A 288,358-nucleotide genomic window follows, 5' to 3' on the forward strand; every position below is an offset into this window, starting at 1 on the left:
AAAATTGAAATTAATTTTTTTAAGTTCTTCACAATTGAACTGCTTTCAATTTGTATAAATGAACTGACTTCATTTATACAAATTGAAAGCATGAGCTGCGATTTCATATCTGTAATGAAAAATAAGATTTAAATTTAACAATATCACAAATTAGGGTATTATATTTATTGATATGATATTCAATAAAGTTCCTAGAAACAATTATTATTAAGTAACTATAACATTAATTGTATTTATTAGTATCATTATTAAATATTAACAACTAAAAATATTTCTATCTATTAAGAAAATCTTTTACAAAAAGCTTTTACAAATTATGAGAAAACTTTATCTTTAAAAATCGAAAACTGATTTATTTAAACTGAATCAAATATAACTGGGAAAAAAAAAAAAAAATGAATTAAGATACCAAAATGATTTTTTCTCTTGCAAGAAATCTTTTTTTTCTTATTGGCTTTTTAAAAACCTATATGAAAACATACATTGACAATTAGGTTTAGGGTCATACACATTTGATCAAATACAAATAAGTTAATTCTAGATTTCCAAATACAAATTTAAACACATATATATGCAATGGGGTTTTTCTAAATACAATACTATTACTTTAAATAAATACAATTGTACTTTAAGTTGAGCAAAAGTATAAAGGTTTTTTCAGGACAGGACTTATAGAATGGTATACTAAAGAGAGGAATAAAATGTTTTAACAAATATCTCTTAACAATAAACTTTTTATTAATTTTAGTGTTAAAATTGAAAAAAAACAATGTACCTTATAATTTTTCCTTAAAAAAAAAACACCAGTTAATTTAGCTTATGAAATTATAAATACATTTCAATCAAATACAAATATTTAAGAAATTTTTTAATCAAATACAATACAAATTCAAATACGCCAAATCAGCCTATTTTCACCAAATACAAATACATATTTGTCACCAACCCTGCTTAAAATATTTACTTACAAGAGTTTTTAAATTTTTTTGTAAACACTTTTTATTATATTAATGACTTTAATAACATAAAAACATTTTTTTTAATCAGTAAAAAGTTTTACTATCAAGTGTTTAAACTGATTTGTATTAAACTTATAATCAAATATAAATTGTAATTAATTATAATTAATTATAAATTGAAATATTTACTTCATATATTTTAAAGAAATATGCCATATAAGTACGTGATATCAACTCTCAAACTTGATATCATAGATCATGTGACACTTAAATAACTAAATAAAAAAACTTAAGATGTAGTATTTTTATTGAACTTTTTAAAATCTATTAATGAAACAATAAAAAAGCAATTTAAGATCCATGGTTTCCACTTGTGTGGTTTAGAAAACTTTCTATAATGCTACCTTCTATTTTAAATATGACATGAAAGAGTTAAAGCAACTTTTTATAAGTAGATGCGCTCTTGACATTAACAGGTTTTGCAAATGAGGACAGGAAGTTTTGATACTTCAACCAGGAAAACTATCATACATAGTTTACAAGGTTCTACTAGCATATATAGTTTACAAAGTTTTCTTAAGATTACGCATTCTGGTAATAAATTAAAACAGCCTAATAGTTACCTAAAAACCTAAGTATTACCACTGAAAATTAAAAAATTAATGGATTTAAAGAAGTTAATGAAGAGCTATTTATAAATGCTTTGTACTTAAAGGTTTTTTAAATCACCTTGAATAAGCAAACCTTGAAGATTTTTTTTTAAATTCGAATAATTAAATTTTATTTCATTCATATATATAACAAACTTAACTTTGACGCAACTTATTTGTTAAGTTTTTAAAAAAATTCAATTGTTGATTTATAATTAATATTGAATTATCTTCATTGTATAACTACATATAATTATCATCACTTTTATCATTATTGTTACCATGATATTAATAATAAATAATAAATATTAATAATATATAATGATAATAATAATAATAGATATTGATAATAAATAAGAAATATAGTAATAACAGCTGGACTTTTTTTGTGGACCATAATGTAACTAACGCTATTTAACCTTAACCTGAACCCTGAGGTATGTACATTTCTTGCATAAGCAGCCCTTGGAATTCAGGTCTGCATTCACCAATGCCAACTTAACTGCTAACCTAAAAACGTCTGGGGTAAGCAAACCTGCCTGAAAATTATTTGTCAAAACCTATTGATTGAATGATAGATTTGGTTTCATATAAAATTCAGTAAAACCCTTAACTTACATATATAAATATAAATGCTGTTTTTTTTAAATAATTTTTTATATTTACAAGAGATATAATTTGCAAACAAGAGTTTATTTTTATTATCGAGATTTTAATGTTTTAATTAAAAAATTTTTTTTTACTTTTTAAAAAATTTATAAAAAAGTTATATATGTTTTAACTAATTATGTAATTTATTTTTATTCCAAGCTGAGACCTTGAGTCCTAGGGAATATTAACACTTTTCAAAAATCCTTATCAAATTTTTTACAAAAAAAATCTCGATAATAAAAACAAACTCTTGTTTGCAAATTTTATCTCTTGTAAATATAAAAAATGATTTAAAAAAAACAGCATAAATATTTATATATGTAAGTTAAGGGTTTTACTGAATACTATATGAAACCAAATCTATCATTCAATCAAAACGTTTTGACAAATATATCACTAGCCATAATAGCATGCTAAAAATGGAAATATTTGGGCAAAAAGTAATTTTATCAACTAGTAGAGTAAATTACTGCTGCAGATTTAGTAATGTATCCAGATCTGCAAAATTTTGTTTTTGACTAGTTAAAGTCAGCACAAACCAATATCAAGGGAGAAAAAGAGAGAATTGTAATTTGTAAAAGATGTAATAAAATAAATGCTACTAACTAAAAATTTACAGTCTTACCATTTATTATGAATCCCGTTCTTAAACCAATTATCTCAACTGAGTTATCCCGCAGGGTCTTTAAAAAAGCAGATATATGTTTAGGAGACAGATAAAATGTTTTGAATTGTTAAGCATGTTAACTCTTGCTTTGGAATCTGCGAATTATATTGAAAGGAAGAGAAACTTGGAGAGTCATCAGTAGTGTGAATAGATAATGATGACTTCATGGCTAAAATGCAATTTAAAATGTTTGTATCTGGACTAATACTAATAAAAGAGGAGAGCTTACCAGTGCCAGATATTTCACATTTTCCTTTTTTTGCAATTCTAACTGTTGAAAAATAACAGTTTGACTAAAAAACCGGCTTTAATCTTTCAATTTCTATTTTGTCCCATATCTTTTTTAAAATTTGTTCCAAGTCTGTTACATTAAAAAAATGAGATGTTGCATGAAAAAAAGCTGATCCAAATTTGTTTTTTTTTTAATTTTTGTTTTGTATTTTGATTTTCTGTTATACCAACCACTAGCATAAGTTCACCATCTAAATTTACTTGAAACAAAGATACAAAATCAAACAGTATTTCTGTTAATTGTGAAGTAATCTCCCACTTACTACCTTGTAACAAAAACAAAGTGACCAATCCAATATAAATATCACTTGCTAATGAATTAATAACAGGGGAATTTAAATCAGGGCAATTCATTTTTATGACACCAGGTGAATCTAAGCTAATTTTCAAAGTTAAAATCTGTTTATTTGTATTTGGAATAAATGGATAACCTTCTTGATGTGACACATTCTGAGAAACAAAAAATATACTTCTCAAGAAATATAAAAATTATTATGTAGAAACTACGGACAAAAACTATAAATAAAAAAGACTCTCTAAAATTAATTTTTAAATTAAAACAATCTCAAGGTTTCTCTTTAAAATAAAAACTAATATTCATCTATTTAAATTAAATCACTACATCCTTCGAAACTCTCTCTCTCTCTCTCTCTCTCTCTCTCTCTCTCTCTCTCTCTCTCTCTCTCTCTCTCTCTCTCTCTCTCTCTCTCTCTCTATGTATATACAGTACTGTGAATAAGTTTTAGACCACTTGTATAATTAGACGATTTTACAATTTTTTTTATATGTAAAATTTTTAAAGCGTACTTAAGTTTAATAATATGTAAGAAAAGTTGAAAGAATATATTATTTTGAATAAATGAACAAAATTGAGGAGGAAACATGAGGGATTTGTTTGTTTATTTATTAAAATGATGTGTCATAACAACTACATCCAAAGCAGGATATTTGAAGAATGCTGTTACAGAAATCAGAGAAACTGTCTTCCTTGAAGATAGAAAGAAAAGTGGTAGACCTCCTAAGCTAACAAAAGATGACAGAAAATATTTAAAAACCCTATCTTTAAGAAATATAAAAAAAGCATTAACCGAGCTGGCAAAAGACATTAACACAGCAACTGGGAAAAATGTCAGCTCTTCTTTTATTTGACAGCACCTACTTAAATTGGGATCAAAAACCAATATTACAGTGTGGCATAAAGAAAAACGACTTAAATATAAATGCAAAACAACACAAAGATTAGGCCCAGGAAATGAACCGATGTCATATTGGCAAACATATTGGCATCCATTCGTTCCAAAATTTAAATTTTGGAACGAATAGACGCCTATATGTTTGAAGAAGAATTGAAGAAGCCTATCAGGCCGAGTGTTTAAACCATACTGTTAAACACAGAGGAGGCTCTTTACAAGTTTGGGGCTGTTTATCTTCATCTGGAGTAGGTGATTTGAGCAAAATAGGGGAGCGACTCGCTGGGGAACATTATGTAGATATCCTAAGGGAACATGCTGTATCATCCGGAATGAGACTAATAGGTCATAATTTTATTCTGCAGCAGGACAATGACCCAAAACATTGTTGCCGAGTGACAAAAAATTATTTAATTGAAATTGCAGAGAAAGGAGTACTGGAATTAATGTCCTGGCCTCCCCAGAGTCCAGTTTTGAATATAATTGAGCATATTTGGGATTACCTGGACAGAAAGAAAGTCGAACATGCTCTCTGAAATGCCGAAGAATATTTTGAAGTATTTCAAAGAGAATGGCACAACATACCCCAGGATTTTATAACTAACTTGTATGAATCTATTCCCCGGCGAATATTGGTTGGAATTGAGGCAAAAGGAGGACAGTAAATGATAGGAGTTTTTTATGAAGTTTGAAAATAAAAAGTTTGTAAATGTTCCATACTTTGTGTGAAATACATGTGTTTTAATAAGTTTATAATTTAGAACTACAAACTTAAATATTAGAGAAGAATTCTCCGCGATTTTTTGAAAAAATGTAAGTGGTCAAAAACTTATTTACAGTGCTGTGTGTATATATATATATATATATATATATATATATATATATATATATATATATATATATATATATATATATATATATATATATATATACACACTGATAACATAACAAACTGTTAGAGGTTGCTTCGAGGTCAGCAGCTAGGTCTACATTTCTGAATGCCAACCTTAATTCAGAGGGCTGTATATATATTCTGTTTACTTGCAGAGTAAATAAAGACTAAAAATCTGGTCTAAAAAATAAATAAAAAACAAAATAATATTATGAAAATCTATGGTTAAACCCTAAATTTGGTTAAACCCTGGATTTCTAAAAAACTCTTACAGAGCATGCAATTATTAACTTAGTTAATCAAATAACGAACAGATTAAAAGTAAGTCAGTTTATTTAAAAACCTGTCAAAAGTAATTGACACAATATATGATTCTATAATTTTAGAAAAAATATAGCCATACTGTAACAAACAAAATATTTAGTTGGATTAAAAGCTACTTTACGGACCAAAAAAAATATGTAATCAATTGCAGTATATTAAAGATTAACAATATGGCTTATACCAAGTGAACAATATTTTAATGCCACTGTTGCAGTTATATTACTTAGTACTAAATTTGTTCAATTATTTATTTTAAAAACAAAAATTAGAGGTAAATTATGCAGTTAACAAGCTTAACTGCACCAATACCAAGAAACAAGAGGTCAAAATCAAGACATCCAAATTACATTTTGAAGGCTAGGTAGTGTCAAAGTTCCTCCTTTCTAAGATCTTGATTATAAAGAACAAAAATTATGCAAATGAAAAATTTATATACTTTCATCAAATTGTCTTTATTATTAAACAAAAAATTTTAAACATAAAAATATTTGGGAGATTATGTCTAAGATAAAACATTTGACTGACAACAAATGCAGCATTAACTATTTATGGAATAAAGGAATTATTAATTCCTACCTATGTCAGTAATATAAATTTGAATTTGACCAAAACTCAAATAAATTATCATATAAGTTTTAAAAATCAAGCAAAAAAAAGTTTGGAGTAGAGTTTCCACAGATTCCATCCACAATAATGCCATAAAATGAAACAAATTCTAATTTGTAAAAAACAACATACATAATAATATATGCAAAGGGTATGAAAAATTATTTTATCAAAAATAATCATAAAAATATATAATAAATAAAAATAAATAAACATGAGACCTGATCATATAGAAGACTTTTGAGCTCTGAAACTTCTTTAAGAATGTGCTGACTTGTATGTAAACTATTTGCTGACAAAACACTTTTTTTCTTCTTTTTCTTCTTTTTTTTATTAGTCTCCATTGGTAAATGAAAACTATTGTTTTCAATTAGCAGATTAGAATTATCATTTTTGTTTAGCTGAACAGAGTTATTGGTCCCTATTGGTGGGCTTAAACTCTTGCTTGGATCAAAACATTTGCTTTCATCTATATTGTTGGAAATAGTGTTTGCAGTATAATGTTTTAGCTTTGAAATATTTGAATTGTTTGAAATCTCTAGATAGTTTGAATTCTCTTGATTCTTTAAAGTCTGCAGATGGTTTGAATTCTCTAGATGTATTAAAGTTGCTATATGGTTTGAATTATTAAGATTGTTAGAAATTTCAAGATAGCTTGAGGACTCTAGATAATTTGGTATCTCTAGATGGTTTGAAGTCTCCAGATGGTTTGAAACCTCAAGATGATTCAAAGTCTTAACTACCCTTGTTGCATTTATTTCAGTGTCCTAAAAAAAATACTAGCAAAATTAATATATAAACTATATGAACATACAAACAACTCATACACATCTATAAAAAAACACTGCAGGGACTTCATGCAAACAACTAAAAGTTTGGGTTTGGGCATCTACAATCTATGTATAAAGGACATGGATACAAGCTTGCAATGATAAGAACGAATTCTTCTATTTTAGCCATTATCTATTTAGTTAACAATTTTAATTATTGTGATTGTTAAAAATGTGGTAGTGGTATAGTGGTAGAGCACTCGCTTTATAAGCAGTTAGTAATAATAAGTGTATTACCACCACAACCCTGGTATTTTTTTTTGGTTCATCAAAGTCTTTGTTTCAGAGATAAAGAGTTTAGAGAGGGTTGTAACAACATTAAAGTAACCTACTCAACTGTAGCAGCACTCTGGGTATTAGGGAGGAGATTAAAATTGAAAATTTTTTTTTTTCAATTATCTCCTGCAATAACATCAAATTCTGAAATAAATAATGATATTAATAAATATCATTATGTATAGGGAGAACGAGGCTAGTTGGCAGCAGGGATAAATTGACAAACTGTGTTTATCCTTAGAGTCTTTCATTGGAAAGTGCCAAAAATAACATATTTTACATTTAATACATATACTTTCTCATTAACCATTTCATTGTAGTATTGCTAGGATTAACCCATGCGCATAGGATATATTGAGATTTACGTGTTTTATGCACAAAAACCTAAATTTTGTAACTTGCTTTTTACTTTAGAAAGAAAATAGTTTACTTATCTGTTAATAATAATTGCCCACTATCTGGTTATTTTTAATTGTGGAACAGAATCACACCTGTGAATGCCATATAGAATGCTTCATCAGTAGTATCAACCTTTTCAAGTATTGCAGTTACAGCACATTCTGCTGCCTTAACCATTATTTCAAATACACTACTAAGATGAGGACCTAATAGAGCCTTAATTACAATTATTTAACTACCAAAAAAAAAGAATAACAAGTTTTGAAAATGTAACTATAATTCTTAAAGAAAGTTTGCTTGTTTATTGCGATTTATAGTTTAGTTTTAAATTTTTAAAACTTGTTTATTTTTTACACTTGGTGGCTAGTCTCTTAAATAAAAAACGTTAAAAAGTAAATCAAAGTAAAAAATAGAAATGGTTTTTAAACGGTTTTTAAAACGCAATTTTAAAAGGTTTTTAAAACGCAATTTTAAACGGTTTTTAAATCGCAATTATTCATCTTCGTTTTTTGCCATAAAAGACAATTACTTGACAACTTTTTTTAATAAACCATGTTGTAGTCTAGTTTATAACAATAAAAAGCCTTTAATAGCTGTAGAGTTATTAATTTTATCAAAGCTGTTGAGTATTTAGTTGTTGACGGTTAACTAGACTTTTAGTTCATTAGATCTGCCAACAAAATTTGTTCCATTGTCCATCAAAACTTTAAATAGCAATCTTCTATTGTTCACCATTTAATAAAAGACATAAAAGAATGAGTTTGTATCAAAATTGTATGTTACTTCCAGGTTGTCCAGCTACTTCCAGGTGTACTGCTCATGATCACATGATCACAAACATAAGAAACTTCTTTGTCTCGTCTTTTCTCTATTTTACATTGTAAGAAATCTCCCAGCAAAATCAATACTAATTTTAGCAAACGCACATTGCTCCTTTAGAAAAATTGCTGGTAGAGGGGCCATCAGTCGTTGAGTAGGTAAACATTTTTTTTTAATTTGTTGCATTTTAGTACTGCATCACAGACTTTTTCTTATTATCATATAAGCCAAAATTATTCTGATAATTTTATTAGCAGTTGATTTGTTCGCATCACATGATTTCTATTGTCATAACAATTAGTTTTGTAACTATGAGACCTATTGGCTGTAATATTATTCTTTTCATGCAAATCATTTGCATATTGACAGTTACTTATAAATTGATGTATCCATCTTTTATCATAACAAGTTTCTTCCAAAGAAGTAAGCAACTGATTTACTTCAGTAAATAATGCACAATTCATTAATACAATATTCTACTTTATTTAGGAAACATAGCATATGCAACTGCATAGTTTGTTTGCTAACTTATTTGCTGATATTCTTCTTGTTAGTAGATTCTCTACATTAATACTAGTTTGTTGGTATGTACCTTTGATTGATCACACAGGTCACTTTTTTTATGTCATATAAACATTGTTAATAAACAATAGCACTATATGCTTTATGAGATAAATCAGTAAAACGTGTTTTGTTTGTTTTTTTATTTGAGAATGTTTATCATATGGGTATGTCAGGGTGATCTTTTAAATCTTGAAAATATTGATCGACTTTACTAACAACTTTATCTAGAATTTTATCGTCCCAATTAATTCAATCAATAAAACTTTTTGCTTTATTATTAAATCTTGCGGCCATTCTTTTAAGCAAAATCAATCACATTTTAAAAGTGAAAGCAATAAAATATTGCAGCCATTTTTTAAAACGAAAAAAGCTTTTTACATAAGGTATTTTTTTGTTGGCAACAGAATGAAAAGTAAATAAATTAGGTTTTGCTTTCCAGAAAACTCCAAGCGTTTTTAAAACAGGTAACTTTCTAGAAATCTAAATTTATATGTTTTGCACAATTATTTTCAGGTGTGCTTTAGGAACTTCGATGGATTTTAAAAGTCATTTTCAAGCAAACACTTCTACTAAATAGCATAGTAAACATAGTAACATGAGTTTTTAGAATAATTTTTCTTCTGTCTTTTCATCATCTACAGAAACTATTGGTTCAAGAGTAGCTTCAAGAACAGCCTAAGAAGCCAAAATAAATTTGTATGTGTATATTCTTGCATTTTCTGGTGTTACAAGATGTGCGATGAAAAAAGCTGAGCTGGTCTTTAATATTAAAAATACTTTACATAAAATTCGTTGATTAATCAGGCTCCGCTTTTAACGAGATGAAGAAAAAGTGAAAAGTGTGGTAATCATCAACAAGATTCATCTTATTATTTTTCTCCTAATATCCCTTTTCTTGATACTGCCTTATAAAATTTTTTACTCATTTCCAATCTTTTGTTTTTTGTCAAATAATTTTCTGTGTTTCTTGCATTTAATTTAATGGCATTGAATAATTATCATTCAACTGTCCATTTTCTAAGAAATGACTACTTTAAATCATACCTTTCGCTCTCTGAGTTAAAATTTTCAATACATATCCACCAAAGGTGCATGAGCCAAATAGCTGGCTGATTAGATCCTTTTTTAAGTTTCACAATTGCACAGTGTGATTCAGCATAATCAACATGAATTAGAACATATATTTTTGGTTTTAATTCAATGCTCCATAATTCTATGTTTCTAAGATGCTTCTGCATTTTTGAGATTTTTGCTTAATTAAATATTTTTAAGCTTCCACCATCACAGTTACACCATTCTTTACACAATACACCATTACAGTTACATTAAAATTTACACCATTCGTCCTAAAGCTTGTTTTTTTTTAGTTTTTTTATTTAATGACTTCAGCAGGAATTCAACTGGCATTACTTTAAAAGAACTTTTATGCTTAACATAATGACATTTATCTTTTTTGTTTTACCTTGCAGTGACTCAGAATTCATGTATGAGAGCTACATCAGAACTCAAGTGTGACTTGGTACATTCATCATTAAGCAATGCGATGAAAACACTTTTTTTATCATCATTTTTTCATTTCAATTTTTTAATATTTGACACATAAGAATTTTCAATTATCATATCTTTTTTCTTGGGTTCCCCCGCAAATCTTTTAGTTAAATTTTTTTTGTGGAGCAAACGATTGTGATTATATGCACAACCATTAATTCCAAAAATTTTTGAGTTTCTGTATTCTTTTGACGTGTGATTAAAATTCAGAGTTTGGGAAACCTGACTAACAGTCGGCCTAAGAACCATTAAACGAAGTTTTAGAGATGTACCCTCTTTAGAAGATAATAGAATGAGTTGCCTAGTCATGAAAACAGGGACACAAGCTACACCCATGCATTGAGTCAAGTAGATCCTGCATTCAACATCCAAAACCGGAAACAATGTATTTTAAATACATCTACACCAGCATAATAGATTAAGAAGGGATCAATAACTTTGTTTTGTGTCTTGGTAATTTAGTTACTCAATTCACATAACTTAATTTCATATGTTAGTTTGCCGTCTCTGAGAAGCTGAATAACTTGATGTTTAGTTCACATAAACATAGACTTTAAAATCATTTTCTTCCTGCTTAATGCCCACACTATAAGATCTTTTATTACAAGCTTGGCCAGCGCGGCGTACGACTCATGCCAAAATATGATAATGCAAATAGTACTTGATTTTAAGAACTTGATCATTTCTGTTAAATGTTTTGTATACATTTTCAAAATGCACTGAAAAAACTATTTTAACTGTAAAAAAACTTAAAAAAAAAACTTATCCTAAAGAAGCAAAGAAGCAAATTAATTTTCATAAAAAAAAACAAAAAAAAAAAAACCAAAATTAAGATAAAATAAACTTAACTAAAATTAAAATCAAAAAAGTAAAATTAAAACTTAACTAAAATAAATAATAAACTATAACGATAAGATTATTTAAATTAGGTTTGGAATAAATAACTTTGAATCATTTATCCCTACTAATATATTAATAATATAATATTATGTGAAACATAACAATTGTTTAGTAAATACGCACATTTAAAAGTTTAAAAAAAGATTCTTAACGATTCTTCGCAGTAATGTAAACAAAAGAAAAAATAATTAAATTTTTACTTTAAAAAATTGATATGATTTTTTTATTTAAAAACAAAATACATACTTAAATAAATATAAAAAATATATATGTGATATTTATTAATACTTTATATGAAAAATCATAAGTAGTGATTTGTTACTTTATATAAATTAGATTCATAAATATAAAAACGTAAGTAAAGATCAATTCAAATGACATTCAAAAACTTCTTTTTTTCTTCTCAACAAAATTTTTGTTTTCCAGTGTATTAAATTTAACAACTCTTATATAAAGTTTATTAAAGAGAAAATTGTAATTTAAAGTCATTGCTTATAAAATAAATTTTTATTAAAATTACATTATCGCAAAAACATTTAATATAATTGAATAAAATAAAATTTATACAACTTTCATTAATACTTTAATTAAAATCATTAGTTACTTTAAAAAAAATATATCATTAGTTACATAAAAAAGCATTTTGCTAATATAAATATGCTAGTAAAGATAAATGTGTCAAAGTTATCTATTCTTAATGTAATTAAAAACAATTTTTTTCAGTGCAATTTTAAAATGATAAAACCGTGGTAAAACTGTGGTTAAAACGTCAAAACAAAATATTATTTATGTGGCCATAAAAAAGCTTTTTTCTCGCCTTCCTGGCCAAGCCTGCTTTTAGCTGATTTGATTTTCAATTTCTTTTTTATACCATTCTTCTGAGACAAAGAAACTACCCTCCGCTACCAATTATATTTTGATGGTGATTGATTAAATTAGTAAACAACTGGGGTTTGGTATTTGACAGTTCTATGAACGGGTCTGCATAAATATTGGTGCATATTAACTTTTTTTATATATCATATCAATATGCACCAATATTTATACAGCCCCAGCTATAAACCTGACTTCTGCCCAGGTCATATAACAGCCCCGGTCGTTTACTAGATTAAATGAAAATAATTGAGTTATTTTGAACTCAACATATTACTTATAAAATATATAATTTATAATTTAAACTTCTAATACATAATTTAAGATATTTGATGGTTAAAATAAACCTTTTATTAATATTCGTCCACTATCTGGTTTTTTTTTAATCATAAAAAATGCATAAATTAACACTAGTAATTTGGGTATATCATAAAATAACGAAATAATAAGCTCTTCAGATCAACCCTATTATTTTTTTTAAATAAAATTAAATATGTTTTAAATTATAGTATTAATAAAAAATAGTATTAATAATAATATATATAATAGCAATAGTAAAATGTTCATTAAATAAATATATAGAAATTAAACAGATTATGTTTACCTGCTTTTTAAAGCTCTGTGCTAATGAGCCAAGGGAGACATTACTATCCGTATATAAACAAGATTTAACTTCTCCATCACAATTTGTATCACTTTTAAATAAACTTTCTTCATCTTTGGTTCCATGAGAATCTTTATTTTTTTTACTTAATATAGAAGTTTTTGGTTTAGTCATTATTTTATTTTCTTCATGTTTTAGATTTTTTAATGCTCCTTCAGCTGAAAAAAACGATTTTGTAAACAAGCTGTCAAACACTTCATTATGAACACTTTTTTATGCACTAGTAAAAATTTTTTCACTATAACTATCTTTATCTAAAATATTACACCAGTCAATAACTTCTGTCTTCATATCATAGTCTATGTAACTACATGAGTCAAACACAGGGTGCAAGTGCACAGATTGTGAAACTTCTAAATCATAAATGTAAATAAAATTGAATTTGAATATAAAAAACAAAAAAGACTATAAACATTCTAATCTAAAAAATACTAAAACGTTTTTGAGTGTCTAGAGCTTTTAGGAAAAAGATATTGATTAGATAACAGGATATTTTAGTATGTTTTAAAATTAAAATCGCTACATCAACTGAGGGTTTGGACTGGGGCAGCAACCCATTTTTTCATTACTCTTTATTTTTTATACAAAAACAGTATATTATAAAGATAAGCAAAATGAGTAAGCTATTGCTGTTATATATATATATATCTATATACCTATATATCTATATACCTATATATATATATATATATATATATATATATATATATATATATATATATATATATATATATATAAATATATATATATATATATATATATATATATATATATATATTAATAAATATACAAAAAAAACACACACACACACACACACACACACACACACACACACACACACACACACACATATACAAGCGCACACTATTTAATGTCTATGATTCCACACTAGTTTGACTTAAATGGTTTACATAGTGTCATTTAAAGATGAAATGAAAATGTTAAAACATTAACATGTACATATTACAACCATATGTCATTTCTGGTTTTAACTAGCTTTGCAGATCAGAACTAGGATTTCTTTTATTGCAATAACACCACATGAAGTTCTACAACCTATTGTTTACAAGCTCCTCCTTGCTCTCAATTAAATTAGGAGTTTTATATCGAAGTATCCTTCTCCTACGTTAGCTACACAACTGAGAAACTTCACTTGCCTTTGATATAAGATCAGTTTAACATCTATTGCAGGTTAAAGTTGGTATAAAACAAATATAGTCTTAAATAATATCTTTTGAGACTAATATCAAGAGAAAAAAAAGGATATTACAAAAACTAAATTTTTTTTTAATAGTTATAAATGTCTTTTATGCAGCTATATAAAAGATATACACATTTATATTACAGCAATTAATGATAGCTGTACAATTGTCATTTATGGCTCTAATAAATGCCTTAGATACTTGTTAAACCTAACTACCTGCTAAATCCTAAAATCTAAAAAGTTTGCTAAAGTCCAGCAGAGCAGTTATATTACATGCACAATTAAATATTCATTTATTTTTTTGATATATTAGAGACTAGAGGCAAAAGTAATTTTGTATTCCTAATACTTTTTTTTATATACAATGCTTATAAATAAGGTGCACACAATAAAAATTTAAGCAAACAAAGTCAACTAGGCCATGGCTGAAAGTCCAAATAGATCATATGTCTACAATAGGTCATGTGTACATATAATATACTGTATTGATAGCAGATATATCTTTTTCTAAAAACTAAGGACACTCAAAAACACTGCCACAATGCAAACAAAAATTAATATAAATTAAACTTTTTAACTGACTACATGCATTTTATGTTAAATTATGTTAATTAAACTAAGGTCCTTTTAGTAATAAAATAACATACTTTGTAAGTGTTATCTTGCAGTAAAGCATTTAAATTTATTATTTTTATAAGTTGCCTAATTTAATGCGAACCTGTACTTGTTCACAATAGGTCTTTAACCATAAACTAAGCACAATGCGTAACATGTGTATTTTCAAAACAAAAATAGAGAAAATAAATGAAAATAAAAACCTACTTTGATTTCCAGCTTCATCGTTATCTTTTATTTCTATAATAGGGCTACACATTTTCTGTTTCCTAAATTTATATTCATTATTTTTATTTTTAATAACATTGTTTATACTATTATCATTGACTTTATTAGAATCTATTGTTTTCTTAGAAACAATGTCATAAATCTCATTGGATATATCTTTAAAAGTTTTTATAAACTGACTGTTTTCATCATCACAATGGTTATTCAAGAAAACATGATCATCGAACCCACACATAATACGATTCACCTCATCCAGCATGCTATCAACAGTAATGTTCAATTTTGCATCTTCTTTTTTTTCGACTGTACTATCCACAATATCACCTACCAAAAATTCATGTACAGAAACTCTAATGCAATTCCTAAAATCAATTTCATTTTTACTTTCTATTTTTAAATGTTGAGATTCTTCGATGTAACGGCAAGGCATTAAAGATTCTTGTTTTTTTTCTAAATTAATGATGCTTTGACTTTTTTGTTTTAATTCTTGACGCATTTTTTCAATATCTTCTTCGTCCATATCAAAATCATCGGTATTTGTAGAACTGAAAAAAAAACATTAAACAAAAACATAAAAAATAAATAAATTAAAAATTATAGCTTCGGGGGAGGAAAGGGGAAGGGAAATAATATTAAATATCATAACAATTTAAGATATAAAACATTTAATAAAAAAATTAGTAATTAATTACCAGTGTAACTAACATTAATGAAATGACAATGGAGTAAAAAGATACCATCATAAAGTCACAAAAACATTTTTAAATATACTTATGAAAAAAAAATAATTAAGGAGATTCATTTGGTCTTACACACAAGCAAGTTTGGTTTTTAACTCAAACATCTAATTCAAATTTAAAGAGATCAGAAAAACATTTGTGTGTGTGTGTGTGTGTGTGTGTGTGTGTGTGTGTGTGTGTGTGTGTGTGTGTGTGTATGTGTGTTATTTTAATAATTTTTAAACTATTTAGCTTTTTCAATACTTTTTTAATAACAACTTATTTATATGACTTGTTATTTAATTATTATTTAGCTCATTAAATCAACTATTTAAATTTTTTTCTGAATTTTATTTTTCTTGCTTAAATTGTTTTACATTTCAAATTGATAAGGTTGAATAGACATTTTATTAAAAATTTAACTAAGTTGTTATGCTAAATATCTAATTAGCAAAATCATTTTTTTCTTTGCAAACTAGAATTCTAGTAATTGTTTTATTTGCTAGTTTCATAAAAAATGCATTTACCTTAAAATTTAAAGCATTAACCAAAAATTATAGTAAACATGAAATATAAAAAAATATTACCACCCCAGTGGAAGTATGTTCAAATGTCCCAGGGTCATGTCATACTTTGGATTTGTACTGATATCTACACTTAGAACATAACACCAAGAAAAAAAAAAATTTTGGGGTCCAAGAAAAAAAAATACATTTCTGTAAACACACAGAAAGGCCAGTACTTTTCCTTACATGTAAAAAAACTATAAGATATTTTAAAAAAGATTTTAAAATATCTTATAGTTATGGAATTATTCCATAACTATAAGATATTTTAAAATCTTTAGAATTATCACAATAGACAGAGGTTTTATTTGATAGGTAATGTGTTCTCATAACAATTATGGTTACTAAGTTACTGAACAAACAATTTCAAATAACTTTATTCTTTAAGTTGAAAAAAAATTATACCAATGAAATGGTCAAGCTCAATATCTTTATAAGAAGGTTTAAAAATAAGGGAATACTTATATTTTAAATACTTGTTTAATTATTTCCAATGGCAAATGAAACCATATTCAGACTTGGTATTTGAATGTACTATCTTTACATATAAATAAATTACAAATAAAAGAATAAAAATGGTCGCTGCAAAGCAAAAATATCTTTAGTTCATTTTTGGCAAAATTGACTTTTTTGGTTTAAAATACTCCTTAGGTGCACAAAAGCTATCTTACAAAATATGGAACCAAAATTGATTCAACTTTTGCAACTATGAGTAAAATTCAAATATCTTATGTCCTAAAAAAAATAATTAAGAGACATTGTTGATGCAAAATAAATCTCAAGTCTATTTTTTGGCAAAAAAAAACGTTTTTAGTTTAAAATACTTTTCACATATAATAAATAACAAAAAACAAGTAGATTTAATCAAAAAAAAGCAGAATTAGTGATTAAATTTAAAACTTTAAATGTCTTATCCAATCTTAAGTCCATTTTGATTTTCTCAGAAAATCAAAACTGACTCAAGATTGTCTTATTTTGTAGCGGCAATTTAATTCCTAGAATTTTGTCATATTTTATATAGTTTTAAGATTTTCTTAAGTTCATTTGCATTGTTGCTTCTCATCAACTTAAATTTTTATTATTTATTTGTTCTATTATGAAAAATAAGTACTTTGAAAACAATTTGGTTTAATTAAGAAGATCAAACGCAATGACGAATTAAAAACATTAAATGGCTTTTTCTCAGAACAGCAAAATGGACTTAAAATGGACTTAAAATGGACTGTGCATTAAAATATGTATAAATCTTCTAAAAACAATTAATGTCTTCTATAAAATTAAATCTTGAAATGTGGATGTTTACTATTATAAACCGATTTTAGGAGTTTTGATTGATACCGTTTGTGACAACTTGCAACTTTTTTTCTTTGCTCATAAAACTGTTTGAAGTTGTAATGAACAGATTCAGAAGCCTGTTCTCACAAAAAACAAAGATTTGTTCCAGAGTATTTGTCTGCCATTGATTCCAAAAAAGCTGGTACATGGATGACTAGAGCATGTTATTTCAGTAATACTTTTTCATTCAATTCCATATATACTTCCTTGTTGGCATTTATGTGATTGTAAGATATGTCCAAACGTAGACCGAAGCAAGTTTTCTTGATATTATTAAGTGCTTTCATTGCACACGAGCTTTTTTAATTCATCAGGTACAATTTCAAACTTGGATATAAAAATATTGTCTAATGTTTGAATGTTATCCAATAGCTTTAAACACTGTCCTCTCTCGAACTGGCCGCTGTGCAATAAATCCAATTACCTTATTCCACATACCCATTGAAATAGATGTTTTTGTTTTTGACAGTATATTGTCACCTATGCTATACAAATCATTTGTATTTCTAGAAAATAAATAAAGCTATATTGAAGTAAGGATTTCTGCAACAAGTGTAAGATCTGGGTAGGTCTAGCAAAGGAGTTTTGATACGATTCTTGAATAGAGCAGCAGAGACTTTTTTTTCTGTGAGACACTAATCATACGAAGTGTTCTAAAAAAAAGTAGACTAAAACTCTTTATTAAAAAAATATCCAAAATGAGGTTTTATCTGTACAAAAAAATATTTTATAATACCAAACCAATTCTTAATTACCTCATGTGGCTACACATTGTGAAATGCTGCATGCCTTGCTTTGACAGTTCATACCAATTGCAGGGATGAGTAGAAGAAGCTGCCAAGATAAATGTTTGTAAGCTTTTAAGTCGAATGCTAAAAAATGCTTGAACTTATCCTGCTTCATTCCCTCTCTGTATAAGGACTTGGTTTTAAGTTCATTCACTTCACAACCAATAATACTTAAACAAACCATTAGAAATCCTTCTTCTCTATCCATTCCAATCTTCAAAATATAATCTAGGGATATTTTTTTTTCCCACTAAGCTCAGACACATTTGTACAGTAAACTAGACAATTTGTTTGCTTATTGATTTATATGATGTTATAGCAATATTATGATTGTTATAACAGTAACGTTACAAAATCGATTTGACTTGACAATAATTTCTAATACTGGTTTAGAATAATTAATGATTGCAACACAAGCAATTACCTTTTGAAAACTATAAGAAAAACTCTCTATATTGATTGTTAAACTATTCCCTTGGAGATTAGTTCCACACAAGGAATTCTTCCTTGAATAAAATAAAAGCCATAGTTCTATATGAATAGAGCTAATATATCAATAAAGTTGGAATAAAGATACAAGAATACAACACACAGTTTAACATAATATAATTAGTTGTAATAACTTAAATACATATGTATAAATAAGTGTCAAACGAAAACTAACACTAATTCTCTTTGCGATAAACAAGAATACAAAACATAACATATATATTCTTTGTAAATGTTGGCACAGAAAACCCATATAAAAATATTTATTTTTAAATTTCATTCAATAAATTAGTAATCATAATCGATATGAGAACATATTAATCATCAAATAAAAGCTATAAATATTAAAAAAAAGTCTTGGCATAATTCATGATCAAATAAAATATTTATTGTACATGTAAGGAAAAGTACTGGCCTTTTAGTGTTTACAAAAGCTTATTTCAATTTATCATTGGACCTTGAAATTTTTTTTCCGTGGTGTTATTTTCTAAAAGTAGAAGTCAGTATGGATCTAAAAAAGTATAAACATGATCCTGGAATATTTTTTTTGGTTTGAACCTACTTCCACTGGGATGTGATTTGTGTATGTGTTATTAATTACTAATAACCAAGCTTATTAGGTTACTTTTGCTAAAACTCTATTTTTTTGTTACTCAAAATAATTTATAATTTATTTCTACTGTTTATTATTTTAATTTGAAACTTTTGAAATTAGAAAAAATTTTAATAGGAGATCATATCAATTTATATTATTTTTAAGAAAAAAAGAATTTAAAGTAACTTTTTTTTAAAGTTTCTAAATAAATACTATTAAGCACCATGTAAAATACATTTTAAGAGAGTAACTTCTTAAGGTAAGATAACTGTAAAAGAGTATCTTCCAAATGTAGGATAACTGCACCAAAATAATTTATTTTAAGAAATCATTATCGTTTTAACTAATTACTGCAAGTGTAGAAGATTTACTTATTGAAACATTATATTAATACATAATTTTTAGAAGAAAAAAATCTAACCAATTGTTTCCGTAGCGAGCCATAACAGTCAGGTTAACTTTTTTTTCTTGCGTAATTGTCTATAAAACAATTGCAAATAAAAATATATTATAAAACCCCTATAACATTTTAAAGTTACATTATGTATTGTAACAAAAACAGGATTCATTAATTTACTGCAAAATGTCCGTTATTTTTATATAACCGAGACGCAACATTGTAATTAACATTGTAAACGTAACATTAAAATTAACATTGTAATTGTAACGTAACGCTATGTGAAACGTAACTTTGCGAATTGAAACTTATTTTTTTCCGCAACAAATAAGTAACAAAAAAAATTGAACTAATTAAGACGAATCTATTTTACAATTAAAATAAACAATAATAATTAGCAGTTTTAAAAAAAATACTTTTTAATTTCAAATGTCTCGACAAACGCATTGTTAAATATCGTAACTCATGATCATGAGTTACGGTATTTAAAAAAATTGTTTTATTTACAATATTGTTCAAGTATTTGTTAACAAGTATTTGTTAACTCAAGATCATGAGTTACGGTATTTAAAAAAATTGTTTTATTTACAATATTGTTCAAGTATTTGTTAACACTTTATAAAGTTAAAAAAAACAAAGATTTGAGAGGTAACATTGCGTATTGAAACTATTTTTTTTCATGACAAAGTAACCAATTGAGACGAAGATATTTTACAATAAAAATAAAATATAAGATTGTATTTAGCAATACGGCAACGGCAAACAAACATTTAATGCATTATCAAATTTATATACTTAATATTTAATTAAAAGTTAGAGAATGTAACCTTGTTACCAATTGTAACAAGTTAAGACTTAACGTAACTTTAAAATGTTATAGGGGAAACTATTAAAAGATATATTAAAACATTTACTAATTTATATTCAACAAAAGATATATTAATTTTAAATAAGTTAAATTCATAGCATTATTTTATTGGCAAAAACAAGAAACAGCCTGAGCAAATATATACAAAATATTCATAAGCAGGGGGCCACATAAAACTTTTATAAGAAAAAGAGTATATTTAAGTATTTAAAAGCAGATTTTGCATCTAATTTACAGAATTTTTTTACACAAAAGTACAAAATTTTGAACAAAAATAGAGAACTTTTTTTTATAAAAAATATGTTCAACATTCATGTTTCCATTCATGATTATGTTCAACATTCATGTTTCAAATTTTGTGAAAGGTCACTAAAAATATTTCTTTGATGCAAAAAAGTTGCCAGAAAGGGCAACTATTGATTTATATCCTCAGTTCTAGTTTTATTTTTCTAAAAATATATATATTATACTATAATATATATATTTTTAAAGGACCAAATGATTAAGTTCAAGATAACAAAAATTCAGGTTTACCAGAATTTTACATGACGGGAATTAACTGTAATATAAATATTCATGCAAATTTTAATAATTTTATAATATATAAACTTTTAAGTACAACAAAAATGCCTAGAATTCACAAGTAAAATTTAACAGTCAAATCTATGCTTCTTATGATGTTACGATGTTGCAAGAAGCTATCAAAAAAGTAAAAAGCAAATAACTATCACGCTTTAAGTATATAAAACATAACTTTTAACACTTTAAGTTTATACAAAATAAAAAGAGGAACACTTTAAACAATCTTATGCGAGTGTATATATCAGGATATATATCAGATAATATATGCTCGCTTTTTAATCTGTACATTCAATAGTTTTATGTTAGAGAAAACTTTTTTATTATGAAATATTTAAATTATCTTTTAATATCATTAATGTGACGTTTATTCAGAAAATGTTAGGTCGTAAAAAAAAGCATTTAACTGCAACTGTGAATTTTTTAAAGAAGTAAATTAATTTATAATTTTTTTTTTTATTAAAAGAATTTAAACATGATTTGAAAAAATTTAATTTACTTTTGAAGGAATGTAAAATAGTACAACGTTGAAATGTAAAATTTAGTTTAAAAGAATGTCAAATAGTTTTGCAATTTTTATTAAAGAAATTTTTTTCTTATTTTCTGCTAACAAATTCATTACATAAAACATAACTCTCTCCATCATAGATTATCATAAATTATAATATGCAAAAACATATTAAAATCTTTCTTTTTCTTATAAAAGTGTTCTTGTTTAAGAGAACTCTTTTCCAAAATATATTTAAAAATTTTCGTTTCTTATTAATTCAATACCGTGTAAAGTTCTTTTGAGTTAACACATTTACAAATATCTAATTGGTAACTGAAAAAATTATTTATAATCTTTATCAAAAATGCTACATTAAATACATAAAAATTAAAATAAATAAATTGTGAAAAACAAAAGATTATGTTTAATATAAGATAGTTTTAAGAAATAAATTATAAGGAAATATAATCTTTTTCAAATACAGAATTCAGATTCTATCAATAACTTATTATTCTTATATTAATTTAAAAGATTTATAACGCGGAATTAAATAAAATATTAAATTCAATGACAACACAGTACTTTCAAATACTTTCAAATGATCAATAGTTTTCAGGCTCCTGTAACAAATAAGATCTTAATAATTACAACGCATTAAAAGCAAAGGATTTTAAAGTATTTCTAAATTGTTTTTTTATATTTATCAATACACTGTTGTTGCAAAAAAAAGAGCCTGTTGTTTTTATAAAATAAGCGTTTAATTGAAGTGAAAAAACTAATGGCGTATATATCAGCATGTGCTTTATCTGAAAGTAAAAAAGTAAATGTTATCAATAGCTTACAATTTTCGTTTTATTTACGCAAATATTTCCAAGCCTACACTTAGCCCTTTAAGAAAAAATCACTAGAATATGCAAGAACTCTGCTGAATGCAAAAATTTTAATAAAAAAATTGACTCAAAATTAATAAACTGGTTACTTTCTGTAACCCTTCTGGTGAGCGACCAAAAGTCCGTGTGTTCAACCCTGACAAGGGTCAATTTTTTATCTTAAATGACATTGTTTGCTAAATTTTTTTACAACCCAATGCCCTTTTAGGCTTTAACCTGTTTTGAAGACCAGAATTGGGTATTTTGAGCATTTTACTTCCATCAAGAAAGTTCTTTAATTTTCAAAAACTTTTTTTTTTGATTTTAAAAAAGTCAAATGTCTTTATGCATGCAACGTATGGATTGGTAATGCATTTATAAATTTAATTAACAATAACTTTTATCAATATTTACTTTTTAAAATACATTTATAAATTTAAAATAACAATAATTTTAGAGTGCTAAAATATTAATGACCAAGATCAAATCAACTGTGACATCACAAATTTAACAAGCACCCCCTTTCATGTCGCAAAGTATCACAAAATCTATGGCCCCATCCCCCATAAAACATGACTATTTTCCAATAACCCGACTACTAAAATTCTAACTTACTTCTAAATGTTAACAAAAAAAGCTTCTGTTCAATAATCACAAACCAATTACTGTATTTACTCTGTTGTTGTTCTCATGCAATATAATCTGCTATATACATGCAATAAAATCTCAAAAACACTTTTATGAGTTTTAACCACAAAAAAAAACTTTTTTATCTCTACATTATTTACTCTGGAAAGCATAAAATTATTTTTTGTAAATGAAAAAATCTTACTGGTTGGAAGTCGGATTCCATCATAAAATAATTTTCTGCAGCGCCTAAAAATCCCAACTTGTTCTTGTTTTCTTTTTTTAACTGAACCATCGTCGATTCAAGTTTTTCGAGAAGAGATGAAGCGCTACTATTAGATTCATAAAGATTATCAGAATCATCAAATGAGCTTTCATTCTTTTTCAATAAATTCGGAAGTTGTTAAATTATTTTATCAAGCTCTGATTCTGTTGGAATGTCTAAATTTTTCAAACAGTCTTTAAACTTTAAATCACCATATATAGAAGAAACATCTCTGTATATAAAAGAATCAAAATTCTTTGAAGTTTGAGTGGAAAGAGCTAAAAAAGAAAGGGGAAAAAAAAGACTTTTTTATGTACTTGCTTTTAAAAAGACTCTCTTTCTTAAACAAGACAAATAAAAGATAGTCTTCCTTAAACAAAACCCTTAGTCAATGTAGACTAACCAAAAAGTCAAATGGATGGGCTAGCAACTAATAATTCGACTTAAAGTATCAGCTACTTTTAATTCCTTTTGATTGGCTACTTGAGTGGTATATTTATTTGTTATATAAATTGTGAAATGAAATTAAGATAAAACAAAAAATATGAAATCTTTACTTTTCTTTTTTTTAAAAGTAATTTAAAACATTAAATTTTAACTACCATTTTCTGCATCGAATTCATAACAATCATTGATCAATATTCCATTATCTTTATTTGAATAAAAGTTACTTTTATGATGTTCATTTTGTATCTTCCAGTCTAAATATATATTTATATGTTTTTTCATATTCCCAAAATGTGTTTATATATAACATATCTATATACAAAATAATAAATTTACACAGGAATTAATGAATTATCCATAAAAAATTTTTTCGGGGTTTTAGGTCTTCACTATCAGCCATTGTATGTAACCCCTTACACCATTTTAGGACATTCTTAAAAAGAACAATCTGATTAAATCAAATTTTCAAAACTTTAAACATTAAGCAAGCAATAATAATGCTAATTAAAATTAATGCAACTTTTTTTTTATTAAGGGGACATCCATATATTATGAAAGCACCCAGGGGAAGGGTGTGACCCAAGTTGAGATTTTGCATAAGCGTGCATATAGGGGAGGGTCCAACAAATGTATTAAATATATTTATGTAAAATAAATTAAATATATTCATAATAAATAAATTAAATATATTTATTTAATATATACAATATAAGTGCTATGTGCACATTAAAATTGTTGCATTGTGTTTGTATTAAAAGCATAAATTAAACACTATAAATATCTCACTTTTGATTACACTAAAATACTTTCGATACTGTTTTATCAAATACCAAAATTTTACTGAAGTAAAAGTTTTACTTTAAGCTGTTAAGATTTTTGATTTTTAAATAACTTTCAAAAAAAAAAATTATGTTTTGTGCAGGCCTTTTTTAACCCACATCGACTTACACAAGCGTTGAGCTGGGTTAGAGCTTGATAACAGTGATTTAGGATAAAACACCAAATTTAATTGTAGGTAGTCATAAAGAGGTAGAAAAACCTTGGATGGTCTAATTCTTTTTGGTCTAATTTTTTGAGAGTTTTCAAATCTTTTTTTATAAAATATACATAGTCAATCGAAGAAGCCCTGGTCTGTAAAACATTTTGTTAAATCTTATTATTCATTTTTTATATAGTTATTTGATCAAATCGAGATACAAACTTAGTTATTTCAATATTTTTTAAACATATTCACCAATAAGACTGGAAGTAATCACTATTAGAGTTGAAAATTACTTGAAGAGGAAAGATGAAGTTTAACAATAGAGAAAACGATCAAGAGAAAACTTAAAAGATCACAAACTGAATGAAACAGGAAAACAAGATAAAGGAAGCAAATTGCTAAAAGCTGATGTTTAAAATAAAAGATTAGACAAAAAAGAATTTTTGGGGCACTTAGGAACAATCATAGTAAAAGTATGAGACTTAACAGAGCAATGAGTAACATGAGAATGAAGTTTAGTAGATATCACAAAAGCAGTGCCCATTATAGCATTTATAGAAAAGAGAAAGAGAAGCAATATTACAATGATGTGACTAAGGTTGAAAGTTGGCTGCAAGACCAGGTCCAACTATGTTTACAATGCGTTTTTACACTTTATCTAAATGAGAAAGGGCATCATTCGAAGATCTGCTTTAGATATGACAAAAGTATTCCATACAAGTACGGAAGAAAGACTTATAAAGATAAAGAATATAATCCAGAGTAAGAAAGTAGCAAGCACAATAAAGAGATGCAACCTTAGAAAACGCTTATTCTGCAACGCATTTGATATATAGCTTCCTAATATGATCGCAAAAAGAGTTATTCCTAGAAAATGATGAGTAAATGAAGAGAAGATCTAGATTGTTGTGATGCAATTAGCCAAAAATATTGAGTTTTATCTGAGTTAAAGTTTACCAGCCACTGAGAGCCCCATGTTGTAGCAGAAGTGAGATCTTTTTCAAGGTCAAATGCCCTCTTCCAAGCAACCAGAGAGTGCTGACTACTTATGGAGACAAGAGTAAACAGTAGTATCATCAGCAAACAATGCCACTTGTGATATAAGAATTTCTGGGAGATTGTTAATGTAAATTTAAAAAAGTATAAGGCCAATGATAGAGCCATAAGAAACCCCTGAAGTTAAAGGGAATGAAGAAGAGTGCAGTCCATTGAGAACAACTTTTATACTGTGGTTGGTAAGAAAAAATTCAATAATCTTGAGATATTACCTAATACACCATAAAAAGAGAGCTCATGAAGAAGATCAGCATGCCAAACTTTAGCAAAAGCTTTATAAATGTTGGGAGTGATCTACATCTATTATGTTAATAGTTATTTTTCTATTGTTTGTAAAGATTCTAATAGTCACATGCTTGGCCTGATCATGATTGTTGTAAAAATTCACCCATTTGTCAGAAAACAAGGTTTCGTCCCCCAGGAAGATCCAGCATTCAACATCCGAAACTGGAAACAATGTATTATAATTATAAGAATTATGAAATAATTACTCTATTATAAAAAAGTTTTATTAAAATTAGTTCAATAGTTTAATCAAAATGCTATTTATTATTTTTTGAATATATATATATATAAATATATAAAGCATTTATATATATATATATATATATATATATATATATATATATATATATATATATATATATATATAAATATATATATATATATATATATATATATATATATATATATATATATATATATATATATATATATATATATATATATATATATATATATATATATATATATATATATAAGTTCATATATAATGCCAAAACTATATTCAGCTATTTTCCAGGTATAAAATCATGTTAAAGTTATTTTTTGTTTATCAAGTGAAATACAAACAAAAAATGTCAATATTGTTACAAACAATTAACTAAAAATATTGTTTTATCAATTTTGTAACTTTCTGTAGTAAATACCATAAGCAAATTATCACAGCAAAAATTTTGTCAACAAACACTAAACACCTTTTTTCAAATAAATAACCAACAGATCCTGTAAAAACAGCAACTACAGAAGAAAAAAAAGTTTAAAAATTAAAAAATATTAGTGATTCGAATCTTTACAATATTTTTTACTCATAAGACCTACAACTTTCTTTGTGAAGAAAAAAAAAAGGTTTGTTTCAAAAGTTACATTTTTGGCACAAAAAACGCAATACATATACATACATATATATATATTTATATATATGTATACCTACATATATGTATATATATATATATATATATATATATATATATATATATATATATATATATCCAAGCGTATCGCCTGCCTATAACACATCGAAAGACACAGTTTTCAAGTTTGTTTTTTACTAGATTAGATCAAGTGACTTTTAGATTAGATCAAATTAGATCAAGCACAATTCAAGATACAGTTCAAAATAATAGTTTAAACAACAGCATTTCCAGACCAAGATTATTTCAGTAGACTATGAAATATAAAAAGAAAATAAATACAAAACAAAAAAAATTATATATATATCATGGTGCCACACTCTCTTATACAAAATAAATTTTACATCAAATTTATTATAAAAACTATTAAAATTATTTTTACCTTGGTCTTCATTAAATTTATAACAACTATCGACAAGTATCCCACTATCCTTATTTGCATTAAAATTATATTCTTTAATTTCTTCTGGTGTTTTAATATTTAAATATATAATAATAAATAAAATATTAGTGTATATGTATATATATTATTATGTACATATATATATAATATATATATATATATATATATATATATATATATATATATATACAGTGGTGTGAAAAATATTAAGACCACCAAGAAAAAAAGCTTTTTTTTTAGTTTATACCACTTTTTAGATTCTAAAAAAGTTGCAGCACTACTTTATTTTATTATAAACGTGCTGTGGGTGTGGCTGAGTATTGAAATTATTAATTTTAATTTTAATTTATTAACTTTTATTGTAGAGTTATGTGTTTTAGTAAACATTTGGTATATTTTGCCTTGTGAAATGTAAGTTGCAGACAAGTGAATATGTATGGTTCAAACGAACTATAAGTGATTTTTGTTAGATTATTGCTGTTGTTAGTGATACAGTTTAATATTTTTCTGATTTTAAATATGTGATTTTGATTATTTAAGCTTTTTTTTTTGTCAGATTATATTATATTTTCAAAATATGGGTAAAGTTGCTGACCCTAGTCCCAGAAAGCGAGGCAAAGTTGAAGCATTATTAAAGTTGGAAACATTTTCACAACGGGAAATTGCCAAGAGATGTGGACTAAGTAAAACAGCAGTTTTTACCATCAAGAAACGATTGGACTTTGGTTTTACATCCTCTCCAAGACGTTCCACTTCAGGACGAAAACCAGTCATGACGCCACGTGCAAGAAGGGTTCTGCTTGCAAACGTTCGAAAAAACAGAAGAATGACCAGCAAGCAGCTCCAGGGTGTGCTGCAGGAGCACCAGATCAATGTCTCAACAAGTTGTGTTCGGAGATGGCTGATACAAGATGGATTTGTAGCACGTCGACCGCGCAAAAAACCGCTCTTGACCAATGCTCAACAAATGCGACGGCTGCAATGGGCCATGGATCACAAAGATTGGACCACAGAACAATGGAGAAAGGTATTTTACCCTTTACCATTTTTTATATAAGAGCTTACAATCATGTACTTTAGGTTGAAGCAAAATGTAACATATTTTTTCATATAATAATGATGTTTAATATCATTACCCACTAGTGCAATTGTTTTATGTATCGAACATTGTAGCAATGGCTATGTTTATTGCATGAATTCAAAATGAATTGAACATGTAACCAGTGATTACAGGATGTTAATCTAATGTAAGCTCAAGGCTTTTACAGTGTGTTTGTATTTTTAGGTTTGCTTTAGTGACGAGTCTATGTTCGAGATACTCGATGATAAATGTCAGTACGTGCGCCGTCGTTCTGGGGAAGAATTTCATCCGCAATGTCTGGTAAAGACCGTCAAGCATCCTACCTCAGTAATGATATGGTCAATGATAAGTTCCCATGGTGTAGGAGCCCTTAGAATTGTTGAAGGCAGAATGAATCAACATCAATACATCAACATATTAGAGAAAAGCCTTCTACCTCAACTTCCAATTCATTTTCCTGATGGTGATTTCATCTTCCAACAAGACGGTGCACCGTGTCATCGGGCACTCTCTGTTACAAACTTTTTGAATCGTAATAATGTTCCTATCCTACCATGGACTGGTAATTCACCTGATATGAACCCGATAGAAAACTTGTGGATGATAGTCAAAAAGAGAATTGCCGACAGAAAACCAACAACAAACGTCGCATTGATGCGACTTTTGTTGTTGGTTTTCTGTCGGCATTTCTGGCGTGGATGATGATGATGTGAAAAAGCAAAACTGTTATATTTAGGTATCTAGACCCACAAGATAAAGAGGAATTCTAAAGTTAAAAAATTATTCCAAAGACTATACATATTTGTAAAATATATATTACAACAACTTGGTAATACAAAATAATTTTTATATTCATAGTCATTTATAGTCAGGTAAATTATTAAAGAGTACTTTACTTAAACATAGTCCTTAGCATCTTAAGCATTAAGCTAAGTCTTATTACCTTAGACCACTTGCTCCTGTTTCTGGCAGGAGTATAATCTCCATCCAGTATAAACTGTATAATATGATATCATTAGCATAAAGCTTTAAAGTTGACTGGTTTAAACTGACTAAAAAAAATTAAAAAAATTTGAACTTACCCTTGTTTAAAACTGGATGAAACACTAACTCTTCATATATATCACCACATTCATTTTCACTTTATTAGAAAAATATAAATTATAAACAAATTTTAGAATAAAAACAAAATTTTATTTATATATAAAAATTTTTTTATCATTTTATGATGAGTTTCATTAGATAAAATTTTGTGCAAAATAAACACAGCAGACGCTAAAATAAAAAAACTTCTTGTTTCTTTGCTTCTTTTTGAACTACGCAAATCTAGGAAACATGTCGCTCACTAGTGTTACTGCTTTTATATATTTCATTTTGTTTTTTTTGTTTTTGATTATATCAATGTGACCTTGTCTTAACTTCAGATTTCATAAAACAATAAGTGCCAACTTAATAATTAAATTTTATTTATAGAAAATGAATACAGATATAAAAAAAAGTTTACTTAATTTAGCTGACCAGTTTTACAAAAGCCATGATCAGCAAAATCATAATCATTCAGTAAAACAAGTCATTACTAGTTCCCTTAAGATGGTAGAACACTATTAAAAATCGAAAAAATCATTTTTTTAATTTTAAAGTTTTTAAGTAATATAATTATCGTAGATTACAAATTTTGAGTTAGTTTTATATAAAAATATAGCTAACCCTATCAAAAACCAGTTTTAAATAATGCGGATTAGACTATTTTTAAATTTTTCCATAGCAAGGGATTGTTTTATTTCTATGTAGCTAAAAATGAAGTTATCTTAAAAAATACCATTAAAATTTAGAAAAAAACTACATGTGTGGTGACTGCTACTCTAAAACTACTTTTTGTTTCATAATAAATGCTTTTGGTGCAGTATGTTACATGGTTTTTAACAGATTTCTTCACTATATGTCTATTTACTAAACAACAAACACATCTATCTTTGGCTAATTTTCTGTGTTCTTACCTTAGTACATACCTTGGTTAAATTATTACTAAAATAATGGGAAACAAAGATAAAAGAAATAAGGTATAGCAAAAAACGTAGACTCTTCAAAGAAAACCAACATAAATCATCAAACATTGTAGCTGAAGAAAATCTAATTTACAAGAATTACAATTCAAATGAAGCTCAGCAAAAAAAAAATGAACATTTTGTCATCCAGTTTTAGTAGTAAATCTTCTGTAGATATTGTAAATAATGATTTTGTAAATAAAAATAATTTTTCAGCAACTGATGATCAGTCCAATAACTGCTATATTTTTATAAGCATTAACATTTTAGAAGAAATAATAACTGTCATTGGCTGCTGTCCGAAAAATTCTGCAAATGTGACTTTTAATCATGATGCTTAACTTAAAAAAGGTTTAATACACTATATATTTATTTCATGTGCATCTTGCCAACAGGAGCAAAGGTTTTATTCTAGTAAAACTATAAGCAAACCAGTTTTCAACGCAGACTTTCAAAGATGTGCAAATCTTGTGAGTATTGAATGCACACAAAGGTTCGTCAAAAGATATGATGTTTAAAGACAATCATGTCTGCTCAATTAATCACAAAGGATCAGTTGGGTATTGATGAATATTTTCAGTTCAACATTGAGGCAAGAACATTAAGATATGTTCGATACATTGGTGATGGTGATTCTTCCTCATATCCAGCCGTACTTGCAGCTATTCTCTCACCAGGACAGACAGTTAAAAAAGGTGAATGTGTAGGTCATGTCCAGAAACGTATGGGCACTAAACTACAAACCTCAAAAAATTGTACCAACAAAAATGATCTTGAAGATAAAAAGTCAAATGGTGGCATAGGTAGGCTGACTGAAAAGGAAATTAACAAAATTCAAAGTTACTATGGTATTGCTATTGGCCAAAACATTGATAATCTTTATCATATGCGTAAAAATATATTAGCAGTTTTACATCGCTCGTGTGTGGCAGATTATTATCTACTTTTTGAGTTATTTGTTTTGAATAAAAAAAAGTAGTCAACCCACTCAATAATCCATTGTTTATACTTACTCAAGATTGCTCTTAATAAATTGCATAGTAACATATGTTTATTTTTACAACAAATATTTTAAATGTTGATAAACAATTGGCATTATAAACTTAAATTCTCATACATCAATAATAGCTTCTGTTAAATAATTATTCATTATATCATAATTAAACACCACTGTGGAACCATATTAAAAATATAACACCAATTAAAACTGTATTTAAACTTTTTTAAATAGTAAATAAAACTTTGTAACCTTTTTTAACTGCTCGTTAATTAAATTGAAATCAAAACATAAAACAAAAATTCAATTAAGCTATGAATCAGAATTTAAAAAAGTTGGAATAATAACTGCAGAAACAGCAGCAGTTAATTGACTTGCCAAATTTTTGCCGCTCATACTTTTTGCCAGATTAAATTTATACCAAATATTTTTAACATTTTAACTACCCTAATAATAATTAAGTTCTTTTTTTAACAACGCTATACTCTAAATATTTATTTTTATACTAATATTAATAAAAAAATCAATTATCATTGTTATTACTGTTAATATTTATACAAATACTACTACTTACTACTAATACTATAAATATACTTACTAGTATTGTTACTAAATACTACTAATATTTAATAAATAGTTAATAAAAAAATTGTTAATAAAAAACTAATTGTTAATAAATACTACTAGTATTGTTATTTTACTATTCTTACAAGTATATTTTATTATTTTTATCATTGTTGTTGCTGCTGTTATTGTTATGATCATTGTTATCAATATTGTTATTGATGTTGTTATTATTATCATGTTAACAGTAATAATATGAATATTAAACATTTACCACTAACTAATTTATGAATTTAAAAACTAAAAGAATACCAAAACAATTTTAAACAAATTCATTGTTATAATTTTTATGATCATTAATAAATTTAGTAAACAATTTTTTTTTTAAACAGAGTCTGTTTTTAAATTAAGACTATTATAGATTTACATTGTAAGAATAGTATAACTAATAATATTAGTAATATTATTTAAACAATGAGTCTTTAACAGTCTCTATTTAAAAGTTATTTATTTTTAAAAATAGACTGATTATTTGTTTACAAGTAATTTACTATATACCTATGAATAATTAATAAAATAATTATTAAAAATTAGATTTAAAAAATTTTACACAAGTATTATGTGCTTAAAACTTATTTACCTTGATTATGCTGTTTAATTAGGTTACTAAACTAAAAACGTTTGTAAATTTCCGCAATATAAAAAATTTCATTCCAAGTTTAATTTTACTTATACAATAATATTTATCTCTTTCTTAGTTTTTTTTAATGTTTTTTATAAAAGTCAAACTACAAATTTTCAAAGATCTTTGAAAAATAACATAAAAAAGAAATGTAAAAAATAGTAACTAATATAATAATTATTTTTATATTAGTTACTATTTTTTTATATTAAATATTTTTTTCAAATATTGTTTTATAATTATAATAATAATAAAACAATATTTGAAAAAAATATATAAAGTTCGAGAGAGAAAAAAATGAGCTTTATAGTTCTCATTTTTAAAAACAGCTATACTAATGTATAATTTGTCGCAGTGATAAACGTCCTGGACTTAATATATATTGTTCGGTCAGCGCAAGAAAGTATCACTCAGAATACGATCAAAGTCCAATGACAAAAATACGTAATTATGCGTGTATTATTAAAATTAAGTTATGCAAATTTTATTTAAATTATTCCATCATTATAAAGCTTGTTGACAGCGTGCTCGTAAGCTAAAAAATAATAAAATTATAGTTTTAAAATTAAAAAAAGTTTTAAATGGATATAGAAATGACAAGGTATATGTTAATTCTAAAGTTTAATAAGCCGTTGTAAGGATTTTTCAGTTTGTATAAGTTTTTTATTCTTATTGTCAATAATCGTGACTTACACAAAAAATTGCACTTATTGTCAATATTATTGACATAAATGATTATTGACAATAATCAATCAATTGATTGATTATTGACAATAATCAATCAATTGATTGATTATTGACAATAATCAATCAATCATTTATTTTACTTTATAAAATAAAATTAATACAAAGCTAGGATCAGTCACAAACAGTTATGTAACTGACAAAAACGTGACGACCTACAAATATTATCCGTAAATTTGTAAAAGTATATAAACTTATTAGTAAATTAATAATAGTAATAAAATTAATAATGATAATACAGTAATAATAATTGTAATAATAATAGTAGTAATAACAATAATAATTTTAATAATAACATTAGTAATTTGCAACAGTAGCAGTAATAAAAATAATAATGTCAATTATAGAGATAATAATACTTTACAATAACAATATGTGGCATAGAAGTGGTCGTTTGAGGAAGTACTATAAATACTACCATATAAGCAATACCTACATTTATTTAAGACACACACATACATTATATTTATATATATATATATATATGTGTGTGTGTGTGTGTGTGTGTGTGTGTGTGTGTGTGTGTGTGTGTGTGTGTGTGTGTGTATATATGTATATGTATATATATGTGTATGTATATATGTGTATGTGTATATATATGTATGTGTGTATGTGTATATATATATATATGTATATGCATATATATATATATATATATATATATATATATATTGTATATATATGTGTGTATATATATATATATATATATATATATATATATATATATATATATATAAACACATATATACATATACCCACATTTATATATACAGATACATACATACATACATATACATACACACATATATATATACAAACATACACACAATACATACATATACATAATCACACATATGCATTAATGTAAATAAACACATATAAAAAAATAAGTAAACACATTATACATATACACATACATACACACAATGCACACTCAGGTTCATACAAATATATACATATATGGAACAGAAGGGTAAGGAGTGGTAGAAGAGATAACTGATAATAGGTTTAAAATAAGGGAAAACTAAAAGCTGTTATAATTTAGAAAAATAGACAGAATTAATTGAAGATATAAGATAGTGAAAATGCTGTGTTAGAATTTTATTGAGTATTTTTATGAAGGATAAATTTTTTGATATTGGCAATGAAAGCATTTCTAGTAATGTTTGGAAGATTTATTTTTATTGAAAGTGGCAGAGAGTTCCAAGAGTGAATTGATTGGTATTTAGTTGATTGAATACCATATTTGCTAGTTTTTTTGAAGGTAGCTAGTTTATAACAAGATATTGACCTAAGTTTGCAATTATGGATATCACTTGTGAATTTAAAATAGTTGTTGTAAGCAATAGGCATGGTATTATTAATGATATCCCACACAAAAACACAGTTTAATAAGAAGATGAGTTCATCTAACTTCAAGATATTTGATAAACTATACAATAAGTCTGGATTAAAATTACTTGGCTGGAAATGAACTATTCGTATAGATTTATTTTGAAGTTTTATAAGATTTTTAAGATGAGTAGATGAAATTTGGCAGCCATACCTTAGGTGGGAGTTAAATATAGCATGCCAAATATTTATCAATGTTTCGTAGTTGACAAAATGCCTTACTTTGGAAAGCATTCTATTAGCTCGACTTAGTTTGGAAGATATTGCTTTTACTTGTCGGTGAAACAATAGACTTTCATTTAATATAATGCCTATATTATTTGATCTTATTTATGGTATTAATTTTTTTACCGCTTATTCTGAAATTAAGTTTTTTTGTAATTTTGTTGCTTTGAGATTTAAAGATAACTATTTCAGACTTGGTATAATTTTGTTTGATCGTAGCCATTGTACCAAACATGCAAGGTCATGATTAAGATTTTTATTCAGTTTTTTAAGAGATTTACTAACAATAAGAAGATTGGTATCATCAGCAAAATGATATGTTTTGGAGAATTTTACACATGTGTGCAGATCGTTTATATAAACGAGGAAGAGTAGAGGACCTAAGATTGAACCTTGTGGAACACCAATACATGTAAACCTAGTATTGGAGGAAGTGTTTCCAATGCTTACAAACTGAGAGCGCATATACAGGTACGACTTGAACCATTTGAGAGCAACTCCTCTGACACCATAATGATTTAATTTAGTCAGCAAAATCTCATGATCAACAGTATCAAACGCCTTCTGCAAATCAACAAACACTCCAGCCGCAAACTATTTTTGATCCAGAGCTTCACGTATTGTCACAGTTATATCAATGAATGCTTGATTTGTACAGTGCTTTTTGCGGAAGCCAAATTGAAGGCTATAGAAACTATTAGATTGATTTAAAAAGTTTTCTAGTCTGTTAAACATGAATCTTTCAATTAGTTGGCCAATATTTGAAAGTAAAGATATAGGTTGATAGTTACAATGATCTAGTTTGGATCCACTTTTAAAAATAGGTACAACTTCAGCAACTTTAAACAAGTCAGGAAACACTCCAATTTCGAATGATTTATTCATCATAATGCTCAAAGGGTAGCTTAAATCTTTTGATGCTAAGATCAATATTTGAGTAGGAATGCTATTAGGATCAGTGCTTTTTCTAGGGTTCATACTGGATATATAATCATTTATTTCTTGTGGTGTTACAGGGGTTATTTTTAGGTGTATTAGGTGTAAGGAGTATTTTGCACTAGGTGTAAGGAGTATTTTTAAGGTAGTGGTTAAAGTTATGCCTAGGAGAGATGATTGTTTTAAAAAGATTTTCTGCAATTGTGGAAAAATAGTCATTAAATGAGTTAGTGATTAGGGCATTATCAGTTATAATTTGGTTATTTATAGTTAAACTTAAACAAACATTCTCACTTCCTCCTTCATGATCCTCCTCATGCAACAATATCTTTGTAGAACATACTAGGACAATAAAATTTGGCAGCGCATCAATTAAACATTAGTGCACCAATGCTTGGAACAATCTCCCTCATTCTTTGAAAAGAGAAAAACCGAAAACTCAATTTCTCGTTATAATTTTTTCAATAGATTAAAAAAACAATATTTGGATAGCTACTAGAATAATAACTCCAATAAAAGCAATATATCACTGTTAATAGTCTTATTAAAAAATACTCTCTTATGTATATATTTTTTATTTTATACCTTTTTTTTTTTAAGAATCTTTATTTTTTTGTACAGCTTTTTTGTCGTCCTTGTACAATAATTGAATGTGTATGTACGTATGCATGTGTGGGTATATGTATGGGTACATGTATAATGTGTGTGTATATGTGTATGTATGTGTGTTGTGTGTATATGTATGTATGTGCGTATGTATACGTTTATATGCGTATGTGTGTGTGTATAAATATATATATATATATATATATATATATATATATATATATATATATATATATATATATATATATATATATATATATATATATATGTTTGTATGTGTATAGATGTATGTGTGTTTATGTGTATATATATAAGCGTATGTGTGACATGTATGTATGTGTGCGTGTATAAGTATAGATATATTTAAATATACCATTGTTATTATTATCATTGTTATTATTGCTATTACCTTTATTTTTATTAATATCGTCATTTTTTATTAATATCATTTTTTTTATTAATATCATTTTTTTTATTAATACCATTATTTTTATTGTTATTAATACCATTTTTATTATGATAGTTATTATTAATGTTATTATTATTGTTAACGTTATGATTTTTATAGTTGTTATTATTTTACTCTTATGTTATTATTCATTATTATTAGGTGTTTACAAATCATTAGTAATTATACTATTTGTAAACATCCTTGAATTGTAAAATCATGTAATTCAGAATATATTGATTAATTGATTAATATAAATAAAATAAATAGTAGTAATTTATTATTTATTATTAGTAGTAGTTTAATCAATAATAACAATTATAATAATAATATTATAATAATCATATTATTTTAGTAGTATTATTATAATATTATAATAATAATATTAATTATTGATTACAATAATGTTGTTATCAATTTTTATCATTACGTTATTAGTTCAGATGTATCAGATTACGATGATTCAGACATATCAAATAATGAGGCAAAAGATGATTTAAGTCTTCAGGGTGATTTGTTTAACTTTTTTTTTTTTTTGAATATTTAATTTTTACTTATATCAAAAACATTCAAAGTAATTATGGTTTTGACTTATGCAAATTCAAATTTTAGATAAAAAAACGGTTTGTATTTACAATTCTGTCGAAGAAGCTGAACACTATCTTCTATCTGTTAATGAACCAACAAAAATTTCAAGTTTGCAAGATTTTTAGTTATTATTTGCTCTACAATATTTTCTTTGCATTTATTTTGAAATTAATAAGATCTTCACATTTCAGGTAAAAGTGATATCTACATATGTGATTCAGTTAAAGAAGCCAATCAGTGTCTTCATAACTATGAGATAGATAATACTGTTCGCTTTGCTGCTTTTTCAACTCCAAAGGATTTTGGTAGTACAGGTAAAAAGTTTTGGAACAATGTAAACTAAATGAAAGTTCAGAGTTACTTTATTTAAGTTGTGATATACACTTTGCAATAATCAGTTATTCAAATTTATGGAGTTTTTTGTCTCTACTGTGTTTACAGCTTATGATTATATCTATACAGTTTAAATAATAAACAGTTCATACAGCGTTGCCACCGAATCAGGGAGTTTAGGGAAAGTCAAGGGAATTTAGATATAATCAGGGAAAATATAGGGAAAAGCTTGATTTCGTTTAAAATCAGGGGAAAGTCAGGGAATTTTTTAATTTTGTAATAATATTCTTTTTTTAGGTTACTATTTTAAAAATCATATCGCTCAAAAGATTGTTCAAATATATTAATATTTAATCATTATGAAAAAAATTTAAGTTTTATTCTAAAAAAAACTTAGTTATTAGTTTTGGTCTTTAGCATCGTTTACACTTTTAACAGAAAATATCAGGAAATCTCTAAATGGTTCTAAATATTTGGTTTTGGAACAGCAATCTAAATCATGCTGAATACAAATACTTTGACTCAAATTTTGGGCCACCCAAAAAATTTACTTGAGTACAACCACATCTTTGGCAACAATCAATTGCATAAATCTGACAAAACTGTGTGTGGATGGCCCAAAAGTAAAATGGTGACCTCTTGATATTATTAAAAAGCAGTGTGAACAACAAGAATTTCCTAAACTTCCTAAAACTAAAAGTTGCAACCTCATGTAATCCAATATGCTTTTAAAACTGGTTTTCAATCAGGGAGGTCAATGAAAGCTTCGAATGACTTTTGAATGACAGACTAAACTGTGTATTGATGAGATAAAAGTAAACTGTTAACCTTTTCATCTTATTAAAAAGCAGTTGAGCAACTCTTAGACAGACACCCTATTGATTCCATTTCTCTTTAAATATTTGTTTTCAACTGCTTAAAGCTTAATGAGTTTAATATTATATAAATACATTTTTGAATAACTTTTGTTTCATTTTTTAGATATATTTTCACACAAGCACAAAGTGTTATGGGAAACATCCCCAGAATTTTTTAATACGCCTTACGTTGTTTTGTCATCAAAAAGGTTTGATTGTCATCATGGCGTTGATCGGAATTCTAATGCTAAGCAAAAGTATATCGATGCAAAAGAAAATCAAAAAGTAACAATTAAATAGTCTTATTTATTATTGTAACAAATGTTCTTTAATTTCACTTAAAATTCTTTAAATTAAATAGAACAAAAGTAGATGTTTATGTTTATTATACTACTACTACTAATAATAATAATAGTAATAATAATAATAATAATAACAATAATAATAATAATAATAATAATAATAATATGATATTATTATTGTTATTATTATTACAGAAGTTTGATCATTGGTACAGAGGTGAATATGTGATTATTCAAGACACTAAGAAGTTTGAATGTCCTGCAAAAGTTAACATGAAAGAGATTGTATATTTTACTAGTTTAAAGGTATTTTACAAAACCGTAATTATTTTTTTTAGTCACATTTTTAATGAATCTATCGTTATTAGAAAAATTATAACAATAAAAAGAATGATCAATTCTGTCATTTTATTTTCAGGTTGTCAACATGACAAATTATTACAAAAACCAAGTATCAAGAGATATTCGAAATTCTTTGATGAAGCATAATACTTTTGTATTTTGTAGAAAAATTAAAGTTGAAATAGACTGCCTATTATGTCACCGAAATCATCCACTTGGAAAAGTAATTGCTTTGCGCTTTGATACTATATTGCAAACTGTGTTAATCATTAATTCTTCTTTTTATTATTATTATTATTACTATATTTTTGAAACATATTTTTCATATTGTAATGCTAGTAGTAATGCTAAGCATGATTTTTATACATGTACAAAGTTGCAACTAATTTTATATTATTTGTGCGTAATAATATGTACCTTTCATATCTTGCTACTGTTTTATTAATTGATGTAGTAGTACGAATGCAGATAAGTAGTTACATTTTGTGTTACTCAATACTATTTTTAGAGTGAACTCCTGTCTCAGAAAATTGACCATCGATTGTCAACAAAGATTTCTGAATTTGTGAAACAAGGCGTTTCAAATGTATGTGAGATGAAGAGGCTTTTAAAAATTATGGTTAGTGATATGTTTGGAAAAAAAGATTTGCCTCCTTCTAACAACAGAAGGTTCTATCCAAGAAATAATATCATTCGTACACACATAGTCATTGAACGTCAAAAGCTTAGGTAATTTTTTTATTTAATTTTTAGTACTTTTAGATGTTTCATATTATCAAAAAGTTTTTAGATTTATTAATTTTTCAGATTCTCAAACATTGATCAAGATTGTTTAGAAAACAAAATAAATGAATGGAAGGTTTCTGACGCCACTGTCAAAATACATTACCATCCAAAAAGAAGTCATAGTAAGGATGAGCTGTTGTTTGTTTATCAAGCTGGTTGGCAAAAAAAACTTCTAAATAAATATGGTAATGAAATGGTGTTTTTAGATGCAACATATAAGACCACTAGATATTCATTACCATTGTTTTTCTTAGTTGTTAAAACTAATGTTGATTTTCAAATAGTTGCAACATTTGTATCTGAAAGTGAAACTTTTGATACAATAAAAAAAGCACTTAATGTCATCAAATCTTGGAATCTTGATTTTCAACCTTTATACTGCATGATTGACTATTGTAATGAGGAGATACGTGCTTTGGAATCTGTTTTTTTTGGTGTGTTTTTCCAATCTGTATTTATTTATTTAATTTTTAAGTTATTAACTTCTTTAAAGAAATCATTTTTTATATTTCATGCGATTTAAGTTCATAATCATTTTAAATAAAATTTTGTTCTCTTATTAGGGTGTGAAGTATTCATCTGCGATTTTCATAGAGAACAGGCATGGGATCATTGGATAAAAAAAACTTCCAATGGTTGTTTTAGTAAAAAAGAAGATATTTTAAAATTGTTAAGATGTATAGCTTGGTCAAGATCTTGTGAAGAAGAAGTAGATGCTATAAAAGCGTTAGAGCTTTCTGACTTTTGGTGTCAAGATGGTTTTTCTAAATTAAAACATTATGTTGAAATGTATTGGATGCCTATAAAAAAGGTATTTATTATTAAACATGAGTTTAAATAATTAAACCTTTATTTGAGAATACATTTTGTGGCAATCATTTGGTTTGGTTTGTATTATTTTAAGGTAAGGTATGTAAAAGTAGAATTTCTTTCTTATTGTTTAGAGATGGATCTGGTGGTATAGGCAAAATCGTCTTCTAATTAATTGCAACACAAACAATGGTGTTGAAAGACAAAATGAGTCATTTAAGTATTGCTATTTAAAGAAATATAACAACTCTTCTTTGACAGGCATGTTAACTTTATTAATTGAAGAATTCTTCACTGATAAGCTAGAAAGGTTAGTTTAAAAGAAAAGTTAAGTCATTGAACTAATGTTTGAAAGGGACTATTGTCAATTTAAAAGTTCACAGTAATGATTTTAATATAATCTTTTTATTTTTATAAAGTTTTATCTATTCAATTTAGCTACACTGATGCCAACTTCAAAATGGATGCAAGATACAGGAGATATGGCTGTTGGGTGCCAAAATATTTATATAATCGCCCTCGTAGTTTAGTTAAGCATTGCTTGTTGCGAAAATCTACTGCTGATTATATGGATTTGAACACAGTTGTAATGATGAAACATGGTATATTTACTGTATCTAGTACCATTGATTCTTCTACAAAATACTTTGTGCATTTTGGTGATGAAAATATTATGCCAAAATGTACTTGTTATGATTGGATATCAACAGGCTATCCCTGCAAACATTTTTTTGCTATATTCAAAAAGTATCCTGCTTGGTCATGGAATACATTATCAAAACTTTATGTAAATTCTCCATTCTTAAATTTAGATGAAGATAACTATGATATATTCCATGAAAAAAAACCTTTTAATTTTTCAAAGTTGCTTTCACCTTTAAAAGAGTCATCTTTGTCTTTAAAAAAAAATACAACTGTAGAAGATCAGAATGACATATGTAAAAAACATATTCCCATTTATTCTGGTGTCGATGTTAGGGAGATGCTTAATACTATTAAGAACTTATCATTTGAATTTGAGGCAAACTCTGATGAACTAGTGATGTTACATAAAACTCTTTCCACTCTAATAGACAAACTAAACAAAGGAAGAGTAAGAGAATCTGGGATTCCTGTCACTCAAACAAATAATAAATTAAGCAAAAAACATATTTCTATTCCTGTACGGAAACCAATAAAAGCTCAAACTAAGCGTGTTGGATCACAAAAAGAAAAAACATCAAATGCTTCTAAAGTGTTTATAGTAGCAGAGAGTTACTTAGTTGACTCGATTGAACATAAAATTGTTGATGAGCCTGTAAACAAAGAAAGGTTTGTTGTTGACCATGAGATAGTTATTTCACATAACAATGATGAACATTTAGTAGAAAAACTGGTTTTACTTCCTCAGACAAAACTCTCATCAGATGATATGAATGATATTACAACCCATCAGATGTTGTCAGACAATGTCATCCATTCGGTACAAAAAATGATAACTGGTGTTTCTGGTCTGCAGGATCCAGTTTTGGGGCAAAATTTGTCATTTTGTGTGGTAAAGGGCTCCTTTGTACAGGTATTACATGATAGTGATGTACACTGGCTGACAATAAGCACTTTTGGGTGCTCTGAAGGTGAGGTATTTCTGTTAGACAGCATGTTTAAGGGCAAAATAAAGAACTATGTTGTCAGACAAATTTGTGCAATAATGCAGTGCACCAAAGACAGTTTGAAAGTACGAGTCTTACCTGTGCAACAACAAACAAATGGTGTAGACTGTGGTTTGTTTGCATTGGCGTTTGCACAGCACATTGCTTGTACCGGCTCAAATCCACACTACATTTCATTTGAAAATGATGAAATGAGAAACCATTTATTTAAAAGTGTTATAGAAAACCACTTAAATGAGTTTCCAAAGACTGGAAAATTGACCAGATTTTGCAAAGAAAAAGAATTTAATTTTACTCTTTATTGCGTATGTCTGCAAATTTGGATGGCTTCTGATAAAGTTGTCAAAGATAAGTAAGTGAATTATTTAAGTTATGTTTTAGCTTTTCAATCTAACTAGTTACACACACACACACACACGCACGCACGCACTTATTACTTTTATTTTATTTACACACATTACTTTTATTCACATTTTTTTGACTGTTTTTTATGTGTTAATACATTTAGGCATATGGTGCAATGTGGAAAATGTGAATGTTGGTTTCATCGTGTTTGTGAACGCATACCTGATTTTATTTTAGAATGTGAGAGTGTTGAATGGTTTTGTTCGCAATGCACAATAACTTTACCATGTAGTACTTTAACTTAAAAGAGATTTTGACTTTAACATTTATAATCCTTTTTTATGTAGTTTTTTTTTTTTAGTACTACTTAGTTTTACTTTGGTATTTTTTCTTTTCTTTTTTTTTTTTGTTATGGTAGGCAAAAAGTGTATGATTGATAAAAAATCTTATTTAAATAGTTTTTCATTTTCTAATTTTCTAATATATAGTCTTAAAGGAATACATGATTTTTGAAGGATAGCAATGCCTAAAAAGTTGTGTTACCTAAATAAGGTTTATTTTAGTCAAGAGTCCCTTAATTAAGATGGTCTGGTTAAGTAAGTAAGATGATCTGGTTAAGTAAAGGCATGTTCAAGAACAAGATCAATTTTTTCAAACTAAATGGTTCTTTTTCAACTCTGAAAGTGGTGTTGTTGTATTTCAATTTATTTATTTTTACCGTAAACACTTTTAGTTTCAGTCTAAGTATAAATCTTAGTATTTGTAATAAGTATTTATTATTAATTACATTTCAATGAATATATATTTTTTTAATATATAATAATTTTTTTAAACATAACAATTTTCCTTTTTTTTTTAGTTGCGTTTGTCATTGCTTTATTAGTTTGCCTACTGTTGAAACATGGTTTTAATTTAGTAAATTTATATGATGTGAAATTTACTCTATTAATCATCAGATAACAGTTAGGGAGAAATTGGAATTCTACATAATTAAGGTAAAAATGATTATGTTTACTGGTATTACCATTAGTTGCCGATGGTAACATTACAAAACTAGTTTTTATGGTTGATTGTGTTTCAGCTCTTTAGTTTTATACTGTAACATTGATGACAAATATATAACAAAAACAACATGTTGTTTTTGTGATAGTCATTATCAATAAAAGCTTTTATTACGATTGTAAATCTTAATTATATGTTTTTTTAGCACTTATCATATTTCGTTATATCACAAATAATTATGACAACGTAAAAAATATTTAAGGATTTACTTTTAATTCATGATATAATTTTTCAAATTGCTTAACTCCAATTGTCTCTCTAGTTTAAATATTTTAATAAATGAAATCCCTTGAGTTCAAGTATTTTGTTGTAAAGTGTAATTATAGTTAATGATTGTTTTAAAGGTAACGATCGATTTGAGTTACTTGTAAATAATTGTATATGTATATAGACGTATTTGTATATAATGTAAAGACATAATTGTAAATATCAAGAGAATTAGTATATAAATTATGTTGAATTACGTTAAGAGAGAGGCGTTTTACGCTTGACTCATAAAGTTCTTTTTGATGTGAAACAAAAAGCTATTTCGGCTAAAATGTCGACTAAAGTTGATTTAAAGTTAATTCCGGAGTTAAGTGGAAACGATCAACAATCAGTCGCAGAATGGCTGGAAAAAGTTGAACTGGTATGTAAACTACAGACGTGCTGAGCCGAGGTTGTTTGAAGATCAAACGCAACCAAATTGTTACGAATGTTAACTCCCCATTCATTTTGCAAGAGATAGTCATCTGCGAAGAAATAGTAATCGAAACAAGTCGGGTCGAAGACGGGAGACAAGCAATGTTTTGTCTTACTCGTGTCAAGAGAAAGGACACATCAAGAATGTGTCCAAAAAACGTGCCGAGAGAGAAGATGTTTGCGCCAGTTCTCTCCCTAAACAATCAATAATGGCGTTACCTACTATACGGTTAAACATTAATGGCGTTTCTCGGAATGTGTTAATCGACTCAGAATGTACCTGCTGCATCATTTATAAATAATGTGCGCCAAAAATTACGAAGAAAATACTTAGCGTGGTAACTGTTAATTGACAACAACAACAGTACGAAGAACGTTAGCCGAACTAGAATTGTCACACCTAATGAAAATGAAGTTTTTGTGGAAGCACTTGTAGTTGACTTCAAACCACTTTGTTATTGTTTTTGATGGGTATGGAATAGTGGCTTTTGGTGGAGTATCAATATCCGCAACTCGTGATGTTTGTTTTATGGGAAGAAACAAATCATGTTTACTTGGACTAAAAGGTGATATTTCAAAAGATGTCAGTAATACGAATATAATATCTCGGGATTTTACAGCTTTGTTTAAGAAACAAAATCGAGAATGGATAATTGCGTGGAAATGGAACAATAATTCTCAACCTGAAACTCTAGTGAATAAGATTGCTGAATACACTATCCCTGTTGGCATAAAACACAATTACGAAAAAGAAATTGAAGGGTGGATAGAGAAAAAATGACTTCAAAAGTACGATTTAAAGAAACACGGTCCAATAAAGGGTTTGGTTCCTCTCATGGCAGTGGTGCAGCAAAACAAAGGAAAAGTGCGACCAGTATTAGACTTCAGGGAGCTGAACACGTTTATTGAAGCATTCACTGCGAACACAGATGCGTGTGCTGACAAACTTCAAGACTAGAGACGGTTTGGAAAAAATATTTCAATAATTGATTTATCTTCAACTTATATGCAACTAAAAATCGATGAGAAACTCTGGACTTACCAAAATGTTGTGTTCCGTGGACAAAGTTTTGTTTAACACGTTTGGGATTCGAACTAAACGTTGCGCCAGTCATAGCGAAAGCGGTATTAGACAAAGTGCTATCGCAAGGTGAAACAATCTGGAAAGGAACGTCATCATACATTAATGATATTTTTGTTGAAGACATAGTACCTGTTTGTCGCGTACTTGATCATTTGGAAATCTTTGGGCTTAATTGTAAGCCGGCGGTCCGCGTATCCGATGGAGCGAGAGTTCTTGGTTTACAAGTCAGAATGGAAAGCAAAAAGTTATGTTGGAGAAGAGATAACGATTTTTGTGAAATTCCGAATTCGTTAACAAGACGTAATATCTTTTTTTTGTGCGGAAGAATGACAGGAAATCTTCCAGTTTGTGGTTGGTTGCGTGTAGCGTTGTCGTATGTTAAAAGAACAGCAAACGCCCTGACAAAAACGTCAGGCAACAAATTGGGTAGATGCTAGTTCAATCGTACTAGACGTGGTTGTCGAGTTTAATGGCAATATAATCGAAGACGCAGGTCGGTTAAGAAAACATACACAGCGCATATAAACATGTCCAAACTTGATACAGTGATTAAAGGATTAAATATGGGCCTTAACTCGAAAATGGAAGTTTTGCATATCTGCACCGATTCGAAAGCGGTGTTCCATTTAGTTACCGACACACTCGCAGAAAAATCTGGATTGAGGACAAACGCATCAAACGAAATGGTGTTAAGGAGAATACTCAAGAATATTGCAAATATAATGGAAGAAAAAAATGTGTCTTGATGTTTGATATTTAAAAAAAAAAAAAAAATTTGTGCAGAGAAAATTAAGCGTGAATTTGTGTATTTTCAGATCTAATCGTGGTTCAATCCCCATAGCCCATTTAACGTAAGAGATCAACTTGAGGATCTCGAATCAGGGCCTATGGATAAATTTAATCAGATAACTCGTGACTGTTCTGAAAACATTGGTACATCAATACAGACATATGTGTACTGTTTATATTGTCATGCTTTTTTTTTTTTTGTGGTTTTTTGTGGTTGCTAATTATTTTTACTATTGTTGCATTTTGCATTTGTTGCTATTATTCAAGTGACTTCATTTTTTTTTGTCTTATCATAGTATTTATTTACATCCTTTTATTATATTTTATTTTCTATCACCTTTCTTAGAAGGAATAAATGAGATAACACAACGTTTAATGATCAGAATCTGATCATTAAATGTTGTGTTATTTTAATTATTATCTTTCATGTCAGCTCATTCACTTTTTCCTTTTTTGTTATTAGTCTAGTTTTTTTTAATATTTAATATTCTCCGTTTTAATAGGATTATTTTTTATCAAAAACAGTACATCAAAAACAGTACACCAACTCAAAGTAGATATTAGGCTTGTCGCTACGGAATTTAACCTGGCCGATGCCCTTACTAGAGTGTCTAATAGTTGGTTAAAATTGGTTGATAAACCATCTGAAATGGCAGCAAGTGGTATTATTAGTACTTCGCTATCCTCCAAAGAAATCGAGCACGTTCATAGATCTACAGGACATAATGGCGTGAAGAAAACATTGTACTTCGTTCGTAAAATCGACCCGTCAGTGGAAGAAGTATTACTGAAAAGAATACATACTGAAAATTATAAAATTTTTATACCTACTTTATTAATCCTTAAAAAAAAAGTTTTGGCACTCCTATTGCGTAAATGTATACCATATGCCCTGCCTTTTTGGCACCCTAAGTGGTAGAAACAACCTTTACAGCTTAACTTACTTGAAACTTACTACTGACCTCATTTCATTTTTTAATCTTTTATATTTGTCCCATTCAATAATTTTTTTGTCCATTTTAATGAGTAGTTCTAAATAAATGGGATAAATGACCAGGTCTACTAAATCGTTCTTTTTACCAAAAGTACATAATAGTGCAAGAGTTAATGGTCATCAAACTGTTTTCAATATATAAGTTAAGCAACTTTATGAAATTAAAAAGAGCATTTCACGAGAACTGCCCTATTCATTAAGGTACTCCTCTTAATGAATAGGACAATTTTAATTAACTCCCCCTTAGGTCACACAAAAGCTTCATTTATTCAGTTTAAAAAAAAGTGCAAACAACTTCGCCAGTTATAGGCCACATTTTTATAAGAAATACCCATTGCAGAAATTAATTGAAGTATATATCACATATATACTTTAGTTATTTTTAATATAAATTTTAGATCAATAAAAGCTCTTTCAATTTAAGCAAGGATTATTGTAACTATCGCAACATCAAATTACATATAATGCAGGTAATAAAGATTTCACCAAATACTGACTTGTATTTTATATCAAATACTAGCAAATGTCTTAACCATTTATTGGCCAATGATCCGTAAATGGGAAACACGTCGAACAGAATAATAGAGCATTGAAAATTTATTTATTTTAATGCAATTATTTAGATATAAAACAAAACTAAAAAATAAATCAATATAATTTATTCAGTTTAACTCATTGTATGCTAAGTGCAGGTAATGAACCCCGAAAAAAAGTTAAAAAAACTTATTGCTAAATACCATCATTTTCTTCAATATCTTGATAATTTTCAATATCTTCAATATTTTAATTCTTCAATAGAGGTTGATTTTTTCAAATTTGATATCTCAGCTAACTTCTTTTTATAGTTCACAGTTTTCCTTTATTTTTCTTTTAATACCTTTTGTTATTCAACTTTTCTCTTTTTACAAGCTACTTTTGCAGCTGTCTTCAAGCTTCGTGTTGTAAGACTGTAATGTGAAAAAAAAAACAACTGTAAAACAGAGTTTTTGAGTTAATCTTCTTTTGTTTAATTTGTAGTGAAGGATAAGTGAAAATATTGGAGTCTTTGTCTAATAGACTAGATGAACCATTAAATGGGAATGAAAACTTGAGTTCTATTGATGTGTTGTGAGAGGCTATTTTTTATTATTCAAAAGAATTCAAAAAAATACTTACAATTTAAAACCATGAAGCACCAATGAACTATTAAACGAACCTTTTTTAACTAATGTTGATTTATTAACCTTTACTTCTTCAAAACTTACATTTGTATTAATATCCACAGTATTGTCTCGAATAGAAAAATCAATTGAATCATCTTTTACTCCAGGTTGAGTTCTTGCATTGTTGTGATGTCATATTGATACGCTTTAGAAAATAAACCAAATAACTTAGAATGTGAAACTTTATCCCCTGTAGTTTTATTCATCATTGTTTGATAGACATCAGAATGCATATTTTTTAGTGGCTTTAAAACTGTGCTGACCAAAAGCTGCAACCAGTTGTGGATGTGAACTGGAAGTTTTACACCTCATGTCTTTCTAGAATTAAAATCAGTGGCCTTGCAGAACTAATATTTGAAAAAAAAAAATTTTTCAAACCGTAACTTAACAAAACCTTGTTTAGTCCAGCAAGAAACACTCAATGTTGCTCCTTCACTATTATGAGGTGGTATGACCAGCTGCATTTATACAAGCTATATTAGTAATGGTTTCTTTGTTGCCACTTGTTTGACTCTGAATATATTTTGATCCTTTTACTTACAACAACACATTTTGGTGTATGATCTAGTTGTGATCCTGTTTCATCCATATTCCAAATACATATTAGTTTATTAAATAAGTTCTCATTTTGTATCAGTCTCTCCAAAGATGTGAAGTATTTTAAAATTTTCCCCCTGTCTATACATAATTTTGGCAAAGAATATATTGGCTCTGGACAACGAAGACTTGCACAACCATGACTCTCTTTAAGTAGTTGCTACCAGTTTTTTTTTTTTTGCTAACTTAGCAGCATAATTAATAAATGTTATTTTCAAAAACTAATTCCTATTTGGGTACAATTGCCAGCATAATACTTTTTTCAAGATCACCTTTAATTGGCTTTTTCCCTGGTTATGCTCTTATTTTAGATTTTCAATAGATAGTGGCCTGCATAGTTAAACGTGGAACTTTTTTATATTCCTTTTTGCTGAGACATACCATTTATTACCAGTTTCATATTAGAATCTGAATTGTCTTCAGCATGCATTTTTTTAATTATACTTGAAGTTGGTTTAATGATAACATTTGACTTTGGATTTTTCAGTATGTTTTAACTTTTTTGTTTTTTCGTATTTAATACTATTTTCAACTAAAAAAAAATAGTAATTATAGAACCAAGTCTACAAACATATGTAAATAAAATAAATCAAAAAATATATATTGATTACTTTTTTTTTACCTTTAACGCGACATTCAAATTTTCATTCAGTATGTATAATATAATATAAATTCAGTATGTATGTATAGTTTCATTCAGTATGTATAATCAAGTTAATTTAAGTAAAATTTGGATGTTGCTTACCAGTTAACAACCTTAATTTAACTTTTTTCACACAAGTTATGTGTCAAATTTTATCACACTTAGTTATTTATTATATCACATAAATTTTAACTAAGTTGAGATAATCTTATTACGTTTACGACAAAAGAACTTTTGTAAACAGCTATTTTTAAAGCGTTTCGACATTCGCATAATTTAAAAATAAACCTTTCGCATGATTAGTATAAATTAAGTGCGGACTATGATCGTATTCTGAATGATACTTTCTTGCGCTGACCATATTGTTCTCGTAATATAACCATAAAAGCGTCGTCGTCGAGGAAGGCAATAGGAAATAGTTACCGCTGTACCATGTTGCCAGAGAGGCTGGCGCGAAGAGGGTATATAGGGATTGTGACAGCCACCTTCATTAGATGACCATTATATATACCATTAGTCAGCAAATAGGGTTTTATTGTACCTTCAGTCGTAAAAATAGAACCTTTTTATAGTCGGCAAAATGACGTTTGAACTATTTATCTCCATTCGGCATATAAGAGATTTTGAGAACTCTTTTTTTGAATTTAGGAGTCATCTATGTATTACGTCACGCTGTAAGGGGAGGTGGGGTTAATAGTTTTATGACGGCTCCTACGAGACTTGTTACTAAAGTGTTACGATGTTGTAATAAAGGAGGGGGAAGGGGGGCAAAACGGTCAAAAATTGGTTGGTTTGTCATACTAACGTCTGGCCTTGGTTGCAATCAAAGGCGCTAGAATGGCGTTGGTATAGCTTTTTATACATATTAATTTGCATTACTTGATTTCAACAATATTTTAAATAGTTCGAACCATTTCGACTGTATTCTTAGTAAACAAAGTTTAAAAAATATCAAGATAATCGCCAATTTTTGTTTTACTCAGAATTACTGACTGTTTAATGTAACCGGCTTAATTAAAAATCTAATGTCAATATCTTCCATGTCACGAAGAGTAGATAGACTTAAGTGTTGAAGTAAGTGTAGAGGTTTGGAAATAGGTAAAGCAGAAATACATTTTTTTAAGTACTAATTCTATTGTTTTACATTGGAACCAGGTATACGAATGTTATTAATTTTGGAGAAGTATCAAATAGACTATTAGAAATAGTTGAACCTGTAATGGGGAAGATTTTTCTTGGTGTTTAAACAAAAGAAAATGTTTTTCAAAAATTCGCAGAATTAAATTGAGATAAGTTTACTTAAAGCTTTATTTATTTATCTATTTTGATTTAGGTTTCCTAAAGAGAACTTAGGGCAATGTAACAGAGCACCGCGGAAGAGCGTTTATCTAGAAAGTTTACGCCTCCAACCTTAACGATGGCGCGAAATATGTTCAAAGCTTGCTTCAAACCCTGAATCTTTAGCTTCTAAAGCAAGCGTAACCACTGCGAAGCAGCCTAATGGCTATTTTAATGCTTAAAAGTTATAACCAAATAGATTTTAATTATTTCATTTTTAAGGTCTTGTCATTGAGAACGTTAAATAAAAATAAAATAATACAATATTGAAACAAAATATTATTAATTTATTTTATTTTATCTAAAATAATTATAATAACAAAATACTATTAAAAACAATTTTGCTTGAGTAAAACACGTTCGATTTGTATAAACACTAAAATATGATAATGAAATTTCCTTTATAAAAAGCTATAAAATTAAATATGGGTGTTTCTACAAAATGGTTCGAAAGAAATCTTCTTGCACTCAAAACCGTGCTAAAGCTGCTAAAGAAGCAGCAGAAGTAGCAAAACTTTAAGAAAAACAAACTTTATAGGATCTAGAATTTACAACTAAAACGTACACCAAAGTAAATGCCGCTTCTTCCACTATTGAATTTAACCCTCCAGAAAGTTAGCTTAAACTTAAAGCTGGCGAAGTTGATAAAGATGATAACTGACGTGTAGTTGGAGTAGGCGCTGCGACGGCTGTTGATGATAATAATGCAGTGACTGAGCAAGACGTTACTGGTACTGCAAAAAATTGTTTATCTAGAACAACTGCAAATATGCATAACTTCAAACCAAAGTTGAAAATTTTTTCTACTCACCCTGTTTTACGGTATAGATAGAATTATTCTATATATACAGGGGTTTTTTTGTGTCTTTTATCTATTATCACTTATATTATGTGACAATAAATAAATTCCCGTTACAATTTGCACTGATGAGTTTTAAATGATAACATCATTTATTAAAATGATAACTGTGATGGTGGTTTAACTAAACGATTATATTATAAGAAAAGATTTAACTAAAATCTTTTCTTATAACTTAATATTATATTAATGAACTTGATAACATATAACACAATAATATAATATTACTTGTATATTATATAATATTATATAAATGAAAAAAGCATTGATACATGTGAAATACTTTATTAGAAGAATATCTGAAAAGATATTGTTCTGCTAAAACATTTCACATATATCACAACAGCAATATACAGACTTTACTCGTATATGCCCGAATATTCCTGACAGAATATAGTTATAGAGTATAAGTTTTTATTAAAACAAGATAATAATTTTAGACAATTTTAAAAGTAACATAAATTTAATAAAGACTTCTCACTGAACTTCTTGATTAATTTAATTTGATCTAGCGATTCAAGTGTACCCATGCGCTTTGCACCCGAATTTTAATTTTTCTGTTTATTTAAAAAAAACCGGGCACAATTATACGTATTATTGAATTAAACGTATTATTTTATGTACATATTATATATACGTATTATTTATACGTATTAATTTAAAACTTAAAACTAAATGCGCATTATTCTGGTATCAACAGCGGAATATAATACGTGATAAATACTCTGGCTATTTACAATACAAGATGTGCCTGCTGGGTTAGAACTAATTTGTGAAATATAATAATTCGTTATATACAAATTTTTTATTAAAAGATCAAATTTTAACCTTTTATTGAAACAATATTACTTTTAAGACTTTAAACTAGATAATTAAAAAAAAAAATTACTTGGTAATTTGAGCATCCTCGTATTACACGAAAATGGTGTTTCTAAATGAAGTCAAAAAAATGGAACGGATTTATAGCTAATAAACTAATAGTACTATCTTTACGAAATACAATTAATCTGTATTTTAACATCAAAGTTTTGAACCACAGATTCTTTTATGTGTAATTATAACAATTTAAAATCACAAAAAATATAGTTGCGTTTTAAATAGATGAAGCCGATTTTAATTTTTGATGAAGCCGGTTTTAATTGAGCATCCGTGGCGAAGTGGTTAGAGTTCTCAGTACCCAGAGGTCCGAGGTTCGACAACAAGCGACATTGGTACGGAAGGAGGCGTGAATTTCTTGTTAAATGCTCTCCCGCCGTGCTCTTTGATAAGACCGTAAGGACTTCTGTGAGCACCTAAAATAACTACAAAAAAAAAAAAATTAAAGCCGTGAATTATTATGTGTATAAATTTATACTATTTATATTGCTTTCTTTTATCACCTCATAAATTCAGTTCAAAAAATACATTGCAACTTGAACTTCATTGCTCACAACTTAGAAATCTTTTGTTATGCTCATATTACCTCGATGCTCATATTACCCAAATCTACCCTATAGAAGATTTTTATCATATTCTTTTACATAAAGTCAACAACAAACTTTTAACCTTAATATATAGTAAATCATATACACGTGATTTAAAAAAAAGTGATTTACATAATTTTTAATTGAATTGACATATTTCGCATCATAAGTTTTTCACCTTTAATAGTGAATATGTTCATCATTGTTTTATAAAAAATCAAACATACTTTGTGTTTAAGACAAACAAAAACATCTAAAAAAACAAGGTTTTCCTTTCAGATAATAAATACTTCATTAAATTTCATTTTTTAAAATTCAAAACGTTTATTTCAAGTAAACTAATTTGTTAAAAAAGTGCGTGCATACAGCTATAATAATTTTTGTTATGCTTTTATAATATGTGAAGATTTTTTATAAGAAGTATCGTTTATTTTGTGTGAGTAAATATTATGTAACATTTACATTTTTTATTGTTGTTAGTTTTTTCAAACCATGTTTATAACATTCAATACAACTTTATTTCCTTTTTTAGCACAACTGCTTTTCAAAGCTAAATCAAATCAAGAAGATTGCCATAAATTTAGTTGTTTTACGGGTAATTTTTTATATAAACGCCCGTTATTTTTAACTCTATGTTTCAATGATGTTTTCATTAATAGTAGTAGTAGTTTAGTAGTAATTTAGTAGTAGTAGTAGTAGTAGTAGTAGTAGTAGTTGTTGTTGTTGTTGTTGTTGTTGTTGTTGTTGTTATTGTTGTTGTTGTTGTTGTAACCGATATCTTTAATACTCGTGAAAGCAATCGTTTTTAGTTTATACGTTTTTAGTTGAGCTGTATACTTTTATTTAGCTCAGCTGCTGTCCAAGATTATTAATGAAAAAATTATTAATGACTAATATGCACTTTAAGTGATTATAAAAGTGGCGACCGGTAGTAATAATAAAATATATACAAATGATTATCATAAAAACTGTGAATGTATGATTTCACATAATAAAAAATTATTATTAGTGTTTTTTAGGCATACGTTTACATCTCGACAAATTTTAGGTATAAAAAAAAAAGAAAAAATAGAAAGAAATGCAATGAAATGTTTTTGATTTCTTTTTTATAAATGTAATCAATTTTATTTTTTTTATTTTTTTTATTTTTTTTATTTTGCTGTTTATATAAAATTACGATTCCCTTTTACAAAAAATAAAACATAATTACTAATGCATAAATAATAAACAGACAGGAGCTCAAAGAAGATATGGATGGCAAGATACCAACTTAATCTTTTCATAGAGCCCCTACATATCATAACAATAATAGCAATATATGGTTAATAAATCAGTAGAAATTGATAAATCCACAATAACTCCTAAAAACTTTATAGTATCTTTAATTTGGTTATAACTTATATTTTTTTAATTTGTTTATAATTTATAATATGTATTGGCTGTTTTAAAGGAAAGTTTTCTTCTTGTGTTTTTTTATGAAAAAAGGTATATTGTGTTTTTTCAACATTAAGAGAAAGTTTATTTGACCTGAACCAATCATTTACTTTTTCTAATTCAATGTTCATGTCAGCATAAAGTTGATTAATGTTGCAGTTACATAAAAACAGATTTGTATCGTCTGCAAACATGATAGCATTTAGTTTTACTGATGCATGATTAAAATCATTAAAAATTAATACTTTTATATAAAACGCAAAAATATTCTATAAAGGTCAAAGCCTGATTTGGTTTAATGAAATGACCAGCAGAAGTATCTTTGTTATATTCGTGTAGATTAGACACGAATAAAATTTTACAGAACATGCAAAAAGTGAGCAATAATGTGTATGCAAAAGTTTATGTGTAAATATAAATCAAAGTAGCGGTATTTTGGAGTTGGTGATATCATTTTTAGTCAAATTTAGATTTAATAGACTCTAAAGGCGCGACTGTTTACCTCCTGTATTTTAGGTGTCAAATGTTTCTTACTTACAACATTCTATTGAACTCTAAGCATTATTAAAACTAAATGGGCTGTTTTCTAATGGCTTTTTAAAAAACGATATTTACCTCAAAGGTAGCCTGAAATATTTTTTTTTTATAAAATTGAAATAAAGACAGATTTTTTTGCAAACTTTTTAGGAGTGGTTCTTGACGAGAACAATACAGAATATTGACCATAGCTGCTCAAAAACATCTGAAAATAACAGAGTCTAATACACAAAATTGTAAAAGATATTTTATAACACAAAAATTTTTACATGAACTCATAACTAAAAGTTTCTATGCATTGTTTTTCAAACAAAAATGAAACATATTTTTCTTTATAAAAAAAAATTTCATAATAATAGCACTAAAATTTCGCGCCACAGATACATTCATGCGTGATGATATTATTTTAACAATGCAAAAAGTTTGAGAGCGCTTTAATTAGATGATAGCCGCTAATTACTGCATATAAATTTACGCTAATTGTATTGATTCCTGTTATGACCACATAAAGTCAATTCAAAAAATGAAAAGCAACTTTAACTTCATTGCTTACATCTAAGAAATCTTTAAGTACGCTTATTTTACCTAGGTGCTCATATTACCCTAATCTACCCTATTTATGAAATAAAAATACTTAATGATTTCAACTCAATGTTTATTACGATTTATGCTTTACAAACATTTGGAAAAACACTTTAATTTTACTCATCTTTAAAGAACTATTTTGTTAAACCCAATTAATTAAATATTTACTTAGAAATAACAATTTTGTATACAAACAAATTTGCAGAACAAAGTTTACTGAATTTTTCATTACGTATTGTGCACCATATCTCAAGATAAAAATTGTTTTAATTAATTTGATATATCTATTACTTTAAATATCTTTAAATATAGACTTAAAAATTTTATTCTTCCTTTTTTTTTTTTAATTTTCCACATGTCATTGATATACATCGATGATACGCATAATTATTATTATTATTATTATTCATCTAATAAAAATTATTTTGTGTGTTTATGGTGTTTGGGGTGCTTGGAATAATCGTATGATTGAGTATTTCTTACTAAGTTATAAGAATTTGATTCCAGTCAATAAATGTTCATGTCAATAGTTTTTAAGCAAGAGTCTTTTCTTCTTTCTTGTTTTTTATACTTTCAATTAATAAAGGTCAATTCGTCAGATTTTTCATATTTTTTGGATATAAATTTCATTATTTTTTATTGTAAATGAACTTCAATTTATAAGTTTTAATTTTTTTTTTTATATTAGGCATTTTGGTATTCAGTTGTTCTAAATTGTGATTAAACATTTTTGATATTATATTCTCGCGTGGATAAAATAGAGTCCTTAAATAGTGTTAATATAATTTTTGCCCCTTTAATTTTTTTTCTTACAGTTCTTTAAAAGTGACTGTCAGAACATTGTGTATCATAAAAGTTCTTTTCATCCACGTTTTTCGACTTTGTGAAATGTACAAACAAGTTGGTTATGAAGACAGCAAGACAGGTTAGTTAAAAGTTTACATACATACACAGGTATACATATCTACACATACATAAGTTCAAAGATACAAATTATTTTTAATTTATTTTTTTTATTTATTATATATATCTTTTAATTATTTTTATTATTTTATTATTATTTATTATTTTTTTCTTACTTATTTTTTGTTTTACATCTTTACTCTAAACTCTTAAAAATCGTATTATAAAAACATGAATTGTTTAGCACGATATACGTTTTAAAAATAAAGAAAATATAATGTGCAATCAAAAAATATAAAAAATATTAAAAGCAAATATCAAAGAAAAATATCAAGAAATAACAAAATGTCTAGAAAGAGCAAAATACCAGGAAAATATCAAGAACAAAATTTCGTAAGTATGTATAAATAAACTTGTTTATCTCAAAATACTTTCTAAAATACTATTTTTATAAAAACATAAGACTATTATATGTTGTATAATATATGTATTAAGAAATCATTTGACATAAAAGTGTTAAAAATATAAAAATGTGTCTTCGATAATAAAATGATTTCTTTTATTTATTTATTTTTTGAATAAAGGGTAACTCTATTCTTTTTTTAAACTTTTTTTAAAATTGTTAAAATATAAAAATGTATCTTACATAATAAAATGATTACTTTTATTTATTTTTTTTTTTTTTTGATTAAAGGGTAACTCTATTCGAAGAAAAAATCAAAGTTTTTCAAAACTATTCTGTTCCAAAGAAAAGCTCCTCGAAATCAAATACTTGTCTTTCTAAAATTAGTTTAAAAAAAAGTTGTTGAAATAAATTATCATTTCTTAAGCTGCATTTACTTTTATTTTTTAAGAGATATATGGAATATGAAAAAGAATAGGAGATACGTTAGTTTGTACAAAAGAAACAGGAGATGCGTTAACGTTTGTACATCTATCAAAGTATGTTAAAAATATTCAGCTGAAAAATATTAAGAATGCTTATTTCAAATAATAGAGGCTTGGCATAACCAAATCTATTTTTATAATTGGTTAGACGAGCAACCTGCTTCTGCTGACAATAAAGTGGTAATCATTTACATATATTAGTTTTACCCCAGGAAATGTTTGAATAATTTATATGGCAGTGGATAAAAGAGAAATATATTTGTGTTGCAGTGTGTTTATTTAAAGTACTTATTGCTTTATACATTATTCATATACTTTTAGCAACTTTGTTGCGCAAAAACTCTATGTGATATTTCCAGCTAAGGTTTATTTGCATTCTTTCTCTAAAAAGAACGGGCATTTCATTAGGCAGTATATATTTTTAATTAGTTGGATGCAAACGTGTTTATTTTATATCATAAATATTAAGCGACAATTTATTCATTTTAAACCAGTCACAAATTTTTGTTAACTCAATGTTCATATTTTGAAACATTGTTGTAATGCATTTATGAGATAGAAAATGATTAGTATTGTCAGCGAACAAGAGGGTCATTAAATTAGTGGCTTTAGGGAGATTTATAATGTAAATAAGAAAGAGAAGGGGTCCTAATGTAGAGCCCTGAAAGACTCCTCAAGTTAAATCTAATAAATTTGAAGAAACAGTTGAATTAATACCAAAGAACTGTTTCTAAATGCTTAAACAACTTTTAAGTTGCATTAAAACGTTTTCTTTGATTCTATAGTACTCTAATTTTTTAAATAGAATTTTGTGATCAATTGATTCAAAGACTGTGATAAGTCAATGAAAACTCCTAACAAAAATTGGGTTTTCTTAAATATTTTAGCAATACTGCGGGTGATTTAGTCAATACTGCGGGTAACTTTGTCAATGCTGAAGGTAATTTTGTCAATACTGCGGGTAATTTAGAGTATCGCTGCTTATACGTGAAAACGTTACCGATTACTGTGATATTCGGTCACTATTTTCAAAATAATGGTTACCTGAGTGTGCTACTATGTAATATCAATAGTTTTTGTTATAATTGCGTTATTGCTGCAACTAACATTTACATTTTATTAACTAAAATAGTAGTTTGCTAATTAAAGTGTCGTTTAACTTGGCTCATGCATTGCGTGAAAATATAAGCAATAAAGGCATAAAATACTGTCATAATGCATAAAAATGTTCAGAAATGTTGAAAGAAAGATACCTACATGAAAAAAAAAATTTAGGTAAGATAACAAAAAGAATTAAGATATAAAAAGGTTGAAAAAGAGAATAGTTGTTTGAAGAGCTGTAAAAATCTTTTGGAAGAATGTGTCATCAAATAAAATCTCATCGAAATTGTCAACAAGTATGACAAGTCAAATATTTTATTACCTATTATCTTTTAATGGAAAGAATTATGAAAGAAATATTTTTTCTTGTAATTTAAGTAATTATTTCCTTGATTTTAATTGTTTATAATTAATAACATTTGTAGATTTTTATCCCTTACAAATTCAAGTGAAGTTTGTAAATTTTGTAAATTTTGTAATTTGATTTAGTTCAGTTGGATTTAGTGAAATGCAACAAAGCCAAATGAAGCAAAGGTGGATGATAAAAATTGATAACTAATGTGCTTGCTTTGTCTGAAAAGTTGACAGACTACTATTTTCCAAGTAAATCAAATATGCCAATTGTACAAGATAAAGATCAATATTAGCGATTCTCTGGTACCACAAGGACTCTCCGAATCAGGTAAAACAATTTTTCGCAGGAAATAAGAGGAGAAAGATGTTATACTCTTATTTGTTTCATTTCAATTCAATGCAAGTAAGACCTGAAACAAAAGGCACGATGTGTTAATGCCTAATCGCAAAATAGGTCGTGCAAAGCTTCAAGAAAAAATGCTTACGAAGAACAACCACCATTGAAAAAGAACTAAATGCAAGTTGCAGCACAACCTTCTACCATTTAGGAAAAGGTTTGCCCCAGCAATTCTCTCAAATAAAGTTCGGGAAAAATCTTTTATTTTTAGCAGCTAAAGACGCCTGCGCAGCCAAAGAAATTACATCTCAAGATTTTTGTTTAATAAAGAAATATACCTTAAACGAACTATACAACTAAAGAATCAGCAGGGTCTCCAATTACAAATGCCCCTGGTAAGTAATTATACCTAAATAATATTTAATAATATATTCAATCAAAAATATTAAAAAAAAGAGAAAAGTTAGGTTCTGGAAATATATTTTTAACAAGTTTCGAATCACTTTGAATAACAAATAAAGTTTAATGCAAACCAGTGGCGGAACTTCAAAATTTGGGCCCCCCCCCCCCCCCCCCCCCCCCCCCGCAAAAGAAAGTTTTTTTTAAAAAAAATAAAGCTTCACATATTAAATAGATATTTATTTCATATATCATATTTAAAAACAAAAAATTAAATAAAGATAAAGATAACTTCAAAACGAAACTAAAACTTAACCGAACTTAAATAGTGAAAACTTTCCTCCTTGATTTCATATTGGCAAAATCGGTAATGATGTTTTTCATTTCCATTTTTCCAGCCGCTTTTGCCTCAATAGAAACTATTGCAAGGTCGCTTAAACGTTCTTTACCAATGGTATTTCGTAAATAATTTTTTATTATTTTAAGTTTCGAAAAAGAACGTTCAGCTGATGCAACAGTAACAGGTAATGTAAGAAACAATAACAATGCTGTTATCACTTGTGGAACCCTTGCAGCTATAGTTGACAATTTTACTATTAAAAGGTCAGCCAATTCACGTATAGATGATGATTTTGATATTTCATCGTGTAGCATTGACTTTACCATAACCATTTGCAGTGGAAATTCAATTGTTATATCTTCACTATTTTTTCTCTGAATGGCTTCTGCACAGCTTATGATCTCACGTTCTTTCATTACCATTAATTTATTTGGATGGATGCAGGAAAATAATTGTACTACTTCTTGCATTCCTTTAAATCTATTGTCGAGTTGGTTGATAACGACGTCCAAAATTTTTATAAAAATATTGATGCGAAAAATTTCCTCACTACTATCAAAACGGTGATCTGTAGATAATTCGTCGAAATGCCTTTTCACAATTTTTCTTCTTTTTTGAAAAAATATTGCAGGAATCTGCCACGTAGTCGCTATTTCTACCGCTTCAAGTTTTGCTGAATCAAACATCTTTCTATATTGTTTTAAATTTTTGCTAGCATTTTCTAGAGAACCTGAAGCTATCGTAAGATCTAAATTTTTAGTTTGCAGCAATTTTGATGGTATATGTACCTCATTAAGGATTTTAGACAAAAGCACGCATAAAAAAACAAATTCGAAACTGCTCATATTTTTTTGTATTCGTACTGCTTCTTCGCGTTCTTCACGTTTTGTACTTGTTATTGATATCTCGGAAAGAGCTTTCATTATATCAAGAAAGCGAATTTTAACGGCGAAAAGAGAAGTATATCGTCCTGCCCATCGCGTTGGATTTAACCTTTTTAATGTTATTTGTGATTCTCCTATATATTTGGATAGTAGATCCCACCTGTTTATGCTATTTCCGAAAAATGAATACACATCTTCTAGCATTACAAAAAATGAAGCAACGTCAACAAAACATTTAACCGCATCGTTAATAACAAGATTTAAAAAAAGGCCTTCTTAAAAAGGGCCTGAACCCCATTGTATATCCCACTCATGACGTTCGCACCATCATAACCTTGACCCCTGCAGTTACTTAATTTTATATGATGTTTTTCTAACAGATTTAAAATTTCTTCATGTAGTCCAGCAGCAGTGTGGTTATATATTTCCGTGAATCCCAAGAAAACTTCTTTAATTTTAATTGATGTGGCTTCATCTTTTTCATTTTTAATAATTTTTACGTATCTAAATACTTGACTGATTATAATTATATAAAAAGGTGAACTATTAATATCAGCAGTAAGAGTGGCTTTTAAATGTGTTGCAAGGCAATGTATGACTTCATTTTGAATTTGATGGCTTAAATATTTTATAGATCCATTTGGCATAATCAAAACTTGCTTCATAACATTATTATATTTAGCTAAAAGTTGAACTTGGGTTAAAACATTACCATTATATTCATTGTCAAATGATGCACGATTACCACGAAAAGCCAAAGAATTTTTACAAAGTGCTAATGTTATATTTACTATCCGCTCTAAGACTTGCATCCAAAAATTTGATTGGTATCGTATTTGTTCTTCTATATTTTTATCAATTGTTTCATTATGTCGCCATTTTTCATAAATGCAACAAGCAAATATATGTTGTTGACTATTTTCGTGAATTTTAATTTTTTTAGAAAGACCACGCCAATCTCTGACACCATGCTCACGCCAGTTATCCTTTGCTTTTCGTTCTTCTGAGAAAAGCCAACAAGGCTCGCAATAAACGGCATCAAGTTTTGGGGAATAGCAAAGCCACATTCTTTCTATAGATCCATATTTTGTAGTAGTTTTAAAATATTCCATGGAAAACCTACGGTTTTCTTGCAAGGGGTCGCGTATAAAAGGACCTTTTGGCCGACACGATTCCGATAATACAATTATTTTCTTAATATCTTTTGTTAGTATTTTACCATGAAAATTTGCAATGTCAGTAGAAAATAATTCACTTGATTTTTCTAAATTAATTTGTTCAATGGCGTCATTCGTATCAGAGTTTGAATCTTCCTGGTCTTCATTTCGGTGGTTTCTCGGAGACCTATTCACATCTTCTTCGTTCACATTTTTATTACCAGTAGCAATGTTTTCTTCGATATCATCATGTTCTACTGACTGATTTATACATACCACTTCTGTAGAGTTTTGACTTTCCACTTCCGTTTCCGCTCGCTTTTCGATTGGTTTCAAAAACGTTGTTAGCTTCGGCAATTTAGCTAAAGTAGCTTTTGTTTCTTTTAACTTTCTTCTTTTTGCTGCACCGCTTGTACTACTTAATTTCTTTTCCATTATTATGAGTCAAAATCTAAATTATTACAAATTTATAAATTCAGTACCTGTTGTAAAATTTTTAATTATTACAAATTTATTAATTACCTTTTATTAAATATATCAGTGAAGTAATAAACTCTCGTGCAACAATACTATATTATTCGTAACACGATTAAATAAATTGGAGACTAGTAATTCAGATAAAATAAGAAATGAAAAGTTAACTTAATACAACGGAAGATTTAATATAAAATTGAAAATGAGAATATACATTTAAAAGTTAATTTGTATATGCAATAAGGATTATAGAATCATTATCCTTGATATGCAACGACATAACAAATAATATTGTTTATATTTTAAAAATATTGAATATGCAGCTAAGAACTTATAAATTAAAGAACTTCTTACAGTTTAAAAAAAATTTATACGCAACAAATTATTACTTTTACCGAATTCAGTCTAATTGTCTGATTCATACACAAACACAACATAATGGTATAAAAATTAACTATACAGTAACATCTGGCAGTTCGCAGCTGATAATCGTACTTTATTTCTCAGTTGCGTATGCAATTTTAAAAAGGTTAAAACTTTTCGTTTAAATGTTAACTACGCACTCCAATACAAAAATAAATTTTTGAACAATATATTTTAATAGGATGGATGACATTTTTTTTATCCAAGTTTTATATTTTAGGGCCCACTATACCTGCGAAAAAGAGTTTTAAGTATAAATAGTATTGAGAGTATAATTTTTTTTATATGAGGGCCCCCTATGGCTGGTAGGCCCCCCGCAACGCAGGGTCCTGCGTCCAGTAGTTCCGCCACTGATGCAAACAGTCTGAACTAAGTTTAATATAAAGATAAAATTTGTATGTTTTGGTTTCAGGTCAAAGTAGAGCCAAGCCAATATCAAGTGCGCCAAAATTGACCTCTCTAGCTCTTGTAAGTGTACAATTAAATACGGGACTATCAAACAACTGATTAAAGAAACTGATTAGAACTGTAAATCAAACATCAAGCAGCAAAATGGTAGAGCCAAATTTTGTTAGAAACTCTCAGTTAATTGCGTGATTTTTTCTCCTGCAGTGATTTGAAAAATACCGACGGAAAAGAAGATTCTGGCACAGATCGGGTTGTTGCTCACTGCAATGAATTACCAAGTCTTGTGAATCAAGTTATTGAATCTTGCAAAATTTATGGTGGATATTTTGGTGAGCGCTGAACTATTCGTGGTAAAGATTTTCTCAAGTTTTGTAAAAACATTGTTAATAATGCGTTAAGGATTGATTCCAGCTTACCGCCTCAAAAACAACCTCTTACTTAAAAGACTGGCAAAGAGACCGGAGTTAAGAGACAAATTCTTGTTGCAGTATCAGAAGATTTGTCAGAAAATCACTCGAACATTGAAGAAATCTGGTCACTGATTAATGCAAAGGAAGTTAAACTAATTTTGGCTTCCGATATAAAAGTTGCAAATATAATTTGTGGTCTTGAAACCCAATAATGTATCCACCCATGTACATGATGTGACGTCAAATCCAAGTGTCTTGCCAAATTTAAAGCTTGCGAACACTGGACTTACTAAATCTAGCCTCAAGTCTTTCCAGCAATTTGGCAGGATTGTTGTTTGTGCCAAATAATTTTGAAAATAATCCGACCGATGGAATTGCATCTCCTTATAGGAGTTGTCAATCATCATTTCAACAAGCCATCTACCTTCCACATTTAACTGAACCCATATCTTTTTGGTCAGTTCAAGTGAAAATGAATGCAGAAAATTTTTTAAAAGTGTGGATGTGCTCCAGCAACTTGCTGATTCAAACTCAGTTCCCAAAATTGTTCACATAATTAAAGCATTCAAAAGTTTCAATTTATTTGTAAAAACCTGCTTGAGATTGATCTTTCAACCAGATTTTCTATAATAATTGAAAACTTTAAAATGTGTTCCTTAATGATAACTAATGCAAACGGAACATAAAAAATTCACATTGTCTTCTGTCATGTCAAAGATTTCATCAGTCACAAAGTATCTCCCCAAGGGTTCCTTTGGTGAAAAAAACTTTATTTTGAAATTTGTGATCGAATATCACAAAAATAGGTAACGTTTTGAGGTCTAACAAAATATAAACTCAAACTGCCATAAATTCTCAACCAGTAAACTAATCTAACTTAAATTTTATCCAGAGTTTGGTGTGACCATATGCTATTATCACCCCCATATAAGTGGCGTTTTTAGGTCTGCTTAAAGCTTTAGGTTGGCATTATCCGTACTAACCGTGTTTGATCACTCCAACTCAAATACTTTGTTTGAAACTATGAACTCTAAAACTTTCATCTCGAAATATTTTCTTGATATTAAATCACAAAAATGTTGTACTTAATCTTGGATTGTAGTAACTTCCATGGAGTAATACTGTATCAGTATTTAATACGGTATTTCATCTTCTGTAATATTAGCTGTAATATTGTATGGTAAATTCACCTAAAACAACATAAAAAAGAAAAAAATTTAAATATTGAACAGGGCCGACGACACGGGTTTCGAAGAGGGAGTAAAAAAAGTATTCTTTATCTAGATTTGTCTTCAAAAAAAACAAAAACGTAATAAGGTCTTTTAGAAAAAAAGTCGGGGCACTCATCCTCATTCCCCGGTGTCGTAGGCTGTGTTGAATACATGTAATTCAGATGTATTAAGTAATCTAATTTATTTGACGTAATTAATGTGATGTTTCCATATAGTAAGTTCATCCAGGAAAAACTCTTAAAAACGTTGTAAGTTACAAACTTGACACTTTTAATCACTATTTAAGTAAACTCTTTTAATATCAATTTGGTCAATAAATATTGGAGGGATATTTATGGGTAAATAATACTTTTTTTAAGTGGATAAAAAGTAGCATATTTTGTTTTATTAGTATTTATAGTTAACTTGTTACATTTGAACCAGGTAGAAATGTTTTTAAGCTCGTCAATCTTTGTAGGAAATAGTTTAAATATCTTAATTAGAAAGAAATAGGTTAGCGTTGTCCGCAAGCATAATACTAAGTAGATTTATGGCTTTATTCAAGTCATTAACGTAAATCAAGAAAATTTTTTTGCGGATTTGATCTACCGTTTGTAACTTTTCAAACTCAACCTTAACAAGGCCGTACACAACTTTTTTTGATGTTTGAGCTAAGCAACTTTGAAACATGAAGAAAACTTTATACTTAAGTATGTTTATATATATGAGAAAAGAGGATGCTATGCAAAAAAATGCAGTGATTGGAGACTGGGAGCAACAAAAACCCCAAAACGTTAGCCATCCCCCCAGCCCCAAAGAGGAGGGCAATGAGTCAATTTTGTTATTTTTTTTTTTCAATCTTAAACTCAATCTAAATTTATTGATGAATTTTAAATTTGATTCAATAACTTTTTGTTGATCGGCTTTTATGACCTTATATAGTTTACAGCCCCCCTAATTTGAGGGGGGCTGTAAACTTTATAAGGTCATACTTAAATATAGAGTTCTCTTCATGTTTTAAAGTTGCTTTGCTCAAACATTAAAAAATGTTGTCTACGGCCTTGCTAAGACAATGTAGTCTTTTATTTAAGATATTTTTTTTTTATCCATTTATTTCACCATAAAACACGAAAATTTACAAGAATGAATTATAAACTTGCATAATTATGATTGGTGTTAATTAAATAGTTACAATCTAGTCAATGCAGTGACACCTAAAAATAAAAATGTTTAAAAACCATATAGAGAATTAAAATAAAAATATTAAAAATTATAATAATAAAAAAGATAAACAAAAAAAGCTTAAACAAAAACATTGAAGAGCAAATTAAAATAAAATAAAGCACTAATAAATAATGATAGTATTAATAACTATATATTAATAAGTATGACAAAAAAAGTTAATATTAACATTAATAGTTATTATAACAATACACATAACAATTACAATAACAATTATAACAATAACTAAAAAAGCAATTACTAATCAACCTTAATATACTCAGATACTTCTAATGTAATGAAAATCGTTTCAAACTTTTTTTTTTTAAATATATATATTATAATTGTCTTTATTTTGCTTATTTAATCTTATCTTCTTTCAAATCCTTATATTTCATTTTTAACATACAATATTCGCATGTATAATTACATTTAATCGGTAGAAAATAGCTTATCAAAAATTATTCATTTAACTCTTTTTAACTGTTTTTTATCAATAGAGTCTCATCATATATGAATAATCAAATTGACAAAACTTCAATTTATACCAAAAATTAATTTTCTTTTTACTTCATTAGATAGTTAATTTATTAGATTAAAGTTGGTCAATAAACACTTTCTGCCCTCAAAAATGTTACATAAAATTTTTAATCGAAATACAATTAAAGTAAGCTACAGGTGCACAAAAAATATGGAAAGAACTAGAAGAGGTCATTAAAATGCTTTATCAAACAAATAAGAAACCCTGAATGAAAAAACGACAGAAAAATGTAATTGTAAACAAAATACTTTTTTTTTTTGAGTAAAATATGCTTATCAAAAAACGTGGTATATAAATGCGTTGTTCTTTCTAAGAATGTACCTCATAAACAATATATTGGCATAACCTGGGTGAAAAAAACATTTTGCCTATCATAAGCAGTCCTTTGAAAATTAAAAATATTTAAAAGACATTATGCTGTCAAAACACATATGGGAAATAAAAGAAAAAAATATTGAAATTTAATAGTAAATTGGTCCATTCTTAAAACATCACTTGCATATAACAATATTTCCAAAAAATGCATACTATGCCTTCAAAAAAAATTTAAAATTATTGCACATGCGAATCAAAAATGTTTATTAAATGAAAAAATTGAATTGATTTCTAAATGCAGGCACGAAAATAAGTTTCTACTAAAATACTATAAAAATTAGTGAGCTAAAATAATAATTACATTTCATCACTAAAAAATTCTAAAAAATAGCGAAAGCAATCAAGTCTAAAGAACTCTTTTTATAATAGTGTCAGCAAAGGTATGAAAAGTTACAGTAGTTAAGGCATTTACGACTTCCTGTAATTTAAGTTAAAAGACCCCTTTCTTGTAATTGCTATAAAAAGGTCTTTTTTTTAATTGAATTTTTTTGTCCTTGTTATAAAAAGTAAACTCTGAAATATATGTAAGTACACTTTAAGGTGTATGGCTTAATTTTATTTAAAAAGAGCCATGTAGTAAGCAGTTAAATCTTAATAACCTTTGCTAGTAGTAACTTGTTAGTAGTGAATACGTAGTTGATAATTTCAATTTTAATTTTTTATAAATCATTCACAGACAATGATTATAAGATCAAATAACCCTGTTTTTTGTTTTAATATTAATTAGGGAAAAAGTTAAAGCATATGTTATATGCTTTATTATGCTAAATAACTTTTACTTTAAAAAATATCATTATAATATTTTTGTAATCAAATCTATTTTTCTAGAAACATATTTTGATTTTTGATTTGAGATATGTTTAAAAAAAAAAGTATTAACTTCCCCATTGTAACTGCTACACAACTAATCTCTTTGAACAGTTATTAATTACATTTTGTAAAGTTCTATTTGCACAATTATTGACGGTTGCAAAATAATATATTCCTAGAAATTTAAGAATATAAATAAGTTTTTTCACGTTTTACTGTTATAAGCTAATTAAACTTATCATCTTCAAGTTGAAGCTGATTATTCTTTCAGCCACGGTCCTTAATTATACATGTTAATTTTCAATTTGCAGACTTTTTTTAATACATCTATAATGGCTAAAGAAGATATATCGAACTCTCTACAAATTAAACTAATAATAAAATGGCTGAAACAGCATAGAAATCAAACCAAAGATAGCGATAAAGAATCTTTTTTTATCACCTAAACCTAAGAATAAACCTAAAAAGAAATAGTCATTTGTGAAATATACTTCTGATTTTGGTAAGAGCATCATAAAAATAACTTAAGTCTAACTATCTAAAGTGTTCTATTATAACGTAACGTAAAAACATTTATAGCGTAACGTAAAAATATTTAGAGCTTTCGGCCAAGCCGAAGCAAATTCAATTGCATTATTGATACAAAATATATCAAATAAGTTTATCTTTACTTTTCAGATGATAGGACATTATTGAGCAGATGCAACGAAAATAGAGCTGGTCAAATTACATGAGTAAGGACCAAAACCAAACTTTTATTTGTAAAGCATACAAATGTAAACAATATTTCTTGATAAACTTTTAAAACACTAACATCAAAAAACAACCAAAATAACATATAGTTAAAGAAAAATATAAAGGTGAACACTGGGGAAAGTTCAAAAACGTGGGAGGTGAACATAGGAAACACGCCAGTTGCCGCCGTTTTTGACTTTCGGGCTCTTTTCAATTTTGAAGGAATTTATTCAAATGTGTTCACAAGGGAGCAATCATGCAATTGTCTCATCTGTCAAATTGGTCAGCTTAAGCTCAGTCAAAAGCATCCATTCGAATTCTGCTAAAAATTTGAAAGTGAAAAAAATCTCCACAGATGCTCTAAATGCATTTTAATTCTTGGCAAAGGTATTCCTAATTGTTGAAATAAGTAAAAATTCAAATAAAATATGAGAATAATTGTTGCAAACGTCAGTAAAGTTTCTGATTAAATAGCTGCCACAGTTATTTGCCGAAAAGTATCATCACCAAATGGGACTATTCGTGTTGGTCAGGCTAAAAGTTGTAGACCTTTACCATTAATACCAGGTAACTTTGATTCTCCTTCAAAATTTCACTTTCAAAAAACATGAGGCTTAGAATAATGAGGTTTTATTTATTTTAGTTTTTCTATATTTACGTCCATCAAGTGCTAGACTACTATTGAAGCTCCCATAAAAGCAACTGCATAAGATCTTGCTCCAATTCAAATCAATACAAGAATGCCCGCCAAGGTTGGATATTCCTGTATTGATTTGAATTGAGGAAAAATACTACCACTCTCAACCAATTTTTAAAGATCAAAGTCACTGAACTATACAATGATTCTATACAACTACACAAAATTTCTTTGAATTATGTTACTACCTTGCAAATTTTTTTTACTTTTTCAAAACTTGAAACAATAAAAGAGAAAGGATCAAAAATAGAAAAAGCAATCTTCCACTGTAAAGACTTTAATGTATTGCTTGACTATGTTCTTTTGGAAAGAAAGATATTTTCTGACCATAGCATCAAACATGGAACAAATAGTGGTGCAGAAGTTTTGAAATGTTTTGAAATAAAGTTATAAATTAAATGTGGAGAACTGCAGACATTTGGTTCTCTCAAAGCTTCGTTTTAAGCATTTGCTTTTTCTGGCAATGATGTAAAGAGTGCAACAAATTTTGTAAATGTCATTCGTGAACCCATTCTTGAAGCAGATGACTCTATCCGTGTTTTGGATTTAAAAAGAAAGCAGCATTTCACATTTTTTCCTTTATTGGTGCCTTACGAAAGTTCAATGCTGTTATAAAAACATGCCTAGGGAATGTTTTGGAACATAATCTTAATTTAAAAAAATTTCATTTCTAGCACTTTTCTTGGTACTTTCTACAGGAAGTATGACTGTAAAAGTTCATACTAAATATTTTTCATTTCAAGGATTTCATCATGAGAAAGAACACTTCATTTGAAATTAATAGTGAGCAAAAAACTAAAGCTTTACATTACTAGTTTCAAAATAATTAGCGACGGTATAAACGTCTCATTTCACATCCAGAATATGAAACTCAACTTTGAAAATGTGTTGTTGATTTTAACAGCAAATATTTGTAAAACTGCCTTAAGACTTTCAAATGAGTCCCTCTTGAATGAAAAATCATGTATATTTTGTTCTTGATAGTGAATTAAAGAATTACTTATTTATTTGTACCATGGAAATACAAAATTTTTTACTGCTGTTATTTTCTTAATAATAATGAACTAAATGTTGAATAGCTTTTTTGGATATAATGTTTTGATATCAATTTTTACATTTTTATGATCAAGATATCATAGACTTTCAAACCCCATATCTCATTCCAATCTCCTTTTGCCATTTTTCCAAGCTCAATGAGGTTATCTTGATTTTTTGACAAGACTGGAACGTTTGCCAAAACGTTGAAAACTGCATATATATTATGTTTGTTAATTAAAAAATTTATACAGCCTTTAGAATTCGTAACGCAAAAAAAAAAAAAATTAAAAAAAATAGTTTTATGAAATCCTAACATTTGCATTGCAGGTTGGTAGAACGCACGCTTTAAAAAATGTTCTTTTTTTTAATAGGCTTTTTCATGAATTTGAACTCAAAAACTCAGCTTAAAATTAAAATTGTTTTTTTACTTGTATTCTCTAGAGTAATATAATCATTTGATGTTTTTCAAGCTGTTAAGTTCACTAAGTATATTACGTTAAGTTTTGTTTACGAAACCTAATTAATCTATATGTAATTATTCTAGTATATAATAAAAATTTATTCAAAAATTTTTCAAAACTAGTATAATTTTATATATATAAAATCTTTTTAAAATTTTATAATAACGCGCTGCATTTAAAAAACAAAAGAATTTAGTAAGAAGTTGAAACTTTATACTTAATAAATGATATTAAGTTTTTTTTAGTTGAAATAATAACTTTTTATAATACATCTAACCGTACGTCTATCTTTAGGTATTCAATCTTTTTCAGAAAATTTATTTTCGCGCAAGAAACTACTTTGTGAAATTCAAGATTATTTTTTACAAGATGCAAACGAGTCAACTTTAGTATTATATGGAATGTCGGGTGTCGGAAAGACACATATTGCCAGAAAATATTGTGAAATATCATATAACTTCTATAAAAACGTTGTTTGGATTGACGCAGCATTTGCAATGTTACAAACTTCAATGAGGAACCATTGCCAAATATTAGGATTCGAGGTTCATGATTCAAAAGGAGATTATTTTGATATAAAAGTGATTGTTGGAAAAATTCACAACTATTATAAAAATGAAAAAACTTTGTATGTTTTTGACAATGTCGACGATGAAAGTGTTAAAAACTTATCAATGTACATTTCAAGAAAACTGAATTCATTCACCTTGATTACCTCCCAATGGAGAACGTGGTCAAATAATGTAAATAAAATGCTAGTTGATGTTTTTTCTTATGAAGAAGCATTCGCTTATGTAAAAACTAATACTAAAGAAAACAACGACGAAAACATAAGAAACCTAATTAAAGAACTTGGTTATCATCCGTTTGCAATTACTCAGGCAATAAAATATATAAATATACATAAAACGTCGATAGAAAAATATATAGATCGATATAGATCGAAACCAGCAGAAATATTAGACAATAATAACTTTCCAACCGAAGCAGAATCAAAGTCTTCAATAAAAGCACTTAACCTAGTTTTAATAAAATTAGAAAAAACTAAACCTTTTCTATTTAAAATATTAAACTGTTTATCTCATTGTGACGGTCAAAACATCAGCAAACAGTTTATAACACAAATCTCAAATCAAATGGAAACAAACGAAGAATCTTTAATCGATGAAGCAATTGGATTACTAATAAGTTATTCTTTACTAAACTGTTTTGATGATAAAAAATATACAATGCACGAACTGACACAGTTAACATGTAAATGTTTTCAAAAAAGAAACTCAAATACAAACACATATCTTGATTTAATCGAAATTTATTTTAAATTCGAATTGAATGAAGTAAAAGATCACATGGATTACGGAAATGATTTTGTTTTTCATTTTATCTATATGTTTCGTACTAACGGAAAAAGATTTTCGGAAACCTTCCATCATACGACGACTTCTCTTAAAAAATTATTAGTATGTAAAGGTTTATTTGAAGAAGCAATCGAAATATTAAAAATTGTTCAAAATTTTAATACAGAAACTTATGGTGAAAATAATACAACCACGCTTAATACAAAACATAATATCGCAAGCTGTTTTAACGACATGGGAAAATATAACGAAGCTTTAGAAATTTATTATTCTGTTGATAAAATACAAACTGAAATTTTAGGTATCAACCATTCGTCAACAATGACAACAAAACATAATATCGCACTCTGTTTGAACAATATGGGAAAATATAACGAAGCTTTAGAAATTTATTATTCTGTTGATAAAATAGAAACTGAAATTTTAGGTATCAACCATCCGGATACAATGGTAACAAAACATAATATCGCACTCTGTTTGAACAATATGGGAAAATATAACGAAGCTTTAGAAGTTTATTATTCTGTTGATAAAATAAAAACTGAAATTTTAGGTATCAACCATCCGGATACAATGGCAACCAAACATAATATCGCACTCTGTTTGAACAATATGGGAAAATATAACGAAGCTTTAGAAATTTATTATTCTGTTGATAAAATAAAAACTGAAATTTTAGGTATCAACCATCCGTCTACAATGAAAACAAAACATAATATCGCATTCTGTTTGAACAAAATGGGAAAATATAACGAAGCTTTAGAAATTTATTATTCTGTTGATAAAATACAAACTGAAATTTTAGGTATCAACCATCCGGATACAATGGCAACAAAACATAATATCGCACTCTGTTTGAACAATATGGGAAAATATAACGAAGCTTTAGAAATTTATTATTCTGTTGATAAAATAAAAACTGAAATTTTAGGTATCAACCATCCGTCTACAATGACAACAAAACATAATATCGCACAATGTTTGAACAATATGGGAAAATATAACGAAGCTTTAGAACTTTATTATTCTGTTGATAAAATAAAAACTGAAATTTTAGGTATCAACCATCCGTCTACAATGAAAACAAAACATAATATCGCACTCTGTTTGAACAATATGGGAAAATATAACGAAGCTTTAGAAATTTATTATTCTGTTGATAAAAAAGAAACTGAAATTTTAGGTATCAACCATCCGGATACAATGGCAACAAAACATAATATCGCACTCTGTTTGAACAATATGGGAAAATATAACGAAGCTTTAGAAATTTATTATTCTGTTGATAAAATAAAAACTGAAAGTTTAGGTATCAACCATCCGTCTTCAATGACAACAAAACGTAATATCGCAAGCTGTTTGAATAATGTAGAAAAAAATCAAACGAGTTGTTTAATTATTTGATTATTATATTATTTTTTAATATATATATAAAGTTTATCTGTTGATAAAATATAATTGACGAACGTTTCACTTTTAAAGTTAGAGAACTCTGTATTTAATTTTTATAAATAAAATTCTATTTTTTAATGTTTAAATTTTATAATAAGAAAAAAATCGCTTGTTTCAGTGTTTATAGCGTTTATTATATATTTTAATTTTAATTAAATTTTTTATATTTTAAAATTAAAAAGAGTTAAAAGAGGTAAAACTAATTTATGGTTTAAAATTAAGTTTTTTTTTATTAAAAGCAAAGGTTTTGTTATTGCGATAAATATATATATATATATATATATATATATATATATATATATATATATATATATATATATATATATATATATATATATATATATATATATATATATATATATATATATATTCTTATTTGTGTAAAGAGTATTTAAAGGATGAACCTATTAATACCATTCCCTCAGGAATTATGGTATGGAATATTGGAAAAACGTTATTTGATGTATTTTTAAACTGTCACGATAATCATTTACTATAAGTTAGTAATGACGACTTAATTGTTTTCTTCTTATTAAGTAAAAACTAACATTAATGTTCTTAATAATTTAATTTTAATTTTGATAATAATTTTAATTAGAAATAATAGTTATCAAATATATTATTCTAATTCAGTTAAAAATACTATTGAAAATAATAGTGTTGTAAATATTATATTGATTGGTTACGCAGATGAAAAAGTTGCGAAAAAGCGTAAATGGAATTCTTAGAACGTTTTTGTTTTAATAATAACAAAATTGTAATGCTATTTTTATTTTTTTTATTTTATTAATTCTAAATAGGTGTTTTAATAAAAAAAATTACGTATGAACGAGAATTTTGTTTTTAAAAACTTTTTAAAAAAACGCATAGATTTAAATAAGATCGCACACGATTTGCACGGATCCTGATAATGCCAACCTAACTGACCTTAGAACACCACTTATATGGGATGATTGCGTACACATCGAAGTACTCTATGTTGCAAATTTTGAAATCTTTTAAATTTTTTGTCCAAGTTAAGTGAAACTTTGACTTTATAGTGTGACGATAAAAACATCTATAGATTGAGAAACTGAGCAGCCGTGACATTGGTAGCGCCACTTGCTGAGCAGCCGTAGCTGCTTAGCAAGTGGCAGCCTTTGCTACTCAGCAAGTGCCAAACTGAGCATATGTAGCGCAGTGGTAACGCACAAACGAAGGATCCGTGGTTCAAACCAAACCTCTGGGCAATTTTTGTGACATTGGTTAGGAAGGAGGCGTGAACTTCTCATCCGTGGTGCTCTGTGATAAAGCCATGATTAATTTTTGGGGCACCTAAAAAAATAAAATAAGGAACCACTACATATAAATTTGATAAAAATTGGTGCAAATGTAGCATATGGCCGCACCAAATCCTATATAAAATTTTATTCGGAATTTTTTTCTAGTTCAGAAATTATGGCAGTTTGAGTTTATACTTTGTTTGATTATTGCTAGACCACAAAACTTTACTTCTTATTGTGATATTTGATCACAATTTTAAAAATAGAGGTTACATAAGTGTCTACTACGTAATATCAACAATGTTTGTTATAACTGTTTTATTGCCACATGTATTATTTAGATTCTATAGATAAAAAAAATTGTTTTGCTATTTTATGCGTAGTTTGATTTGGTTTATGCATAGCATATATATCTCAACATTTCCTAATTTATAAACTATTGGCGAAATGCAAAAAAAAAACAGTGCAAAAAAAAGTGCAAATTTCGGCAAAAGGACAACCAGTTGGTAAAAAAAAAATTCTGTTATCATTTATTGGCCCTTAAAACCTTTTTAAAAACGTTGACTTTCAAAACAAAGTAAAAAATAACTATATAAACATTATTTTTTACATTATATTACCATCAAATATCTGATTAAATTGTAATACATATTCTTTAACTTTCTCCAAAAGAAATTAATTTAAAATACCTTAATATAGTTTTTTAGTCAAATACTCTTCAATATTTTTACATGCAATATTAAAATTCATAATTACAACCAGCAGTTAAGGATTAAAATGATTAAAATGTTTGTCATAAACCGTAAACTATGACTTTCTGCTTCCTAATCTCATAAATCGAATTGTGGTAGCTTACTGTTCTTGCTTACTGTTCAGATCAGTTATGCAGCATAACAATTTTTTTTGTGCTCTGGTGGATGTTTATTGTTTTGTTTATACTTTGACCAATGTTTATAAAAGTCTTGATGAACAGTCTTTTCACTAAAGGGTCCGAAGGAAGATTCTTTGCGACTGATGAAATCTTTGATATGGTAGAAGACGGTTTGAATTTTGGGTGTCACGTTTGCACCAGGCATTTGAATATAAAAAATGTAAGATTGAAAAAGGCTTTTAAACGACTTCGCCAGACTTATTTGCAAAAGTAACAACCCCCGTCGGATTGCTAAAAAGATTCGAGACTATGTTTGATTTTCCCAGTTTTTGCAAGTTTCTAAATCAGATTTCAAGACCAGATTTCTTCAATGTTGGAGCGAGTATTTGGCAAAACTTCTAATGCAGCAACAGGAATTAGTCTTTTAATTCTAGTCTTTGATAACGGCTTTTTACTTTTGTTAATACTGCATCTAATATTGATCCTAGCAATGAGCTGGTATCAATCCTTAACGCAGTATTAATAAATCTTAGAAAAATTGAGAAAACCTCTACTACCATCAATCACCTAGCTTAACAAATATCGTCCAGAAATTTTGCGAGATTGAATAACATGATACATAACACTCATGATTCACAACAGTGACGGATCCACGAATTTTTAATGGGGAGAGAGAGAGGTTGAATTATTTTTGAACTTTGTATGTTGTATCTTTGTATGTTGTATGTTGAACATTTGCGTCTCCTAAAAAAAGAAAAAAGGTATTCAATATTTAGAATATTTAGGACTTTCAGATTCTTTTGTGGGAGACGCATACCCCATATCCCCATAGATCCGTCTCTGATTTACAAGACTTGATAAATCATTGTAGTAAGCAACAACCCAAACTGTACCGGAACCTCCTTTTCCGTCGGCAATAACAAGTTACTGCAGGTGAAAAAATCACTCAATTAATTACCTGCTCTTCAAAAATTCTTATAACATTCGGCTGTACCATATTGCTGTTGATATTTAGTTTACAGTTCTGACCAATTTCTTTGATTTGTTGATTGATAGTCACGTATTTATTTGTACATTTACAAAAGCTGGTGAGGTCAAATTTGATAGTGCTTCATAGTGGCTGGGCACTACTTTGTCCTGAAACCAAAACAAGCATATTTCTTATAATACAAAAATTTTTTGTTCAGGCATCATTTCTTGCTAAAGATTGAAGGTTATCTCTGAACTTTATATGAAAAACTGGTAAGGCCAACCCTTTTTTAAAAGGTAAAGGCATGTGCTGCAAAGTATTTCTGGTACTTTTTCAATGGTATTTGCTCTCCAAAAGGAGGTGCGGATCACGGGTGTCGCTACTGATGCGCGTGCATCAGTCTTTTTGCACCGCTAAATTTAAGTGTTTTTCTTTTCCATTTTTTTCCTGAATAAAAAGTTAAAGTAGAATCTAATATTCAACAAAAATGAAATATTTAAATATAAACTCGAAAAAAAATGTTTGATGTAATATTAATTTTATTTGATCTCTAGTTACTTATTCGTTATTTAAACAAAATTGCATGTGTATTGTAGCAGCTTACACAATTGTTGTTCACTGAATTCAAATGGTCAAAGAAAAAATATTTTACTCTTTAAACAATCTTATTTGTACATTTTCACAACTTTTTCCGATCACTTTGTAGCAAGTGATGTAAAATTTGTCTCAATTGTTCTTTTAATCATAAATGATTGGTTGAACCAATAACTTTTTATTAAAATTACAATAGCGACAGTTGTTACAAAACTTCCAAAATAAAATACTGAATGTTTCAAAAAAGATTTTTTTGTAAATTAATTTTTTTATAACGAATCAATTTTAGTTTTCAGTTTTTTATAACCAATCATTTTTCAAAAATTTTAGAACAATTACGTCAGTTGCTGAGGGGCGGGTTTTGTCATTCGCCTCTGAGCAACTGAAAAAAAAAAGGTCCGCATATTTTCATTTATAATCAACATTCCTTTTTAACTTTTTTGTACTTTAGTGTAATAGTCAAGTTTATATACGTATCATTACGTATAGTAGTCAATTTACTTCGTCAGTATAATAGTCCAATTCTGTATAATAATCAATTTACAAAAATAATAAAAGCTGAGCTTGTCTTATACTTTTTTATTTAAAGTCATCCAAAGATGGAAATTCCCGGTACAGTTCAGCTTCACAATTCGTCTCTGAAAACAGTTAATGTAACGAGGCTTCTAACTTCGATTAATTTGCTTGAAAAGGTCTTCTACTATGCAAGGTGTTCCCTTTTTATTAAACCGGTTAAAAACAATAATTTTTATAAACTTTCCAAGGTGCAAATAGACTGTGTTTTTCTTCAAATGTTTAAATCAATTTAAATTAATTAACAGTGAATCAATTTTATGAAATTATCATGATGGAAGCATTGATCAACTGACAAGCTAACAAGTATTTAAAATTATTCTTCGCTTTTTATCTGATTGCTTTGTCATCAGTTTTAAATATTCCTATTATGTCAATATATCGTTATTTTGGTTTTGAATAATTCAAAAAACTTTTTAATGAATATACTTTTTCATTTCGTTTTATTAAAAATCAAAATATTTTAAATATTTTACGGTGTAATACTGATGTCAGTAATGCAAAATAATATGTACCAATTGTTAAAAAGTCCGGAATAGTTTCACGTGATAATAAAAACATGGCCATAAAAAACGATGCTACTTTACACTTTATTAGTACTAAAACTGTAACAAATAAAGAACATATATCTAATGCCTATTTCACAGAATAAGTTAGTTCTGCAAAGCAATTCAAAATCCAATTGAAAGTTAATTTTTAAATAGACAATACTTGCACTGCACTACTTTTTGAACCTTCCACAATATATTTTAGGTTGTATGGCAGGCGAATATAAAGAAATTGCTTCTTGAATAAAAGCTCTTAATCATAAAGCTATTTTTGTTAATTGTACAAGCCATAGACAAGTTTAGTTATAGGGACTGCATGCCAAGTTCAAAAAGTTAAAAATCTTGATCAAGTAAAAGATATTCTTATTTTTTTAACTTATCTCTAAACGTCCAAATCAGAAAAAATTATTCTAATTGTCCAAATTAGGAATATTTGATAGATGCTTGTTGAACAAGATGGATTTAAATGCTTAGAGGTCTTGATATTTTTTTTTGATAATGTTATACATGATATTCATGCTATATGGGAAATGAGATTAAATGAATCAAAGGAATATAACAATAAAACTGCTTCCAAACTCTTTTTCTTTATTCAAACTATTGACAATTTATTTATTTTTTGTTGTAAGTTTAGTTTAGTTATAACAAAACAGTTTTCATAATGGATTTCATTATGCAATTACTGTAACTCTTTAAACTACATCTTTCGACATATCATAGCAGTGGTATAAATTAGTCCAGAAAATGGTATGTTTGTTTATTAAGGCCTAGCAGCATTTCCTTCAACTGTACTCTCCAAAATACATATATATACATATATGTATATATATATATACATATATGTATATATATGTATATATATATATATATATATATATATATATATATATATGAATATATATATATATATATATATATATATATATATATATATATATATATATATATATATATATATATATATATATATATATATATATATATATATATATATATATATATATATATATATATATACAGACTATTAGTCTATATTTATTCTATATTATTTTCAATAAAAAATGTAATAATGAATAAAAAATTATTTAAAAAAAACAGTTGAAAATTATTTTAAAAAATTCCAGTCAAGAAACGGAAAGAATCTAAAAATGGAGGGCTAACCTTAGGCAACATTATTAATACTTTACGTAAACTATTATCAAGAAAACAGAAGAATCTAAAAATTGAGGGCTAACCTTAAACAAAATGACAGTATAAAGATGAAGTGCAAAGTCCTATGGCTTACCTTCTCGTTGGTGTACACAAATTAGGCTTAAAATAACATTTCTTTTTTATGAACGAAATAGCCAAGACAACATTCGCAAAAATTTCTCTTTACAAATGTTGTCAGAAAAAAATAGATACTACAAAAGCAACACAAAACAAATTTAGTAATTATTTATTGACATAAACAGCGACCCCCCTCCTCAAAAAAATTGGCAAGGGCATGTCTGCCTTACAATTGCTATGCTTGTTTCTGTCACTCCACTTTTTAAATTGACCTTCCTTATATCCTAAAAAGGTTAATGGGGAAAGAGGTGGAGGAGTTGATGAAAATTTTTCATTAACTGTTCAAAATGCTAAATCCAACCCAGTTGCTGCTGCACTCAATCTGTGCAATTTAGAGGACTTTTAACTAAAGAAGAACTAAATGGATATAAAACTGAGTTATCAAAGCCGAAAAGAAGAATTTTTATCCAGCAGGATAGAATGTGATGCTCAATCAGACCTTGTAATGAATAATGCTTTTCTTCTTATTTTATTTCTTTATATACTTTTTATATATTTTATATTTAGGTCCTATTCCTGGCCAGTTGTTTCGAGATAAAAATAACATAATGCGATCATTTTAAAGGATCCCTTTCACATTATTTAAAGTTACGAGTTCATCGTTGTGATTTTTCGAAGAGAACATTTTCTTTAATTGTGTATTATTTATTTTTTCTCTTAAAGGATTTAAAATTGAGTTATCAGAATCTCCAAATGAAAAAACCTTTTTTCCTAACAGTAAAAATGTTTTTTTATATTTAGCTTGACAACCAACACTTTCTAATTTTCCTTTACTATCTCTCGGGCTCTAAAGAAGTATTCAAAAGTGGTAAATTGTTCTTTCTTTAATAACTCATAGATCGTTTAAAGTAGCAGCAATTCAGTCCAATTAAAATTCTAAATGGAGTGGAATGAGGCATTCATATATCTTACCAGGTCTACAGCATATCAATTCTGAGACAGCTAAATGGAGGGCAACTTTTTTAAAATTAAAATAAGTAAAAAGGCATTACATTTAAAAAATGTTTAAGAAAATTTTCTTCAAAATTCTTCATTGTCACATGTTGACATTTTAGTATGATCCGGTGCTTTTCGTCCCTCGGTTAGATTTAATTTTCGCGATATAGATATATCAATAGAGACGCCTCAAATTTTTTAAGCATATAGCTAAATGGTTGGTCGAGGGCCCCTAGTAAAATTAAAAAAAATATATTGGGCCAAACTAAAATGGCATTTATAGAGCTGCAACAAACATAAGAAATGGTTCACAGTGTATGTATAATAGCAGATTCTGACTGAAATAAAAATACTTTTTTATTTATTCTGCTACCAGCTCTTTCTACAATATCAAAGGATAAACTATGAAAGTTTCAAATAAAAAGAGTTAATAGTTTCTAAGATATTCGTGTTCTTGTTTTCAGAAATATTCAAGAAGTAGAAAACTGAGAAAAACAACTTTAAAATCAAAAAAGTTATATACTAAAAAAATTAATCATTAAAAAAACATCAAAACTGGCCAGCACAATACAATTGACCACCCTCAACCTCTTGCTCTTTGTCAAAATAACCTTTTTTGAGTGATCTTAATGTCTTTTTTCTTCTTTTAGCTATTTCATTTGACTTTAACTCAATATTTTTTAGACGTTTTTTGTCAAATCACTGTGCACTAAGATTGAAATAGTATCCTGGTGTAATGCCTAGCAATTTAAAAACTTCAGCAAGTCCAAATATTCCTTCATTGTGTGCAATAACAGCAGAGTTTACTGCAATTTCAACCATTTTTTTTTTACACAAAGATGTTTTTTGGGCAACGATTCTAAATTAATTGATTGAATGGCTTGTTACAATATTGAGTCAAGCCATGCAAACACTTTTTAAGATGCTCCACCTTGGACAACTGTTAAAAAATTGATTTTTAATTTGCTCATTATAACTTCTGGCAAAGTTACTTTACTTTTATTTGCATTATGTTTAATTACTTTATAAGACTGCCATTTGATGCAACTACTTTTGCCTTTAGTACAAATTAAGTGATTTGTTTCGCCTGAAGCAAAAGCAATGCAGTGATACAATGTTGCAAAGACATTGTATCACTGCATTGCTAGACTAGAGTTACGCATCTCTAGTAAATTTGATGTATTTTCCCTAATTGCCATGCCTACATAATTTTGAAGTGTATTAATGGCTTTATCTATTAATCTTCCATTTCCGCATATTTTTTTACCACCCGATAATATCTCGCTTTTCAATTCTTTTCTCAATTGCCGACATCTGTTACCTGTTCTTTTTTGATAATGACCTATGCATTCTAGTTTTTCTGGAATCAATAAATCTCCATATGGATTTGACTTAACTACTTTTGTAAAAGAATTAGTATCTCCATGACCTAGATACTTAGCATAGCGAAGCTTGTATTTTTGTACAGAAGAAGAAAATATTTAAATGGGTCGAGCTGCTTCAATTGAACCTGCTGATCTAGAATGGTTTATTTGACAAATATGTTTCAACTTCCACTATTCAAATTTTAAAGAACTCTTTTTTTTATTCCATATTTCACGACTTTTGCAAAACTAGGACACCACTTAAGTGTCAATAACTTTTTTATATTTGTGCGCTACCACAGCAACAGCACCATTAAGGAAAGAATATCCCCTTATCTGCCAAGTACCATCAACAGAAGCAGATCAATCAACAAGACTTTATAAATTATTATTTAGTTTTAAAAGTCTTTGTGTTACTTCCATAGCAGATTTTCTCATACTATAAATTGCAGCTTTCTGATATGCGATAAGTAACTCGTCATTACCTCTGTTAATATTTCAATAATTAAAAGAGGGTAGCATGTTCATAATATTTGCACAGCGTATCATTGATTCTCTGCAACATCCTATTTCACGAAATGCCATTAACTGCGAATATTGACTTCATGAGGTTTATTTCCACACTTTTTATTGTTTACTGCAGGAGATGTAAAAAAGTTATCAATATTATCACAATGAATTTAATAAACTTTTAGAGACAAAGAAAATCCTTTATGCAGCTGCATATTATGTGATATTTCCAGCTTGCTTGTACAAATTTGACAATAAGAGTACTTTTCAAAAGTTAATTTCAGCTGTTTAAAATGCATTCTAAAGTGAAAGTCATTTAATTCATAATATTTTTGTCTATTTTTGTTCATGACTTGAATTTTTTTTACACCACCGGTGTCACCATTTGAATAAAATTTGGTACAACTTTGTTAGTGTGAAAGTTCCTTCGAAATTTTCTCTTGCTTTTTATGTTGTTGCTTTTTTAATTGCCATTATCAATAGCAAACTATAAAAATAATTATCTTAACAATTATGAAGTTTATTAAAAAGAATAATTATTAACATGCTTGTTAAACAAACTGAAATCGTATATCGCATCAAATGTTGTTTAAGTTTATGACTTTTCACTTCGTAGAAACAAAGAGCAAAACAGAGTAAGTCAATTTTGAACTTATATTTATGGAACTAGACATTAAATTAGGGGTAAACTATAAACAGACACAGTTACTAAGGCCGTTGCTAAGGATTTGGAAAATGTTGCCTTTGAATACTAATTTAAAAACTTTATATTAATTTTTGAAGAAAAAAAAGTGATACTCATGATCTATGATGTTCAAACTGCTAATATTTGAATAAAATTTTTTTTTGTTAATTGATGTTTACAATAGGGTAGTACCACTTTAAAACCGATGAACATTTTAATGTAAAAGTTTGTTTATTTTTTATTTTTTTAAACAAGAAACTAAAAAGTAACTTAACAGTTAATTATTTTTAAGTGGGGTTAAAAAAAATAGTGACCAAGTATTACTTTTATGATGATGCAATAATTGATTTATGTTATTGAATACGTATGATGCAAATACATTATATTAATTTTGATAAATGAAATAACATATAATTTTATATTTAGAAAAAAATTTTCTAATTTTAATAAACCTTCATAGTTTTACTAAAGCTTGATTGTAATAAAACTTTACTCAAATGGTTGGCGAAAGAGTTTTTCAAAGCTTTCGGGAAAAAAGAAAAAAAAAATGCATGGATATAATTTTAAATGCTTTCATCATGAAAAAAAGTTGTTTTTTAAAAAAAGTTATAATTTTAAATGTTTTCATCATGAAAAAAATATGTTTTCATCATGAAAAAAAGTACCTTGCACAAAGGTATTGTTGTGACCCACATAAATTTCATAAAACTAAACATTTAGTAAGTAATTGTTAAAAATCTTACAAAAAAAATTACTTAGTTATTTTTTTGTCATTGCTTTATGTTAATGGCAAAAAAAAATTGTGATAGTCGCGTTTAACAAGTTTTTTTAATATAATAATATATACTCTTTTAAATACCCAATAATTACATATATTATAGGTAAAAAAAAAAAAGAAAAAAAGAAAATGCTATGTGTGTTCTTGTATTGTTCTTGGAATATTCTCTTCCGACAAAGTTTTAAATATAAGTCTTTGTTCCATTAAATTCCATAATTGGAAAGATTGTTTTAAAATTGCGGCAATATTGGCATCCAACACTTTCCTAAGGGCGTGCAGTTTATGTTTATACAAGGTTTTATATTTTTGGTAAAAATTGTAATGATTGTATAGATTTGTTGTTTTTTTTTCTTAGAATCTCTTCGGTCAATCAATGAAAAAACCGCTTTAAGAATGAAGTTTTGCCCAAGTCAAAAAATTGTGTAGAACTTGTTGTAAACCATACATCATATATTCCGACTCGTTCTAAAATTGAAAATAAAACATTCAGGATGCTGGTTTGTTAATAATTTGAAATTAATATTTCGCAAGAACTCGAGACCTCCTTTAACTTTTTTTGGAGTCCAAATATCAATGAAATACCGTATGAATATCCTTTAAGTTGGTAATAGTATATGTCTATGGAAGTCCATATTGAGATGTTGAATATTTGGTAGGTAATTGTGTATAATATACGTATATGAAAGGAGCACTTTTGGATAAAAACTTAAATGTCAAATAAGTCCATTGGATTTTAATGCATTTTAATGCACACAATTCGTATACACAATTGCCACCTAAAAGGATTTTCATAGGGTATTACATTGATATTAGGACCCCAAATCTACAAACCGTATCTCCGTTAAAATCAGTGTCTATTCGAGACAAACCCAGTTATGAAAAAAAATTAGTTAAAGGAGATCTCAAGTTCTTGCCAAATATTAATTTTAAATTATTTTGGAATTTTCAATATTAAAATTATTATTTATTTTGTTCAATAAACAAAGAATATTTGAAAAAATCGACTGACCAAGATTTATTTAGTGAAGCCATTAAACAAAAAATTACTAAATTAAACAGAAATTTAAAAATAAATCTAATAAAATTAACACTAAATAGTTGGGAAATACAATAAAGAGCAGAACACTTTTCTGTTCCAAAGCCAATGGTTAAAAAATCACATAAACTAAAGGGGTCTAATGGTATTTAAAGAGAGTGTAAAAAAAATTACTTGAAATAAGATATCACAAGTACTTAAAACAACAACCAAGTTTTTTTATGACGTGTGTGACGAATATTCTAGGATTTGTCCTGATAAGAAAGAATTTGTTTCAGTAATAATGATGGTCAAAAACAACATATTTAAAAGCGATTATTACAAAATGGTGCGTAACAGTAGATAGTGCATCTTGTGGGCATTCAGTTTGTGTCTGTCAAGTACATCAAAATTTAAAGTTGATTACTTATGCCGTGCCCGGTAACATTAAATATAAAGGACTTTTATTAAAAACAGCTCGTGACATTTAGAATCGCAGCTGTATGCTTCATATTTGTGATAATGTAGAAAACTTAAAATAGTATATAAGTGATATCTTTAACATGATTTTGAATTTGAGGATAAAGTTGTCACACTAATAACATTTTCCTTTTTTAACAGTGGTTAAAAAAGGAGAATGTTGTTAGTAGGAGAGTTATCGATTAATTTTGATTTGATTAATTAATCGATTATTCGAAGAAATAGAACGACTAATTGACGTTTTATATTAGGAATAGGTTTTATACAAAAATAAACACTTCAGAGTTTTTCCGTCTTTATACACCGGATCGTCGACACTGAATAAGCCATAATTTCCAAGAACATTTTGAATATTTACATTTATTACTTTAAAAAAAATTAAATCCTCGTGTTTTACTTCATAATGGTATGTTAATAATAATCTTTTTGGATGTATTTTCGTGGGAATGTATTTTCTGTTTTGAATTATAGTGTACCTGCAAAGATTTTTTATAAATTATATTATTAATTTAGGATTTATCACACAATTTATGCAACAGCAATGATATATGGGTGCAGCCAAAAAAAAGAAAATCTAAGGTTTGGGTTCGTTTATTAGAAAATATAAACGATTCACGAACTTTAAAATGCAAGCATTGTGATATTTAAATCGTATTTATCAACTACATTCTTAACGTACCACATGCAATACAAACACGACCTTTTATTAGAACTGCTTCAAGAAGCTCATTAGTTGCACAAAATAATTCTCAAAAGATAGTTTCATCCTATTTTCAAAACCAAAATTCTTGTTCTGGGTTAATTCTTGCAAAGTTAACAGCTTTGGTTAAAATAACGATATATTTTAAAAACTTTAGCAAATAGTGAAGAAATTATGAAAGGATGGAAAGCTTAAGGTTTAAAAATGCCATTAACAAAACAAGGAATTAAAAGTATTACACTTGAGTATGCTGACCAGATTAGAGAAAAATTAAAAAGTGATTTAAAAAAGAGAATAGAAGACGATGAGAGATTTTCATTATCATAAGACGAGTAAAGCTCCTAAAAAAAAGGAAGTTATATGTGTATGAATATCCATATGAAAAACGGAAATGTGAATTGGTATGATAAGAGTAAAAGACACAATACCAACTACCAAGCCAGTTGAGATTGTTATTAAGAAACTAGGCGAGTTCGGTTTGCAGCTCAAAAACCACATAATTGCTGTTATGACAGATGAATGTAATCGTATGTAATGAAAAAAATGAGATGATTGATGGGTATTTATAATCAAGTTTGTCATTGTCATGGCATACATTTAGCTGTGGTAGATGTTTTATATGCTAATTATACAAATTTAGTAGAACCTGATGGAAGTCATTTATTTGAACAAATGCACAATGCTTTGTTAACTATTCCACCGTCGTCGGTCAAAGCTGAAAGATGTTTTAGTGCGGCAGGGCTTTTTGTAACTAAGTTGAGAACATCCTTAAATGATGATTATACGATAACTATAAATTCGTTATGCTTTCTTCGCTCATATCTTTTACAGAAACAAAATGGACATAAACTAAACGTTATTTATTTACTTATATTAAAAATTTCTTATAAAACTTATATTTGGACTTCTGAAATGTTTTTCATTAATGTATTACGATGTAAATATTAGTTGTAAATATTATGTGTTACGAATTACTATATAAATTAAAATTCTTTGCCTTTTTTAACAATTAAAATATTATAACCATTCTTATTACAGTGGAATGTTTTATTACTTTGAAAAAAAATTAATTTATATTAAAAAAATTAATTTATATTAAAAAATAGTGTTATAGCACAAAACGCAGTCCAACGATTTCATTAGCAACCTATGTCATCAATTTCAAAACCATGAAGTACGTGCAGAGTGCCTTTTTTTTGCAATAAGTCGTGGTAAAATTCCATGTGATGGCATTGATGGGGCCGTAAAATGACTTTTAGCTTGCTTACTAGACAAGCCTGGAAAATAACAAAATATTATCTGTCACTAAAATGTTTAAATGACGTCCTGAAAGTATAACAGGTATTAGATTCATTATTTCTAAAAACTAATATAAAAGATTATATAGGAAATGCTAAGCTTAATGACCGCTACTCTTGTTCTAAAAGATTTCCAGTAATGCGTTCACATCACTGTTTTATACCATGCAATGATAGGAAGCTAGAAATGAAACGTTTATAATGTGATGCATGTTTAACAACAGTTAATGCAACTAATAATGAAGAAGCCCGGACTTCGGAACACATGGGTCATTTACATGCTGGAATACATCTTGCATGTGTTTATGATAATGAATTTTGCATTGAAATTGTACAAGAAATTTTAGATGACTCAGATATTTATATAAAATTTATGCAACAAAAGGGAGTAAGCTTTATATGGCCCATGCGAGAAGACAGTTGTTGGTTTCTGTTATAAACGTTTTAGCAGAAGTAAATACTTTGGTTGCACAATGTCAATCAGCAAGAACCTATCAAACTTCTGAGCAAGAATTTCAAGAAATATCATCAAATTTTAAATGTTTAATAAAACTATTAAGACTATTATTTAAAAGAAAAATTTATTATTTTATTTTTTACATTCTTTTATTGTAATTGAGATTTGTTTCTTGGCTTTTTTTTGAGTTTCAAATGTGTTTATATATTGGAATAATATAAGCCTTAATGTACTTTCTTTTAAATTTCTATTTTAAAATAAATAAATAAATAAATTTTTACATTAAAATGTTCATTGGTTTAAAAGATATTAACTATATAACAAATTCATCGGGACCGATTTTCAATTCCAGAATCTTATTATAATAGAAAGTTTAATTCAGATATCTCAACAGCTACTAGACATCCAAAAACTTTTTCTGTATTTTTTTTTTATATATTATAGATACATTCCTACAAGTTTCAAGTGTTAAATTTACTGGACACCCGAGAAATATTTAGTTTACTATTTTAGGGCTAGAGGTTTTTTTAGGGGGTCTAACTTCTATAACTTTGAATCCGATGTTACAAAACTCATCAGAAATGATGATTTTTTTTTTTAGGTTCTGGAAGATGTCCTTACGGTCATATCACAGAGCACCGCAGATGAGCATTTGATTGGAAGATCACGCCTCCTTTCTAACAGATGTCGCAAAACTTGTCCAGGGTTTGAATAACGAATCCTTTTTTTCAGAAGCAAGTGCGCCACCACTGCGCCACGGCTACTTATAACCTCCTATATTCTCACAAAATAACATAACTCTTACATTTCCTTGTGTATTTCGGTTTCATTTGTATTAATAATATCGAAATTGTTTCTTTAAAGTGTTTTTTTTTTTAATAACTTTGAAGTTCAAGATAGCCAAAAAAAATTATTTACAAAAAATAATCTTTTTTTTGAAAGTTGAGGTAGATTACTGTTTCAGATTGATTTCAAGGATTTTCAAGTTTTTTGTTTATGTGGATTTGAAACCGAGACTTTTTTGAGAAAGATAAAATAAATTGCTCGAACTAGACTTAAACATACTATTTCAAATTGCCATAATTTGAGAATGCTTCAAGATAATGAGTTGATATTTTAGGAAAATCTTTTTTTCCATAAAACCTATGAGGGGTGTAAACTTCCAGAAAATCTGAGAAGGTCACTCGAAAAATTTTCAAAAATTTGCTCATCTTATAAGGAATGACCAATTGCTGTTTTTAACTCAGTAGTGAAAAGGTTAACCCGCTATCAAGAGAAGGCTTTCAGAATGAATGCTTATTACCTCTCTTTTTATTTTAAAATCAGTTCTTTAAATAATGTGGTAGTGTCAAGTGTAGCAGTTGAAGAAATCCAGGATTCTATCTAGTTGATTGCCATAATCAAAGGTACCTCCAACTCATCTCACACTGAACAGATAACTTTTGTTATTCATTTTCATCTCTGTGTAAAAGAAATAAATTGCTGACAAACCAAAGAACAAAAAGTCTTATGAATTTGAAATTATTATATATTAATTTTCTTTACATGAATATAAATCACCAAAAAAATTGGAACTTTTTCTTTATTTTAACTTTAAATAACTTTCGAACACTAAATTATTGTTGTTTCAAATTTGAAATCGCTTGATAAAGATTTTAGTTTATAGTAGTAGTAGTACAAAACTCTGTAACTTATTGCTCACACATTTGCTGTTGTTGTTGTGGTTATAAAGTTGCTTCCTTGGATTTGTTTTTCATTTGGATTCATAACTCAATTCAATGTTAAAAAACTTGTTAAAAATATTTTTTTGTTTATTAACTGTTTATTATCTTTACAGTTATATATAGCTTTTAACCTTTGTAAAGAAAATGAATTTAATAATAAAATAATTAACTTGAAAAAAATAATAAAGCTAAAAAGATATTTGTTAAAGCAGAGACTGCCTTTGAACTTTGGAGGCCCTGGGCAAGATCAAAATGTGAAGCCCCCTGAAATGAAAAATTTTTTTTTAACAATTTTTATTAAATCATTTTTATAGTCATGACTTCATTGAAACTTGACTTTACACCTTTAATATTAGCAAATGTTTTAACTAATGCACTAATATCTATGTTCTTTAACTCGTCAATTTCAATTGATATCTCAGCTAAGCCTGTAAGTCTGCACTGTGACATATTTGACCTTAAGTAGGTTTTAATTAATTTAAGTTTTGAGAAACTTCTTTCTGCGGAAGCAACAGTGAGTGACAATGTCAATAAAATTCGCAATGCCATAACTAAATTTTGAAAAGGTTATTCGTAGTGATTTTCTAAAATAAACTTGATCAGTGCCTTAGGGAGCAGTTTTCCTGGAACTATACTGGATATTGCTTTGATTTCATCAAATAATTGATTTGAAATCACATCTGAATGTCCATCTTCAGATTTGGCAACCTCTAAATCCTTGCTATGTTTCTTAAGTGCATCAGTATTTTGGGTGACTTCTGGAATTTTATATAAGAATCCCAAAAACTCAGGAAGTTCTTTCAGTTGATTAAATCGACTTGTTAAAGATGATAGCACTTGATCTACCAGTATATTGTAAACTTCCACCACATACTGTGTTTCTGGATTTAAAATTGGTTCATTTGCAGATTGGAGCAAAGAGTTTTTTTCTTTTGGGGACGAACTGTGTTTTCAGCTTCAAACTGAGGGCTTACTTCTAATTCTTCTGCAATTTCCATAGCATAAAGTTTGGCATCCTTAATTCCATTATCACGAGTCATTTAAATACTCAAGTAGTTGGTCAATTTCGGTTTGTGCTGTTGATAGATCTGGAAACTGAATTTTTTTGCTGACCAAATTTACTTGGAATAATATGTCGTACCATACACTCAAGCTTATCATGAATGTAAATTTGAACATTTGCTTGGCAAGATTATTTTCCTGAAATTTGATAGATGTATCATACTCTAAACTGTTAGCAATTTCAACTAAAGTATCATAAACTTTGGAATATTTATATTTTAATGTCTTTAAGCTTTCCACTCGAGGCTCCCATCAAGTATCAGACAGTGGCTTCAAAGTCAAAGTTTGCACTGATTTCATTAAAATGGCCCATCTGATATTGGAACCTGAGAAAAAGTTATAAACTTCTTGTACCAAACCAAAAAATGACACTGCTTTTGAAGAAGATTTTGCACCCTCACATACTATCAAATTCAAGCTGTGGGCACTACATGGCATAAAAAGCGCTCTAGGGTTAATGTCTCTTATTCTTTTTTGCACTCCAGAATGAATCCCTTTCATGTTTGCTCCATTATCATATAATTTACCTTGACAATTTAATATATCTAGACCTGCTTCTGTCAAATGTTTCAGGAAAGTTTCTGTTAAAACTTCACCGGTTGTCCTATTTACATCAACAAATCCAATAAAATGCTCTTCAACTGCAAATAACTTGCCGTTGTAAAATCTATGAGCCACGGTTAATTATTCTTGGTGAGTTACGTCTGTAGTGCAATCCATAATTATTGAATAATATTTTGCATTCTGACAATTTGAAACTATAGATTTCTTTATCTCTGAACCCAAAAGTTGAATAATAAGGTTTTGAATGTTTTTGCCAAGATAGTGATCACTTACTTCGTGTGATTTAATTTTTCTTAGATGCTCTTGAAGTATTGGATCAAATTCTGAAATCATTTCAAACAAGCCCAAAAAATTTCAATTGCCTTTAGAAAATAATTTATCAGTGTGTCCTTGGAATGCTAAATTGTGAGAGGCAAGAAATTTTATAACTGAAATTATTCTCTTCAAAATGTTTCGCCAATACTCCACTTCTAATTTGATTTTTTTTAAGTTACATTCATTGACAGTCTCATTTTTCTTCATTCTTTCAGCCAAATTCATCCACTTTATAAAGCATTCCTTGTGGTTTACGGACTTCTCATGGACCTTGAGATCTGATGTTATATGTTTCCAATCAGAATATCCATTTTCAGTTAATTTTGTGCTCTTTTTTCCAACAGAAAATATTTTGCAAGGAAAACTAAATATGCTGTTTGAATGCTTGGAATAAACTAAACATTTTCTTTCATAGGTTTCCCCATTTGGAAAATGCCCTTTATAATACATCACAGAGAATTTTCGTCCATAGTCATCTTTTGGCAAATCTTTCTTCTCCAGTTTTATATGACCTTGTTGAACCAGAATTTCTCTTAATGAATTCATTAAGATTTTGGGCTAAAGAGCAGGATCCTTAATTCTGAAATGCAACAATTAAGGAAATTAGAATTGGATCTTTCATAAGAGAAGAAAGATTTATACAGTAAAGTCTCGATTATCCAACTAATACGGGACCAAGGGGTGTTGGATAAGAGAAAAAATTGTCGGATAACAAGGATATGGAGTTTATATTAGGATATGGAAATTTATATGCATTAGTAGGTTACAGTTCTTAATGTGATTGTGCGTATTTATATTATTTAAATAACGCAAAACTAGGCAAAAATATGCAAAATATCAATAAAAACTATGAAAAGGAAAGGTAAATTAACAAATTTAAAAAAAAAATGGGAAAAAAAAATTATTTTCGGAAAACCGAGTGACGGATAACAGGAACTGTACTGTTTTCATACAAAAATAATTTCCTACTTACTGTGATGTTGATGGAAACGTAATACTTTCTTCAACAAGATTATTTTTTGGAACATAGAGGGGCTGTTGATCATCTTTGGGTTGAGGGCCATAAATCCCATTATCATCTTCTTCAAGCTGTATTGGACCTGGATCGTCTTCTCCAAGATGATGAGGTAGTATATCTGGATCTTCTTCAACCTGTATTGGACCTGGATCATCTTCTCCACAATGATGAGGTAGGGTATCTGGATCATCTCCAAGCGCAGGAAGATTGTCAAGATCATCTTGAGGTTGTGGATCTTCAAAATGAGAGGTATCATCAGGATGAGGACGATGTGCAGCTTTAGAAGTAGCAATCTCTTGAGTATTTGCATCACTCAGTGGCTTAAGCTGACGCAAAATTGAATTCGTCTGAGTGGCGAGGTATTTTTCTTCCTCGATCTTTCTTTTTCTCTTATTATGACCAGATTCAAACTTTCTCCCAGTCATAATTACTATCCGATGAGTTTTGATGTAGCAAGCAATTTCTTTCTGCGCCAACAAGGATGGAGAAACAAAATAGAACTGACCGAATGAAAGTAAAAAAGCCAAAGTACTTTGGTAAAACGAGTATATCCATAGTTATAGTATATTTATTCCGGCTAATATGCTTTTCTCATTAAAATTGTTCAAATGTTCAAAGTTCGCAAATCCAAAGAAAATTGTTATTCAAAGTTTCAATATTTACAATTTTTTGTCATCGTCAGAATTTCTGAGAAAAATTAATGTTTGGAAAGTTATTTAAAATTTTTATTTAGAAACCCATTTATGCACAATGTTAAGTACAATAAACCTCATGCTATGTATAATATTTTTCTTTATGTACATCGGAACTCGTCCAACTCGTTTGTAAACATGTCTCTGGGGCAAAACTTTTTTAAAACTCGGAAGACTGAAAGTACTACGGAAACTACCATTATCCTGATAAAAAAATAATACGACTAGGAAGTTAAGTTTCCAAGACCCAAATAAGAGAAGGCGCACGTAGTAGACTTTACAATTGGCAATTGGAATAGTGATCAAAACATTATGTATATGTGTGTATATGCGAATTTGGCAATGACGGGATGGCAGTCGACCGATTGGAACACGAGCCTTGTCATATTGTTTCAAAAAACACACTTCATTAATTCCTAACATGGACGCTAACTATTCTAAGTGCTTTATTGTAGCAGTAAAAAACAAGCCGTCGATACGTTTAGCGTGCTGATCATTCTGTGCTCTAATAAATTTACTGGTACCGTTGATACATGACGCTGGCCTTCAAAAGCTGATCTGCGCGTTGGTAAGAGACGAAGGTAAAACCCACTTATACTGATTGTGAAGCCGTCCATTTTTAACTGTTCAGCTAGATGCATCGTTTTGATGCATCTATAATATAGAAGCATGAAAAAGTTAGAATCTGTATACATCTCGTCAAAAAAGTAAGAATCTGTCACAGATCGTCACAAAAGTCTTGTCTCCCTCCCTACCCTAGATACACGACGTCGTTTATGGACAGCCTGGTAGTTTTCAATCATTTAAAACTTTTCTGCGCATATCGGAGACATGAACATTGACTTACTCAACCATGCTTTAAATATTGTTGCAAAATCTTTTATTGATACTCTTCTCGAATATATTCTCATCCCATTTATAAACAAAGCAACAAGAGTAACTAAAATATCATCAGCATTACTAGATAACGAAATACCAAACAATTTTCGTAATAGTCGTTATAAAACGGGTATAATTAAGACTGACTAAACTGATCATTTTCCTATATTCCTTATTACTGGTAGCGTAACTCCTAATAATACTACCCTCAAATCAACAGTATTCATGAGACAAATAAATGAAAGTTCCAGAAGCCAACTCAAAAAATTATTAAATGAATCCGTCGATTGAAATCTAATTTTACAATCTCAGATGTAATTAATGCTTATGATTTATTTCTAAATTAATTTTGTAAAATGTATGATAAGGCATTTCCTTTAAAAGTAAAAGTAATAAACTCTTAAAGTTGTAAACGAGGAACATTGTGAGCATTTTCATCAAAATTTTATGAATATATATAATTATGAAAGTTACCGAGAAAAATATAACAGTATTATAATAGGTGATTACTGCTGGTCTCTAAAGCAGTTTTTGTCTTTGAAATAAAATAGTTTTAAAATATTTTGGTTGCTCTTTGGAACAGAGTTACCTTTCATTTAAAAAAACTTTAAGAAATAATTTTGTCTTGTTAAATAACGTTAAATAATTTCATGTATTATTTGATGTATTTATGCTGTCAAGTTTTTATTGAGATATACAGCTTCAATTGATTATGATTTATTGAGATTGGAAATTAAGAGCGGTTCTCAATGACAAGACCTGCTGTCTTCTGCAAGTCTCCACGTTCTTTTTTTAACATTAAATACCTGTATAGCCATATCATCTTTTACTAAGTTCTTATAGTATGATTTTATTATTTAAATGTTAACGATTTTATTGTACAACGATTTACTTAAATGTTTAAGAAAAGAAAAAAAAAAAAAAGTCTTATAAATGACTTATTCTGTCATGCTCTTTGTTTCCACGAAGTGATAAGTCATAAACTTAAACAACCTTTTATAAGTCATAAACTTAAACAACCTTTTAATGTGATTTACTATTTTAGTTAGATTTACAAGCATGTTAAAAACTGTTCTTGGTAATAAACTTCCAAGTTTTTCCTAACTGTTAAGATAATTATTTTTATAGTTTAATATTATTAATGACAAATTATAAAAAAAACAACAACAGAAAAAGAAAAAGAAAGTATCAAGGTAACTTTTACACTAAAAAGGTTGTATTGAAAATTTTTTTAACTGGTGACACGAGTGTTTTAAAGAAAATTCAAATCATGAATAAAAATAAACAAAAATATTATGATTTAAATAACTTTTACCTTATTACCTTATACCTTAGTGCATTTTAAACAGCTGAAAATAGTTTTTGAAAAAAATTGTTATTTAGCTGTTCAAAATTCTTTTGTCAAATTTGTACAAGTTGAAAATTTCACATAATATGTTGTTGGTAAAAGATTTTCATTGTCTTTAAAAGTTAAATGTACTCATTGTGATAACATTGATAGTTCTTATACATCTCCTGAAGTAAACAATAAAAAGTGTGGAAATAAACGTCATGAAGTCAACATTTGCAGTCAAATGGAATAGGATGTGGCTGAGAATCAATGATAGGCTTTGCAAATAATATGAACATGCCACGCCCTATGGCCTAAAATATTAACTGAGATAATGACGAGTTACATATCGCATATCAGAAAGCTGCAATTTGTACTTTGACAAATTCTGCTATGGAAGTAAGCCAAAGTCTTGTAAAACCATATGACGATACATCTACGATACATCAAATCTTGTTGATTGTTCTGTTTCGTTGATGGTACCTGGCAGAAAAGGGGATAATCTTCCCTTAATGGCGTTGTTGCTGTGGTAGCGCACAAAAACAAAAAAGTTATTAAAACTTATGTGATGTCCAAGTTTGGCAAAAGTTGTGTAATATGGAATAAAAGAAAGTATTTTATAAAATTTGATGAATGGAAATTTAAACGTATTTTCAAATAAACCATTTTGGATCAGCAGGGTCAATGGAAACAGCTGGAGCCATTGAGGTATTTTCTTCTTCTGAACAAAAATACAACCTTCACTTTGCTAAGTATAAAGCAAGATATTATCGATTAATAAAAAAATATGTCAAAAGACATGATTAACTGATAAAGCCATTAATACACTTCAAAATTATGTAGGCATGGCAATCAGGGAGAAAACATCAAATTGACTAGAGATGCGTATCTCTGTTATTGCAACATTGCATTATTGCACTGCTTTTGCTTCAGACAAAACACGTTACTTATTTTGTACTAAAAGCAAAAGCAGTTGCTGCAAGTGGCAGTCTGATAAAGTAACTAAACTTAAAAGCTACAGATTAAAGTAAGTTTACCAGAAGTTATAATGAGCAAATTAAAACCAATTTTTCAAGACTTGTCCAAAGTGGTGCATCTTGAAAAATGTTTGCATGGCTTGACTTAAAATTGTAACAAGTCATTAAATCAATATATAAAGTTTTTAAATTGCCACGATATTATTACAATCTTAGTGCACAAAACTTTGACTAAAATATTGAGTTAAAGTCAAGTAAAAGAACTAAAAAAAGAAGAAAGACGTTAAGATCACTAAAAAAAGGTTATTATGACAAAGAGCAGGAGATTGATGGTGGTCAATCGTATTGCGATAGTCAGTTTTGATGTTTTTAATGAATAATTTTTTTAGTTTACAACTTTTTTTATTTTAAAAATTGTTTTCCTCAGTTTTCTACTTTTTGAATGTTTCTAAATAGTAGAACACGAATATCTCAAAAACTATTAACTCTTGTTATTTGAAGTTTTCACAGTTTATTCATTGATATTGTATAAAAGGCTGGTAGTAGAATAAATAAAAAATATTTTTTATTTTAGTCAGAATCTGCTATTTTACAAACTCTGTGGATCATTTCTTATGTCTGTTGCAGCCCTATTTCTGCCATTTTAGTTTGGCCTAATATTTTTTTAAAACTTTACTAAGGGCCTAAATATGCTTAGAAAATTTGAAGCTTAAAGCTCAAATACTACTCAAGTTATTAATGTTTTTGTTACTGCTCGTTTTTTGCCTTTTTATGCTGGCTCAGCATCTTTTAACCAGTTTTTTTTTAAATTATGCTTTTTATATTCAGTTTGTTAACTACTATCAAAAAAAGTTTCCAATTTTTAGAAAAGTATCAAATTTAAAAAATTAAAAAGTGTAAGGTAGTACTTTCTTAAATCATATCATATTGGTTAGCATATACACAATTTTAAAAACTTAAAACACTATTTTCTTTAATAAATGTAATACAATATCTTCTTTAAAAATTTAAAGCACTATCTTCTTTAAAAAATTTAATACCCTAAAAAAAAATTGAAAAGTTCTTTCTTTTTTAAACGACGAATGAAGTTGTATCTCATTATATTATAAAATATATGTAAGTATGTATGTATATGTGTGTGTGCTTATGTGTATATGTTTATTTGAATACCTAGTTTTGTATGAGTTTACGTTGATAATATCGATAATTAGGCGGCCAGGAAAGCTCAAAAATTACATTTTTAAACCCCAATTTACCTTTCTCGAAGATTTTGGTGATCGGCTTTTTGCTTATTGGTTTTAAAACTAATATTTTAATTAGTATATGAGTTTTTATTAGTTTATACAGAGAATTGGTAGTACAAAAGAATAAAATGTGCTGTATCAGATATTGATAATTGATGCATTCGAAAAACCTAAAGTGTTTTAACCTTTTGGTTTGAAAAAATGGCGCCGTACTCTGTTTTTAAGGCGACTTCGGCGCTCTCAAAGACCCTGCTAGTTTGCACTTACTCCCAGTTTGCAATTATGTAAGTTTTTGCAACTGTATTTGCAATTATATAAGTTTTTGCAACTTATACCAGTTCACTCTTATGAAGTTCAAAAAACACTTATTTAGGCTCCAGGTTTAAAAATACCCGTTTTCAAAAACCTCTTTGTATATTGTTATTAAGAACATCATACGTAGTAATATTATTAATGAGAGTAGCTGTATTAATTGCTAATTTTGTCGGATGATTTATTAAAAGAACCGCTCCTAGTTCAAAGCTGGAGTCGTTTTTGTTTAGGCCTCTCTCAGCAGTTGTGTAGAGTCAAAGAAACCCGTGGTCAGGCAATGTAAACCTAGAATCCCATGACCTATTGCCAATGAGAACATGAGCCAAACTGTGCCGGCGTAACAGGTATTAAACTAATAGAAATAGATACTACTCAGATACTATATAATACTCAATTTATTAAATTGAAAAAACTTTTAGAATGAAAATTGAAAAACAAAGTAGAGTTTTTTTTTGCCTTTATTTTCACTGTCATTGAAAAAAGTTTCTAAAAAAAAGCTTAGTCTTTTTTCATTTGCGTCTTTTTTGAAGAAGTTTTTTGAAAAAATCTGCTCAAGCTCTCGTTCGCGCCTTTAGGTGGTCGTTCACGCCACAAGTTGGTCGATTGTAACAGCCTGATAGGATGTTTGTTAATTGATTATTAACAATTTCAAGGGTGAAAATTTAATTGCCATAGTCAGAAGCACTCAAATAATTTCTAATGTAATGCGTTATACTTCTCCTTACAGAGATAAAATTTTTATTCATCTCTAGATATTAGTTTACAACGAGGAAATTTTAGTTTTATTTCAAAGATCAAAAAGTTTTTAAAATTTACGGTCAAAGCTACTAATATTTATGTGAAGAAATTTAATTTAATGCTTATTTTTTAAATTATTCTTCAAAAGAAACTCTTTTAACTTGCTTGGATAAAAACTTCACTAATTTTGCTCAAATTTTTATTCATGTAAAGCTGAACAGTTACATAGCGTATTTGGAGTAAATTGCTTGGATCTACGTGAATAAAAATTTGAGCGAGTTTGCTTATTCACGCAAAGCTAAACAATTACTCTAAAAACGCTGGGTAAAAGTAACTCCTTTTTTTTATTTGGTCGGCCTAATGATTCATTATTACATTCATTAGGAAATCACACATTGTAATTAGTTTCTGGGTCAGAGTTTTAATTTGTTGACAAGCAATCTATTTCAGAAAAATTGATTGCTTTTCAAATTATTTTTGCTTTTTTTTCAAAAATACAAGTGTTGTCTACTTTATTATATGTGCTTTTGAAAGAATTTAAAATAAAGTATTACTTTTTCAGATTTTAACAATAAATTTTGTCAAGCTTCAAAATACAATACTTACCTTTTCTTCACAAATTTAATACTTCATTTGATGACTCTGCAAATTTAATACATTTCCATCGATTCTTTTGCAAAGTCTTCATTAATAAAAATACCCGCTTCTTGTAGATTTTGACAGTTGAAAAGGATTTTTTTTATCGTTATAAAATAATAATTTTATTTGTAATAATCCTCTTTTTTCGAGCCTCATCAAAGTGCACGTACAATAATTATTTTGATGTTAATTTTTAGTTTCCACCTTTGATTCTCAAATTAAAAACTGATTTTTGAGGTCAACCAACTACTCATTTATACTTTTGATGGTAGGTATCGGTGACAATTTCAAAGCGTTTCTGGTTATTGTGATTATATTTCATTTTCTGATCCTTTATTTATTTCTACCACATTTTTCTTCTTCATCTTTTCTTGAAGTTTTAAACTTTCATTTAAACTTATCTGTATTAAAAGCCTTCTTTATCTTTAAAAATATTGTATATTTTTTTCTATTGGTGGTTAAATCAAATTTCAGTTATAATTTTGGTATTTACGCTTGTAATTTTTGCAAATATTATTTCAAGCTCTTCTAGAAGTCTTTCTTTTAAGATAATGTGTTTCTATTGACATGTTTTAAAATATTTTATCGTTCTTTTCAATGTTTAAAGAGCTGTACGTTTACTTTAATCCCCCATCATTCATCATACGCCTAATTCCACAATAACGAGACTTGAGAAAAAGCGAGGGTCCCTCCTCAACTTTGTAATTTAAGTCCTCGAAACACACTTTATATATGGGGAAGGAGGACTGCATAGGCACTAGCAACGGCACTGTGTAAATATATAAATATATATATACATTTATATATATATATATATATATATATATATATATATATATATATATATATATATATATATATATATATTTATTTATTTATTTATTTATTTATTTATTTACACATTGACTAAATTAAATTACATTGCAAAGCAATGTAATCTAATTTAGTCATATATGCAACTCAGCATATATAACCAAATTATTCGGTAAAATGTGAATCATGAACGGAAAAAATTAAAGGCTTAAGGGATGGTGCAGTGAAAAGTAATTGAATTGATTAAGGGTTTAGTTGGAGTAGCCTATTTCATATGTATATTCTTAAAATAACCAATTAGCCTATTACATCATAATCAATAATAGAAATAAGGTTTGGTAAAAGATTCACATTTTATCAAATACTAAATTGATAAAATGTTTTAAAATAAACTTTTACATTTAGAAGCATACAGAAAAAAAAAAGAATGAATGAGAAGAGGAAAAGACAATGACTAAAGTTCGTAAAAAGTCTATTAGCGACCATAAAAAAATAAAAAACGATAGAAAAAAAGATTCAGGCGGAACTCTTTTTTGGGATATTCGACAGCAGGAAGAAAGAAAAATTATTATACAATGGTACATAAGAGAAAACTCAAGCTCTTAAGTAATCGCAGTTTTTATTATAAAGGAGTGCTACAGTGCTACACTTTCACTTTAGAAACACTAATTAGTTTCGCTAAAAATTAGTTAGTTGAATGCGTTAGAAAAAGCAAACTTAAGTTAAATTCTCCTCTAGTGGCTAGAGTTTACTTGGCATTGTTGTCAATATTTACTTCGTTCGATCGTTTACGAATTATTCGCGAATACCGTTCACCGCGTTTAATTCGTTTGTTTAACAAAATTCTCATTTTTTTTCTTCCAATGATTTTATCTCCTTACTTTTATCATGTAGGTGTTATGAATAAAAGCAAATGGGTGCATAAGTGTTTTCAGTATTATTTACCTTTTTTTTCTCTGCTTTACAAGGAGTAAACGATATATTAGATGATCCTTTTAATGGGTTAAGTGAGTTTGATATCAAACTATCTTCAGTAGATGAATGGTTGCTTCATTCATTTGAAGTAGTCAAACAAAGATTCTTTTCAATTGGACAAAACACTCCAAGAAGTTGAAAACATTTGAAGTCATATTTTTAAAACTTTTAACAGCTATAGGATTGTTATATTTAACCTTAAAATAAATATTTTAAAAAGGATACACCGGTAAATGTAGTAGTAGTAGTAGTAGTAGTAGTAGTAGTAGTAGTAGTAGTAGTAGTAGTAGTAGTAGTAGTAGTAGTAGTAGTAGTAGTAGTAGTAGTAGTAGTAGTAGTAGTAGTAGTAGTAGTAGTAGTAGTAGTAGTAGTAGTAGTAGTAGTAGTACTAATACTACTACTACTTCAGCATTGAGAAATAGCAACTTCATGGCTTATCTAACCAATTTAACATATGACTAACTGTATATGTTTCAAAGCAGAAAAATTCACACAACCCTTAATACAGGACATAATATTAACATATAACATATTTTTCTAAAATACATCAAGGTGTATGTAAACATTATCAATAGCTTAAAACCTCATTAAAATAAACTAGACTACCAGATCCAATCATTTCAATTTTTTGCAATACATCCTTATTTAACATAAAGATAAACATATAAAAAATTTGGACTATGCCCCATGTTTAGAAATTCGCTATCTCAAACACCACAATAGATGTATCCGCCCCTGTTTTGCTCACTGAGACTGGTTTTTTAACGCTTCTAAAGCTTTTTTAACGTTTTTCATCACTTCCAAATACACGTTAAAATATGTCTTTAAAGCAAAATCTGAAGAGCATCTAATATAGAAGCTCTAACGACCTAATGTTATACGTCTAAAAAACTATTCACAAACTATTCAAAATTTATACGGAAGTCTTTCTAAAATATTTATTGTAATAATAATTAAACATATAATTTAGAGATATGGTGTCGAGATTTTTAAAGTGTGGCAGTTCAAACAAAGCCTTTAATATTTTCTTAAATATATTTTCATGATATTTACGACAAAGCATGTTTATAAGAATTAACCAAAACTAAAATAAAAACATGACTCAATTCACATATGGATAAAAAACATATAAAATCTTCGAAAAATATACAAAATTTTAAAGGATTTTTAAAAAAACCAGACGTGCAGATTATGAAAAAAGATAAAAAAATAATAATTTTGCAAATTTCTTTTTAAGAAACCTAAAAAACGAACAAGTTTGACAGTGAAAAAATTGTGATCCCTTATTAAAGATATAATTAACGTTATGATTAAAGATATAACTAACGATACAATTAACGATATCATTAACGATATAATTAAAGATACAATTAACACAATGGCTAATGTCTACCTCGATGAATAAACATTAAAAATTTTGAAATTTATTTTCCCTTATAAATTTCCAAAGTGTTGAATGTTTTAAAAAAACTGGTCCAAATCTTGCTAAAAAAGATCATGACCACGTCAAGTTCATTTCAAATATATCTTAAGTTTTGAATCATGCTATACTGCACGATAGCAACATTACCCCTACACAGAATAAAGCAGTTATATTTATTGTTTTTTTTTTTTAAAAAAATCACAAAAAAAGATTTTTATCTTACAAAGACTGTTAAAGTAGGTCACATGAATGAATAAATAATAAATAAATATCAAATAATAATATTAAATTAAATAAATAATAATAAATGAATAAAACAGTCATCTAGTTTTGATAACGTTTCTTGTAATTTAGTTATTTTAAACAAAAATGACATTTGTAGATCTCTGTCTCATATTATAAAACTTTCAATAAATAAGGATACTATCTTTAAAGCACTAAACTTAAAGGAATTCCCAACTTTTGAATGAACGATCAATAAGATATTGTTAACTACAGTTCTTTATCAGTACTTTCTGTATTCTCGAAAAATCATGAACGCGTAATTTATAAAACCTAAATTATATTACCTATAACCAATTTACAATACAAAACTGTTTTTTACACAAAACAATTTAGTCCTTAAGAAAACAATTGAACCAAGCATGCAATAACTAAAATTGTTAACTTGATTAACTAATTGTTTTTATAATAATAACTTTACTCTTGATTTTTTTATTAATTTATCAAAACCCTGATCACCTCAATCTTTTAGAAAAAACAAAACGCTACTGAGTAATACTTGAAACTTACGTTTGGATAAAATGTTACCTCGCTGAAAAAAAACAATATGTTATTATTAACAATTTTGATGAACTATATATTATGTGAGAACTTCTGCAAAGGTCATTACTTGGTTCGAACGATTATTTAAAAAAAAAATTTCGTTAATGTTGAACTAACATAATACTAAATCTACAGGTAGATTTAGAAAATCTTTTTTTAAATCAAAATTTAATTTTTAAAAAGATTCCTCATTTCTTTTCAAGGTCCGATGGTGATCAGTCGCACTGAAACCATTTCATAAGCCTCAGTTTTAAATTTGGAGAAGCCAATACAGCTCAAATATTCAAATTCAATATAATTACAGTTATTATTAAGGCTACTGATAATAAGATTCTTACTCAGCTTTACCCGGTGGAAAATGAGTAAGCGACTAGCCAGCAAATAGCTGGCTATAGGTTGTCGCTACATTTGGATAAAAGACGCATTACGAAATACGTAGTAAAACGTTTTTCTTGAGTTTTAAATGTTTTCAAAATTGTCTTTATAATTTAGTTACCTTTTTCTAACCAGGTTTTTTGCCTCGTAATTAATGTTTTATTTTGAAGTCTATATTTTCACAGTTTTTTTTACGTATTTTGTTAATAATCTTTATGTTGGAAATTAATTGTGAATTAATTAATCAAATTACATAAATATAAGATAAAAAATCTTTCCTTTCCAAAAAGAAATGGCGGTCTGAATCTTTTCATAAACAATTTTTTCTTCAAAATCTAAACTTATTCATTATTAAACTTTGCATTAATGCTACAACCCATTCAACAATGTCATGTTTTACTTGACAAAAAATTGTTTGACAACTGTAAGCTCTGCAACCCTTTATGTATAAATAACGAAATTTATATCGTAATTTGTTTTAAATTTATTCTATATTTGTGCTATAAAGTTTTTCCTCGTATTTCTTCCAGTTTGTTTGTCAACCTATTTGTTGTGCATACCCGCTTGGTATCAGTTTACTTAATTTTATCCCAACCGTGACAGAAAATACTACGCTAGTAAATTGAACAATAACAAAACTCTAGTAAATTGAGCAACATGTTCGTTGGTCGTTTATACTAAAAATAGTTTAAGTAATAAACTCATACACTTTGTAGATAACAAGCTTTGTTATTATTGTAATATTATGTATAAGGAAGATAGAATTGCAAAAGTGTACCACTTTTTTTATTCGTGAAAATATGGTGTTTACTGACAAACAAGGAAATTAGGTACCATATGTTTTAAGTGTCGTTGTTTTTACCAACAACTTCGTGATATCATATAATTGATTTTTAAACAATAAATAATTTTAAACCACAATAAAAAAAACTTTTAACAAAACAGCTAAAAGCAAAACGTACAATTAAAAAATATTTATTATTTTATTGTACAGCCAGTTTAATAATAATCTTTTATTTCTTTAAACAAGTTTTCTTTTAAAAATTAACCTGTGTCAATTCTAATCCGCGTACACCCCTTATCTTTATCTTTTGTGGAGATCAGCCGGTGAAACATGTACGCTATAAGGCTTTTAAAGCTTATTTTTGTAAGTGCAAACCGTTGAACTCGGCATCGTCAAAGATTATGCGTTTATTTATTTTTATTTTTTTTCGTAGAACTAATTTTTTTAATTAATGTTCTATCGAATTCTTTTTATTATAATATTATTTAAATAAACAATAAAGTTCTTCATTATATTCTGTTTTTGTTTGTTTTTCTTAAAAAAGAACTAAAACTTCGTTCAATTCTTAAATTTGTAATTAAAACCTTATTATATATTTACCTATAAATTAAAATTAGAATAAAAAAAATATTTAAACTTAACCGACAAGATACTTCAGATAAATAAGCCTTTTTTTATATAAAGAAGACATATTTTGTTAATTTTTTAATAGCATCATTAATTTGTTGCTGATGAAGAAATATTTTGTATTAATTATTCTTTACATTTTTTCATTAACATATCTTGTTTATTGAAACTAATATATTTGCAAATAGGTTGTGTTTTGTTTAACTTTTTAACTTTACCTGTGTGTATGAATTTTGTGTTGTTATGATGTATGGTCTTATTATGAAGTTTTGCATCAATTTGTATCAGTGGTCTTGATGCTTTTTGTATTGGTATTAGTATTTGTTGTTACTGTTTGTATTTAAATTCTTGGAAACTTAAGATTCCTTTTTTTAATTCTTTTTTTCGCAATATAAAATGATTTTATTAAATATAAGTTTTTTTTACGTTTCCTTTAACCTTACGAAACTGGAAAACTGGTAGTTCTGTATGATAATAAAACCCTGTTTAACTTTTTGTTTGTTCGATTTTATTGTAAATTACAATTTTGATGTTTATATCTATCACTTATATATATATATATATATATATATATATATATATATATATATATATATATATATATATATATATATATATATATATATATATTATATATATATATATATATATTATAATATATATATAGTGGCTTTAGTGATCAACGATAAACTGCATGTATTAACATCCTTTAATACTAGTGGAGTTTAGGGTATCAGTATTGTTTTATTAAAAATGAAGAGTTATGAAAACACGTTGAAATTGATACTATAAAATTCTATGCGATTTATTCATATTTTAAAAGTTATATTCTGTTTTTATCAGCACCAGTGACTAAAAGTGGTCTTTTTCCACATTTCCATAGACTTACTTGACGTTCTATATTGAATTGGATTTTTCTTTAGGTGAAAGTTTGGATGCTATAAATATTGCTCAATTAAACATAGTTTTACTAAACATATTTATACTATTGGAATTTATTTCACTTAATTACTTTTTATATTTGGTATTATTTATTTTTAATTGATAATAATACTATTAAATAAATAAATGTTTAATAGCAAGCTATTGCATTTATGGAATAAAAAAAAACCTTCTTAAAATACTCGTAGGAAAATATTTTAAAAGACACAAGATTGTTCAAATATAAAATAGTACATCCACTTTATATCCTTCAACTGCTAAAACTCAGCTACGTTTTTTAACTGTTATTGGCTCTTTCAAAAAGGTTTTGAGGAAGTTACTAGTGATGAATCGATTATTAGGCATCGGTCTAATTGGTTGCTTTTTGCACAAATTGATTTGGCAATTTTTTTAAATTTTTTTATAGCTAGTTTTTTAACCAATTGTTTTTTTCCAGTATTTTATCCTGCTTAATTAAAAGAACTACAGGGTGTACAATTAATTTCTGACCTCTTTAGTGTCCATTTATAAATGACTGTAATTCAGTTGTTAGTTATTATTTTTTATTCATTTTTTTACAAAATCTTTAAAACCATGTTACTGATCAGTAGTGACTTATTCCACCATTTTTACCAGAACATTCCAGAACAGTTCCGGCGCGAAAGTTTTCAATAAGTGAATAGCTTTCTATCTGGGTGATAAAAGTCCATTTTTTTAAACCATATTATGAGTTGTTGGTGGTTTGGGGGTCTAAACTTTTTTTAAACGCTGTTTTTAAGCGTTGCCCATATATACTCAATGCAATAAAGGTCTCGCAAATTCTCTGGCCAATCAGTTCAGACATTTTTGAACTCCCTATTAATGACATTCTTTGTTGCTTTTATATATGGTATTAATTTTATTGCGGAAAAACTTAGTTTCAGGCTCTTAAAAGAACCTTCCTCATGATAATAACAGCAAACAATTAAAATGTTTGGAAATATTTTGAGCAGAGCAACTTAACAAGGAAATGAAAAACATGAGGGGGGAAGTTAATTGTACACTCTGTAAACGTTAAATAAACCAAACTCAATACAATACTGAGGATATTTTTTTGGGTAACAGCATTACAACTTTATATTTTTTTGCATTTCTATACACTTTGCATTTCTATACACTTTTGAATACTTTAATAATTGATTAAATTAATTGGCATTGGCATTAGTTTTTTTCTGTGGCATCGGTGTTTGCCCTAAATCTGAAATTCATAAAATTTAATGTTCCATGGGTGGGATAGCCTCAAGGACAAGCTTGTCATTTGAAAAATCGAGAATTGGCAAGTGAAAAACAATTTTGAAGTCCTTTGGTTTTCTCAAATCTCCTCCTGCTCTGATGAATCGGAGTGTTGTTTCTGACCTCAACAAAAGTTCTCAGGTGGCCACAGTTTTGGAGATTTGGTGATCAGGCATCACACCAACAACATGGATGCTTGCTGCTGTGAGACAGTATTCCACATAAAATATTTGCCATTTTTCTGACATTCTTCTTGAACTTGAATGAGATTCAAAATAGCCTTCACATTATGGTAACTCTCTGAAGAGTTTTGTACAAATGCTATCAGGATTTGTTGCTTTGCACTTGTTAATTTGAGTGAGGGTTGAGACATCAGTTTGATAGTTTTCTAACTGGGCTGTTTGGTGGCGTTTCATCCTCCTCCAAAACAATGTGAGTGAAGCTTACTTTCAGAAAGGAGCCTCCTCCATCAATTCCCAACTTCAAAATGGCAGATTCTGTTAATTTTTGAGCTAATTTAAAGGCTTCACTGAGACTGCTGAGACTTTGGCAATGAACCACCTGGCATGATTTCTTCTTTTCTGCCAGAGTTATGCTGCTGAAAATAAACTGATCATGAAGCTTTTGGCCAGCTTAAGCAAACTTTCGAGGGAAACTTCCCTCCACCAATCTCATAGGATTAATTTGATTCAGGGCTGAGCCAAGTTTTTGCATTACATAGTTGGACAGTCCAGTATTCTGCTGTATTTGAACCATGTTTTGCTTTTAAGAGGTTTTTTAAAGAGTTGCTGAGCTGATGATGGACCTAAAAAAATAAATAGAAAGTTTAAAAACAATTTAGTGATTAGGATCTAGATAAGGATTTGAGAATTTAATTTAGAACAAAATATAATAAGAATATTTTTTAGGTAAATTAAATTAGAATCAATCAAGAATCATTTTTAATTTACTTTAATTTACCTCTCCCTATTTAGCCCTTTTAAAATATTTGATTGACAAGTTCAATCTTTTTTTTAAAGTAAATTAACAATATCGAATCAGCACAGCATACCTCTTCTCATAGACAACATCTTTCCACTTGGTTGACTAAGCCTGATGGTTCCATTAGGAAAGGCACTTTTAGAAGCCAAAACTGCTCATACAACTTGCTCTGCTTCTACGAGGTCTGCAGCCGCAATTTTCCTCAGATTTTCATGGCGAGTTCCTAAAGTGCAGTTGTGAGGAAGCCCACGTCCAATAATTGACAAGCACTTTTTGCAATGTTTTTCAGCACTTTGAGAAGCCTGCTATGGGAGTTTGAGCTCTTAGTCTTGAAATTTGCTGAATGGATGCTTTTCTTTTCCCTTGAGCTTGGCAGTTTGGCAGAATAAACACTCACTAACATTAGAAAAACGATTTGCAATTTTGATTAAAATTGTCTCTAAGTTGGAAATCTTTGGCACAACGGTTGTTTTCCCATCACAAAGCTCATCATTGAAATCGAGATCTTTCTGGATTTGTTGAAGGGTTTTTGATTTGTAGTTTTTGGTCAGCTCTTTTTTTTATGCAAATGACACAAACAGATTTTCTGTATTTTTCATGGGCCTTGGCAAATGTTAACATCTTCAAACTTAACAAATATATTCACAAAAACCTTGTTTACAATTTTCTTTGTTTTTTACAACTGCCTCTTCCGGAAAAAACTCTGGATACGGACACAAGGTTCGAGCTTCAAAAAATGCTCTTGAATCAACGTAATAAATCAAATTTTGAAAAAAGTTATAAAAATAAGAAAATTTAAATATTTGATTGCGACATTTCTTATTTTATTAATTTTTTCCACCGAGCATGTTTACTGAATGAAATTAGAACTGACATATTCCAAATTTAGATCATATAGTTTATTATATATTTTCATTTGGATGTTAATGATGGATTTCAAAACACCTCAATATGGACTCCCATAGACATGTACTATTACCAACTAAAAGGATTTTTGTAGGGTATTTCATTGATATTAGGACCCCAAGTCCACAAACCGTGTAATGGGAATAAAATGTTGATCAATTACATTCTAAAATAAGACGTACCCATATTAATTGCAAATGATCGAAAAAGTCAATAAACGATCTTTTGTTTTGACTTTTATTCTAAAATCTGACCCATGGTGGTATAGTTGATTAAATAGTGAAAAAATCTCCGATAAAGATTCAATACAACCTTTCATATCTATGAATAATAAATGCGTAACTGAAATGTTTTTAATTTACAATTACATTTTGTTGTTGCAAAGTTGAAAACTGGATGCTGAAAGATTTATTTCAGCATCCAGTTTTCAACTTTGCAACGACAAAAGGAAAAACTGAAGAACAAAAACATATTATTTACTGCAAAATTATGGAGGATTCAAGTAACAAGGTACTAACAGAGATCAAAGCTAGAAGCAATTGCAAAACTTGAAACATTTTGAAAATGATGTTGGCTGTTATTAAGGTTAGTGACAAGGAGTTGCAAAACAAGTAGCGCTCAACAAAAAAAACTTAATATGCTAACAGGCTAAATAGCTCAAGACAGAGATGTTAAACGTCAACTCATTGATGCCATTGATTAAAAATCTACTTGAAATATACGAGAACGTCAAAGCGTTGAATATTATTCAAGTGGATGATGTGGAATTTTACGTTTCATTTGATCTTAAAATGGTTAGTATAACTTTTCGATTTCAATTCCATTCAAGCAAGCATTTTTGCTGCTGGTGCAATTTTAGTTTCAACATTCTATTAGAAGGTGTATCTTTAAGATCTTTGGCACATTGAAGGAAAGATAGGTCAAGTTTATTACTAATGGCTCAGTTTTAAACTTTGCAAAAAATTTGCAAATGTAATCAAAACACTGTTGATCAATATGGACAGTGCTCGTTTTAGATGTTATTTCCCCAATCGAAATCCATCTTCTTCTTGGAATTGTTGATCATCTTTTCAAAAGTTTTTTAGACTTGTGGCCTAGAGAGAGAATAACCAGCTGGATGTGCATTCACCTCCAGCCGTAGCATGGTGGACACTTCAGAGGCAATGATTGCTATAAATTTTTTTAAAAACGTTTTTTAACAAATGGTTGAAAATGCTTGCGCTTATAAAGTCTTTACCTTTACTGAAACTCTTATATATTTGTAAGAAGTTATTTATTCATGTTTTAAAACAAGGTTTTTTAGTGTTGTTTCAAAATATGAAGAAAAATTGATATTCCAAAATAGTTTTGAAATTTAGTTATAATGCAAATAATAAATTATTTAGCAGGTAAATCAAAGGGTCTGCTTTGAAGACAAATTGACTTGACAGGCGTCAAAATTAATTCACTTTAGTTGTAGATCAACATAACTTTTTTGCAGTTCTTGTGTTTACTAAAAAAGTTCTCTTCTTCGACTCTCTCTTCTTTTTTTTTTATTGGTCTTTACTTTTTCATCTACCGTTTCTTACCTATCGGTCACTTTTTCTTTGTTGCTATTTTCTTTTTCAATTTGCTTATTTTCTTTCGTTCGATATTTCCACAATTTTGTATCTGCAAAAACTAGATAGACCATTTTGTGTTCCACCTTCACTTTAGATTGACATTAAAAAAATCACTTATTTCTGATTATTTATAAAGCATATATCGGTTTGTTATTATTTGTCTCATTTTTCTTAAAAATTTATTTCCATTTTACCTTTTCTCTTTATTTCTTTTTTCAGCTGGATCTTTTGACAAAACTCTACAAAAATGATCCTTGTCATTGAAAACTATGATGCATTCCACAAAAACACATATAAATATTTTGGCTCTTAATAAGAAACATATTTATGTGTATTTATACTTTGGTTCTAATACAAAATATTTTAATTATTATTGATGTAATTTTTTTTTTCAATCACAATATGTGGTGTGTATAAGTGTGTGTGTGTTTGTGTGATTGAATGTGTGTTTGTGTGTTAAAAACGATATTATCTTTTATAAAAAGTACATTTTTCATATCAGACTGTTAATTGTTTAATTGTAAGCTTAAGTTTTAAAATTACCTAAATAAATCTCGAAAATATTTCTATATAAATTTCTATATGCATATGCAGAGCAAGGTTTTTAAGTTCAGCTTTTAAAGATATTATATTGTCTGAAACTGTAATTAAGGTGTATTTCGTAATTAATTTGTTACATAAATAAAATCGGCTTTTATTTAGAGTGCAAATTAATTTCAAACATAAAAGACAGATAATTAAATATTTCCGGGATACGATGAAGCTACTAGTTGCCTTGTGTTAAATTTATAGTATGAGAGAAGTTTTCCGTAAATCGTGTGAGAACTCATTTTTTATTTTAGCATGAATAGTATGTTTGCATTGATACTATTCATTAATACATCATAGTACATTTGGCACATTTCAATTGGTATAATTATAGTTTTGAGAACTTTTTTTTTTAAGAATGCAATCGGCACTTTTTACGGATTTTTTCCGTCCCCCTCATTTATTACTAAAATTATCTCCTGCTTAACCCTTTGCTTATTTGCAAAACTCTTTTAAGATATTTAGCCATTCTTAATAATAGCGTACTCATTAAACCTTGCTAAATCTTTTGACATATTCCATTAGCTTTTTTCTTGTTTCTAGTGTTTTGCTCGCGTAGTTTTTTTATACAACTTTGTTAAATTTACAGTTCGTTAAGTTACTATTCCATGACACGATAAATAATACAATATAAAAAACATATAACATATCATAGTATTGATAGTTTCTTATCATGAAAATTAAAAATCCCGCTTTCAAAACATAATTATGTTTCTTTAAATATAACTATAATATTGAAAAAAAAACACGTAGAAGACCAGGAAGACTTATCATAGGGTACCCACAATTGTATGCAAGTTATACTGAGCCCCACTAAGTGTCCTCTGGTCCCAGTATCAGTTCAGAAGTTTGTGGCAATTGTCCTGACAGGATACTCTGAAAAAAGTCCTTTTGAGATAACACAATGGAATACCTTAACAAGATACCCTGGTGTAGACCCAGAGTGGAACTTCTTTTGGGATACCGGTCTTGGGCGAAAGTTTTCTTCTTGTGCTCATACCGTACTAGAAAACGCGAATCCATACTGTACTCGAGACGTCTATGACACACTTATATTGATAATGTATGTTTACCACCCTAATAATACAGACCAAATGATAACTACTTATAAAACGAATAATTCTGCTCTATCACTGATACTGTCTACAAATCACACTGACGCTTGACACTAACGATAATTTACTAGAAAAACAATAAATGACTCTTACGTGACTTGACTATTGTTTATTGTTTTTTTTTTATTTTCACAACATTTTATTTATCAGTTTTTTAGTATTTTTCTACTTTGAGGCTCTTTTGTTTTCTACTGGACATCTGTCCTTTTGTACTTTTATCTCACTCTAAACTCTTTTTAACTTATTATTCATCTCTAAGGCGTTCACTGCTCGGTGCAGCTTTACAAAAATGCATTGCATTTACAACATACAATATACAATGTATATAAATTTTTTAGTTGCCTGTTTGTTGCCTTACGAAAATTTTAAATAACTAATTTTAAAATTATAAATAAATAATTTTAAAGCCAGATTCTATAAGTATTATATTTACCGGATATATAAAATAGGATAATAAATATTGACTAACAACTTTTTATAAGTAAAGCGAATTAACAGTTATTGTTAATTTATTTAAAAGTTATTGCAAAATAATATAATTATTATTTATATAATCATGTAATAAATAATCCTATATTCATATAATTTATTTTAGTTTGAAATTTTATTTTAAAAAATATGACCACGTAAAGCTTACTACCCTCTATTAAATGCATTCTTATTTCATCAAAATGTTGTTTGAAAGTGGAGTGGAGAAAAACCTTAAAAATGGTCTTAGATATGTATAAACTTGTTAGCTATTGTAAAATTAAACTTTTCGAAAATGTTATATTAATAGTACAAAACATGTTCAGAATAAAAAGTAGTATGTTGTTTTTAAAAATGTTGTATAATATATACTATAAAAATGTTGATATTAACAGTATCATTCTGTATGTTTATATATATATATATATATATATATATATATATATATATATATATATATATATATATATATATATATATATATATATATATATATATATATATATATATATATATATATATATATATTTATATATATATAAAAACATACACAATGATAATGTTAATATCAACAAAGTAAAAAAAAAAGTAATACACAAGTTAAAAAAAATGTTCACTGTTGAACCTAATGTTTCGACTCAAGAAAATTCAACGTTCAATACGGAATGTCAGCTGACACTTGCTAACTATTTTCTGGTTTTCGGATATATTGCCGTTATTATTATTGGAGTGATGGGAAATGTTTTAGTCGTTTTTTTTTTTCAAGTTGATTTAAAAAAAAGACCAACCATTGATTTACTCATTTTTTACTCGCTATTTTTGATGGATTAGTTTCATTTGTCGGCCCTTTTGTATTTTTATACTGGACTTTAACATGCCACAAACGATGGGATTTTGGATGGTTTGGGAGTAAAACACTTCCAACATTTAGTCGTGTTATGACTAACATATCAACTGGTGTTATACTTATTATGGCAGTTGATAGATGTCGCTCAATTATTTTTCCTTTTAAAAGACGTTTCCGAAAATTAATTATACACATGGCCATCTTTGTAACAGTACTAATATCAGTTGTTTGGGAATCATAAGTTCTCTACATAGTGACATGTATCAAACATGCAATATTGCTGCTGTCAATAATCATTTTTACGCTTATCCCCTAATTACTTTGGAAGCAGCCAGGTCTGTAATTTTTATCTCGGTATTTTCAATGACAACATTTGCTGTGTATATTAAGCTTCTTAATTGTGAAAGACTGGTATTTATAAAGAACAACTTGGTCAATGTCTGCAATAAAAACAATATAGTTATGAAAATATTGGTAATGATGGCATCAGTGTTTATTCTCTCTGTTGTACCACGAGATATCTACGTTTTGTACTTTACAATATCTTGGCTTCCTGGTGATGGAGGAGTATATGGAGAAAGGTAGTTTTTTTACACTACTTAAAAAAATTATTTGTTTTCATTTTATTTATTAACAATTTTATTATTACTTTGTAAATGTTTGTTTGAACATCTTAAAATTTAGATAAGAAATCTCTTAGGACTTATTTTCAAAATGATGTGTTCATAATTGAATTTTTTATTACACACACCCAGCATGTCAATCAATTTCGATTTTCAATAACATGCCCATCTTCCAAAATTATGACGTCTTTTCTGCTTAATTTCTTTCATTTGTTTAACAGCAGTCCGGTGTCAGTCAAATTATTTATTACCACCTCAAAGTAAGTATAAACACTGCGCTACTGCTGTTATTAGCACAAAATCATGAAAAAAGTTAATACAAAATTGATTACAAAAGTAAATGAAAATTATTAGTTTGAGGAATTTTAGAGCAAATACAAGATAAAAATCTACATAATAGCTATAAATAAACTTAATTTTTTGAGCAAATATTTCTAATAAAGCTAAAAAAAATGCAAATAAAAGCTTTCTGATAACTTGGTTTAAATAGAATTCAGCATAAAAAAACCTCTTTGTAGTAGGGTTGATGATTTAGTACTTATAGTGGCCATAACGCAGTAATTAAAGCACTTGTTTTAGATAAAATTAATAAAAAGGTAAAAAAAAACAAGGCTAAGACCACATGTTCTAATGCCAAGACAGCGACAATTTCTTGGCCAAACAATTAAATTTCGACATTATGTCAACGCCAACTATTATCAAAACTGCAGACAGCAAGTGCGGCAAAATTAAATAATGCAGCCCTAGTGCAGTGGCTAGAGCGCTTGCTTTAGAAGCAGGAGATTCAGGCTTGAAACGAACTTAGAACATATTTTTGCGTAACGGTAAGGAAGGAGACGTGAACTTCCTGATTAAATGCACTTCCGTGGTGCTCTGTGACAAGACCGTTAGGTCTTCTTGGGGCACCTAAATAACAAAAAAAAAAAAACGAAATATTTTAACTAGACTAATAATCTCTCAGCTACAAATTTTATAAGGTCATAACCTTTGAACGCTGAGAGATTATTAGTCTAGTTGAGAATAGTAAAAAAATATTTTATTAACTTATATCTCTCACTTTGGCGGTAGGAAGAGAAGGGCAAATATTCTGGGGCTTTTTTGTTCCCATGCTCCGATTATCGCAATGTTTTGCAAACCATTATAATATGATATAAATGTAAATATATAAATGCTTGTTCCATGTTAACATTGAAGTTAGCTTTCTTAAACACCAACAAATGCATGATATGCCCTGGTGCAACCTCATTTTAGTACACGTCAATGAGGTTTACAGTGTTGTGTTTTCTTCGTGTTGTTCTTAGCTCTATGTAAAGTGTAAAACCTGAAAACAAAATGTTTAAATATTGAAAGTTTTTTTATATCTTATTTTTTAACTTTTGTTATTAAAATAACATCTTATTGACTTTTTTGTGGTGGAAAACAAGTTTTACTGCATTATTTTTTCAAAACCATTATTCAAAATCAATCGTCCATTAAAATCTAAATAAAAAAAAAAAAACACAAAAAATTCCTCGCTGTTTTTGTTTCTAACTTCTTTCTTTTGGTCGTATGAGTATGATGATTCTTAAGTCGATGACCTTAGATAAAGTTTTAAAATTATTTTCTAAAACTTTGGAAGTGAATGAAGTAGAGATCGAACGAGCCCATCGCACAGGGTATAAAAAAGACGGAAAAACAAGAACTATAATTCTAAAATTACTAAGATTTAAAGACAAAACAAAAATCCTGAAAGAAGCCCACCGACTCAAAGGACTAAACATTTATATAAACGAAGATTACTCTCGAGAGACTTCAATTATATGAAAAAAGCTATTTTCAGAGGCGAAGCTAAGGAGAGAAAACGGAGAGAACGTCGCCGTAAGGTACGACAAAATTATTAAATTCAAAAGTGATTTTACCAAGAAAGATCTAAGTAAGTAAAAATATTAATTTTCGTTTTCAAAAGTATATTTTTATTTTTTATAATACAAATGGCTGACAAAACAAATAAAACAAAAACTTTTAAGTTTTTTGATAAAAATAGTTCACTGCTTTTGAATAAAAATAAAGATCCTGATATAAATCTTTTTAATGAAATTGAAATTGACTCTTGTTACTTTAATGTTGAGAAAGTATCTTGTTATTTTAACTCAACGCAACCATTATTTTCGACATTAACCCTTAACATTAGAAGTCTTAAAAAAAACTTTAAAAATCTTAAAGCTATGTTACGAAACATAAACCATGAATTCAAGGTAAAATGTCTTTTAGAAACTTGGTGTCAAATTAAAGATTCCGTTAACTCGAATCTTCAATTACCAGGATACAAATCAATTCATCAAACCCGAGTTGGTGGCAGAAAAGGCGGAATATGTTTTTTAATTCATAATTCAATTTATTTTCAAAAATCAGAAAATCTTAGTAATTGTAATGCGGAATGTGAGTCATTAACTATAGAACTACTGATCCATAACAAAAAAAGTGTTTATTTAACCGCAATGTATCGACCACCTAGCGGAAATATAACAATGTTTGAAAACTATTTAGAACAGTATTTAGTAAGCGTTAGTAATAAACAAATATACTTAATGGGGGATTTTAATATAAACCTTTTAAACCTAAAAAATGATATTAAAGTCGAACGCTTTCTAAATCTCCTCTATCAGCACAATATTTTACCATTAATTAATAAACCAACTCGCATAACTCGTCAAACTGAAACTCTCATAGACAATATTTTTACTAATAACTTCTCGAAATATCTCACTCAAAGCGGAATCATAAGAACTGATATAAGTGATCATTTCCCAATATTTTTCGCATCAAATTCAATATACAAAGAAAAATCAATCAAGGTATCAAACAAATTAATAAGCGTTACAAAAAGAAAGATAGATAAAAATACCATTGAAACATTTCGTAACTATCTATCACTGGTAGATTGGGATCAACTCATCAACTACAAAGACGCAAATAATGCTTATGAATATTTTAACTTAGAGTTCAGTGATGCGTATGAAAAAGCGTTTCCAAAGCAAGAAAAACTAATTAAACTTAAAAGCTTACAAAGTCCATGGATTTCCAAAGGTCTTATTAAATCTTCCAAAAAAAAAAAACCCCTATAACATTTTAAGGTCACATTACGTATTGTAACGTAAACGAGATTTGTTACGTTACGTGCAAAATGTCCGTTATTTTTACGTAACCGAGACGTAAGATTTTACGTAACGACACGTAACATTGTTACGTAACAATACGTGCAAAATGTCCGTTCTTTTTACGTAACCGAGACGTAATATTTTACGTAACAATACATAACATGGTAACGTAACGTTACGTGCAAAAATGTAATTTTTACGTAACCGATATTTTACGTAGAACGTATTAATACGTAACATTTAGACCTAACAAGGTGTGATCATGGTCACCTACGGCGACTTTCAAATTGCGACATTTTGAGTTATTGAATGAGATTACATAAGCAATTAGTGGATTACATTTTAGTTACAGCTTACACTTATTAGCCGGCACAGTTCAGTCTAAACAGCCGAAACCTTCGTCTACAGCGTAAGGGGTAAACAGATACTTTTACAACAATAGAAATCACACTAAAACTTGAAACAGCAACAATCAATACTAATAAAAATTCTTATAATATCATATTGTAGTTTATTTCTCTCCTCCGGCGTCTGCCTTGTAGAGATATTAATAATGAATACAATGGCATTAATTATAAGACGGTCCACTGTTCCACTACTAAGTCACATATAAAACTCACAAGAGTTAAATACTTAATATAAAAAAATGAAGACCTCACATACACAAAAAAAAAAGAAACGAAAATGAAATAAAATCAAAAAACAAAACAAACAGAAAAAAAAAAAAAAAAAAAAAAAAAAACAACAAGAAAAACATAAAAAGCAAGATTCGAAAATAATCGAAAAAGTTCCAAAAATAATCTGGGCATTTTAGTTTAGAAAAAGATTGTTGTTTATATCTATTTTAATTTTGTTATCTTCGCTCCAGATTTTTCCACATTGTAAAAGAAAAAACTCTTTACTGTTTGATATTTTTGAAATTTCGAATTCTTCATACAAAATCTTTTTGATTTTGTTTTGGAATTCCTCTAACAAACTCACTTTAGCAAACATCGACTTTTCATGGAACGACCTCATTCTATTACAATATAATTTATATAAAAGTTCGTTAAGAATTAAATTTCCAATATAAAAACTATTTACAGGTGTTAAAGGAAAAAGTAAAGTTTTGAATGTATTTCTAAGAGGTGGATGATGTGGATAGATTTTATGAATAAGAGCGAGTGTGTATTTTATGAGTGGTTGTGCTTTTTCACATCTAAACATCATATGGGGAAGGTTTTCCGTTTTTTTCATACATTGAGGGCAGAGATCGTCTGTTACAAAGCCTCTTTTTTTAAAAATCGAGTTGGTTGGAATTGCAAAGTGTATTAGTTTGTATTTAATTTCGTCTGCTTTATTGTTGATGTTACTTTTGTGGATGTAGTTAAATAATTGGGACCAGTCTTTTGTTGTTATGTTTCTCATGCTATATTTATAGTAGTCTGCCCATCTGTAAAATTTTCCTGTTAGGTTTATTTCTGCATCATTTTTGGAGATAGTGTATACATTTTTTGGTTTGAGGTTTATAAATTTGAGAGAGGGTGAGTTTTTTAGATAAATAGATGTTAGTGCTTTGTTGTGGTCGTAATTTTGGCTTTGAGAATTTATGAGGTGTTTCCATTTCGGTGGTAGTGAATTTATTATTTTTGTTAGAAGGTGTTGCTTTATACCGAGGAGTTGACTCTCTAGAAAGCCGTTAGCAAATACTTTTGAAATGTCGCCTATCTTGATTATGCTGTTGTTTGTGGATTCTGGTGATGGTTTAAGGATTTTACGCTCGTGTCTTATATATGGATTGTAGAATATGGGTTGGTTTAGTACTTCCTCGATGGTAAGATTTTTGTGGTTGTTGAATTTTCTATAGAGATGACTCCACGTTTTTATTGTTTGACGGTAGTAGGGGGGTAGAGTTTTTAATGAGTTTGAAGAATGCGTGGTGAGAAATATAAGATTTCCTTGATTTGCATGTCGGTAATTATTAAAAATATGAAGGGCTGAATCTTTCCACGCTCCCTGTTTGCTGTCATCAAAATATTTGGAAATCCAACTTAGTTGAATCGATTGCAGTTTTTTTTTCACGTCGATAATGTTTAAACCGCCTTTATTGATTGGGAGTTTGGAAATTTGTTTAGGTGTTTTTATGGAGCTATTATTCCAGAGAAAGTTGTCGATTTTTCGTTCTAATAGTTTTATGGTTTGGTCACATGGTATAGGTAGGGTGAAAGCAAGATGCCATAGGCCACTTAGTAGTGTTTGGTTGATTATTAGAGCTTTTCCTTTGATCGATAATTTAAGTCTTTCCCACTTTTCTATCTTTTTGTCCAATTTTTCTATGCTCTCGTTCCATTGTCGGTTGATATATTGATTAGAATTAGAGAAATTAACACCTAGACTCTTAAGAGTAGTATCATGCCATACGAAATTTAGAAAACTGTCTTTTATTATAGATCTGTTTCGTCCAAGCCACAAACCTTGGCATTTGGAAATGTTCTTTTTTTTTTTGGAAAAATTCTTATAATATTAGATTAAAACATAAGCTTACCGTAATACGCATAATGTAACATGCAGGATTGGAGAGATTGTCAAAATTGACATTATAAACACATTTTTGATTGTGGAGTAATAAAAACAAAAGAAATGTTGCTTTAGTATATATATATATATATATATATATATATATATATATATATATATATATATATATATATATATATATATATATATATATATATATATATATATATATATATATATATATATATATATATATACGGACCCGTAACGTGAAAATTTTTAGAAAAAAGGCAGATATGTAATAGTAAATATAAATTTTTCTTAGTTTTACATTTAAAAGTTGTTTGAAATAAAGAGAATTTGCAAATAAAGGGAGACCGATCGCACCTGATTACCCTCCTCCCTTAGTCTGGCTTCTGCCTTGATTACTGCGCGTTTTGCATGCATTGGCATTCGTTTTAATTGATCCCCGAGTGCCTCTGCCACATTACGGACGTTAATGCGTTTTTGCGATCTCAGCCGCGGAGGACCTTTAAAATATAAAAATAAAATCTACATCTTTAAAGGAATAGAATCGATAAAAAAAAAAAAAAAACATTTATCCAATTATATATTTATTGAAATCACATTAGCACAACAGTAAAACTTTTTTTCACAGAATAAATAAATTTAGCGGCAAAACACCTCAAAAAATGCCCCAAATTGTCCCCAAATTATTTGACTTTGAGCGCAAGGTAAATCTCAATATTTAAAAAAAAAAAATTTTAATGTGATTATAATGGTCCAATTTCTTTTTTAGATTATTGTTTATTCTGGTTTTTTCGTATTTGTTGTATAAAATAATATAATGTTTCGCAAAATTTAGTGAAAAAAATAAAACTTTATTACGTATTTGCCCATAGTTATTTTTTTCCTAAATCTTTTTTTGAACTTAAACAACATTTATGAAAAAACCGGTATACATAGCAATCTAAAAAAAATTTGGGTCATTATCACATAAGAAATTTTGTTTTCAGAAAATATTGAGATTTACCTTGCGCTCAAAGCCAAGTAATTTGGAAACAGTTTAGCACATTTTCCATGGTTTTTTGCTGCTTGAGCACAAGGTAAATGTCAATAATTTTAGAATTTTTTTTTTGTAATCGTATTTTTTTCATATTTGCTCCATATTGGCTTTCTTGTGTATTTTCGTTTTATAATAAAAAATTTTTTGAACACCCCTAATGTCTAGTTTAAAAGCCGAAAAATTCAAGCATAATTTTAACTATCATTGCTAATTGTATATGTATAAATGTATTTCTAATTAGGAGTCGTTCATTAAGTACGTACGCTTTTATTTTAAACCTTCTTCCCCTCCCCTTTTTAGTACCCTCCACCTCAATAAATGAATCTACGCTTTTAACGTGCCTACCTTTTTTTTAGTTTAGTGTCTTCTTTTATAACTTTGATATACGCTTTTTTTAGTACCCTCCACCTCAATAAAAGAACCTACGCTTTTAACGTACCGACCTTTTTTTTAGTTTTGTGTCTTCTTTCTTTTATAATTGAGCCCTGATTCCCCCCTCCCCCCAAATCGAATTTACGCCATTTACAGATATAAATATTACAGTTACAGGCGCAATGGAGTGTTCATACATCAACTGTGTATTGTTTTATGTACCTCAAAATAATACTTTTACGCCGTTTATAAAACTTAAAAGAAGTTTTCTTTTAAATCAAACCCACTAGCAATCTAATTTAGCTATTTTATAAGACCCAGGAATTATTTGAGATCAACTTTTAATGAAAAAAGATTGAGTATATATATAATAATTAGATTGGATTGCTTGTGGGTTTTATTTAACAAAGATTCCTATAGATTTTTTTGACTTGTGGGTTTTATTTAACAAAGATACCTATAGATTTTTTTGACGTTATGTTGCGTCTTAGTTTACACATTAAAAGTGCACTGTTATATATATAATTATAAGTGTCATGGTTGTTTTTTAATTAATATTTATAAGTTAAAAAAAACCATACTGGTGTTTTTTTAAACTTTTAACAATATACAAAAATTTGTTCTAATTTTTTTTTATAACAAATTTGTCACGAAAACAGCGTTTCGATTCGCGAAGTTGCAATTAACTAATTGCAACTTTGCGATTCGAATTTTTAACAAAAAAATATTTTTCTAAAACTTTTTTTAGTTACTTATGTCTTGACAAATGCATCGTTGAATACCATAACTCATAAATGAATTACAGTATTTAACAAATTTGTTGAATTAACAATATTGTAAATGCCCTGAATACATTTGTCCAGACCATTGTAATAAAAAAGTTTATTTAAAAAAAAACTAACCCACAAGCAGTCTAATTCCTTATATATACGATTCTTACTGTATCCTAATGACGCGTGATGTTACGTATTAATTAAAAATTTAATTCGGAATTTGACGCGTCGCAATTTTAATTTATTTTACGTTACCTTACGTCTATCTTGATACTTGTTAGAGTGTAACCAATTAAGACATAATGTTACGTTATAAAAATCCATATACGTCACGTAGTTTAGCTACGTCTCGAATCTATATTTAGTAACGTTACGTTACGTCTTATTTGGTTACACTTTATAAAGTTAAAAAGAAAACTAATTGAGACGTAACGTTGTGAATTGAGAATTTTTTTTTTTTTCGTGACAAAGTAACCAATTGAGACGAAGCTATTTTACAATAAAAATAAAATAAAAGATTATTTTTAGCAATACGGCATTATAAAACAAACATTTACTGCATTATCAAGTTTATATACTTAATATTTAATTAAAAGTTAGAGAATGTAACCTTGTTACCAATTGTAACCGATTAAGACGTAACGTAACTTTAAAATGTTATAGGGGTAGAGAATGTAACCTTGTTACCAATTGTAACCGATTAAGACGTAACGTAACTTTAAAATGTTATAGGGGAAAGACTCTATGAAAAATACTTTAAAAAAAAACTTACAAAAATGAAAACAAATACAAAAATTATAAAAACCTCTTTGAGAAAATAAAAAAACAAGCAAAAAAAATTATTATTCTAATTTATTGCAAAACAATATCGGAAATAACAAAAAAACATGGGATGTTATAAAAGAAATAATAGGAAAAAAAAAATTGACTCTGGTAATACACTGCCTAAACGTTTAAATACTAATGATAAAAACATATTTATCAGTGATGAAAAAGAAATTGCTGAAAGCTTTAACAATTATTTTATAAACATTGGAAAGACGTTAGCAAATAAAATAACTCAAAGTAAAAAACTATTTAAATCACACTTAAAAAAAGTAGACTTTACAATGGATGAGTATGACTTATCTCCTGATGAGCTTTGGAGTGCTTTTGAAACCATACAGTCCAGAAAAAGTTCTGGTCTTGATGACATAGACTCTAAAGTTGTTAAAAACGTTTATGACGTTATTGAGTATCCCCTAATGTATATCTTTAATCTCTCATTAAAAAATGAAGTTTTTCCTGACCGCCTAAAATTAGCACGCGTAGTTCCAGTATTTAAAAGCGGAGATGACTCGACTTTATCTAACTACAGACCCATCTCCATACTCCCATGCTTCTCAAAAATATTGGAGCGCATAATGTATAATAGACTCTTTACATACCTCCAAAATCATAACATCCTCTACAACAACCAATACGGATTTAAAAAAGGCCACTCAACTGAACATGCTGTAATAAAATTAGTTAACGAAATTTTAAGTGGCTTCGACAAAAACAAACACACCCTTGGAGTATTTAGCGACCTTTCAAAGGCTTTCGATACAGTGGATCACGAGATCCTTCTATACAAACTTTATAATTATGGTATAAAAAATCTCAGTCAAATTCCTCGGGGTATTCTTAGATGAACATATTAGCTGGAAAGACCACATTAATATATTAAAAAACAAAATATCTAAAAACATTGGAATTATGCATAAAAACAGATATATTTTAAATAATGCATGCCTTAAAAGTTTTTATTTTGCATAAATACATAGCTATATTAACTACTGCAATATTGCCTGGGCTAGTACCTACCAATCAAAACTAGATTTAATATATAAAAAACAGAAACAAGCATGCCGTATTTTAACAAACGCAAATAGAATTGCCAATTCTAAACATTTAATGAAGGAACTGAGAGTTCTTAATATCTATGAACAAAATATCTATTGCATTCTTCAGTTCATATTTAAACTCAAAAATGATCTGATCCCTGAAGTCTTCCATAACTTTTTTCGCCTTATCAATCACAAATATCAAACAAAATGCTCTATCAAGAACTACTATATTCCGAAAACCTCTTTAAGACAATCTAAATTCTCAATATCCAGCAGAGCACCCCAATTGTGGAACTCATTTCTAACAAACAAAATAAAAACGATAAACTCATTCCAACATTTTAAATGCGTTGTAAAACAACAGCTACTAGACCTCAACATTAATGAAACAATCTCTTATTTTTAAAATTTTTCCTTTTTCATTTTAAATCTTTACTTTTTCTTGAAATTCTATTATATTACTTACTTGGTTATTTAATGATGTTCATTGTAAAAAAAAAAAATAAAAAAAATAAAAAAAAAAATAAAAAATTTATATGTATTATAAATATTTTATTATATTTGTATTTGGTTTATATTTTTGTTATATTTTGTCAACGACAAAAATGAGGCAAGATGATAAGACAATTGTCTTCTACTGCTCCAGTCATATATTTCACGGTAAAGTGTTGTACAAACTTATATTAATAATGACGAATATATATATATATAAAAAAAAAAAAAAAAAAAAAAGTCAATGATATGCATAGATCGGGTCCGTTGCACTGGTCACGTTTGTCATTAAAAATATAACGTTTTCAAAGTTAAGATGATGAATTTTTGAACATGGTGCGATTACATCAAGATGATTGATTTTAAGAAACCAAAATATACTACGAAAACATCTACGTTGTTCTTGCTGCAGAGTTTAATGAGAAATATATGAGTCATTAATGATAAAGTAATGCTTTTTCATAACACAATAGTGACAGAACAACTGGAACAACACAAATGGTAGTAACTGTCTTATAGTAATTGTCGCAACTTGTTTCACTTTTGATTGAACACGATTTCTTTTTCCCATTGCAGATTCATAGACAAAATAGAGAACTTTAATGTAAAAGATTTTGAAGTTTAGAAACAGTTGAAAGGGTAAACTTGAAACATCTTAGAGACTTAAAATCGTCACGAAACACTAGTTGCAGAGAATGAGAAAAGCAAGCTATTTGTTTTGCAGTTGCATTCAGAGATTTATTTAGATCTATATCATCTTTTTTAATTAAGAGTTAATGATTAGTAATTATTAGAATAAAAAAACATAAAAACAAATTATAAGAGTAGAAAATGGTGCGCGTCCTCCTACGGAACATTCGGACAAGCACCATTTTCTACTCTCTTTTTTTGTTATATAAATATTTAAAATCAAATTTATTAATGTGTGCCAAGTAAAAATTAAAAAAACTTATACAAGGTGTATATTGTGTTGACTAACAAATTGTAGGTTTTTTATTAGGGTATTTGTTTTAGGTTATTTAATTATACACTGTTAAAAAAATTCGCCATATTTTCTCCGTAAAAATTAACGATTTCCGCATTTCATTTTTTCCGTACAAAATAATGGAGAAAGTCAGGCAGCAAAAAAACAGCAAGTTTTGAGTACTTTAGCCACTTACAAAACATCTACAAAATATCTATTTTAATCATATAGACCATATGAAAAACGTCTAAAATATATGAAATGATATCTGATGATGCACAACTATGAGTAGCTCAGTTTTTACTAGTTTTTTTTAAATTAAATTTACTTGGCGCGTTTTCCAGATGAACTCGTGATACGTTAATGAAATAATTATTATATAAAAACAATAGTTATAATAAATATAAACAAATTATATTATGTAGTTATTAAATATATTATGTAATATTTATGATAACAAATAATATTTTAATATGATTAATTGTTCTATATAATAATAGTTATTATATATACTAGAAGTAAGCAACCCGTAATACGGGTTATTAGTAATTAAATCATTTACAACAATAAAAAAACACATTAATAACTTGATATATTATCTAAAAAATTAAATACAAATTTATCTATAAATAACATTTTAAGTTTTACTCCCTATCAGCAATTTCATTGCTTATAGTTAACGACTTAAAAACTGCAATAACATCAGTTAAGTTCTATTTACAATCTGTCATAACTTAGCAGGTACCAGTAAAGTATAGGAAAGTCAAGTAAAGCCTGCAAATACCTAAAAAAAGAAATGAAAAAAAATTACAATTTTTAATTACAAAAGTATTATTTGCATTTTATTGTTAGTAGAATTAAGATAATAATTATAAAGAACAAAAAAATAGATTTAACAGCTTAGTTCTATCAACACAAAACACAGCAACAATAGCGCACAGCATAAGATTTTTGTAAACACACATTACCGTGTCTCCAGAATAATTAAAAAAGAAAATACTATAAAAAGGATGGACAATAAAACGTAATAACACCACAACTTTATAAAATATTTTATTAACTTAAATACTTGAACTAAAAAGATTTTATTTGTCACAATATTTGAACAATCGAGGAACAATCATAGTTATTAATTTAAACAACTTAATTTAAGCAATTATATCAGAAAATAGCAAGCAACTTGTAAGATATTTCTTATAAATGGTCATTATCAATTGTGGTATTAAGAAATATGTAAGAAGTTTATTTAATTCTTCCTCTCATCTAAGAGAAAGAGGGAGAGAAAGAAAGTGTTTTTAAAGCAGAATGTTAAAAAAAGTAAAAAAACACACAATAGATAATAGTAACTGGTTTTATTATGTTACCAGTAAACAAAATTATTTTTACCTTGACTAAAAGATAAATTCCCAGCATTTCTTAACTAAGTTACGACTCTTTGATTGTTGACTAATGGTTAATAGAGTAAACTTAACATCATATTAAATTTACAAAATTAAAACCATGTTTCAACAGTAAGCAAACTAATCAAGTGATGTCAAAGGCAACTAAAAAAAAAAAAGGACATTATGTTTGAAATTATAAAAAAATTTAAAATCATTTATGTTATTAACTGTTTGTTTATAAATTGTTGTTATAAACTGTTAATAATCTAAATATTACTATAAATATATATACTATAAATCACTCAATATATTACTATAAATATATAAATAAAATTACTATAAATAGAAAATTCATACTTTACTTTGTTCTCAAGTGTCTAAAGTAAAATCGAATTAACAGACATCAACACTGCTTGACACTGAATTCTTAAAAGTTATCTGCTCGCTGAGCAGCATTTCTTACATTTCAACAATGATTAATTTTATCCTACCTAGATCTATCTCTTTTATTTGACAACAACTATTTTTATGTCGCCTATTACCATTTACACTAATAACTTCGAGCCTAATATTATCCATTTTAATTTCACTATTATCATTAAACATGTCACCACTAATATTACTATTGTTACAAATGAATAATAAATAAATATAAAAGAATCATACAAATTGCGATCTTTTCTAATCAAAGACTATATTTCAACTTCAAATTTATTGTAAAACTGAGATTCAGGATTTTTAACCAATGTAGTTTGTTCAGGATTGTGCACCAATTAAGCCATCTCTCATGGAAAAAAAGTGAACAAACCGTAGGATCTAAGTTAGCTGACATTCTCAATAAAACTTCTAAATGACCTTTTGGTCATTCAGAAGTTTTATTGAAAAGTTTTATTTATAACTTCCCTGGAAGCAGGTCATCATCTCATCATCTCCAACAAATACAACAGTAACTTCCCTAACTATAGTTTGGAAATGAAACATTAAATTATATAAGCAAAGTTGATTGTGATGCTATTGCTTTCTAAAATTTACTGCTGCAAGTGGGTCAGAGATATACAGTTGATAGTGTTGGGGGAATATCTTGATCTGGCCTAAGATTACCTACACAGTGAAAGACTTGACCACATATTTTTAAAACATAGCTGTCTATGATTTATAGGTTAAACGGCATCAGTAAATAAAGCAAAATAAAAAGAGGCATATTAAAAAAAATTGATATTGGAATTATAATATAACTTCCTGAAAATTTTGCAGAAATAGTGAAAATGGAATCAAAACTATCTTTCTATTATGGCAACATAAAAAATGTGTTTCATCAAGAAATTTTTAAGCACAGCAATGCTAACAGATCTGGCTCATTTCTTCTAAATAATTATAATCTAGAATAGTATCACTTTTTGCTACACAATATATTCTGATTGTCTAGCAGCATTTTGTGCAATTTGAGGATTATTATTCTCATCTAAGCTATCTCTTTTATTTATGTGATAACTACTTTTAACTCGTCTAACCATGACGTACTAATTTAGGTATAAATGAATTTTTCCTTACCAAGCAGCATTTCTTATATTTTGATGACAAATAATTTCAGCTTGCTTCATTTCAATAAATCATTTCAATAAATTATCAATTATTTTTAAGTTGATAGTTTTTCCTCTAATAACTTATTTAAGGCTAATATCAAACATCGAAAAAAAAAGAGAAAAGAAATTAAATAAAAATATTAAAATATTAATAGTCTAAAGTGGTAAACATATTTACAAAGTGGTAAACATATCTACAAAAAGATAAATAATAATGTTTAAGTAAAAATCAACAAAAACCTGCAATCCTAATAACAAAAATATTATTTTGTGATAAAAACAAAAACACAATGTTGAATCTTATTTGGTTTCTTATCTATAAAACAATTTTATTTAGCTATTTAAAAAAAAAAAAAAAAAAAATCAAAATGCCTTATGTTAAGCAATGTATTTAAAAAAAGAATCAAACAAAAATACTTTAGAATATATATGAAATATAAACCTCTACAATTTAACTCATTAGCTTAACCACTGGTTTACCATTGAGGTTAAAAATTAATAAACAAAAATTAAAACAATTTATTACAACTATTATTTAAAACAAAAACCTCTAACAATTTCATTTAGGATTTATTAATACCCATACTTTTTTGGCAATGTCAGTTAGTATATTTTTATCTAAAGTAATAAAAAGGATGAAACCATTAAACAACAAATTTAAAAAACTAAATATATATTCAGATACCTTAAAAAAAAGCATAACACAACTCTTTTGACAACTTTCAACATAATTTTTTTTACTTTCTAGTATTTTTTTCCATTTTATTTTTTTTATCTAAAGAAAAACATACATAAAGATACAGAGAAATATAAAATATACTGAAATATACGCAAATTTATGTAAATACACTTACATGTCCACAAATAACAGTCTTATTTTATTTAAAGAAAAGGAAACAGGCTATACAAATTAGAAAAATACAAATAACCAACAATAAACAAACATTTATTTATAATTTATAGTAAAATTAAACAATGAACAACATGAATTCCTCTTGAAACTAAAAATTCATCAGCTCTAATCCGCTTGCAGACCTTGCTTGAAAAACCGTGTGGAATACTGATTAGCGTGTAGAACAGTTGAGAAACTACTTTAAAAACAAAACTATTACTACTACTACTACTACTACTACTACTACTACTACTACTACTACTACTACTACTACTACTACTACTACTACTACTACTACTACTATTAAATTAGCGTATATTTAAATTATATTATAATTGAAATAATAATAAATATAAACAAAACGTCTCTTGATCTATTAATGCTGTCTATTCAAACAGCGCTAGTTTGTTTACAAAACTCAAAACTTTTGGGTGATGTCTGGCACTATTTTTTACCAGCTCTTTTTCTATAAATGAGTATGAAAGTATATCATCACAAATGACTTTCAGCATTGTGCGTGAGCATTATTGGGGAGTAAACCCTTGATTTCAGCGGGCAGCTTTTCGAGGGAACTTTGAAAACATCTATTCGATTGTAGGTCATTTTAAATATTGCAATCAAAGTTAATCAATATAATATAAAAATATATAAATGTAAATAAATAATTAAATAATAATTTAACAATTATTAACATCAAAATTTCTATTCTACTAATAACTTCTTCAAAAACCATAATTTTAAATAATTTAAATATAGATCAGATAACGAGAATAATAATTCAGAGAGATTTTTGAAAAAGACTCCACTACAAAAATACAGCAAAACCCAAGATTCTTGTTTTAAGCAAAAAAAGTCTTAAAACAAGAAAAAAAAGACTTGTCTACAACGTTAGAATTTTTTTTCTCGTTTTAAGAATTTATATTCTTAAAAAAAGAACTTTTTTCTTGTTTTATTTTGTGTATTCCATAATGTAAAAGTGCGTCAATGTCTTCAGTCAAAACTCTTGCTGAGTCAACTGTGACAGAAGACTTTAATACACAAGCTATCTTGCCAACAATCCAAATTAAATAATAATTAAAATAAAGTATACAATTTTAAAAAGCAGAGAAAACTTGTAAAATAACTCATTAGAGAACATTAGAGTTTTGAAAAAATACCTACTCACTTTAAAAAGTATTTGTGATTTTGAAACACTATTACATTTTTTCCAATAAAAATATGAAATCACTAGGGATGTACCGATTAATCGGCATCGGCTTAATCGGCCACTTTTTGCACAATCAGTATTGGCTTCAGCCTCATTTTTCCAATTTTACAACCGATGGCATTTGAATATTTTAATCCTGCATTATGATAATAATTAAATAATAAATAAACTAAACTTTAGGCATTACTTAACGGGTGATGCGGAAGTTATCGGACAAATCCTAATTTCATTATTTGAGCATAATAATTAGTTTTTGTGGTTTTATGTGTAGGCATAAACGTTCTATAAAATATAAACTTTATTATTTGAAACACAATTATTTAAAATGAGGTTAAATGCAGCTGAACGAGAATCTTTTCGAAAGCGACTAAAAATGTTTTTTGTAAATAAACCTAATATAAAAATAAATAAATAGTAAATCATTTTGAAAAGGAAGGATTTGATCGAAGTACAATATATGATAACCTAAAAAGACTTGAAACTGTTCAATCGTTTTCTGATAGAAAGCGCCCTGGTCGTCCGACATCCTGGACTAGAGAAAAGAAAGCCGAATTAACGAGACTAGTCAACAATCGAAAAGGGGTCAGTCAGAGAAAAATAGGTATTAAATTCAGTGTAAATCAATCGACAATTGGTCGTCAGTTGAAAAAAATGAATATTAAATATACAAAACGTGAAAAGACTCCAAAATACACTATAGAACAACAAATAAAGGCAAAGAAAAGAAGCAGGAAACTAGTTAACCAACTCTATAACACAAAATCGCTTCTATTCGTTGATGACGAAAAATACTTTTGTTTTGCAGGGGACAATATGCCTGGAAATTCTGGATACTACACAAACAACAAAAAGACATGCCCAGAAAGTGTTTGTTTTATAGGAAAAGAGAAATTTTCAAAAAAATTAATGATGTGGATAGCCATATCTGACCGTGGTATGTCCGAGCCATTGTTTCGCACTTCCAAGGCTGTAGCGATCAATTCATCAATCTATATTAATGAATGTTTAGAAAAACGACTTCTTCCATTTATCCACAAGTATCATGGAGACTTTAACTATTTATTTTGGCCAGATTTAGCAAGTTCTCATTATTCTAAAGATTCTGTAAATTGGATGGACCAATATGTCTATTACGTTGATAAAGAATCCAATCCCCCAAATGTGCCTCAAGCACAACTAATTGAAAAATTTTGGGGACATTTGGCACAGAAGGTTTACGAGGGAGATTGGCAAGCTTCAACAGAGCAAGTTTTGATTGATCCCATTAAACTAAAACTACAAGAAATTGATTTAAACTTTTTACAGTCGCATATGAAAGGCGTCAGAGCAAAACTGAGACCAATTGCAGATGGTGGTGTTTTTTCATATAAAAAATAATATATTTTTATTAAAAGATAAATGCTTTATTTAAAAAAAATATAATAGTAGTTTGTTTTTTTATTTATAAATAAGTTATTGACGTTTTTATTTTGTCCGATAACTTTCGCATCACCCGTTAGAACTTTTTTGATCAACTTTTATTATCACATTGTTTACAGGCAATATTATTTATTTTTAAGATGACGTTCAAGTATAGCGTACACGATATCTTAGATGATCCTTTTAATGGATTAAGTGAGGATGACATCAAACTATCTTCAGTAGAAGAATGGTTGCTTCATTCACTTGAAGTAGTCAAACATAGATGCTTTTCAATTGGGCAGTAGTAAAACAGTAGTAGTTGTGGTAGTAATAGTACTAGTAGTAGTCATAATAGTAGTAGTAGTAGTAGTAGTAGTAGTAGTTGTAGTAGTAGTAGTAGTAGTTGTAGTAGTAGTAGTAGTAGTACGTTGCGTGTTATCAACAAAGCAGAAGTAGAAGTAGCATTGAGAAATAACAACTTTATGCTAACTAACTGTATAAATTTCAAAGCAAAAAATTCACACAACCCTTAAGACAGGACATAATATTAACATATAACATATTTTTATAAAATGCATCAAGGTGTATGTAAACATTATCAATAGCTTAAAACCTTATTAAAATAAATGAGGCTACCAGGCTCCAATCATTTCAATTTTTTGCAAAGCTTCTTTATTTAACATAAAGATAAGCATATAAAAATTTTGACTATGCTCCATGTTTTTCTAATATATTTATTGTAATAATAATTAAGTAAATATTTATGATAAAGAGATATGGTGTAGAGGTGTTAAGAGGTTTTTAAAAGTGCGGCAATTCAAATAAAGCCTTCGATATTTTCTTAAAAAATTTTTTATGATATTTACAACAAAACATGTTTATAAGAATTAACCATAACTAAAATAAAAATATGACTCAATTCACGTATGGATAAAAAGCATATAAAATCTTCAAAAATAAACAAAAATTTTAAACAATTTATAAAAAGCCAGATGTGCAGATAATGAAAAAAGATAAAAAATAATAATTTTGCAAAAATTTTTTATTTGAACTGATTTAGGGAGTTATGAGGGTTTAATTCATCCAGCAACTAATTAGCACGAAACCAAGTTGCTATCACGTCAAAAGGCAGCAATAAGTTAGTTTCATTTTTCTTTAATTAAAGCGCTAAAAATAAATTATGAAATTATCATCTTATAAAGCATTTTTTTAAATAAATTCTTCATTTAATTTCAAACTTTCTAGTCAATAAAAGAAAATACCAAAGAAGTGGATGGGTCTCTGTCCCAACAGTTGTCCAACTCATTGCTTTCGAAAAAAGTACTTCCGAATGTCTAAAATGGTAATACTGTACCATAAGGCGCAAATCTATACTCCCTTCTATCAATATTAGATAGTTTTATTATGATTATAAGATCAAGATATATTACAATTAGTATATATATATTTATAAACGCACTGGTAGGAGATAGAGTAGGTAGAGTAGGAGCAAGGGGCTTAGTTGCAAAAGCCCCCTCCCTTTACACTTACTCAAAATACTAATTCAAATTATAAATCTGGCTGCCTTAATATTTGTTCTAGCTCCCCAAAATTCTTATGAGATCAACATTAAAACCAAGTATTTATTTAACATTTAATGTTATGCACAACAAAGTATAAATAAAAATCAAAAATACTAAATTAGTAATTAAATAAATTACTTAAAGTCTTTTCTTGATTTAAACAAAGGCATTAGTTCACGATTTCGCAATTGAGTTCTTATAAAACCATCTCTTTTATCCTAACCACAGACTGACTGAGCTGCTTCTGTGACTAATTTGACTGCTCTCTTGCAACTTTGGGTATGTAATGAGTATAGAGGTAGCTGCAGGGGAAAAACTATCAATGCGTTGAGTTGGACTAATGACATATTTGCAGTGAAAATTGGTTCAGTGATGACCTCTTTTTCCCAGTCGATAAGTCCTTTGATGTCACAAGCATCAAGGTTTATTGTTTGCGGAACTTTAAATGGTCTAACATCAGTTGAGCCAAGTTCACTTCCCGCCCTAACTGCCAATATTATGTTGACGGCAAATAACCTTTGTTCTCTGTTCTGATAACCTTGTTATCAGAACAGAGAAGTGAGACAAGTATATTCTCAGGATGAGCCCACCAAGATTCACTTTTGAGATTTTAGATGCTTCTTTAATCCTATCATCTTGCTTCTGCCAAAGTTGAAACAGCTTTAAAAGATGACAAGAACCATATTTAATGTAATGCTTAACTTTAATCTCAAAGAACATTAGAAAATAAACCTGAGTCACCCAAGTTGCAAGCAGTCTTAAGATCACTGCATTATCAGGCTCAAGATCATGTTTACTCATATAGAGAAGCAGGCATCTCATGCCACAAGTAAGCCATCGACTGTGAGACAATCTACCAAATTTAAGAGCTGCTACTTCAGGATTGAGCTTTCCTTTCAATATTGCATTTGAATACTTCCATGCGACTAAACTGTCTGTGCTCATTTGCTTTAAGAAATCTTCACTTATAGTAACAAGAGGCTCCAGAAGCGGAATTGGCGTAAATTTAGTAATACTTTCAAGATTTTCTACTTTGGAAAACAGTTTACCTACTGCTCCACTCTATCCTTTATCTGAAGAAATTGGTCCATCAAGTTTTTCCATAATATGACGGAATGGAAGCTCATTAATGTGAAGCCAGCAAAAAAGTTTTCGATTGAGAAGTTCTTCCACAAAATGAAGCATTCCACCTTTCCATCCAGACATTTCATTTGTAGTATCACTGCCAATTAGTTGAAGATTTAGATCTTTACCTCTTTCCATTAACCAGTCGAATAATCCAATAGCACATTGCTTGGCTGGTTTAGATATTTCTGACTTAGGTTTTGGTGTATAATGAGTAAGGTAGCAACCTCTAGGCTCTTCTGTCACAGTTATATGATTTTCTTTGATAATTTGTTTTCTGAAGGTGCCTGTGGTTTTATCATGGATAAGAACTAAAGTTTTATTTTTTCTACCATCAACAAAAATTCCAGTAATTATATTTCTTTCACAGTCGAAATTTTTTTCTACTCTGGAATACTTCATAGCACACTCTTTGGCACGAAAAACTTTCACATATGATTCTTAAATCACAAATGATTCTTAAATAAATAATTTCTTGCATACATGAAACACTGCCTTGTTTTTCTCGCTGGGTTTTTATCCAAATAAGTTCTTTTTTAGGAATTCTTAAATTTAAGTCACATTTACAAAAGCAATGAGCACCGTCATCACAAGATTCGTTGCAAGGGGCATCATTATCACTGCAGTAAACGATTCTGCATTTGCAAAAAGCAATATCTAAAAGTTTATCAAGTTTAGGTTCCCAGCGTTTTTTGTTTGCCTTTTGAGATTTGTGTCGAGCTATCTTAGAGAATGCAGACCAACTTCTATTAATTCTTAGTGCTATTGCTTTAGCTCCACAAACTATGGGTTCTTTAAATTCTGAGTTGGAAATAAGCCACCGCTCTGCAACTTCATTAGCAACATTAGAAAAAATTTCTTGCATTGATAAGTTACGCGGATTTTTTTCACAGAATAGTATTCTGTTTCGCTGCAGATCTAGACATTGCTGCAAACAATCACGTAGTGTTGGAAATTGAGTTTGGAGAAACTTTTTAGGACCTCCAAGATACTCACTCAGTTTGGTGTTAATCGATTTTCTGGTTTTCTTGCTAACTGATAATGCCATTTTTCTTTTTTTAATATATTATGAATCTAAAAGATATAAAACAGCAAGTATAGCAATTAATTTGAAATGAAATCTAAAATGGTAATTATAATATTTTCAAAGTATATTTGAATATTAACTGATACTTATACACAAAATAATATTGTTGAAAACTCAAAACATATTATAAAAATTAAGCATAAAGTTAAACAATATTTTAAATAATTGTTATGTACATTTAGAACATAAACAGTCATCATTTAGTAAAAAAACACAATATTTTCGAAAATTAAAAACGTTTTCCCGGTAGCTAGACTTGTTTTTCACCAAAATAAATTATACCATTCAACTCAGGGTTTATGAATACATAGGAAAAGTGACATACTGAATGAAAATTAAAACATGCAAAAGTATGATATACCCTAATGGGTACCACATATTTGCTGTATGAGAGGTTGACTATTTGAAAGGCATATTTGGCCTAATTGTTATTTCTTTTTACGGGTTTTTTACGTAAAAGTTTTTATTATTTAAAAACTAAGGAAGGAAAGTTTAAAGCAGTCCTAGATTAGGGGGGTTACAACCCCATATTCTGCAGTCTTAGGAGCCCCGAAATTTTTAAGAGGATGCTTTATTTTTGTAAGATTTTTTTGCCACTTTAATAAGAAAAATGTCCACCTCCTCAAAAATATCCCTAGACCCTGCAAGTCTTAAACCCGGAACTAGTTTTAAGAACTACGGTTTTTTAAATAGGCATGTAAAATTTAGAACTATTTATTTAAATATCATTATCTAAGTGTAGTATAAGTGACCTAACTACAGCAAGGGCAACGTAAGCAAAACTTACGGTCCCTTAAGCAAGTAGGCTCAGGGTCGCATGATTTAGGAGCCTCAAGATATATTTAAAGTGTTTTGATTTTATTAAGTAAAAAATATTGTTCCAGAGAACAGAAATTATGCACCTGGGCCATGTCTGTCTACTGGCCGAAAATATTTTGCTATGTCACTGTGTAATCTACAAATAACCTGAGCTGTATCTATGCAATGATTTATATGTAGATTAAGAATTAAAACTTGTGGCGATTAGAGCCTGGAAACAAAAATACCCTAAAACATCTACCATCCCTACTCTAAATGTGAGGGCAACAAATTAGTAATATTTATCTTTTTACTTTTTTACACTAAATTTAATCAACAGGGTATAAAATTCAAACTTCAAAAGTTATGATAATATAAAGTTTACACCCTAACCAAATGAGGTGATTGTTTCAATCTTTTCCTCAACACTCTAATGTTATATAAACAGAAACATACTTAAGTTTGGCACTTAGAGATATTTCATTTACCAAAAGTATATATATTAACCAAAATCATCGGTTTTTCATAATTATATTCATTATATTATTGGTTATTCATAAAGTATTTAAATGATTTTAAAATGGTTTTTAACAACACATTAAAAGACCTCATTTGTACATAACTATATAATAATACTATCAGTTAAAGAATGCTGTAGTAATTCTAGTCGGTTTAGTGATAAAGGAATTGCTGCATTTTCACATTGGTTATAAAAAGTGATTTTTTTAAGTTAATTACTTTTACTTTTTTTTAGTTTTTTAACATAAATTTTTTCCCTTTCAATTTTTTAATTTCAATTTTAACTTTTTAATTTAATTTTTAATAATCTTTTATTTAATAATCAATTATTTGAAATAACTGATAATTAAATAACTGATGTTATTTACATCAGTTATTTAAAAAAAATTTTTTAAAGACTGCCTGGTATATTGTTCTTACTTTGGAAATGGCTCTTTATTTTGCAATTTTATTCTAAGTTTTGTATTTTGGCTTCTTTCATTCAGCATGGTTGTTGTCAAAAACCAATCTAACCAAAATGAAATGTCTAACTGGAATAATTGTTGTCTGGAATAGACTAATCGAAATTAGTTTATTCCAGACAACAGTTATATGAATAGCTATCAATAAATAAACAAATAAAAATTAACTAATTTTCATTTCTGTTACATTGGTTGTTATGACCAGGGCCATACTCATTAGTCAGCAGCTTAAAAAAAATTAGAATTACTTATCATAGCCTATATTTTGTGTCTAAGTCCCAAATTTAAATCCTTCCAAACTCTATAAATAATGCTTAAATTTTAAATTAAAATACCATTAATTTTTAAAATACAAAAAATACTCAAAATGCAACTAAAAGTATGAACATATAGATTTTGATAACTTATCAAATAATTGATTATTAACTCACAAAAAGTAATATTTTGAACTTTTACTGTTTATTTACTAGCATGTTGTGTAATGCTCAGAATTGAATTCTTGGATAACCAAATATTTAAAAAATAATACAGGTAAAAAAAGGTAATCAAAATTGTAAATAACTCATTGGATGATGGAATGATTGCAGTTCATTAAAGAATATCAAAGTTTGATATTCCTTGCGCTTTCAGCATTTAGGGCTTTAATAAAAGTATATGAAAATAAAAACTATAGTTCTAGGCAAATTTGGTGGTTTTATTTGTTATTTATGTTTATGCTAATTATGTTATGTTTATTTATAGAGTATTACTATATTGCCTAAAGGAATATTTTGGCACTGTAGCTTAACCATAACAATTATGTAATACAATTAACATAAAAAAGTTATAATATATATCCTTTTTGAACAGATATGCTTTAAATTATATCATAGGTGGTCCTTAAAATTCTACCACAGACTTTATAACCTTATATATATACTGCTTTGTAATCATTTAAATTGTATTTCCAAACAATATGTTGCCACCTTATTGACAACCAATTAAAATATTATTTTCAAAAAACAAAAAAAAACAAAAACAATTTTGTCATCTTGTAGATTCACTTAGTTCAAAATAGTCATAATTGTCCATAATTAGTCATAATTAACTCATAATTCATTCAAATGAACTGCTAGAAATAATTTTCTATTTAACATCATTATATAGTAGATAGTATCATAGAGCAAGTTTTTAAATAGCAATAGTGGTGTAGTAGTAGAGCGCTCGCCACATAAGCGAGAAGTTCTAAATTTGATCCCCACCCCAAGTCCCTGGTAGTACTGTGCTCAACTTGTTTCTCCGCGCAGGGGCCTTGTTTGTCAAGGTTTGTGTTTCAGATTTATAGAGTTGAAAGAGGTTTGTAACCATAACTAAAAGTAGCATTCTCAATTGTAGTGGCCTTCATGAACTTGGGAAGGTGAAACAAAATTAAAAAAAAAAAGTTTTTAAAGAACTCACTCCATGGGCATAAAAAGAATAGTTGGAACAAAATATCCTTCCTGAGTTCGAATTCTGCTTAAAGTTATTTTCAATAAAACATCAAATCCTCTTCAGTTTCTGTAACTAAAAGAATATTTGAAAAATAATTTGAAAATAATTAACTAATAACAATATTGTTAGGAAAATTATTATTGAAACACTGCAAAAAATTTAAAAATTATAAACCAGATGTCAAAATAATCATATATATACTACTTTACACCAAGCTTTGGTAGGAACTCCTCAGTTCAAGTAAAAACATGTTTAATAAAAAAATGCAGTAGATCGCCTAGAAAACTAAATGCATTCAGAAGTCTCTGTGATCAAACTAAATAAAAACTTAACAAAATAGCATTAAACACAGATGGAACACATTTTATTTCAAATGTTTATGTATGAAATAAAAAAAAAAGAAGATAAATAGTTCAAACAGTACCTAACAACATTAAAAAAACAACAACATCAAAATAGGAAATTTTAATGCACATATTTAAAAACATATATTGACAATTCTGGTAAGGTATTTAGAGATGGCTAAAATTTGTTCAGTATTATACAACACAGAAAAACCAACATAGGACTGTTCATTTTGTAAAGCAAATTGGGCAAGTAAGGGAGCTCTGTTAAACTCTACTTTATATAATTTGTCACAATTTGGAAGAAAATTATACAATTTGTTAAATTCTAGTATAGGAACATACTCTAAAAAAACAAAACTATATTCAGTATTAGAATTGAACATTTTTGACAAACTAAATAAATTCTTATCTATTGGTATGTAATAATTATACGATTAGCAGGCTAAACTATCACCATAAATTTCATGGTCATTAAAATATTTATACATTATTTGAGTCACATATTCTGCACCAGAATGTAGAATAATATCAGAATGGTTGTTATCTGATTTAGATTCGATCATAAAATCTTCTAGTTTTGCCATTAACCGCATAACTAAATATCACAAGATTAGCTTCTTTTACTATCATTTTCGTTGTTTCTGTTTTCCATTTAGTGCTAAATGGTTTGTAAATGACAAAATCATTGACTTGGGTTGCTGAAAGTTTGGAAATATATTTGACTCCAAGCCATTCTAAAGTAGGAGCATATAAAACTTTCATTGAGCAGTTTTGAGAGGCTTGGCGCCATGCGTTTATGCAATCAAAAAATAAATCTTCGAAAACAATTCTGAAAAAAACAGACATTTGTCTAACAAGGCTTGTACCATAAACTAATAAAGCAATTAGACTGAGTTCTGGAGTATATAGATTCAATCTAGCTTCAAACACAATATCTCTAAAGTCAACAAGTAAAGTTGGATTAGGTAGCAGTTCTGACATTTTCAATAAAGCAACGATAGGTTCATTAAAATATAAAGGCATGATTATGTTATTAGTTGAGTGGGACATAAATATGATTTTCATCTTTTACTTAATTCATTATATTTAAAAAAACTGTGAACAGCAGTTGCAGACTTTCTCCGGTTGTGGGTTTCATTAATATATTGCATAGCTTCTAAACAATTCCAAGTAAACGGTATGAGCAGCTCCTTCCATAAACAACTAATAAAGTATGTTTCTCATTAATGCTTGAGTAAGTTTTATTGTTTAGATGAGATTATTTTCCATGCACACTGTTCTTTTGGTAAAATACAAAGTTTACAGATTGATTTAAGTTGCAGTCCCCTCCTCTCTGAGAAACTAAAAATAAATGCTAAAAATGAAGTGGGAACACTAGACGAAACAAGCAAACAAGAAAAACTGACGCAGGTCGCTAAAAGAGAAAGACTGGATGTTTCCAAATTCCATTTTTCATCTTTAATTTGAGAAGAAACCATTTTATATTCTTTAATGGCTAAATAAGCTTCATCATGATCTTTATAATGTGGTCCAAACCATTGAACAATCAGTTGAAAAGCTTACTGCCAGGAAAAGATCAGCATAAAAATTGAAATTAACTTTGAGTAAACTTTATCTTTAAAAATCGAAAACTGATTTATTTAAACTGGATCAAATATAACTGAAAAAAAAAAATGAATTAAGATACCAAAACAATTTTCTCTTGCAAAAAATCTTTTTTTTTCATATTGGCTTTTTAAAAACCTAAATGAAAAAATTTGAAACATACATTGACTATTAGGGTTAGGGTCATACACATTTAATCAAATACAAATAAGTTAATTCTAGATTTCCAAATACAAATTTAAACACATATATATGCAATGGGGTTTTTCTAAATACAATACTATTACTTTAAATAAATACAATTGTACTTTAAGTTAAGCAAAAGTATAAAGGTTTTTTCAGGACAAGACTTATAAAATGGTATACTAAAAGAGAGGAATAAAATGTTTTAAGAAATATCTCTTAACAATAAACTTTTTATTGATTTTAGTGTTTAAATTGAAAAAAAACAATGTACCTTATAATTTTTCCTTAAAAAAAACTCCAGTTAATTTAGTTTATGAAATTATAAGTACATTTCAATCAAATACAAATATTTCAGAAATTTTTTAATCAAATACAATACAAATACAAATTCGCCAAATCAGCCTATTTTCACCAAATACAAATACATATTTGTTACCAACCCTGATTAAAATATTTACTTACACGAGTTTTTAAATTTTTTTGTATACACTTTTTATTATATTAATGACTTTTATAACATAAAAACATTTTATTTTAATCAGTAAAAAGTTTTACTATCAAGTGTTTAAACTGATTTGTAATAAACTTATAATCAAATATAAATTGTAATTAATTATAATTAATTATAAATTGAAATATTTACTTCATATATTTTAAAGAAATATGCTATATAAGTACGTGATATCAACTCTCAAACTTGACATCATAGATCATGTGACACTTAAATAACTAAATAAAAAAACTTAAGATGTAGTATTTTTATTCAACTTTTTAAAATCTATTAATGAAACAATAAAAAAGCAATTTAAGATCCATGGTTTCCACTTGTGTGGTTTAGAAAACTTTCCATAATGCTACTTTCTAATTTAAATATGACATGAAAGAGTTAAAGCAACTTTTTATAAGTAGATGCTCTTGACATTAACATGTTTTGCAAATCAGGACAGGAAGTTTTGATACTTCAACCAGGAAGACTATCATACATAGTTTACAAGGTTTTCTTAAGATTACGTATTCTGGTAATAAATTAAAACAGCCTAACAATTACCTAAAAACCTAAGTATTACCACTGAAAATTAAAAAATTAATGTTTTTTTTTTATTTTAGCATGGAAAATTAGAAATTTAAGTTAATGAAGAGCTATTTATAAATGATTTGTAGTTAAAGGTTTTTTAAATCACCTTGAATAAGCAAACATTGAAGATTTTTTTTTAAATTCGAATAATTAAATTTTATTTCATTCATATATATATAACGAACTTAACTTTGACGCAACTTATTTGTTAAGTTTTTAAAGAAATTCAATTGTTGACTTATAATTAAATTGAATTATCTTCATTGTATAATTACATATAATTATTATCACTTTTATCATTATTATTACCGTGATATTAATAATAAAAAATAAATATTAATAATATATAATGATAATAATAATAATAATAATAATAATAATAATAATAATAATAATAATAATAATAGTTATTGATAATAAATAAGAAATATAGTAATAACAGCTAGACTTTTTTTGTGGACCATAATGTAACTAACGCTATTTAACCCTAACCAGAACCCTGATGTATGCACATTTCTTGCATAAGCAGCCCTTGGAATTCAGGTCTGCATTCACCAATGCCAATTTAACTGCTAACCTAAAAATGCCTGGGGTAAGCAAACCTGCCTTTTATATAAATATTTTTCAAAACATATTGATTGAATGATAGATTTGGTTTCATATAATATTCAGTAAAACCCTTAACTTACATATATAAATATAAATGCTGTTTTTTTCAAATAATTTTTTATATTTACAAGAGATAAAATTTGCAAACAAGAGTATATTTTTATTATCGAGATTTTAATGTTTTAATTAAAAAAAATTTTTTTTACTTTATAAAAAATTTATATAAAAGCTATATATGTTTTAACAAATTATGTAATTTATTTTTATTCCAAGCTGAGACCTTGAGTCCTAGGGATTATTAACACATTTCAAAAGTCCTTATCAAATTTTTTACAAAAAAATCTCGATAATAAAAATAAACTCATGTTTGCAAATTTTATCTCTTGTAAATATAAAAAATTATTTAAAAAAAACAGCATTTATATTTATATATATATAAGTTAAGGGTTTTACTGAATATTATATAAAACTAAATCTATCATTGAATCAAAACGTTTTGACAAATATATCACTAGCCATAATAGCATGCTAAAAATGGAAATATTTGGGCAGAAAGTATTTTTATCAACTAGTAGAGTAAATTACTGCTGCAGATTTAGTAATGTATCCAGATCTGCAAAATTTTGTTTTTGACTAGTTGAAGTCATCACAAACCAATATCAAGGGAGAAAAAGAGAGAAATGTATTTTGTAAAGTATGTAATAAAATAAATGCTACTAACTAAAAATTTACAGTCTTAATAGTTTGGAGGGGCAATTCATTTTTATGACACCAGGTGAAATTAAGCTAATTTTCAAAGTTAAAATCTGTTTATTTGTATTTGGAATAAATGGATAACCTTCTTGATGTGACACACTCTAAGAAACAAAAAATATACTTCTCAAGAAATATAAAAATTATTATGTAGAAAACACGGACAAAAACTATAAATAAAAAAGACTTTTTAAAATTAATTTTTATTATGAATCATTTATTATGAATCCTGTTCTTAAACCAATTATCTCAACTGAGTTATCCCGCAATGTCTTTAAAAAAGCAGATATTTGTTTAGGAGACATAGATATAATGTTTTGAATTGTTAAGCATGTTAACTCTTGCTCTGGAATCTGCGAATCATATCGAAAGGAAGAGAAACTTGGAGAGTCATCAGTAGAGTGGATAGATAATGATGACTTCATGGCTAAAATGCGATTTAAAATGTTTGTATCTGGACTAATACTAATAAAAGAGGAGAGCTTACCAGTGCCAGGTATTTCACATTTTTCTTTTTTTTTGCAACTCTAACTGTTGAAAAATAACAGTTTGAATAAAAACCGGCTTTAACCTTTCAATTTCTATTTTGTCCCATATCTTTTTTAAATTTTGTTCCAAGTCTGTTACATTCAAAAAATGAGATGCTGCATGAAAAAAAGTTGATCCAGATTTGTTTTTTTTTAACTTTTGTTTTGTATTTTGATTTTCTGTTATACCAACCACCAGCATAAGTTCACCATCTAAATTAACTTGAAACAAAGATACAACATCAAACGGTATTTTTGTTAATTGTGAAGTAATCTCCCACTTACTACCTTGTAACAAAAGGAGAAACAAAGTGACTAATCCAAAATAAATATCACTTGCTAATGAATTAATAACAGGGGAAATTAAATCAGGGCAATTCATTTTTATGACACCAGGTGAAATTAAGCTAATTTTCAAAGTTAAAATCTGTTTATTTGTATTTGGAATAAATGGATAACCTTCTTGATGTGACACACTCTAAGAAACAAAAAATATACTTCTCAAGAAATATAAAAATTATTATGTAGAAACCACGGACAAAAACTATAAATAAAAAAGACTTTTTGAAATTATTTTTTAAATTAAAACAATCTTAAGGTTTCACTTTAAACTAAAAACTAATATTCATCCATTTAAATTAAATCACTATATCCTTCGAATCTCTCTCTCTCTCTATGTATATGCAGTACTGTGAATAAGTTTAAGACCTCTTGTATAATTAGACGAATTTACAATTTTTTTCCTATGTAAAATTTTTAAAGCGTACTTTATATTAATAATATGTAAGAAAAGTGGAAAGAATATATTATTTTGAATAAATAAACAAAATTGATGAGAAAACATGAGGGATTTGTTTGTTTATTTATTAAAACGATGTGTCATAACAACTACATCCACAGCAGGATATTCGAAGAATGCTGTTACAGAAATCAGAGAAAATGGCTTCCTTGAAGATAGAAAGAAAAGTGGTAGACCTCCTAAGCTAAAAAAAGATGACAATAAATATTTAAAAACCCTATCTTTAGGAAATACAAAAAAAGTATTAACCGAGCTGACAAAAGACATTAACACAGCAACTGGGGAAAATGTCAGCTCTTCTTTTATTTGACAGCACCAACTTAAATTGAGATTAAGAGGATGTGTTGCAATTCAAAAACCATTATTACGGTGTGGCATAAAGAAAAACGACTTAAATATGCAAAACAACACAAAGATTGGGCCCAGGAAATGTTTAATTGGGTTCTGTACACCGAGGAGTCCAAATTGGAAAATTTGGGAACGAATGGACACCAATATGTTTGATGAAGAATTGAAGAAGCCGAGTGTTTAAACTCTACTGTTAAACACAGAGGAGGCTCTTTACAAGTTTAAGGCTGTTTATCTTCATCTGGAGTAGGTGATTTGATCAAAATAGGGGAGCGACTCAATGGGGAACATTATGTGGATACCACATATTAAGGCACCATGCTGAATCATCCGGAATGAGACTAATAGGTCATAATTTTATTCTGCAGCAGGACAATGACCCAAAACATTGTTCCCGAGTAGCAAAAAATTATTTAAATGAAATGGCAGAGGAAGGAGTACTGGAATTGATGACCTGGCCTCCCCAGAGTACAGTTTTGAATATAATTGAGCATATTTTGGATTACCTGGACAGAAAAAAGGTCAAACATGCTCTCTCTAAAGTTTGTAAATGTTCCATATTTTGTGTGAAATACATGTGTTTTAATAAGTTTATAATTTAATACAACAAACTTAAATATTAGAGAAGAATTCTCCGGGATTTTTTGAAAAAATGTAAGTGGTCTAAAACTTATTCACAGTACTATATATATATATATATATATATATATATATATATATATATATATATATATATATATATATATATATATACATACATATATATATATATATATATATATATATATATATATATATATATATATATTTATATATATATTTATATATATATATATATGTATATATATATATATATACATATATATATATATATATATATATATATATATATATATATATATATATATATATATATATATATACATATATATATATATATATATATATATATTTATATATATATTTTTATATATATATATATATATATATATATATATATATATATATATATATATGTATATATATATATATATATATATGTATATATATACATATATATGTATATATATATATAATATATATATATATATACATATATATTTATATATATATGTATATATATTTTTTTTATATATGTATATATATATATATATATATATGTATATATATATGTATATATATATTTTAGAATAATTTTTTTTCTGTCTTTTCCATCATCTCCAAAAACTATTGGTTCAAGAGTAGCTTCAAGAACAGCCAAAAAATAAATTTGTATGTGTATATTCTTGCATGTTTTTGTGTTACAAGATGTGCTATGAAAAAAGCTGAGCTGGTCTTTAATATTAAAAATACTTGTTGATTAATCAGACTCCGCTTTTAATGAGATAAAGAAAAAGTGAAAAGTGTGGTAATCATTACCAAGACTCATCTTATTATTTTTCTCCTAATATCCCTTTTCTTGATACTGCCTAATAAAATTTTTTACTCATTTCGAAGACTTTTATTTTTGTCAAATAATTTTCTGTGTTTCTTGCATTTAATTTAATGGCATTGAATAATTATCATTTAACTAAGAAATGACTACTTTAAATCATACTTTTCGTTCTCTGTGTTAAAATTTTCAATAAATATCCATCAACGGTGCGTGAGCCAAATAACTGGCTGATTAGATCCTTCTTTAACTTTCACAATTGCACAGTGTGATTCAGCATAATCAACATGAATTAAAATATATATTTTTGGTTTTAATTCAATGCTCCATAATTCTATGTTTCTTAGATACTTCTGCTTTTTTGAGATTTTTGCTTAATTAAATACTTTTAAGCTTCCACCATCACAGTTACACCATTCTTTACACTATACACCATACATCATTACAGTTACATTACAATTTACACCATTCGACCTAAAGCTTGTTTTTTGTTAGTTTTTTCATTTAATGACTTCAGCAGGAATTCAACTGGCATTACTTTAAAAGAACTTTTATGCTTAACATAATGACATTTATCTTTTTTTTTTACCTTGCAGTGACTCAAAATACAAGTATGAGAGCTACATCAGAACTTAAGTGTGACTTGGTACATTCATCATTAAGCAATGCGATGAAAACACTTTTTTTATCATCATTTTTTCATTTCAATTTTTTAATATTTGACATATAAGAATTTTCAATTACCATATCTTTTTTCTTCGGTTACCCCGCAGATCTTTTAGGTAAATTCTTTTTGTGGAGCAAACGATTGTGATTATTAGCGCAACCATTATTTCCAAAAATTTTTGAGTTTCTGTATTCTTTTGACGTGTGATTAAAATTCAGAGTTGGGGAAACTTGACTACCAGTAGGCCAAAGAACCATAAAACGGAGTTTTAGAGATGTACCCTCATTAGAAGATAATAGAATGAGTTGCCTAGTCATAAAAACAGAGACACAAGCTACACCCATGCATTGAGTCAAGTAGATCCTGCATTCAACATCCAAAACTGGAAACAATGTATTTTAAATACATCTACACCAGCATAATAGATTAAGAAGAGATCAATAACTTTGTTTTGTGTTTTTGTTATTTGGTTACTCAATTCACATAACTTAATTTTATACGTTAGTCTGCCGTCTCTGAGAAACTGAATAATTTGATGTTCACATGAACATAGACTTTAAAATCATTTTCTTCCTGCTTAATGCCCACACTATACATTTTCAAAATGCGCTGAAAAAATTATTTTAACCATAAAAAAACTTAAAAAAAAACTTATCCTAAAGAAGCAAAGAAGCAAATTAATCTTCAGAAAAAAAAAAAAAAAAACGAAAAATAAGATAAAATAAACTTAACTAAAATTAAAATCAAAAAAATAAAATTAAAACTTAACTAAAATAAATAATAAACTATAACGATAAGATTATTTAAATTATGTTTGGAATAAATAACTTTGAATCATTTATCCCTACTAATATATTAATAATACAATATTATGCAAAACATAACAATTGTTTAGTAAATACGCACATTTAAAAGTTTAAAAAAAGATTCAAAACTATTCTTCAAAGTAAAGTAAACAAAAGAAAAAATAATTAAATTAAAAAATTGATATGATTTTTTTATTTAAAGACAAAATAAATACTTAAATAAATATATAAAATATATACGTGATATTTATTAATACTTTATATAAAAAATCATATGTAGTGATTTGTTACTTAATATAAATAAAATTCATTAATATAAAAACATAAGTAAAGATCAATTCAAATGACATTCAAAAACTTCTTTTTTTCTTCTTAACAAAATTTTTGTTTTCCAGTGTATTAAATTTAAAAATTATTATATAAAGAGAAAATCGTAATTTGAAGTCATTGCTTATAAAATTAATTTTTATTAAAATTACATTATCGCAAAAACATTTAATATAGTTGAATAAAATAAAATTTTATACAACTTTCATTGATACTTTAATTAAAATCATTAATCATTAAAAACTTTAAAAAAAATATATTATTAGTTACATAAAAAAGCATTTTGCTAATATAAATATGCTAGTAAAGATAAATGTGTCAAAGTTATTTATTCTTAATGTAATTAAAAACAATTTTTTTCAGTGCATTTTTAAAATGATAAAAACGGTGGTAAAACCGTCATAACAAAATATTATTTGTGTGGTCATAAAAAAGCTTTTTTCTCGCCTTCCTGGCCAAGCCTGCTTTTAGCTGATTTGATTTCTTATTTTTACCATTCTTCTGTGACAAAGAAACCCCTCTGCTACCAATTATATTTTGATGGTGATCGATTAAATGAAATTAATTGAGTTATTACTTATAAAATATATTACTTATAACATATTACTTATAAAATTACTTATTATAAAATTTATATAAAATTTATATAAAAGCTATTACTTATAAAATATATTACTTACAACATATTACTTATAAAATATATATTTATAATATAAACTTGCAATACATAATTTAAGATATTTGATGGTTAAAATAAACCTTTTATTAATATTTGCCCACTATCTGGTTTTTTTTAATAAAATGCATAAATTAACACTAGTAATTTGGGTATAGCATAAAATAACGAAATATTAATCTCTTCAGATTAACCCTATTACTTTTTTTACATAAAACCAAATATGTTTTAAATTATTGGGCATAAAAATAGTATCATTAATAATAATAATATAATAATAACAACAGCAACAGTAAAATGTTCATTAAATAAATATATAGAAATTAAATAGATTATGTTTACCTGCTTTTTAAAGCTCTGTGCTAATGAGCCAAGGGAGACATTACTATCTGAATATAAACAAGATTTAACCTCTCTATCACAATTTATATCACTTTTAAATTAACTTTCTTCATCTTTGGTTCCATGAGTATCTTTATTTTTTTAACTTAATATAGAAGTTTTTGGTTTAGTCATTATTTTATTTTCTTCATGTTTTAGATTTTTTAATGCTCCTTCAGCTGAAAAAAACGATTTTGTAAACAAGCTGTCAAACACTTCTTTATGAACACTTTTTAATGGACTAGTAAAATTATTTTCACTATAACTATCTTTATCTAAAATATTACACCAGTCAATAACTTCTGTCTTCATATCATAGTCTATGTAACTACATGAGTCAAACACAGGGTGCAAGTGCACAGATTGTGAAACTTCTAAATCATAAATGAAAATAAAAGTGAAATTGAATATAAAAAACAAAAAAGACTATTAACATTCTAATCTAAAAAATATTAAAATGTTTTTGAATGTCTAGAGCTTTACGGAAAAAGATAATGATTAGCTGCAAAGGACTTCAGTGCATACATGGACAATCTTATAGCCTGCTGATGCAAAGGAGAGTCGCTACATCGACTTAAGTTCGTTCTGATTTTCTGAGAAAATCAAAACGGACTTAAGATTGTCTTGTTTTGCAGCGGCGATTTAATTTATAGAATTTTGTCATATTTTATATAGTTTTAAGATTATCTTAAGTTCATTTGCATTGTTGCTTCTCATCAACTTAAATTTTTATTATTTATTTGTTCTATTATGAAAAATAAGTACTTTAAAAACAATTTGGTTTAATTAAGAAGATCAAATGCAATGATGAATTAAAAACATTAAATGCCTTTTTCTCCGAACAGCAAAAATGGACTAAAAATGGACTTAAAATGGACTGTGTATTAAAATATGTATAAATCTTCTAAAATCAATTAATGTCTTCTATAAAATTAAATCTTGAAAAGTGGATGTCTACTATTATAAACAATAACCGATTTTAGGAGTTTTTATTGATACCGTTTGCGACAACTTGGAACTTTTTATCTTTGCATATCATAAAACTGTTTGAAGTTGTGATGAACAGATTCAAAAGCATGTTCTCACAAAAAACCAAGATATGTTCCAGAGTAATTGTCAGCCATTGATTCCAAAATAGCTGGTACACGAATGACTAGAGCATTTTATTTCAGTAATACTTTTTCATTCAATTCCATATATGCTTCCTTGTTGGTATTGATGTGATTGTAAGATGTCCAAACCTAGACCTAAGCGAGTTTTCTCAATATTATTAAGTGCTTTCATTGCACACAAGCGTTTTCAATTCATCAGGTACAATATCAAACTTGGATATGAGAATATTGTCTAATGTTTAAATGTTATTTAATAGCTTTAAACACTGCCTTCTCTTGAACTGGCAGCTGTGCAATAAATCCAATTTTCTTGGATTTATTGCACAGCTTTGACAATTCATACCAATTGCAGAGATGAGTAGAAGAAGCTGCTTTAATGCCAAAATAAATGTTTGTAAGCTTTAAAGTCGAATGCTAAAAAATGCTTGAACTTATCCTGCTTTATTCCCTCTATGTATAAGGACTTTAAGTTCATTCAATTCACAATCAATAATACTTAAACAAACCTTTAGAAATCCTTCTTCTCTATCTATTTTAATCCTCAATATAAATTCTGGGGATATTTTTTTTTTCCACTAGTTGATTTATTAGCTCAGACACATTTGTACAGTAAACTAAACAATTTGTTTGCTTATTGATTTAAAGTTATGCAACATCAAAGAAAGGATCTAGAACACAGTCTTGAAACACAAGTTTTTCTTTTAGATTTAAAAAACTCTGTCCCTTTCTAGCTCCTATGAACACTACAAGCAGTTTCTGTTTGGGATACTTTTACCCTATTATATTTTTGAATCTTGTTACTTCACTAGCTGGCTGACTTTCGTGGTTGAATTTCCAAGATTTTCATGGATTTCCTTAAATATATTGTGATGATTATTATAGCAATATTATGATTGTTATAACAGTAACTTTACAAAACCGATTTCCTCTTGACAATAATTTCTAATACTGGTTTAGAATGATTAATGATTACAACACAAGCAATTACCTTTGGAAAACTATATGAAAAACTCTCTATAATGATTGTTAAACTATTTCCTAGGAGATTAATTCCACACAAGAAATTCTTTCTTGAATAAAATATAAGCCATAGCTCTATATGAATAGAGCTAATATATCAACAAAGTTGGAACAACGATACAAGAATACTAAACACAGTTTAACATAATATAATTAGTTGTAATAACTTAAATACATATGTATAAATAAGTGTCAAACAAAAACTAACACTAATTCTCTTTGCTATAAACAAGAATACAAAACATAACATATAAAACATTGCATAAATATTCTTCATAAATGTTGGCACAAAAGAAAACCTATATTAAAATATTTATTTTTAAATTTTATTCAATAAATTAGTAATCATAATTGATATGAGAACACATTAATCATCAAATAAAAGCTCTAAATATTAAAAAAAAGTCTTGGCATAATTCATGATCAAATAAAATATTTATTGTACATGTAAGGAAAAGTACTGGCCTTTTAGTGTTTACAAAAACTTATTTCAATTTATTATTGGACCTTGAAATTTTTTTTTCGTGGTGTTATTTTCAAAAAGTAGTGGTCAGTATGGATCTAAAAAAGTATAAACATGATCCTGGAATATATTTTTTGGTTTGAACCTACTTCAACTGGTATGTGATTTGTGTATGTGTTACTAATTAATTACTAATAGTTTTTTAGGTTACTTTTGCTAAAACTTTATTTTTTTGTTACTCAAAATAATTTATATACTTATAATTTATTTTTACTGTTTATTATTTTAATTTCAAACTTTTGAAATTAGAAAAATTTTAATACCTGATCATATCAATTTATATTATTTTTAAAAAAAAAAGAATTTAAAGTAACTTTTTTTAAAAGTTTCTAAATTGATACTATTAAGCACCATATAAAATACATTTTAACAGAGTACCTTCTAAAGGTAAGGTAACTGTAAAAGAGTATCTTCCAAATGTAGGATAACTGCACCAAAATAATTTTAAGAAATCATTATCGTTTTAACTAATTACTGCAAGTGTAGAAGTTTTACTTATTGAAACATATTAATACATAAACTTTAGAAAAAAAAAATCTAACCAATTGTTTCCGTAGCGAGCCATAACAGTCAGGTTAACTTTTTTTTCTTGTGTAATTGTCTATAAAACAATTGCAAATAAAAATATATTATAAAACCCTTTTTACATTTTAAAGTTACGTTATGTATTGTAACAAAAACGGGATTCGTTAATATACATGCAAAATGTCCGTTATTTTTACATAACCGAGACATAACATTGTAATTAACATTGTAAACGTAACATTAAAATTAACATTGTAATTGTAACGTAACGCTATGTGAAAAGTGTTACATAACAACAAGTAACATTTTGTCCTAATGATATGTAACATTGAAATCTATAGTATCTATCTACATAACTTTTTTTTCATATGTACATAAATATACATACAGAGAGTAAGCTACTATATACTTATCTCTATATTTATATAGAGAGCTATATAAATATAGAGATAGAAGTGAAGTTAAGTCAGAGAGAGTGTAGACATATTGCACAGAAAGTGCTAGTATACACATATTTGCCTTAAGCTTATTAATGTACACAATAATTCATTTGACATCATAAGAAAGATTGAAATTTTATATACATTTTTGCTTGTGGGTTTATAAAAACTCATGAAGTATTACACTTTTACCATTGACAAAAAAAAAATGTAATGTAACGTAACAAAATCTAGATATGAAATGTAGTTAAAATACATCTAAAAAATAGATTTAAACGTTAATTACGCTTCAGTCTACACTTTTTAAAAGTTGCACTTTTATAAGTTAAAATAAAATAATTGAAACGTAACTTTGCGAATTGAAACTTTTTTTTTCCGCAACAAATAAGTTATAAAAAAAATGAACTAATTAAGACGAATCTATTTTATAATTAAAATAAACAATAATAATAAGCAGTTTTAAAAAAAATACTTTTTAGTTACAAATGCCTCGACAAACGCATTGTTAAATATCGTAACTCATGATCATGAGTTACGGTATTTAAAAAAATTGTTTTATTTACAATATTATTTAAGTATTTGTAAACACTTTATAAAGTTAAAAAAAAAAAAAACATTTGAGAGGTAACGTTGCGTATTGAAACTTTATTTTTTTTTGTGACAAAGTAACCAATTGAGACGAAGCTATTTTACAATAAAAATAAAATATAAAATTGCATTTAGCAATACGGCGACGATAAACAAACATTTACTGCATTATCAAATTTATATACTTAATATTTAATTAAAAGTTAGAGAAAGTAACCTTGTTACCAATTGTAACCAATTAAGATGTAACGTAACTTTAAAATGTTATAGGGGAAACTATTAAAAGATATATTAAAACATTTACTAATTTATATTCAACAAAAGATATATTAATTTTAAATAAGTTAAATTCATAGCATTATTTTATTGGCAAAAACAAGAAACAGCCTGAGCAAATATATACAAAATATTCATAAGCAGGGGGGGCCACATAAAACTTTTATAAGAAAAAGAGTATATTTAAGTATTTAAAAGCAGATTTTGCATCTAATTTAGAGAATTTTTTTACACAAAAGTACAAAATTTTGAACAAAAATAGAGAACTTTTTTTTATAAAAAATATGTTCAACATTCATGTTTCCATTCATGATTATGTTTAACATTCATGTTTCAAGTTTTGTGAAAGACAACATTTCTTTGATGCAAAAAAATTGCCAGAAAGGGCAACTATTGATTTATATCCGCAGTTCTAGTTTTATTTTTCTAAAAATATATATATTATACTATAATATATATTTTTTTAAAGGACCAAATGATTCAGTTCATGATAACAAAAATTTAGGTTTACCAGAATTTTACATGACAGGAATTAACTGTAATATAAATATTTATGCAAATTTTAATAATTTTATAATATATAAATTTTTAAGTACAACAAAAATGCCTAGAATTCACAAGTAAAAATTTAACAGTTAAATCTATGCTTCTTATGATGTTACGATGTTGCAAGAAGCTATCAAAAAAGTAAAAAGCAAATAACTATCACGCTTTAAGTATATAAAACAAAACTTTAAACACTTTAAGTTTATACAAAATAAAAAGAGGAACACTTTAAACAATCTTATGCGAGTGTATATATCAGGATATATATCAGATAATATATGCTCGCTTTTTAATCTGTACATTCAATAGTTTTATGTTAAGAGAAAACTTTTTTATTATGAAATATTTAAATTATCTTTTAATATCATTTATGTGACGTTTATTCAGAAAATGTTAGGTCGTAAAAAAAAAGCATTTAACTGTGAATTTTTTAAAGAAGCAAGTTAATTGATAATTTTTTTTTTTTATCAAAAGAATTTAAATATGATTTGAAAAATTTTAATTTACTTTTGAAGGAATGTAAAATAGTACAACATTGAAATGTAAAATTTAGTTTAAAAGAATGTTGTGAAATGTAAAATTTAGTTTAAAAGAATTGGCAATTTTTACTAAAGAAATTTTTTTCTTTTTTTCTGCTAACAAATTCATTACATAAAACATAACTCTCTCCATCATAGATTATCATAAATTATAATAAGCAAAAATATATTGAAAACTTTCTTTTTCTTATAAAAAGTTGGAAGTGTTTTTGTTTAAGAGAACTCTTTTCCCAAATGTATTTAAAAATTCTCGTTTCTTATTAATTCAATACCGTGTAAAGTTCTTTTGACGTAACACATTTACAAACATAAGTTACATTTACAAATACCTAATTGGTAACTGAAAAAATTATTTATAATCTTTATCAAAAATGCTACATTAAATACATAAAAATTAAAAAAAATAAATTGTGATAAACAAAAGATTATGTTTAATATAAGATAGTTTTGAGAAATAAATTATTAGGAAATATAATCTTTTTCAAATACCGAATTCAGATTCTATCAATAACTTATTATTCTTATATTAATTTAAAAGATTTATATTGGGGAATTAAACAAAATATTAAATTTAATGACAACACAGTACTTTCAAATACTTTCAAATGATCAATAGTTTTCAGGCTCCTGTAACAAATAAGATCTTAATAATTACAACGCATTAAAAGCAAAGGATTTTAAAGTATTTCTAAATTGTTTTTTTATATTTATCAATACACTGTTGTTGCAAAAAAAAGAGCCTGTTGTTTTTATAAAATAAGCGTTTAATTGAAGTGAAAAAACTAATGACGTATATATTAGCATGTGCTTTATCTGAAAGTAAAAAAGTAAATGTTATGAATAGTTTACAATTTTCATTTTATTTCCACAAATATGTCTTAGCCTACACTAAGAACTTTACGAAAAAATCACTAGAATATGCAAAAATTTTAATAAAAAAATTGACTCTCAAAAATTTTAATAAAAAAATCGACTCAATTAATAAACTGATTACTTTCAGTAACCCTTCTGGTGAGCAACCAAAAGTCCAAGTGTTCAACTCGGACTTTTGGTTGCTCACCAATGGTCAAATGTCTTTATGCATGCGACTTATGGATTGGTAATGCATTTATAAATTTAATTAACAATGACTTTTATATTTACATTTTAAAATACATAAAATATAAAATATTAATGACCAAGATCAAATCAACTGTGACATCACAAATTTAACAAGCACCCCTTCCATGTCGCAAAGTATTACAAAATCTATGGCCCCATCCCCCATAAAACATGACTATTTTCCAATAACCCCGACTACTAAAATTCTAACTTACTTCTAAATGTTAACAAAAAAAGATTCTGTTCAATAATCACAAACCAATTACTGCATTTACTCTGTTGTTGTTCTCATGCAATATAATTGCTATATGCATGCAATATAACCTCAAAAACACTTTTATGAGTTTTAACCACAAAAACAAATATTTGTATCTCTACATTATTCACTCTGGAAAGCATAAAACTATTTTTTGTAAATGAAAAAATCTTACTGGTAAAAAATCGGATTCCATCATAAAATAATTTTCTGCAGCGCCTAAAAATTCCAACTTGTTCTTGTTTTCTTTTTTTAACCAAACCATCGTCGATTCAAGTTTTTTGAGAAGAGATGAAGCGCTACTATTAGATTCATAAAGATTATCAGAATCATCAAATGAGCTTTCATTCTTTTTCAATGAATTCGTAAGTTGTTCAAATATTTTATCAAACTCTGATTCTGTTGGAATGTCTGAATTTTTCAAACAGTCTTTAAACTTTAAATCACCATATATAGAAGAATCAAAATTCTTTGAAGTTTGAGTGCAAAGAGCTTCTAAAAAAGAAAGGGGAAAAAAATTAAAAAAGACTTTTTAATGTACTTGCTTTTAAAAAGACTCTTTTTCTTAAACAAGACAAACAAAAGATAGTCTTTCTTTAACAAAACCTTTAGCCAATGTAGACTAACCAAAAAGTCAAATGGATGGGCTAGCAACTAATAATTTGACTTAAAGTAACCCCTTACATTATTTTAGAACATTCTTAAAAAGAACAATCTGATTAAATCAAATTTTCAAAACTTTAAACATAAAGCAAGCAATAATAATGTCAACTAAAATTAACACAACTTTTTTTAATTAAGGGGACATCTATATATTATGAAAGCACCCAGGGAAAGGGGGTGTCTCAAGTTGAGATTTTGCATAACCGAGAATATAAGGGATTGTCCAACAAATGTATTAAATATATTTATGTTAAATAAATTAAATATATTTATAATAAATAAATTAAATATAATTATATTAAATAAACTAAATGTATTTATATAATATATACAATAGAAGTGCTATGTGCACATTAAAAGTGTTGCATTGTGTTTGTATTACAAGCATAAATTAAACACTATAAATATCTCACTTTTGATTATACTAAAATACTTTCGATACTGTTTTATTAAATACCAAAATTTCACTGAAGTAAAAGTTTTACTTTGAGTTGTTAAGATTTTTGGTTTTTCAAATAACTTTCAAAAAAAAAATTATGTTTTGTGCAGGCCTTTTTAACACACATCAACTTACACAAGCATTTAGGGGGGTGAGAACTAGATAACAGTGATTTAGGATAAAACACCAAATTTAATTGTAGGTAGTCATAAAGAGGTAGAAAAACCGTGGATGGTCTAATTCTTTTTGCTCTAATTTTTTGAGAGTTTTTAAATCATTTTTTGTAAAATATACATAGTCAATAGGAGAAGCCCTGGTTTGTAAAACATTTTGTTAAATCTTATTATTCATTTTTTATATACTTGATCAAATCTAGATACAAACTTAGTTATTTCAATTTTTTTTAACATATTCACCAATAAGACATCAAGTAATCACTATTAGAGTTGAAAGTTACTGGAAGAGGAAAGATGAAGTTTAAGAATGGAGAAAACGATTAAGAGACAACTTAAAAGATCACAAACTGAATGAAACAGGAAAACAAGATAAAGGGAGCAAATTGCTAAAAGCTGATGTTTGAAATAAAAGATTAGACAAAAAAGATTTTTGGGGCACTTAGGAACAATCATAGTAAAAGTATGAGACTTAACAGAGCAATGAGTAATATGAGAATGAAGTTTAGTAGATATCACAAGAGCAGTGCCCATTATAGCATTTATAGAAAAGAGAAAGAGAAGCAATATTACAATGATGTGACTAAGGTTAAAAGTTGGCTGCAAGACCAGGTCCAACTATGTTTACAATGCCTTTTTGTATTTTATCTAAATGAGAAAGGGCATCATTCGAAGATCTGCTTTAGATATGACAAAAGTATTCCATACAAATACGGAAGAGAGACTTACAAAGATAAAGAATATAATCCAGAGTAAGAAAGTGGCGAGCACAATAAAGAGTTGCAACCTTAGAAAATGCCTATTCTGCAACATATTTGATATATTATTTCCAAGTATGATCGCAAAAAGAGTTAATTCTAGAAAATGATGAGTAAATGAAGAGAAGATCTAGATTGTTGCGATAACAATTAGCCAAAAATATTGAGTTTTATCTGAGTTAAAGTTTACCAGCCACTGAGAGCCCCATGTTGCAGAAGTGAGATCCTTTTCAAGGTCAAATGCCCCCTTCCAAGCAACCAGAGAGTGCTGACTACTTATGGAGACAAGAGTAAACAGTAGTATCATCAGCAAACAATGCCACTTGTGATATAAGAATTTCTAGGAGATTGTTAATGTAAATTTAAAAGAGTATAAGGCCAATGAAAGAACCTTAAGAAACCCCTGATGTTAAAGGGAATGAAGAAGAGTGCAGTCCATTGAGGACAACTTTTATACTGTGATTGGTAAAAAAGGATTCGATAATCTTAAAGATATTACTTAATACATCATAAAAAGAGAGCTCATGAAGAAGACCAGCATGCCAAACTTCAGCAAAAGCTTTAGAAATGTTGGGAGTGATCTACATCAATTATGTTAATTTCAATTTTCCTATTGTTTGTAAAGATTCTAATAGTCACATACTTGGCCTGATCATGATTGTTGTAAAAATTCACCCATTTGTCAGAAAACAAGGTTTCGTCCTCAGGAAGATCTAGCATTTAACATCCGAACGAGAAACAATGTATTATAATTATAAGAATTATGAAATAATTACTCTATTATAAAAAAGTCTTATTAAAATTAGTTCAATATTTAAATCAAAATGCAATTTATTTTTTGTATATATATATAAATATATAAAATATTTATATATATATATATATATATATATATATATGAATATATAAGTTCGTATATAAAGCCAAAACTATATTCATCTATTTTCCAGGTATAAAATCCTGTTAAAGTTATTTTTTGTTAATCAAGTAAAATACAAACAAAAAATTTTAATATTGTACAAACAATTAACAAAAAATATTATTTATTAAATATCTCACTTTTGATTATACTAAAATACTTTCGATACTGTTTTATTAAATACCAAAATTTCACTGAAGTAAAAGTTTTACTTTGAGTTGTTAAGATTTTTGGTTTTTCAAATAACTTTCAAAAAAAAAATTATGTTTTGTGCAGGCCTTTTTAACACACATCAACTTACACAAGCATTTAGGGGGGTGAGAACTAGATAACAGTGATTTAGGATAAAACACCAAATTTAATTGTAGGTAGTCATAAAGAGGTAGAAAAACCGTGGATGGTCTAATTCTTTTTGCTCTAATTTTTTGAGAGTTTTTAAATCATTTTTTGTAAAATATACATAGTCAATAGGAGAAGCCCTGGTTTGTAAAACATTTTGTTAAATCTTATTATTCATTTTTTATATACTTGATCAAATCTAGATACAAACTTAGTTATTTCAATTTTTTTTAACATATTCACCAATAAGACATCAAGTAATCACTATTAGAGTTGAAAGTTACTGGAAGAGGAAAGATGAAGTTTAAGAATGGAGAAAACGATTAAGAGACAACTTAAAAGATCACAAACTGAATGAAACAGGAAAACAAGATAAAGGGAGCAAATTGCTAAAAGCTGATGTTTGAAATAAAAGATTAGACAAAAAAGATTTTTGGGGCACTTAGGAACAATCATAGTAAAAGTATGAGACTTAACAGAGCAATGAGTAATATGAGAATGAAGTTTAGTAGATATCACAAGAGCAGTGCCCATTATAGCATTTATAGAAAAGAGAAAGAGAAGCAATATTACAATGATGTGACTAAGGTTAAAAGTTGGCTGCAAGACCAGGTCCAACTATGTTTACAATGCCTTTTTGTATTTTATCTAAATGAGAAAGGGCATCATTCGAAGATCTGCTTTAGATATGACAAAAGTATTCCATACAAATACGGAAGAGAGACTTACAAAGATAAAGAATATAATCCAGAGTAAGAAAGTGGCGAGCACAATAAAGAGTTGCAACCTTAGAAAATGCCTATTCTGCAACATATTTGATATATTATTTCCAAGTATGATCGCAAAAAGAGTTAATTCTAGAAAATGATGAGTAAATGAAGAGAAGATCTAGATTGTTGCGATAACAATTAGCCAAAAATATTGAGTTTTATCTGAGTTAAAGTTTACCAGCCACTGAGAGCCCCATGTTGCAGAAGTGAGATCCTTTTCAAGGTCAAATGCCCCCTTCCAAGCAACCAGAGAGTGCTGACTACTTATGGAGACAAGAGTAAACAGTAGTATCATCAGCAAACAATGCCACTTGTGATATAAGAATTTCTAGGAGATTGTTAATGTAAATTTAAAAGAGTATAAGGCCAATGAAAGAACCTTAAGAAACCCCTGATGTTAAAGGGAATGAAGAAGAGTGCAGTCCATTGAGGACAACTTTTATACTGTGATTGGTAAAAAAGGATTCGATAATCTTAAAGATATTACTTAATACATCATAAAAAGAGAGCTCATGAAGAAGACCAGCATGCCAAACTTCAGCAAAAGCTTTAGAAATGTTGGGAGTGATCTACATCAATTATGTTAATTTCAATTTTCCTATTGTTTGTAAAGATTCTAATAGTCACATACTTGGCCTGATCATGATTGTTGTAAAAATTCACCCATTTGTCAGAAAACAAGGTTTCGTCCTCAGGAAGATCTAGCATTTAACATCCGAACGAGAAACAATGTATTATAATTATAAGAATTATGAAATAATTACTCTATTATAAAAAAGTCTTATTAAAATTAGTTCAATATTTAAATCAAAATGCAATTTATTTTTTGTATATATATATAAATATATAAAATATTTATATATATATATATATATATATATATATATGAATATATAAGTTCGTATATAAAGCCAAAACTATATTCATCTATTTTCCAGGTATAAAATCCTGTTAAAGTTATTTTTTGTTAATCAAGTAAAATACAAACAAAAAATTTTAATATTGTACAAACAATTAACAAAAAATATTATTTATTAAATATCTCACTTTTGATTATACTAAAATACTTTCGATACTGTTTTATTAAATACCAAAATTTCACTGAAGTAAAAGTTTTACTTTGAGTTGTTAAGATTTTTGGTTTTTCAAATAACTTTCAAAAAAAAAATTATGTTTTGTGCAGGCCTTTTTAACACACATCAACTTACACAAGCATTTAGGGGGGTGAGAACTAGATAACAGTGATTTAGGATAAAACACCAAATTTAATTGTAGGTAGTCATAAAGAGGTAGAAAAACCGTGGATGGTCTAATTCTTTTTGCTCTAATTTTTTGAGAGTTTTTAAATCATTTTTTGTAAAATATACATAGTCAATAGGAGAAGCCCTGGTTTGTAAAACATTTTGTTAAATCTTATTATTCATTTTTTATATACTTGATCAAATCTAGATACAAACTTAGTTATTTCAATTTTTTTTAACATATTCACCAATAAGACATCAAGTAATCACTATTAGAGTTGAAAGTTACTGGAAGAGGAAAGATGAAGTTTAAGAATGGAGAAAACGATTAAGAGACAACTTAAAAGATCACAAACTGAATGAAACAGGAAAACAAGATACAGGGAGCAAATTGCTAAAAGCTGATGTTTGAAATAAAAGATTAGACAAAAAAGATTTTTGGGGCACTTAGGAACAATCATAGTAAAAGTATGAGACTTAACAGAGCAATGAGTAATATGAGAATGAAGTTTAGTAGATATCACAAGAGCAGTGCCCATTATAGCATTTATAGAAAAGAGAAAGAGAAGCAATATTACAATGTGACTAAGGTTGAAAGTTGGCTGCAAGACCAGGTCCAACTATGTTTACAATGCCTTTTTGTATTTTATCTAAATGAGAAAGGACCTACAACTATCTTCGCAAAGAAAAAAAAAACAATGTTTCAAAAGTTATCAATTTTTTAACTTAAAAAAAAATATTTTTGCTGTGATAATTATACAAACACCTATTTTCAAATAAATAACCAACAGATCCTGTAAAAACAGCAACTACAGAAGAAAAAAAGATTTAAAATTAAAAAATATTCATGATTCGAATCTTTACAATAATTTTTACTCAAAGGACCTACAACTATCTTCGCAAAGAAAAAAAAAACAATGTTTCAAAAGTTGCATTTTTGGCACAAAAAACACAATACATATACATAAATAAATATAATATATATATATATATGTATATATATGTATATATATATATATATATATATATATATATATCAGGCCTTGTTAAGAACCGCTATGCAGCTCCCATTTTGCTTGCGAAAAGGTGATTTGCCTACGCGTTCAGCAGTTTTGCGCTACGCAAAAACTTATATCTTTTAGAATAATTAAATTATCTTTTGATTGCCGTTAACATGACGTATTTAACCGCAATTGTAAACTAATAGATTTTTTGTTAAAGGAACAGTTTGTTAAATAATTTTTTTGTTGTTGTTAAAAATTAGTTAAAAAAATTAGGTGTTTTAAGTTTTATCTTAAGGAATTAAATATATAAATTTCTTTTAAATTAAAAAAATGCACGATTTATTTTGATGTAAATATTTTATTAATAAGATATTTTGTTTATTGTTAATTCAATAACGTAAAGTTTTAATGACGTTCGTTTAATTTATAAAAATAAATTATGATCACGAATATGTTATCGGTAACTGATAAACAAAAAAAACAAACTCTTTCTTGTTTAAAAACATTAAAATGAGTTCATATATTAAATAAGAAAAAATTTATTAACAGTTAATAAAATAACCAAAAACCAAAATCATAAGAAAATAAACATAAAAATCATAAGAAAATAAACAAACATTATTTTACGTTTCATGAAAAAAATATTTTTTTCAAAGTAAAATTCAGTTCATATTTGAAAAAAATAATAAAAATAATTTTTTATATGAGAACTTAGATTTTATTTGTAACTTTTGTTATAGTGAGAAAAAAACAAACTGTTTGTATTATTTTTTACGCGTTAATAAAATAACTTTAATTCCAATGCGGTAGTTGAAAAGACGCGAGTGACGCAATATAACTTCTAACGATGCAAAATATATTTGATGAGTTGAGTAACTTAGAAATGCGTTACGCGTTTTCGCTACGCAGCGAAATCTCGTAACAAGGCCTGATATATATATATATATATATATATATATATATATATATATATATATATATATATATATATATATGTATATATATATATATATATATATACATACATACATACATATATATGTATATTTATATATATACATACATACATATATATGTATATTTATATATATATATATATATACATACATACATACATACATACATACATACATACATTATTTATTTGTATGTATATATATATACATGTATGTATATATATATATATATATATATATATATATACATACATACATACATACATACATACATACATACATACATACATACATACATACATACATTATTGCAAATTTGATATAATTTTTGTTTTAGCTGCACTTATATCTGACAAAAGTGGTTTTGAAGGGAGCGATATTGAAAGACTTGTTGGTGATTTGTTAAAACAGGCTGTACCAAAGTTGCGAAAAGAAGAAAGTTGTCACAATTCTTTATTAAGTATTGTAACAGAAGAAACATAGTTTTTTTATTACTTATTGTAAAAGACGCTGTAACAGTAAATGGAATCTATTTTTATTTTTTTGACTAAATGTTTCCATTTCTTTAAACCTCTCCCTAGCTACTTATTTTTTCCGAATATTTGTATAGTAACCTGTTACTTAGTAACGGGTTATAAATAGTTAAACGGGTTACAAATAGTAACTTACTATAGTAAGGGGTTAATATACTATGTATATACTCAGTTTAAAGTTACTATAAATAAATTATGCAGATGCTTCATTTTTTAACAAGATGAAGATTTGTAATGTAATTATTTCAAATTTTTTGTAAATGTTTCCCAGCTTATATTAATGTACATTCTCTGTAACAAATAATTTTGTCGTTTAGAAAAAAAATAGTTTAAAACAGTCAGCAAGTGGTTAGTCTAGTGGTTAATTTTAACTCCACACATTCTATGTCGTCTCAAAACTGATAAAGCAACAAGTTCTAAACTGGGTAAGAAGCCTTAAAAAGTAGGTGGTGTTTAGTCCCTTGTTTAAGAAAATGTTGAATAAACGTAAGTGCACTTTAAAGTTATCCTGCAAAAAGTATTTTTATTAGTTATTATATAATCTTTTTTTAATTTATGGCGTAATAAATTCATTCATACTGACAATAAAAGTATTTTTTTATTTTAACTCATATGCAATGCGGTATGGTGTAGTGGGAAGAGCGCTCGCTTTGTTAGCGAGAGTTCGGAGTTCAACTCCTACCACGTCCCTGGAAATACCGCGCTCAATTTAGTTACTCCGCACAGCGGCCTTGCTTGTCAAGGCTCGTGTGTCGGAAATAAAAAGTCGAGAGAGGGTTGTACCACGAAAAAAATATGTATAAATATATATATATATATATATATATATATATATATATATATATATATATATATATATATATATATATATATATATAAATTGCTATTTTTTTCTTCTACTCTAAGTTTTATAACTGGATTTTTAGAAAGCCTTAAAGATCCTTTCTGAGGTTCCACTAATGGAGAAACTCATAGTTAAAGAAAAAGTTAGGTAAGTGTTTATACTCTCTCCAGGGTGGTCACGTCTTCTACCTATATATAATATATATATATATATATATATATATATACATACACACATTATTTAAGGTAATTATGACTTTCCTTTTAGATGCAGTTATATATGACAAAGGCGGTTTGGAAGCGCGCAATATCGAAGGACTAGGTGGCGATCTTATGAAACGTGCAACCTCGAAATCGTCCAAAAAATTGCAACTATTTAACATGAGTATCGTACTATAAGAAAAATTTATGCCTTTCTTGTAAAATATGATCTATCGATAAATTGAATTCTGTTTACTTGTATCTTCTTTTTTGTCAAAAACATTCCTTTTTCCTTATACTGCAACCAAATTACTCTTATTTATTGCGTGTTGCAGTGTAAGGGTTTTTAAAGGCGTTAAAGTTTCTTTTTCTTTAATATGGACGTCTTGTAAACGTCTGTAGACCTAAAGTATTCATCCAATTTAAGTCTGAAACAGACGTCTATTAAGGTCTGAAATGGACAGACGAAACATGTTGCATTTGGACTTAATTTAGACGTCTAAGGACGTCCAAAACGGACGTCCGTTGTACGTCTAGTGGACGTCCAAATGTTTACTGGGGAGAAACTTTTACAAAAATAATGAGTTCCAGCATAAAAATAATAACGGACTAAAAATAATAACAGACAGACTTAATAAACTTGAAAAAGAACTTAGTTTTAATAAATCTTGAGTTAATAAATACAAATAATAAAGTACAAAAAAAAGTACTGTATGCTTTGAATAAATATGTAAAAATAATCTTTCTCCTGCCTTTTTTAATGATGCAATTACCTTGAAACCTGCCAATAAATACTCTCTAAGAAATACCAACCTTCTATATGAGCCTTTTTGTCGAACAAATTTTAACCAATTTTACATTAGTTATTGTGGACCCCTATATTGGAATTAAATAGTTTTTCCTAATTTTAATTTTGATCTGCCTACTGATTTTAATTTTCATCTGCCTACTTCTTTGCATCTTATTAAGATTAACCTGAAAAATCTTTTATCTTTCATACTATTAAAATTTGACAATAATATTTATATTTAACATTTATTAAAAAAACATTTATTAAACTTTATTACTTACACTACAAAGTTATATGTGTATTATATATTATTTTATTATGTTTGTATATGTATATGTTATACAATGTGTATATATTATTTCGTTATGTTTGTATATGTATATATTATACAAAGTTATATGTGTATTTATTATTTTATTGTTGTACTTACACTTTATAACCTAATATTTTTTTTACACTAGTATGAGGTTCTGAAGATAAGATCTTACCGATTATCCTTCAGATACCTAGTTTATCAAATGTTACAAGTATTTGCTTACTTAATAAATTTTTTTAGTTTTTGTCTGTTATTTTTAATTGTATTAATTGCTAATGCAGGTCTTGGGCTCTCCGAAACGTCATTGGTGATCGTAGTGCATTCCTAAGAAGGGGGATCACCACTCATCCACAACTTAATTCTAATTGGTTTTTATAGTATCAACATTTTTTTACCTCTTGCACTCATGAATTTTAGCGCTTTGTGAGCTTTATATTATGAATTTGTTACATCAACGACATATACATATTTTTATGTTAAACAGGTGATTATCAGTTTTCATTTATAATCTAGAGTTTTGTTTTTTTTTCGTTCTTTTATTTCTTTATAATAACTATTACACTAAAATCTATGAAAGAAGAATGCATATAAACAAAAAAAAAATACAAATTTTGTTACATATAAAATAAGAACGCGAAGACTTGCAGAAGATCAGATGATCTTGTCATCACGAACCGCTTACAATCGTTACGTGTTAAGAACAATTTTGTAAAGTTTATAAAATAAATAAGGCAATCAAATAAAGTTTATGAATCGAAAGTTAGAAGTAAAAGACGACATTTTATGTAAATACTTAAAATACAAGACTTGAAAGATAAAAAATGTATAAATTAAATTTACATGAAACACAAAAATAAATTTAACAAAACAAAATTTAAATATACAATTATATAGTCAAATAAATATTTTTTAAATAAGAATTCGTAAATACATTATAAATAAATCAAAATATTTAAGGGGGCTCACCCCCCTCAAAACTATTTCAACAACTTCCAAGCTCATAGGATTTTTAGGGTATTCATTGGAAAGGATATTATAATAGTGTTTAAAAAAAAATGTTTTCATTTTTTAAATGTCAGCTGTTGCCATGGTTACAAATTCAAAATGGCAAAAGTCATAAATTCTTGAAATTTGGAAAGCTAATTCCCTTGGGTTGGTACACTATTTTTCAATGAAACTTTCTAACATTATTTATTTACATTAGATGCATGCAATAACCAAAAAAAAAGTCAAATATTATTTCGGGAATAATGACTTTTTGAGTTTTTAAAAAATTAATATTTTTCTATATTTTTAACATAAAATTGAACTTTAGACAAGTTAATCACAGACAATATAAAATATTTAATTCAAACTTTTGATTTATTGCATGAAACAATCTATTATGTGTGTTGTGTGAAAATATCAGCTCAAAAGCTATAATAGAACCAAAGTTACCACATTTCTAAATTCTATTAAATTCGGAAAAAATGCAATCTGAGAAAATAAGCAAAACGTAAAACATTTTGTAAAAAGAGTTATAGTAAGATATTATTTTTTAAAGCTTTTCAATTCTAAGCATAATAAAATCAATTAAAAAGGTGTTTCCATAATGGAAATTTATACAACATCTACATTATCTATACTTTTATATAAAAAGACTATATCACATGAAAAACATTTTTTATCAAAAAAACGATATTTAACTAAAAATAAGAAAACATCATATCCAGAATAAAAAAACTAAATAAAATAAAAAGCAACATCTTTAAAATTAACTTTAAAATAATCCTGCTTTATAGGTTTTTCCTTCATTTTGCTTTTTTTAATCATCTTTTTGTTTTTTTTTATCCTCTAATTTGACAACGACGGAGAACATTTTTAACTTTATTATGTTTTATTGAATTTTTAATCCTTTTGGTATTGATTTTATCACACCCAAGATTGGTATAAAATCTTGGAACAATATTTAGTCTTTCATACAAATTAAGAGCAGCTTTAGCTCCAATGTTAAAGTTAAAATGAAACAGTAAATTAAAATGCAACTTACTGTTCCATTTAGCGATGAAAATCCTCGTCTTTGCCAGGTGCCATCACATGACACAGGTATATTATAAAAATTATTCTGTGGTTGATTTTTGGATAACTCTTTTAGTTCTTGAGCTGCATCATCCATAGTTTGAGTGGCAATAAACTTAACACTTTTTTTTAACTTAAGAACAATCTTGTTATAGTTATTTGATGTAAATGGTAGTGGAAAATTCATAAGTGCATTAAAGCGATTAATACCAGCAAAGCCTTGACCACTTCTACGCATTGATTATACTATTCTGTAGTTTATATCAAACTCTCGTGACATAAATGGCAGTTTTTTTGATGTCCAGAATGAATGCTCCCATTGGATTTTATAGTCATTTTACTTGCTAATCCATGTTTAAACTTTCACATTTTATAGTCATTTAACTTGCTAATTCATGTTTTAAACTTTCACTTAGCTTTAAACACGAACTTTGATTACATTGAGGACAACAAAGAACTGAAATTAAGTTTGATAAATTAAACATAAAATTCTATTTCCAGTAATACCATCATTTAAAGGCTGAGAAATAGCATGGCTTGACAGCTTAGTAAACGATCTTGTCTTTGGTTATGAGGCTGAAGTACTTGGAATAAGATTTAATAGTTCAGATTGCATGGACACGAATTGTTTTTTGCTTGTGTATTTTATCATTTGTTATTGTTTTTTTATTTGCCACATAATTTTTTTTCATTATCAACTTGATAATCAAGCTCTTTTTTTAAACTAATAATTATTTTAATAGTTATCCACAACTAAAAATGCCAAGAAGTTATTTATAAATAAACAAAATAATCACTAAATAATCTACAGAATAAAATTTAATTTATAATAAAAAGTTAGACACACAATGTGTAGTGCATCTATGTGGTTGTTTTACAATGTGGTTAGCATGCTTACAAAGTTCATTTTTCAAGCTTTTCCAGACCTACATGGAAGCAGTTTAAAAAATAATAAAAATAATACTTCACAGACTCAGATTAATCATATAAGATTAACTTTTAAGAAAAAGGTGTTGTAGATAAGTGGAAAAGAGAAAATAAAATTGCTGCTATGGACGTTGCTAAGAAGGTTATTTTTGACTATGATCAAATAATCAAGAAATAGACATACTTATGTGTTTTTTTTTTTAAATTTTAATTCAGAATCAGATTCCTCGTTAATTTTTACACTTGAAACATGAAAAACCAAAAATTTCAAAAAAAATTATTTTTTTGCTATTTTGACAGGGGTGAGCCCCCTTAAGTTTGAAATTATATAAGTGTGTTCTCAATTGAGAGAATACTGTTTTTTAATTTCCTTTTAAATGCGAAAAAAGTTCTTGAGAAAAATCAAAATGTTTCAAAGCTATATTGTTCCATAGAAACGCCTCTCGAAAAGAAATGCAAAACTTGCAAAAGTTAACTTTATTTTTAAACATTAAGAGTTAACCTTATTTTTAAACGTGTTTTAATTTGTGCAAAAAATTTCTTGCATGCTTTCGAGGCCATATTCTTCCATATGTCAGCAACTCGGTAAAAAAAACTTTATTTAATTGAATAAAAATAATGAACTTAAAATCCAAAAAACGATAATTACGGCCATCTGATTTCTAAAATTTAACAGTAGTTAGTGTAAATGGATTTTAATGGTTTTTTGTTTTATATTTTGTAACTAATAGTGTACGAAGTAGTTGAAAAATCTCATTTTCATATTTTGATCTCATGTTATAGAGATATCGAGCGTCAAAGTTGTGTATTCTGTCGGGATATTCTTCTATTCCGTCAGGCTACTTTATTTTTATGTTTATCAAAAAAGTTTTATGCTTATCAAAAATTCTACAAACAAAATATTCTGTTGAGAAATTTCATGTTTGAAGTCACGTCAGAACATAACTTTTAATTTCTACCTTAAATTATAAAAAAAAATCTTTGTGTATCATTTTTACATTTAATACGTGAATAAAGTTTTTGGGCAGGACAGATCTTGAATACCTTAGAACAAAATCAAATTTTGTTCTAAGGTATTCAAGATATTCTAGATTGAAAATATGGAGTCTAGAAGAATAATTTTAACGAGGAGCACGACATTTTTTACAGACACTCCTAGCAAAGGATTTCTGAACCTTTTCTAACCTACGTATATCTTTTAAAAGATGAGGATTCCACACATAGGTACAAGGTTCTATGATAGGTCGAACATAAACTTTATAGGCTTTGATCAGAAGCTTGAAATTGTTAATGATGAATGATTTTAAAAGTAAGTAAAAAATTTCTGAAAAATTTGTCAAGTTATCGATGAGGTGTATGTTGTTTCCATCATTGTTTGCTTGATATAAATTGCTGTTATCAGCAAATAACTAGATGCTGCAATCTCTGTCAAAACATGAATAAAAACTAAAAACAAGATGGGTCTCAAAACAGTTTCTTGAGGTATTTCGCTCTTTACAAGAATTTTGTATGAACACGAGTCACCAACGCAAACACATTGAGAACGAACAATTAATAATTGGTATATGTGTTATGAAAATTTTATTCCACAAGCAGTTTTCAAAACTAATTTCAGTAAATTTTTATTTCATTTAGAGAAGCATTTTTATGGAACAAAGTAGTATCAAAACTTTTTGATTTTTTTTAAGAATGGAACTTTTTCTTATTTTAAAAAAAAAATTGAAAAACTCTTTTCTTAATTGAAAACATTCTTACATATTTTTAAGTTTGTTTTGTTTTATTATTTATACTCTTAAGAAACTTCTTATAGTAATTTATATATACGAAATCTTTTACCTTAATTTAAATCTATATAAGCAGGCCCATAGAAACAAAAATTATATTGGTAGGGTGGGGGGTGGGGGTGGGGGGTACACTGCTGGATTAAGGTGTCTCAAGTAGTTTTAAGGATCATTTTTTTTTTTTTACTCATTTTCTCAGTCAATTTTTTCAAAATTATTTGTTTGAAAATTATTGGGGTGGAGGAACAAATGCCCTTGCTGCCACCCCGGTTGCTACGGGCCTGTATAAGTATGTGTAAGCATATATATATTTATATGTGTGTATGTTTTCATGTGTGTAAATAATTATATATGTATTTATGGGTAAATATTTAAATATATGAATTATTAAACGATTGTTATTTATATTAAATCTGTTTAGCCAGTTCTCGATGAAAAGATCTTCTGCGAGTGTCCGCAGAAGTAACATTAACAAAATTTGTAATTCTTGCTATATGTATTTTATCATTCTTCTATTGTAAAACCTACTTTGAATAAATTAATAGAAAAAAATTATTATAAAGTTTTTATTTGTAAACTGTCCTTAAAGTCATCGATCAAAATAATTAAATTGACGCCGCTCGCGCCTAAAATGTCAACATTGTAAAATGACAAGTAAACATTTGTTAATGCCACGTGACATATGGACATTAAGATCCTAGGCACTAAGAGCAAGCTTAGTCACTTGTTTTAACAACTAAGCGCAATGGCTAGTAAGATACTTTATTGTCAATTAATGTGTTAAAAATGACTAACGTCAAAGCCTAAACGAAATGGAGTAATAGTTACCAAAAGTGAAATAAATATATTAATTGTAATCTTAATCATGTGTTTGTATTTACTTCAAACTTGATAAATTTGATGGAACAGTTTTGCGTAACTCACTTTTCTAAAATTAAAGTAATGATATATATTGCAAGTAGGCTTAATTATAAATCCGCTTGCACTATAGTATAGTGCACTATAATATATTACAATATTGCACTATAATACATTACAGTATAAAAACAAGTAAGAAGTGATGATATATAGACTATATAATATAGTCTATATATCATCACTTCTTACTTGTATTCATAGTGTAATCATACTGTAAATTTTATTGTATTCATGTGTATATATTATTAAAATATAGTCTTTTAATAGTATATATATATATATATATATATATATATATATATATATATATATATATATATATATATATATATATATATATATATATATATATATATATGTATATATATATATATATATATATATATATATATATATATATATATATATATATATATATATATATGTCTATGTATATATATATGTGTATATATATATATATATATATATATTTATATATATATATATATATATATATATATATATATATATATATATATATATATATATATATATATATATATATACAGTATCGGACAAAACATGGTGGACAAACTCAAGTTTAGAACAAAAGTTGATCATAAACTAAAAAAAACTAGTAAAACAATTGAACATATTATTTTTTATGTAGTTTATTATGTTGTTAACAAAACTTAAAACTTTTGAATCATACTAAAAATCACTAAAAAAGTTAAAAACACATTTTCCCTAACAAACTACATTTTTCTTTGGACAAAACAAGGTGGACATTCAAAAAATTGACTAAAAATTCAAAAAAATTCAAAAATTGACTTGTTATTTTTCAAAAAACTTCAAATATTAACTTAATATTTGGTAGGACCTCCTTTACTTTTAATTACTGCTTTCATTCTTCGAGGCATAGACTCAATTAATGAGTCAACAATTCGCATATCAATCTCTCGCCAGGCCTTCTCGATTTGTTCAAATAATTCCTCACTGGTCTTCATATTTGCACGCTCAATCTTATTGTCAATTATTTCCCACAAATTTTCTGTGAGATTCAAGTCAAGGCTTTGTGCAGGCCACTCGATTATGGTGATATTCTTGTCCTTAAACCATTGTTTTACAATTTTTGACGTATGTTTGGGATCATTTTCCTGTTGAAAAATCTATTTTAGGGGCATCTCCAATTCAGCATGTGGAAGCATAACATCTTCCATTATAACTTTGTAAACAAAGCGGTCCATAATTTCAATTATTTTGTGAATAGGATCCGTTCCTAGTACTGAGAAACATCCCCAAGCCATTGCAGATATTCCATGCTTAACACTCTTCTTGGTATATTTAATATTGAATCTGGTGTTCTTTGGTCTCCAGACTCGCTTCTTACCGTAGCTTCCAAAAAAGTTATATTTTGATTCATCACTAAAAAGTATGTTTTTCCACTGGTCTACAGTCCAATTTTGGTGTGCTTTGGCAAAAGCAAGTCTTAGCTTTCTATTTTTAAAAGAAGTTAGTGGTTTCTTGACAGGCATTCGAGAAAACAATTTTGCTTCGTTAGCTCTTCGTCTCACAGAGCGATTAGAGATTTGTAGTTCAAGTTTTTTGGTTAATTTTGTGGATAACAAAAATGGATCTTTTTTAAGCTCTTTAACAATTAATCGATCTAGTCTTTGTGATGTTTTTCTAAGACGTCCGCCCCGATGGTTTGTTTTAGAGCAGTCACGAGATCCAAATGATTTGACAGTTTTGTTTACAGTCGATTTAGCTATATTGTATTTTCTACAAATTTCTGCTTGACGTTTTCCGAGTTTAAAATCTTTAATAATATTTTCACGTAAAACACTTTCTAACTTGTCGTAAGCCATTTTAAGTTGCAATTTACGCCATATATCACAAGTTTAACCTATTTTTAGTTTAATTGAAAAATAATGGGCCAGACGTTCCAAAATCTATTTTATTATTTTAGAGTAATGTTATGATAAAAATGAAAACAACAGAATACATTAAATTGAATAAAGTATATGAAATCTTATAAAAAAAGCTTCGTTTTGGTTTGTCGACCTTGTTTTGTCGAGGAAAAATGCAGTTGGTTGAGAAAAATGTGTTATAACTTTTTTTTGTGATTCTTAATATAATTCAAACGTAAACTTGAGTTTGTACACCATGTTTTGTCCAATACTGTATATATATATATATATATATATATATATATATAAATATATATATATAAATGCTAAAATATATATATGTATATATATATATATATATATATCAGGCCTTGTTAAGAAGCGTTATGCAGCTCGCATTTTGCTTGCGAAAAGGCGATTTGCCTACGCGCTCAGCAGTTTGCGCTACGCAAAAACTTATATCTTTTAGAATATTTAAATTATCTTTTGATTATCGTTAACGTGACGTTTATTCAGAAGAAATATAGTCGTAAGTAAAAGCATTTAACCGCAATTGTAAACTAATAGATATTTTTGTTAAAGAAACAGTTTGTTTCATTTATTTTTTTTTATTAAAAATTAGTTAAAAAAAATAAAGTGTTTAAGTTTTATCTTAAGGAATTAAATATATAAATTCCTTTTAAATATAAAAATTATTTTTAGTCATAATAGTTTTAAAAATACACGATTTATTTTGATGTAAAAATTTTATTAATAACATATTTTGTTTATTGTTAATTCAATAACATAAAGTTTTAATTACGTTCATTTAATTTATGAAAATAAATTACGTTCGCGAATTTGTTATCGGTAACTGATAAATAACAAAAAAAAACTCTATTGTTTAAAAACATTATTAAAAAGAGTTCACAAATTAAATAAGAAAAAATTTATTAACAATTAATAAAATAACCAAAAACCAAATGTAAAATCATAAGAAAATAAACAAATATTTTACGTTTCATGAAAAAAATATTTTTTTCAAAATAAAATTTAGTTTATATTTGAAAAAAATAATAAAAATGATTTTTTTAATAAGAACTTTGATTTTAATTGTAACTTTTGTTATAGTGAGAAAAAAAAAACTGTTTGTATGATTTTTAACGCGTTAATAAAATAACTTTAATTACAATGCGGTACTTGAAAAGACGCTAGTGACGCAATATAACTTCTAACGATGCAAAATATATTTGCTGAGTTGAGTCACTTAAAAATTCGTTACGCGTTTTCGCTACGCAGCGAAATCTCGTAACAAGGCCTGATATATGTATATATATATATATATATGTATATATATATATATATATATATATATGTATATATATATATATATATATATATATATATATATATATATATATATATATATATATATATATATATATATATATATATATATATATATATATGCATGCATGGTCAAAACAAGTTTGGTCTTATCACCAATAGCCTACTTGCTACCATTACTTTTTTTCAATACTGAATATAAATACATTACTGAGTATAAACAATCATGTGTTAATACTCAATAAGCAAAATCATACTGAGTATGAATACATTCAGATCATTCATATAATATAGTATATCTCATTTTTTCTTTTTTTAAATTACTATTATTATAATAAAATATTAAATGTGACACGGCTAAAAAATAACAAACATTTGTACACACTCTTATTATTTTACTGTGCAATATAATATGAATGTGAATATGTACTTGTTGTTTTCAAGACTTGTCAAGATTATCATTTGCTTGACACAGTTTCAAGATTTGACAAATTTAAAATAACTTTAACAGATTTAGAATAGAAATTTGTATTTCTTTTTTTATGTTTTTTCTAATCTAAATTCATAGCAGACCTTAATATAAAATATGACAAAGTTCTATTTTTTCTATGTTTATGTGTGTAAAAATTTAATATTTATGTTTTGGATATATTAAAAAAAGTTACCATAGCTATCCAATTTTTTAATTTAAAAATAGTTTTGATTTTAGTATTTTATATTCAATAAGTTGTTTATAAAAAATTGGATTAAAGTAAAAAGTATATAAATTTATATATATATATATATATATATATATATATATATATAAAAGATTGGGTTTTCAGAAATTTTTGTAACCTAAATACATTAAAGGACATCAATTAAACATCATTGTATTATCAATCAATAGGTTTATCAATTAGAGTTTTATATAAAATATGGTATGTCTGATTTTTAAATAACATTGATTCTTCTTAACTACAAAAGTATAAAATATTAGCTATCAAGTTTTGAAGTTTTGAAAATTTAAGTTATTATGTTCTGGATCATGAAATTTGAGTTATTAAGTTCTAAAGTATGAAATTTGAGTTATTAAATACTGAAATATGAAACTTGACTTATTCAGTTTAAAGTATAAAATTTAAGTTGTTTAAAGCAAAAAAAAATTTAATTCAGTTTTAAAAGACTATTAAAACAAAACATAATTTATGAAATATCTAATATATAAATATACAAACAAATAAACATAGTTCAGAAAAATACTAAATAATAATACTAATCAAGATAAATACTACAAATAAAATACTGCAAATACATAATTTGAAAAATTGTTACAGATTGATTTATTGTTTCTAATACTATTTAATAATTTTGTTACTAATAATTTTGTTTGTAAGGTCTGAGCAAAAACTTTTTAAAAATAAAGTTGATTGTCTTGTGAAAATAAAATGTAAAAAATAGTGAGTAATCTCAATCCATAAAATAAATATTTAAAACATTATATTTTATTAATAATAAAAAAAAACTAATATAATTTTTTAAAAAAGGTTACAAGTTTAGTGTTTTTAAATCAAAAAAAATTTGATTTAAAAATGAATAATTTTAGTGAATTTAAATTTACTTTATTACTTTATCTAATTTATTATTTTGAATAGTTATAATGATTATTGTTATTTTTATTAAATGTTATGAAGTTTTGTTATTTTCAAATCAGGTGACTCAGAATTAGATTTTAAAACTGTGATTAGAATTTCTAACTATAAAATAACCCATTTGTTAAATATTTCAGAGTGTCATTTTAAAATTAATAGATTTAAAATTAAGAATTCAAGGAAAATGGCAACTTCACCTATGCGTTAAGCGATTTATGTTATGGCGAAACTTTTTTCATTTTTTCAAATTAAATTTTAAGATTATTAAAGTAGTATTTTGAAATATTATTAAAGTAGTATTTTGAAATATTTTTTATTAATTTATTTATTATTTATTGTTTCAAATAAATAACATTTTTTCATACTGTTACAAGAGTACCAGTATACAAAAGTTCTAAATGTTTATAACTGTATATGAATGCATTTGTCAGATAAACCATAATCCATGTCATATATACCGTAAACCATAGCCTGTTGGCAAAATTAGTTAAGATATTTTTTTAGTAAACTTTTTAATAAATTTCTTTTTAACAAAAGTTTTTCTTTAACATTAACTTTTTATATTGATCTTAGAATGAGCGCCAACTAGAAATGATTAACAAGTTCATGAGAAGTAGGCAAAGATTTTATTAAAGCCAAAATGTTAAAGAAAATTGAAAGTTTTAATTTTTTTAATGACCCTTAGGAAATCTACCGAAACAGCCTTCTCATTTATAAAAAAAATTCAATTGTGAGAAAGCAAAATTAAGATAATAATGTTGTGTCAGAAACTATTTTTTTTAGCACAATTACTTCGAACAAGGCTGCAAGCAACTATAAGAGTTGGAAGTTATTGGAAGAAAAGTTTAAAAAGCAAGATAACGATTAAAAAGTGAGCAAATTCTAAAGAATTAATGTTTGAGGAAAAAAACTAGTTAAAATTTTTTTTTTTCGAGCGCTTAGGAACAGTCACAGTAAAAGGATGATATTTAATTGAATGAGGAGTAACACAAGAATTAATTTTAGTAGATAGCACAAGAGGCTCTATAGTAATTTCTATAGTGTTTACAGAAAAGAGAAAGAGAAGCAACATTATGGCGATGTGACGATGGTTGAAATTTGACTGCAGAAGCAGGTCCCACTATGTTTACAATTTGTTTTTGCACCTTGCCTAGAAAGAAAAAAAGGGATCAATTGAAGCTCTGCTCCAGCAATGGCAACAGTATTCCATACAAAGACGGACTAGAGATTTATATTATTAGAGGTAAAGAACTGAATTCGGAGTAAGAAGATGTTATATATACTAATATATATATATATATATATATATATATATATATATATATATATATATATATATATATATATATATATATATATATATATATATATATATCAGACCTTGTTAAGAAGCGTTACGCAGCTCGCATTTTGCTTGCGAAAAAGCGATTTGCCTACGCGCTCAGCAGTTTTGCGCTACGCAAAAACTTATATCTTTTAGAATATTTAAATTATCTTTTGATTATCGTTAACGTGACGTTTATTTAGAAGAAATAAAGTCGTAAGTAAAAGCATTTTACCGCAATTGTAAACTAATAGATTTTTTTGTTAAAGAAACAGTTTGTTTCATTTTTTTTTTTTTTTCTATTAAAAATTAGTTAAAAAAAAAAAGTGTTTAAGTTTTATCTTAAGAAATTAAATATATAAATTCCTTTTAAATATAAAAATTATTTTTAGTCATAATAGTTTAAAAAATACACGATTTATTTTGATGTAAAAATTTTATTAATAACATATTTTGTTTATTGTTAATTCGATAATGTAAAGTTTTAATGACGTTCATTTAATTTATGAAAATAAATTATGATCACGAATATGTTATCGGTAACTGATAAATAACAAAAAAAACTATTGTTTAAAAACATTATTAAAAAGAGTTCACAAATTAAATAAGAAAAAATTTATTAACAATTGATAAAATAACCAAAAACCAAATGTAAAATCATAAGAAAATAAACAAATATTTTACGTTTCATGAAAAAAATATTTTTTTCAAAAGAAAATTTAGTTTATATTTAAAAAAATAATAAAAATGATTTTTTTAATAAGAACTTTGATTTTATTTGTAACTTTTGTTATAGTGAGAAAAAAAAAACTTTTTGTATGATTTTTAACGCGTTAATAAAATAACTTTAATTACAATGCGGTACTTGTAAAGACGCTAGTGACGCAATATAACTTCTAACGATGCAAAATATATTTGCTGAGTTGAGTTACTTAAAAATGCGTTACGCGTTTTTGCTACGCAGCGAAATCTCTTAACAAGGCCTGATATATATATATATATATATATATATATATATATATATATATATATATATATATATATATATATATATATATATATATATAAATATATATATATATACATATATATATACATATATATATACATATATATATATATACATATATATATATATATACATATATATAAATATACATATATATATATATATATATATATATATATATATATATATATATATTTATATATATATATATATATATTTATATATATATATATATATCAAAAGCGTATGGCCTGCCTAGAATGCATCGGAAGACACAGTTTTCAAGTTTGTTTTTCACTAGATTAGGTAAATTGACTTTTAGATAAGATTAAATTAGATCAAGCACAATTCAAGATACAGTTCAAAATAATAGTTTAAACAATAGCTTTTCCAGACCGGGAGTATTTCATAAGACTATGAAATATACAAAGAAACTAAATACAAAACAAAAAAATTTATATATAGTTCATGGTGCCACACTCACTTATACATTATCAATTTGACATTAAATTTATTATAAAAACTATTAAAATTATTTTTACCTTGGTCTTCATTGAATTTATAACAATTATCGACAAGTATTCCACTATCCTTATTTGCATTAATATTATATTCTTTAATTTCTTCTGGTGTTTTAATATCTAAACATGTGATAATAAATAAAATATTAGTGTATATGTATATATTAATATATATATATATATATATATATATATATATATATATATATATATATATATATATATATATATATATACTAATATATATATATATATATATATATATATATATATATATATATATATATATATATATATATATATATATATATATATTATTATATATATATATATATATATATATATATATATATATATATATATATATATATATATATATATATATATATATATATATATATATACATATCATGAAATCATAGAAACTTTAACTACTTCTGGTCGATTTCAACTGAAGTATTACTCTAACCCATAGTTTTCACTTTCTTGTTCTTAAGTTTCTTGTAATAATAATTGTAATATTGTAATATTCTTGTGATAACCCTTGGATTAAATAACTTTGAAATTGCAATTAAGTTTTCAAAGTTAACTTTTCTAAACTCAGTGAAGTGAAACACTTTTAAATTAAAAAAAAATTATACTTTTTCTTTTTCTGTTTTATCTTTTATTTATTTTATCAAGAGTTAAGATTTTTTTTTGTCAAGTTTTTAATTTTTTATTTCTTATTGAATTTATGGTTTGTTTATTTTTAATTTTAGTTCAAGTTTACATTTGTTTATTCAACGCATTTTAATATTCAGCTAAGTATCCCAACTTGCAAAGAGCCAAGTTGTCAAAACAAAATATTATATGCTTAGTCAAAAGGTGACTGCACATCTTTTCTGGAATGACTTAATATAGGTTTGGATTATCCTGTTCCACTGCTAATTTGGCTTAACTGCAACTTTAATAAGATGGTTTTTTAAAAAGGAACTTGGTTTCTCAAGAACTTCTTAAAACAGACTATCCATCACAAGAGTTAAATATTCAGTGATAGAATTCATAAGCAACTGGAAGTTGATTCTGATTTTGCTTCAAATATCATTGTCAGCAATGAAGCTCATTTTCAACTTGATGGCGTGAAATGGCGTGGATGATGATGTGAAAAAGCAAAACTGTTATATTTAGGCATCTGATAACCCACAAGATAAATAGGAATTCTTAAGTTAAAAAGTTATTCCTACTATACATATTTGTAAAATATATTACAACAACTTGGTAATACAAAATAATTTTTATATTCATAGTCATTTATAGTCAGGAAAATTATTAAAGAATACTTGACTTAAACATAGTCCTTAGCATCTTAAGCATTAAGCTAAGTCTTATTACTTTAGACTACTTGGTCCTGTTTCTGGCAGGAGTATAACTCCATCTAAAACAACAAATCAGCTAAGGCTGAACCTATATCCCAGTATAAACTGTATAATATGATATCATTAGCATAAAGCTTTAAAGCTGACTAGTCAAAATTGACTAAAAAAAATTTTAAAAATTTGAACTTACCCTTGTTTAAAACTGGATGAAACACTAACTCTTCATATATATCACCACATTCATTTTCACTCTATTAGAAAAATATAAATTATAAACAAATTTTAGAAGAAAAACAAAATTTTATTTATATATAAAATTGTTTTATCATTTTATGATGAGTTTCATTAGATAAAACTTTGTGCAAAATAAACACTGCAGACGCTAAAATAAAAAAACTTCTTGTTTCTTTGCTTTTTTTTTGAACTACGCAAATCTTGGAAACATGTCATTTACTAGTGTTACCGCTTTTATATATTTCATTTTATTTTTTTTGTTTTTGATTATATCAATGTGACCTTATCTTAACTTTGGAATTCATAAAACAATAAGTACCAACTTAATAATTCAATTTATAAAATATGAGTACAGATGTAAAAAAAATTTACTTAATTTAGCTCACCAGTTTTACAAAAGCCATGATCAGCAAAATCATAATCATTCAGTATGACAAGTTATTACTAGTTCCTTTAAGGTGGTAGACCACTATTAAAAATCAAAAAAATCATTTTTTCAATTTTAAAGTTTTTAAGTAAATAATTATCGTAGATTACAAATTTCAAGTTAGTTTTATATAAAAATAAAGCTAATCCTATTAAAAACCAGTTTTTAATCATGCAGTTTAGGCTATTTTATAAATTTTTCCACAGCAAGAGATTGTTTCATTTTTATGTAGCCAAAAAGCAAGTTATCTTACAAAATACCATTAAAATTCAGAAAAAACTGGGTGGTGACTGCTACTCTAAAACTATGTTTTGTTAAATAATAAATGCTTTTGGTGCAGTAAGTTACATGGTTTTTAATGCATTTCTTTGCTATATATCTATTTACTATACAACAACCACATCTATCTTTGGCTAATTTTCTGTGTTCTTACCTTAGTTCATACCTTGGTTAAATAATTATTAAAATAATGGAAAACAAAGATAAAAGAAATAAGATATAGCAATAAACGTAGACTCTTCAGAGAAAACCAACATAAATCATCAAACATTGTAGCTGAAGAAAATCTAATTTACAAGAATTACAATTCAAATGTAGCTCAGCAAAAAAAATGAACATATTGTCATCCAGTTCTAGTTGTTAATCTTCTGTAGATATTATAAATAATGATTTTGTAAATAAAAATAATTTTTCTGCTAATGATGATCAGTCAATAACTGCTATATTTTTATAAACACAAACATTTTAGAAGAAATAATAACTGTTATTGGCTGCTGTCTAAAATGTTCCGCAAATGTGACTTATAACCATGATGCTAAACTTAAAAATGTTTTATCACACTGTATATTTATTTCCTGTGCATCTTGCCAATAGGAGCAAATGTTTTATTCTAGTAAAACTATAAGCAAACCAGTTACAGCCGGTCCGAAAAGTTTTGACATTAATTTAAGAATTATATTAGCTTTTCGAGAAATAGGTAAAGGATACTCTAGTTTAAAAATTCTGTGGTTTAATGAATATGCCTGATCCTATAAACAAATCTTCTTTTAACTCTTCAAGTGAAGAAATTGCTAACTCTTACAATTACATTGCCGAAGCTAGAATGAATGCTGCAGTTAAAGAAGTAAGAATAATAAGTTTGAAAAAAACTATAATGATCATATAGTAGTCGATGAGGACATTTCAAGAGAACAGAGCTTGGTAAAAGAGAGGATGCTCATCACTCAATAAACTTGTTACCATAATTACCAAAACAAATGAAAAATGTATAGATTATTGCAGACTTTTTAAGAAGTGCAAATCTTGTGAGTATTGAATCCACACAAAAGTTCATCAAAAGATTATCCTTTGTGATTAATTGAGCAGACATGATGAACCACAAAGGTTCATCATGTCTGCTCAATTAATCACAAAGGATCAGCTGGATCATTGGAGGCAAAGGGTATTGATGAATGTTTTCAGTTCTACATTGAGGCAAGAAAATTAAGATATCTTTGATACATTGGTGATGGCGATTCTTCTTCATATCCAGCAATACTTGCAGCTAATCCCTATCCAGGACAGACAGTTAAAAAAGGTGAAAGTGCAGGTCATAACCAGAAACGTATGGGCACTAGACTATAAAACTTAAAAAAATGTACCAACAAAAATGATCTTGAAGATAAAAAATCACTTGGTGGCAAAGGTAGGCTGACTGAAAAGAAAATTAACAAAATTCAAAATTACTGCAATATTGCTATTGACCAAAACATTGATAATCTTTATCAGATGGGTAAAAATATATTAGTAGTTTTACATCACTTATGTGTGGCAGATTAATATCTACTTTTTGAGTTACTTGTTTTAAATAAAAAAAGTAGTCAATCCACTGAATAATCCATTGTTTATACTTACTCTTAATTGCTCTTGATAAATTGCATTGTAACATATATTTATTTTTACAACAAATATTTTAAAAGTTGATAAACAATTGGCATTATAAACTTGAATTCTCATCCATCAATAATAGCATCTGTCAAATAATTATTTATTATATCATAATCAAGCACCACTGTGGAACCATTTTGAAAATATAACACCATTTAAAACTGTATTTAAACTTTTTTAAATAGTAAATAAAACTTTGTAATCATTTTTAATTGCTTGTTAGTTAAATTGAAACAAAAACATCGAAACATATAATAAAAATTCAATTATGCTAAATATATACCTCTGAATCTGAATTTAAAAAAATTGGAATAATAACTGCAGAAACAGCAGCAGATAATTGAGTCGCCAACTTTTTGCTGCTCATTTTTTTTGCCAGAATAAATTCATACCAAATATTTTTAATATTTTAATTACTCTAATAACAATTATGTTCTTTTTTTACAACACCATACTCTAAATATTTATTTTTATATTAATATTAGTGAAAAAATCAATTATCATTGTTATTACTGCTATTATTTATACAAATACTACTACTAGTATTGTTACTAAATACTAGTAATTTTAAATAAATAGTTAATAAAAAAATTGTTAATAAAAAACTAATTGTTAATAAATACTACTTGTATTGCTATTTTACTATTCTTACAAGTATATTTTATTATTTTTATCATTGTTGTTGCTGCTGTTATTGTTATAATCATTGTTATCAATATTGTTATTGATGCTGTTATTATTATCATGTTAACAGTAATAATATGAATATTAAACATTTACCAATAACGACTATATTTATGAATTTACAAACTAAAAGAATACCAAAGCAATTTTAAACAAATTCATTGTTATAATTTTTATAATCATTAATAAATTTAAGAAACAATTTTTTTTTAATCTGTTTTTAAATTAGGACTATTATAGATTTACATTGTTAGAATAGTATAACTAATAATATTAGTAATATTATTTAAACAATGAGTCTTTAACAGTCTCTATTTAAAAGTAATTTATTTTTAAAAATTCACAAGTAATTTATTTATAAATTGTTTACAAATAATTTATTGTATACCTATAAATAATTAATAAAATTATTAATAAAAACTAGATTTAAAATATTTTACACAAGAATTATGTACTTGAAACTTATTTACCTTGATTATGCTGTTTAATTAGTTTACTAAACTATAAACGTTTGTAAATTTCAGCAATATAAAAAACTCATCCTTAGTTTATAAAAGTTAACATTTTAGAGATAAGCTTTTATAAATCTTAGATAAGCTTATATAAAATTTAATAAAGTTGAAACATCTTATATAGTATGTAAACTTATCCTTATAAATTTCTTATAATAAATTACAATATTTCTAGGGGTTACATATACCCTCGTTATTCAAGTAATATAAAAAAACCGTTAAAAAAACATCGAAATAATAAAACTTTAATGTAATGTGTTCTTGCGTCTTAAAAAAGAAAAATAAGGTTTTCAAAACGACGATGTGACGTAATCACCATCGTCATCATTCAAACCGCCTTCATTTGGAGAACACTGGTGACACTGTATTTCTAAGGACTCTCTCACTTTTCTCTTAAAATAGTCTTCCTCTACTTTAACAGTGTTGTTATTATTCCAGCCAAAGGCACCATGGCAGTTTCTGGAATGCCCCGCTACGGCCGAATTTTTCCATTTTCCCTCAAAAGTATGTTTTTGATGTTGGCAAATGCGAGTTGAAACCTTAAGTTTTGTTTCACCTACATAGAGCTTTCCACACGAACACTCCAGTTTGTAGACTCCTGGGTAAGAGTTGTTGGGAAGTCGAGGCTTGTTTTTTTGAGTTATTATTTGTTGAAGGTTTTTTGGTGATTTAAAAACTGGAGTATAGCCTACACTTTTAAATATCTGTTTTAATTGATTACTTAGTTTTGGTACCCGTGGTAGAGAAATATAATTTGGTTCTAGTTTTTTGATGTTATTGTTGTTGTTTTGTTGATTATTTTGCTTATTGTTTTTTATTTTTTTGACAATGTTTTGAAGTATTTTTTTATTATAACCATTTTCTGTAAACATTTCTGTTAGAAACTTTAATTCATGATTTATGTGTTCTTTACTGCATAATGCAAAAGTTCTTTGGATAAAACCTTTAAATACACCATAAATTATTTTTGGATCGTGACAAGAACGCGGCTTTATTTGCACATTAGTTATTGCATCTTTGCGATAGATTTTAAAAAGATATGTTCCGGATTTGTTATTTGTTATTGAGAGATCGAGAAAATTTATTGCGTGTGAGTCACTTTCTTTTTCAATTGTATATTTGATATTTGTGTGTTGATTATTTAATAAGTCGAGAAAACGTTCTGATTCTGCCTCATTTGTAAAACGGGAATGGATATCATCTACATACCTTTTAAATGATTTTACACATATTGGTGGTGTAAGATATTGTGCCTGTAGTAACGCTTTGTCTTCATAATGTTGTAGAAAACTCTCTGCCATTACTACCATTAATGATAAACCTATAGGACCAGCATCCACCAATGTGTGTATGTTGCTATCATGTAAAAAATAACAATTTGACAAACACAAATCTAAAAGTATTTTTATTTCTGAAAAAGATAATTTTGATTTAAAGATAGGACTGTTACGGAGTTGTTCTAATAAAATATCTACATACCCAAAAGCAAGCAAAAAAAAAATATTTCAACAACATAATTTCAATCAAAAAATTAGAAAAATTACAAACATTACAGATAAGTCCTAAGAATATATGTTTTTGCGATCAAGAAATAAACTAAAAAACAAAATTGATTTATTAATCAAATCGAATTAATAAAACCGATGCTCTTAAAAAAATTAAAGAACAACTCGGAAAATCTAAGATCATAAACTATGATCCCACTCAAACACTTCTTCGCAAAGTTCAGAATACTTAACGAAATCTGAAAAGTTTTTTCAGAACTTTTGTAAAGAAATTTCAAAACTTCGAGTTTTGAAAATTCATAAACCGGTTTCTACAAATTTAGATAAGGATCAGTTCAAAGCTCTCAAAGAACTTAAGTCTAGCAACACAATTAGTATTTATCCGTTCGATAAAGGATCAGGCTTTGTTCGTATTTATAAAACCGATGCTCTTAAAAAAATTGAAGAACAACTCGGAAAATCTAAGATCATAAACTATGATCCCACTCAAAAACTTCTTCGCAAAGTTCAGAATACTTAACGAAATCTGAAAACAAAGTTTACAAAAAATGAATATAGATCAGTTTATCCAAGTGCCGCCACTCCTCCACGATTATATGGTGTCATCAAAGCACACAAACAAAATAATAACTACCCAATGCGAATTATAGTAAGCACAATAGGATCACCTACATATAAATTATCAAATTATTTAGTAAATCTCATCCAACCTACCTCCAATCTTAACAAAACAAAACTTCGAAATTCAAAACAGTTTGTTGAATGTGCTCAATCATGGTATATCGATCCTGGTAAATTTCAAGTTTCCTTCGGTATTGTTAATCTTTACCCTTCAATACCAGTTAAAGAATCAATCGATATTTTATTAGAACAACTCCGTAACAGTCCTATCTTTAAATCAAAATTATCTTTTTCAGAAATAAAAATACTTTTAGATTTGTGTTTGTCAAATTGTTATTTTTTACATGATAGCAACATACACACATTGGTGGATGCTGGTCCTATAGGTTTATCATTAATGGTAGTAATGGCAGAGAGTTTTCTACAACATTATGAAGACAAAGCGTTACTACAGGCACAATATCTTACACCACCAATATGTGTAAAATCATTTAAAAGGTATGTAGATGATATCCATTCCCGTTTTACAAATGAGGCAGAATCAGAACGTTTTCTCGACTTATTAAATAATCAACACACAAATATCAAATATACAATTGAAAAAGAAAGTGACTCACACGCAATAAATTTTCTCGATCTCTCAATAACAAATAACAAATCCGGAACATATCTTTTTAAAATCTATCGCAAAGATGCAATAACTAATGTGCAAATAAAGCCGCGTTCTTGTCACGATCCAAAAATAATTTATGGTGTATTTAAAGGTTTTATCCAAAGAACTTTTGCATTATGCAGTAAAGAACACATAAATCATGAATTAAAGTTTCTAACAGAAATGTTTACAGAAAATGGTTATAATAAAAAAATACTTCAAAACATTGTCAAAAAAATAAAAAACAATAAGCAAAATAATCAACAAAACAACAACAATAACATCAAAAAACTAGAACCAAATTATATTTCTCTACCACGGGTACCAAAACTAAGTAATCAATTAAAACAGATATTTAAAAGTGTAGGCTATACTCCAGTTTTTAAATCACCAAAAAACCTTCAACAAATAATAACTCAAAAAAACAAGCCTCGACTTCCCAACAACTCTTACCCAGGAGTCTACAAACTGGAGTGTTCGTGTGGAAAGCTCTATGTAGGTGAAACAAAACTTAAGGTTTCAACTCGCATTTGCCAACATCAAAAACATACTTTTGAGGGAAAATGGAAAAATTCGGCCGTAGCGGGGCATTCCAGAAACTGCCATGGTGCCTTTGGCTGGAATAATAACAACACTGTTAAAGTAGAGGAAGACTATTTTAAGAGAAAAGTGAGAGAGTCCTTAGAAATACAGTGTCACCAGTGTTCTCCAAATGAAGGCGGTTTGAATGATGACGATGGTGATTACGTCACATCGTCGTTTTGAAAACCTTATTTTTCTTTTTTAAGACGCAAGAACACATTACATTAAAGTTTTATTATTTCGATGTTTTTTTAACGGTTTTTTTATATTACTTGAATAACGAGGGTATATGTAACCCCTAGAAATATTGTAATTTATTATAAGAAATTTATAAGGATAAGTTTACATACTATATAAGATGTTTCAACTTTATTAAATCCTTAGTTTAATATTACTTATACAATAATATTTCTCTCTTTCAAAGTTTTTTTTTAATGTTGTTTATAAACGTCAAACGACAAACTTTTAATGACCTTTGAAAAATAACATAAAAAAAAAAATTTAAAAAAATAGTTACTAATATAATAATAATAAAACAATATTTTAAAAAAATATATAAAAATCGAAAAAAAGAAAAATGAGCTTAATAGTTCTAAACTTTAAACGAAACCATTCTAATGAATAATTTGTCGGAGTGATAAATGTGCTGGACTTAATATACATTGTTCTTGTATTATAACCATAAAAGTGTCATCGTTGAGGAAGGCAATAGGAAGTAGTTACATAAACAGCACTTTGGGTGGTTACCGCTGTTCCGTGTTGCCAGAAAGGCTGGCACGAAGTGGGTATGTAGGGAATGTGACAGCCACCTTCATTAAAAGACCATTATATACACCATTATTCAGCAAAAAGGGTTTTATTGTACCTTCAGTCGTCAAATTAGAACCTTTTTATAGTCGGAAAAAAGAAACTTAAACTATTTATCTCTATTCGGCATATCGGAGATTTTGAGAACTTTTTTTTGAATTTAGGAGTCGTCTATATATTACGTCACGCTGTAAGGGAGGGGATAGGCCAGACGCTAGAATGGCGTTGGTATAGCTTTTTATACGTATTAATTTGCATTACTTGATTTCAACAATATTTTAAATAGTTCGAACCATTTTGACTGTATTCTTAGTAAACAAAGTTTAAAAAAATTCGCCAATGTTTGTTTTACTCAGAATTACTGACTGTTTAATGTAACCGGCACCGCGTTTATCTAGAAAGTTTACGCCTCCCACCTTAACGATGGCGCGAAATATGTCCAGAGCTCGCTTCAAACCCTGAATCTCTTGCTTCTAAAGCAAGCTTTTAACCACTGTGTGCTTCTAAAGCAAGCTTTTAACCACCGCAGCCTTAATGCCATTTTAATGTTTATAAGTTATAACCAAAAATGGTTTAATTATTTTATCTTTTAGGTCTTGAACTTTGAATAAAAATAAGATAATACAAAATAGCAATTGAAACAAAATATGAATAATTTATTTTCTTTTATCTAAAATAATTATAATAATAAAAAACTATTAAAAACAATTTTGCTCGAGTAAAATAAGTTCGATTTGTATAAAAATATGATAATTAAATTGCCTTCCTTTATAAAAAACTATTAAATTAAATAAAGGTGTTTCTACAAAATGGTTCGAAAGAAATCTTCTAGCGCTCAAAGCCATGCTTAAGCTGCTAAAAAGCAGCAGAAGGAGCAAAACTTTAAGAAAAGCAGACTTTGGAGGATATAGGATTTACAATTATAACGCACACCAAAGAAAATGCCGCTTCTTCCAGTATTCAATTAAACCCTCCAGAAAGTTAGCTGTTTTTTTCTTTTCTTTTATCTAACAATCTCTTGCATTTTTTTTGTTATTACTAATTTGTACCTTAAAGACCCCTGTAATAATGACTAAGGTTCCAAGTAAGACCATGAGGGCCATAAAGAACGAATCAACGAGTCCTTTTCTTTTTTCAAGATTACAGTAAAGACCAGTTATTATCTTTATCAACTAATCACGCCAGTTATGATCTTTTCCAACTACGCCAGCTTCAAGTATTAATAGCAATTAGACTCTGTTGAGTCAACACGTGCTTGATTGCTATTAAAGCATAAAGCTGGCGTAGTTAATAGAGATGATAACTGGCGTGTAGATGGAGTAGGCGCTGCGACGGCGGTTGATGGTGATAATGCAGTGACTGAGGAAGATGTTACTGGTGCTGCTGTTAGAAATGATGATAATGGATTAAACGTTTGTGTGATTGCTAATGCCTTATGATTTACGCTGTTTTTGTTCTAGGAGACAAATCGAGATTATTTTGTGTTTTTTGCACAGTAACAATGCTTCCAAACTCATGTGAGTGGTATGCCCATCTAGTACTATAATACCACCAATTTGCTCAGTTTTGGATAAAGATATTTCTTTCAGCTGTTCAATAAACTTATCGTGCTCAGCCCAACCTGATTTTAAAATTGAATATTTGGAGCCAAGGCTTTCCATTTTTGAATAAGTGCAATTTATCTTCACGTTCAAGGTAGTCAGTTACGAATGAGCTCATTTTGGGTTTAACCATAACACTAGGCACTAAATGAGTGGAACGCATGCACCATTATTCTTTCTGTTTCATCAAAGAGTACCTTTTCTGTGTCTTGGAAACTTTCATTGTTCTTATTTTTGCGATATTTTAGTGTTAAGACTGGATCACTTTGTTTAAATGCAGCTTTTTCCAGTGACATTTTAAAGAAAGTGAGTAAGTTAAGTTGAAATAAGTGAGTGATACCTTATCAAAGGCATCTCTGTCAGTGATGTTTGCAGTCACTGCTGATGGCACAATTTTACCCCCTTACGTTGTGTACAGGCAATGCACTTCTATCAAAGCTGGACAGAGGGTGGGCCAAAAAACGCCAGGTACAATCGAACAAAGTCTTGCCGGTTTGATTCCTTTTGCTTTGAAGATTGGTTACTGACAGTTGCACTTCCATATCTGAAAAAACAAACTGATCAAAAATTTCTAATTTGGGACAACCCCCGTTTCGTTTCAATAGAAAAAACATGAAATTGCTGCACTATTCACCCCAATTTGCGAAGTGACTAGAAACACCTTTTTTTAATTCTTTTCTTTGAAATAAGTTAAAATAAAAAAATTTAATAAGCATAAACAAATATGTCTAACAGAGAAATTTGTTTGGGCAAAAAATTGTTTCTCTAGAACAACTGCAAATATGCAAAACTTCAAACCAAAGTTGAAAATTGTTTCTACTCACCCTGTTTTACTGTACAGATAGATTTATTCTATCTATACTTCAGGGGTTTTTTTGTGTCTTCTGTCTATTATCACTTATATTATGTGACAATAAATAAGATCCCGTTACAATTTGCACTGATAGTTTTAAATGATAACATCATTTATTAAAATAATAACTGTGATAGTGCTTCAATTGAACGATTATGTTATAAGACATGATTTAACTGAAATCTTTTCTTATAACTTAATATTATATTAATGAACTTGATAATATATAACAAAATAATGTAATATTATTTATATGTTATATAATATTATGTAAATGAAAAAAACCTTGATACATGTAAAGTACTTTATTAGAAGAATATCTTTTCTGAAGAGATATTGTTCTGCTAAAACATTTCACATATATCACAAAAGCAATATACAGACTTTACTTGTATATACCTGAATATTCCTGACAGAACATAGTTATAGAGTATAAGTTTTTATTAAAACAAGATAATAATTTTAGACAATTTAAAAAGTTACATAAATTAAATAAAGACTTCTTACTGAACTTCTTGATTAATTTAATTTTGATATTGCGATTCAAGTGTACCCGTGCGCTTTTCACCCAAATTTTAATTTTTCTATTTATTTAAAAAAAACCGGGCACAATTAAACGTATTATTGATTTATACGTATTATTTTATGTACATATTATATATACGCATTATCTATACGTATTAATTTAAAACTTAAAACTAAATGCGCATTATTCTGATATCAACAGCAGTGTATAATACGTGATAAATACTCTGGCTATTTACAATACAAGTTACAAGCCGGCTGGGTTAGAACTAATTTGTGAAATATTACGATGCGTTATAAAAAATTTTTTTTATTAAAAGATCAAATTTTAAGCTACCTTTTATTGAAACAATATTACTTTTGAGACTTTAAACAAGATAATTTAAAAAAAAATTACTGTGTAATTTGAGCATCCTCACATTACACGAAAATGGTATTTTTAAATGAAGTCAAAAAAAATGGAACGGATTTATAGCTAATATTGTTTTCTTAACGAAAAAAAATTATTCTATATTTCAACATCAAAATTTTGAACCACAGATTCTTTTATGTGTAATTATAACAATTTAAAATCACAAAAAATTGAGTTGCGTTTTAATTAGATAACGCCGATTTTAATTTTTGACAAAGCCGGTTTTAATTAAGCAGCCGTGGCGCAGTGGTTAGAGTTCTGGCTCAGAACCCAGAGGTCCGTGGTTCACGACCAGCTCTAGCCCACAAAGCTTCATTGGTACAACAAGAGACATTGGTACGGACGGATGCGTGAACCTCTTGTTAAATGCTCTCCTGTGGTGCTCTGTGATAAGACCGTAAGGACTTCTGGGAGCACCTAAAATAACTACAAAAAAAAAAAAAAAAAAGAAAAGATGAAAGCCGTGAATTATTGCGTATAAATTTGCACTATTTATATTGTTTTCTTTTATCACCTCATAAAGTCAGTTCAAAAAACACAATGCAACTTGAACTTCACTGCTTGCAACTTAGAAATCTTTTAATATGCTTATATTACCTCGGTATAAATATTACCCAAATCTACCCTATACAAGATTTTTATCATATTCTTTTACATAAAGTCAATGACAAACTTTTAACCCTAATATGTAGTATATCATTTACACGTAATTTAAAAAAATGTGATTAACATAATTTTTAATTGAAGTGTCATATTTCAAATCAGAGGCTAATCACCTTTAATAGTTAATATGTTCATCATTGTTTTATGAAAAATCAAACATTCTTTGTGTTTTAGGCAAACAAAAACATCTAAATAAACAAGGTTTTTCTTTCAGATATTAAGTGCCTCATTTAATTTCATTTTTTAAAATTTAAAACGTTTATTTCAAATAGACTAATATGTTAAAAAAGTGCGTGTATATAAATACAGCTATAATATTGTTTTGTATGCTTTTATAATTATATGTAAAGATTTTTTTATAAGAAGTATCGTTTATTTCGTGTGAGTTAATATTATGTAACATTTTTATTGTTGTTAGTTTTTTCAAGCCGTGTTTATACCATTTAATAAAACTTTATATCCTTTTTTAGCACAACTGCTTTTTAAAGCTATATGACATCAAATCAAGAAGATTGCCATAAATTTAGTTGTTTTACGGGTAATTTTTTTTTGTAAACGCCCGTTATTTTTAATTCAATGTTTCAATGATGCTTTCATTTATCAGTAGTAGTAGCAGTAGTAGTAGTAGTAGTAGTAGTAGTAGTAGTAGTAGTAGTAGTAGTAGTAGTAGTAGTAGTAGTAGTAGGAGCAGTAGTAGTAGTAGTAGTAGTAGTAGTAGTAGTAGTAGTAGTAGTAGTAGTAGTAGTAGTAGTAGTAGTAGTAGTAGTAGTAGTAGTAGTAGTAGTAGTAGTAGTAGTAGTAGTAGTAGTAGTAGTAGTAGTAGTAGTAGTAGTAGTAGTAGTAGTAGTAGTAGTAGTAGTAGTAGTAGTACTAATACTACTACTACTTCAGCATTGAGAAATAGCAACTTCATGGCTTATCTAACCAATTTAACATATGACTAACTGTATATGTTTCAAAGCAGAAAAATTCACACAACCCTTAATTTTTAATTGGAGACCTTGCAGATTCTTTAGTTTTATAGTTCGTTCAGGGGATATTTCTTTATTAAACAAAAATTTTGAGAAGCAATTTCTTTGGCTAAAGAAATTGCTTCTCAAAATTTTTGTTTAATAAAGAAATATCCCCTGAACGAACTATAAAACTAAAGAATCTGCAAGGTCTCCAATTAAAAATGCACCCTGTAAATAATTATACTTAAATAAATATATATTCAATCAAAAATATTAAAAAAAAAGAGAAAAGTTAGGTTCTGGAAATATATTTTTAACAAGTTTCGAATCACTTTGAATGACAAATAATTTAAAAGTTTTATGCAAATTTTCTGAACCAAGTTTAATATAAAGATAAAATATGTATGTTTTGATTTCAGGTCAAAGTAGCCACTATCAAGTGCGCCAAAATTGACCTCTTTAGCTCTTGTAAATGTACAATTAAACACGGGACTATTAAACAACTGATTAAAGGAAATGATTTGAACTGTAAATCAAACATCAAGCAACAAAATGGTAGAGCCAAATTTTTGTTAGAAACTCTTAATTAACTGCGTGATTTTTTCTCCTGCAGTTAAAATGTACCGACGGAAAATAATATTCTGGCTCAGATCGGGTTGTTGCTCACTGCAACGAAATACCAAGTCTTGTGAATCATGTTATTCAATCTTGCATAATTTATGGTGGATATTTTGGTAAGTGCTGAACTGATCATGATAAAGGTTTACTCAAGTTTTGTGAAAACATTGTTAATAGTGCGTTAAGGATTGATTCTAGCTTACCGCCTCAAAAGCAACATCTCTCTTAAAGAACTGGCAAAAAGATCAGAGTTAAGAGACAAATTCTTGTTGCAGTATCAGAAGATTAGACAGAAACTAACTCGAACATTATAGAAATTTGGTCACTAATTAATGCAAAGGGAGTTGAACTAATTTTGGCTTCCGATATAAAAGTCGCAAATATAATTTCTGGTCTTGAAACCTATTAATGTATCCACCCTTGTACATGGTGTGACGTCGAATCCAAGTGTCATACCAAATTTTTAAGCTTGCGAACACTGGGCTTACTAATTCTAGCCTCAAGTCTTTCCAGCAATCTGACGGGATTGTTGTATTTGTCAAATAATTTTGAAAATAATCCGACGATGGAGTTGCATCTCCTTATGGGAGTTGTCAATTATCATTTCAACAAACCAGCTACCCTCCACATTTAACTGAACCCTTATCTTAATGGCCAGTTCAAGGGAAATGAATGCAGAAAAATTTTTAAAAATGTGGATGTGCTCCAGCAACTTGCTCATTCAAACTCACTTCCAAACATTTTTCACATAATTGAAGAATTCAAAAGTTTCAATTTAGTTGTAAAAGCTTGAGATTTATCTTTCAACCAGATTTTATAAAATAATTAAAAATTTTAAAATGTGTTCCTTAATTATAACTGATGCAAACGGAGCATACAAAATTCACATCGTTTTCTGCCATGTCAAAGATTTCATCAGTCGCGAAGGATCTCCCCTAGGGTTCTTTTAGTGAAAAAATTTTATCTGGAAATTTGTAACTAAATATCACAGTAATAGGTAACATTTTGAGGTCTTACAAAGTATAAACTCAAACTGCCATAAATTCTTAATCAGTAAACTAATCCGACTTAAATTTTATCCAGAGTTTGGTGTGGCCATATGCTATTTTCACCCCACATAAGTGGCATTTTTAGGTCAGCTTTAAGCTTTAGGTTGGTATTATCCTTACTAACCGTGTTTGATTACTCCAACTCAAATACTCTGTTTGAAACTATGAACTCTAAAATTTTCATCTCGAGATATTTTGTTAATATTAAATCACAAAAATGTTATACTTAATCTTCGATTGTAGTCATCTTCCATGCAGCCATCAGTATCAGTATCCTATAATATTAGCAGTAATATTGTATCAGTTTTTAATACGGTATTTCATATTCTGTAATACTAGCTGTAATATTGTATGGCAAATTCACATGAACCGTAATAAAAAAAAAAAAATTTTAAACATTGAACAGGGCCGACGACACGGGTTTTGAAGTGGGAGTGTCAATTCTTAAAAAAAGTATTCTATATCTAGTCTTCAAAAAAAAAAATATTATAATACGGTCCTTTAGAAAAAAAGTCGGTGCCCCCATTCCCCGGTGTCTTCGGCTGTGTTGAATACATTTAATTCAGATGTATTAAGTAATCTTATTTGTTTGATGTAATTAATGCAATGTTTCCATGCAGTAAGTTCATCCAGGAAAACTTTTAAAAACATTGTAACACAATTACAAACTATACAATTTTAATCAATTTTTAATTTAAATTTTTTAATCTCACTTTGATCAATAAAGATTGGAGGCATATTTATGGGTAGAAAATACTTTTTTTTAAGTGGATAAAAAGTAGCATATTTTGTTTTATTAGTATTTATAGTTATCTTATTACATTTGAACCAGGTAGAAATGTCTTTAAGCTCGTCATTCTTCGTAGAAAAAAGTTTAAATATCTTTATTAGAAAGAAATGGTTAGCGTTGTCCGCAAACATAATACTAAGTAGATTTATGGCTTTATTCAAGTCATTAACGTAAATCAAAAATTTTTTTTTGCGGATTTGATCTACCATTTGTAACTTTTCAAACTCAACCTTAACAAGGCCGTACACAACTTTTTTTGATGTTTGAGCTAAGCATCTTTAAAACATGAAGAAAACCTCCATATTCAAGTATGTTTATATATATGAGGAATGAGGATGCTATGCAAAAAAATGCAGTGATTGGAGACTGGGAGCAACATAAACCACAAAACGTTAGCCCCCCAGCCCCAAAGAGGAGGGCAATGAGTCAAAACTTAATCTACATTATGCGACGAATTTCAAATTTGATTCAATAATCTTTTGTTGATCGCCTTTTATGATCTTGTAAAGTTTACAGCCCCTTCAATTTTAGGGGGGCTGTAAACTTTATAAGGTCATACTTAAATATGGAGTTCTCTTCATGTTTTAAAGTTGCTTTACTCAAACATCAAAAAAAGTTGTCTACAGCCTAGCTTAGACAATGTATTCTTTTATTTAAGATATTTTTTTTATTCATTTATTTCACCATAAAGCATGAAAATTTACAAGAATGAATTATAAACTTACATAATTAAGATTAGGTGTTAATTAAATAGTTACAATCTAGTCAATGCAGTGACACCTAAAAAAAAATGTTTAAAAAACATATAGAGAATTAAAATATAAATAAAAAAAATAATAATAATAAAAAAGATAAACAAAAAAAGCTAAAACAAAAACATTGAAGAGAAAATTAAAATAAAATAAAGCACTAATAAATAATGATAGTATTAATATATTAATAAGCATGATAAAAGAAGTTAGTATTAGCATTAATAGTTATTATAATAATACACAGAACAACTACAATAACAATTATAGCAATAACTATAAAGCAATTACTAATCAACCTTAATATACTCAGATACTAATATAATGAAAATCGTTTCAAACTTTTTTTTTAAACATATATATTATAATTGTCTTTATTTTGCTTGTTTAATCTTAGCTTCTTCCAAATCCCAATATTTCATTTTTAACATACAATATACGCATGTATATTTAAATTGGTAGAAAATAGCTTATTAAAAATTATTCATTTACCTCTTTTTAACTGTTTTTTATCAATAGAGTCTCATCATAAACGAATGATCAAATTAACAAAACTTCAATTTATACCAAAAATTAATTTTCTTTTTATTTCATTAGATAGTTAATTTATTAGAATAAAATTGGTCAATAAACACTTTCCGCCCTCAAATAACTTACATAAATTTTTTAATCGAAATACAATTAAAGTAAGCTACAGGTGCACAAAAAATATGGAAAGAACTATAAGAGGTCATAAAAATGCTTTATTAAACAAATAAGAAACCCTGAATGAAAAAACGACAGAAAATTGTAATTGTTAACAAAAAAACAATTTTTTTATGAGCGGAATATGCTTATCAAAAAACGAGGTATATAAATTCGTTGTTCTTTCTAAGAATGTACCTCATAAACAATAGATTGGCTTAACAGAGGGTGAAAAAATATTTTGCCAATCATAAGCAGTCCTTTGAAAATTAAAAATATTTAAAAGACAACATGCTGTCAAAACACATATGGTAAATAAAAGAAAAAAATATTGAATGTTTAATAGTAAATTGGACCATCCTTAAAACATCAGTTGCATATAACAATATTTCCAAAAAATGCATACTATGCCTTCAAAAAAAATTTGAAATTATTGCACATGCAAATCAAAAATGTTTATTAAACAAAAAATTTGAATTGATTTCTATATGCAGGCACAAAAATAAGTTTCTACTACATTTCATCAATCCCCCTATCTTCCCTTTTAAAAATTTCTAAAAAATAGCAAAAGCAGTCAAGTCTAAAGGATTCTTTTTATAATAGTGTCAGCAAAGGTATAAAAAGTTACAGTAGTTAAGACATTTACGACTTCCTGTAATTTAAGTTAAAAAACCCCTTTCTAGTAAATTGCTATAAAAAGGTCTTTTTTTTTAATTGAATTTTTTTTTCTTTGTTATGAAAAGTAAACTCTGAAATATATGTAAGTACACTTCAAGGTGTATTGCTTAATTTTATTTAAAAAGAGCCATGTAGTAAGCAGTTAAATCTTAATAACCTTTGCTAGTAGTAACTTGTCAGTAGTGAATACGTATTTGATAACTTCAATTTTAATTTTTTATAAATCATTCACAGACAATGATTATAAAATCAAATAACACTATTTTTTGTTTCAATATTAATTAGGGAAAAACTTAAAGCATATATTATATGCTTTATTATGATAAATAAATTTTATTTTAAAAAATATTATTATAATTTTTTTTTAATCAAATCTATTTTTCTAGAAACATATTTTGATTTTTGATTTGAGATATGTTTAAAAAAAAACTTTTTCAAACTAGTTTAATTTTATATATATAAAATTTTTTAAAATTTAATGATAACGCGCTGCATTTTAAAAAAAGCGAAAAGTTTAATAAGAAGTTGAAACTTTTTACTTAGTAAATAATTTTAAATTTATTTTAATCAAAAAAAGAACTTTTTATAATACATCTAACCGTACATCTATTTTTAGGTATTCAATCTTTTTCAGAAAATTTATTTTCACGCAAGAAACTACTTTGTGAAATTCAAGATTATTTTTTACAAGATGCAAACGAGCCAACTTTAGTATTATATGGAATGTCGGGTGTCGGAAAGACACGTATTGCCAGAAAATATTGTGAAATATCGTATAACTTCTATAAAAACGTTGTTTGGATTGACGCAGCAATTGCAATGTTACAAACTTCAATGAGAAACCATTGTCAAATATTAGGATTCGAGGTTCATGATTCAAAAGGAGATTATTTTGATATAAAAGTGATTGCTGGAAAAATTCACAACTATTATAAAACTGAAAAAACTTTATATGTTTTTGACAATGTCGACGATGAAAGTGTTAAAAACCTATCAATGTACATTTCAAGAAAACCAAATTGATCGTTGATTACCTCCCAATGGAGAACGTGGTCAAATAATGTAAATAAAATGCTAGTTGATGTTTTTTCTTCTGAAGAAGCATTCGCTTATGTAAAAAATAATACTAGAGAAAGTAGCGACAAAAACATAAGAAACTTAATTAAAGAACTTGGTTATCATCCGTTTGCAATTACTCAGGCACTAAAATATATAAATATATATAAAGTTTTGATAGAAAAATACATAGATCGATATAGATCGAAACCATCAGAAATATTTGACAATAATAACTTTCCGACAGAAGAAGAATCAAAGTCTGCAATAAAAGCAATTAACTTAGTTTTAACAAAATTAGAAAAAACAAAACCTTTTCTATTTAAATTATTAAACTGTTTATCTCATTGCGACTGTCAAAATATCAGTAAACATTTTATAACTCAAATCTCATATCAAATGGAAACAAACGATGAATCTTTATTAGATGAAGCTATTGGATTACTAATGAGTTATTCTTTACTAAACTGTTTTGACGATAAAAAATATACAATACACGAGCTGACACAGTTAACATGAAAATCATTTCAAAAAAGAAACTCAAGCACAAATACATATCTTGATTTAATCGAAAATTATTTTAAAGTTGAATTGAATGAAGTAAAAGATCACGTGGATTACGGAAATGATTTTGTTTTTCATTTTATCTATACGTTTCGTACTAACAGAAAAAGATTTTCGAAAACCTTCCATTGTATGACGAATTCTATTCAAAAATTATTAGTATGTAAAGGTTTATTTGACGAAGCAATTGAAATATTAAAAATTGTTCAAAATTTTAATACAGAAACTTATGGTGAAAATAATAAAATCACGCTTGATCAAAACATAATATCGCAAGCTGTTTGGACGATATGGGAATATATAACGAAGCTTTAGAAATTTATTATTCTGTTGATAAAATACAAACTGAAATTTTAGGTATCAACCATCCGTCTACAATGATAACAAAACATAATACCGCACTCTGTTTGGACGATATGGGAAAATATAACGAAGCTTTAGAAATTTATTATTCTGTTGATAAAATACGAACTGAAATTTTAGGTATCAACCATCCGGATACAATGGCAACAAAACATAATATCGCACTCTGTTTGAACAATATGGGAAAATATAACGAAGCTTTAGAAATTTATTATTCTGTTGATAAAATACGAACTGAAATTTTAGGTATCAACCATCCGTCTACAATGGCAACAAAACGTGATATTGCAATCTGTTTAAATAATTTAGAAAAAAAGCAAGCGAGTTGTTTAATTATTTGATTATTATATTAGTTTTAATATATATAAAGTTTATCTGTTCATAAAATATAATTGATAAACGTTTTTTTTTAAAAGTGAGAATTCCGTATTTTATTCTAATAAATTAAAATATTAATTTTTAATAAATTTTTAAAGAAAAAATGATTGTTTATTTCAGTGTTTATAGTATTAATATTATATATTATTATTCATTATATATTATAGTGATTATTAAAATATATATACTTTAAAATTAAAAAGGGGTAAAAGCAGTTTAGGGTGTGACACAGTGGGCCAGATTTCACTTTTACTGGAAAAAATTCATAACTAATTTAATATTAGCGCTATATTGACTAAAATTAGGATGAGTAATAATATGATGTCTGCGTTTCATATGAAGGTGTTATTTTTTTAATTCGTTGCTATGGATACTAAATTTCGGATAGCAAAAATCTAGTTTTGGTATTTGCAGATATTTTTACGAGTGCTATGTTTACCAAATTTTATATAAGTACCAATACGAGGCTTTTCAAAAACGTGAATATATTTTTTATTTAGTTGCTATGGATACCTAATTTTGCTTAGCAGCAACTAACTTTTATTAGTTGCATATGTTTTATTTGCGCTATGTACACTATTTAGCACCTGTTTTATTATGAGACCCTTGCTCGTGAAAAGCAAAACTTATTTAAGTTTAATATGATTACACGTTGCTAGATAAATTTGTTTTCCTGTAGAAAACAATTGTATTCTAGCTTAATTAATTAGTTTTTCTAATTAACAGATTTTACGAGCGTCTACAGATTTTTTAAAGTTGTATGTTTATATTGTTCCCGTGCATTCACAATCATCAAAAATCTTTGACAATGTAATCTATAAGTAGTACAAGCTTAGCAAACAATAATTCACAAGAATTTGAAGTTGACAAAGTTGCAACTTTTCTTTGTTTTTAATCATGATTCTTGAAATGATAAAGTAGGTCTGCCGAGTTGTTTATTTTTACTATCCTTAATTAATGTGGTATTAAAATCATTTTCAAGCCAAGCTGAATTCTTTATAATAAATCTTGCACCAGTTAGTTTACTATGAATCCATCTCTTAACATAATCAAAATAAATAAACGAAAGACTGTTGAGTCAAATAAATTAGTAAATTTTGCTTCTTGTGACACTCATGAAGCCTAAATAAAAACAGCATTTCAACATCTAAAATGAATAGCCTCAACCAAAGCAACCAAAATAGATTATTAAATCAATTTGGTTTGACAAGCGCTAAATAAATAAGAACAAAATTTAAATTAGGATATATATATATATATATATATATATATATATATATATATATATATATATATATATATATATATATATATATTATATATATATATATATATATATATATATATATATATATATATATATATATATATATATATATATATATTATTGTTTAGTAATACGTTTTGTATGACTAAGACCGTATTATATTTTTTCCACGTTTTTTAAAATTTTGTGCAAATAAAAATTTTTGAGCGCAATTACAGATTTTTTGTTAGGTAAAAGAGTTCAAACGTAAAAGAAAACCTAAGTGGCGCCTAGTGGCAGCCAGATTTATAAAATTATTAAAGCAAACATATATAAGCTTTAAAATATCTGAGTATAAAAGCAAGATGTAGCAATAAAAAAAATATATTGTCAATTAAAAGCAAAAGTTAGACATTAAAATATGACAAGTAAGGCATATTTAAATTTGCTATAAATATGTTAATTACGTACTAATTTTAGTCTAACAACTTTTAAAATCTAGATAATATATAGAGTTATAATATAATATTTTAAAAAGCGCAATATTTTATGTAAATTTTATTTATTTCCATCGATTTTTTAAAGAACATTTTTCTCTTTATAATTTTTTTTTTTTAATTTACATTTGCGTCTATTTCAACCACAGCATTAGTATATTCATTAAAACTTTAAGTGTATATAAACTGTTTTAAATTGTTTTATAATGTTTTTATATAGGTTCGACACCATTTAGGCAACAAAATTCTGATTTTTGTTTTTATACTTTTGTTCAGTCACTGGCCCACTGTGCACTTATATGCTCATCCACAGTGCTCTGTGATAAGACCGTGAGGACTTCTTAGGGCACCTAAATAAAATTAAAAAAAAAAAAAGAGTCACATAATTTAATAAAAATTGGTGCTAATGTAGCATATGGCCTCACCAAATTCTAGATAAAGTTTTATTTGAAATTTTTTTCTAGTTAAGAATTTATGGCAGTTTGAGTTTATAATTTGTTAAACTTTTGCTTGACCTCAAAACGTTACCTATTACTGTGATATTTAATCAAAATTTTTAAAATAAAGGTAACGTATGTGTTTTACTATGAAATATCAAAAACTTTTGTTATAGTTGTTTTATTGCTAAATGTACTTTTTTTTTTTTTTTTTTTTTTTTTTAAAAAAATAATTATTATATATTTCAAAAACAAATAATATTTACATGTCTCCGGTTTATATAAATGTCCACCACAAATAATTACAATTAAAATAATAAACTTAAAAATTCATGGTTTATAATATAAAGTGCTGGCTATTAACTAACCATGAGCGAGACTAGGTTTTTTCAAACCGAGACGAGACCGAGACGAGAAGTTAGTACTTCTCGTTAGACCGAGAACGAGACAAGAAATTTAAGAATTTTTAAAAACAAATTTATTAAAATCTAAGTAAAAAAAAAAAAATGTAAACATGGTTTTGACAAATAGGCACAAATAACATTTGTCAAATGTAAACAACTTTTTCAAATATTAATTCAGAATTTTTTTGCCAAACTTTTCCAACAAGACAATGTTTTCTCTGATTAAGATGATTTGTTATTCTTTTTCTGGGTGTAAGTTGTGTCTAGATGATCGGACGACATTTCCACCTGAGCTAAAAACTCTCTCTGATTTAGTTGAACTTGCTGGAATACCTAAAGTTTGTCTAGCTAATGAAGAGAGTTCTGGCAATGTATTTGAGTGCAATTTCCACCAATCAAGAATCGGAAATTCTTTTTTGGTATTAGGGAGATTTTCATACTGGCACATTTCGCTCAAAATAGGATTCAATTCAGATGTTGGCTCTTGTGTTTCAAGTCTGACGTTTAACTTGCGCTTCAGTTTTGAATTAGGAGACAAATCTGCTGAAAAAACTCTGGCAACAGGTTGGCACTCAACATTATCCTTAACCTGTGAGGCTAAACATTCTTTTGTTGTTTGAAATTTTTTGAAGAGCTTCAAGTGAAGTCCCTTTAAAGCAGGATTTAAGTAGTTTGCTGCAGCACTCAATAAGTTTCCTGTGTAACAAAGAGAAAATCTTTTCTCAATGCAGCTTTTCAGGTTTTTTGCATACAAGACACCGTAGCCATTTTTTCCATCCGTCTCAATAAATTGATCAATTTTGTCATGGATTAAATAAAGAGAATCGGCGACAGTGTTAATTGTTGGAATAGACTCAGCCGACCACGTTTCTGTAGCTTCTTTAAGTGGTGCCAAAATTTCTACTGCTCCCACGATTGATTTCCACTGTGATGCACTAATGGTCTTTGAAGAAAAAATATCTTCATTTGCACATATTCTGATAATTGCACTCTTTAGATGTAGGAAAGAAGCCATGCAATCCAGTTGACTATTTCATCTTGTGTCAACAGATTGGCGTAACTGTCTAAAAATGATTCCTTGAGCGTCTGATTCTGATTCAAGCAACTCAGTTGCAACTGTTGACTGGTGAGTTAAAGAAGCCAAATCTTTGCATGTTTGCAACGTATCATCCATTCCAGCAGTCATTCTAAATGCGTCTCAAACTGCACATTGCAAAATATGATTTTTGCACAAGTATTGGTCAAAGCGCTTTGACAATTTGACTGCAAGTTTCATTTTTCTTGCCTGGTCGTTCACGCAGTACATTGGCAAATCAGCAGTCAAATTTAGTTCTTCTAAGAAAGAATCCAGCTTTCCTTCAATTAAGATATCTGTGTGTCTGTCTGGGAATTGTTGGACATGGGGTGTCCGTGATGTAGTCTTCAATTTTTGTCAATGGCATGAAAAGTCCAAGAGATGCAGCTGAATGAGCTCTAGAAGTCCAAAGGTCAGAAGATAATGCAGCACTTTTTAGATTTGGCGTAATCTCCGTTATTATGCTCTTCATTCCAGCTCGAACTTCTCTTGACCAAATTGAAAGCTTTTTTGAATATGTTGTTCTGTGATGAAGGCTCAGTTTAGGGTTTGCAATGTCAAACAATTTCTTAAAACCTCTTCCTTCGATGCTCAAAAGGATGCCAGATCAGTGCAAAAGTAATCCAGCATTGCAGAGTTAAACTGTTTTTGAATAGAATTGTCTTCGCCAAGTTTGGACTTTGTTTCAAGCATTTCGACCATGGTTCGTTGTTTCTTCTTAGGAAAGGAAAGAAGAGAGTTGTCAGTATTTTCTCAACGTAATCTTGGCTGTAATTTTTTTCGAGGTGACGATGAAGTCCGCTGGTGTTTCCATCTTTTGTTTTCAAAGAATTTTTGCACGCCTTGCATTCAGCATCGTCACTTGTTTTTTGAAAACATCTCCAGATTTTTTTTTTGTCTTGATGACATTTTTGATCGTTGAAATGAGGCAAGAATATTTCTTTTCAATATGAACAATATGTGTCAAGTTGAATTCCACTGGTAATCTAATGAAATTAAGTCGATAGTGCACCATTTTATACAAAAAGTTTTTGTATTTAAAATCTAATTAAAAATATTTAAAATCTAATTAAAATTTTTTAATTAGATTTTTTAAAAAATCTAATTAAAAAATCTAATTAAAAATCAAATTAAAAGTTTAATCTGTTTTTGTCAAAAACAAATTAAATTTTTAATTAGAATTATTAAAATCACGGAGTCAAAATACTAATTAATTAAAAAAACAATTTTTTTTTTTTTTCTAAATTATAATAATTTTTAATTTGAAAAATAATATAATATTTTAGTCTCGTTCTACTTCTCGCAAGAATTTTCTATTTCTCGTTTCTCACGAGAAGTCCCATTTCTCACGAGATTCTCGTTTCTCGAACGAGACGAGATCTCGCTCATTGTTACTATTAACCCATGCATTTAAAAAATATACGCAAGGCCGTTGCACCACGGGACTAATAGGGACATGCTTGTCGTTGTCGCTTAAAATATATTTTATTTGTTGAAAATATATATTAAGGTATATTAGTAGTACTATGTAGATGTAAGGAAACTCGCAGAAGACTAAGAAAAGTCTTTTCATCGAGAACCTTTAAAATACAAAATGAACTAAAAATTTAAAGAGTAAAGATACACATTGTAAAAAAACAAAGATACACATGTTCAGTAATATTTTATTATGTATAGTTGCTAACAATTTTTTTATTTTTTTATTTATGTTTTATTTCTTTTTTATTTATTTTTATAGTTGAAATTGTTCTTTTTACATTTTATTATATTAATTGTTCTTTTATATTTAATACATATCGATAAAATTGATTTTGTTAATTATGAGATCTTTTAGTTTTTTCTTTAGGGCAATAACATTATCCAATTTAGTAAGTTCTATATATAGGGGCCACGGTATACAATTGAAAATCTCGAAAATTTTGTTTTTTTTATGGGCAATGTAAAGTTTCCGGTTTCTCGTGTGATATATCTGTTGGCGTTGGTTTGAAAAAAGTTATTAGTAAAGTGAGTTGAGATAAGTCCGAGTTTATATTTGAGCATAAATAAAACATTTTGGTAGATGTTAATTTGATAGGTATTCAAAGCATTCAAGTTTTTAAGTAAAGGATCGGCATGAGTGAATTTATTTTTATTAGAAGCCAATCTTGATTAGTGTTTTTGTTGTGTATATAGAGAACTTAATTTAGATTTATTTGTACTTCCCAGGGCAATATTAGCTTATGTTAGAAAACTTTGTATATAAGAAAAGTAGAGAATTTTCAGATTTTCCTGGGATAGTATATTTGACTTTGTAAAGTATGCCGATACTTTTTGATATTTTTGTATTTAATGTTTTTATATGGGCTTTCCAAGAAATCGTTTCGTCAATAATTATCCCAAGAAATTTAATAGTTTCAGTTCTTTCGATGTTTACGTTATCAATTTTTAGTAATGGTAGTATGCTTGGTATTTTGTTTTTTTGCTGGTTGGAACAAAACAAGATGTATTTTGTTTTTTCTTAATTTAAAGATAATTTATTTACTTTAAACCAAATGTTCTATTTAGATCTATTGTTTTTTAAATCTAAATGTTCTATTTAGTTCTATTTAAATGTAATATTTAGATTCTATAGACAAAAATATTGATTTGCTGTTTGAAGCGTGGTTTGATTTGGTTTATGCAAAGCATAAATATCTCAACATTTCCTGTTTTATACACTATTGTTTAAATGCAAAAAAAAAAGTGCAAATCTTGGCAAAGAGACGATCAGTTAGTTAAACAAAAAAAAACTCTGTTAATTTTTATTGGCCCTTAAAACCTTCTTAAAAACATTGACTTTCAAAACGAAGTAAAATAGCTATATAAACCTTGTTTTTTACATTATATTACCATCAAATATCTGATTTGTAATTGTAAGACATGTTCTTTAATTCTCTGCACAATAAATTTATTTAAATCTTTTTATTAATTTTCTTGTATGTTTTTTCTGCAAATGTAATTAATGGACTCAATGATTAGAGATAAAATTAAATTATTTTGCAATAGGATGTAATATTTATACTAGTATTTCATAAAACCATTCTTATTAGAATCAAAGATCATTTTGTAAAAGAAGCTAAATCAAAGTTTGTTTGTCTCAAAGCTAAAGTTTTGAGACAAACAAACAAAAAACTAATTATCCGGAAAAGAAATTTTTGAATCTCAATAAGTTTGTAAATGTAAATAAAGATAACAAACATTTTTTGAATTCATACTAACATAGTTAGATTTGTATCCTTTTCAATAAAGAGTTTGAATCTCTCAATTTTAGAAACAATGGACTTCAATTGAGTTTTGATTTCACAAATTATCTGCAAACAAGAGTTAATAACTCTATTAAGAACTAATTTTAATAATATATTCTTTATTATTTTAAATTAGCAGTAATAAATGCTCTTTAACTCTCTGCAAAATAAATTTATTCAAAATAGCCTAATTTTTTTTTTATTGCTTTGACTTTCTGCTGCCTAATCTCAAAAATCGAATTATGGTAGCAGTTCTTTAAAGTTGCTTACTTTTCAGATCAGTTATGCAGCATAACAATTTTCTTTTGTGCTCTCGATGATTATTGTTTTGTTTATACCTTGATCAATATTTATAAAAGTTTCAACAGTGTTTTCACTAAAGGGTCCAAAGGGAGATTTTTTGCGACTGATGAAATCTTTGATATTGTGGAAAGGGTTTGAATTTTGGGTGTTACGTTTGCACCAGGCTTTTGAATGCAAAAAAAGCAAAATGTCAAAAGGCTTTTGAACGACATTGCCAGACTACTTTGCAAGAGCAACAGCCCCCGTCAGATTGATGAAAATAATCGAAGCTAAGTTTGAATTTCCAAGTTTTCGCAAGTTTCTAGATTTGACAAGACACTTGAATTTGACGTCACACTATGTACTAAGGTGTATACTTGAATGAGTTTAATAAAGACCACAAACAATATTTGCAATTTTCATATCGCAAGTCAAAATTAGTTTAACTCCATTTGCATTAATCAGTGACCAGATTTCTTCAATGTTGGAGCAAGTTTTTGGCAAATCTTCTAATGCAGCAACAAGAATTAGTCTTTTAACTCTAGTCTTTGATCATAGTTTTTTATTTGAGGCGGTGAGCTGATATCAATTTTTAACGCAGTATTAACAAGGCTTAGAAAAAACTGAGAAAACCTCTGCTTTTAATCACCGAGCTTAATAAAATATTGACCAGAAATTTTGCGAGATTGAATAACATTATTCACAATACTAATGACTCACAACAGTGACGGATCCACGAATTTTCTGTTCAGGGAGGGATGTTGAAATACTTTTAAACTTTATAACACATTTGCGCCTCCTAAAAAAACCAATAATTAACCAATATTATTTGTACATTTTTAAGTTTTTTTCCGATCACTTTGTAGCAAGTGATGCAAAACTTGTCTCAATATTACTTTAAATCATAAATGATTGGTTAAAGAACAGTTTAAACCAATCACTTTTTATTAAAATAACAATTGCAACAGTTGCTACAAAACTTCCACAAAAAAATAAGCAAAAATGTTTCAAAAAAATGATGAATGTTTTTTTAAGCAATCAATTTTAGTTTTCAGTTTTTTATAACCAATTAATTTTCAAAAAGTTTAAAACATTTGCGTCAATAGCTTTTGTCCGGGTTTTGCCATTCGCCCCTGAGCAAGTGAAATAAAAAAAAAAAAGGTCCCCATGTTTTCATTTATAAGTAACTTTCTTTTTTAATTTTTTGTACTTTAGTGTAATAATCAAGTTCATGTACGTATAATTACATATAATAGTCAATTTAATTCCTCGGTATATTAGTCAAATTCTGCATAACCGTCAATTTATAAAAGAATATTTCTGGAGAAAAGTACCAAGAGGGAGGCTATAACCCCCAGGGCCCCTCTCCTACAAAAATCCGCAATTTTAGTTGCTTTAAACTGTTCAAAATTTACAAAATTCTGATTTGTAACCTGATATACGTACTTCGCTGTTGATTTTCGTCGTAGGACTTTGCTAGTAAACTAAAGTTTTAAAACAAAAATAAATATTTTAGTTTCAAATGAAATTAAAGCTTGGCATTTGCTAATTATTTGCAAATATAAAAACCAGTTAACTGAAGAGTTTTAAATTTTAAATAACAAGTGTCCAGTGCAGTCAGCCATTCTTTTGAAAATTCTGAAATGAACTGTTTTAGGGTTACCATATGTCCTCTTTTTAAAAAGGAGCGCGCCTTAAAATATCTTTTTACTTCAAGTGGTTAATTACATTTAGTTCTTAAATTATTTGTTTGCCGTCGTGGTTAAACTCTAGTATTATTGATTATCGTGTAGTTTAACTCTCCAACTGAAAAAGAGAACGTATTGCAACCCTAAATTGCTTTTTCCCGAGGCAAGAAGATAGTAAAGATTATGTTGCTCCAAGGTAAAACACTATTACTAAAATTATATGTGTTTTATATTTCCAGCTAGAAAATAATAATAACTGAGTTTGTCTTATACTTAGTAAACTTTTTTTGTTTAAGGTCATCTAAATATGGATATTGCCAGTACAGTTCAGCTTCACAATTCGTCTCCAAAAACCGTTAATGTATTGAGGCTTCTAACTTCAATTAAATTCTTTGAAAAAGTTTTCTATTATGCAAGGTATTCCCTTTTTATTAAACTCGTTGAAAGCAATAATTTTTCTAAACTTTCTAAGCTAGATTTATAGGAACTATTTTGGATAAATAAGTCAAATATTTTTTCAACTGTTGCTGGACTATATACTTATGTAATAAGTATATAGTCAGACTATTAGTTTATTATAATTTTATATTATTTTCAATAAAAAAAATATAATAATCAATATAGTTTCAATAAAAAAATATAACAAAAATTATTAGAAAAAAACAGTTAAAAATTATTTAAAAAAAATCCTAATAAGACAAAAGAATCCAAAAATGGAGGGTTAACCGTAGACAACATTACTAATACTTTACACAAAATCAATATATATATATATATATATGATAGTATATATCATATATATATATATATATATATATATATCTATATATATATATATATATATATATATATATATATATATATATATATATATATATATATATATATATATATATATATATTTATGAAATAATATGTCAATGGGTTTTAAAGTACCAGCAACAGTTGAAAAAATATTTGACTTATTTATCCAAAATAGTTCCTATAAATCTAGCTTAGAAAGTTTAGAAAAATTATTGCTTTCAACGAGTTTAATAAAAAGGGAATACCTTGCATAATAGAAAACTTTTTCAAAGAATTTAATTGAAGTTAGAAGCCTCAATACATTAACGGTTTTTGGAGACGAATTGTGAAGCTGAACTGTACTGGCAATATCCATATTTAGATGACCTTAAACAAAAAAAGTTTACTAAGTATAAGACAAACTCAGTTATTATTATTTTCTAGCTGGAAATATAAAACACATATAATTTTAGTAATAGTGTTTTACCTTGGAGCAACATAATCTTTACTATCTTCTTGCCTCGGGAAAAAGCAATTTAGGGTTGCAATACGTTCTCTTTTTCAGTTGGAGAGTTAAACTACACGATAATCAATAATACTAGAGTTTAACCACGACGGCAAACAAATAATTTAAGAACTAAATGTAATTAACCACTTGAAGTAAAAAGATATTTTAAGGCGCGCTCCTTTTTAAAAAGAGGACATATGGTAACCCTAAAACAGTTCATTTCAGAATTTTCAAAAGAATGGCTGACTGCACTGGACACTTGTTATTTAAAATTTAAAACTCTTCAGTTAACTGGTTTTTATATTTGCAAATAATTAGCAAATGCCAAGCTTTAATTTCATTTGAAACTAAAATATTTATTTTTGTTTTAAAACTTTAGTTTACTAGCAAAGTCCTACGACGAAAATCAACAGCGAAGTACGTATATCAGGTTACAAATCAGAATTTTGTAAATTTTGAACAGTTTAAAGCAACTAAAATTGCGGATTTTTGTAGGAGAGGGGCCCTGGGGGTTATAGCCTCCCTCTTGGTACTTTTCTCCAGAAATATTCTTTTATAAATTGACGGTTATGCAGAATTTGACTAATATACCGAGGAATTAAATTGACTATTATATGTAATTATACGTACATGAACTTGATTATTACACTAAAGTACAAAAAATTAAAAAAGAAAGTTACTTATAAATGAAAACATGGGGACCTTTTTTTTTTTTATTTCACTTGCTCAGGGGCGAATGGCAAAACCCGGACAAAAGCTATTGACGCAAATGTTTTAAACTTTTTGAAAATTAATTGGTTATAAAAAACTGAAAACTAAAATTGATTGCTTAAAAAAACATTCATCATTTTTTTGAAACATTTTTGCTTATTTTTTTGTGGAAGTTTTGTAGCAACTGTTGCAATTGTTATTTTAATAAAAAGTGATTGGTTTAAACTGTTCTTTAACCAATCATTTATGATTTAAAGTAATATTGAGACAAGTTTTGCATCACTTGCTACAAAGTGATCGGAAAAAAACTTAAAAATGTACAAATAATATTGGTTAATTATTGGTTTTTTTAGGAGGCGCAAATGTGTTATAAAGTTTAAAAGTATTTCAACATCCCTTCCTGAACAGAAAATTCGTGGATCCGTCACTGTTGTGAGTCATTAGTATTGTGAATAATGTTATTCAATCTCGCAAAATTTCTGGTCAATATTTTATTAAGCTCGGTGATTAAAAGCAGAGGTTTTCTCAGTTTTTTCTAAGCCTTGTTAATACTGCGTTAAAAATTGATATCAGCTCACCGCCTCAAATAAAAAACTATGATCAAAGACTAGAGTTAAAAGACTAATTCTTGTTGCTGCATTAGAAGATTTGCCAAAAACTTGCTCCAACATTGAAGAAATCTGGTCACTGATTAATGCAAATGGAGTTAAACTAATTTTGACTTGCGATATGAAAATTGCAAATATTGTTTGTGGTCTTTATTAAACTCATTCAAGTATACACCTTAGTACATAGTGTGACGTCAAATTCAAGTGTCTTGTCAAATCTAGAAACTTGCGAAAACTTGGAAATTCAAACTTAGCTTCGATTATTTTCATCAATCTGACGGGGGCTGTTGCTCTTGCAAAGTAGTCTGGCAATGTCGTTCAAAAGCCTTTTGACATTTTGCTTTTTTTGCATTCAAAAGCCTGGTGCAAACGTAACACCCAAAATTCAAACCCTTTCCACAATATCAAAGATTTCATCAGTCGCAAAAAATCTCCCTTTGGACCCTTTAGTGAAAACACTGTTGAAACTTTTATAAATATTGATCAAGGTATAAACAAAACAATAATCATCGAGAGCACAAAAGAAAATTGTTATGCTGCATAACTGATCTGAAAAGTAAGCAACTTTAAAGAACTGCTACCATAATTCGATTTTTGAGATTAGGCAGCAGAAAGTCAAAGCAATAAAAAAAAAATTAGGCTATTTTGAATAAATTTATTTTGCAGAGAGTTAAAGAGCATTTATTACTGCTAATTTAAAATAATAAAGAATATATTATTAAAATTAGTTCTTAATAGAGTTATTAACTCTTGTTTGCAGATAATTTGTGAAATCAAAACTCAATTGAAGTCCATTGTTTCTAAAATTGAGAGATTCAAACTCTTTATTGAAAAGGATACAAATCTAACTATGTTAGTATGAATTCAAAAAATGTTTGTTATCTTTATTTACATTTACAAACTTATTGAGATTCAAAAATTTCTTTTCCGGATAATTAGTTTTTTGTTTGTTTGTCTCAAAACTTTAGCTTTGAGACAAACAAACTTTGATTTAGCTTCTTTTACAAAATGATCTTTGATTCTAATAAGAATGGTTTTATGAAATACTAGTATAAACATTACATCCTATTGCAAAATAATTTAATTTTATCTCTAATCATTGAGTCCATTAATTACATTTGCAGAAGAAACATACAAGAAAATTAATAAAAAGATTTAAATAAATTTATTGTGCAGAGAATTAAAGAACATGTCTTACAATTACAAATCAGATCATTATATTGTCATATATAATATTGTATAAAAAAAGCGCGCTCAATTAGTAAACTAGAGCTATATAGTGTACGTTACTGTTACCCGCAATACCAGGAATTAGCTAAATGCTAATGTTTAGAATATAATATATTTTAATACTGCAACTCTGAGTTTGATGTGTTACCATATTCTACAGGCAAGTAGTAAAATTTAATTTTGCTATGATTTGTTTAGTTGAGGTTTGGTTTATATTTGTATTTTCGATCGTGACGGAGCGGAAATTGTGTAGCAGTTAAGTTAATGTTTTTATTAGTGTGTTTTTAGTAAGCAAATAGTTGTAAAATAGGTTAATGTTTTAATAACTGTTAAAATATTTTGCTTATGTGGTAATGTGTATCATTTATAAAATAAAAAATAAAATTGAAAATTGATATAAAAATGTAAATAACATTATGAAATATATTAAAATAGATGTTTGTGTGTGTGTGTGTGTGTGTGTGTGTGTGTGTGTGTGTGTGCGTGTGTGTGAGTGTGTGTATGTGTGTGTGTGTGTGTGTGTGTGAGAGTAATTTATGATCAGCCTAGAGATATACAAAGTAGTTGGCAATAGTTGCTAGTTAGATTTAAAGCTTTAAAGTTTCTAAATTTTTAATAAGAATTTATTTTTGTGGTGGCGCTTTGATACAATTTCGGTTCTTTTATTTTGCTGTTTATCAGATTTTAATTACGGTATAGTTGCAAATTTCTTTAATATTGAACACTTTTTGGAAATATTTGAGTATGCGGGTACAGTGTTCTTGTGTATGTGATGGTTGTGTGACGCATTTATATAACAAATGTCTTTTATGTCGAAGCAATTATATAAACTACTTTGAAGACTACATTTTTTTTTTAAAGGTAGCAGAACCCCATAAAAATCGCAATTTTTTCTAGTCAATTTTAATGATGAACTTAACAGAGATTAGTTGTATAAAACAGTTTGTTGTAAACTAGTTTAGTTTTTTAAATAACCATAGTTTAGTGCACTATAGTTTTCAAAGTTCCCTAGCAACCACCATAGCAAAGATTTTGTTTATTGATTTTTTAGCTGTATAGTCAAGTTTTTAGAAAAAAATTAGCTCTAAAAATATATCCTTTTAGCTTAACATTTTACCAGTGCTCAAAAAAAATTTCATGCTCTTATCAATAAAAAACTCATTATTTCTGATGCGTCTTTTTATTGATGAAACACAGTGTTAAATAAAAAAAAAATTTGTTGAGTGATTTTCTACTAATTTATAATTTATATATATACATTATGTATGTATATATGTAAACATATAAAATATTTGTATATAAAGTTTATACATATTGCTCAAATCTTTATTTGTTTTGTAAAAAACAGGCTGTAAATAAAAGATTTAGCAAAAAATTTATCGATAGAGCAATTCAAAGCTAACTCAAAAGAATAATGAAAGAAAGTAGACATTGCGTTAAATAAGAAAGATTTTTATTGAATTTAACACAAAATTTACATTTTTAAACAATTTATTTAGCGTTTGCAGCATTGTTCATTTTTAAAACTTTTCGATTGAGTCGTGTTCCTGATTGCCTTAAAAATTCCGAAATGCCTGAATGACATCCGCAAATTATTGCATCATGATGCTGTCAAATCAAATTTGAAAAAAATTAAACTGCAGAAATTATAGCAAATAGTTACATAAATGACTGATTGTGATAAACAAAATATATTTTCTGTAAAAAAAAATCTAAAAAAATGCATAAAACTATTCTTACCCACTATCATATGATACAGGGTATATGTTTTAAAATTTATCTTTAATGAACCACCAGAGACATTAAAACAGGCCTCAGCGTCCTCGCTCATCAACAACTTTCCAAAAGCAAAAGCCGATTTATATGGAGTATTACCTCTACAACGACTAAGAGAACTCATCTATTACAAAAAAATAAAAATTACTTAAGAGTCAAAATACATATTATATTCCTTCTATATGAATGAAATTATCTTGGTTTCAATACATGGATTTTTAAAATTGATTCTTAAATCACTTTTCTGATTTGATTCAAAATTTTGAAAATTTGTGGGGGCCTTATGTAATCCTTGATATTAAAATAAAAAGCAACAGTAGTATCTTTTTATCTATTTTTGCCATCCAGCTCAATGCAACTTTTTGAATATCTTTAAAAAAAAATGTATTAAAATAAATAATATTATTATTATTATTTATGTAAAATATTTTGTAAAAAATTAACCATGAAAAATTACCTAAATCGAAAAAATTAATAAAACTTTGATTAACACGTAAAATGTACATTCTTAAAAACTTAATTTACCCTGGCAAGACAAATGTCTTTCTCTGCTATCCTCTCTATCCAAAACACAATTTTTAGAGCCATTTTCTTCCTAGGTATACATAAATTATACATACAAAAATTAAACAATTTAAACAAAATTTTTAAACGTTCTTTAGTGATTTTTATTTAAACTTGTCAACAAACATATATTTATAAAATATTTCTATTAATTATTTTACTGCACACGCACACAGATTTTAATTAAAACAAAAGCAACATTAGGACTTTTTTTTACCAATATATTTGTAGAAAACATCCTTTTCCCTTGAAATAGATTAGTTTCTTTCGAGAAGTCAATGTTATTTTCAGCAACTAAAAAGCTTGCTATTTCACTGTGTAAATGGGTTTTTTTTTTAAAAACATCTATAGTTCAGTAAAAAGATAAGCATGATTATTTTAACAATCCATTATTTTACTTTTACAAAAATAGTTAACCTGCTATATTTGGAATCACTTTAGATGTTCTTTGGCTATTAAAACTATCAAAATAATGTCTTCCGTATAGTTCTTCATCACCAACCACAATATCTTCATCACTTTCACAAATGTCATTGCCGTCTTTCTCCTTTAATATAAACTTTACTTTTTAAACAAAAAAAGTGCATGATTTGTGTAATTCTTTATTGCAAAATATTTTATTTATTAAAAACTTATTTTAGTAAAATTTACTTTCACTTTGTCCCTTTTTTCTCTTTGGCGTCAGTTTCAATATTTGAAGTATTTGCTGCTTTTTCTAAGCGTGACTGAGCTTCTTCATAAAAATCTTAACACAAATCTATGTACGTAAAATCATTTATCAAAATCTAATGAAAATGTTATTGAAATATTGCGGCAAAAGTAGGCTCTATGAGATAGAGGTGCAGTTGGTGCACTGTATAAAAATTAATGAATTTTAAAGAAAAACCCATGAAAATTAATGAATTTTTTAGTTTTTAAAAAACACCAAAAGTTAAAAAAAAACAACTACTAAAAACATTGTTAAAAAAACTTTTTTTCATTAAGACTCCAAAATGAAAATGCTTTTGTCAACGAATAAAAAAACTTTTTTTAATCGTTGGAAATCTTCTTTAAACATTCTAAAGACATTCAGAACATATAATTTAAACAAATGCCAGTTAGAATATTGGATTTAAAATAAGTGATATTAAATGAGAGAAGTCATATTATTAAGGGGGGACCAAAATAAATTGGCACCAGTACATGTTTATCCTCTCCAGTGCCCTGGTCAAAACATACAGATATAAATAAAATTTTACATGACCGGGGCTAAAAGAAGACAAAATTTGCCTTATCACTATGCCCCGAATCAGATCAGTATCTAATTCAATTATTTTACATTTTTTTATAGTAATATGCAAACCTGTAGTGTATAAAATCCTAGCAGGGTATATCTTCCAATCGGAGGTTGATGCCTGCAAGGTTGTGACAGCTTTACAAATCACTTTTAAATGGCAGCCAGAAGCATTTCCCATCATTTTTCATCCAACATTTAGCAATCACTTCCACTTCTTTAATTTTTCCATTTAAAAATTGACATTTCAATAATCTGGTGCAATCTAATTCTAAACAATCTTATATAAGTTTCAAAATAAAATTAAAAAAACACTAGAGATTAAAAACAATGAACTTAAAAAAACGCTTTTTAGATTTATTAATGTAAAACACCAGCGTAAATATTTTATTATTTCTATAAACATACCAGGTATTTGTTTCACACAAAAAATTTTAAATTAAAATGCATTAAACTCACTTTAAAATTATTCAATGAACTATATATTTGACAAATTTATAACAAATTTTACAAAATGACATATGCACAGACATTCTTTAAAAATTGATGGACTGCAAGTATAGTCAAAATTTGTGTTTTTAATTCAAGAAATCAGTGATCATAAGCAATATCACAATGTCTAAGCAGAAAAAAAGCATAACCACCTTTTTGAACAGGTATCATCAGGCCTTTTTTTTAAGGTTGGCTAATGAATTTACATAACAACCGTTTAAATAAGATGTTTCAAAACAATCAGGAAAAAACTTTTGAACTGAATGAGGATTTAGAGTCTTGCATTTTACAATATCTACCAAAACCTCTTTTACTAAAATAAACCCTTTGTCTTGAATGAAATAAACTCTGTCTCGCAGATTTAATGTGATCTTTTTATTTACCACTTGGACAGAAATTTCTTTACCATTCCTTTCTCTAAGAAAAATATCCAACTTTTTTCTCTCATCTAGTTGATTCACTATTTGGGCAACAGTCTGATGTGATTTTCGCACCATTTTTTTAATTCAACCGAAAAAGTTTTCAAAAGGATAAGCTGATAGATGATCAAGACTCTCCCCAAAGTTAACATAATCATCAGCTAAATGAATCATGCTATGAACATTGTATGCTACAAAGATCTCCCCATACAAAATTTGCACTTCTCTAACAAACCATATAAGCAACTGTTTAACATATGCCACTCAGCGTGGAAAATGAGAAATCAAAGGCGAGCGGTCAAACTGACCGGCTAATACATAAAATTGACAATAACTTGATACTTTAAAATGAACGAACTCATATTCCTTTTTTATTTGTATTCTATTTTTTAAAGTAATAAAAAATACACATTTTTATGTTATATCAAAAAAATTTAAACGGAATACTTTTTTTTTTTTTTTTAATAATTCACCTCCCAAAAGCCGAGAAGGCCACATCAGATGAGGAGGCTACTTGTGGTTATCACCTTCTCTCAACTCTATAACTCCAAAACACGAACCTTGGCGAACAAGGCCGCTGCGTGGAGAAACAAGTTGACCGCGGTACTACCAGGGACGTAGTGGGAATCGAACTCGGAACCTCTTAATCAACTTAATCAAACCTCTTAATCAACTTAATCAAGTATCGTTTTATATATTACAACTATAATAAACGCCTAAGTTACAAAAAACAAAGTTTTATGTAACTTAACAATGTTTTTTTAAAGATACGTTTCATATGATTCATTACCTAAAGTTTCATCGAATGGCGATATTAAATCTAAATACTCGTTGGATGATGATTCTAAATCAATTAATGTTTTTATATTTGTTTTTTTTTTCTTTTTTTGAATAGATTTTTCGTCTTTCTTGTGTAGGCCTTCGCAACGCATCTTCGGCCCATTTTTCAATGGCAGGATTCACATCAAATTCTTCGCTACTTATTTCATCAGTGCACACCCGAATTAAATTATTGAGCCGTTTTTCAGTTAAGCGATTTCTTGTGTCAGTTTTAATTCTATTCATAAGAAAAAAAGACGCTCAATCTTTCCATTCGAAACAGGCAATACGAATAACAATTTAACAAGAAGTAGAACTGGAATCCAATCTTTTTTCATAGAACTCGAAAAATTTTGATACCATACTTTACGGTACTCAGTTTTATCTGGTGCCAAATATTTGACAGTGTAATCAACTAAGTTATGCCAAGCATCTAACATACTATTTACACTCCCAGTGAAGCCAGCATAGTGTAACGGCATATCATAAAAGTCATACAATTTTTCGGTGTTATCATCAGCAAATGAATTATTGATGTTATTTTGAAACCAGCCACCAGTGTTTAGGATTAACATTCCATACATATCAGGAATTGTATTTTTTGTTTCCAAACGCTCTTCTATGGATTCGGCAATTAACGCTACAATCGTTGATTTCGAATTCTTAACTAAAGTTAGTGCGTTTGTAAAGTCATGAAGCTCAACATCCTGGAATGAATACTTTCCAGTGTTGTTTTTTACTTTTGCAAGGAAACGTTTGACTGTTGGTAAATCATTAAATTCTTTTTTCTTCAAGCGACTTAACTGTTTTTTAGTTTGTTCAATAAATCCAGATGATGCTACGGAATCAATTTCGTTGCTTTGAAAAGATAAAGATAACAACTTTGCTGGCGATTAAACTTATATGAATAATGCTATATAAAGCGGTATTCGTCCATGATTCCACTGCTAATGATACCCTTTAAACTTTGCTCTTTCTGCTTGAGTAAAACTGAAATCTGCAGTCATGTCTTCGAGATGTTTCATATATACTCCATATTTGTCTAAGATCATCTCAAGTGCTTAAATTTTATGTGCAATCCATCGTGTTCCTAATTATTATTGCACAAGTATTTTATTTTATAAAAAGTTTTTATTGCTCAAAATACTGTTTTATAAAGAACTTTTGTTCTATAAAAAACCAGCATCTAATAAAGTGTATTATTTTATAAAGTATTTTTATAGATAAAATTGCAAAAAAAAAAAAATCAAATATACCTGATGCTTTGTTGGGGCGAATACCTGCAATGTCAAATGAATTACCCTCTTCAAGGATAGAAACAAGCTTTCCTAACTGTCGTAACTTTTTTGGGGATTTTTTATAAATGTTATACATTTTCAAAATGATGTTATTGACATCATTAAACGCTTTTTTTTGTGCAAATTTATCTTTTAACGCTAACTCAAGGCGATGTGCAACACACCAACCAAAAGTTAACCATGGAATTTCTTTCTGAAGTAATACATTTACACTTTCTACACAGTTCTACTTCCTCTATTTACAGCTGCGCCATCAGCACCAAAACCAACTAATTTAGTTTTAAAAATTTCGATACCTTCTGATTCAAGGGATTGACTAATTTTATTGAAAACTCCTTCAGATGTTTCATGTTCAAGATCAGAAATAGAAAGAAAAGAACACTCAACCCATATCTCGGTCTTTCCTATTGGAGTAGGATCGAAACTGATAATAAATATAGCTTCTTTTTCAATTACAGATACATCTGTTGATGCATCAATTAAAATACTGAAGTAATTTTGTGTTTTTAATTTATTTCTGAGAATATTTTACAAACTCAATCCAATGTAATCAATAAAAGTTCTACAAGTTATTTTATTTCTATATGCTTGGCCAAACTCTTCACCATAATTTTCTTCCAAACGTAGTATTTTAGGGTATACGCTAAGCGGAAGCTCTTCTTTGGCAACAAATTATGCTACCTCAAATTTTTTTCTTGTTAAATTTAGATCTTTCGTGGTCATGGTTTTCAGGCCCGATAAAATATCAGTTTGCCGCATTTCTTTCTGCAGGTTGCTTAATTTATCATTTCGTTCGCTTACATCCACTCCTTTACTTTTCATTGCTAATTCGTAGGCTCTTTGATGTGGCAAACCATTAGCATGATCAACTGCGGCACTGTGCTGTAACCTTCATCGCTTCCCCATTCTGGCGTATATCCTTTATAAATATCAATTTCTTTAGTATACTGACGACATACAGTGCATTTTAATGCTGTAACATAATTTCCATTATATAATATCTCTAGCCATTCATTTGCATTATATTTTTCAAGAGTAGTGTTTACCCATTTTTGAGCTGTTGTTAGCTGTAATTTTCTACTATTGAGTTTTTTCTTCTTTTCAACATGTGGTTTTAATTCCGATCCTGTTTGAGTTAAAAATGAAAGTGTTGTTTGTCTCTTTTTAGTTGCCTCCATTTTGAAGTGCTGATGTTTGACGATTCTCTTTTAATAATACAATTTAATAATATAAAAAATGTTCAAATTCGCAATTGTTAATTTGAAATTTATTTAAAAATAAATCATTCGTTGCTATGACTTCAGAAATTGCGGGAAAAGGTACGAGAAAAATGAATGAAAACAAGGAGAAAATGGGGGCGACTGAATAAGTGCGAATTTCATAACTGCGAATCTGCATAATTGCGACTGGCATAAGTGCGAACTGGCATAAGTGCGAACTGGCACAAGCGCGAACTGGCATAAGTGCGAATCACTTGCAAAAACTGGCATAAGTGCGAACTAGCACAAGCGCGAACTGGCATAAGTGCGCCAAAAGAATTTGCAAACATTGGCATAAGTCCGAACTGGAATAAGTGCGAACTGGCATAAGTGCGAAACAATTGCAAAAACTGGCATAAGTGCGAACTGGCACAAGCGCGAACTGGCATAAGTGCGCCGAAAGAATTTGCAAACATTGGCATAAGTGCGAACTGGCATAAGTGCGAACTGGCATAAGTGCGAACCAATTGCAAACTGGCATAAGTGCGAACTGGCACAAGCGCGAATTAGCATAAATGTGCCGAAAGAATTTGCAAACATTGGCATAAGTGCAAATTGGTATAAGTGGCGATATGGCAAGTTCGCACTTATGCCAATTCGCACTTATGCCAGTTCGCACTTATGCCAATTCGCACTTATGCCAATGTTTGCAAATTCTTTCGGCGCACTTATGGCAGTTCGCACTTGTGCCAGTTCGCACTTATGCCAGTTTTTGCAATTGATTCGCACATATGCCAGTTCGCACTTATGCCAGTTCGCACTTATGCCAATGTTTGCAAATTCTTTCGGCGCACTTATGCCAGTTCGCGCTTGTGCCAGTTCGCACTTATGCCAGTTTTTGCAATTGATTCGCACATATGCCAGTTCGCACTTATGCGAGTTCGCACTTATGCCAATGTTTGCAAATTCTTTCGGCGCACTTATGCCAGTTCGCGCTTGTGCCAGTTCGCACTTATGCCAGTCTTTGCAACTGCTTCGCACTTATGCAGATTCGCAGTTATGAAATTCGCACTTATTCAGCCTCCTCAGAAAATGTTCTTAGTTACATAAATTAATTTTAAATAATGGTTAAATAAGAACTTTTATCGTTACCGACATTGAAAAAGAAAAATGATTGCACATTTTATATCTCATTTGTATCATTTTATATCTTTCATTCATTTTTATTTAAAATCATTTTATAAACTGTTAATGTTATTTAGTTGATAATAATGTTAATGCCTCTCGCCGGCAGATGCTGAACTAATATTTAATAAAACCACGACAATCGTTTTATGAAATACTATCAAAATTATTTGTTACTTAAAACGAAACTTTATACTACAATATATATATATATTTTTAAGATTTTAATCTTTTTTAAGATTTTAATATTTTTAAGATTTTAATTTAAGTTAGTAGAAAAAAAAAGCAAACGCGCATTTGGTTATTTTAAATTTTTCTAAATATTAAAGTTAACTTTTCAGTCACTCAGCGTCAACCGAACAAAGAGTCTTTAAAATAGAGAATATAAGAACCTCGACAATTTCAAATACGAATTTTCTTTTTTTCCGGAGTCTTAACTAATTGAAATCTAAAAAATTTATTTTCATCACAGTAGGGCTTGGTGTGCGGCTCTTAGTCGATAATTTGTAAGTTTTGTTGACTACGGATAAACTAAACTAAAAATACAAAATAAAGGTATTTTTTCATTGCAATTGGCAGCAAAAGGTAAAATGTAAAAGCAAAAGGTAAAAAAAAAAGAAAAATAAATAAAATGATATAAAGAAAATATAAATAAAATGTAGGAATAAAAAAATGTTCTTAGTTAACTTTATATTATTATTAAAACAATAATAAAATAAGAACTTCAATCATTTATGAAAAAAGCAGTTATGGATTTCACCACCAGTAAATTGAAATTAGTCTTGATAAGTGAAGCAAAAAAAATTAATAGTTTACGTCATTTATAATACTCACTAACGAAGCGATTTAAAGTAGCATACAAACGATAAAATTATTTTAGAAGCTTTTTTCAAAGATTTTCATTTTATGAAATTTTGGTATATGCATTTTCAAACGCATCCTGATAATTTGTCAAACGTTATATAACTCTTTTTTTTTTCGACCGGTCAACCTTGACCGGGAAGAATTCGTTTTGAGAGGTCAAAATAGCAATTTCAGTCATTTCGAGCGGTCAGTGACCGTTGACTGCCCGTTATTTTCCACGCTGATGCCACTAACAATTCATTTTTCACCATTTTATCAGAAAGCAGTAGGTGCATAGCAATTGAAAGAGAAATAAACAAGTCATAGTTAGTTTTAATTATTTTTCCTTTTTAAAACAACAGGTCCAGCATAAAGCAGAAAGAATCGAAACTCTGTTGCTTTTCCATTTCTCAAGTTCATTTAAAGAGCGTGGTCTATGTTGAAAATTGGATGGTGTATAACTTCGCAATTTTATGAGTTCATTTGAAATACTGTCTTTAACAGATTGACTTATTCTAATACATTGGGGACCTTTGCACCAGTTTATTAGAAGTTTTTTAACTACCCCAAGACATATAAGGTGCATATAATTCAATGGGAATCCAGTTACCATTGGGAAATTTAACTGAACAAGCGGAAAAATACTCTTAAGTTAGTGACCTTCTTCTTTATACTAATTATTTTTAAAAGCCATGTCAGTACGAAGTAAAGCAGTTGTTTCCAATAATCTTACAACATGTTTTTGTGTGCCAACTGCCATACATCTTTCACAGCTATGGTAGCCACTATGCCTTATAATGCATTTAAAAAATGCTCTTGCAGGCGCATCACAAACAAAAGCTTTAATAGTTACCTGCAGCTGTTAGCTGCAGGTGACTATTAAAGCATTTGTTACATACCCATTAGTGTGCAATTTTTTCATTTCAAGAATAAAATCTTCAAATTACTCATCCAAATTGTTTGGTTTTCCCTGACCATACCAAATTGCAACAGCATATGATCCTTTTCTGTTAGTTGTAATTAGTATAGGCCAAATGGAAGTCTTTTTACTATTGTACATAGGTGCACCATCAATACTTACAATTAGATCAAGCTTTTCCTTATTTCCAACTGTTGATATATAATAATCAATTGCACTTTCAACTCCAAGATATATATAATCGCCTCCACTGACATATAAAACATTAACATTTTGAAGAGATTTTTGTAATGTCTGCCTGCATTTTGGTATAGATGGAGTAAATTTATTTAAGTGAAATAAAAGTGCATTTAAAGCATCATCTTTTATACAGTATTTTAATGACCACTCATATAAAAAATCTTTTGTTGAAGATAGAGTATCAATACTACTGTATAAACTATTTTCAACTGCATTGTCGTCAACATCACCTTAATTAGATTCAACTTTACTTAAACAAAATTTATTTTCAGGCGAAGTGATTAAAAACATCAATATATCGCTGTGCACATCTTCAGAAACTTCAAAAATCTTTTGAATGTCTGAATCTAGATAAACACAATTCCCTCTACCAATAATATTGCACTCTTCAAGAAGATATTTTATTCTTTTTTCAGCATCTCGTTTTTCTTTCATAAATTCTCTCATGTATAGGCTTCTGTCACATTTAGGCATTAATATTTTTATTTTATTACATCATAAAAGAAAAAAAATAAACGAATTATTATTCTTATACAGAACAAACCAATTCAAATTGCATTTTGTACTACATGATTTAAGTTTGCAGTCAGAATTTATCCGGCAAATACTTGCAGTCATAAACATTACTAATTTGCTATGATAATAGTAATGTTATTATAATAAGCAATAGTAAGCTAAATTGCTGCTAAGTTGTAACTTTTTCATGTTAAATTGTTAAAATATTTATATTACGATGTTCTATTATCCTCAAATAGTTAAAGAACTACCCTAATTTCATTAGGATAATCTTTATTCAAGAAATGAAAATATAATTACTTAATAAAATTTTTCAATAAAGTTTTTCAATAAAGTTTATATTCATTTCATGCCGTTATATAATTAAAATTTGAACAAACTTTGTATTACCACCAAAAATAACAAGAAAATCCCAGCAGAACATGCTGTTTGCTCAGCAAATTACTCTTAGTAAACGGCTCAATAAATTTGTTTTTTGTCAACAGAAAATCAACGAATGCTCAGTGTTTGTAAATAAACGTTGATTTGCTGTTGATAACATTGCCGTTGCTACAACATCTATTTATAGTTGATCGCCGTTGATCGCTTATGTCAACGCAAAATCAACGTTGATCAACATCAAATCAACGCTTCATTTTTTAGAGGGTAGTTATTTTAGATTTACATGAAATAATTGCTATTAGATTTGTTGTTTTTGACCATCGATTATAACTGAAACAAATTCTTTCTTACCAGAACAAATTCGACAATATTCGTCACACTGATAAAAAATCTTGATATTTGTTTTAATTACTTGTGATATCTTATTTCTAGTAATTTTTTTTTCACTCTTCTAAAATACCTTTCGACGCCTTTAGTTTACACGCTTTTTTAATCATTGGCTTTGGTACAGAAAAGTATTCTGTTGTTTATTGGATTGTCCAACTATTTGGTGTTAATGTTAACAGATTTATTTTTTCATTTCTGTTTTATTTAGTATTTTTTTGCTTAATGGTTTCACAAAATAAATCTTGGTCTGTCAATTTTTTCAAATATTGTTTATTGAGCAACGGATAGAAATTTCATTATGGAAATTCCCAAATAATTTGAAATTAATGTTTGGCAAGAACTTGAAACCTCTTTTAACTTTTTTTTTTCGTAACTGGGTTTGTCTTGAATAGACACTGACTTTAACGGAGAATAAACCTGCATCCTGAATGTTTTATTTGCAATTTCAGAACCGGTCGGAATGTATGATGTTTTGGTTTCATCATTGATTCTATTTTTTTTTAATAGTTTCACTTTTTTCACGACAAGTTCTGCAGAGTTTTGACCCGGGCATAACTTCATTCTTAAAGCGGATTTTTCATTGATTGACCGAAGAAATTCTATGAAAAAAAAAACAAAAACAATTTATACAATTATTAGAATTTTTACCAAAAATATAAAATCTTGTATAAACATAAAACTTGTTAAGTACGTCCATCACAATTTTTTTTTTTTGCTGATAACATAAAGCAATGACAAAAAAATAACTAAGTAGTTTTTAACTTTAAAAATATTTGCAGAAAAATTTTTTTTTGTAAGATTTTCAACAATTACTTACTAAATGCTTTAGTTTTATGAGCATTTTATTGGTCACAACAATACCTTTATGTAGTTTCATAACATGCAAGGAACATTTTTTCATGATGAAAACATATAGAACTACAGATCAAATTTTTACCAATGAATTTCTTACATCAAAAATAAAAACAAGAATATTTAAAACGGATATTTCGGATCACTTTCCAATTTTTATTATTTCAAATAAATGCAATAAGTCTTTTTCTCACAAAATGAAAGTAACAAAACGACTAACAAACGACACCTCCATTAAATCTTTTTATGATATTATATCATTTGAAAAATTAGACGAAACTCTATTAAATTTAAATGTTGATGAAGCCTATGATATCTTCTTAGCTAAGTTTTTTAAATATTATAATAAAGCATTTCCCAAAGTTACAAAATTATTAAAAGAAAAAAGCCTTTTAAGCCCTTGGATAACAAAGGTAATTGTTAAATCTTCAAAAATAAAACAGCGATTATATTGCAAATATCTTAAAAAAAGAACACTACAAAATGAAACTAACTTTAAAAAATATAAACGTTTATTTGAGTTAATTTTGAGACGTTCAAAAACTAATTACTAATCAGATCAAATAATAAAAAGTAATGGTTCATAAAACACATGGCGCATTATTAAGGAAGTAATTGACAAGAATAATTTAGACATAAATGCTCACCCAAAAAATCTCAAATTCAATAATATATTAGTTGGTGATAAACCTATTGTAGCAGAAACGCTTAATAACGTTTTTGTTAATGTTGATAAAGTTTAGCCGCTAAAATTGAGCTTTAAAATAAGCTTTAAATCATACTTGACATCAAATAATACTATTATGCCTAATCATGAACTTACGAAGGAAGAATTATTAAATTCAGTATCCATGTTAAAACCTAACAAAAGTTCAGGTTTAGATGATGTCAGCAGTAATGTCGTTATTAGTTCACTAAAATAAAAACAATGTAACTCTCATGTAAGACCTCTCATGTAAGTCCTCTCATGCAAGACCTCTCATGCAAGACCTCTTATGCGACATGAATTAGCCTGGAAGCGAAAAAACAGACTTAATGACAATTAACTGCGGAGTCCCCCAAGGATCAATTTTAGGACCTCTTTTATTTCTCATATATATAAATGACTTGAGTAAATTTTCCATTATCTTAAACTCAATTTTATTCGCCGACGATACGAATGAATTTTATTCTAATAAAGATATTAATATTTTATTTGCAACAATGAACAAAGAGCTTGCGAAACTAAGCAAATGGTTTATATCGAATTAATTCTCCATAAATATTAAAAAAACAAAGTATACTTTTAACAAAATAACAAACAGTTGTAAAACCAAACTTGTTTGAAATTTTTCTTTTTTATCATTATTTCATTCATAAATCATTTATACCCAACAAGATTTTCAAATAACAATTATATTCAACCAAAAGAATATTAATCTGCTACTAAGTTCTCGATTGCAATCAGAGGACCTAAATTTTGGAATACATCAGGAACACGCAGCTCGCGCAATAAATTTTAAAAACCGGTTTTTTCATACGAAACAACTTTTTAAAGAAATGAATACTTTAAATGTATATCAACAAAATGTCTTTAACATTTTATGTTTCATGTTTAAATGTAGAGAAAATTTGTTGCCAAACTTATTACAAAATCTTTATTGTATGAAACCTAAAAAGAAATATAATCTTCGAATTAATAACAATCTTACTGCCCCTTTTTGCCATAAAAGCAAAGACCAGTTTTTTGTTTCTTATCGAGGTCCTTATCTCAGGAACAAAATAGTCTTACCAAGTTTTGATCTTTCTACCCAACTGACTTTTGCTTCATTCAAACAAAAACTTAAAAGAATTATTATTTTAATTGAAAATGTTTTGATTTATTTTTAATTGTTCTTTTGTTTTGTTTGTTTGTTCGTTGTTGTTCTATTTTGTATACTTTATTTATTTTTTAATGTTGGCTTTTTAAAATTTTATCTTGGTTTTTACATGTTTTTGCATAAAGTTGTGTTATTATTATTATTTCACTTAAGACATTGTATTTTTATCAAAAATTAACCATATATTGTAAAGGGCTTCATGACAAGATCCACATGATCTTCTAGAAGTCCTGTCGTTACTAATGTAAAAATTGTAAAATATAAATGGTTATTGTAATATTTTTAAACGGCAAAATATTAAAGGAAAAAAAAAATATATGTATATATATATATATATATATATATATATATATATATATATATATATATATATATATATATATATATATATACATTTTTGTTAATTTTAACTTAATATATTTTGTTGACGTAACTAATACAATAAAAAAGTTTTTCAATTTTTTCTGAAAGGCATTCTATGACTAGTAGTTTTCATTTGATTTTCAATTAATTAATTATGATATTTATTCAATTAATTATGATCCTTGTTATTTTACGCGCAATTATACTGATATTTTACGCGCAGCCATACAGTTATTTTACGCACATTCATATAGAGGTCATTCCATATTAGATTAGCCGAACCTTCACGGGTGACCATCTCAGGTTTTTTTTGAAATTTAAATCGTTTATAGGTTTTACGGAAAAAAATATTTCCCTAAAAGTTTCACTCATTATCTTGAAGCATTCTAAAATTATTGTAACTTTAAAAATCTTTAAAGTCTTAGCCTATTTCGAGAAATTTGTTTTTTTAAAAAAAGTCTCATTTTCAAATCCATATGAATGAAAAACCAATTATCTTAAATAATTAAAAATCAATCTAATGGCAGTATAAAACTCAAATTTCAAGAAAAAAATTTTTTTTTCTACAAAAATAATTATTTTGGGCCTTCTTAGACTTCATAGTTTCTAAAATTAACAACCTTTGATCTCCTTAAAACAGCTTTAAAATGGTAAATTTACGTCCATTTTAGAACTGAAATTTACCCGGGTGTCCAGTGAATTTAACACTTGAAAATCTTAGGAATGTATCTTCAATATAAGAACAAGAAATAAAGAAAAAATAATTTTGGGTTGTCTTGCAGCTGCTAAGATATCTGAAATTAAGCTTTCTATCATAGCAAGATTCCGGAATTCAGAATCGGCCATTTTATATTATGTATTATGTATGTATTTCGCCATAAAGAATTTTGGTTACAAAATTAGACTTTTACAAAATGTATATACACGTCTGGGGCAAGAAAAAGACAAATTCAGTCTTATCGCCAAGCCCCTTTAAAACAAGAATATAAATAACAAAATAAAGTATAACCGTTATGACAATGTAATATATGCATAAAATACATATATAAATGCAAATACAAAAAAATACATTTTATATATAGATAATTTTATTTTTTTTTAAACTTTTATTTAAAAATAAATAAAAATGAGATAAAACATGAACATCAAAGAAAGGTAAAGATTCAGATTAAAATAAATAAATTTGATCAAAAATAAATATGATCAAAAATAAAGTAAATAACAAATATATAAAACGAGTGATTACTCCTATTTAAAAGTTTCAGAAGAAGTCGTATTCGTTGTCAATTAAAAGTTTATTTTTTACTTTATTTTTAAATTGATCAAGAGAAGGAATTTATTTTAACTCATTTTCCAATAACGTATTCAAAATTTAGGTCCTCTGATTGCAATCGAGAACTTAGTAGCAGATTAATATTCTTTTGGTTGAATATAATTGTTATTTGAAAATCTTGTTGGGTATAAATGATTTATGAATGAAATAATGATAAAAAAGAAAAATTTCAAACAAGTTTGGTTTTACAACTGTTTGTTATTTTGTTAAAAGTATACTTTGTTTTTTTAATATTTATGGAGAATTAATTCGATATAAACCATTTGCTTAGTTTCGCAAGCTCTTTGTTCATTGTTGCAAATAAAATATTAATATCTTTATTAGAATAAAATTCATTCGTATCGTCGGCGAATAAAATTGAGTTTAAGATAATGGAAAATTTACTCAAGTCATTTATATATATGAGAAATAAAAGAGGTCCTAAAATTGATCCTTGGGGGACTCCGCAGTTAATTGTCATTAAGTCTGTTTTTTCGCTTCCAGGCTAATTCATGTCGCATAAGAGGTCTTGCATGAGAGGTCTTGCATGAGAGGACTTACATGAGAGGTCTTACATGAGAGTTACATTGTTTTTATTTTAGTGAACTAATAACGACATTACTGCTGACATCATCTAAACCTGAACTTTTGTTAGGTTTTAACATGGATACTGAATTTAATAATTCTTCCTTCGTAAGTTCATGATTAGGCATAATAGTATTATTTGATGTCAAGTATGATTTAAAGCTTATTTTAAAGCTCAATTTTAGCGGCTAAACTTTATCAACATTAACAAAAACGTTATTAAGCGTTTCTGCTACAATAGGTTTATCACCAACTAATATATTATTGAATTTGAGATTTTTTGGGTGAGCATTTATGTCTAAATTATTCTTGTCAATTACTTCCTTAATAATGCGCCATGTGTTTTATGAACCATTACTTTTTATTATTTGATCTGATTAGTAATTAGTTTTTGAACGTCTCAAAATTAACTCAAATAAACGTTTATATTTTTTAAAGTTAGTTTCATTTTGTAGTGTTCTTTTTTTAAGATATTTGCAATATAATCGCTGTTTTATTTTTGAAGATTTAACAATTACCTTTGTTATCCAAGGGCTTAAAAGGCTTTTTTCTTTTAATAATTTTGTAACTTTGGGAAATGCTTTATTATAATATTTAAAAAACTTAGCTAAGAAGATATCATAGGCTTCATCAACATTTAAATTTAATAGAGTTTCGTCTAATTTTTCAAATGATATAATATCATAAAAAGATTTAATGGAGGTGTCGTTTGTTAGTCGTTTTGTTACTTTCATTTTGTGAGAAAAAGACTTATTGCATTTATTTGAAATAATAAAAATTGGAAAGTGATCCGAAATATCCGTTTTAAATATTCTTGTTTTTATTTTTGATGTAAGAAATTCATTGGTAAAAATTTGATCTGTAGTTCTATATGTTTTCATCATGAAAAAATGTTCCTTGCATGTTATGAAACTACATAAAGGTATTGTTGTGACCAATAAAATGCTCATAAAACTAAAGCATTTAGTAAGTAATTGTTGAAAATCTTACAAAAAAAAATTTTTCTGCAAATATTTTTAAAGTTAAAAACTACTTAGTTATTTTTTTGTCATTGCTTTATGTTATCAGCAAAAAAAAAAAATTGTGATGGACGTACTTAACAAGTTTTATGTTTATACAAGATTTTATATTTTTGGTAAAAATTCTAATAATTGTATAAATTGTTTTTGTTTTTTTTTTCATAGAATTTCTTCGGTCAATCAATGAAAAATCCGCTTTAAGAATGAAGTTATGCCCGGGTCAAAACTCTGCAGAACTTGTCGTGAAAAAAGTGAAACTATTAAAAAAAAATAGAATCAATGATGAAACCAAAACATCATACATTCCGACCGGTTCTGAAATTGCAAATAAAACATTCAGGATGCAGGTTTATTCTCCGTTAAAGTCAGTGTCTATTCAAGACAAACCCAGTTACGAAAAAAAAAAGTTAAAAGAGGTTTCAAGTTCTTGCCAAACATTAATTTCAAATTATTTGGGAATTTCCATAATGAAATTTCTATCCGTTGCTCAATAAACAATATTTGAAAAAATTGACAGACCAAGATTTATTTTGTGAAACCATTAAGCAAAAAAATACTAAATAAAACAGAAATGAAAAAATAAATCTGTTAACATTAACACCAAATAGTTGGACAATCCAATAAACAACAGAATACTTTTCTGTACCAAAGCCAATGATTAAAAAAGCGTGTAAACTAAAGGCGTCGAAAGGTATTTTAGAAGAGTGAAAAAAAAATTACTAGAAATAAGATATCACAAGTAATTAAAACAAATATCAAGATTTTTTATCAGTGTGACGAATATTGTCGAATTTGTTCTGGTAAGAAAGAATTTGTTTCAGTTATAATCGATGGTCAAAAACAACAAATCTAATAGCAATTATTTCATGTAAATCTAAAATAACTACCCTCTAAAAAATGAAGCGTTGATTTGATGTTGATCAACGTTGATTTTGCGTTGACATAAGCGATCAACGGCGATCAACTATAAATAGATGTTGTAGCAACGGCAATGTTATCAACAGCAAATCAACGTTTATTTACAAACACTGAGCATTCGTTGATTTTCTGTTGACAAAAAACAAATTTATTGAGCCGTTTACTAAGAGTAATTTGCTGAGCAAACAGCATGTTCTGCTGGGATTTTCTTGTTATTTTTGGTGGTAATACAAAGTTTGTTCAAATTTTAATTATATAACGGCATGAAATGAATATAAACTTTATTGAAAAACTTTATTGAAAAATTTTATTAAGTAATTATATTTTCATTTCTTGAATAAAGATTATCCTAATGAAATTAGGGTAGTTCTTTAACTATTTGAGGATAATAGAACATCGTAATATAAATATTTTAACAATTTAACATGAAAAAGTTACAACTTAGCAGCAATTTAGCTTACTATTGCTTATTATAATAACATTACTATTATCATAGCAAATTAGTAATGTTTATGACTGCAAGTATTTGCCGGATAAATTCTGACTGCAAACTTAAATCATGTAGTACAAAATGCAATTTGAATTGGTTTGTTCTGTATAAGAATAATAATTCGTTTATTTTTTTTCTTTTATGATGTAATAAAATAAAAATATTAATGCCTAAATGTGACAGAAGCCTATACATGAGAGAATTTATGAAAGAAAAACGAGATGCTGAAAAAAGAATAAAATATCTTCTTGAAGAGTGCAATATTATTGGTAGAGGGAATTGTGTTTATCTAGATTCAGACATTCAAAAGATTTTTGAAGTTTCTGAAGATGTGCACAGCGATATATTGATGTTTTTAATCACTTCGCCTGAAAATAAATTTTGTTTAAGTAAAGTTGAATCTAATTAAGGTGATGTTGACGACAATGCAGTTGAAAATAGTTTATACAGTAGTATTGATACTCTATCTTCAACAAAAGATTTTTTATATGAGTGGTCATTAAAATACTGTATAAAAGATGATGCTTTAAATGCACTTTTATTTCACTTAAATAAATTTACTCCATCTATACCAAAATGCAGGCAGACATTACAAAAATCTCTTCAAAATGTTAATGTTTTATATGTCAGTGGAGGCGATTATATATATCTTGGAGTTGAAAGTGCAATTGATTATTATATATCAACAGTTGGAAATAAGGAAAAGCTTGATCTAATTGTAAGTATTGATGGTGCACCTATGTACAATAGTAAAAAGACTTCCATTTGGCCTATACTAATTACAACTAACAGAAAAGGATCATATGCTGTTGCAATTTGGTATGGTCAGGGAAAACCAAACAATTTGGATGAGTAATTTGAAGATTTTATTCTTGAAATGAAAAAATTGCACACTAATGGGTATGTAACAAATGCTTTAATAGTCACCTGCAGCTAACAGCTGCAGGTAACTATTAAAGCTTTTGTTTGTGATGCGCCTGCAAGAGCATTTTTTAAATGCATTATAAGGCATAGTGGCTACCATAGCTGTGAAAGATGTATGGCAGTTGGCACACAAAAACATGTTGTAAGATTATTGGAAACAACTGCTTTACTTCGTACTGACATGGCTTTTAAAAATAATTAGTATAAAGAAGAAGGTCACTAACTTAAGAGTATTTTTCCGCTTGTTCAGTTAAATTTCCCAATGGTAACTGGATTCCCATTGAATTATATGCACCTTATATGTCTTGGGGTAGTTAAAAAACTTCTAATAAACTGGTGCAAAGGTCCCCAATGTATTAGAATAAGTCAATCTGTTAAAGACAGTATTTCAAATGAACTCATAAAATTGCGAAGTTATACACCATCCAATTTTCAACATAGACCACGCTCTTTAAATGAACTTGAGAAATGGAAAAGCAACAGAGTTTCGATTCTTTCTGCTTTATGCTGGACCTGTTGTTTTAAAAAGGAAAAATAATTAAAACTAACTATGACTTGTTTATTTCTCTTTCAATTGCTATGCACCTACTGCTTTCTGATAAAATGGTGAAAAATGAATTGTTAGTGGCATCAGCGTGGAAAATAACGGGCAGTCAACGGTCACTGACCGCTCGAAATGACTGAAATTGCTATTTTGACCTCTCAAAACGAATTCTTCCCGGTCAAGGTTGACCGGTCGAAAAAAAAAAGAGTTATATAACGTTTGACAAATTATCAGGATGCGTTTGAAAATGCATATACCAAAATTTCATAAAATGAAAATCTTTGAAAAAAGCTTCTAAAATAATTTTATCGTTTGTATGCTACTTTAAATCGCTTCGTTAGTGAGTATTATAAATGACGTAAACTATTAATTTTTTTTGCTTCACTTATCAAGACTAATTTCAATTTACTGGTGGTGAAATCCATAACTGCTTTTTTCATAAATGATTGAAGTTCTTATTTTATTATTGTTTTAATAATAATATAAAGTTAACTAAGAACATTTTTTTATTCCTACATTTTATTTATATTTTCTTTATATCATTTTATTTATTTTTCTTTTTTTTTTACCTTTTGCTTTTACATTTTACCTTTTGCTGCCAATTGCAATGAAAAAATACCTTTATTTTGTATTTTTAGTTTAGTTTATCCGTAGTCAACAAAACTTACAAATTATCGACTAAGAGCCGCACACCAAGCCCTACTGTGATGAAAATAAATTTTTTAGATTTCAATTAGTTAAGACTCCGGAAAAAAAGAAAATTCGTATTTGAAATTGTCGAGGTTCTTATATTCTCTATTTTAAAGACTCTTTGTTCGGTTGACGCTGAGTGACTGAAAAGTTAACTTTAATATTTAGAAAAATTTAAAATAACCAAATGCGCGTTTGCTTTTTTTTTCTACTAACTTAAATTAAAATCTTAAAAATATTAAAATCTTAAAAAAGATTAAAATCTTAAAAATATATATATATATTGTAGTATAAAGTTTCGTTTTAAGTAACAAATAATTTTGATAGTATTTCATAAAACGATTGTCGTGGTTTTATTAAATATTAGTTCAGCATCTGCCGGCGAGAGGCATTAACATTATTATCAACTAAATAACATTAACAGTTTATAAAATGATTTTAAATAAAAATGAATGAAAGATATAAAATGATACAAATGAGATATAAAATGTGCAATCATTTTTCTTTTTCAATGTCGGTAACGATAAAAGTTCTTATTTAACCATTATTTAAAATTAATTTATGTAACTAAGAACATTTTCTGAGGAGGCTGAATAAGTGCGAATTTCATAACTGCGAATCTGCATAAGTGCGAAGCAGTTGCAAAGACTGGCATAAGTGCGAACTGGCACAAGCGCGAACTGGCATAAGTGCGCCGAAAGAATTTGCAAACATTGGCATAAGTGCGAACTCGCATAAGTGCGAACTGGCATATGTGCGAATCAATTGCAAAAACTGGCATAAGTGCGAACTGGCACAAGCGCGAACTGGCATAAGTGCGCCGAAAGAATTTGCAAACATTGGCATAAGTGCGAACTGGCATAAGTGCGAACTGGCATATGTGCGAATCAATTGCAAAAACTGGCATAAGTGCGAACTGGCACAAGTGCGAACTGCCATAAGTGCGCCGAAAGAATTTGCAAACATTGGCATAAGTGCGAATTGGCATAAGTGCGAACTGGCATAAGTGCGAATTGGCATAAGTGCGAACTTGCCATATCGCCACTTATACCAATTTGCACTTATGCCAATGTTTGCAAATTCTTTCGGCACATTTATGCTAATTCGCGCTTGTGCCAGTTCGCACTTATGCCAGTTTGCAATTGGTTCGCACTTATGCCAGTTCGCACTTATGCCAGTTCGCACTTATGCCAATGTTTGCAAATTCTTTCGGCGCACTTATGCCAGTTCGCGCTTGTGCCAGTTCGCACTTATGCCAGTTTTTGCAATTGTTTCGCACTTATGCCAGTTCGCACTTATTCCAGTTCGGACTTATGCCAATGTTTGCAAATTCTTTTGGCGCACTTATGCCAGTTCGCGCTTGTGCTAGTTCGCACTTATGCCAGTTTTTGCAAGTGATTCGCACTTATGCCAGTTCGCGCTTGTGCCAGTTCGCACTTATGCCAGTTCGCACTTATGCCAGTCGCAATTATGCAGATTCGCAGTTATGAAATTCGCACTTATTCAGTCGCCCCCATTTTCTCCTTGTTTTCATTCATTTTTCTCGTACCTTTTCCCGCAATTTCTGAAGTCATAGCAACGAATGATTTATTTTTAAATAAATTTCAAATTAACAATTGCGAATTTGAACATTTTTTATATTATTAAATTGTATTATTAAAAGAGAATCGTCAAACATCAGCACTTCAAAATGGAGGCAACTAAAAAGAGACAAACAACACTTTCATTTTTAACTCAAACAGGATCGGAATTAAAACCACATGTTGAAAAGAAGAAAAAACTCAATAGTAGAAAATTACAGCTAACAACAGCTCAAAAATGGGTAAACACTACTCTTGAAAAATATAATGCAAATGAATGGCTAGAGATATTATATAATGGAAATTATGTTACAGCATTAAAATGCACTGTATGTCGTCAGTATACTAAAGAAATTGATATTTATAAAGGATATACGCCAGAATGGGGAAGCGATGAAGGTTACAGCACAGTGCCGCAGTTGATCATGCTAATGGTTTGCCACATCAAAGAGCCTACGAATTAGCAATGAAAAGTAAAGGAGTGGATGTAAGCGAACGAAATGATAAATTAAGCAACCTGCAGAAAGAAATGCGGCAAACTGATATTTTATCGGGCCTGAAAACCATGACCACGAAAGATCTAAATTTAACAAGAAAAAAATTTGAGGTAGCATAATTTGTTGCCAAAGAAGAGCTTCCGCTTAGCGTATACCCTAAAATACTACGTTTGGAAGAAAATTATGGTGAAGAGTTTGGCCAAGCATATAGAAATAAAATAACTTGTAGAACTTTTATTGATTACATTGGATTGAGTTTGTAAAATATTCTCAGAAATAAATTAAAAACACAAAATTACTTCAGTATTTTAATTGATGCATCAACAGATGTATCTGTAATTGAAAAAGAAGCTATATTTATTATCAGTTTCGATCCTACTCCAATAGGAAAGACCGAGATATGGGTTGAGTGTTCTTTTCTTTCTATTTCTGATCTTGAACATGAAACATCTGAAGGAGTTTTCAATAAAATTAGTCAATCCCTTGAATCAGAAGGTATCGAAATTTTTAAAACTAAATTAGTTGGTTTTGGTGCTGATGGCGCAGCTGTAAATAGAGGAAGTAGAACTGTGTAGAAAGTGTAAATGTATTACTTCAGAAAGAAATTCCATGGTTAACTTTTGGTTGGTGTGTTGCACATCGCCTTGAGTTAGCGTTAAAAGATAAATTTGCACAAAAAAAAGCGTTTAATGATGTCAATAACATCATTTTGAAAATGTATAACATTTATAAAAAATCCCCAAAAAAGTTACGACAGTTAGGAAAGCTTGTTTCTATCCTTGAAGAGGGTAATTCATTTGACATTGCAGGTATTCGCCCCAACAAAGCATCAGGTATATTTGATTTTTTTTTTTTTGCAATTTTATCTATAAAAATACTTTATAAAATAATACACTTTATTAGATGCTGGTTTTTTATAGAACAAAAGTTCTTTATAAAACAGTATTTTGAGCAATAAAAACTTTTTATAAAATAAAATACTTGTGCAATAATAATTAGGAACACGATGGATTGCACATAAAATTTAAGCACTTGAGATGATCTTAGACAAATATGGAGTATATATGAAACATCTCGAAGACATGACTGCAGATTTCAGTTTTACTCAAGCAGAAAGAGCAAAGTTTAAAGGGTATCATTAGCAGTGGAATCATGGACGAATACCGCTTTATATAGCATTATTCATATAAGTTTAATCGCCAGCAAAGTTGTTATCTTTATCTTTTCAAAGCAACGAAATTGATTCCGTAGCATCATCTGGATTTATTGAACAAACTAAAAAACAGTTAAGTCGCTTGAAGAAAAAAGAATTTAATGATTTACCAACAGTCAAACGTTTCCTTGCAAAAGTAAAAAACAACACTGGAAAGTATTCATTCCAGGATGTTGAGCTTCATGACTTTACAAACGCACTAACTTTAGTTAAGAATTCGAAATCAACGATTGTAGCGTTAATTGCCGAATCCATAGAAGAGCGTTTGGAAACAAAAAATACAATTCCTGATATGTATGGAATGTTAATCCTAAACACTGGTGGCTGGTTTCAAAATAACATCAATAATTCATTTGCTGATGATAACACCGAAAAATTGTATGACTTTTATGATATGCCGTTACACTATGCTGGCTTCACTGGGAGTGTAAATAGTATGTTAGATGCTTGGCATAACTTAGTTGATTACACTGTCAAATATTTGGCACCAGATAAAACTGAGTACCGTAAAGTATGGTATCAAAATTTTTCGAGTTCTATGAAAAAAGATTGGATTCCAGTTCTACTTCTTGTTAAATTGTTATTCGTATTGCCTGTTTCGAATGGAAAGATTGAGCGTCTTTTTTTCTTATGAATAGAATTAAAACTGACACAAGAAATCGCTTAACTGAAAAACGGCTCAATAATTTAATTCGGGTGTGCACTGATGAAATAAGTAGCGAAGAATTTGATGTGAATCCTGCCATTGAAAAATGGGCCGAAGATGCGTTGCGAAGGCCTACACAAGAAAGACGAAAAATCTATTCAAAAAAAGAAAAAAAAAACAAATATAAAAACATTAATTGATTTAGAATCATCATCCAACGAGTATTTAGATTTAATATCGCCATTCGATGAAACTTTAGGTAATGAATCATATGAAACGTATCTTTAAAAAAACATTGTTAAGTTACATAAAACTTTGTTTTTTGTAACTTAGGCGTTTATTATAGTTGTAATATATAAAACGATACTTGATTAAGTTGATTAAGAGGTTTGATTAAGTTGATTAAGAGGTTCCGAGTTCGATTCCCACTACGTCCCTGGTAGTACCGCGGTCAACTTGTTTCTCCACGCAGCGGCCTTGTTCGCCAAGGTTCGTGTTTTGGAGTTATAGAGTTGAGAGAAGGTGATAACCACAAGTAGCCTCCTCATCTGATGTGGCCTTCTCGGCTTTTGGGAGGTGAATTATTAAAAAAAAAAAAAAAAGTATTCCGTTTAAATTTTTTTGATATAACATAAAAATGTGTATTTTTTATTACTTTAAAAAATAGAATACAAATAAAAAAGGAATATGAGTTCGTTCATTTTAAAGTATCAAGTTATTGTCAATTTTATGTATTAGCCGGTCAGTTTGACCGCTCGCCTTTGATTTCTCATTTTCCACGCTGAGTGGCATATGTTAAACAGTTGCTTATATGGTTTGTTAGAGAAGTGCAAATTTTGTATGGGGAGATCTTTGTAGCATACAATGTTCATAGCATGATTCATTTAGCTGATGATTATGTTAACTTTGGGGAGAGTCTTGATCATCTATCAGCTTATCCTTTTGAAAACTTTTTCGGTTGAATTAAAAAAATGGTGCGAAAATCACATCAGACTGTTGCCCAAATAGTGAATCAACTAGATGAGAGAAAAAAGTTGGATATTTTTCTTAGAGAAAGGAATGGTAAAGAAATTTCTGTCCAAGTGGTAAATAAAAAGATCACATTAAATCTGCGAGACAGAGTTTATTTCATTCAAGACAAAGGGTTTATTTTAGTAAAAGAGGTTTTGGTAGATATTGTAAAATGCAAGACTCTAAATCCTCATTCAGTTCAAAAGTTTTTTCCTGATTGTTTTGAAACATCTTATTTAAACGGTTGTTATGTAAATTCATTAGCCAACCTTAAAAAAAAGGCCTGATGATACCTGTTCAAAAAGGTGGTTATGCTTTTTTTCTGCTTAGACATTGTGATATTGCTTATGATCACTGATTTCTTGAATTAAAAACACAAATTTTGACTATACTTGCAGTCCATCAATTTTTAAAGAATGTCTGTGCATATGTCATTTTGTAAAATTTGTTATAAATTTGTCAAATATATAGTTCATTGAATAATTTTAAAGTGAGTTTAATGCATTTTAATTTAAAATTTTTTGTGTGAAACAAATACCTGGTATGTTTATAGAAATAATAAAATATTTACGCTGGTGTTTTACATTAATAAATCTAAAAAGCGTTTTTTTAAGTTCATTGTTTTTAATCTCTAGTGTTTTTTTAATTTTATTTTGAAACTTATATAAGATTGTTTAGAATTAGATTGCACCAGATTATTGAAATGTCAATTTTTAAATGGAAAAATTAAAGAAGTGGAAGTGATTGCTAAATGTTGGATGAAAAATGATGGGAAATGCTTCTGGCTGCCATTTAAAAGTGATTTGTAAAGCTGTCACAACCTTGCAGGCATCAACCTCCGATTGGAAGATATACCCTGCTAGGATTTTATACACTACAGGTTTGCATATTACTATAAAAAAATGTAAAATAATTGAATTAGATACTGATCTGATTCGGGGCATAGTGATAAGGCAAATTTTGTCTTCTTTTAGCCCCGGTCATGTAAAATTTTATTTATATCTGTATGTTTTGACCAGGGCACTGGAGAGGATAAACATGTACTGGTGCCAATTTATTTTGGTCCCCCCTTAATAATATGACTTCTCTCATTTAATATCACTTATTTTAAATCCAATATTCTAACTGGCATTTGTTTAAATTATATGTTCTGAATGTCTTTAGAATGTTTAAAGAAGATTTCCAACGATTAAAAAAAGTTTTTTTATTCGTTGACAAAAGCATTTTCATTTTGGAGTCTTAATGAAAAAAAGTTTTTTTAACAATGTTTTTAGTAGTTGTTTTTTTTTAACTTTTGGTGTTTTTTAAAAACTAAAAAATTCATTAATTTTCATGGGTTTTTCTTTAAAATTCATTAATTTTTATACAGTGCACCAACTGCACCTCTATCTCATAGAGCCTACTTTTGCCGCAATATTTCAATAACATTTTCATTAGATTTTGATAAATGATTTTACGTACATAGATTTGTGTTAAGATTTTTATGAAGAAGCTCAGTCACGCTTAGAAAAAGCAGCAAATACTTCAAATATTGAAACTGACGCCAAAGAGAAAAAAGGGACAAAGTGAAAGTAAATTTTACTAAAATAAGTTTTTAATAAATAAAATATTTTGCAATAAAGAATTACACAAATCATGCACTTTTTTTGTTTAAAAAGTAAAGTTTATATTAAAGGAGAAAGACGGCAATGACATTTGTGAAAGTGATGAAGATATTGTGGTTGGTGATGAAGAACTATACGGAAGACATTATTTTGATAGTTTTAATAGCCAAAGAACATCTAAAGTGATTCCAAATATAGCAGGTTAACTATTTTTGTAAAAGTAAAATAATGGATTGTTAAAATAATCATGCTTATCTTTTTACTGAACTATAGATGTTTTTAAAAAAAAAACCCATTTACACAGTGAAATAGCAAGCTTTTTAGTTGCTGAAAATAACATTGACTTCTCGAAAGAAACTAATCTATTTCAAGGGAAAAGGATGTTTTCTACAAATATATTGGTAAAAAAAAGTCCTAATGTTGCTTTTGTTTTAATTAAAATCTGTGTGCGTGTGCAGTAAAATAATTAATAGAAATATTTTATAAATATATGTTTGTTGACAAGTTTAAATAAAAATCACTAAAGAACGTTTAAAAATTTTGTTTAAATTGTTTAATTTTTGTATGTATAATTTATGTATACCTAGGAAGAAAATGGCTCTAAAAATTGTGTTTTGGATAGAGAGGATAGCAGAGAAAGACATTTGTCTTGCCAGGGTAAATTAAGTTTTTAAGAATGTACATTTTACGTGTTAATCAAAGTTTTATTAATTTTTTCGATTTAGGTAATTTTTCATGGTTAATTTTTTACAAAATATTTTACATAAATAATAATAATAATATTATTTATTTTAATACATTTTTTTTTAAAGATATTCAAAAAGTTGCATTGAGCTGGATGGCAAAAATAGATAAAAAGATACTACTGTTGCTTTTTATTTTAATATCAAGGATTACATAAGGCCCCCACAAATTTTCAAAATTTTGAATCAAATCAGAAAAGTGATTTAAGAATCAATTTTAAAAATCCATGTATTGAAACCAAGATAATTTCATTCATATAGAAGGAATATAATATGTATTTTGACTCTTAAGTAATTTTTATTTTTTTGTAATAGATGAGTTCTCTTAGTCGTTGTAGAGGTAATACTCCATATAAATCGGCTTTTGCTTTTGGAAAGTTGTTGATGAGCGAGGACGCTGAGGCCTGTTTTAATGTCTCTGGTGGTTCATTAAAGATAAATTTTAAAACATATACCCTGTATCATATGATAGTGGGTAAGAATAGTTTTATGCATTTTTTTAGATTTTTTTTTACAGAAAATATATTTTGTTTATCACAATCAGTCATTTATGTAACTATTTGCTATAATTTCTGCAGTTTAATTTTTTTCAAATTTGATTTGACAGCATCATGATGCAATAATTTGCGGATGTCATTCAGGCATTTCGGAATTTTTAAGGCAATCAGGAACACGACTCAATCGAAAAGTTTTAAAAATGAACAATGCTGCAAACGCTAAATAAATTGTTTAAAAATGTAAATTTTGTGTTAAATTCAATAAAAATCTTTCTTATTTAACGCAATGTCTACTTTCTTTCATTATTCTTTTGAGTTAGCTTTGAATTGCTCTATCGATAAATTTTTTGCTAAATCTTTTATTTACAGCCTGTTTTTTACAAAACAAATAAAGATTTGAGCAATATGTATAAACTTTATATACAAATATTTTATATGTTTACATATATACATACATAATGTATATATATAAATTATAAATTAGTAGAAAATCACTCAACAAATTTTTTTTTTATTTAACACTGTGTTTCATCAATAAAAAGACGCATCAGAAATAATGAGTTTTTTATTGATAAGAGCATGAAATTTTTTTTGAGCACTGGTAAAATGTTAAGCTAAAAGGATATATTTTTAGAGCTAATTTTTTTCTAAAAACTTGACTATACAGCTAAAAAATCAATAAACAAAATCTTTGCTATGGTGGTTGCTAGGGAACTTTGAAAACTATAGTGCACTAAACTATGGTTATTTAAAAAACTAAACTAGTTTACAACAAACTGTTTTATACAACTAATCTCTGTTAAGTTCATCATTAAAATTGACTAGAAAAAATTGCGATTTTTATGGGGTTCTGCTACCTTTAAAAAAAAAATGTAGTCTTCAAAGTAGTTTATATAATTGCTTCGACATAAAAGACATTTGTTATATAAATGCGTCACACAACCATCACATACACAAGAACACTGTACCCGCATACTCAAATATTTCCAAAAAGTGTTCAATATTAAAGAAATTTGCAACTATACCGTAATTAAAATCTGATAAACAGCAAAATAAAAGAACCGAAATTGTATCAAAGCGCCACCACAAAAATAAATTCTTATTAAAAATTTAGAAACTTTAAAGCTTTAAATCTAACTAGCAACTATTGCCAACTACTTTGTATATCTCTAGGCTGATCATAAATTACTCTCACACACACACACACACACACACATACACACACTCACACACACGCACACACACACACACACACACACACACACACACACAAACATCTATTTTAATATATTTCATAATGTTATTTACATTTTTATATCAATTTTCAATTTTATTTTTTATTTTATAAATGATACACATTACCACATAAGCAAAATATTTTAACAGTTATTAAAACATTAACCTATTTTACAACTATTTGCTTACTAAAAACACACTAATAAAAACATTAACTTAACTGCTACACAATTTCCGCTCCGTCACGATCGAAAATACAAATATAAACCAAACCTCAACTAAACAAATCATAGCAAAATTAAATTTTACTACTTGCCTGTAGAATATGGTAACACATCAAACTCAGAGTTGCAGTATTAAAATATATTATATTCTAAACATTAGCATTTAGCTAATTCCTGGTATTGCGGGTAACAGTAACGTACACTATATAGCTCTAGTTTACTAATTGAGCGCGCTTTTTTTATACAATATTATATATGACAATATAATGATAGTTTCTTTATTCACATATATACACTTATGTATATATATATTCTATGTTTACAATCACTTAACTTTTATGCATAATATTCTATGATTAAAATCACTTAAATTTAGACTTAAAAACTCAACTTATGACTTATGTTTGATGAAGAACTCATTCTAAGCTTTAAAGTATTTTAAAATACTGCCTTGACATAATGGTTACTGGTCATCTAATTGCGTATCACAACCATCATATAAACAAGAAGACTGTATTCCCCAACTTAAATATTTTGAGAAGCTGCTCACTATGTCTATATATATATATGCATGTATTTTTTCAGGTACCCTAATAAGTCCTTACGGTCTTATCACAGAGCACCGTGGATGAGCATTTATTGGGAAGTTCACTCCTCCTTCCTAACCGATGTCCCAATTTTTTTTCCAAAATGGGGTGGGGCTGAAACTACGGATTCTTAGTGTCTGAGGCAATAAATCCTTCTTTGGGTTAGAACCGCGTATCCTTTGTGTATAAGGCATATGAAAAATATGCTATTATATTGTATTCAAAACCTGAGAAACTGCGAAATAAAACGACCAAAATTATATCAAAGTGCCGCCACGAAAATAGATTTTTCTTAAAACATTACAATGCTCACTAAATTACTAAGTTGCTAAGCTATTAAGTTAGCTAACAAATATTAACAGCTATATCACAACCGGGACAAATTTTTTTCAGTTTTAATGGCAGTACAAAAATCCTATGCGCACTACAATCACTGGTGAGAGGGGCGCTGCAACTAGGTTAGCTACGTGCGCAGCAAATCCAAAGGACGGTCCTGCGTAAACAATCATTTTTTAAACTTAGTCGAAGTTACATTATATGAAATTTTTTTTATTCATTACATATTGTAATACAAAAATTAAGTTTGAATGTAAACTGAGCGTAACTTTTAAATCGCAATAATTACCTGCATCAGCTTCTTTCTTAATTAAAAACTTTTTTTCGAAAGAAATAAAATAAATCACGATTATTATGTCAACGAATCACACATAACATATAACAAATCTAGCCATTATTAAAATGTTAAAGTATTTTAATGCATTATTGAAAATCATTTAATTAGCGCAGAGTATACATACAACGGCGTGAACTTTACATAAATTTTAATAAAAATTCATAAAAGTCAATAATCTATTTTTATCAATTTATCGAGCACAAAATATCTTAAAATATTGCTATAATAAACATTTCTTTTAATTTAACTTGAATAAAAATTTGAAAATATCTGTGGAATAAAGTTATGCTCAATATAATATACATTTTTTGGGGGCGACTGAATAAGTGCGAATTTCATAACTGCGAATCTGCATAAGTGCGACTGGCATAAGTGCGAACTGGCATAAGTGCGAACTGGCACAAGCGCAAAATTCTTTGCAAATTCTTTCGAACTTATGCCAGTTCGCGCTTGTGCCAGTTCGCACTTATGCCAGTTTTTGCAATTGATTCGCACATATGCCAGTTCGCACTTATGCCAGTTCGCACTTATGCCAATGTTTGCAAATTCTTTCGGCGCACTTATGCCAGTTCGCGCTTGTGCCAGTTCGCACTTATGCCAGTTTTTGCAATTGATTCGCACATATGCCAGTTCGCACTTATGCCAGTTCGCACTTATGCCGATGTTTGCAAATTCTTTCGGCGCACTTATGCCAGTCTTTGCAACTGCTTCGCACTTATGCAGATTCGCAGTTATGAAATTCGCACTTATTCAGCCTTTTTTTTAATTTGTTGACATAAAATTTATAATAATATATAACATAAATGTAAACTCTTACGACATATTTAGCAATAGCACTTAAGCAGTGCTCTTTATACAAATAAATTTTTTCGTATTAACAGGAAAATTTTTAGATATCTTCTAGTTATCCAAATCGATAATCAATCGATTAGATTCAAATCCCAAAATGTTTATATTTCTAAATATCATAATACAAGGCGTTTTTAAACAGGCCGCAACATCTCATTTTCCGTAAAATCGGTAAAAAACCGACTTAAAAGTATACTTTCAATGAGGATTTTGTTTGTTTTATTTAAACTATTGTAGTTTAATGTCTTAAGATGCCTCATAAATGTTGCGTTTATGGTTATTCCTTAAATTATAAAATCCGAAAAAAAAGATAACGTTTATATCACAATATATTAATTTCCCTTAAAATCCGAGAATCGTGAGTTATGGATTTAAAAACTTCTAAAAGCAAAGTTTGTGTTTACAGAAGCACAAACGAATTTGTGCTTTGCACTGATGCAGAATTAAAAAACTTCAACGTCGTGGTAGTTTTGTTGCTATGAATTTTCCCTCGACCTTTAAAGATTTCCCAGTCTTGTATTCCAATAGTGCCTGGAAAGCGAGATGTTACTGTGTTAATGTGCTCTAAAAGAAATATTTTACCTGATGAGTCAATTTAATTCAATTATAAAAAAATTGAAATCAATGATAAGTCACTGTGAAGAAAAGTTTTATATTGTTGAAAAAGAAAAAATATATATCTTTAATGTATTATGACATTGTGGAATTGTACCTAAGTTTTCAATATAGAAAATATAGAAAATTCTAGAAATGTTTATTATACTGGATTTAGCCTAATTTTACAAATTAAACTGTCTTTTTTAAACAAGAGAATTTTTAAATTATCAACTAGAGAATGCAGTTAGTTATGTTATTAATAGTGTGACAGATTCTAACCGAGTAAGTTATATTAAGCATCAAGTAGCTTTATTAAATACAATGATACCTTTTTTTTATATATATTTCCAATGCAATGCATTGGAAATTTAAAATCTTGATCCGTATATTATGATCTCGTAGAGAAGCTTGTATTACCAAGTTACAACGAATGGCAAACAACGTGAACAAACTTGAAAAAACGGAATAACTAAAAAATGTTATTTATACTTCAAGAATTTTGAAAGTGTTGCTTTGTTTTGGTTGATAAGGTGCACAAACCAGTACACCATGTGTCACCAAAACCAATATATTATTAAAATGTTGGATTAGTTCTTTATGTTTTTTGTGATGAAACAGTTGCAACGTTGTGTGTTAAATTTCCTGAAGCTGAAGATACAGCACTTTTTATTGAAACAGTTGTCAAGTGATGGCTTATTGATAACAATAAAGCAAAAGGTCTAGATACTAAATTAAATAATATTTGAAAAAACCTATTACTTTAGTCGATAGTTAGCAAATAGATTTCTTAGAGAACTATATATCCTAATTTTCTGAAAATTAAAAATGAGTATATTCAAAATCAAGAGAGAAAAACTTAATCATGGATATGTTACTATGGATACTGCGCTTTGCAAAAAACCTCTATAAGATTAGCAAGCTGTGCCAAATATTTGTTGAATTGCAGTCATTTGTGAATTTTGTTGAATTGAAATGACTGCAATTCAACAAATATTTGGCACAAATGACTGCAATTCAACAAATACTTGGCACAAATGACTGCAATTCAACAAATATTTGTTGAACTGCAGTCATTTGTGCCAAATATTTGTTTAATTGCAGTCATTTGTGCCAAATATTTGTTGAATTGCAGTCATTTGTGAATTTTGTTGAATTGAAATGACTGCAATTCAACAAATATTTGGCACAAATGACTGCAATTCAACAAATACTTGGCACAAATGACTGCAATTCAACAAATATTTGTTGAACTGCAGTCATTTGTGCCAAATATTTGTTTAATTGCAGTCATTTGTGCCAAATATTTGTTGAATTGCAGTCATTTGTGAATTTTGTTGAATTGAAATGACTGCAATTCAACAAATATTTGGCACAAATGACTGCAATTCAACAAATACTTGGCACAAATGACTGCAATTCAACAAATATTTGTTGAACTGCAGTCATTTGTGCCAAATATTTGTTTAATTGCAGTCATTTGTGCCAAATATTTGTTGAATTGCAGTCATTTGTGAATTTTGTTGAATTGAAATGACTGCAATTCAACAAATATTTGGCACAAATGACTGCAATTCAACAAATACTTGGCACAAATGACTGCAATTCAACAAATATTTGTTGAACTGCAGTCATTTGTGCCAAATATTTGTTTAATTGCAGTCATTTGTGCCAAATATTTGTTGAATTGCAGTCATTTGTGAATTTTTTTTAATTGTAATGAAAGCAATTCAAAAAATATGTGGGACAAATGACTGCAATTCAACAAATACTTGGCACAAATGACTGCAATTCAACAAATATTTGTTGAACTGCAGTCATTTGTGCCAAATATTTGTTTAATTGCAGTCATTTGTGCCAAATATTTGTTGAATTGCAGTCATTTGTGAATTTTGTTGAATTGAAATGACTGCAATTCAACAAATATTTGGCACAAATGACTGCAATTCAACAAATACTTGGCACAAATGACTGCAATTCAACAAATATTTGTTGAACTGCAGTCATTTGTGCCAAATATTTGTTTAATTGCAGTCATTTGTGCCAAATATTTGTTGAATTGCAGTCATTTGTGAATTTTGTTGAATTGAAATGACTGCAATTAAACAAATATTTGGCACAAATGACTGCAATTCAACAAATACTTGGCACAAATGACTGCAATTCAACAAATATTTGTTGAACTGCAGTCATTTGTGCCAAATATTTTTATAATCCCACTCATTTGTCCCAAATATTTGTTTAATTTCAGTAATTTTTCAATTTTGTTCAATTGAAATGACTGCAATTCAACAAATATTTGGCACAAATGACTGCAATTCAACAAATACTTGGCACAAATGACTGCAATTCAACAAATATTTGTTGAACTGCAGTCATTTGTGCCAAATATTTGTTTAATTGCAGTCATTTGTGCCAAATATTTGTTGAATTGCAGTCATTTGTGAATTTTGTTGAATTGAAATGACTGCAATTCAACAAATATTTGGCACAAATGACTGCAATTCAACAAATACTTGGCACAAATGACTGCAATTCAACAAATATTTGTTGAACTGCAGTCATTTGTGCCAAATATTTGTTTAATTGCAGTCATTTGTGCCAAATATTTGTTGAATTGCAGTCATTTGTGAATTTTGTTGAATTGAAATGACTGCAATTCAACAAATATTTGGCACAAATGACTGCAATTCAACAAATACTTGGCACAAATGACTGCAATTCAACAAATATTTGTTGAACTGCAGTCATTTGTGCCAAATATTTGTTTAATTGCAGTCATTTGTGCCAAATATTTGTTGAATTGCAGTCATTTGTGAATTTTGTTGAATTGAAATGACTGCAATTCAACAAATATTTGGCACAAATGACTGCAATTCAACAAATACTTGGCACAAATGACTGCAATTCAACAAATATTTGTTGAACTGCAGTCATTTGTGCCAAATATTTGTTTAATTGCAGTCATTTGTGCCGAATATTTGTTGAATTGCAGTCATTTGTGAATTTTGTTGAATTGAAATGACTGCAATTCAACAAATATTTGGCACAAATGACTGCAATTCAACAAATACTTGGCACAAATGACTGCAATTCAACAAATATTTGTTGAACTGCAGTCATTTGTGCCAAATATTTGTTTAATTGCAGTCATTTGTGCCAAATATTTGTTGAATTGCAGTCATTTGTGAAATTTTTTGAATTGAAATGACTGCAATTCAACAAATATTTGGCACAAATGACTGCAATTCAACAAATATTTGGCACAAATGACTGCAATTCAACAAATATTTGGCACAAATGACTGCAATTCAACAAATATTTGGCACAAATGACTGCAATTCAACAAATATTTGGCACAAATGACTGCAATTCAACAAATACTTGGCACAAATGACTGCAATTCAACAAATATTTGGCACAAATGACTGCAATTCAACAAATATTTGGCACAAATGACTGCAATTCAACAAATATTTGGCACAAATGACTGCAATTCAACAAATATTTGGCACAAATGACTGCAATTCAACAAATATTTGGCACAAATGACTGCAATTCAACAAATATTTGGCACAAATGACTGCAATTCAACAAATATTTGGCACAAATGACTGCAATTCAACAAATATTTGGCACAAATGACTGCAATTCAACAAATATTTGGCACAAATGACTGCAATTAAACAAATATTTGGCACAAATGACTGCAGTTCAACAAATATTTGTTGAATTGCAGTCATTTGTGCCAAGTATTTGTTGAATTGCAGTCATTTGTGCCAAATATTTGTTGAATTGGTGTCATTTGAATTCAAAAAAAGTCACAAATGAGTGCAATTCAAGAAATATTTGGCACAAATGACTCCAATCCAACAAATGGTTGGCACAGATGACTGCAATACAACAAAAAAATGTTGAACTGCAGTCATCTGTGCCAAATAATTGTTTAATGGCAGTCATTTGTGCCAAATATTTGTTGAATTGCAGTCATTTGTGAATTTTGTTGAATTGAAATGACTGCAATTCAACAAATATTTGGCACAAATGACTGCAATTCAACAAATACTTGGCACAAATGACTGCAATTCAACAAATATTTGTTGAACTGCAGTCATTTGTGCCAAATATTTGTTTAATTGCAGTCAATTTTGCCAAATATTTGTTGAATTGCAGTCATTTGTGAATTTTGTTGAATTGAAATGACTGCAATTCAACAAATATTTGGCACAAATGACTGCAATTCAACAAATACTTGGCACAAATGACTGCAATTCAACAAATATTTGTTGAACTGCAGTCATTTGTGCCAAATATTTGTTTAATTGCAGTCATTTGTGCCAAATATTTGTTGAATTGCTGTCATTTGTGAATTTTGTTGAATTAAAATGACTGCAATTCAACAAATATTTGGCACAAATGACTGCAATTCAACAAATACTTGGCACAAATGACTGCAATTCAACAAATATTTGTTGAACTGCAGTCATTTGTGCCAAATTTTTGTTTAATTGCAGTCATTTGTGCCAAATATTTGTTGAATTGCAGTCATTTGTGAATTTTGTTGAATTGAAATGACTGCAATTCAACAAATATTTGGCACAAATGACTGCAATTCAACAAATACTTGGCACAAATGACTGCAATTCAACAAATATTTGTTGAACTGCAGTCATTTGTGCCAAATATTTGTTTAATTGCAGTCATTTTTGGCAAATATTTGTTGAATTGCAGTCATTTGTGAATTTTGTTGAATTGAAATGACTGCAATTCAACAAATATTTGGCACAAATGACTGCAATTCAACAAATACTTGGCACAAATGACTTCAATTCAACTAATATGTGTTGAACTGCAGTCAGTTGTGCCAAATATTTGTCTAACTGCAGTCATCTGCGCAAAATATTTGTTGAATTGCAGTCATTTGTGAATTTTGTTGAATTGAAATGACTGCAATTCAACAAATATTTGGCACAAATGACTGCAATTCAACAAATACTTGGCACAAATGACTGCAATTCAACAAATATTTGTTGAACTGCAGTCATTTGTGCCAAATATTTGTTTAATTGCAGTCATTTGTGCCAAATATTTGTTGAATTGCCGTCATTTGTGAATTTTGTTGAATTGAAATGACTGCAATTCAACAAATATTTGGCACAAATGACTGCAATTCAACAAATAGTTGGCACTATTGTCTGCAATTCAACAATTATTTGTTGATCTGGAGTGATGTGTGCCAAATATTTGTTTAATTGCAGTCATTTGTGCCAAATATTTGTTGAATTGCAGTAAATTGTGAATTTTGTTGAATTGAAATGACTGCAATTCAACAAATATTTGGCACAAATGACTGCAATTCAACAAATACTTGGCACAAATGACTGCAATTCAACAAATATTTGTTGAACTGCAGTCATTTGTGCCAAATATTTGTTTAATTGCAGTCATTTGTGCCAAATATTTGTTGAATTGCAGTCATTTGTGAATTTTGTTGTATTGAAATGACTGCAATTCAACAAATATTTGGCACAAATGACTGCAATTCAACAAATACTTGGCACAAATGACTGCAATTCAACAAATATTTGTTGAACTGCAGTCATTTGTGCCAAAAATTTGTTTAATTTCAGTCATTTGTCCCAAATTTTTGTTCAATTGCAGTCATTTGTGAATTTTGTTGAATTGAAATGACTGCAATTCAACAAATATTTGGCACAAATGACTGCAATTCAACAAATATTTGGCACAAATGACTGCAATTCAACAAATATTTGGCACAAATGACTGCAATTCAACAAATATTTGGCACAAATGACTGCAATTCAACAAATATTTGGCACAAATGACTGCAATTCAACAAATATTTGGCACAAATGACTGCAATTCAACAAATATTTGGCACAAATGACTGCAATTCAACAAATATTTGGCACAAATGACTGCAATTCAACAAATATTTGGCACAAATGACTGCAATTCAACAAATATTTGGCACAAATGACTGCAATTCAACAAATATTTGGCACAAATGACTGCAATTCAACAAATATTTGGCACAAATGACTGCAATTCAACAAATATTTGGCACAAATGACTGCAATTCAACAAATATTTGGCACAAATGACTGCAATTCAACAAATATTTGGCACAAATGACTGCAATTCAACAAATATTTGGCACAAATGACTGCAATTCAACAAATATTTGGCACAAATGACTGCAATTCAACAAATATTTGGCACAAATGACTGCAATTCAACAAATATTTGGCACAAATGACTGCAATTCAACAAATATTTGGCACAAATGACTGCAATTCAACAAATATTTGGCACAAATGACTGCAATTCAACAAATATTTGGCACAAATGACTGCAATTCAACAAATATTTGGCACAAATGACTGCAATTCAACAAATATTTGGCACAAATGACTGCAATTCAACAAATATTTGGCACAAATGACTGCAATTCAACAAATATTTGTTGAATTGCAGTCATTTGTGCCAAATATTTGTTGAATTGCAGTCATTTGTGCCAAATATTTGTTGAATTGCAGTCATTTGTTCCAAATATTTGTTGAATTGCAGTCATTTCAATTCAACAAAATTCACAAATGACTGCAATTCAACAAATATTTGGCACAAATGACTGCAATTAAACAAATATTTGGCACAAATGACTGCATTGCAACACATATTTGTTGAATTGCAGTCATTTGTGCCAAGTATTTGTTGAATTGCAGTCATTTGTGCCAAATATTTGTTGAATTGCAGTCATTTCAATTCAACAAAATTCACAAATGACTGCAATTCAACAAATATTTGGCACAAATGACTGCAATTAAACAAATATTTGGCACAAATGACTGCAGTTCAACAAATATGTGTTGAATTGCAGTCATTTGTGCCAAGTATTTGGTGAATTGCTGTCATTTGTGGCAAATATTTGTTGAATTGCAGTCATTTCAATTCAACAAAATTCACAAATGACTGCAATTCAACAAATATTTGGCACAAATGACTGCAATTAAACAAATATTTGGCACAAATGACTGCAGTTCAACAAATATTTGTTGAATTGCAGTCATTTGTGCCAAGTATTTGTTGAATTGCAGTCATTTGTGCCAAATATTTGTTGAATTGCAGTCATTTTTGCCAAATATTTGTTGAATTTCAGTCATTTGTGCCAAATATTTGTTGAATTGCAGTCATTTGTGCCAAGTATTTGTTGAATTGCAGTCATTTGTGCCAAATATTTGTTGAATTGCAGTCATTTGTGCCAAATATTTGTTGAATTGCAGTCATTTGTGCCAAGTATTTGTTGAATTGCAGTCATTTGTGCCAAATATTTGTTGAATTGCAGTCATTTGTGAATTTTGTTGAATTGAAATGACTGCAATTCAACAAATATTTGGCACAAATGACTGCAATTCAACAAATACTTGGCACAAATGACTGCAATTCAACAAATATTTGTTGAACTGCAGTCATTTGTGCCAAATATTTGTTTAATTGCAGTCATTTGTGCCAAATATTTGTTGAATTGCAGTCATTTGTGCCAAATATTTGTTGAATTGCAGTCATTTGTGCCAAATATTTGTTGAATTGCAGTCATTTGTGCCAAATATTTGTTGAATTGCAGTCATTTGTGCCAAATATTTGTTGAATTGCAGTCATTTGTGCCAAATATTTGTTGAATTGCAGTCATTTGTGCCAAATATTTGTTGAATTGCAGTCATTTGTGCCAAATATTTGTTGAATTGCAGTCATTTGTGCCAAGTATTTGTTGAATTGCAGTCATTTGTGCCAAATATTTGTTGAATTGCAGTCATTTGTGCCAAATATTTGTTGAATTGCAGTCATTTGTGCCAAATATTTGTTGAATTGCAGTCATTTGTGCCAAATATTTGTTGAATTGCAGTCATTTGTGCTAAATATTTGTTGAACTGCAGTCATTTGTGCCAAATATTTGTTTAATTGCAGTCATTTGTGCCAAATATTTGTTGAATTGCAGTCATTTGTGCCAAATATTTGTTGAATTGCAGTCATTTGTGCCAAATATTTGTTGAATTGCAGTCATTTGTGCCAAATATTTGTTGAATTGCAGTCATTTGTGCCAAATATTTGTTGAATTGCAGTCATTTGTGCCAAATATTTGTTGAATTGCAGTCATTTGTGCCAAATATTTGTTGAATTGCAGTCATTTGTGCCAAATATTTGTTGAATTGCAGTCATTTGTGCCAAATATTTGTTGAATTGCAGTCATTTGTGCCAAATATTTGTTGAATTGCAGTCATTTGTGCCAAGTATTTGTTGAATTGCGGTGTATCTTTAGTATTGTTAAAACATATGCAATCAGATGCACTTGAAAAACAATTTGGGAAATATTGGCAAGGGTCAGGTGGCACATATTTGATAACTGAGCAAAATGTTATTCTTGTGAGTCCGGGGTGCTCTGTGATAAGTCCGTAAGGACTTTTTGGGGCACCTAAATAAAAAAAAGCTTTAGCGTAAAAAAGTCGGCCTTTGCTAATTTTACGGAAAATGAGCAGTCGCGGCCTGTTCAAGAAGGACTTGTAATACAATAAAAACAAACAAAATAATGCGCACTTGTATATATAAAACATCAGCACTCGCGCCTAATTATTAAGAAAGATTAACATGTTATTCATTAAACGTTAGTTCATCAAACTAAATATTTTAAAATAATTTTTCAATTATCGGTAAGTGTCTTAAATTGGTAATTATATTGTTAAAATTTTGTTGATATCTTTAAGTCAATTAATATGATAACTCACACATTTTTGAAAAATCCAACATACCAAGAGCTTTGCTTAACTGAGCTATTTGCAAGGTCGGATTTTAGATCAGTTCCCCTTCGGACTCTGACTTAACGGCTTTCAATATTATTTTAATAACGTTAAAAAAAGAAAAAAACTAAATAACTAAAAATCGTAAAGTGGTAAAACCAAAAAACTTGGTAAAAAATGCTAACATCAAACAACCTGGAGCTTTCTGAAATGGCATCGTTTAACTTCAAAATTTGCAGTAAAAATCCTCAAGATGCGCTGCCCAGTTATTATAGAGATAAGTGATTTGTGCATTTATAATCAAGTCCTGCCTAAAATTCAATATTAACTAGCGGTAACGGCTAATTATAAAAATGAATCAATATTACTTAAATTAGCCATAATACAGGTTAATAGTGAATTAATTTTATTAGTATATTCAGCAGGTATTATTTTTATTCAACATTTAAGGGATTAATTTTAATTTATCTGAAATATATAATAGAGTATACAATTATAACATTTAGTGTTCACTTATAGTATCATCTTGGCTTTAATTTAACGCCATAAAAAATTCTATAGCCTTAGTTTTGAAGTTACTTTTTAAAATTAGTTATAAAAGTAGACACCACGAGAAGGTAAGCTAATTACCCTGTTAAACCTAAAAGAAATTGTTAGTATTTGTCAAAATGTTTTATAAATAGCGAAATATTTATGACACATTAACTATAAATAAGAAGAGGTACTTAAAAACAAAATATCTTCAACATGTGGTTTTAATATAAACGTTTTATCAGTAAAACTCGCAGTTTGCCTAAAATGCAAAAATTTAAAAATCTAAAAAGCTACAAACTTAAAAACAAAAAATATTTTTATAATTAAAAAATTTTCCCATTGCTATAAACAATAGAGGGAATCCTTTCTTTACATGAAAATGCTTTTTTTTCAAATAAGTAGAAATCATTCGATTTTAGACTTTAAAAAAAATATATCTTCAGAACATTATATTGAGAAAAAAAACAGTTAAGGAGACTCTTTTTAGACTTGAGCTTAGGATGGTGAATCTTTATTTAATGTTAGCTAATTAACTTTTTCTTTTGTTAGTTTCTGAGTTGTTTCACAGGGAAAACATAATTTCAATTAATCAATTAACTTCATATTTAAACATTTTGATGCAAATAACAACAGTTTCACATTAGAACTAACGTGTGGGCTGTGGATACATTGTATGAAAAATTTATATTATGTAATAAACACGAATAAAAAAAAATTTATAGGTTGATTCAAATTAAAATCAACAAGCGAAGAAGTTTTTTTATTTGGTTATCTATATAGTTTATTATTACTTTGTTTTTTCTTATTTTTTTAAAAACAAATTTTTTTAAATGTTTGATTTAAATTATCCCATTGAGACATTAAAAATAAATAAAAATGCGGACAATATTTTTGCTCGATTTATTCCTATTAACATTCAAATTTTAAGTACAAAGTTTAAAATCTTGCAATATTTTTTTTTTTGGTTCATTAAAATTAGTGATGTGAACAACTGTTATTAGCACACACTAAAATAATAATTTTCTTAAAAAAAAGGGAAATAGATAACGAAACGATGTAAGAGTTCTTTAAATTATTAATTATAGGTTAAATTATTTATTTTTTTTATTTTTTTTAAATCTTTTAATTTTGTCAACTTTAAACAAAAACATTTTGAGAGCTGTTTCTTTAATATATCTAATATATACTCATAATATATACATATATTATAATTATGTACGAATTTATATATAGGAGTGGGATTCAACTGATTTAAATGATGTCAATGACGATGATGTTGATGGTAGTGATAGTTATAAAAATTCATTCGGAGACTCTAGTGATACACAAACAAAAGAAAAGAGATTTAAATTTTTGAGTTGTAATAAAATTTCTTAAAAGACAGCTTTTTAACATATGTGCAAAAATTATTTAGGAAACTTTAAAAATACTTTGAATTCTTAAAAAAATTTTGCTGGCCTGTATATAGTTTTAATAGTCAATTTCATATAAAAGACATAATTTGTCTAAATGTTTATTTGTACATAGAAATATTAGCATGTATATTAACAAAATTTAGTAAATATTTGTATTTTCATTAGTGTTTCTTAATTCATGGTCAGATTCAGTTATATGAATGAAATGAGGAGAAGGAGTGGGGGTGGAAGAGGTGAATTTTTAAAAAGTACCAACGGTTGCTTAAAAAAAATAATGACGTCAAAAATAAAATTCACCTCAAAGTTAAAAGTCATGATTGAAATGTGTTAAATACCCTCACAAAACCGACTGCAACTTGAAAATTACCATCATTTGAGGGGAGGGTGGTGTCACTCCTTTTTCCATAAAATCTCCCAAGCTCGGTTTATTTTATTATTAATTCTTTTTCATTAATTTGCATGCCTGAAATTTTTAAATAATCTGTTATTTTAAATAATCTGTTATTTTAAATAATCTGTTAAATTTTTAAATATCTATTTTTTTTAAACATAAAATAATCAGTTTTTAATGTTTATAAATATTTTATAAATTATAGGGCTTTAAAAAATGTCAATTTCATATTAAGTTCAGAGCTTTAATATAAACTATATAAATATCATATAAATAATATAAACCATATAAATATTATATAAAAATCAGATCTTTAAAAAATGCATGGAGATAACTAAAACAGCAATCATCATGTTTTGGATTGTTATTTTAATAACAAAATAACAATCAAAACCATTTGAAATAATAAATGGTTAAAATAATATCTCAAAAATATTTCAACATATAATCCCTTGAGAAAATAATAATCTTTAACTTGTTTTTAGTTTAAACAGATAAAGAGATAGATGAATCAAAATTATGAAGATAATACATTCATACCTTTGAAAAAAGTTTTTGTATTTGAAAAACGATTTAAAAAATATATTAATTGGATTGCATGTTTCTGATGGCAGTATAGACATTGTAACTTTTACTTATGCTTCCCCAGGCAATATTTGCATAGTTTATATAGCTATGAATAAATGAGTAGTATAGTTGTTTTAAATTATTTTTATTTAAATAATTTCTGGCCTTATAGAGGTTTCCAATACTTTTTGCAACTTCTGTTGATATATAATCAATATGAGTTTTCCATGCCGTATTTTCGTCAAGATAAATACCTGGGATTTGTAAAACAGAATCTTTTTTTATTTCTACTTTATCAATATAAAGTTTAGGTAAATCATTAGGCAAAAAAGTTTTTTTGTTGAGGAGTGGAAAAAGCTCCACTTTGTTTTGTCAATATTTAAGTTTAATTTGTTGCATTTAAACCAAGTAGAAATTTGTATAAGTTCTTTATTCATATTTAAAAAAAGTTTGGTAATGTCTTTGTTTGATAAAAATACGTTAGTATCGTCTGCAAAAACATTGCTCATAAGGTTTGAGGCCTTATTTAGATCGTTGATGCATACTAAAAGGAGAAGTGGGCTAATGATAGAACACTGTGAAACATCACATTTTATTTCAATTAATGTTTTATTTTGAAGATCAATAGGAAGCAATTCTTCTCCGTGGTAGACGAATTGCTTTCTATTTGACAAGTAGCTTTTATACTGTTTGATCAATTTACCAGTTATTCCGTAGAACTCAAGTTTTTAAGTAAGATATCATGATTGACTGTATCAAAAGACTTTGATAAACGGATAAAAACACAAAGTGTATATTGTGATTTAGCAAAAGAACTTGAGACTTCAAGTTTAATCTGAATAAAGGCTTGTTCAGTTGAACTATATTTTTAAAAGCCGAATTGATTTTTATATAGTAAATTATTTGAAATCAGGTCATTGTATGTCTTTTCAAAGATAATTTTTTTCTAATACTTTTGAAAACATAGGAAGGATAGAAATACGACGATAATTATTGACGTTAGATTTTTCTCCGTCTTTATAAATCGGGATAACTTCGGCAATATTTTATAGGTCAGGGAAAACCCCTTGTTGTATAGATGTTTTAACTTTAATTAGAATATTTTTCAAACTTTTATAACAATCTATAATTATGTTTCCGTTTATTCCATCGTTTGGTAAGTTTTTAAAGAATGTTTTCTTGACAAGGAACTTAGCATATCTCTTCAGGATTTTATTTTGTGATGTAGTATTTTTGCTGGATTTAAAAACAAACTGCTATATTTAGATAAAGTGATTTAAAATACCTTTTCGTAAACTCTTATTAAGACATTTATTAATTTAATTCTAATCAAAAAATTTATAATTACAAGTAAAGGGATCTCAGAATGTTAGGTGTTTCTTTAGAATCTGCTAAGCTCCAAATATTTGAGCATATACTTTGTTTTTATTTTTGAAAATTCAACATCCTGCTAGATTGCCAAAAGGTTTTTGTAGCTTTTTAATACAGTTTTTATATATCTTTAAATAAATATTTTGGATATACTTTTTTTATTAGGTACTTTAGATTTTCAGGTTAAATTATAGGTAATATTAATATTATTGCTTAGGTAATCATGAATTTCTGCATCTATTATTTATTTTCAATGTTGGACATACTTTTAAATGTTTGATTCATTTATCTTTTATACGTTTTGGGCTCCACCACACAATGCTAGGACAAAGGACCTCAAAACGCTAGGTGAATGAAAGTTAATTAAAAGAATTGTTTTCATTCAATTTCTTCTTGACGTTAGGAAATGAATATTCTAATTATAGTTTCATCATGAAACCTTCTTTAAATGTAATGCTTTAGTAAGTATTTTTTCTTTGCTTTTTTTGTACAAATAAATGAATTAAACTAAAGTGCGTTTACAAAAGTAGAGTAAATCTACAAAAATGTGTTTTGATATTCTTTTGCAGTAAAAAAAAAATAAGAAATAGAAAAGTCCTTTTGAGTTAAACCAACAAGCAAATCAAGATGCAATGTTCTAATAGATTTCATGGCAATGAAAAGTAGGGTCATTTCGGATAAAGCGAGCCATCGGATAAAGCGAGCCGGTCGCCTAAATATTGCAATTTTACGAAATCAAATTATGCTTTCGATTTATAACAATTTATTTAATATTAATTATTCATTTTAAAGTCTAATGAATATCTTAAAAACAGTTGCTAAGCAATTATTTTCGCGGTGGTATAATTATAAACATTCGAGTAGTAACAAAACGTTTTTTCGCTTTAAGATCTTATATTTTGTTTAGCTTCAATTAAGAAAAATGAGTATTTCATATTTGACACTATTTATAGTAAATATGATTGTATTATTAGTAATATGAGCAACTATTTCAAAAAATACAGTGTTGATATGTATTTGAGCGATGATAAAGTTTTTTAATCGAATTTTCAACCTGGCTCGGTTTTGCATAACTGTTAGATAAACCGAGCCAAGGGCATTCAGGTAAACCGGGCCATTGGATTCTCAGCCCAATATGTTGTCAAATATTGAAAATTCTTGTTTGCCACTGCGATCGAGTATTGAACAGCCACCTGTACCTAATGCAGCTATGTATTTGCAGTTGATTTTTGTGACCGAATCCGTTGACATAATTAATCTGAATGAAATGCAATTGCCAGATATTTCAAATAGTTCTAGTGCTAAACTTGTTGATACAGCTAATAAAGATAATATTAATGCATCAAATTCTAATACTCGCCTAGATAAGCAGCATGAGCAACATGTCAATACTGATATTGCTGGTAGTACTTGTTTACCTACCACTGATGAAAATGCAATTGTGTCAATTGAACAAGCAGACCTCGATGTGTCTTTCGAAAACTTGATGCCAGTGCCACACAGATATCGACCACAAAGCAGTCGGCCACGTAAGAAACCACTATCTTATGAATTGACATCAGAAGAAAATGTAGCATTTATTTAAGAAAGAACCAAACCAATAACAAAAAAAGCAGCAAAAGAGAAAGAGACCAGCAAAGAAAAGAAACAGAAGAAAACTGTTAAACAGAAGGTTATAAAGAAAAAGAAAGAATCCAAAAAAGAAAAGAAACAAAAAGAAGAGGACATTTGCAAATATTGTGGGTTTGCATATGGTGAAGCAACTGATCATCTCATTGATGATGAATGGATTGAGTGTGACGCGTGCCGTGATTGGTTACATGAGAGCTGTATCGAAATAACCGTGCGTGGACAACTATGTGCTGATTGTGTTCAAACAACAACTAAGTAAATTAACTCTAGTTAAGACTTGATGTTTTGCATTTTGTACTGCATCATTTATCTGCAGCTTTAGCAGTATTATTTTTATTAGGCTAGTCGCTGACATTTTTATATTGCTTTTGTTCTTTAAATTTTTTGCATTGTATGCATTAATGAGGTTAATGTTTGCAAACTTTTAATACCAGTTTACTATATCGTAGGTAATAAAGTTAATATTAATATAGTAAATATTATTTGTAATAATACTTCCAATTTTGTAAATTTTTGTCTGAAATTAAAGCTAAATTACTCACTTTAGAATAAACATATAAGCTATTGGCTCGCTTTACCAATAATGGTGGCTCACTTTATAAATTTGTTAATATAAAGCGAGCCTTTCCTATGTATCATATATAGTTTACTTGGCTCACTTTATATTAGTGTGGCTCACTTTACATTATATCATAGTTTAGGTATCTATTATAGAGTTTTCTAGTACAAGAAGTATTAAGATATCTCACATAGTTATTAATACACACTGATTTTAGTTTTATTGGCTCGCTTTATCTGAAATGACCCTAAGCAGTTAGAGGAAGCAGTTGAGTGGTGCCGAATAAACAATAAATATGGTTGGGCTGCAATCAAATTAGGAACATTTCCACCGATTGATGGTGTTGTTGTACTGGAAACGAGGAGGATTATTGTTAGTCGTTTAACTGACAATATTCCTCCTCGACTAAGAGTCGTTAGTCTGTTATATAACAAAACAACAAAAGGTAATAATTAATAAATAATTCACATAATTAATAAATAATAATAAAATAATTTAATAAAATCCTGGTTTTAATATTGTTCATGAAAAAAACTAAATTTAAACTGTTTAGTTTCCTTGTATTGCTATTTCAATAATTTATTTAGGTGCCTTAAAGGTTTAAGCAAGTCGAAGCTAATAAAGAAAGGAAATCCAAGCAACAACAACAACGATTTGAGGCATTCTATAAATGTAAGGAATAATGTACAGATAGCAAGAGTGTTTGTGCAGCAACTTGGCTTCGAGAATGCTCGTGTTGTTATAATGTTTTGAAATCTACATGTAGTAAAGCATCATATCGAGGTGAAACAGGCTTAAAACCGAATATGATAAAACCATTTTGTGAAATAGGACCTAAAAACTGTTTTCAGTTTGAGTCTGATGAAGATACGCTGAAGACTTCATTCCTATAAGTGATTTTATCGAGAATATGACCTAGCATTCTCTATTCGCTGATTTTGGATTCAAGTTTACCTGGATTTTATTTTTATATTTTTTGTTTATAATATTTTATTTTAAGTTTGTTAATAATATAAAAAAAAAATTATAGAGTGTAATCACTTAAGTTTTTTATATAGTTTCATTATTCTAGTAGTTTCATTATTCCTGCCGCAAGTCAAAATAGAACCCTCATGTTGAGAAAAATAATTTTCAAGTGGATTACTCACTTAAGAGATGACTGAATAAGTTTTTAACAAGTGTCGAACTATCAAGAAATATCAAACAAAATTAAGGATCTACGTAAAGTAACTGCTTTTTTAACACCTCGATACTTGGTAAAAATATCAAATTTTTAGACAATCTCTTGTTTGAACTTTATCTTTTCATTCCAGTTTAGTTATTGGTTTGGTAAGTTCTCAAAAAAGTTTATTCGGCAAGGAACTTATTATATCTCGTCAGGATTATTTTGCGCTGTAGTGTTTTTGCTGGATTTAAAAACAAACTGCTATATTTAAATGATAGAAATATGAAAGGAAAACATCTTCTTGTAAATACAGCAGTATACCTATACCAGGAGTATAGGTATTAGTTAAGTTAATAATTCTAACCAATAAGAACTTGTTGTTTTTAATTAAAGCCTGAGAATTATTGAGTTCCGTTTAGTATCATTATTTTTTGAGTATTTGAGTATATTTTGAGTTAGAGTTCGGCCTTGTATATTTATTTTAAGAATATCAATTTTTATGAGTTTCTGAGAATTGCCAATAATAGTTTTTGTTTTTTTAATTGAGCTTATTAATAACTTTTTTTTTTTTTAATTGAGAAATAATTAAGAAATAATCCCAGTATCCTAAAAGTATCTTTATTATTTTGTTTAATAATTAAAACTTATATTAAAAATAAAAAACTTTAGCCAATGAGAATTTGTTGCTTTAAATTAAAGCTTAAATATTTATTGACCTTTGTTAAACCTAAGAGTATTATCTTATTTGGGTGAACAAATCTATTCTATAAGAACTACAGTTTCTAATTGAAAAGTACCTTTATTAATTTGAATAATTATTCTAGCCAGAAGAATTTATTGCTTAAAAATTAAAAATTTAGGCTAATTATAATTTCTTGTTTATTTTTCAAATAAATTTTATATAAAAGAACCATTATTATGTTACCATTAGTTATTATGATACCATTCATGTAAGACAGTACTATTGCGGTTTTGTGTAACCTGAGTGTATTATCATTTGATTTGTTTAGTATATTCATAAAAAAGTTATTGTTTTAATTAAGGCTTAAATGATTATTTATTCTTATTAATTTAATAATTTCTTTTTTTATTATTATTTTGATGTTATTTGTTTTTCAAGGTGATATCAAAGATTATGCTAATATACTAAGCCCTCGGAATTAAGTTTGGCATTCGGCAATTCCGACCTTTCTGCCGACCTTATAAATATTTGAGGTCCGTAAAACTTGCCGACCTCGTTTCTAGGTTTTATTGTAACCCCTTTGTGTCAAATATTTTTTGCCGACCTAATGCCGACCTTTAACAGTTTAATGCCGGGAATTTATTGCTGACCTCAATTTTTCTAATTCCAAGGATTGCATACTGTAAATCAAATTATTTCCTAATTCTGTGAGAACTTAAGTTGATAATTTAATCTAGCTGAAATTAAATTTTTGTCTCATAGAATTATTATTTTATCACCTGGTTGTCAAAGACTCTTTGTTAGTATGCAATCTAAGAAATAAATTAAAAGCTAAACTTTAGTGTAACTATAGTAACTACAATTCTTCTCTCTTAGAACTTTACTTTTTTTTACTTTTAAGTTCTTATAGTATTTTCCCAAATTATTTCCAAAGTAATGAGATATGAAAGTAAAAAACTTTATTAAAATTCTTGCCTGGGACAATTATTATTTTATAGTCTTTTTATCTGCTTGATAAGGTGAAATCCAGTCGATTCATATTGACTTGTAATTAGCAATTTTAAAAATAGATATGGGAGGTAACAGGTAAAAGATATAATTTAGCTTAACTGATATAATTGCTTATATTCAATAGAATTACTGCTTTGCTATTGCAAAACTGCTTGTAAAGGCAATATTTTTGAGAATGCATACTTGAAGAGGATCCTTTTTAGTTTTTGGAACACATCAAGCCTTAATTGCCCTAGAAAAATAAAGAAAAGAAATAGAGTGCGATTCTGTGTAAGATTATTAAAAAAAAAACTAGATGTTAGGTAAAAAATATTTGCCAAAAATATTTTTAAAAACTTTTACAAAGGAAAACACAGTAAAAAATTTATTTTTACAGTTTTGGCGCTGCATTCTCCTCCGTAAAATACAGTGGTCTGTTAATCCTAATTCCACATAATTTATGCAGTTGTAAATGTGCGGCCGTCGCGCAATGGTTAGAACGCTTGCTTTATAAGCAGGAGATCCGGGTTCGAAACGAGCTCTGGACATATTTTCGCGTCACGGTAAGGAAGGAGGCGTGAACTTCCTGGTTAAATGCACTTCCGCGGTGCTCTGTGACAAGACCATTAGGACTTCTTGATGCACCTAAAAAAAAAAAAAAAAAAAAAAAAAATGTCCAAGTATATTCTTTCAAAATTATAAAAACTCCTGAATAATTAATTATTGAGTACTTAAATATAGAATTAAAAAAAGATAAACTTGAAAAGCCTTTTAAAACATTTTCTTAACCTAACTTAAAAAAATTTGTTTGTTTAAATCAAATTATAAAATGATTTAACAATTTAATAACGTTAAAACAAATTATATAACAAAATAAGTTAAATAAATTTTTGGTGATCAATCGTTGTCATTGTTTAGATGTATTTTTTAAAGAATGTTATTATGCAGCAAAACACAAAACAGGATATAATTAAAAAAATTATTAATCTTAAATAAATTTATAAAGAAAAGCTCTATTACAGAAATTCTGTTTTATGAACATTTTATATTTTCTTTGGACTCATTTTGCTCAATCTAGTTTAAGAAACGAAGATAACCTTCATCAAATATAAAGAAGTAAATTTATAAACATGTTTATAAGTTTACAAATTAATAACTTTTATTTAAAGTAAATAAAAAAAACATTATAGGAGCCATCTATATATTACGTACGCACTGAGGGAGAGGAGGGGTGTCCCATGTTGAAAAATCTGCATATGAATGCGTATGAAGAGAGAAGAGGGTGTGAGATTCCAAAAAAATAAATGTACGTAAACACAAAAAGTTGAGGTGGCAGTTCACGTTTAATTACTCATTATTAAAAAGTGAACACCGCTCACGTTCATGGCCTGTTAAGTTTATAAAGGTTGATAGGTATTGTAGGCAAGTCAAGGTAAACAAAATGGTAATATAAAAACAAATGGAGAGCTGCCCAAAGCCCAGTGAATGCAAATGCAAATCTTTCTCTTGACTATATTAAGGGGAAAAAAAATGAAAATATAAAAGCAAATTAAAACCTGCCCAAACTAATACCCTCAGTCGTGGCATGCTGTGAAACCTATACTAACAGCCATTACTGAATAACAGCATTAAAATCACCAAACACAAATTTTGAACGCTAATCAGGATAACCACAAGAAATGTTTTCGTTTCAGACAAGATTTACGAATTTGAAATTTATTAGAATACTTTTAAGGTATTAGTTAAAAAAAAATTTAAAAATAAACTAGCTTTACAATCTTTACTATCTAATAGATTAATTATTTTAATGATTATTGGTTTCCTTAAACTAGTTAATACTAGCTTAAAACCAATATTTTAAGCTAGTTTAAGAAAACAAAATAAAAAAAACTAATTAAGACCTGCCCAAAGGCGAACCCTCAGTCGCAGCATGTTCTGAAACCTGTACTAACATCTAATACGGAATGACATTATTAAAATCACGTAAAACGAATTTTTAATGGTAACCAGAAACTTTACCTACTATGCAAAATTGTAGGTTTGCATAGCAACCAAATAAAAAAGAACACCTTTACAAAAAACTTAAATCTTAGATTCATGCCTAATTTACTGAATATGGCACTAATAATAAAATGTGTTTTGCTCTAACGTTTGGAACAGTAAGGGAAAATTTTGTTCCGAGGCTCCATTTTAGCTCTCTAGATTGCTTTGTACCTATTTTTTAACATATTTTGTTTCTTTTTTGCTCTTAATCCTATAGATTTACTTCAAAATTGTCTCACATATATTTCTCATGGATGCGCGCGAATCCCCATCACACATTCATGTTTTTTACGTAAAAAAAAAGAATTAATTTTCAAAATAAGATTTTTTTAAAATTAAGTAGAGCAGTAGGCCTTTTTGATAGATTAATAAATTATCCTTTTTGACTGCCTGCACATACCTGAAAACCTTTTGCACATGCATGTACAATTCACTGCGCCTGTCTCTTTTTATTTAAACGTTATTCGATGTAAACACACTCCACTGCACTTGTCCCTTAATTTTAATCAGTCAATATATTTACATTCTAAATTCCATGCATACTTCTCCGCGCCTGTCTCTTATTTTTAGTCAATTTGTATAAAAACACTTTACTGAGACTGTCCCTACTTTAATCAATCGATAGTATTTTACTCCTGCTGCACACGTTTCTATAAGGTTCAGTCAATGTATAAACATTCCATTGCGCATGTCCCGATTTTTTACGTATAAACATGGAAGTATAATACTTCCACTAAACTACAAGGTCTAATTTAATTCCATTTTACATCCGCATGCGTAGTCACAAATTTAGCGATTGCTCGGCAAACCTTTTTTACATAAAATAGCAGTGACAGCAAACTAATTTATATTTTAAATATTTATTGTTGATATAAAATTATGTTGGAGATTTTATACGTCAATATTTTTTGGTCTCTACATAAATGCGCTTGTCCCCATTTGGTTTAATACACTTCCATGCCGACATAAATGCGCCTGCCCCCATTTATTTTGTACGCTTACAGTTAACATATGTATTTTAGATTGCTGCGGGTTGGAAGTTGTGTAGTAATAAGGTTAATGTTATTATTAATTTTTTTTTAGTTAGCTAATAGTTGTGAAATAGGTAATTGTTTTAACTGTTGTCAAAAATAGTTCGTTTATATGGTAATGTGCATCACGTATACAATAACAAAATAAAAGTAAAAATTCATAAAAGATTATGAATAATATTATGAATTATATTACAATATATGTGAGCGTATGATTGTGAGTAATTTATTATTTAGCCTAGAGACGAAGTTGTGTAATAAAGTTCCTAATAGTTGTTAGTTAGGTTTGTGGTATTGTAATTTTTTAATAAGAATATGTTTTCGTGGCTGAACTTTAACATAGTTTTAGTCTTTATATTTGGCAGATTCTCAAGTTTTGGATACGATAAAATAGCTTGTATATGTGATCGTTGTGTGACGCAATTAAATAACAAATGTTCTTTACGTCGAGGCAATATTATAAAATACATTAAGGTCTAAATTTAGTTCTTTATCAGATATAAATCTCTGTGAGTTATTTTAAGTCTAAATTTAAGTGGTTATGAACATAGAGTATCGTACATAAATTTTAAGTGCTTATAAACATGGAATGTATATAATTAAGAGTATATATATGAATAAAGAAAATATCTTTATATTATTACGTATAATATTGTATAATTAAAAGAGTGCTCAATAGGTAAACTAGAGCTATATAGTGTATATGTTACCGGTACCCGCAGTACCAAGAATTATCTAAAGGCTAATGTTTTTAATATAATACAGTTTAATATTAAAACTCTGAGGTTCATGAGTTACCCCACTCTACAAGCGAGTAGTAAAATTTAATTTTGCTACGATTTGTTTAGTTGACGTTACGGTTTTTATTGGTATTTTTGATCGTTTAGTGATGGAAACTGTGTATTGGTTAGATCAATGTTGTTATTAACTATTTTTTAGTTAACTAATAGTTGTGAGCTTGGTTCTGTTATTAATAATATCGCGCAGGAAAAAGTCCTGGAACGAAATTAGTAGATTAAATATTTATTTTTTCAGTTACGAATTAGTAAAAAAATATTTAAGATGAAAGATAATTGTGCTGTTATAGGATGAATTAAAAGTTTCTAAAAGCTTGAAAAATTAAAAAATAAAACATGTTTTCAACACGAAGGTAAGATACTATCTAAGTATGGATGTGAGTTAACATTCCGAATGTATTGCTTCCCAAATTAAATAAAACAAAGTTTAAAACACTGGATTGGTCAGCTTAGAAGAGAAGGAAAGAAGAAAGGAAGTGCATGGAATATGCTCCGATCATTTTATTGATTAAATACCAACTTTTATGAACCCTAATCCAACAATAAATATGGTTTTTGATCAACCTTAACAAAAAAAAGCTTGGTGAACTTCATCAAAGTACCCAATCACTTCTTTACAATGTTCTAGTAAAATTCAACCTGTATTACCTTTGTTGAATAAAGAATGTATTTTCACAGAGTTTCTAATTGTTAGTTTTAATGCAGATGTTTTATTACCTATATTATCGGACCATACGTATTCATTTAGTTTACCACTACCTATTAAATGTACTTCATGTGAATACAAATCTTCACTTATCACCTCTTATGTAAGTAAATTAAGTAGCGTTTCGAATCAGTTAAAAAAAGTCCAAGCAAAAATTTTCTTGGAGATTAGTTAGCAATAATAAAAAAAAATGAATTTATATACTGGTACATCTTCCATTGCTACTTTTAACAGTTAATTAGTCACACCAGGTGCAAGAGTAAAGAATCAAATGACTGTTAGTGAATGTAAGAAGACTACTGCTTTTGCAAACTTAAGAACCCACATAGAAAGGGCCATAAACAGAATAAAGACTTGTTGAATCTTAAAAAATGTATTACTTATTTCAATGCTTCATCATATGGTAATATTATTTTATCATGAACAGCTTTATGCAACTTATAGCCTGCTTTAATAAAAATAACTCATTCTTAAAAAAAACATTTTATTTTTTTTTAATTTAGTAGTACTCTTGCGTGCTAAATACAAGGAAGTGTGTGAATTTTAGTTCACATCTAATTAATGTTGGATTCAAATATTAGGGTGGGTGGGAATTTTTCGTTTTACAGAACACACATTAATCAATATAATTCTGGTGTGCTTTGTAATCAAATGCACATTTTTTAAAAGCTGTTTTATCATAATTAAAATATAACTTAGTATGCTAGTTCAAGGTGAGGAATAAACCAAAAACTAGTTTTTGACAAATCGAGAATTACAAGAATTGTTTTTTTATAGGTCAACAATTTTAAAAAGCTGATTGTCTTCATAAGCTTCATAAAGGTGAAAAAATTTTCAAAAAATTACAAACATCCACCCCCTTTGTATTAAACACACAAAAGTACAAAGGTTATAAATTTTTTTAAACATTTATAAATCACCAACTTTTGTTTTAAAATTTATTCCAATCAGTCAATAGGAAAATCTACAAAGACAGTTTATAAGTAATGATCGTTGTAGTACTTAAAAACACCACCTTTCTTACTCAACCAACCAGCTTCATTAAATGCACTTTTATCAATTATATACCCATGAGCTGTCTTTACCATAAAATAACAATTGATCGTCTTAGCAGTTTCCATTATGACCTGACATTGATTATAAAATCTATGCTTATTGTTAATAACAAACGATTCTTTTTTTTTAATATAAGGAAGAGATATATTAGGATCTTTTGGTGTTGTATGGTTAATAGAAAATGGATATTTTATTTCGAGACAAGCTGGCGGGCAACATAAACATTGGACAATTCCTTCGGGGCTTCCACGTATATAGGGCATTCGACATCTAAAAAAAATCCACTTTCATTTACAGTTAAAGTTTGATGAAAAGATTTCATAACTTCGAAAAACGGGTTTGCTGCTTCTATTTCCATTGCTATCCAATACTTCAATGAAGGTATATATGATGAGGGTTCACAAAAGTTAACCCTAAAATACTTTGTTGTAATGACCACATGTCAACTTTAATGCCCATGTTAAGTTTTTTTTTAATTTTTTAAAATATCATTAGCTTTTTAAGCAGTTATAACTCACTTTCAAAAATTAAACCAAAACTTTCTCATTTGTACTTTGGCGTATAGTCATATGCTCTATAACTATTGTTACTAAGTAACTATTGTTACTAAGTAACTATTGTTACTAAGTAACTATTGTTACTAAGTAACTATTGTTACTAAGTAACTATTGTTACTAAGTAACTATTGTTACTAAGTAACTATTGTTACTAAGTAACTATTGTTACTAAGTAGCTATTGTTACTAAGTAACTATGTTTGAGTCATATTTGTTTTAATATTTTCACTAAAGGAAAATTTGTTTTCTGACAAAATAATAATATCATCCAAGATCAAAACTGCAGGTTTGGTAACAGTTGCAGTCACAACTAAATCTTCTATATAATAAATGTCAGGTTTAGCTACAACAGAAGTTATAATACAATAAAGAGCAACAGCATTAATTGCTTTTGCTATGTCTGTTAAATTTAAATGCTTCAAGTCACAATTTACTAGTAGGTTGTAATTATGCTTTTCATTTGATACTAGTGAACGTGTTTTCTTCGACGCTGGCCAAATTCATCACGATTAAATTTAAAGTTGCATATTTTTGTTGGTTCTACTATGCTACGGTTTGGAACCCACTCTGATTTTAAACTAGTACAAGCTACATTTTTTAAACCATTTCTATTAAAGCAGCCTCTATTAAAAGAAGGGTTGCATCAAAATGATTACATGTCTGTGATAACCCAGCTAGACAAGTACAATGTGCAGAAACGCAGCTTGTAAAAAGGATCATTATATCTTTCAAATTTCCTGCAGTTTCCTTTTAAATAACAATATTCACTTTCTATTCCAACTTGATGGTAAAATTATGGTTCAAGCCAACATTTCCATTTTTAAAGTAACTATAGACTTTATACGTATTGTATTCAATTAAGTCTTTACTGGCAATTTCAGCAGGGTTAAATAAAAAATATCTGGAAATAACAGGATAATAATAACGTTGGGCAAAAAATTAGACCTTCGTCTTCTGATAACCAACCATTACTGAGCCTGAAAGGATCAGGTAGTGCAACACTGTTTATGAAATGTTTTTTTTTTGTACCTAGTACATTTATCATGTTCGACCTCTTCAGCTATTTTAATATGCGTAACAATGTTTTACATTGCACAATAGACTCTAGCAACAAAAATTTCTTTCTTTCAAGATATTTTCAACCTACGAAGTCGTAAATAAGACTTCAATTCTTCAACTTTCATACTGCATACGATATCATATTTTGATTTAAATATGTTATATATTTAATTTAAAGGTGATTTGCTTTTTTATGTTCTTCGTTTACTCAAGAGTTAAAAGCTACGACTTGAATTATTTCCCTTATTAACTCTATCCAGTCATTTTTTTATATTCTCCGTAACGCGACTCGAAGTGGTGTCGAAGTGATTGACGTTACGGTTTATTATTGTATTTTCGATCGTTACGGGACAAAAGTTGTGTAGTTGTTAGGTTAATGTTATTATTAATTTATTTTTAGTTAGCTAATAGTTGTGAAATAGGTAGTTGTTTAAATGGTTGTTGAAAAAAATTTGTTAATGTGGTAATGTGCTTAATTTATATAATAAAAAAATAAAATTAAAAATTTATATAAAAATATAAAAAATATTATGAATTATATTACAATTGATGTGTGTGAGTTGTTTATAATTTATTCTTTATTAGTTTTTATTATTTTTTATTAGTTTAGCCTCGAGTTATACGAAGGAGTTTAGTATAGTTGTTAGTTAGGAATTTTCTTTCGTCGCGGAACTTTGATTTAATTTAAGTCATTTTATTTAGCAGATCCTCAGTCATTTGAGCAGATCCTCAGGTTTTGGATACAATATAATAGCAAGTTTCTCATTTAGACATAGTGAGCACCTTTTGGAATTGTTTGAGTAGGGGGCACAGACTTCAGAAAAGACCATGTTAATACAGAGGTTTTTTAAAATTTTTTTTTTTAATTGCAGACGTAATTTGTTATGGCGGGGGACTTTTTGTAATTAACATTACTGAATGACGATTTGTGGTTCCTAAACCTGATTTTCCATTCACCTTTCGTTAATCCAATAAAAACTTTGTTGTGTTGGTTTTTTGATGCAATGATCCTTTTGTGTATAATGTTTTTAGATTTGCAATTACCATAAAGGGGCATTCGATTTTTTTTGACAAATTTATTTTGGGTCATTATTTTCAATTCTTGGAAATATAATTTTTTTGCTGTTTTCAGTGCAGCTGTAGCTTACCTTTACAGTGCTTCTTTTTAAGATTTTACAAAGCTTTTTTATTTTAGGAAAGTTAGTTTTTGTAAATTCAAAAATATTTTAGCAACATTTGTGGAGACGTTTTTGTTAAATGGGTGTTGAACCATATGATATTGCGTTTACAAATTTTTTTGGAATGTTGTTTGTTTGATCTGATAATTAATGGAGCAGTTTTTTTATCCACTATTTTTTAGTGCTTGTTCATATTCGTTTTTAAATAGGTTAAATATATTTTAGGAACTTTGCAAAAGTCTGTTGGAAAATGAAGTTGGTGAGTGTTTGATAATTCATGGTGAGTGATTATAAGATGTGTGAATTTATTGAAGATTGGTGTTTTTTGCTAAATTAAAGGTGACATCAAGGAAAATTATTAATTTAAGATTTGCTTTTGTATCTATTTGAAATCTGATATCTTTAAACTTTTGGATTATGTTTTCTTGCATTCATTCCATTTTTTGGTCTTTAGTATTAGTTGATAAAACTATCAACAAACCATCATCACGTTAAAACCCTATATTGGTTCTTATCATTATTTTAGAACTCGTTGAGTATGTAGATCCCTACAAGTTCACAAATTTCACCACTATTGTAGCTGCCTGTTGCGCGCGAACGCGCACGAGAAAAATCTTTACGGTACTTATTTGATATAATATTTGTATTTACGAGGTTCTCTAAGAAGATGAACGAACCGCACTTTAAGAAAGGTGTATCACTGGTAGTTAGAATCTAAACTCTAATAATACTAAATACGAGACTCATCATTTAAAATATTAACTGATTATAACGTATCCAATCAGGTACATCATATAGCCTACGAATTAAAATTGAATTAACTGTCGATGAAAAAGATTTCAAAAAATAAAGAAAGGATCTTAAACGAAAAGGATTACTTACGTTAATTTTATTTATACTTTTACTTTTAAATGTTAAAGAATACAATTCTGGATTTAAATATATTTGCTTGTGATTATTTATTGTTGAAAAAGCTCGAGTCAGTTCGGATACTAGATTATTGTCATTGTCAAGTTATAGTTTCCTAATTTAGTCAGAATGTCAAACCTTCAATCTAAACTTAGACTCAGAATCGTCACTATTAAACTTTTATATAAACTTTCTAAAAAACTTTACCTGTTAACTCTGACGACCAAAATCAAACTCCAATTGACATTAGTGATACAATAAATGAAAAATTTAGTCAACTAAACGAAGAAATTTCTTTACTTATTGAAGATTATGATGAGCTACAGCAGGATGCCTACACCTCCACAGACTTTACGCTCATGTATAAAAACGAACTTTCAGTTATTAACAAGCATTTACAAAAATATGACCCTCAAATAGATTCATCAAGCTTATCTAGTAATTCTAAAACGATAACTGTCAAACTTCCTCTATTAAAACTAGAACCATTCAATGAAAAGCCAGAAAACTGGGTATCACTCATAGAAAATATCAATTGTACAATTAACTCTGACGAGGATTTATTTAACATCTAAAAAATGACCAACGTACGTAGTAGGTAACTACGTAACCTACTTAAAGGACCACCACTAGCATCTATTACTGGACTTGCCTTAACAAATCACAATTATAAAACTGCATTAGATATCTTGAAACATAGATACGATAATAAACAAGCTCTCATTTTATTTCACATGCGCAAACTGTTATCTTTAAAAAGAATCAATAGTATAAATAGAATTGAAAAGTTAAGGCAATCTTTTGACAGTTTAGAAACTCAATTTAGGAGTCTTGAAAATTTAGGTATCAGTAGTAATATGTATGGACTCCTACTCATTCCAATAATTATGGAAAATATTTCAGAAAGAACTAACTTTAATAATAACGGTCAATTTAATAACAACGTTAACTGGGATAATAAATTTATTTTTTTTTTAAAAAATGAATTGTGTGCACGAGAACACACTTTAACTAACTCTTTTAATAAGTCAGACCAATTTTTTACTGCTGAAACGTTTCACACTGGTGCAAATAACAAAGAGTCAGGTCAAACTTTTCCTTCCAATTCATTCAACAGGGAATCACACCACCATAATTCAAGACAAAAAAAATACAGACAAAGGATCCTATTTTGAAAGAAACAACCCAAGATATCTTCAGAAATTAAATAAATGCCTTTTTTTTGAACAACCTCCCAAATCACAAAACTGCCGACAAAACGAGATATACTTCGGTTTATAACCAGTATCTTTGATCTACTTGGTGTTATAAATCAAGTAGTAGTGCGTTTAAAGATCTTCTTTCAAGAAGTATACTCAAGTGAAATAGGATGGGACTCTAAACTAGAAAGTAATTTTTTAATAGTATAGAGAGATATTTTTAATGATTTCCATTGTACTCAAAACATCATTTTTTCAAGATGGTATATTAGTCATTGATGTAGTCTAGTCCTGAACATCTCATTACATAGTTTGCCATAGTGATGCAAATACGATTACGTACTTGCATCACTATGGCAAACTATGTAATGAGATGTTGTTGCATTTATTTACTATACTCTTTATTTAATCAACAACAATATTGTTCACTTATTTCTTCAAAATCCAGAGTTGCCCCAATAAGGAAAAAGTGCTGTTACCCGCTTAGAGTTAAGAGCAGCCTTATTGTCAACTGAACAATGTCTATTGTCTTAAGGGAACTTTCCACTATATTTATGTTTAAAGACATTATATGCTGTACTGACTCGACTACAGTTTTACTTTGGATAAATCTCTGAAAAAGTTTATCATGCTTTTATACAAAAAAGTGTACTTAAAATTTGAGAAGATTTTGATATTACGCGTTAGAAATCTGTAGGCTCTAATAATAATCCATCAGATATAGCTTCAATAGGTACAGACATAGCAAAATTACGAAATTTTAATTACGAAATTGGTTCAATGGACCTTCGTTCCTAATGGTTGGCCAAAATTTGATCTAGCAAAGCAACCTTTAAATATTTTAGAAGAAATATTAACTAATAATGTTGCTAGTGGCACTTTGATTTAAAAATGAAAGGCATTATAAGGCTTAATAGCCATACCTTTTCATTACTTATTACAGCGTTAGTATTACGATTTCTAAAAAACCTCAAGAAAAAGAAAGCAAAAGAGAGTTTTATATTTTCTCCTTTGGATTCCTCAGAGACTATTGACGAAGTATTAAAAATTTGGATTCAATATACTCAACAAACTGTCACCAGTATAAAGAACCATAAACAAATTAAACTTTATTTAAATCTACGCGACGTTGGCAGTATTATACATTGTTATGGGCGTCTAGAAAATGCCCAATCCCATCAGATATGAAGTACCCTATCTTCTTATCACGAGATTCCAAGTTTACTGATTTAGTTATTTACTACCATCACTCAATAGTCATGCACAACGGTGTCAGAAGAAACATTAAACAAACTACGCAGTATGTTTTGGATACCAAAAGCAAAGAAACTATATCAAGAAGCTTATTCAAAAACGTCACTTATGCAAAATATTTGAAGGACTGCCTTACTCTTACCCCAAAGCACCCCCTTTACCCTTAAGTAGACTAAATGATAACCACGCATTTAAATTTACAGATGTGGACTATGAAGCCCCTCTATATATTAAAAAATTTCATGAAAGTAATGTTTTATTTAATAATTGGATTTTTTTATTTACCTTTTGCACTCCAGGCATTTTATTTTCAAATCTAGTTCCTGATTCAACTGCTGAATCGTGTGTTCGTAGTTAATGACGGTTCATGGCAAAACGAGGAGCACCTGTGGAAATCATTTCTAAGAACGGCTCACATTTTATCTCAAAAATCACTCAAGAATATATATCATCTGATGGAATGTCATGGCATTTCAACCCTCCCGCTACGCCGTAGTGGGAAGGATTCTTCAAAATACTTGTTCCTTTGACAAAACGCTGTTTCCGCAAAATAATAGCTAATGCACGCTATACTTACAAAGAACTTTTGACTATATTAACTGAAGTTTAATCCGTCATCAATAATCATCCGATTACATTTATTTACAATAAACCAAAAGATACCCCATTGACACCAAATACTCTATATCTGTATAAAGAAGATTATGTTCTCTCATAAAAAATCTAATATTAGTGTATTTAAGTTAAACTCCATATTATTATCCAAATAAGGATAATAATATAGAGTTTAACTTAAATACACGCAGTGCATACATTGATAACGTTTTCAATCATGATTGGAAGCGATGGAGAGATGAATATGTTACTGAGCTGAGAGAATATCTCAAACATATTTAAATAAAGGGAACAAAACAAGTTGCAATAAACGATGTGGTATTAATACATGATCATATTATTAAGCAAGAATTATGGAAAAAATGATATCGTTCAAAGACTGATCAAATGACATGATAACAAAATATGAATTGCAGAAGTTAAATGAAAAAATAAGAAGAAACATGAATCGCAGAAGTATATTAGTAATGGAAATGAAATTGTTACTCAAAGACCTATTAATAAACTATACTTTTTAGAAGGATTGGTTAAAACGTCAAACAAAGAAATTATTAATGGGAAGTTTTGCAGTGAAAATGACAATGTATCCCTGGTAGTTAGAATCTAAACTCTATTAATATTAAATACGAGACTCATCATTTAAAATATTAACTGATTATAACGTATCCAAGCAGATACAACATTGCCTATTGCTACATCAAAACTGTTTTTTAAGGAGAGAAGAGGAGGGGGGCGCTTTATAATGTTTTTGTTTCAGTATTACATTTCATAAAGAGTCAATACCTTTCAAATCTTCACTTAGTTTCCTTATAATTCAGTTTTAGTATTTAATTCTTTAGTATTTATTTTTCTGTAAACACTTTCATATTCGAATAAAAAGAATTAAATTAAATATTGATAAAGCATTGCTGTTACTCAATTGTGATCACTTTTATTTTTATTTGCAAGTTTTCCCGGAAAAAAAATTGAAGCTGTTGTTTCGAAAAGGACAAAAGTCTATTTAATAAAACTCTTCAAAATCAACAAAAGAAAAATGATTTTAATTAAAAATATGCCTTCGGTGCAAAAGATATTAAAAAAAGATAAATAAAGAACATATAAACTTAAGTATAAGTTTTATTTAAAAAAAAAATTATGTTTTCATTTTTTAAGCTCATTACAAAAAAATTATTGATTTATAAATATAAAATTTTAACAACAACTCAATAAACCTTGACTTCCTTGTACTTGTTTCTTTCCTTTCTTTTTGTACTTGTACTCTCCTTCTGTACTTGTACTTGCCATTCTTCTCAGGGCCCGATGACAGTGGGGAAGACCACTTTTTTTCTAAAAGATTTTTTATAAATAAATATTACTATAAATAATTTTAACTGTTTTTCCAACACTATGAAAACACTGCCGGGATACATTTATTACATTTAACTGTTTCAAAACTCGCGCTACAAGCAAATAATATCAGAATCATTTGCCAGCACTGTTGGCAATTACCGGTAGCCCATAAATTATGTATCGTATCTATTCATAAAATTTAGGTATATGCAGTGGCGTATTTGCCACAAGGCAAGTCTAGGTAACCGTTAAGGGTGCCAACTCAAAGGGAACGCCTAAGTTTTTACTATCTTTTATTAAAAATTTTATTAAAAAATTTTTTTATTATATTTTTTATCGCATAATCAGAACTAATTTGTTGGTTTTATTTTTTGGAAGTAATCCAATGATTAGTAAAAGATAAACAACGAAGATTTTTAGCAACACTAGATATGATGTCTTGAAACGAAAATCGCGAAAACTCACGTTACATAACTTAATTGTCGTTACGTGCGTGATTGAAAGTACTGGTTGTATTATTACTTATACAATGTATTTACACTTCTCATTCAATTATTAAATTAACATAAATAAAAGGTAATTAGATTTTACTAAATACAGTAAAATGCATTACTATAGCAATGTACTGTTTTAACTTCTATTAGGAATTATAGGGCGTCGACTCATATGCTTCAGGGGGCTGCAGCCACAAATGTAGCTCTGAATATATAATGTACATTTTAATTTTTTTTTGTTTTTTTGTTGTTTTTTTTTATTTGTTTTCATTTTTCTAGAGCAGACAAATTTTTATATTTGTTCTTCAGGTGCATTTAATGTAAAATAATTTTTAATAACGTAATAAATATTAAAATTACCAAAGTTTGTTGCTGTTTCTTTATATTAATTAACATTAGTATATTAGAGGGTAAACCAATAATCATTATTTTATTCATTTGACCAATGACCAATATTTTTGTTCATCTTAACAGCTATATTCAACAAAAATGTGTTTTATATATATTAAATTTTAAAATAATACAATTTAAAATAAAATAAATCTGTGGTCAGCAGTTGATGGGCATTTGTAACATCAGGTGATGGCCATCAGATTTTTACTTATAGTTCATTACGCTACAATGTTTTATAACCTTTTTATTACGATACCGAGAGCGATCCCAATTAGCTCCTGCTCATAGTTGCTTTTAATTCAAGCATGTTGAAAATAAACTGGGCTAGCTATAACAGCCAATAAGGAATATTTCAAACTTAAAAATTTTTAGTAATGTTTATAGTTTCTATATTGGGTATTTAAGATAAAGTTGCGAAAAGCAATTTAATAATTTGTTTTAATAATTTTTTAACATATTTTTAAAGCAAACTTATATAAATAATAAAAACTTAATTTGAAAAAATCATACTAAGTTATTAATATTTTAAAGCGTGTACACGAAATAAATGTGAAAGTAGAAAAGCGCGTATTTGCACTACAGATTTTAAACGGAAAAGGTTAAAACTTTATTTGTTTATTTTTTAAACAGATTTTGGGCTCATTTTAGTATAAAGAGTATTATTCATATAGATTTTAATGTCAACAATTTTAAAAATATTTGGTGTTAAAATTAATAACATCCAATTATACTCAACCGGCATTTGGTCCTAAAAAGACTTTATATGAACGTTCAAAAGAACTTATGAACGTCTTTTGAACGTTCAAAATACGTCTTTTTAGGACCAAATGCCGGCTGGGTTGTAGCCAATGCTAATTACGTGGTTTCGCACTATCCACGACTAAATTAGAAAATAAAATTAACTTACTCCTGTAAACATATAATAAAATTTCAAAGTTTTGCTTTGGTAGTACCCACAAGCTTGCCCACAACATCTGAAGCTATATGATACCCAAAGCTATATACTTTTAAATGATATTTTCAAATATTTAACGTTTCTGTATAGTTTTTTTGATTTTTTAATTTTTGATTTGATAGTTGTGTAGTAATTTTTAATAGATCTCAATTCTGGGAATTTTGGAGGGTTTACAAGTTGGTGCATAACTCTCGCATCATTTTTTTAACACAATTTAAAAGATAGTTAACTTTAATAAATTAAGACGAACTCAGACCAGAAAACATGTCAAATAAAATGCGGTAAAATTAGAGGTAAAATACACTCTTTAACATATATTTTACTAGAAAGTGTAAACATTGAAATATGTGGTGCTGATTTTTTGCCAGACATGCAAATAACTTGCCAAATTAAGGCTATTTTAGAAAACTTATCATTTTTGTATATTTAAATTTTTTATCTGCTTTTCCTCTATATTTGGCAATGTAATAGACATCAGTAATAGACAGGAATTCGCTGAGGATTGTACTATATGATGATCGTAAATATTGCTGGTGATCGGTATAAGTTTCATCACCATCATTAATACATTAATTTTTAAAAACTAAACTGTCATACAACTTTCTGCATCTTTTCTCATTTTTTTAAATTAAAGTTTTATTTCTTTTTGCACCTTTTTTTCAAATTTCAGAATGGTTGCGCACTTTTTACGATTTGAAAGAACAAAGTCTATGCTTATTTCAAACTCTTTCACCAAAAATTATTATAAAATCTGTATTCTTTTGCGCGTTTCCTTAGTGTGAGAATTGGGTTAATTTTAAAAATGTCGAGTTTTCTAACAAGGTTATATGTTGAACAACCTTAAATAACCTTCTTTCTTCCACAACCAGTTTTGCTTATGATCGATTTTGTTTGAGAAAAACGTGGATTTACATAAAAATTTGCCATTTTTATTCATTCATTCAACATCAAACTCTTTTGTCATTGACTTGTTGCTTCTGTTTGGACTTTTCAAATTATAAAAAATATCTGCGCGTAGTTTTTTCTTAAACATCTTTTTTGGTCATGTTTAAAACAAATTTTAGGTTAAACGAGAAAACTAAAGCATTTTTTTGAAATCACAACGTATAATAAACAAAATACAAACACAATTATAAAATATTTATACAACCTCTGAAAAAAATGACATAGCTATTTTTTCACGTTTATTTTGTGTTCACGCTTTATTGATATTACTACTTAAAATATAAAACTGAATCGAAAAATCGCAGGAGAATGGCAGCATTTTCGATTCGAAAATGCTGCTTTTCTCATTTCATTGTCATTCTAACATGGTTAGTTTTTCGTTATTCAATTCCTTTTTATTACGACCTAAATATTTATCAAAAGATTTATTTACACTAGGAATTTGGGATGCAAGTTTAGGTCCTATATTAACAAAGAAGTTGTTAAACTCATTTGTAGTATCCGGACTCTCGATTCGATAAAAACTAGTTCGGAACGGAATAAAAATTTTACTCCGATTTACGGCAAAAATCTGTTTCGAGAAAAAAAATCTTTCTCGAAAGTCGGAAATTTATCGAATTTTTCGAGAATATTCGTAATGTTTCGGCAATCATACTTTGTCAAAAAACTGAAAGTTTATCATTTTTTGTCGAATTTTTTTTACTTTAATCCACAACATTTTTGAAGTAATTAGCTTATAGGATATAAAAAGTCTAAGGCATAAATTAACAGTTCTAATTGTTAGTTTTTAATTCCACAGCTTTTTACAGAAGTAAAAAAATATTTTATGATAAAACAAACTTTATTTATTGTAATAACTAATCAGTGGACTTAAAATTCAACTTTTTTTATCACTTTTTTAATCTTTTATATCACTTAGAGGAACTCCGCATTTGAGCTTTGACTTTCTCTGGCTTTTGACTGGGTTTAGAACAAATCCTCTGGTCTAATGGACACTCTTCTATTTTTCTGTTGTGAACGTTGTTCTGAGGATTTCCTTCTCTTTAGAGGTTTTGGGGTTGATAATGCTTCTGGTGGTTTACAAAACAAAAATTTTCTTCATCCTTTATATTCAACAAACTTAGAAATATTTTAATTTTAATAAAATTAAATTAAAATTAAAAATTATTAAATGACTAGAAATTATTATACAAAATTAAATTAGAATTAATAATTGTCTAGAAATTATTAAACAAAGATTTCATCAAATTTTAATTTTTACCACAAAAAAATTAAGACGTGAATTCAACTAAAGGTATTAATTAAAACAAAATAAAAATAAACAAAGAACAATAAAAAATTTGTTGTAAAACCAAAAAAAGTAAAATGTATTTAAAAACATTGTCGTCAAAAATGAAAATTATTGTAAACAATGTTTTTTTTCGAAAATACTCGAACAGAAATTTATAAATATTTTATTCATTCCGACGTTACGAAAAAACTCGGAAACGAGAAATAATAATTTATCGTTTCCGAATTTTTCAGTTTTTATCGAAAATTTCTCGAAAATTTATTGAAAATTTTTTTTAAGGTACTTTATATATAAACGTTGTTTTCGCTTAGATGATTTTTTAAGACCTTTACTCAACCAAGGTAAATTTATGTCTTTAAATTTAATTGTTTTTACTACATTAGGGAAGTGTTTATCATAAAGAAATAAAAAAAATTCTATAAACGAATTATACATTAAATTGGTATCATTTGAGGATTATCAATTGAGGATTAATCTGACCAATCAAAATTAGCAAACTCACTTTAAAAGTTAACCTGGCTGTCCTAGGAAAAATGCCGCATTGTGATTTTTTTTTTTTTTTTAATTTTTTTAATTTTATTTGAGGTATTTATTGAAATAATTATCGGAAAGTGATCCGATATAGATGTTTTAATTATTCGTTACTCTAAGGAGATTTCAAATAAAGAATTTGTTAGTATATTATCTATTAGTGTTGCCGAATTTTTTGTAATTCGCGTTGGTTTTTTTATAAGAGGAATTACACCAAATCGAATTTAATTATTGTAAAAACTTTGTGTTTCTTTATTATTTTCATAATTTAGAGCATTAAGATTGAAATCTCGTAGGATAAACAAACGTTTTTTCTTGGAAGCTTTTCAAAATTATATTTCGAAGATGATTTGAGAATATTTCTGTTGTTGTTTGTGGCGGTTTATAACAGCAAGATATTAAGTTATTTTTAGAGTCATTGTTTATAATTTCAATAGAAACAAGTTCCCTCTCAACGCCGTTAATGCAAGTTCTCAAACTTTTTTGCCTTGTTTGTTCTCGGTGATAACAAAAATATTTTTTTTCCGGTCTGCAACATTTGTTTATAAACAATATTTTAAGTTTTAAAAGATATGTTAAGTTTAAATAATATCTATATATATATTGTTTAAAACTCAACATATCTTTCGCGATGGAGTAGGAAAATATGTATACATATTTTCTACAAAAAAAATTAAAAATATATATTCAAATAAAATATATATATATTAATCTATGGTAATTTAAAGACCGGAATTTTAGTTAAATAGTTTTATGGCATTATAAAATAGGGGTGGTTCACATCACAGTAATGTTTAAATTTTGAGCTTAGACTTTTAAATTAACCTTAAAAGGTTCAACAATAAAAGTCTAACTAGACTTATGTCAATTTGTGTGTTCTTCACACTCATATTAATAAAAACTTTCACATAAAATGGAAAAAACAGATTTTAAAATTGAAATAACTAATTTTTTTCGACCTTTAATATGTTTGCAGACATATGACCGGTTAGAAATTAAAAATCGTTTGAAAAAGTTGTTTTCTCAATTTAATGTTTTATCTTCATTGAGAGCAACACCATTTTATACCAAAATATGGTTTATCAACTATAAAGCAAAATTTTATATATAAACTTAAGTAATTTAAAAAAAAATTAACTTTGTCTGATTTTAGACAAACTAAAGCGTTAGGAGAAAAAAAAAAATTAAAAAAAAAATTTATTCGGGCTAAAAAAATGCAGTGAAACATAACCTTTTTATAAAAATGCAAAATTCGATATTTTCCAGTACATGCATTAACGGGGCACAGTGAGTCAGAAAGGTGAAAAAACGGCAAAAATTATATAACTATCATATATAATTATGTGATACATCAATATTATCGTATTTTGGGTCAAAAAACTTAAATTTTCCATTAAAAACAATTTTTAAGCGTACCTATGACGCGTAAGGCGCGGCATACGCGTGTAACTATCTTTTACGCGCGTAAAATATAACCTAAATAAAAAAATCGAATTCCTTGATCCAAAATACCATATAAAAAAATACTACATATTTTTTAATCTAAATATTTCTTGTGCCTAAGGCTCGTACTACTTACGCGTATACGCGTTAGAGACTTTTACGCGCACTATGACTGACTTAATTTAAAAAAATTAAATTCCTCAAACCAAAACATTTATTAATTAAAAAGAAAAACTGGTTCGAAAATATTTTAATATTATATGATATTAAAATATATTAAAAACAAAATAAATATTTATCTTATCTAATTTTTCTTTCAAGAAAACAAAAAAAAGAAAACCTAATACTAATAAAAAGGCTTTATTTCATTATTACAGCAATAACAAAGATAAAACTTCAGGGGTAAGTGTTTTTCCACTTTCAACCTTTTATTTTTTAAAACAAGTGTTTGATATTACAGGATCACTTCTAATCAACAAGTATTGGTAATGGTTTTTCATAACATTCTTTCTAGATATCTTGGCTGTATGGTTTAATCTAGCTTTGCGAATTTCTTTATTTAGAGCCTCTTGTGACTCTTCAGAGAAGTAACCAATTGGCAGTTCTAATGCCTCAGATATCTGCCCACCATGTTCCAAGAGTTTATGAACAGTTGGGGGAATCACATACCAGCAATAGTTTTTGAGTATAAGAGCTGTAGTTTCATAGCAATACTGGCCAAAACTTTCAGAGTTCAACTCATAACAGGAGCATACTGCTATTAGGATTGTCCTCAATCTAATAATTACATCTACTGCCACTCCCGTTATATCAGCGAAAGTTTCAGCATTTTCAAATGCTCTTCTGGCAGTGTTTCCATCGTTAGTGTTGCCATAACTCTGTTTGGGCATATCAGTTATAAGACTTAGCTCTTCTCTAAACCTCAGTTGAATGTTCGTTTTTTTACTTTTTACTAATGCTTTTTCAGCAGGGGATTTGGCAAAGTATTTTTTAATGTCTAGTTTATATCCTAAATGTAAAATATATTCAAAACATCTGAGCCAGCAATGCAGAGTAGAAAGACCCAAAGATAAAGCTTTTTCATTGATTGGTTTAGATCTGATCAATGCTGGGTTATTAAGTTCACTGGGCTTAGCTCCGCAAGCATTACATGATTGCGAGGACAGAGTGTTAGTGAGGGCATTAACCACTTTACTATCAAACATGGTTAAATCTAGTTTGAACTTAAATGTGATAGTCGTATCCGGTTTGCCTTCCTCTACTTCTAACTTTACTTCAAACTTGACTAGTCTATTTATTTCTGCTTTTAAAATTTCAAATTCATTTCTTATCAATTCTTCCGTTTCTTTTTGATATTGGAGATGGAGGGGTCTACAGTAATGTGTACTAGAGGGCTTTTTATTTAACCAT

At 27.8% G+C, this 288,358-nt stretch overlaps 6 protein-coding genes and 1 long non-coding RNA gene across 8 annotated transcripts; 4 read left to right on the forward strand and 3 right to left on the reverse strand.

Moving 5' to 3' along the window:
- Positions 1-6,371: 6,371 nt before the first annotated feature.
- On the reverse strand, positions 6,372-186,420 carry LOC136075119 (uncharacterized). 2 transcript variants are annotated; one of them, XM_065787428.1, is made up of 8 exons: positions 186,348-186,420; positions 185,477-185,611; positions 182,797-182,857; positions 181,273-181,371; positions 154,194-154,252; positions 15,130-15,695; positions 13,044-13,456; positions 6,372-6,997 (listed from the first exon to the last, which is right to left on the reverse strand). In XM_065787428.1, exons 4-7 carry the CDS (start codon positions 181,330-181,332, stop codon positions 13,317-13,319), a joined length of 825 nt encoding a protein of 274 aa, XP_065643500.1. In that variant the 5' UTR covers positions 181,333-181,371; positions 182,797-182,857; positions 185,477-185,611; positions 186,348-186,420; the 3' UTR covers positions 6,372-6,997; positions 13,044-13,316. The 2 variants fall into 2 exon arrangements, with proteins under 2 accessions (XP_065643500.1, XP_065643501.1); XM_065787429.1 differs by lacking the exons at positions 154,194-154,252; positions 182,797-182,857; positions 185,477-185,611 and having other exon boundaries at positions 186,348-186,407.
- LOC136075117 (uncharacterized) lies at positions 33,704-44,047 on the forward strand. Its single transcript, XM_065787427.1, has 13 exons — positions 33,704-33,788; positions 37,977-38,047; positions 38,151-38,234; positions 38,318-38,440; positions 39,441-39,601; positions 39,814-39,924; positions 40,037-40,183; positions 40,469-40,689; positions 40,768-41,180; positions 41,310-41,557; positions 41,691-41,866; positions 41,995-43,557; positions 43,714-44,047. The coding sequence occupies exons 1-13, from the start codon at positions 33,769-33,771 to the stop codon at positions 43,853-43,855; spliced, it is 3,480 nt and encodes a 1,159-aa protein (XP_065643499.1). The 5' UTR covers positions 33,704-33,768; the 3' UTR covers positions 43,856-44,047.
- On the reverse strand, positions 48,805-50,706 carry LOC136075118 (uncharacterized). Its single transcript, XR_010635691.1, has 2 exons — positions 50,582-50,706; positions 48,805-50,491 (listed from the first exon to the last, which is right to left on the reverse strand). It is a non-coding gene; the product is annotated as an uncharacterized LOC136075118 (long non-coding RNA).
- Positions 54,573-81,505, forward strand: LOC136074982 (uncharacterized). The gene is made up of 5 exons (XM_065787161.1): positions 54,573-54,698; positions 54,795-54,857; positions 57,634-57,743; positions 72,280-74,685; positions 81,450-81,505. Exons 3-5 carry the CDS (start codon positions 57,707-57,709, stop codon positions 81,503-81,505), a joined length of 2,499 nt encoding a protein of 832 aa, XP_065643233.1. The 5' UTR covers positions 54,573-54,698; positions 54,795-54,857; positions 57,634-57,706.
- Positions 186,421-186,679: 259 nt separating the features above from the next.
- On the reverse strand, positions 186,680-187,690 carry LOC136074112 (uncharacterized). Its single transcript, XM_065786413.1, has one exon. The coding sequence runs from the start codon at positions 187,688-187,690 to the stop codon at positions 186,680-186,682; it is 1,011 nt and encodes a 336-aa protein (XP_065642485.1).
- Positions 187,691-188,531: 841 nt separating this feature from the next.
- On the forward strand, positions 188,532-189,932 carry LOC136074113 (uncharacterized). Its single transcript, XM_065786414.1, has one exon. It carries the CDS (start codon positions 188,532-188,534, stop codon positions 189,930-189,932), a length of 1,401 nt encoding a protein of 466 aa, XP_065642486.1.
- A 12,109-nt stretch (positions 189,933-202,041) lies between these two features.
- On the forward strand, positions 202,042-202,455 carry LOC136074114 (uncharacterized). The gene has a single exon (XM_065786415.1). The coding sequence runs from the start codon at positions 202,042-202,044 to the stop codon at positions 202,453-202,455; it is 414 nt and encodes a 137-aa protein (XP_065642487.1).
- Positions 202,456-288,358: the final 85,903 nt, after the last annotated feature.

Source organism: Hydra vulgaris, chromosome 01, assembly GCF_038396675.1.
Source record: "Hydra vulgaris chromosome 01, alternate assembly HydraT2T_AEP".
NCBI lineage: Eukaryota > Metazoa > Cnidaria > Hydrozoa > Anthoathecata > Hydridae > Hydra > Hydra vulgaris.

What these genes read in the sequence shown, in the direction of transcription:
- LOC136074112 (XM_065786413.1), bottom strand. Translation starts at nt 187,690, where the DNA reads ATGGCAGAGAGTTTTCTACAACATTATGAAGACAAAGCGTTACTACAG.
- LOC136075119 (XM_065787428.1), bottom strand. Translation starts at nt 181,332, where the DNA reads ATGCAAATAAGGATAGTGGAATACTTGTCGATAATTGTTATAAATTCA. An exon ending in GCTCGCTACGGAAACAATTG is followed by an intron (nt 15,696 to 154,193) that starts GTTAGATTTTTT and finishes TTTTTTTTTCAG; the next exon opens with TTCTACAAATACCGATGATT. An exon ending in CGATGAAGCTGGAAATCAAA is followed by an intron (nt 13,457 to 15,129) that starts GTAGGTTTTTAT and finishes TTTATGATTTAG; the next exon opens with AAGTTTCACAATCTGTGCAC.
- LOC136074114 (XM_065786415.1), top strand. Translation starts at nt 202,042, where the DNA reads ATGGGAATATATAACGAAGCTTTAGAAATTTATTATTCTGTTGATAAA.
- LOC136074113 (XM_065786414.1), top strand. Translation starts at nt 188,532, where the DNA reads ATGCGAATTATAGTAAGCACAATAGGATCACCTACATATAAATTATCA.
- LOC136074982 (XM_065787161.1), top strand. Translation starts at nt 57,707, where the DNA reads ATGTACAAACAAGTTGGTTATGAAGACAGCAAGACAG. An exon ending in TTATGAAGACAGCAAGACAG is followed by an intron (nt 57,744 to 72,279) that starts GTTAGTTAAAAG and finishes GTCTATCTTTAG; the next exon opens with GTATTCAATCTTTTTCAGAA. An exon ending in GTCTTCAATGACAACAAAAC is followed by an intron (nt 74,686 to 81,449) that starts GTAATATCGCAA and finishes TTTTATATTTAG; the next exon opens with GTCCTATTCCTGGCCAGTTG.
- LOC136075117 (XM_065787427.1), top strand. Translation starts at nt 33,769, where the DNA reads ATGGATATAGAAATGACAAG. An exon ending in ATGGATATAGAAATGACAAG is followed by an intron (nt 33,789 to 37,976) that starts GTATATGTTAAT and finishes TTACGTTATTAG; the next exon opens with TTCAGATGTATCAGATTACG. An exon ending in ATTGGATGCCTATAAAAAAG is followed by an intron (nt 41,558 to 41,690) that starts GTATTTATTATT and finishes CTTATTGTTTAG; the next exon opens with AGATGGATCTGGTGGTATAG.